Source organism: Nomascus leucogenys, chromosome 2 (genome assembly GCF_006542625.1).
Source record: "Nomascus leucogenys isolate Asia chromosome 2, Asia_NLE_v1, whole genome shotgun sequence".
Lineage (NCBI taxonomy): Eukaryota > Metazoa > Chordata > Mammalia > Primates > Hylobatidae > Nomascus > Nomascus leucogenys.
The window spans coordinates 110,434,904-110,679,241 of record NC_044382.1 but is presented as its reverse complement, the minus strand read 5'-3'; the positions used below and the strand labels follow the sequence as shown (position 1 = coordinate 110,679,241).

The 244,338-nt window shown below is 36.6% G+C and overlaps 1 protein-coding gene across 4 annotated transcripts; it reads left to right on the top strand.

Annotated features, from left to right (window-relative positions):
• Positions 1 to 57,549: 57,549 nt before the first annotated feature.
• Positions 57,550 to 186,485, top strand: SLCO6A1 (solute carrier organic anion transporter family member 6A1). 4 transcript variants are annotated; one of them, XM_003259800.4, is made up of 14 exons: positions 57,550 to 58,079; positions 80,013 to 80,270; positions 82,559 to 82,744; positions 84,626 to 84,722; positions 100,271 to 100,392; positions 101,557 to 101,666; positions 119,273 to 119,417; positions 138,596 to 138,791; positions 145,405 to 145,558; positions 158,886 to 159,073; positions 168,247 to 168,311; positions 170,486 to 170,623; positions 184,767 to 184,924; positions 186,136 to 186,312. In XM_003259800.4, the coding sequence occupies exons 1-13, from the start codon at positions 57,722 to 57,724 to the stop codon at positions 184,907 to 184,909; spliced, it is 2,160 nt and encodes a 719-aa protein (XP_003259848.2). In that variant the 5' UTR covers positions 57,550 to 57,721; the 3' UTR covers positions 184,910 to 184,924; positions 186,136 to 186,312. The 4 variants fall into 4 exon arrangements, with proteins under 4 accessions (XP_003259848.2, XP_003259850.2, XP_003259849.2 ...); XM_003259801.4 differs by having other exon boundaries at positions 57,565 to 58,079; positions 186,188 to 186,314; XM_003259802.4 differs by lacking the exon at positions 82,559 to 82,744 and having other exon boundaries at positions 186,136 to 186,314.
• Positions 186,486 to 244,338: the final 57,853 nt, after the last annotated feature.

Here is a 244,338-nt window from a genome sequence, read left to right as displayed (position 1 = left end):
TACAGGTGCTCGCCACCACGCCCAGCTAATTTTTGTATTTTTAGTATGGTCGGGATTTCACCATGTTGACCAGGATGGTCTCGAACTTCTGGCCTCACGTGATCCACCTGCCTCAGACCCCCAAAGTGCTGGGATTACAGGTGTGAGCCACAACACCTGGCCAGTTTTCTTACAACTAGATACTAGTAGTCTATAATCATAGTGATTATAAGTGAGAACACGTGGGACTGGTTTTCTGTTCCTTTGTGAATTAGCTTAGGATGATGGCCTGCTAAGCTGGAGAGCTACATCCATGTTGCTGCAAAGGACATGATTTAGCATTTTGTATGGCTGCATAGTATTCCATGTTATATATGTATCACATGTTTTTTATCTAATCCACTGTTGATGGGCACCTAGGTTGATTTACTGGAGTTAATTCTTAAACGATGTATTTCTATATCTTCTGGTTTTAATATTCTGGAGACTTGATTCAGATAAAGATTTGCTAGATTGTATTTATTTCTTTATACTCCTTCTACTTACCCCAAAATTTCAAGTAATTAATATCAGGTATAAGGTTATGTTACGTATTACTTTTTGAAAGCACTAAGCTTGTCATTAGTTTTCTTACTTTTTCTTCGTAATGAAAGACTATGTGAAAAAGAATCATAAATTCAACAACTATTTATTGAGTGCCTACTGTGTGGTAGGAATTGCTTTATATGCTGGGAAGTTAGCAATGAGCAAGAGAGAGAAGAATTTTACTTTCATGGGGCTCACTTTCTACTGACAGGAGGTGGAAAAGGAACAACATAAAAGTGAGCAGGCATGTGCATAGACAAAAATGCCAGAACATAAAATAAAATAGGGTAAAGTGTCAAGGAAACTTGTTGAAGGTGAATGCTGGTTGAGGAAGAAATAATTAACCTGAGATGTGCATGATAAGAAGTCAGGTATGTGAAATTAGATGGCGGAAACAGCTAATGCAAAAGCTATAAGGGAGGCGTAGTACAGGAACAACAGCCATCCCTTTCCTCAAGTGAAAAGGGGTAGAAAGTAAAAAACAGAAATGTGGCTGAGTGGAGCACTGTAGGAGATGCATTGGAAGCAGGTGATATGTTTTATGTTAATACATGAGTACCCTTATATCAGATGATGTAAGGCATTGTAATCTATCTTCCAAAACACTCTTCTGGACGATTGCACAATTTAACCAACACTTCCTTTTTAGGATATGTTAGTGTGAATGCTTTCACTGTTCCTTATGCACTTTATAGATACCATTTTCTCCTTATGGCTGCATTTTCTTGGGTTGTTAATCTACATCCAGTTTTGAATGTCTCAAAGCTCTGTGACCCGATGAACACACTTACATATCATTCCCAGTCACTTCTTGGCTCATTTACACCTACCAAAAGATGGTGAGCATTAGACATCTGTGCACCTTATTGATACATATTATACATATTATGATAGTCACTTTTCACACTGAGTTGAAAGGTTTGTGATGTGACACTGGTCCTTTAGCCTATAAGCAAAGTTTGGCTCTTGTACTTTAATAAATGCATGACTGGCTAGATTCTATGCATATTACATATGTTCATTGGCTGTCTTAAGCTCCTAAAGTGTTGAGACAGTTTAGCTCTGACTACACTTAATATTACTGCCTTAATGGAAGGTATGAATATGCATATTATGCTGTAGCTGATGATGAAAAACAGAGATGGTTAACATCTGAAGTGTAACACCAGCTGTAAGTGCCTCTATATTAAGAAAGTGTTTCTTTTCTAGAACAACTATGAATGGGAAAACAGAACACATTTTTGTGCCCGTCTGTTTGTGACACAGCTTAGAAAAATATTGTTAAGTGATTTGAGGACCAGTTTCTGGGTCTCTTCCACACTGTTTCATGTATTTCATAATTTGGCAGCTATTTAGAATACTTTGAATGTTATTGGCTTAAATAGCTAATTTATACTTGCTCTAGAATATTGAACTATTCCAAAGAGCAACATTCTCTTCCTGCAGTCATACTTCATAACCCCTCTTGTTAATTCCAAGAAACAAACTCCCACACGCTGAACAGTTGGAGCTGTTTGCATCATTATACTCTGAAGCTTGCAATAATTTTTCTTCCTCTCAGCTAACAAAACAAATTCATTTTTATTGATGATGTGAACAATTAAAGAGATAAGTTAAATTAGAATATTTTAAAGGAATGCTACCTTCTAGATAAAACCATTAGTGAGTTTCTCATACAATCCTCACTCTATCAACATCATTCAAGATTGGACAGAAATTCTAGAAGCTGAATCTCTCATGCTTAGCTGCTAAAAGGTAAATATTGGCTTGAGAAAATGTGTTTAAAGTTTTACAGAGGCAATGATGCTTCTAGAAGGATTCTTTATTCTGTCCTAAGTATTATAGAACAAATGTAAAAGCTCACAGTCTGACTCTGCCAAGATTCCTCATTTGTGAAATTTACTTTACTTCACAGAATGAACAAAAATGCTTTCCAAAAGATTATCTGCAAATGATCCAAAAATGCCTTTGTGAGTACTTTAATTTTTGAGATCACCACTCATAGCTGTGATTTGGCAAGTGTTTCTCTTTTCCAAATACTTCATCATCTTTCACAGGTTGTGAAAAATGAGTTTGAGACTGATCTTATCTGCAAATTTTGTTACCTTTCTTTAATGTTAAGAGCAACTTTTTGTGAGAACAACTGGCTGGGACTCTACATGAGGGTTTTTTTTTTCTTTTTTTTTGAAAAAGCTAAGACTAGTGAAAGAATATTTATTGATATCCTATTATGTGGTAAACATGTTGAACAAGATAGTATTCTTGCCCTCAGGTAGTTTATACTGTATTGAAGGACTGGAGCATATAAAAAGGAAATTCAATATAATCTTATGTTTGTGTGTTAGGGGCTGGGAGAGGGGAAATGCAATCAGAGAGAAGATTTCCTGAAGGAAATAATATCTAAGCTGAGATATGAATAATATACACAGTTGCCCAGAAGAAGAATGGGGATACTGAAAGGAAAGATGTCTCAGGTAAAGGGCCCAGCATTTGCAGAGCCCTTGGGTTGAGAGAACATGGTCCATTCTGAGAACTGGAAATAAATAGTTCAATATGTTTAAATCATCAATTGCATTTTGTTAAGACACAGTGGTGTCTTAGTCAGCTTGGGCTTCTATAAAAAATCCCATAGACTGGTGTCTTAAACAATAGACATTTATTTGTCACAGTTCTGGAGCCTGGGAAGTCTAAGATCAACACACTGGCAAATTTGGGTCTTGATGAAACCCTCTTCCTGACTTGCAAAGTGGTAGCCTTTTTGTTGTATCACTACGTGGCTGAGAGGGGAAGTTCTGGTATCTCCTCCTTTTATTATAAGGGCACTAATCCCATCAGGGGGTTCCACCTTCATGACGTTATCTAAACCTAATTACTTCTCAAAGGTCTCACCTCCTAATACCATCACTTTTGGGGATAGGGCTTTACTGTATGAATTTTGGGGCAGAGCACAAACATTTAGTCCATACAAATGCAGTTTTTCTTGATATATAAAATATATTAAACTTCAAATTTTTGTTAAATTATTAATTTGTATTAACAATAGTGTATAAGACTTTATTCCTAAGTGTTTGCTAAAAATCTTCAGGTAGAATAAGAAACCTACAAAATGATTTGTATATCCAGTTCTCCCCAGAAACCTTGAAACTGGTATTTTCTAAAATGATTTTGTTAGTATTTCCTCTGGACAAAATATATTTCAGTTTTGACTGAAAAGAATGTGCAAACAGTGGAGAGGAGTGTTTTGTTGAGCTAGAATTATTCTTAGCAGACACAGGCCCAGACCAGAACCAAATCACCTTTTAACTGCTCTACTTTTATATTAGTCAAATAAAGGTAATTATCTTTAGCTGTCTCCTTTCCTGCTTCCTTCCAAACTCAATTTTCTTTTTTTTTTCCATTTGTTTTTATGTTTTATTTATATACTGTATTTTTTGACTCATCCATCGTTAGGTGTTTGACTTCAGCAAATGTGTTCAATACATTTATGTTGCTAGTGGCTTTCAGGGCACCTGAAACATTGTAGAAGTTCAATATATTGGGGTAGAATGCAGTAATTTAAGTTACTTTTTTCTTTTTTTTCTCTTTTTATTTTATTTTATTATTATACTTTAGGTTTTAGGATAAATGTGCACAATGTGCTTGTGATTTTTGTACATTGATTTTGTATCCTGAGACTTTGCTGAAGTTGCTTATCAGCTTGAGGAGATTTGGGGCTGGGACGATGGGGTTTTCTAGATATACAATCATGTCATCTGCAAACAGGGACAATTTGACTTCCTCTTTTCCTAATTGAATACCCTTTATTTCCTTCTCCTGCCTGATTGCCCTGGCCAGAACTTCCAGCACTATGTTGAATAGGAGCAGTGAGAGAGGGCATCCCTGTCTTGTGCCAGTTTTCAGAGGGAATGCTTCCAGTTTTTGCCCATTCAATATGATATTGGCTGTGGGTTTGTCATAGATAGCTCTTATTATTTTGAGATACGTCCCATCAATACCTAATTTACTGAGAGTTTTTAGCATGAAGGTTGTTGAATTTTGTCAAAGGCCTTTTCTGCATCTATTGAGATAATCATGTGGTTTTTGTCTTTAGTTCTGTTTTTCTTAGTAGTGAGGAAAGTCACATTAAAATTCTACTTTAAGAAGGCTAGATGGCATAGTCTAGATATGCTGTATTTGAAAAATAACAAGGAGATTAGATCAGAGTCCAAGAGGAGACCGACAAAAGCCACACAATAATTTGGAGAAGAAAAGTTTAATATAAGAATTAACTATAAATTTTAACTATAATTATTAATTATAACTCATAACTATTAACTATAACTTAATAGTTAGGGAACTAACTATTAAGATGTCAGGAGAGCCCTGAAGCCTATCCTAGCATTAAGAAAGAGTATAAGGAAGAAATAAACTTGGAAGGGTGGCCTCTCGTCGTATCTGGGATTCAGACCTCATTAGAGAAGGTGTGGTTGTAGCCCACTAGATGACAGAGAAGTTCATGGGAGTTGAATGGCCAAAGCTGGCCTACAGTCTCCAGGCAGTAGGGGGTACAGGTGAGCTGACGCTGCAGAGGGGGTGCACAGAGGAGCTGAGATGTTAGAGTCAGCAATGTGTGATGCCTGTGTATGGAGCGCTGCAGCAAAGTGGTCACCAGACTGGACTTGGGACTGAGACTGCACCAAGTGTTCGCATGCTCTGGGCCAGCAGTAGAATGTCCACTGCATATCTCCACCCATACTCCTCTGGCTGCCAGTGTAGAGACAAGAAGGAAAAAACAGGCCATATAAGCAATAGAACGAGAAGCTCTTTTTTCCTGTAATGTCCTTCCAGCCCTCTCTACTGAAAAAAACATAACATTGTAGTTATTGAAAAGGAGAATTGCTTAAATAGATTCACTTCATTGTCACAGAGCAGATCATAAAGCATATATTTGGATCTGAGAAGCAATAATTTGATAAATGACACAGAGAAAAAATGGAAGATAAATTGGCAAAGGCAAATTGTAATCTTAACTAAGGGAAATATGTAGATGCCTGTACATCTTCTTGCACTCCCTGGAACAACATACTTAGAATTCTATCCTGAGGAAATATTGCAGTAGTGAAAATTTCATTGATTTGGCCCTTGTTTTTCTTCATTCTGCCCCCCCCCACCTACATATATGCATGTGGATGCACACATACACACACACACACACACACACACACACACATACACACACACATACATAAACCTTACCTGAATTCTGATCCCTGATCTGCCAGATCATAAATCTCTAAAACAATCTGCCTATTTGTAAAGTAGCAATTAAAATATGTCTTCACAGTATTGTAAGGGTTAAAAAATGATGTTTGTGAAAACTCAGCCCATTGTGGATACTAAGAAAATGTTTGTTAAATTCAAATCCTTTGTAATTTTTGGCTCAAGGACTTGTTTAACAGAATACAAATGAGAAGGACTAGAGCTGGTTTTTGTTTTTTGCTTCATATATGTGGAGGAAACTTCACAGAACATCCTAATGGAGACAGTTCCAAGAAAACATTAGAATAATATCTTTGCTCTACAATTAAATTGATTCAGGCTTTGTAAACTGAAATTGCAAACTCATTTTCTAAAGGCCTCAGACTTCTATACTTCTGTGAGAAGATAACAATTATTAATTGATACTCTATTTACATAGATGTTTGAAAGTTACAATTGTAGGGTTGATCAATCAGTGTGGTTATTTTTAATAAAGTTTCTCCTTTCTGCTGCATAATTACCTTTCACCTTCAATATATATTCCTAACTAAACACACTTCCACGTGTGTGTGCAGACACCCACACATTTATTATTTATTCCAGCTAGCAGAAAATACTCTTAGTTGAAACATGAATAAAGCTACTCACTTCCAAACTCCAGCATTAGTCATATTCTGTGTTCTTTTATGCCTTACAGTTCTTGGTGTTTCCCAATCATATACCATATTATGTCATCAAATCATAACATTTCTTCTACCTGGAATGTTTTTGAAAGGTAATGCTTCCTAGGCTTTACTGAGAGTGCAAACAAGAATTGGTCGCTCCGTCCTTCCACCTCTCCCACTGCCATCCCCTCCCCCCACCCCAGCATGTGGTCTACATACAACTTTCATGATGTATTTTCTTGTGTTGCAGGCTTGTATGTGTCTGCTGTGTCTAAATAAATGCTCTTGAATGAGACGTCCAATATCTCCTTTGTGTAATATGTAGGGGAAGAAAGATGTCTTTTCCTCACCAATCCTAGGTTCATAGCTAAGGCCCTTTTACAAAAACAGATTAACAAGAGAAAGCATACAGATTTATTTAATATAAATTTAATGGAACACAAAGCCTTCATAGGAAATAAAGACCTGAAGAAACAGTTAAACCTGCTTTTTTTTTTTTTTCTTTTTTGAGACGGAGTCTCTGTCACCCAGGCTGGAGTGCAGTGGTGTGATGTTGGCTTGCTGCAAGCTACGCCTCCTAGGTTTAAGCCATTGTCCTGTCTCAGCCTCCCAAGTAGCTGAGACTACAGGGGCACACCACCACACCCGGCTAATTTTTATATTTTTAGTATAGACAGGGTTTCACCATGTTGGCCAGGCTGGTCTTGAACTCCTGACCTCACATGATCTACCCGCCTCGGCCTCCCAAAGTGCTGGTATTACAGGCATGAGCCACCGCACCCAGCCCTGAGTGTGTTTTTTATACCAATTTGATAAAGAGTGGATTGTCATGGAGAAAGGGCAAAGAGTACAACCCAGTGGTGGTAAACTGGTGGGAAACTTAGCGAAGTCTTTTTTTCAGATTCTTCTCTGTACTGTGTGTCTTCAGAGATAAGAATACTCCTTTCCTCCACATATGGGATGGGAGGGCACGTCTCACATGAAGGCCTTACAACCATTCAAAAAGCATGAAGAGTCCTACAATGAAAACTCTCTCTCCGCCTTCTACTCAATTCCCCTCCAGCTAGGTAATTAATGTTATTAGTTTCTTAGCAATTCTTGCAGGAAGATTTTATATATGTGTAAGTAAAAATATGTGAAATTCCCCTATTTGTTTCAGAGATGCAGCACTTTGCTTTTTCACCTTAACAACACATTTAGGATAGCTTTTCACATAACCTATAAATAATTATAGCTAACACGTTTATTGTTTTCTATGTACCAGATTTTGTTCCCATTGTTTTATATGTATTAATTTATTTAATGCTTACAACAGCCCTCAAAAGTAAGTACTATTATTATCCCCTTTTCACTAATGAAGAAACTCAAGCACCAAGAGTAAAATAAACTGCCCATGGTCACATGATAGTAAGCACACAACTCAATATTAGAATACCTGTAGTCTGGCTCTATCATTCATGTTTTTACCCCTATGCTACACTGACATTTGTAGAACTTCCTCATTCTTGTTTACAGCAGAGGCTGGAACATTGACTATTTAACAACTGCCATTTTTAATCTCACTGTATATCAAGCACAGGGCTAATCACATTATTAACTGAAGGAGGCACAATTTATATGGGGTTCTCCATGACTAGATCATCCTGGTATTGTTTGATATGAATATTCTGGAGGCCCTTTCAATAATGCGAAGAAGATGAGATGTAGACTGGCAATTTGGCCAAGATTACATAAAGCGCTGGTAAGTGGCCGAATTGGGATTTGCATGTGAATCTACCTGACATCAATGTTTAACCACCACACTACACTTCCTCAGATGCTTTCAGGCTTAAAATCCATAGCAAAGGGAAAATGTACCTTTTAGCTCCTAGGTGGTATTGAAACTGACTTTGCAAAAGTTGTAACAGAAATCGCAACTCACTTATTCCATCTTGCTTATAACTTCCAAGCTGCCCTAGTACATTCCTGGGTGTAGGCCAAGTTAACTATTTGAGGAATTTAGTTTATAATGTAACTTTAAAACAAAGATAATAAGAGCTCCTTCCCAAAGCCAGCCCCCTCCTTGCTCAGGGACAAAAACCACTTTGTAAAACTAACAAATTAGCCAGAAGGTTAAATTTATGCTTCAGGAGTCATGTAGCCAGAGGTCACAAGATGTGTTACCTCCTCACTTACTTCTGTAGATAACATCATTATTGTAAAACCTAAGATTGGTAGTTTCCAGGCCCTGTACTCTGATGGGCCAGCTGGCCCCACCTGAACCAGGAACCCATACCAAGAAACTGGCTTATCTGGTCATGTGGTCCCCACTCAGGAACCAACTTAGTGCAAGAAGACAGCTTTGAGAACCTATGATTTCATCCCCAATACAACCAATCAGAGTTCCTCATTCACTAGTCCCCTGCCTACCAACTGTCCTTGAAAAACCCTAGTCTGAAAGTATTCAGGGAGGCTGATTTGTGTGATTAGTCCCATCCTTTCATTTGGCTAACCCTGGGATTATTAAAATCTCTTTACTGCAATCTTGCTGTCTCAGGAACTGGTTTTATCTGTGCAGTGGGCAAGAAGAACTGACTAGGCAATTACAGTTTTGAAGAAAAAACAGTGGTGCCATCCCTGCTGAGTTTTCTTTTGGATACACCTATGGATTCTCTGCAAATACTTCTTTTTTATCCACCACCTTTTCCCCAAACTTGCCTTATCTATTTCATTCAAACATAAGAGGATGCATAACAGGAATTCCTATGGGTAACATAAATGTCCAGCTTATGATATGGATTCTGGTTGACTCAGTCTGCAGAAAGTACAAAAGAAATAATGACAAGCTGTATTTATTTGCTTTGTAATCTTTTTCTTTTTTCTGTCCAGTTCAAATCTGATGGCCCTTGCCCTTATGATGTTAATTTTTCTTTGCATTTCATTTAAGTGACTCACAATTCTGGAAATTGGTGAAAATTTGTGAAGTGTCTGAACAGGCTTTTTAACTTTCCCTTTAACCTTTGAAAATGGGTTACTCTTCTGGGGGAAAATGAGCAGATGGTACCTAAAACAGTTGGCCAAATATCTGTAACAACTCTATTACTTGACTGTATGTAATCGGCTGGAGCATCTGTCAGGAAGAAGAGTTATGCTTCTGTGCTTCTCTCTCTTGACAATTAATCACACCACTCCTCCATTTCTCACTGTTCAACATGTTGTCTTTTTCAGAACCTGGTGCCAAGAGATTTCAGTGACTCTGACATGATTCAAAAAAGATACTACAACAATAGCATTATTGCAAGTCCTATGAGACAAAGAGAGACTTCACTAGAAGAGAGGCTGACATTTGTTCAGTTATTTCTGACAAGACTATATAGAGTCAGTCACTTAATCTCAAGCGAATTATGATCTATGATGATATCTCAATAAGGAAAAAAAATCTAATATGCTGTGGAAACTCTACAACTTCATTCTCCTCCATCATTCTGACTCATTTCCAGTCAGCCTATATTCAAACGTGTACATGGTGAAGAAAATCCATCATTAATTCTCATGGTGATAATATGTCATTATTACCACTCGAGATGCCTGAGTCAAAGATCAAGTGTCTGAATGCAATCGTATTTATAATATTGTCTGTGTCAGTGTATTAGTCAGGGTTCTTCAGAGCAACAGAGCCGATAGGATATATGGATACATATTTTGAAATGAAATATATATATTTTCGTGTATGAAAAAATATGTATCCATATATCCTATTGGCTCTGTTGCTCTGGAGAACCCTGACTAATACATTGACATATATATACACCCACATATATATACATGTATATTATATACAAGGAGATTTATTATAGGAATTGGCTTACATAATTATGGAGGCTGAGGTATCCTCTAACATGCCATATTTAAGCTGGAGAACCAGGAAAGCTAGCAATGTAATTTAGTCTGAGTCAGAAGTCCTGTGTAGCAGAGAAGGGGTTGATGGTGTCAGTCCTGGCTTGAGTCCAGAGACCTGAGAACAAGGAGCACAGATGTCTGAGGACAGGAGAAGATGGATATCCCAGCACACGCAGAGAGCAAATTCGCCCTTCTGCCTTTTTGTTCTATTCAGGTCCTCAATAGATTAGATCATGCCCACTCACCCTGCTAAGGGCAATCTTATTTGTTCAGTATCCGTATTCAAATGCTAACCTCATTCAGAAACACCCTCACAGACACACCCAGAAATAATGTTTTACCAGCTATCTGGACATCCCTTAGCCCAGCGAAGTTAACACATAAAATTAACTATCACTGTCAGATAGAGGTTGTTAATGTCCATGACTATTCTTTGGCCAAAGTAACAAAAGAAAGAACAGGATAGCTGTACTAAGCTGGAGGAGTCATAGTCATAATAATAAAACCACTGGTCATAGGTGTATACACAGTTTGTTCAAGTAGAATATTGCAGGTATGTAAGACCCTTCAAAGGTAGAATGAATAAGCTCCATTTCATAGGTAAAAAAACAGGTTATATGCTGCATCCCAGGCATGCACCAGTTCTTATGACTTTCCAGACACCATCTCAATTGCTCTCAAGCTCTTTAGCCAAAGTCATGATATTTTGAATGTTTTTGCTCAACACTGGTCCAGCCCAATGGAGGCTGTTTATGAATTAAGCTAAGCCAATGGGCCCTTCCACCTACATCAGAATAAGAAACTCACATACCGGTCCAGGGGATGAGGCAAGACGGAGGACTCAGTTTATTTTTCTTCTTTCTTTTGCCAAACCTTGTGGGGTTTTTTCTTTCTTTCTTTTTGAGATGCATTTTATGTTTTGTAGCTGATTCTGGAATGGGGGTATATTTATGGGAACAGAGAAAAAAGAACAGAGACTGTCCATGGAAAAACTAATTTAACAGTGCTATGTTAGAAAGTAAGTGAATCTGCCACCTATTCCTTTGTTCTTAGAGGCTACCGTAATAATATGGAACGGTACCCTCTCTTCCACAAATTGTAGAGGCTTTAGATTTCTATATAAAAGGGGCTCAAGGGCACAACTGGAATTAGCAGAAGTAGGAAAGCTGGAGACCCTGAATTGAAATTGTATTTGCTTAATGTGATATCCTTAGATTACGTATTATAGATAAAAAGTCTCAGATGCTTTTATTTCATAAAGATTAAAAAATTCAATTGTTTATAACAATATTATTATCTGATATTACAATTACAATAACTGTTTTTATTTAAAATGGTTTTAAAGGCAGTGGGTCTAGCAGAGCTGAAGCTTACCCAGGTTATCCTTTGATTCTAGTACTTTTCATGGGATCTTCCATGTTGTTTCCAGCTCCATCCTCAAAGCTGTCAAATACTCCTTTGGGCTTCCATTGTACTTCATGTACTTTTCAATTCCAGCTTTTATCATTTAGAGTTGTAATTATTTATTTATACCTTTCACTAAATCATTTGCTCTTCAAGAACAGGGATATTATACCTATGGCACTGGGTACTGGCACATAGTCTATGCTCAACATCAGTGTTAATTGAACCACAGACATAGAAAAAGAACAAACAGTTTGAGTCAATCAATCTGTCCCATGACATTGTCAGTAGATCCCCTGACTCATTCCTCAGTGGAACTGGTGAAAAGTATTTTAAAACAACCATTCAAAGCTTCTGGAAGTGGCCCTAAGTACAAACTGCAAATTCAAAAACATCTATTTAAGAAAATCTATGAAAGTTTGGTATGAAAGGTGAGAGTCTGTGATATTTGAACCAAGACTGCTTTTTTGTCCTGCCTTCCCAGTTCAACAAGGTAGAGACTCTACTCCAAACTGCTGTAGTCAAGAACATGAGGCTGCTGCAGCTCCAGTCCCTGGAGGTCTTCCGCATTTCTCATTCTGCCCTAGCTATCCATTGCTGAGGCTAAATTTCAGGTGATTGCTAATGAGAGATGGAGTACTGAAAATACCAGGGTCCTGAATGCACTTCCCATAGGTTCATGAGGCAATGGTTCCATGACAGGACAGGCAAGCTGAGATGATCTCTGGCTGTTTCCTCCCATCCCATCACTGAATGCACAGCTCCTAGAGTAGGGTGGTCATGCAGAGAAAAGCTTTCCATTGTTCCCACACCCAGTTCCTGAGTCCAGCTCAGAAAGTTCACCTGGGAGAAGAATCAGGACATGAAACAGTTTCTAATCTCATCTCAAAGGAATTGACTTCACTGCAACACAGCGTGGAGAAGTTCAAGCTTAAGAATACTCTCAAGAATAGTGGAGATTGTGGTGAAAGGCAGTTGGGAGGAGATTCTTGGATTTAATGACAATGCAGCTTAGACTGTAGGCTAGCAGGTTTGCAGGAGAGAATCAGAGAATGAGACCATTGAGAGGAGTCCTCATAGGTCAGGACAAATATCAAACACTGACCTCAAAATCTATTTTTTTTCCTAAAAGCCACAGTTTGGTTGAATTAATTTGCAGGGAAATTTCTGCCTTAGGACATTGTTGAAAATAATAGAACAACCAGCCGGCAATTAATGGAGCTTAACATTAATGAGTATGGTTAGGGAAAGAAAGGAAGAAAAACCCTACAAATACCACTGTCATTATGTCACATCATAGGGTAACTGTAGGCATATCTGTGCTTCACTGAGAAGCATTAACAGAGACTTAACACTTTGTGTGTGTGTTCAAGGGCTGGGGAGTGGGCATAGGGAACAGACTTCACTAAAATAATCTAGCCAGTCTCTAACAAATAAACAAATAAATGAAAAATGACAAGCCTGGGAAGTGGGAAACCAGTACTTGGAGTTTCTACAATATATTATCTGAAATTTCCAGTTTTCAGCCAAGAATTGCAAGGCATTAAAATAAACAAACCGAAAAAACAAACAGAAACAGGAAAGTAAGACCCAGATAGCAGAAACAACAAGGGAAACAAACAAACAAACAAAAACTGGTAACAGAAAGTCCTGTGAGGATGACCGGAGATCAAGTTTCATAGAAAAGTCTTTCAAAGTAGCCACTACGAAAAAGCTCACATTACTAAAGGCAATCATGATTAAAGAAGTAAAAGAAGGTCTGATGCCAATGTTGCACCAGATAAAAGCAATAGAGATAGGAGGGTGATAAATGGTACTGGGTTTCTTTTTGAGGTGATAAAAATATTCTATAATTGACTGTGGTGATTGCACATATTTGTGAACATACTAAAAATCACTAAATTAGCTGAATTTCATGTCAAGAAAACTATTAAAAATTAAAAACAAAAGTGACAAGAGAAATAAAGTTTGATGTAGGCAGGGCCTGTAACTCATATATCTCTGTTTCTCCTATAGTATATAGCTTGGATTTGTGTATGGTAGATTCTCAATAAATATGTGTTGTTAAATATTTGAACAGAAATAATCTGAATTGTCCATATGCTATGATGTCAGGAGTTATTGGAGAGTCCCACATATCAAAGTTCTGTATAAAGAATCTCAGAAATTCTCAGGATCGCCATATATAAAAATATCTACTTTTATCTGATAGAAAATTACCACTATTTTGCTACTCTATGCAACCTTTCAAAATATAGAGCCAAGAAGAAGATAGAGTACTGTAATTAGAAGCTGATCAGAAGAATTCATAGACATGCTAGTACTCTGTTACTTTATAGCTATTAGCCTACTTTATAACCCAGTATCCCCTTCTATGAAGCTGAAGACTGTAATTTTACTACAATTCCCAAAGCCAAATTCAGTCAAAAATATTTTTGTGTTTCTTCACATTATTTTTCACATTGTTGAGGATTTTCTGCCAGCCATCTTTCTTGGTCACCTCATAGGCTACAAAATTTTGAGTTTTCTCACTACATGAATTAAATATGACATTTTACTGTGTATACTTTAAGAAGTGCTAATAAAGCATGTTTTTTTTCAGATATACTAGATGTTATTCCTTTAGAAAACCCAATAATTGTAAATAAAATAAATCTCATCTTTAAATATGTTCTGTAGAAAACAGGGTTTTCAGGGTTTCTATTTCTATAGTAAGAGTAAAGTTAGAACTAAATTTATTTATTATCTAATCTCTAATTAGAGATATTTTTGTCTGGCTTAAGAATAATACATAATTTATATATGCATATGTATATTACATATATACACATACAAGTGTATACATATTTATAAGTCAGAATGCTCTTCTAATAGTTATTTGATTTTTCATATTTGGTAGTAAAATAATTTTCACATATATGTAAAAGAGAGAAAGTATCTAATGATGAAAGAACAGTATGTAATGATACTTGATTTGTGTAAACCTCCAGGACGTCCTATTATGTTATTTCCAAGCTTATAGTTAGACTATTTATTATAAAATAAACATTACCCTCTCATATTCGAGTTATTGAGATTCTCAAATAAATACATTTTAAAAAAATCAATGCACATTTAAAATATGTTAAGAAAGAGAGATAAATGTTAAGATTTGCCTGTTAATAGAGACTTTTACAAAATCTACCAGAATTATTCAGAATGTTTATCATCTTAATTGCTTTCTCCCAGGCAATTTTTGGCAAGTCAGTTTAATTGAGCATTAAAATATTCAATATTGAGAAAACAAAAATCAAAACTAATTATACAAAGGGTTTGAACAATAAAAATCAGCCTTTTTAGGTGTACCGTCAATGACTTTTAACAAATGTACATAATGTGTAATAGTGACAACAAACAGGCTATGGAATACTTTAATCTGAAAAGGTCTATGTATGCCCCTTTGCATGCAGTCTGTTATCCTCAATCCCAGTCCATGGCAACCACTGATGCAGTTTCAGTCTGAAGTTTTCCTTTCAAGAATGCCACATGAGTGCAGTCATATAGAATGTAGCCTTTTGTGTCTGGCTTCTTACAGTCTTCATTATACGTTTAAGATTCATCTATGTTGTTGCACGTAGTTCATTCCTTTTTACTGCTAAGTACTAATGTCATTGTATGGTTATACCACAGCTTATTCATCCATCCCCCAGTTGATAGGCTGTTTTTAGTTTGGGGAATATAAGGTTGTTATGAACATTTACATATTGAAATTTGTATGGATATAGATTTTCATTTATCTTGAAAGATGTAAAGGAGTGGAATTTCTGGGTAGTGTAGCAATATAAAGAGCACTCACAACTCAGCATTAAGAAAAGAAACAAACCAATAAACATTGGGTGAAAGATTTGAATAAACATTTCAGCAAAGAAGATATAAAGCAAGCAAATAAGCATGTGAAAAGATACTTGACATTATTAGTCATTAAGGAAATGTAAATTAAATTTATAATGAGATACTACTATACAGCTATTAGAGTGACTAAAATAAATGGGTGGCCAAGTGACAATAAGGATACGAAGCAATTGAACTTTTATATGCTGCCGATGGGAATGCAAAATAGGACACCTCCTTTGGAAAACAAGCTTGGAAGGTTCTTAGAAAATTAAACATACACTGTCAATTTTCCTACAACTAGCTTAAGCAAATGGCTCCACCTAGTGTATGTATGAAGATAAATGTTTATAAAATTTACATTTACATTTGAATTGGAGGAATTACATGTCAATTTTTACCCTACTTTTTGTTTGAACATTCTTATTTTATTTTGAATCATATTTCTGAATAGTAGTTTATGCTCTCAAGGCAAGAAAATCCCAAAGAATAATCAAATGCTTAAACAAAATCTAGTTAAATGTATAAAACAAAAACAGAGAATAACATGAAGCCAGCGTAGGAGAAAAATAGTAGGAGAAAATTGCCTTTCTCTCAGGCGATTTTTGGCATGTCAGGTTAATTGAACATTAAAATATTCAATATTAAGAAAACAAAAACCCAAAACCAACTAGACAAAGGTTTGAACAGTAAAAGTCAGACTTTTTAGGGGTACAATCAATGACTTTTGACAAATGTGCATAATGTGTAATCATGACAACAAACAAGATATGGAATACTTTAATCTCAAAAGGTTTACGTATGCCTCTGCATTTCGTTCCTTCTCTTCACTCCCAGTCCATGGCAAACACTGATCTAGTTCCTGTCTGAAGTTGGATCAGGTGCTATATAACCTTGTGTGAATCTAAGACACTAACTAGTGAAAAACGTGTTTTCTTAAAGGTAAAATGTTACGTTGAAATAGAGTACTGAGAAAGCAAGAAACCCCTATAATTTCAAATTATCTTTTTTTTCATTTTGTATGTTAGTAGTAGAATTAGTATGTAAAATGAATATATAAAGAGTTGGTTATGCAGCTCTTTGACTTTAGATCATTCATTACACCTATTTATTTATCCTTCGACTTTAATTCAGTATTGAATATATGGCAGACACAATACTAGGTCCAGCAGATGCAAAGATAAATAAAGCATGGTTTCTATCTTCTAGGAGTTCACATATATTCTGGGACTGACAGTAACATTATATAAAAGTAAAAGCAGCAAATTTTTAAAAGCACAAAAGGTAAAACCTCATTCTATACACAGCGATGTAGATACATTAATTTTCAAAGTTAATTTCCTGATAAAATTTCATTATTTTACATGAAATTTGTGTCTCTTTTCAGATACGTGCAATTATAGGAAAGCCTACTTTAATTTAGAAGAGGGATACATTTTTCCTTTGCAAAATTATAAGGAGGATTTTTTTAAACAAAAATAATAGACTTTATATTTGGGGCAATTTTAGGTTTACATAAAAATTGAGCAGAAAGTACTGAGTTCTCAGATACCCACTAACCACCCCCTACTTCCTCTGTTAACAGCTCCCACTGGTGTTATACATTTGCTACAGTTGATGAGCCAATATTGTTACATAATCATTACTTAAAGCCCATAGTTTACCGATTTCTTGCTCTTCTTTTAATCATGGTAAAATATACGTAGCATAAATTTTTGCCATTTTAACCATTTTTAATTGTACCATTCAGTGACATTAAGTACATTGGCACTGTTGTGCAACCATCACCAGGATCCATTTCCCGGATTGAAACTCTGTATCCATTAAACAAAAGTTCCCACAGCCTTCACTCTAGGTGTACATTCTGTGGGTTTGGACACATGCATAATGACTTGTAGCCACCATTAAAGTATCATACAGAGTAGTTTCACTGCCTTAAAAATCCTCCTCTTCATTCCTCCTTCCTCCTGCCCAAACCTCTGGCAACCTGATCTTTTCTTTTTTTATTTATTTTTATTTATTTTTCTTTATGGAACTCTTTTTTTTCTTATAATACTTTAAGCTTTAGGGTACATAAGCACAACGTGCAGGTTTGTTACATATGTATCCATGTGCCATGTTGGTGTGCTGCACCCATTAACTTGTCATTTACATTAGATATATCTCCTAATGCTATCCCTCCCCCTCCCCTCACCCCACAATAGGCCCCCAGTATGTGATGTTCCACACACTGTATCCGTGTGTTCTCACTGTTCAATTCCCACCTATGAGTGAGAACATGCGGTGTTTGGTTTTCTGTCCTTGTGATAGTTTGCTGAGAATGATGGTTTCCAGCTTCATCCATGTCCCTACAAAGGACATGAACTCATCCTTTTTATGGCTGCATAGTATTCCATGGTGTATATGTGCCACATTTTCTTAATCCAGTCTATCATTGTTGGACATTTGGGTTGGTTCTAAGTCTTAACTATTGTGAATGGTGCCACAGAAAACATATGTGTGCATGTGTCTTTATAGCAGCATGATTTATAGTCCTTTGGGTATATACCCAGTAATGGGATGGCTGGGTCAAATGGTATTTCTAGTTCTAGATCCCTGAGGAATCGCCACACTGACTTCCACAATGGTTGAACTAGTTTACAGTCCCACCAACAGTGTAAAAGTGTTCCTGTTTCTCCACATCCTCTCCAGGACCTATTGTTTCCTGACTTTTTAATGATGGCCATTCTAACTGGTGTGAGATGGTATCTCATTGTGGTTTTGATCTGCATTTCTCTGATGGCCAGTGATGATGAGCATTTTTTCATGTGTCTTTTGGCTGCATAAATGTCTTCTTTTGAGAAGTGTCTGTTCATATCCTTTGCCCACTTGTTGATGGGGTTGTTCTTTTCTTGTAAATTTGTTTGAGTTCTTTGTAGATTCTGGATATTAGCCCTTTGTCAGATGAGTAGATTGAAAAAATTTTCTCCCATTCTGTAGGCTGCCTGTTCACTCTGATGGTAGTTTCTTTTGCTGTGCAGAAACTCTTTAGTTCAATTAGATCTCATTTGTCCATTTTGGCTTTTGTTGCCATTGCTTTTGCTGTTTTAGACATGAAGTCCTTGCCCATGCCTATGTCCTCAATGGTATTGCCTCGGTTTTCTTCTAGGATTTTTATGGTTTTACGTCTTACATTTAAGTCTTTAATTCATCTTGAATTAATTTTTGTATAAGGTGTAAGGAAGGGATCCACTTTCAGCTTTCTACATATGGCTAGCCAGTTTTCCCAGCACCATTTATTAAATAGGGAATCCTTTCCCCATTTCTTGTTTTTGTCAGGTTTGTCAAAGATCAGATAGTTGTAGATATGTGGCATTATTTCTGAGGGCTCTGTTCTGTCCCATTGGTCTGTATCTCTGTTTTGGTACCAGTACCATGCTGTTTTGGTTACTGTGGCCTTTTAGTATAGTTTGAAGTCAGGTAGCATGATGCCTCCAGCTTTACTCTTTTGGCTTAGGATTGACTTGGCAGTGCGGGCTCTTTTTCGGCTCCATATGTATGAACTTTAAAGTAGTTTTTTCCAATTCTGTGATTCAATGCCATCCCCATTAAGCTACCAATTACTTTCTTCCTAAGGATTTTTAAATTGCCTGAAGAATCCATTGTTTTCTTTTTTTTTTTATTATACTTTAGGTTTTAGGGTACATGTGCACAATGTGCGGGTTTGTTACATATGTATCCATGTGCCATGTTGATTTCCTGCACCCATTAACTCGTCATTTAGCATTAGGTATATCTCCTAATGCAGTCCCTCCCCCCTCCCCCAACCCCACAACAGTCCCCGGAGTGTGATGTTCCCCTTCCTGTGTCCATGAGTTCTCCTTGTTCAATTCCCACCTATGAGTGAGAACATGCGGTGTTTGGTTTTTTGTCCTTGCCATAGTTTACTGAGAATGATGGTTTCCAGTTTCATCCATGTCCCTACAAAGGAGATGAACTCATCATTTTTTATGGCTGCATAGTATTCCATGGTGTATATGTGCCACATTTTCTTAATCCAGTCTATCGTTGTTGGACATTTGGGTTGGTTCCAACTCTTTGCTATTGTGAATAGTGCCGCAATAAACATACGTGTGCATGTGTCTTTATAGCAGCATGATTTATAGTCCTTTGGGTATATACCCAGTAATGGGATGGCTGGGTCAAATGGTATTTCTAGTTCTAGATCCCTGAGGAATCGCCACACTGACTTCCACAATGGTTGAACTAGTTTACAGTCCCACCAACAGTGTAAAAGTGTTCCTATTTCTCCACATCCTCTCCAGCACCTGTTGTTTCCTGATTTTTTAATGGTGGCCATTCTAACTGGTGTGAGATGGTATCTCACTGTGGTTTTGATTTGCATTTCTCTGATGGCCAGTGATGATGAGCATTTCTTCATGTGTTTTTTGGCTGCATAAATGTCTTCTTTTGAGAAGTGTCTGTTCATGTCCTTCACCCACTTTTTGATGGGGTTGTTTTTTTCTTGTAAATTTGTTTGAGTTCATTGTAGATTCTGGATATTAGCCCTTTGTCAGATGAGTAGGTTGCAAAAATTTTCTCCCACTCTGTAGGTTGCCTGTTCACTCTGATGGTAGTTTCTTTTGCTGTGCAGAAGCTCTTTAGTTTAATTAGATCCCATTTCTCCATTTTGGCTTTTGTTGCCATTGCTTTTGGTGTTTTAGACATGAAGTCCTTGCCCACGCCTATGTCCTGAATGGTATTGCCTAGGTTTTCTTGTAGGATTTTAATGGTTTTAGGTCTAACATGTAAGTCTTTAAGCCATCTTGAATTAATTTTTGTATAAGGTGTAAGGAAGGGATCCAGTTTCAGCTTTCTACATATGGCTAGCCAGTTTTCCCAGCACCATTTATTAAATAGGGAATCCTTTCCCCATTTCTTGTTTTTGTCAGGTTTGTCAAAGGTCAGATAGTTGTAGATATGTGGCATCATTTCTGAGGGCTCTGTTCTGTTCCATTGATCAATGTCTCTGTTGTGGTACCAGTACCATGCTGTTTTGGTTACTGTAGCCTTGTAGTATAGTTTGAAATCAGGTAGTGTGATGCCTCCAGCTTTGTTCTTTTGGCTTAGGATTGACTTGGCGATGCTGGCTCTTTTTTGGTTCCATATGAACTTTAAAGTAGTTTTTTCCAATTCTGTGAAGAAAGTCACTGGTAGCTTGATGGGGATGGCATTGAATGTATAAATTACCTTGGGCAGTATGGCCATTTTCACGATATTGATTCTTCCAACCCATGAGCATGGAATGTTCTTCCATTTGTTTGTATCCTCTTTTATTTCATTGAGCAGTGGTTAGTAGTTCTCCTTGAAGAGGTCCTTCACATCCCTTGTAAGTTGGATTCCTAGGTATTTTATTCTCTTTGAAGCAATTGTGAATGGGAGTTCACTCATGATTTGGCTCTCTGTTTGTCTGTGATTGGTGTACAAGAATGCTTGTGATTTTTGTACATTGATTTTGTATCCTGAGACTTTGCTGAAGTTGCTAATCAGCTTAAGGAGATTTTGGGCTGAGACAATGGGGTTTTCTAGATATACAATCATGTCATCTGCAAACAGGGACAATTTGACTTCCCCTTTTCCTAATTGAATACCCTTTATTTCCTTCTCCTGCCTGATTGCCCTGGCCAGAACGTCCAGCACTATGTTGAATAGGAGTGGTGAGAGAGGGCATCCCTGTCTTGTGCCAGTTTTCAAAGGGAATGCTTCCAGTTTTTGCCCATTCAGTAAGATATTGGCTGTGGGTTTGTCAAAGATAGCTCTTATTATTTTGAGATACGTCCCATCAATACCTAATTTATTGAGAGTTTTTAGCATGAAGGTTGTTGAATTTTGTCAAAGGCCTTTTCTGCATCTATTGAGATAATCATGTGGTTTTTGTCTTTGGTTCTGTTTATATGCTGGATTACATTTATTGATTTGCGTATGTTGAACCAGCCTTGCATCCCAGGGATGAAGCCCACTTGATTATGGTGGATAAGCTTTTTGATGTGCTGCTGGATTCGGTTTGCCAGTATTTTATTGAGGATTTTTGCATCAATGTTCATCAAGGATATTGGTCTGAAATTCTCTTTTTTGGGTATGTCTCTGCCAGGATTTGGTATCAGGACGATGCTGGCTTCATAAAATGTGTTAGGGAGGATTCCCTCTTTTTCTAGCGATTGGAATAGTTTCAGAAGGAATGGTACCAGTTCCTCCTTGTACCTCTGGTAGAATTTGGCTGTGAATCCATCAGGTCCTGGACTCTTTTTGGTTGGTAAGCTATTGATTATTGCCACAATTTCAGAACCTGTTATTGGTCTATTCAGAGATTCAACTTCTTCCTGATTTAGTCTTGGGAGGGTGTATTTGTCGAAGAATTTATCCATTTCTTCTAGATTTTCTAGTTTACTTGCATAGAGGTGTTTGTAGTATTCTCTGATGGTAGATTGTATTTCTGTGGGATCGGTGGTGATATCCCCTTTTTCATTTTTTATTGCATCTATTTGATTCTTCTCTCTTTTCTTCTTTATTAGTCTTGCTAGTGGTCTATCAATTTTGTTGATCTTTTCAAAAAACCAGCTCCTGGATTCATTAATTTTTTGAAGGGTTTTTTGTGTCTCTATTTCCTTCAGTTCTGCTCTGATTTTAGTTATTTCTAGCCTTCTGCTAGCTTTTGAATGTGTTTGCTCTTGCTTTTCTAGTTCTTTTAATTGTGATGTTAGGGTGTCAATTTTGGATCTTTCCTGCTTTCTCTTGTGGGCATTTAGTGCTATAAATTTCCCTCTACACACTGCTTTGAACGTGTCCCAGAGATTCTGGTATGTTGTGTCTTTGTTCTCGTTGGTTTCAAAGAACATCTTTATTTCTGCCTTCATTTCGTTATGTACCCAATAGTCATTCAGGAGCAGGTTGTTCAGTTTCCATGTAGTTGAGCAGTTTTGAGTGAGTTTCTTAGTCCTGAGTTCTAGTTTGATTGCACTTTGGTCTGAGAGACAGTTTGTTATAATTTCTGTTCTTTTACATTTGCTGAGGAGAGCTTTACTTCCAACTATGTGGTCAATTTTGGAATAGGTGTGGTGTGTTGCTGAAAAGAATGTATATTCTGTTGATTTGGGGTGGAGAGTTCTGTAGATGTCTATTAGGTCCCTTTGTGTAGAGCTGAGTTCAATTCCTTGATATCCTTGTTAACTTTCTGTCTCGTTAATCTGTCTAATGTTGACAGTGGGGTGTTAAAATCTCCCATTATTATTGTGTGGGAGTTTAAGTCCCTTTGTAGGTCACTCAGGACTTGCTTTATGAATCTGGGTGCTCCTGTGTTGGGTGCATATATATTTAGGATAGTTAGCTCTTCTTGTTGAATTGATCCCTTTACCATTATGTAATGGCCTTCTTTGTCTCTTTAGATCTTTGTTGGTTTAAAGTCTATTTTATCAGAGACTAGGATTGCAACCCCTGCCTTTTTTTGTTTTCCATTTGCTTGATAGATCTTCCTCCATCCCTTTATTTTGAGTCTATGTGTGTCTCTGCATGTGAGATGGGTTTCCTGAATACAGCACACTGATGGGTGCTGACTCCTTATCCAGTTTGCCAGTCTGTGTCTTTTAATTGGAGCATTTAGCCCATTTACATTTAAAGTTAATATTGTTATGTGTGAATCTGATCCTGTCATTATGATGTTAGTTGGTTATTTTGCTCATTAGTTGATGCAGTTTCTTCCTAGCCTTGATGGTCTTTACAATTTGGCATGTTTTTGCCGTGGCTGGTACCAATTGTTCCTTTCCATGTTTAGTGCTTCCTTCAGGAGCTCTTTTAGGGCAGGCCTGGTGGTGACAAAATCACTCAGCATTTGCTTGTCTGTAAAGTATTTTATTTCTCCTTCACTTATGAAGCTTAGTTTGGCTGGATATGAAATTCTGGGTTGAAAATTCTTTTCTTTAAGAATGTTGAATATCGGCCCCCACTCTCTTCTGGCTTGTAGAGTTTCTGCTGAGAGATCAGCTGTTCGTCTGATGGGCTTCCCTTTGTGGGTAACCTGACCTTTCTCTCTGGCTGCCCTTAACATTTTTTCCTTCATTTCAACTTTGGGAATCTGACAATTATGTGTCTTGGAGTTGCCCTTCTCGAGGAGTATCTTTGTGGCGTTCTCTGTATTTCCTGAATCTGAATGTTGGCCTGCCTTGCTAGATTGGGGAAGTTCTCCTGGATAATATCTTGCAGAGTGTTTTCCAACTTGGTTCCATTCTCCCTGTCATTTTCAGGTACACCAATCAGACGTAGGTTTGGTCTTTTCACATAGTCCCAAATTTCTTGGAGGCTTTGTTCGTTTCTTTTTATTCTTTTTTCTCTCAATTTCCCTTCTCGCTTCATTTCATCTTCCATCAGCGATACCCTTTCTTCCAGTTCATCGCATCTGCTACCGAGGCTTCTGCAATCTTCACGTAGTTCTCGAAACTTGGCTTTCAGCTCCATCAGCTCCTTTAAGCCCTTCTCTCCATTGGTTATTCTAGTTATCCATTCTTCTAATTTTTTTTCAAAGTTTTTAACTTCTTTGCTATTTTTTTGAATTTCCTCCCATAGCTCAGAGTAGTTTGATCGTCTGAAGCCTTCTTCTCTCAACTCGTCAAAGTCATCCTCCATCCAGCTTTGTTCCGTTGCTGGTGAGGAACTGCGTTCCTTTGGAGGAGGAGTGGTGCTCTGCTTTTTAGAGTTTCCAGTTTTTCTGCTCTGTTTTTTCCCCATCTTTGTGGTTTTATCTACTTTTGGTCTTTGATGATGGTGATGTACAGATGGGTTTTTGCTGTGGATGTCCTTTCTGTTTGTTAGGTTTCCTTCTACCAGACAGGACCCTCAGCTGCAGGTCTATTGGAGTTTACTAGAGGTCCACTCCAGACCCTGTTTGGCTGGGTGTCAGCAGTGGTGGCTGCAGAACAGCGGATTTTCGTGAGACCACAAATTCAGCTGTCTGATAGTTCCTCTGGAAGTTTTGTCTCAGGAGAGTACCCGGCCGAGTGAGGTGTCAGTCTGTCCCTACTGGGGGGGTGCCCCCCAGTTGAAGTGCTCGGGGGTGAGGGACCCACTTTAGGAGGCAGTCTGTCCGTTCTCAGATCTCCAGCTGCATGCTGGGAGAACCACTACTCTCTTCAAAGCTGTCAGTCAGACAGGGACATTTAAGTCTATGGAGGTTCCTGCTGACTTTCTGTTTGTCTGTGCCCTGCCCCCAGAGGTGGAGCCTACAGAGGCAGGCAGGCCTCCTTGAGCTGTGGTGGGCTCCACCCATTTTGAGCTTCCTGGCTGCTTTGTTTACCTAAGCAAGCCTGGGCAATGGCGGGCGCCCCTCCCCTAGCCTCGCTGCCACCTTGCAGCTTGATCTCAGACTGCTGTGCTAGCAATCAGCGAGACTCCGTGGGCATAGGACCCTCTGAGCTAGGTGTGGGACACAATCTCCTAGTGTGCCGTTTTCCAGGCCCGTTGGAAAAGCGCAGTATTAGGGTGGGACTGACCCAATATTCCAGGTGCCGTCTATTACCCCTTTCTTTGACTAGGAAAGGGAACTCCCTGACCCCTTGCGCTTCCCGAGTGAGGCAATGCCTCACCCTGCTTCGGCTCGCGCACAGTGCGCTTCACCGACTGTCCTGCACCCACTGTTTGGCACTCCCTAGTGAGATGAAACCGGTACCTCAAACAGAAATGCAGAAATCACCCATCTTCTGTGTCGCTCAGGCTGGGAGCTGTAGACTGGAGCTGTTCCTATTCGGCCATCTTGGCTCCACCTGAGTTTTCCAGTTTCGAATCCGTTGTTTTCAAGTAATTTAGTGGAACCAGTTTCAACATAAGCATTTACTACAGAATGCAAGGCCCTAGGTGCTATTATTACTTACCATACCATGCTACATGGAGTTTGACAGTAATAAAACTGTATTTTTTTAAAAAATCTCTTTAATAAGACTTCATGAATTTAAGTTATTCTAAACTAGCAGTGTTAAGAATTAGAAATGTAGTGTATCTCATTGTACTTCTTTGATTCATTTGATGAAAATCTCTTTCACTCACTAAGTAGAGAGTATTTTCTTAAACGGTTTAGATACATTGAATTACATCTATAAAACAGAAACATTTGAGTAGTAGAAAATACTGGGAAATTGGTTCATTCAGGACCATGTCATTATTTTCTCCCATATTTTCAATAGAAGAAATACATTTCAGAGGATATCCATCTTTGAAAAAATCAAGACGTTTTAAATTTTATATTCTACACCAGAACATTAAAATAAGTATTCGATGTATTTTGTAAATTGGACTAATCACTTTCCGAGAGGACCAGGACACAAAATTCTCTCATGTAAATAGTGGACGTCAAAAAGCCATTAATGTAAGATTTTGGAAAGCCATTCTTATTCTGGGCAGAGTCTTATCAGTGGTCAGATGTTCTATTGTTTTCTAAGACATGCTACAACTAGGAACTGTTTTTATTCTCAATTTAGAATGGTCATCCCAAATGGCTGGAAAGCTTCATGTTTCTCATGTTTCCTAGCAGCATCTGTCCCTGAAGAGTGGAACTGGTGAAGATCATGATGTCATTCCCACTGTGGCCATGAGTATTTCAGGGTTAAGTTGTTTCTCATCTTATATAAATATCTATTGTTTATACTATTGAATATATTGCCCATGTTTAATGTTACAGAGCTATACTAGTATGTACAGGAAATTAAGAAAATTCACCGGGTTTAGAAATTTATAGAATATTTCTTTTCTATAGTGTGGCAATTTATATGATAAACTATTCACTGCAGTTTGATTCAACTCTTAAGATAGCTAAGTTAAAAGATGCAATTCTAAATTCTTTAGAGAATAATTTCTATAACCTATTAATAGAAGAAACTTTCCATGCACATTGAACTTGGTTAGCTATAAATTATAAGAGAGTTTAACTATAAACCTTTAACCTATCATATGTAATAATTTGTCTGTTTTGTGGTAAAAATTCTATATAAAAACAATAAATGGCTTCTAATGGGCTATAGAGCCATGCTTCCTGTGTGCCTGCACCAGTGATCTCTGCTCTTTGAAACTGTGGCTTATTCAGGACTGTATCCTGTTTCACCTCTTCTAATGAAAGAGGTTTGTTTAGTGAGTTTATGTTTTACAAATTTCTTCCCTCAAAGGAAGTCAATGTCCATATTATTGCAACACCCTTACAACATTCTGGTGATGTAAGAGGCAAAAGTTGATTTCTACAACTTAGTATTGAGGAAACCAGTGTTTACTGAAGTTAAGTGGTTTAACAGAAGTCATTTGGAGGTGCAGAATAGACTCTCTTACCTCCACTTTTAAAAAACTAACTCAGACCGTATTTTTCACACAATACACAGTCATAGTCCTAGAGTATATTAAGTTCTTCAAGTCAATATGCAATACAGATGCTGCTGCTGAAGAGATTGAGTTTTCTGCACATGTTTGATAGTGCCACGTCTCGGAGGTGATCAGCATTTTCCTAAAGCTTTCTGTTTAAATTACTCTTGCTAAACATGACTTTTTAAAAAATTGTGTCTGCTTGATCATCAAAATGATCATTTGATATTTTTTTCTGCCAGTGACAGGGAAAGGACATCATATTAAATGGGTAGAATAGGGTAATTATTATTTAAAGAAAAGCTTATTTTTAATTTTGTTTAGAGATGAGGTCTCTTGTCACCCAGGCTGAGTACAGTGGCATGACCATAGCTCGTTATAGCTTGGAACTCCTGGGCCCAAGCAATCCTTCCACCTTGGCCTCCCAAAGCACTGGGATTACAGGCATTAGCCACTGTACCCAGCCTTGAAGAACAGTTCTTAATTGCACAGATTTGTGCAATAGCAATAGGAACAAATAAAGTAGTTCACGGACAGTTGATAACTGTTTGTGGTTGAAGCAAATCTGAACTCTGGTATCTGACAGAGACTGGAGCTGCTCTGTACTGATAGGAAGAAAATGGCTCAGTCGACATGATCCATTTCTGGTTCTCCAGAAAAGGGCACCATGTTTCAAAGATATAAATAAAAGAGAAAAAAGAAACTAAGTCTGTACCAAGACCAGGACCGAGTCAATTCTCTAGCCTTTCATGACTGAGGCTTTCTTCAGGAAAGGAAAGATTGGAAATTAATACCAAATTATAGATTATACAGTTATAATTTACTCCAGGTTTGTTAAAGCACATGTGTTGTGAAATTTAAGCTATGAAGAGGTCTTGTTATAAATATCAGCCTTTTGTTGTTGCCTCCAAAAGCCCTAATTAAAGTACTACAAAACATTTATTAATAAGTAGTCAAAACCAGGTACATCAGGCATTAAGTTTACACAGCACTTTCATAGACACTAGCTTGGCATAATAAACCCATCATGAAAGAAATCATTTCATTAGCAATTCTGATTAGCTTTAACACACGTGTACTCCTTTTATAGGGGGTTCTTGTAGAGTTACTGAAATTCTTTTAATAATATCTCTTTCATTTTAAAAGATTTGATAATAATGAATAACTGAGTGATTACTATTTTGAAACATTCTAAACATTATGAATGTGTCTGTGTGATTAAATTTGGCCTATTGTATTCCAGAACCTAAAATAGCTTTTGACGTTTTTCCCTCTGTCATTTAAAAGGGATCTCAATACTGACCAGGTACTGTTTGATGAAACATGACATCTTTGTAACAATATTCAACATGCATTTATGGAAAACCAACACATTTAAGCCATTGTCCTAAGAGCCTGGGTGAAGTGCTAAGATTATTAAGATATTTGAATAACTTTATCCAGATACATGCAGTTCTGGTTTGATTATTTTTGACCAAAATTGTCAAAGTTCAGTCAAACACAAGTTAGTTCAACCTTACAATCAGGCTCTCTCTCTCTCTCTCATTTTTAAATGAATTAACTAGTTGACTGAATTGATCTGGTATTTTTAGGAGAGTAGTTAAACTGGCTGTTGTGTGTAAGCACATCTTCAATTGTCAGAACCTTAATTCTGATTAACTCAGTTGAATCAGATTATGTAGGAACATAGACAATTTTTTTTCCTTTATGTTACCTTCTTCTATTAGTTGTTGCTTTACTTTCCTACTTGAATGGTGGATTTTAGCTTTGCAGCAGCCCAGTGACTATGCCTCAGTTTACAGATGGCTGTGCATCTTATGCAGAACTCAGGTTCCAGCTGGTAAATGCTGTAGCAAAAATATAGTGACAAATGTAAGACATGGGCATTATATCATGATTTTATAAAGATCCAAGTGAAATTCCCTGAGGTGCATTTGAATTTAAGGTCTATTAAAAATATATATTTGTTGTGGTTTCATTTTTGTTTCCTTGTGTGATTTTTGGGAAAGTCTTTTTCTTTTCCCCTCTCTCTCTTTTAGTTCATGTTCCATGATAGCTATTTCAGCTTTGTCTTTCCTTTTCACTCCAGCAAGTCAGGCCAAATTGAATATGTCCTTCAATTCATAAGTTTTAGTCTGTGTATGTTGCTGTAATTTACTAGAGGTCTTCTTAGCTTCGGTTGCTACAGACTTTTGCCTTGCAGAAAACAAAACCGAAAAACATAAACAAAACTTGTTCCCTGAGGCATAATTTACTGTATAGTAGGAATTATGAAATGCAAGAGAACTTGGTAAAATTTCAAATTATCTTCTCAGTCCTAGCAAGTAATAGTAACCATTCCATAAACTGAGTTTGCTCCCTTTTTCCAGGAAACAAGAGACCAACATCAGTATCACTGTGGAAATTTAAAGAGGAAATATGCTAATCTTTTTGCCAGATTGATTTTTATAAAGCAAAAAATTACTTGGTTTAGGGCATAATGCATAGACTATCTAAAATAACACACAGCAGCCATTTAGTAAACATTCTTAATTATCTTGTTTCGAAAATAAAAGTTGGGCAGTCTCTGTTGGTCTGTTGTTTTCCTTGCCCAGGAGATACACCCTGGACAACTCAGTGCAGTTAATCATGAGCTTGCTCAGCCCTTTGTCCTTTCTTCTGGGAGATAATTCACATTCCATCTCTCCACAGTGCTTACCAATGCAGTAAGGCACACCAAGTACAAGGGAGTTTAAAATACTCCACTGTCAATGACCAAGACCCACTGGCTTGCTCCTCCCCTTCTTTCCTCAGTATATTATAGTTCAGTCTAATCTGGTGTGTAGATTCCATGGAAAAGAGGAAACCCAGATAAAAGTCTGGAGATTATACCTGAAAGAAGTCAAACAGAAGAAGAAAGTTTTCAAGAATCCAGTATTTATCATCCCATATCATGAAGGTGTGGGTAGAGGAACCTGGATAAAATCTAGTGACGAAGAAATTGTAGCAGAGGATTTAGTACAACAAAAACAGTTGTAAGATAACAACTGGTTACTTTAAGCAAAACAAAACTGGCACACTAGGGACAAAATTAGTAAGCATAACACAGTAGTTAAACATTAAGGATAATGTACATAGACACACACACACACATACATACACACACATATATATATAATTCATAGTAAGAAGATAAAATGTTTTCCTAAAAATTTTCCAAAATAATTACACTGTAATATTAGTACATTAATTCTAAAAATACTCAAAAGAGTTAAAAAATGGAATTTGCTGGTGAAACTCAAATAGAATTAATGACTTCATGAATTTGGTATTTATATCACATTTAAGGATACAAAGTTGCATTGGTTAGGAATCGGTAAGTTGTAAGAAATAAAAGCACAAATTAAACCAGCTAAAGAAAACAAAAACAAAGGGATTCATTGGCACAGAACACTGGAATTGAAAAGATATGCTTCAGTTATAAGAGATTTAAATAATATCATCAGAATTCTGTCATTCTGTCTGTATTCCTTCTTTTTGTATGTTGGCTTCATTCTGAAGATAGGCTCTTTTCAGATGACAAGGAAGATGATTTCTGTTAGCTGAACTTATTTACATTCATCTTAGAATTTTAGTGGAAAAACTCTTAATAAATCTATATTAGTCTCAGTAAAAACGATTGCTTTTGCTTAAGTCATGAGACCAGCCTTATGTCAATTACTGTGCTAGGAGATGAGGCGCTATGATTGTTCCAGAGTGGGTCATGTGGCCACCCTATAGTTGAGAAGTAATCCTGAACACTATGTGGGAGCAGTCCAAATCAGAATGAGTTGGAGAAAACTTACTGTTGTTACCATAGATGGGAGAAGAAATACTAGCCAAGCAAACCAACAAAAGTTCCCTACTGTAGTAATATTTTTAATTGGGAATGGTGGAAAAGATTATTTATGAGCATTGATTAAAAAAAATCAAGCGAAACCATTTTACTGTCAAAACACCAGAAAAATATGTTTTATACTTACAGGTAAAGTATAAGAGGGTATAGTGTACTTATCAGAGTTAATGCTCTTCATGCTCAATTTTCTTTACAAATTTTATCCAGTTGAAAAATGAAACCTGATTGTAACTATTATATTTGCAAGCCTTATAGGCAAACTAGACTGAAAGAAGTGTATGATACTTGTAGTTAACTCTGATTTGAGTGACAGAACTATATAAATAAAGTTGTTGTAACAGAAGGTTAATGATTCTGATTGTGGTATAGTACATTTATGTTCAGTGTAGAAAACAATATGTGATATGAAACTTATAATAGCTGTGGCTGTTGGAGTGCACAAAATGAAGGTAATTGCTCAGAGCAAGCAATTCCCCTTTAAAATTCATGTGTGGCTAACTTAATAATTATTAAAAGTTTTAAAAAGAATTTAAAGTCTGCAGTTCTATCTGTATTACATAGATTTGACATATCTTCCATTTATAGGTTATATAACTTTTAATTATGTAGAATGTAAGTCAACAAATTTATTAAACCTTTGCAGAGAAGATTTGTCAGCAAGTTCATGTACAACATACAGTATTGCCAGTTCATGGTTTTGTCATTCTCAATAGCTACCACCAATCTTCAACTGTTGAATAAGTTATTTCTAACAATGATATCTAGAAGTTAATAATAAATTCAAACTTTGTGCAAAGTTTTCTGGTATTAACTTAAAATATAAATACCAAGATTCAACAGAGATTTTTGAAATGGTAATCCAAATGTTTTGTGTTAACTTATTCTGAAAGTCTGGAAGGAAACTTGCCCATCTGAATAATTCTAATTTGAAAATTAGTTTATGAGTTAAGAAAAAGTGACAGAGAGAAAAGAAAGGTCAAGCTTGCTTTCTGCTTACTCTCTTACTTCCATGAAAAAACAAACTCATGAAAAGTTGAAAACTGATGACTACAAAATATATATATGTACATAAAACTCATAGTAAGAAAATGTTTTTCTAAAAGTTTTCTCATTTGATGCAGATAAAACAAAAACTATCTAGAATCTCACATTAATCATTAAAATTAGTTGTATTAAAATGTATGTTTTGTAATAAAGAAAACTCAGAATAATAAGTGTGCTTTTGTAGTCACATCAACCTTTACAAATTACTTTATCTTAGTATTGCTTCTAGATCCACCTAATAATATGGTAAATAGATTGCTAAAATATCTATGATGAATGTATTGAACTAGAAATTATTTTTTCCCAGTGACTCCTGAGGTCTTATCAAATTATTTTTCTTGCTCCCTTGTAGCTGCAAAAAAGAGCAAAATTCTAATAAGTGCCTCTTTAAAATTTATATGCTTTGCAATAATGAAATTGACATTTAGTTGAGTTCTGAAGACTATTTAAGATTATCTAAAACATATGATTATGTTATCAGCTTACTTCAAAAAGTCTTTCTAATCAATAAGTTAAATCAAATTATAAGATGATATAAATGTTTTTACTAATTTATTCAACAAATTGTCATTGTGCACCTACTGCCTGATACATGCTATTCTAGGAGGCACACTGAGATTGCGGTCATGAATATCTGTTCTCTTGAATCCTATTTTTCTTTCCTTTTTTAACTTTCATTTTAGGTTCAGGGGTACATATGCAGGTTTATTAATAGAAGCAAACATGTATCATGGAGGTTTGTTGTACATATTATTTTGTCACCCAGATATTAAGCCTAGTACACATTAGTTATTTTTCCTGGCCCTCTCTCTTCTTGTTGAAAATCAGATGGTTGTAGGTGTGCAGCATTATTTTTGGGCTCTGGATTCTGTTCCGTTGGTCTATGTGCCTGTTTCTGTACCAGTATCATGCTGTTTTTGTTACTGTAGCCCAGTAGAAGAGTTTGAAGTTGGGTAACCTGAGGTCTCCAGCTTTGTTCTTTTTGCTTAGGATTGTCTTGGTTATTTGGGCTCTTTTTTGGATTTATATGAATTTTAAAATAGTTTCTTCCAGTTCTGTGAAGAAATATTATTGGTAGTTTGATAGGAATAGTATTGGATCTGTAAACTGCTTTGGGCAGTATGGCCATTTTAACAATATTGATTCTTTCTACCCATGAGCATAGAATGTTTTTCCATTTGTCTGTGTCATCTCTGATTTCTTTGAGCAGTGGTTTGTAGTTCTCCTTGAAGAGGCCCTTCACTTCCCTTGTTAGCTGTATTCCTAGGTATCGTATTATTTTTGTGAAATTGTTAATGGGAGTTCATTCATGATTTGGCTCTCACCTTGGCTGTTGTTGATGTATAGGAATGCTACTGATTTTTGTATGTTGATTTTTGTGTCCTGAAAGTTTCCTGAAATTATTTTATCAGTTCAAGGAGCTTTTGTGCTGAGACTGTGGGGTTTTCTAGATACGGAATCATGTCGTCTGCAAACAGGGATAGTTTGACTTTCTCTTTTCCTATTTAGATGCCCTTTATTTCTTTCTCTTGGCTTATTGCTCTGGCCAGGACTTCTAATACTATGTTGAATAGGAGTGGTAAAAGGCAAGACGAGGTTCCCTCTTTTACCATCATACTGAATGGGCAAAAGCCAGATGCTTTCCCCTTGAGAACGTCAGTTGGGCTTTTGCTCATTCAGTCAAATGGGCTTTTGCCCATTCAGTATGATGTTAGTTGTGGGTCTGTCATAGATGGCTCTTATTATTTTGAGGCATGTTCCTTCTATGCCTAGTTTATTAAGGGTTTTTAACATGAAGGGATGTTGAATTATATCAAAAGCCCTTTCTGCATCTATAGAGATAATCATGTGGTTTGTGTTTAGTTCTGTTTATATGATGAATCACATTAATTGATTTGTGTATGTTGAACCAACCTTGCATTACAGGGATAAAGCCTGTTTGATCATGGTGGATAAGCTTTTTGTTGTGCTGCTGAATTCAGTTTGCTATTATTTTGTTGAGGATTTTTGCATCTATGTTCATCAAGTATATCGGCATGAAGTTTTTTTGTTGTTGTTGTGTTTCTGCCAGGTTTTGGTATCAGGATGATGCTGGCCTCATAGAATGAGTTGGGGAGGAGTCCCTCCTGTTCAGTTTTTTGGAATAGTTTCAGTAAGAATGGTATCAGATTTTCTTTGCACATCTGGTAGAATTCATCTGTGAATCTGTCTGTTTCTGGGTTTGCTCTTGGTTTGTAGGCAATTTATTACTGATTCAATTCCAGAGCTCATTACCAGTCTTGTCAGGGATTCAATTTCTTTCTGGTTCAGTCTTGGGAGGATATATATATGCAATAATTTATCTATTTCTTCTAGATCTTCTGGTTTGTGTGCATAGAGGTGTTCATAGTAATCTCTGATGGTTGTTTGTATTTCTGTGACATCCTCTATTTCAAGATAATAGATAAATCAATAAATAAGATAATTTCAAATAGTGATCAATTCTATAGAGACAATATAATTGAGTGATGGGAAAGTGTGCACTCGTGTTTGAGTTTCATGCTGTAGGTTTAGGAAATGAGTTAGTCTAGCTAGGATAATTTGCCAAGGAATTATGCTGAAGAAGCACTTAATTTAAATCTTTCATTAATTTTTTTGCAATTTACAATGTCTAATATCCATAAAGGAGATTAGAAATGTAATTAAAGATCTACCATAGAACAACCAGCAGGCAAGATGTTTATACAACTAACATATTTATAGTGAAAAATGTCTTTGCTGACAACTAGTCTGTTAGAGTGGGAACTGAGAATTGAAACAGAAACCACAACTTTTCAAAAGCATATTGTGCCATGCCTTGCAAAACAGATAAATTGTACTGAATGATATCCATTGTAGACTTATAGCACTAGTTTGCTCAGACCTATATATTTCAAGGTAATACCATAGATAGATTGACGTAACAGTAACTTCTCAAGGGTTCTCTAAAGAGAACACTGACTGCTCCAGCGATTCCCTAGTTTACAAACTGACCATTCGACCTAGACTACTCTATTTCTCACTCCAGGCCCCCAACCCCCTGTGTTTCTTCCCTTACTCCCCAACTTTTATATACCCATTACTCCATGGTATGCTGTCTTCCTTGCTGCCTGTGATGAACCTAACTTTGTTGACTACAGATGTGTTCCAAGTAGTCTTTGGTTGATGGGAACTGATAAAGAACTATTTTTAGATGATTTGAACTATTTCAAATCACACCATCTTTTTTGAAAGTGGAAACCAAATAGAAAGAGAAAGAGATGAGAATATCTGAATAAACTTTCTTATGTTAATTAGCCACCTGAAGAAATTAGAAAGGATATACTTTTTCAATTTAGTTTTCTGAAACAGTAAGCAACTACATATGATTACAGAAATATTAAATTCCCATCATGTATTTGATATGTTCTAAGACTCTGAAGATATGCCTTAATCACAAATCATAATAAAATGAATGTCTTCTATCACAGGGCATTATTCTCTAAATTAAAAACTCTTAGAATCTGTTAATATGCATTACACAATTATAGAGATGCAGGATTTTCACTGTTTAGAATATATTCTATTGCTGTAAGACACCCAAGTATTTCAACCAAAGCACCTTATTTTTATCACGATATTTTGTATTTAGGAGACTTATCCCTTTGTATTCAATTTATTCTGAAGAATAGTATCTGGGTTGTTTATGTGGCCTTCTAAATTGGTAGACTATTTGCTTGGTGAGCAAAGAAAAGTTGCAAGCAGTTGTGTCTCATGTTGTGAAGCAGCATACATTTCTTTAAAGCCTCTTTGGGACCAAGCAGAGTTTCTAGCAGGTTGTCACACAAACCAGCAAATAGAGCAACAGCTCTGCATAGTGAGTAGCTTCTCAAGTCTACTTTGAGAGTAATTCTGGGTTATCTAGAATTTTATTTTCCATAGAGCATCAAGATAGAGGTATGGGAAATGTGTAGTCCCTGTAACAGGTCTTAGGACAGTTGTCCTCCATTCTGGTTGCATATTAGAAGCATCTTGGGAGCTTTAAAAAAATCCTGATACCCAGATCATAGCCCAAACCAATTAAATCAGAATCCCTGAGGATGGGACCCAGACATCAGGGTTTTTTAAAGCTCTCTGGATGATTACCGTGTGTGGCCATGATTGAGAACCACTACTTTAAGAATAAACTGAGTTACTGGCAGTAGTATGTCACTTGGAAAAACAATTTAATGATCTAAGAAGGGTAAAACAAACAAGCAAACAAAAAAGTAAGCCTTATCTCTTAGACTTCCTTGTTAAGGAGACATTTCCTTGTGGATGTGCTAAAGGTTACATTAACCCATTTAAAACCATTTTAGTTGTTCAGATGATAGTTAATGTCCCGCCAGCTCTCCATTTGTCCTTGTTTTTCTGCCAGAAATACTTGGTTAATTTTGAGCTTCAAGTTTTATGATATTTCTAATAGGTAAAACATCTACATTGATTGAGACTATTGAGTAGTTGATATTTATTAAAAAACAGAATTTCTAGTTAATTTGATAGAATGTTCTAGCTTGACTCTCTAATAGTGGTTAGTGATTATCTGTGGACTGGTTTTCATTAGACCTTTTGTTAAATCTTTAATCAACTAATAGTATAGTGATATTTATATACTTTTAAATATCCATGTGGTTCAGAGCTTAGGCTTTTGTGTTATACCTAGCTGTATAATCTTAGTAAATTAGGTGGATCTCTGGACTTTTTTCTTTATCTGTGAAATAGTGATAATGTGTGTACTTAATAAAGTATAGGACTAATGACAGAGCACATAAAAAATACTTTCTACAGTACTTGATGAATAATAAGTACTAAGTGATAGCTATTATTATATCATTTTAGTAATATGCACATTGGTATAATCTGGAGTAAGTAAAGGCTCTCATTTCTACATATGGAAGAAAGGAATGATTTTTGGTTTTTTTTGTTTGTTTGGTTTTGGCTTTTTTTTTTTTTTGCAACTAGAGTATACCAAACATTCGGCCAGGAGGCTTGTATAGATTTTTCATTTCATCCTCTTTGTGTCAATTAGATCGCATCATCCTAGCTTTGCAAATGAGAGTACTATGGCAAGACAGATTAAGAATGCTACAATTAGGCTAGGCGCGGTGGCTCACACCTGTAATCCTAGCACTTTGGGGGGCCAAATTTGGCTGATCACCTGAGATCAGGAGTTGGAAACCAGCCTGGCCAACATGCAAAACCCTGTCTCTACCAAAAACAGACAAATTAGCTAGGTGTGGTGGTGGGTGCCTGTAATCACAGCTACTAGGGAGGCTGAAGCATGAGAATCACTTGAACCCAGGAGGCAGAGGTTGCAGTGAGCCAAGATCACGCCACTGTACTCCAGCCTGGGCAACAGAGAGAGACTCTGTCTCAAAAAACAAACGAACAAACAAACAAAACAATGTTACTATTTCAGTGGACCCTTTTAGTGATATTTAATATAAATAATCTTAAGGAATACCCACAAACCTTGCTCTCATATTAATTTTAAACAGTAGAAAATGGTCAGTTTTGTAGTGTAGGGAATATTTCTTGTGGCTGTTTTTTTATTATTTAACCTTGGAGGCTGAGGTAAGAGAAGTCATTCAAGTGTTGGAATATCTTGATGTATAATACTAATATTTTTGCTTTGGAAAATAGAAGAGAAAATGATACAGAGATGTTCAGAATCCAGAAAAGTAAATGTTTGGGGCTTCAAATATATAATAGGCCCAAGGTAACCCTGTATTGGTTAGCATGAACTAGTCACATAAACAGTTTGATTTCTAATCTTAGTAAATATTTTTTTCCTAGTACGGCAATCCACATAGACCGATGATAATTAGACCTGCTTTCTCCTTTAACTGGGTTTTAAATGAACAAAGAGAAACAACACTCCCTTTGTACCTCATCTCCCTCTCTCTTTCTTGTTTTCTTTTTTCTTTCTTTTTTTTTTTTTAAAAAAAAGATGGAGTCTCTCTCTGTCACCAGACTGGAGGGAAATGGCACGATCTCAGCTCACTGCAACCTCCTTCTCCCTGATTCTCCTGCCTCAGTCTCCTGAATAGCTGGGACTACAGGCATGCGCCACCACACCCAGCTAATTTTTGAATTTTTAGTAGAGACGCCATGTTGGCCAGGATGGTCTCGATCTCTTGACCTCGTGATCCGCCCACCTCAGCCTGCCAAAGTGTTGGGACTACAGGCGTGAGCCACCACACCAAGCCTCCCTCTCTCTTTCTAATCTGTCCACCTTAGAAGTAAGCATCCATCAGCAGTAGGCTTATTTTAATAAACAGAGCCAGGACAGTGAGTATGTGGTAGTGGAAGCACCACATAAGCCCGGTACCTGGGGCTGGTATGGAGGATTTTTTACTTGGTCTAATTATGCTTTGAGGCCCCCTACTTGTTTGTCTGTAGATTATTCTCTGTAAAAACAAAATTAGCTATAAATATGGAAGCCCAGTGGAGACTAGTTTTTGTCTTAAGGGCCTATAAACATAGTATTCATTACTACCCCATGTGTGCTGAGGAGGAATATTCAGATGGTGAAATTCTTTCTCCTTGTGGCCACGACCGTGAATACTTTCTCCCATTTCTATCTTTTTGTTTTGTTCACAAGATGTGAAATAATGAAGGTCTTTCCTTTATTAGTGCTTGATACTGAGTTCTTAATTTAGTTGAAACTTGGTCACCTGTAATTCTTTGAGTTAGTTCACTTCATTGAGGTCCTCCAGAAAGCAAAGCCTGGAAAAAGAACTTGTGTGTCAGTAGTTATGTGGGAGGCAGTTACAGATAACTGCAGTGAGGGTAAAGTCAAACGGGAAGGCAGGAGAAGCCAAGACCAAGGTAAGTTATTGAGCTGGTCATTTCTGTCAGTAATAGAGGCTCCATCCATCTGAGGAGGGCCCTGAATACCTTCCAGAATTGTCCATCTGAGGATGCTCAGGAAGAGACATTTGCCCTTGGGCTCTCATTCCCCACTCATTGAGGGTTATCCAGGGTTACTACCTCCAGCTACCATTGTGTGTATACTGAATGGGACCCTTCAGGACTCTCAGGGCACAGAACTGAAAAAGCCTGACCAGTTGCTTGGGTTGAGATACTGTCAGCACCAAGAGAATTAAAGCAAATACTGAACTGATCACCACAGCCATGGCTGAAATCAGAAGTGAAGCCAAGGGAAAAGGAGATTGGGTAGCTGATAAAACATAGAAGCCATTTTGGGTTAGGCATAATGGAAATATATTTATAATTGATCTACCTGTGTTTGAATCTGGACTCACTCACTTGCTGTGTGGGTCACTTTTTACCAGTTTCTCAATGTTTTAATTTCCCTGTGTCTCTCTTTTTGTTTCTCCATGTATTCATTATACAATGGAAGTGATATGTGCTTCATAGCAAGGATTTAATAATTAGCGCTATTATAGGAAAAGTGTTTGGTCCATATTACCTGGAAGACAGTAAGTTATATAGAAGAAGAGGAGGCTTGCAATCTCATCACATAACTTTAAAAACACTTTGATAAAAATTATTTCTGTTGAACTGTATAGCAATCCTTGAGTTAATTAGGGCAAGAATTATATTTATTTCATAAGTAAGGCCTTGAGACACGGAAATATTATGTTTTAATAAAAATCTCTTACCTGGTAAGGAACAGTGCCAGTTTTCTGTCTCCTTTTCTCAATGCTTAATCTCTTTCCTTCATTTTTAGCAAATATTAAATTAAGTTGGTCTGCAATTTGCACATACTTATCTACAAATACAAGTAATGGATCCCAGGCCTAATTGCAGTGAACTAATAACTGTTTACTTACTGAACTTGGCGAGTAGCTCATTCCCTATCATTGATTTTAAATTGAATAACTTTTATTAATCACAAGAAACAACTTATGGCGCATCATAATAAAAAATGTATGTTTTCGTGTAAGTGATATGATAAATAATAGGCAACGTCTTTATGATTAATCTTCATTGTCTTGCTCTCTGAGGAAATAGAAAATGGCCCAGCAATGTCTATTACCATTGTTCTCATCATGATGCCTCATGCCTGTAATCCCAGCACTTTGGGAGGCTGAGGTGGGAGGATAGCTTGAACTCAGGAGTTAAAAACTAGCCTGGGCAACATGGTGAAATCCTGTCTCTACAGAAAATACAAAAATAATTAGCTCGGTGTGGTGGGGCACACCTGTAGTCCCAACTACCAGGGACAGTGAGGTGGGAGGGTTACCTGAGCCTGGAGAGTTTGAGGCTGCAGTGAACCATGATTGTGCCACTGCACTCCAGCCTGGAGAACAGAGTGACATCCTGTCTCCAAAAAATAAATACATAAATAAAATGAAATTGTTATACTCTAAGCTCTCTGTACTGAATGTAATGCTGTATAATAAAACATGCCTGACAACATGTGAGTTCATCCTTTCTTCTCCAGTCTTATCTTTCACTATTCCTTCAGACTCATTTTTATTCCAGCCATAGCAAAGTATTGGAAACTCCCATAATGTGCTGTCTTTTTACATGGTAGTATGCTTTTACATGCATTGTCATTTCCTGGAATGCCAGTACTGGTCTGCCACATACTCTTGGTTCCAAGGAAATCTACCCAGTCCATAGTCCTTATAGCTTTGCACTGACCTAACTCTCATTCCTATTCTTTCCTCCTATAGCATTTTAGGCTAGGAATGATGCATGCCTCAATTAATACAGCAAGCCCTCTGTAAGATAAATAGTATTGTTATCTTTTAATTACATTTGTGGAAACCAAGGCACTAAAACACTGCATAGAACTGGTAAATAATGGAGTCAAGATACACAGCCAGGCAGATGGATTTTCAAACCCATATTCTTAATCACTGTAATATATTGTAATATATTGGCTTTTATGTAAAGGATCTTATTGAATGAATGGATAAGTGATTATTAAGAATCATAACCAATGGGTAAAAACAAGAGTTAAAAAGAAACTAAAACCGATACCAGTTTACTTAAAAACAAGACAGAGAAGTCAACTCTTAGACATTTCATGGGTGTAATGTTCATTGGCCAGAGGCTTTAGAAAAATGTGAGGATATTTTTGCAGAACAAGATAACATGTTTCTGAGAGGAATTTTTTGTCTATTAGAACCACAGCATTTAATACACACAGACTTGCATGCGCACGTGCACACACACACACTCCAGTGTGACCTGTTAATTCAATATATACATTTAATATTTATTTTTTTCCTTTTGTCAAGGGTTAAACTTGTTAAAATTGCGGTAACCGACATGCACTTATTTTTCCTTTCACAAAATATCACTAATGTTTGTCCTTTGACACTTCAGGAGTGAAACCTTCTGATAGTGCTGTTGAAACACTGCCTACTTTGGTTTGAAATTCACCTGGGTTTAGTGAGGTATGACACGCAGGTATTGGAAAACTGTCAGTGTGAAGTTTCTTTTGCCTGGTTAGCATTGGTTTCCAAAGCAAACACTTCAATTAGGTTAGATTATAATAAGATGCCAGGGAATGCAAATAAATGAGAGACGATGGGTTCGTGCAAAAACAAACGAACAAAAAGAAACGTTAAAAGCAAAATGTAGCCTCTGTAGAAGCAGAATTCTGTCCAAAAGTTAATAAACTTTAGACCTTAAATAACAGAATAGACAGCATGTTCCACATCCAAGGGAACCTTCCCCTATTCTAATTTAACAACTATATTAAATCCAAATTTAATCTCATTTAAAAGATCATTATTCATCTTAATTTGTTGGCTTCTCTCTAGCTGAAGCTAAATGTTCCTATTTTTATCTGAACTCTGCCAATTACCTGATAAATCTTTCACTGTCATTTAGAATATATTATTCACTACCAGGAACTTCCTTGCCTTTCCTTTATTCTTTAGATTAAACTGCTATTTTGGATTCTTCATATTTTATATTTTGAGATAAATTGCAAATAAGTAGTCACAGAAAAAATTATTTTAACTTAAAATTAAATGCTTTTTTTCATTATCTTCATCAAATACTTAACATCAGGTGTTTAGAATCATGCTTCTATAATCTTCACTTGTTTAAACCCTTCAACATTTACAGTCTATTCAATGTGTTCATTTCATGTAAGATATGCAGAAATAAGAGAGACCCATGGAGATTTTTCTCTCAACATTCAGGGCCCTTTATATACTATGGTCTCCAATTAATCCCTGATCATTTAGGCTAATTCACTGCTGTTTAAAAGATGTACTAGTATTGGTTGCCTACAATATACTTACACACATATTCCTACTCTAGTACATTCACACCTCTTTCTCCATAACTTCAGGGGTTTGCGTAGAGGACCATAGCAGCAGGTGATGATCCAAAGGACTCCCACTGTCTTTTGGAAGGACTTGATTTCTAATGTGTATTGACACCTGATGGTTTTCCTAAAGCCCTTCTCCAACTTGAGCTCATATCAATACCCCCTGACTGAGGTCTTACCATTTGGTGGCTCACCCCAACCCAGCAAACCTTGCACCTAGAACCCAAGAGCAAGAAAGAATATCACTAATCTTTAATGGGATTTTTAATGCTGGGATTTAATTCTGAAACAATTCTTTAGATCTGAACTATTAATATTATTGCTTATGCCTCTACTGAACTCCAGACCAAGCTCTTGTAAGCTTCTGTCTGTCACAACTCTGCCCACTACATTTCTTTGCTGGCTTCAATCTACTGGACTGTTCCTAAACCTTGCCCTAGTCCATATCATTATACCCATCTTCACAGTGAGATCTGTGGCCCTGGTTCTATGATCTGTACCTGAATAAGACACCGGACTGCACGTACCAGAGAACTGACAAGGTGGGAGAGTTGCTTTTTTCCGTTCACAGCAGAAAAAAGATTTCCAGTACATGGGTTCACATTAGTGTATCCTTTGTGTCCAAATTAAAACTTGACCTGGAAGTGCCCTGCCTCTTGAATAACAACACGCGTACATATGCCTATACTGAGCTCCAACTCTGTGCCGTGTACTGCATGAGGGACTTGGCCTATAGATTTCTAGTTGATCCTAGTTATGACCATTATCATCATTATTTATGAGTCCTTTGCACTGTAGTAGATGTTTCATACACTTAATTTTAATTCATACCCAGTACAAAGTCATAGTAAGGCAATATTGTCCATATTGTAGAGATAAGAAAACAGGTTCTGAAATGTTAAAAATTAATAGCAGCAGAACAGGAATTTCAACTGACAATATTAATGCTCTGGCATTCTAGGAAAAATCACAAACATAAAGAAACAAAAAATAGAAATTTAAATAGCAATACATATCTCTACATTGTTTATAGGTAAAAAGATTTATTGCCCTATTGGACACACAAGTAAACAATAGCATCCCAAATCTGAAAGTAATGGAATAATGAGCCTGATTCTCACTACATGCAATGTACCAGCCTTTTAAACACACTGTCCCCTCACTTTAGGCCCAAAATGTCCTCTTCTCTTTCTTTCTCTCTTTCTCTTTCTCTTTCTTCATAGACAAGCATGGGTATGGGCAGAAATTGTGGTGACAAAATCAGGCACAGTATATAAGCAATACTTATCATGCTGTGGCTCATATCATTATTGACCAATTTTTTTTCATTATTTCAGACAAGTGAGTCTTTACCTGAGCTCTTAGTGAGAGCTGCTTTGCAACAAAAAATTGCAATAGTCTGTTGAATTGCTATTGAGATGCACTAGATTGTGGCTAATCTACTATCTTTGAGACTGTGGATAATGGAGTTTCCCTATGCTTGTAAGGTTAATATTATTTACAGTAAGATGATTTCCCTAGAGATGCTATTTTACTGTGGAATACCTTAGATTCATAGTACAGTTTCAGCTAAGGTTCTGGACTTGTTATACCAATGCCATCTAATAAATTCATGTATCAAAACACAGATTCAGAAATTAATGGATGCATGAACCTGAAGATTCCATTTCCAAAACCAACTTATCTTTTACTGTGGTGCAGAAAAAAAATATTACTCCAATTGAGAGCTCAGTTCAATTTACTACTCAAATATTAAATTTTAAAGATTATTGGCACTTTAAAATGAACCCTTTTTGAAGTAGTTTTTATTAAAGAAAGAACAGATTGCCAAGAAAAACTAGTAAATTAGGAAAATGTAAGTAAAATTGCCATTTCCTGTTTGAGGGAAAAAAATGGCAAGGAGCTAATCCACTTCTTTCCTTGTGAGTGAAGGAAAACATCTTCCATGATTTGCAATTGCACTGATTCAAGGTTTGCATCTTCCAAAGGACACTAATTGTACTTTTTCTTTAGTTCTGCTCTTGGGACAATAGGGCAGGTGAGATCTCAGAGCAAGAACTGGGAAAAAAAGATGCTGATTTGTAGCTGTGCCTTCTTTCCTGACAGTTGTAATTTCCTTTATTTTCACTTCACATCTTTTATTTTCTTCCTACTTTTTCTTTTATTCTGATATGTGGTTTTGTGGACTGAATGCTTGTGTATCCCCAACCCCCAATTAATATGTTGAAGCCCTCACCCACAGTGTGATGATATTTGGGGACAGAACTTTTAGGAGGTGATTAAGGTTAAATAAGGTCATAAGCAGGGGGAAGGGTATATCCTAATCCAGCAGGACTTTTGGATTTATAAGAAGAGGAAGAGAGAAAGATCTCTTTATTCTTCATGTGCGTCTACTGATCTCTTTATTCTTCATGTTCACAAAAGGCCATGTGAGGACACAGTGAGAAGATGGACATCTGCAAGCCGGGAAGAGAGGCCTCACCAGAAACAGAGTATGCTGGCACTGGAATCTTGGACTTGCCAGTCTCCAAAACAATGAGAAATAAATTTCTGTTGTTTAAGCCACCCAGTCTGTGGTACTTTGTTATACTGTCTCGAGCAGACTAAGACATGTGGTTTGTATATTTAGTGTTTGAGGGGCACACTGGATAATGCCGAAGAATGTGGGCTTGAGAAATGACTTGGATGTGTATCCTGGCTTTGCCAGTTGGTAAGTTTGTGACCGTGGGCAAGTAATGTAACATTATCTTTGTCTAAATGTTCTCATCTGTAAAGTAGATTAAAAGCAGCTACTTCATGTCATTGTTTTAAGAACAAAGTAAGTTAATACAGTGGCCTAAACCTGGGACATGAACATTTTTAAAGTTGTGGACTGTTTGAAGGAAATCCATTTTCTGAACCTGAACTCTGCGTGTACTGTGCCTGAGAACTTGAGGCTGGAGGAGGGGCCATGCCAGAGTGTCATGCCTGTTTTCCTCTCTCTTTTCACAGCCTGTCTTTTCCACACTCCAATATAAGGCACACCTCTTACTCATCCAGAATCTTACTGTGCTGTTTTCACTAAATGTTCCTGTGCCAAACAAAGGAAATATATGAAATTGTGTTGTTAGTGTTGAAATAATGAATGATGGTAATAATTTAAAATATTTTTGCAAGTTTGGTGATTTCCAATATTTTGCTTTCAACAAAATTGAAGGAGGACCTAATTGAATTTTCAGGTGAAAGTATTAGGAATAATTAGGGATGGTTAGACCAAGAAATCTTTTATTCCTATCTACTTCTGTATGTGAACACAATTCTTAGCTTGTCATGTCCGTGTCACAATTTTTAAAAATTATTTTTGAATTTATGTATATATATTTTTAACTTAGGGTGGTGGGTCTCAAATTCCTTTATGACCTAGCGTCAGAAGGCAGAATGCATCACTCTGGCTGTAGTCACAAGCCAGCCCACATTCAAGGGGAAGACATACAGATGCTACCTTTTGATGGGGAGCTATCAATGTCACATCATGAGAGGACATGACGGGCAAGTTATATTATTGCAGCCATCTTTGAAAAATACAAATTGCCACATATTAAGTGGGGGAAAATTCTGCAACTTCAAAACTGCAAGGAATTTTTTGTCTGTGTAAGTGGAGAAACTTGAATTTACCTTTGAGATCAGTTATATTCTTTGTTTTAGGGGAGAAATATAAACATTTTAATAGGGCTTTTCCTAAGGTAAGCTAATATCCCATTCTGGAACAGAAATATACCATAATAAAAAGTGGAATTATTCCACATTATAAATAAATGTTTTTCTTACTTAGCAATGAAGCCACCTCTCTGAAATTTGTTTTCTTTCAGAATAATAAAAAAGCTCCCCATTTTATCTCCTTCTAGAGTCCTTGGGGAGTCCTGGTTCTGCATCCTAGTCCAGACAATTACGATGAAGGATACTCCTGTGTGTGGAGAAGTTAAATCTAATGTGGCAAGGGTTTGGAGACTAGGGGCGGAGATACCCTCAAGGAGTTCCATTGGAATGCTTTGACCCAGAGGGTGCTGGGAGTATGTGATGTCTGGTTTTGAGTTTTTCTCTTCTTTTTGATACGTTAATTCTTTATTGTAATATCCCAAAGGTTTAAGTAAAATTTAGCTTTACGTTACATTACATTTTGGGGTTCCTTGTTCTTTGTGGAATTAAGGAAGAGGCTTGTATTAGGATGACCAACTTCTCCTGGTTTGCCTGGGATTTCCCACTTTTGAACTGAAAAATATAATATTTCAGGAAATCACTCAGATCTGGACAAATCAAAATGGTAGGCTACTATGGCTGGAGTCTACACTTAGGATTAACTTGTTGGGAGAGAAGGGTAACAACCTGGACACAGCTAGTTTCAGGTCAGTTAGTGGCAAGCTTCAGACGATGTGTGCTGTGTCTTTCTTACTGGAATTCGCAGCTCAGATATTAAGCAAATGTTAAGAAAAAGTATCAAAACCTTGGAAACAGGCAAATAAGATTATTGGGTGTTCTTTCAGTTTCGTGCTGGGTACTGTCCAGTAGAGGCTACATGGCATTATCTGATTCTCTAGGGGTTAGTACTTTTCTTTGACTTTCTGTTTAGAGATGAACAGAATTTTTTTGTCTCTGTAAAGGTAGACAGTAACTTATGAAAACTGACACAAATGATTCTTTTCTGATAGTAATAGAAATGAATTTTATTCGAGATGCAAGTGATTTCCTGTAAAAAAAGATGACTCCTGAAAGTTACAGTTTTATTGCCTGATAAGATATTAACCAATTAATATTAGCATTAGCCAATTTAAATTAGAATTCTTACTCAACTCTTCTGTCTTTAAGCCACTGTAAATACTTTGCTTTCCCCAATTACTTTTGAGCCAGCCTCATGATCTTGCTGATACCCTCATTAATGTGATAAATAAATATTTGACCCTACTGATTTTTTGTATGGGTGGTGGTTGTATCATTTTAAAAAATCATAGGTTCACACTAGGGATTTATAAAATGCATTAATATCCTTCAGAAACATCCAAGAAATTCACGGAGAAAGTGAAACTGGTGAAGCTCTGGGTTTCCTCCATCCAAGCAGGATGGAGACTTGGATTACTTATCCTGAAGACTAGTGATGTACATAGCCTTTATATAATGGAACACTACGCGGTAGGGAGTGGGGAGGGCATATTAGATTTAAACTTTGTAGTAAAAGAAGCATCTAAATCAATGATTTCTGCACAGTGGAGGATGTTTTCCAGATCGTATCCAATAAAAAGTTGTAGTCCTAAGAAACAAGGCTAGAAAACTCTTCCACTGCAATTAGAGAACACTTTACAGAATATACCTAGAAGAAGATGACTTTCATAATATCTAGTTTTTTAAAGGTTTGAGACAGGTATGTTTATAGAGCTAGAGGTATTGAAATACACTTGATAATGCCCTGGTTCTTAAAATGTGAGTTTATAAAAAATTATAGATAAAGAACATGGAAATTCTAAACTCCTGGTCAAACTGTGTATAAATGACTTTTTTAGATGACAAAAAGTGTATAACAGCAATTTTATACCATTCAGTTGTGTACACTTAAGACTTTTATTATTTAAATAAGAAAGAATTGGAATTCATTATCAGAACCATACTATTTATGTTTGAAGTTTGTTGAATATATAGAATTATCTATACTTGGATGACATTTTTGCAATAGCTAATAAATATTGGTATATTTTCCTCCTTTTCTTATTCCTTTCTTTTTCCCATAAAAGGAAAAAGCTTGCTCTTTGCTCATTACCACGGAGGAAAGTTATGAAGAGGTTAATTCGCTGACAGAATAAATTGAGTTTTCCTAGCTTTAGTTTCAAAAGGCCTAAAAGCCTCACAATTATCTAAGGTGACTGCATAAACATTAAGAGTTTCTCTGAGGAGAACATTTAGAGAACAATACATGTTCTCTCCCTCCTAGGGTTGGAGAAGGGAAAATAAATGTGATGAAGAGATTTGGATATTCCTAGAGGGAGATCTGACTATACAATATAGTTACCTTCATAGAGTATGTATGAAATCTTAGTAAGATAACTATATCACCCTATATGTTTTCTTGCCCATGTCAATCCTCTTACTGGTTGCTCACTATAGCTAGAACAATGCAAGAGAAATACATATGTTGTGTGATTGTGTCATCAGTCACTGATGAATTTCCATTGCTCTGCAGATTAAACCCTCTAATGTTTACATGACCACTGTAACAATGGTCATACGCATTTGGCCTCCTCAATTCCTTGAAGGTGCAATGTTCTTTTCTGCCATATAAGCTGTTCCCTCTGTTCTTCTTATACCTAATCCTTGGCTTAGAAAATTCTTAATCATTCTTTGGATCTTAGCTTAAATGATTTCTGAGGGAATCCTTTTTAATCCTCTAGCTTAAGGCAGATCTTTTTGTATATTCTCATTGCATTCTGTATTTCTCTTTAGCACATTTATAGTTGCAATTAAATAATCTTTGGATTTTGTAAATGTTATTTTATATATATGTATGTATTTCCACTCAGTTCCTGCATTTGTGTCAATACCTTTTCAGTATTTCTCTCTTCCTTGACCTTCCAAAGATCTTTCTCTATTCATGACTCATCCCTAAATTCTGCAAAAAGGAGATCTTTTCCCATGAACTCCATTTCATTTTGCTTTAGAACTTGTTTTACAAATATACTGTGCACAGTTAAGAAGTTACAGGCAGGGCACAGTGGCTCACGCCTGTAATCCCAGCACTTTGGGAGGCCGAAGTGTGTGGATCACAAGGTCAGAAGTTTGAGACCAGCCTCATCAACATGGTGAAACCCCATCTCTACTAAAAATACAAAAATTAGCTGGGCATGGTGGTGCCTGTAATCCCAGCTACTCAGGGGCTGAGGCAGGAGAATCGCTTGAACCCAGGAGGCAGAGGTTGCAATGAGCTGAGATCGGGCCACTGCACTCCAGCCTGGGTGACAGAGTGAGACTGTTTCAAAAAAAAAAAGTTACCACAATATAAACAAAGATACATTGTTGTATACTGTTCATAATCAATAACAATAGTTCACCTCTCATAGATAGAGTACTGGAAACAAGATTGGAAATGTTAAATAACCTTGTGATTAAAAACAATTGAAAATATTTTCCAGAAAGAAAACATAAATAACAAAAGTAACAGAAGAGGAAATCTATTTTAAATGTCGAAATCTATTTCTTTTAGACTTAGTCTAAGAATAAAAGTATATGCCTTCTAGATGGCAGCAAATTAAATCTTTTTTTTTTTTTTTTTTTTTTTTTTTTTGAGACAGAGTCTCGCTCTGTCACCCAGGCTGGAGTGCAGTAGTGCGATCTTGTCTCACTGCAAGCTCTGCCCCCCAGGTTCATGCTATTCTCCTGCCTCAGCCTCCTGAGTAGCTGGGACTACAGGTGCCCGCCACCACGCCCAGCTAATTTTTTTTGTATTTTTAGTAGATATGGGGTTTCACTGTGTTTGCCAGGATGGTCTCGATCTCCTGACCTCATGATCCGCCCACCTCGGCCTCCCAAAGTGCTGGGATTACAGGTGTGAGCCACCGTGCCTAGCTGCAAATTGAATCTTTTAAAACATTAGTACCTCTGATGAAGTAGAGGAAAAGGGGAATCCCTACTGGCAGCTAATTTGTAAGGGAAGGCTAAGGATATCGACAGAAACCACAGCTTGCAAAATGCACTAGCAAATCAGATAAACTTATGCAAACAAATCGTGACTACAGATCACATTGATCTCTTAAAGTCAATCTCTTTTAACATCTATTCCTTAGGACCCATATGTCTGTCGATATTGCACCCTGATACGTGCAAACTGATCCAACAATAACTCCCCACATTCTTAACGTATTTTGAAAATTCAATCACTGACTGTGCCAAAACCTGCATAGTTCACAAGTTCTGACCATTCCCTGACATGACCACCCTGTGACTAACTCTAGCACCCAAAACCCTTTAAGTATACTTCCCTGATTCCTTTGCTGTCCATTCTCCCTTAGTGCTATGAAGGTGTTAGCAGTGGTGTTGACTGATGAGCTTTATTTAATAAATTTATTATTTGGCTGATAAGCTTTTCAACACATCAATGAGATGTTATTTTCAAAACTTGTTAAGGTATTATCTTCAAAATTACCTATATATCAAAATAGATTTATTTCAGGTACCATAAACCAAATGTTAACAGTGCAAAAAGCAAACCAGTAAATATACATACCGACAAAGACTCTTTGATCAAACTTTAAATAGACTCTATTGAGCCCTCTTTTTGTATAGGCCTCATCCTTGGGCTCTGTCTTCAGCCTGTCTAAATCAGACTTAGCAAAGAATCCTGCTAAGTCATCAGACCCTCAATGTCTGATCAACCTTCATATCTGATCAAGTTCCTCATCCCACACCCTTGATATCTAAGTCCTTGGCCTGCCTTTAGCAAGAATCCTGTTTAGTTAGTTTAGCAAGAATCTCCCTGCCTTTGATATCTTCTGTTAATAATTTTCCATCCACTGACACCCTCAGCCTGCTCTTTGGTTTATAAATACTTGCTTGTTTTTGTTGTATTCATGAGCCGAGCACAGTTTCTCTCCTACATTACAATAGTCCTCAGTAAAGTCTTCCTTACTATTGTAACAAGTGTCAGAAGAATTTCTTTTCAAAAATACTTATTTTTTAATGCTTTATTTGTTTTAAAAACTTTAGCATGCCACTTAGCAATTATTATAAATGGCTTCAAATCACTTTTTTTGAAAAAAATGTAACTGTAACAGAAATACACTTTTAAAGGTCCTCTTCATCATCAGTCTTCTCATTCGCCTGTTTATTACTTCACTTATTGACCTCTTAAATGATCTAATATCTTCAACTTCAATCCACTTTACATTTTACACACTGAATTTCTGAATTTCTATCTAATGAGTAAAAATAGTTTTGTATTAGTCAATTTTCATGCTGCTCATAAAGACATACCCGAGACTGGGAAGAAAAATAGTTTTAATGGACTTACAGTTCCATGTATCTGGAGAGGCCTCACAATCACGGTGGAAGGCAAAAGGCACTTTTTACATAGTGGGAGCAAGACAGAATGAGAGAGAAGTGAAAGCGGAAACCCTTTATAAAACCATCAGATCTCATGAGACTTACTCACTACCACAGGAACAGTATGGGGAAAACTGCTCCCATGATTCAATTATCTCCCACCGGGTCCCTCCCACAACACGTGGGAATTCAAGATGAGATTTGGGTGGGGACAGAACCAAACCATATCATTCCACCCCTCGCCCCAACCAAATCTCATGTCCTTACATTTCAAAACCAATCATGCCTTCCCAACAATACCTCGAAGTCTTAATTCATTTCAGCATTAACTCAAAAGTCCACAGTCCAAAGTCTCATCTGAGACAAGGGAAGTCCCTTCCACCTATAAGTCTGTAAAATCAAAAACAATTAGTTACTTCCTAGATACAATGGGGATACAGGCATTAGGTAAATAAAGTCATTCCAAATGGAAGAAATTGGCCAAAACAAAGGGGCCCCATGAAAGTCTGAAATCCAGTGGGGCAGTCAAATCTTAAAGCTCCAAAATGATCTTCTTTGACTCCATGTCTCACATCCAGGTCATGCTGATGCAAGAGGGGGGCTCCCACAGCTTTGGGCAACTCTGCCCCTGTGGCTTTGCAGGGTATAGCCCCCCTCTCAGCTGCTTCCATGAGCTGGCATTGAGTGTCTGTGACTTTTCCAGGCACATAGTGCATGCTCTTGATAGAGCTACCATTCTGGGGGCTGGAGGACCATGGCCCTCTTCTTACAGGTCCATTCAGCAGTGCCCCAGTAGGGACTCTGTGTTGGAACTCCTACCCCACATTTTCCTTCCTCACTGCCCTAGCAGAGGTTCTCCATGAGGCACCGCCCGCTGCAGCAAACTTTGCCTGGGCATCCAGGCATTTCCATACATCCTCTGAAATCTAAGCAGAGGTTCCCAAACCTCAGTTCTTGACTTCTGTGCACCTGTAGGCTTAACACTACATGGAAGTTTCCAAGGCTTGGGGCTCCCACCCTCTGAAGCAACAGCTTGAGCTGTACCTTGGCCACTTTTAATCATGGCTGGAGCAGCTGGGACATAGAGCACCAAGTCTCTAGACTGCACACAGCATGGGGACCCTGGGCCTGGCCCACAAAGCCATTTCTTCCTCCTAAACCTCTGGGCTTGTGATGGGAGGGGCTGCCACAAAGGTCTCTGACATTCCCTAGAGATATTCTCCCCATTGTCTTGGTGATTAATATTTGGCTCCTCGTTATTTTTGCTAATTTCTGCAGCTGGCTTGAATTTCTCCTCAGAAAATGGGATTTTCTTTTCTATCACATTGTCAGGCTGCCAATTTTCCAAACTTTTATGCTCTGTTTCCCTTTTAAAACTGAATGCCTTTAACAGCACCCAAGTCACATCTTGAATGCTTTGCTGCTTAGAAATTTCTTCTGCCAGATACTCTAAATCATCTCTCTTAAGTTCAAAGTTCCACAAACCTCTAGGGCAGGGGCAAAATGTCACTAGTCTCTTTGCTAAAACATAATAAAAGTCACCTTTGCTCTAGTCCCCAACAAGTGGAGAGCACCTCAGCCTGGATGTCATTGTCCATATCATTATCAGAATTTTTGTCAAAGCCATTCAACAAGTCTCTAGGGAGTTCCAAACTTTCCCATGTTTTCCTGTCTTCTTCTGAGCCCTCCAAACTGTTCCAACCTCTTCCTGTTACCCAGTTCCAAAGTTGCTTCCACATTTTCAGGTACCTTTTCATCAGTGCCCCATTCTACTGGTACCAATTTACTGTATTAGTTTGTTTTCACACTGGTGATAAAGACATACTGAGAATGGGTAATTTAGAAAAGAAAGAGGTTTAACGGACTTACAGTTCCACGTGGCTGGGGAGGCCTCACAATCATGGTGGAACGTGAAAGGCACTTCTTACAGGGTGGTGGCAAGAGAGAATGAGAGAAGCAAAAGCAGAAACCCCTTATAAAACCATTCGATCTTGTGAGACTTATTCACTACTATGAGAACAGTAAGGGGGAAACTACCCCACTGGGTCCCTTCCATGACACATGGGAATTCAAGATGAGATTTGGGTGGGGACACAGCCAAACCATATCATGTTTATTTCAATGTTTACACATTTCTTAATTGTAAGATTCCAGGTCTCCCAGTTTCTTCTGAGTGCCCTCTGTTTCCATAAGGTCTCAGGTAGGGAACAATTTCTGGGGATCTAAATATTATTCCACTTTTGATTCTAGCTCTCTCCCCATCAGGGTAATTTGTTGTCCCTGAAGCTACTACATGAAGCTTTACAACTTACTGTCACAGCACTTGATTTTCTTTCTAAGTGTCTTAAACATTACGTCTAATGGGCCAGGTGTGGTGGCTCACACCTCTAATCCCAGCACTTTGGGAGGCCAAGGCAGGCAGATCACAAGTTCAGGAGATTGAGACCATCCTGGCTAACATTGTGAAACCCTGCCTCTACTAAAAATACAAAAGAAAAAAAAAAGCCAGGTGTGGTGGCACGCACCTGTAGTCCCAGCTACTCAGGAGGCTGAGGTAAGAGAATCACTTGAACCCAGGAGACAGAGGTTGCAGTGAGCTGAGATTGGGCCATTGCACTCCGGCCTGTGTGACAGAGTGAGACTCTATCTCAAAAAAAAAGAAAAGACAAGAAAAGAAAAATACCTCTAATGTACCTCACAACAAACATCAACTTAGGCTGCTATGCCTCCTGCAAACATTATTACTTATCTGAATTCTACCAGTTCATTACAGATAATCTGAAGTGTTGCCATCTCTCTATAGCCTTTTGTGAAAACATTTGCTGATAGGTTTTCCCCCTCAACTGGTAAATCTGTACCCACCAGTGAGGGTCTGACTTGTAGGGAGGTATATATAACAGTAGTTACATTTTAATATGGTGGCTCATTATTCTAATAATTTGAAACATAATTATCTTTGTTTAAGCATGTGCCAAAAATGAGCTAGATACTTTTAATATATTGCTTCTAATCTTCACAGTAATTTTTCAAGTGGGATAATTATTATCCTCATTTTACAAATGAAGAATTAAGGGTCAGAATGTTTAAAAGACTACCCCAAATCACATATCAAATAAACAAAGTCTATACTTTATACATTACATATAATGCTTCTTTCTTTTATGTCCCCACCCCTTTCCTCCAGTTGCCTTTGTTTTCTTCTGGACTTAAAAAATTATGTAGCATTTTACTTATCTAGCAGTTAGACTTGTAATCTCAGTAAACTGAAAAGATTCACAGAAAGCAAAAAGTAAAATAAAGTAAAATAAAAAGTCTGTAGTTATCAAGAAAAATAGTACTTATAGCACCCAGATATCTAACATTAGTTTCAACATAGAACCTGTAAATCTTATATTGTGTAGGAAAGATGTAACAAGCGTCACTACAATATTATAGGTGGTAGCATATTAGAAATTGTAGCAAAATGTCACTACTGTCTATCAGGGAGGAAGTAAAAATCATTTACCAGGAAAGCAAAGCAAATGAGGACCATTTAGTAAAAGAGAAAACAGTTCTATATCTCTTAATAGTTGAGGTCATCTTATATTAAGCCACATTATTATAATTTGCACCATCATGTTGTTTATCTACTTTATAGGCTCATTTGCTAAAAGGATTATATGAATTATCATCAATATGTTACTTTTTTTAGTTCTTCCTACATGTTTAGAGCTTTTAGCTGAAGTAGATATTACATAGAGAATATAAAGCAGCACCTCATAAACATTCATTGTTTAATTTAATTTAAGCTGGTTTTTTGAGTATCTTAAGCACTTGGATTGCTGAACTCATCAGGGAATGCTTTAGTTGGTAGCTGTATTTCATTGCCTGTATTGAAATATATGTGTACATTTTAAGATTCAAAGATAATTTTTTTCACATTTAATATTTCTGAAATTGGGATAGTTTTATAACTCTGATCCACATCTTCTATAAAAATATTTTTAAAATCAGTGATCTGTCTTTCAGGAAAATACATACAACCTTGTTAATTTCAGTATGATCAGAGGAAAAATTGAAAAACAACCCAATAGCCATCAATATAAAAGAAAGTGGTTAAATAAATTATAGTAAATCCATACCATGAAATTCTATCATGCATGGTACTATCATAAAGGTAGCCAACATGAATTAAGTGTGATGTTTACTAAGGTTAAATGAGCAAGGTAAATGAATATCCACAATTTCTACTTAAATACTTAGACTACAATTTTTGTAGCTGGATGACAGTGTCCTATATTATGTAATAAAAATATGCTGATCAAAGAATGTCAAAGGTATGTTTGTCAGTGTTTCCACTCCACCCTTAGCTTTCAGCAGATCCTGTATGCTTGCACCACAGGTAGGGTTTCCCTCTGCTCTCTTGACTCACTTATATTGGTGGAGTGCTGTTTTTTCACTCATGCAAAACTCCTCATCGAGGCAGAAGCTAGGTTGTCCCTGGTCCAGCCTCAATTTTGGACATGCCCTGAATGCCTGAACCTCAAGTCTGGGCTTTGCCTTGTTTCAGTGGGGTTCTTGGGAAGAAATGAAGTTCCTGCTCCTCTCTTTTTGGCAAACTGTTTTATTTCTAACCCTCTCTCTGGTGGCAGTCAATCTTAATGTAGGCCATAGGACAGGATGGTTTGCAGCTCCTCCTTCAGTGGCTTTTTTCTTCTGTAACAGATAACCTTTGTCACAGACTGGAGGGCATGAAAGTTTCCTGCCTTAATCCCAGAGGCAAAACTGCTTTTGCTTTGGATAGCAGAAGAGTCAGTGGAGGTGGGAGGGCAAGTATTCCTTCTTTCTCAGTGACAGTCTACCACCACCAAATGCTGTCTTCTCTTAAGCAAAGATCTGGTAAATGGGTGTAGACTCCCCTTGTTTCTTAGGCTTCTAGGGTTTCTAAACTGTTAAGCTTCCCTTGGCCTTTAAGAATTCATTAAAATTTCAAGTGTTTCTATCTTCCTTTATGACTGTTCTTTCTTCCTTTTGTGCTCTTTGAAAAGTAAAATGGTTTGTGTGTCCCATCCTTTTGCTGAGGGGCTTGTTGTCCTTTAGAATCAATTTGCCTTGTTGCTTTACAGCAACTATAGCTATAGAAATGTAGCTCTCTGATGAAAAAGAAGTATTTTTTCATATTGTCCAGCTTTGTTGTTGTTATTATTGGAGTGGGGGTTACATTTTATTTGGCTTTCTATATTCTAGGTAGAAGCAAAATTCCCAGTACCATTCCTTTTTAATGGAGTTGTCTTTTCCTCTCTGCACCAAGCAGTACCTGTTCTGGTTTTGAAGCACAAGAATAAGAGCCCACCACTCCCTACTGTCTTTCCTACCTCCTAGGAGTCCTGTGGTTTTTTTTTTTTTTTTTTTTTTTTTTACATTATTATCATGAAGCAATGTAGAGTCCAGCTCAGGCTTCAGGTCAGTGGTTCTTAATTCTTCTTTCCCTGGTCTACCAGGCCAGCACTATTGGAGCAGCACAAAATCTTGTTGAAGAGCTAAATTGTTTTTGGCAACACAATGTCTAATCCATAGGAGAGAAGATAGTGCCATATCTCCTGGAAGGGAACCCTCCACATATACATGGCCTAAAGAGCTTATATATCAGCCTAAGAAAAGAAAAACCCAGTAAGAAGTTGCATTTTTCATTAAAAAAAAAAAAAAAAAAAAAAAGCCGCCGCGTTTCATATCCTACTGCTCTTTGCTTACATTCTTGTTCTTCAGTAAAGTTTTTATACCTGAAAAAATAATCCTCTGGTTCTCGTGCCCTCATTTAAGGTGGAAAATAATAATCTTTTCTGTTCTTGAGTTGGGATAGAGTTTCTAGGACAATAATTTCTATGTGTAAAACACTTCACTTAAGGACATTCATTCGGACATTGATTTCTGATCTTTGTGCCTCCAAATATTTTACTGTGGTGAAACTTTTTTTTTTTTAATGTCTTCTGCTCTCTCCTGGTCCTTCAACAATTTTCAGGTTGTTTCTAGTGAGATTTTTCAGTTGGAAAGCCACCACAATAAAGTAAGTCTGGGGAAACTGGGGACAGACAGTTCCACTTTTTTTTTCCCATGCTTCCTAATGAGTATTATTTAATAAATAAGTACTGGTATTCTTTGACTGCCATTAAAATTACTCTAGTGCTCCTTGTCTGTCTTAGCAGTTATCAAAATGTAGTTTTAGCTTTTTTTTTTTTTCCTTCCGCACGTGGAAGAAAAGAAGGAAAACAGCCTTGGAAATTCTCAACTGTCAACCGCCTGCGAGGACGTTTGCCTCCTGCCCTAGGATAAACGTTAGCTCTGCAGGCTTGGGCTGCAGGAGCCCGCTGTGGCCGCTGAGTCCTGCGGCGCCCGCGCCAGGCTGGCCTTTGGGTTGGCCCAGGCAGGACGGGCTGCCGAGAGCACTCGGGCCGCGTCGCCAGGAGCCGCCCAGGGTGAGCCATGTTTGAAGGCGTCGCCCGGCACCCTGGGGGACAGGATGAAGCCCCAAAGGGAGTAGAGCCGCGGGAGGCCGCGCGGGCACGGCCTGCTAAGGAGAGGAGGGCCAGGGGAACCCCAAAGTCCTCGAAGCCCAGGAAAAAATACCGGTATCTGAGACTACTTCCAGAGGCCTTGATAAGGTTCGGCGGTTTCCGAAAAAGGAAAAAAGCCAAGTCCTCCGTTTCCAAGAAGCCGGGGGAGGTGGATGACAATTTGGAGCAGCCCTGTGGTTTGGGCTGCTTAGTCAGCCCCTGCTGTGAGTGTTGCAATAACATTCGCTGCTTCATGATTTTCTACTGCATCCTGGTCACATGTCAAGGTGAGCCTGACGGACGCGGTTTGTTGTGGCGAGGGCAGCCGGGGCCGCACTGGGGGAGGCGGGACAGGGAGTATGGCAGAGGACGCCCTGGGGTGGCCCAGCCTGAGGCTGCTTTCTGACTTCTCAAGGCGTCGTCGGATCAAAGTTTAGCCACCCGATGGGTTTACCTTGCCCGCTGCCTAGACAGAGCAGATTTGCTAAGAAAGGGGAATTGCCATGGAGAAAGAGTAAGGCACGCAGAGCCGGCTGTGTGGGAGACCAGAGTTTTATTATTGCTCAAATTAGTCTCTCTAGCATTCTGGGATGGGATCGGATTTTTTAAAGATAATTTGGCGGGCAGGGGGCTCGGGAACTGGGAAGTGCCGATTGGTTAGATTGGTCAGGGAATCATAGTGTGGTCGAAGTCAGGTTTTCTTGCTATCTTCTGTTCCTGGGTGGTATGGCAGAACTAGTTGACCCAGATTACTTGTCTGGGTGGTGTCAGCTCATCCATCCAGTGCAGGGTCTGCAAAATATCTCAAGCACCGATCTTAGGTTTTACAATAGTGATGTTTTCCCCAGGAGCAATTTGCGGAGGTTCAGACTCTTGGCGCCAGAGGCTGCATGACCCCCAACCTTAATTTCTAATCTTGTAGATAATTTGTTAGTCCTGCAAAGGCAGATTAGTCCCCAGGCAACAAGGGGATCTTTTCGGAAAAGGGCTGTTATCAATTTTGTTGCAGAGTCAAACTGTGAAGTGAATTCCTTCCCAAAGTTAGTTCGGCCTAAGCCCAGGAATGAACAAGGAGTTTAAAGGTTAGAAGCAAGAAGGAGTGGATTAGGTCCGATCTCTTTCACTGTCATAATTTCCTCATAATTTTTGCAAAGGTGGTTTCAAAAACAGGTTAACCGGCTGGCACGAGCTTGGGTGCCTCACCTCCTCCAGTACCTGATTGGCACAGTCCATCCTACACATTCTGGGTGATGAGGGCCTGGCTTCCAGAGAGCCAGCTGCAGAGAGGGTGTTGTTGAGTTGTTTATCGTTGTTTGGTCACTAACTGAGAAGTTCTGGGTTTAATCACCTGGAGTTTAAAATAAAGTTGAAAACGGTGTCTATGGTCATTAAATGGTTTCTCATCCTGCTCACAAATTTGAGACATTCTGGCTCAGCCACTCTCTATTGGATCTTGTTTCCTCATCTACGAATTTATACAAGAGAACCTAAACTTGAGGGTGTTATTTTTGCCCACATAGTTTGAAGAAGGTGAATTTGAACACCTTTAGACCTGGCATGCTTCTCTACTTGACCACAGCTCTCACCTCCCCTGTTACATCAAGATTCTTTACTAGCCTCTTTCCAATGATGGCATTGGAATTTGACAAACCTGTTCTCTTTTTTGCTCTAAGATGCTAGGTCTAAAAAAGTGCAATCAAAAGGCTGTATGTGGTAAGACCTATATTAGAAAAACAAATAAATAGTCATAGAGTTTGTCTTGAGATTATCAAAGAAGTTTCTTAGAAGAACAAGCATTTGAACTATGCCTTTATAGTTATGTACAGTTTTGAAAGCCAGAATGAAGTTAAAGAGTATTTGTTGAATAGGGAAGCGAGTTAATGAATCAGTGTTTTGTTTTAGAAAAGCTTGTTTCACAATGGTGAATGACAAGTTTGGCCAGATAATGGTTTCATCTAGGCACCATAAGGGGGTAATTATATTTATATTATCTGTCATGCCTCCTTAGTGACTGAGGTATAGAAGACAGTCAATAAATGTGTATTTGATGCATAAATGAATTTTAAAAGGAAGGAAAAGACAGATTATGCCTAGATTATGAAGGCCTTTAAATACCAGACATAATTCTGAAAGGATATAAAAGGTATTTACTTCCCACTATGTTGGGTCATGAGTAAGGTGCTTTGCAAGTATTATCTTTAGTGTAATCCCCTTATTAGGTAAGGGTGTAATTTAGTGTAATCCCCTTATTAGGTGGGTAATGAGGAGCCATTGAAGGTTTCTGAACAAGTGATTGACAGTATATGGTTTTTAGCTCTGTAACTTAACTGACTTCATACAGGTAGTTAGCTCAGTTTGGGTATAATATTGAGTTTTCCATTCATAAAAATGGTATATCTCTTCATTTTTCTATTTGTCAGTTGATCTATTTATTATTTTTAGTTACATTGTAAACAATTTTAAAATCATTTCAAACATAAAGAAGGGATGCAAAGGCAGTACAAACAGTTCCTGCTTCCCTGTGAGTCAACCAGATTCTTCATCTGTTATCATTTTACCACATTTGTTCCTTCATCTTCTCTTTCCCTATACATGCCCAATTTTTCAGACATGGTGCAAAGTGAGACACTCTCTTACATAACCATCATACACTCCTCACAGGCAGGAATATCAGTACGATACTACCATCCAATTATGAACTGGTGGTCCCATCCAGATGTTGCCAGCTGTCTCAATATTGTCTCCTTTTCATTTTGGGGCCAAAATTCTATACAGGAACATACATTGCATTAAGTTGTTATATTTTACAAGTCTTCTTTAATCTAGAACACTTCCTCATGTTTTTTTCTTGTTATGTCCTTGAAAGTCTTACAGAGTATGGTTTTTTTTGTAGTGCAGGGTGAGTTTCAATCTGGGTCTGTTTGATGTTTCCTTATGATCAGACTCAGGCCTTTTTTCCCTCCCTTCCTGTCTTCTCCCTCTCCCTCCATTCTTCCTTCTAATTTATTTAGATATAATTTATGTACAATAAAATTCACTTTTAAAGTATGTTATTCAATGAGTTTTAGTAAATATGTACAGACATGAAACCACCAGTGCAATCAATTTTATTTTTTATTATTTATTTATTTAATTAATTTTCAGACTGCCTCTGCTGAGTCTTGCTCTTGTCGCCCAGGCTGTAGTGCAATGATGTGATCTTGGCTCACTGCAATCTTTGCCTCCCTGGTACAAGTGATTCTCCTGCCTCCGCCTCCCAAGTAGTTGGGATTACAGGCGCCTGCCACAATGCCTGGCTAATTTTTTTGTATTTTTAGTAGAGACGGAGTTTCACCATGTTGGCCAGGCTAGTCTCAAATTCCTGATTTCAGGTGATCTGCCCACCTTGGCCTCCCAAAGTGCTGGGATTACAGGCATAAGCCACTGTTCCCAGCCAATGCAATCAATTTTAGAAACTTTCCGTCACACTAAAAGTTTCTTCATGCCCCTTTGCAGTCACTTCCTGCTCCTACCTCCTACCTTAGGTGACTTTGACCTGCTTTCTGTCATTAGAGTCTTGCATTTCCTAGAATTTAATATACATGGAAACATACAGTTTCTAGTTTTTTTGTTTCTGGCTTCTTTTAACAGCTTGATGGTTTTGAGATTCATGTTATTGTGTGTATTAACAGTTTGGTTTTTTTTATTGTGAATAGTATCATTGAAAGGAATTTTATCCACTATATCAACTCAGTAGTTGATGGACATTTGGGTTGTTTCTATATTTTTTTGACTACTATAAATAATGCTTTTAAGAGGAATTGCATATACATATTTCTATGGACATATGTTTTTGTTTCTGTTGGATAGATAACTAGGAATATAATTGCTAGGCTGTGTAAGTATTTAAGTGTACCTGCTAGAAATTGCCAAATTACAAAGTGGCTGTACCATTTGCGATCCTGCCAGTCAGCAATATATGAGTTCCAGTTCCACATTCTTATTAATAGTTGCTGTTGTCGTTCTTAAAATTTTAGCTATTCCAGTGATTGTATAATGGGATCTCATTGTGATTTTAATTTGCATTTCCCCAATGACCAATTGTCTCAAACATCTGTTTGTATGCTTTTTATCCATTTGTATGTCTTTGTTTGTGAAGTGCCCTATAATAAATTGGGTTGTTTCTCTTATTACTGAGTGTTCTTTATATAATCTGGATGCAAGCCTTTTGTTGAACAAATATTTACGAATATTTTCTCCCAATCCATGGCTTGCTTTTTAATATTTTTCTGTGTCTTTTTGATGAAAAAAGGATTCAACTTCAACTTTGATGAAGTATAATTTATTAATGTTTTAAATGATTCATTCTTTTTGGCTTCTATCATAGAGACTATTGCCTAACTCAATGTCATGAAGGTTTTCTACTTTGCTTTTTTTCTAGAAGTGTTATGGTTTAGCGCTCATGTTTAGGTCTCTGATCCATTTTGAATGAATTGTTTTAGTGTACGGAAAGGATCAAGTTTTAAATTTTTTTCATACAGAAAAAATGCTTTATTCCAGTATAGTTTATTGAAAGCAGTGCCCTTTAATCCATTAAATTATCTTGATACTTTTGTGGAAGTTCTGATCTCTTTCTGAGTCTCTTTTGAGCCTTTCTATTCAGTTCTATTTTCCTAATACATCTGTACTTATGCAAATATTATATTGCATTGGTTACTGTAGCTTTATTATATGCATTAAAATCAGATATCCTTTTGATTTCATTCTTTTTAAAAGTTGTTTTGGCTATTCTAGATCTTTGTTTTTCCATATAAATTTTAGAATAAACTAGTCAATTTCTATAAAAAAGTTACTAAGATTTTGTTGAGTCTATAAATTTGGAGAAAATTGACCTCTTAACGATATTAAGTGTCCTCATGATGGAACATGCTGGATATATCATCTTCATTTACATCTTCTATCCTGCATCTTTGTTCAAGTAACCTATTAAGTTACAGAAGTCAATTTTTTGCAGACTCCTTAGGAATTTTTAGTATACATGATTATATCATCTGTGAATAAGCACAGTTTTACTTCTTCCCAATCTAGATGCTTTTTGTTACGGTTTGTTACTTTATTCCACTGGCTAGGCTGCCTGGTACAATGGTCAATAGAAATTAGGAAAAGCAATGTTCATTGATATTTTTCTGATTTTTAGATAGAAAAAATTCAGCCTTTCACAGTTAAATATGTTAACTGTAGGTTTTATTTTTTAAGATGCCTTTTATCAGTTTAAGGATATTTCTTCTTTTATTAGTTTGCTGAGAATTTTTTGTCATTAATTGGTGTTGAATTTTATCACGTGCTTTTTCCTGCCTCTATTGAGATGTTCACAAGGAAAAATTTGTTCTATTTCTATGATATATTGCATTTTTTAACATTTGGATATTTGACAAACTTTGCATTCCTAGGATAAGCCCTTTTTATTGGATTATTGTCTTTTTCTGCATATTGCTGGACTTAATTTGCCAAAATTTTGTTAAAATTTATTTTTTCTGTGAGAGTATTGTTCTATAGTTTTCTTAGAGGGTTTTTGTCTGTCTTTAGTAACAGGTAATAGTAGCTTCACTAAATTAATTGGGATGGTTTTCCCCTTCTTATCTTTCCTCCTCATTTTTTCTGAAAGGGTTTGTGCAGCATTATGTACCCTTTGTGTAGTATTTTTTTAATACATTTTAAGTTCTAGGGTACATGCGCACCATGTGCAGGTTTGTTACATAGGTATACATAGGCCACGTTGGTTTGCTGCACCCATCAACTCGTCATTTACATTAAATATTTCTCTTAATGATATCCCTCCCCCAGCCCCCTACCCCCCGACAGGCCCAAGTGTGTGATGTTCCCTGCCCTGTGTCCAAGTGTTCTCATTGTTCAGTTCCCACCTATGAGTGAGAACATGTGGTGTTTGGTTTTCTGTCTTTGTGATAGTTTGCTCAGAATGATGGTTTCCAGCTTCATCCATGTCCCTGCAAAGTACATGAACTTATCCTTTTTTATGGCTGCATAGTATTCCATGGTGTATATGTGCCACATTTTCTTTATCCATTCTATCACTGGTGGACATTTGGGTTGGTTCCAAGTCTTTGCTATTGTGAATAGTGCTGCAATAAACATATGTGTGCATGTGTCTTTATAGAAGCATGATTTATAATCCTTTGGGTATATACCCAGTAATGGGATCGCTGGGTCAAATGGTGTTTCTAGTTCTAGATCCTTGAGGAATTGCCATGCTGTCTTCCACAATGGTTGAACTAATTTACACTCCCATGAAAAATGTAAATGCATTCCTATTTCTGTACATCCTCTCCAGCATCTGTTGTTTCCTGACTTTTTAATGATTGCCATTCTAACTAGTGTGAGATGGTATTTCATTGTGGTTTTGATTTGCATTTCTCTGATGGCCAGTGATGATGAGCATTTTTTCATGTGTCTGTTGGCTGCATAAATGTCTTCTTTTGAAAAGTGTCTGTTCATATCCTTTGCCCACTTTTTGATGGGGTTGTTTGTTTTTTTTCTGGTAAATTTGTTTAAGTTCTTTGTAGATTCTAGATATTAGCCCTTTGTCAGATGGGTAGATTGCAAAAATTTTCTCCCATTCTGTAGGTTGCCTGTTCATTCTGATGGTAGTTTCTTTTGCTGTGCAGAGGCTGTTCAGTTTAATTAGATCCCATTTGTCCATTTTGACTTTTGTTGCCATTGCTTTTGGTGTTTTAGTCATGAAGTCCTCGCCCATGTCTATGTAATGAATGGTATTGCCTAGGTTTTCTTCTAGGGTTTTTATGGTTTTAGGTCTAAAACTTAAGTGTTTAATCCATCTTGAATTAATTTTTGTATAAGGTGCAAGAAAGGGATCCAGTTTCAGCTTTCTACATATGGCTAGCCTGTTTTCCCAGCACCATTTATTAAATAGGGAATCCTTTCCTCATTGCTTGTTTTTGTCAAGTTTGTCAAAGATCAGATGGTTGTAGATGTATAGTGTTATTTCTGAGGGCTCTGTTCTGTTCCATTGGTCTGTATCTCTGTTTTGGTACCAGTAGCATGCTGTTTTGGTTACTGTACCTTTGTAGTATAGTTTGAAGTCAGGTCGCATGAGGCCTCCAGCTTTGATCATTTTGCTTAGTATTGTCTGGGCAATGCAGGCTCTTTTTTGGTTCCATATGGAATTTAAAGTAGTTTTTTTCCAATTCTGTGATGAAAGTCTTTGATAGTTTGATGGGGTTGGCATTGAATCTATAAATTACCTTGGGCAGTATGGCCGTTTTCATGATATTGATTCTTCCTATCCATGAGCATGGAATGTTGTTCCATTTGTTTGTGTCCTCTATTATTTCGTTGAGCAGTGGTTTGTAGTTCTCCTTGAAGAGATTGTACGCATCCCTTGTAAGTTGGATTCCTAGGTATTTTATTCTTTTTGTAGTAATTGTGAATGGGAGTTCACTCATTATTTGGCTCTCTGTTTGTCTGTTATTGCTGTATAGGAATGCTTGTAATTTTTGCACATTGATTTTGTATCTTGAGACTTTGCTGAAGTTGCCTATTGGCTTAAGGAGATTTGGGGCTGAGACGATGGGGTTTTCTAAATATACAGTCATGTAATCTGCAAACAGGGACAATTTGACTTCCTCTTTTCCTAATCGAATATCCTTTGTTTCTTTCTCTTGCCTGATTGCCCTGGCCAGAACGTCCAACACTATGTTCAATAGGAGTGGTGAGAGAGGGCATCCTTGTGTTGTGCCAGTTTTCAAAGGGAATGCTTCCAGTTTTTGCCCATTCAGTATGATATTGGCTGTGGGTTTGTCATACATAGCTTTTACTATTTTGAGGTACGTTCCATCAATCCCTAGTTTATTGAGAGTTTTTAGCATGAAAGGCTGTTGAATTTTGTCGAAGGCCTTTTCTGCATCTATTGAGATAATCATGTGGTTTTGTCTTTGGTTCTGTTTATGTAATGGATTATGTTTATTGACTTGCATGTGTTGAACTCGCCTTGCATCCCAGGGATGGAGCCGACTTGATTGTGGTGGATAAGGTTTTTGATGTGCTGCTGGATTTGGTCTGCCAGTATTTTATTGAGGATTTTCACATCAATGTTCATCAGGGATAATGGTCTAAAATTATCTTTTTTGTTGTGTCTCTGCCAGGCTTTGGTATCAGGATGATGCTGGCCTCATAAAATGAGTTGGGGAGGATTCCCTCTTTTTCTATTGATTGAAATAGTTTCAGAAGGAATGGTACCAGCTCTTCTTTGTACCTCTGGTAGAATTTGGCTGTCACTCTGTCTAGTCCTGAACTTTTTTTGGTTGGTAAGCTATTAATTATTGCCTCAATTTCAGAACCTGTTATTGGTCTATTCAGAGATTCAACTTCTTCCTGGTTTAGTCTTGGGAGGGTGTATGTGTCCAGGAATTTATCCATTTCTTCTAGATTATCTGGTTTATTTGCATAGAGGTATTTGTAGTATTCTCTGATGGTAGTTTGTATTTCTGTGGGATTGTTGGTGATAACCCCTTTATCATTTTTTATTGCATCTATTTGATTCTTCCCTCTTTTCTTCTTTATTAGTCTTGCTAGAGGTCTATATATTTTGATCTTTTCAAAAAACCTGCTCCTGGATTCATTTATTTTTTGAAGGGTTTTTTGTGTCTCTATCTCCTTCAATTCTGCTCTGATCTTAATTATTTCTTGTTTTTTGCTAGCTTTTGAATTTATTTCCTCTTGCTTCTCTAGTTCTTTTAATTGTAATGTTAGGGTGTCAATTTTAGATCTTTCCTGCTTTCTCTTGTGGGCATTTAGTGCTATAAATTTCCCTCTACACACTGCTTTAAATGTGTCCCAGAGATTCTGGTACATTGTGTCTTTGTTCTCATTGGTTTCAAAAACATCTTTATTTCTGCCTTCATTTCGTTATGTACCCAGTAGTCATTCAGGAGCAGGTTGTTCAGTTTCATGTAGTTGTGCAGTTTTGAGTGAGTTTCTTAGTCCTGAGTTTTAATTTGATTGCACTGTGCTCTGAGAGTCAGTTTGTTGTGATTTCTGTTCTTTTACATTTGCAGGGGAGTGCTTTACTTCCAATTATGTGGTCAATTTTAGAGTAAGTGCGATGTGGTGCTGAGAAGAATGAAAATTCTGTTGATTTTGAGGGGGAGAGTTCTCTAGATGTCTATTGGGTCTGCTTAGTGCAGAGCTGAATTCAAGTCCTGGGTATCTTTCTTAACCTTCTGTCTCATTGATCTGTCTAATATTGACAGTGGGGAGTTAAAGTCTGTTATTATTATTGTGCGGGAGTCTAAGTTTCTTTGTAGGTATCTAAGGACTTGCTTTATGAATCTGGGTGTTCCTGTATTGGACGCATATATATTTAGTATAGTTAGCTCTTCTTATTGAATTGATCCCTTTACCATTATATAATGGCCTTCTTTGTCTCTTTTGATCTTTGTTGGTTTAAAGCCTGTTTTTATCAGAGACCAGGATTGCAACCCCTGCTTTTTTTTTCTTTTTTTTTCTTTCCATTTGCTTGGTAGATCTTCCTCCATCCCTTTATTTTTGAGCCTATGTGTGTCTCTGCATGTGAGATGGGTCTCCTGAATACAGCACACTGATGGGTCTTGACTCTTTATGCAATTTGCCAGTCTGTGTTTTTTAATTGAGACATTTAGCCCATTTACATTTATGGTTAATATTGTTATGTGTGAATTTGATCCTGTCATGATGTTAGCTGGTTATTTTGTCCATTAATTGCTGCAGTTTCTTCACAGCATCGATGGTCTTTACAACTTGGCATGTTTTTGCCATGGCTGGTACCGGTTGTTCCTTTCCATGTTTAGTGCTTCCTTCAGGGGCTCTTGTAGGGCAGGCCTGGTGGTGACAAAATCTTTCAGCATTTGCTTGACTGTAAAGGATTTTATTTCTCCTTCACTTGTGAAACTTAGTTTGGCTGGATTTGAAATTCTGGGTTGAAAATTCTTTTCTTAAAGAACGTTGAATATTGGCCTCCACTCTCTTTTGACTTGTAGGGTTTCTGCCGAGAGATCCGCTGTCAGTCTGATGGGCTTCCCTTTGTGGGTAACCCGACCTTTCTCTCTGGCTTCCCTTAACATTTTTTCCTTCATTTCAATCTTGGTGAATCTGACAATTATGTGTCTTGGAGTTGCTCTTCTCAAGGAGTATCTTTGTGGTGTTCTCTGTATTTCCCGAATCTGAATGTTGGCCTGCCTTGCTAGATTGGGGAAGTTCTCCTAGATAATATCCTGAAGAGTGTTTTCCAGTTTGGTTTCATTCTCCTGGTCACTTTCAGGTACACCAATCAGATGTAGATTTGGTCTTTTCCCATAGTCCCATATTTCTTGGAGGCTGTGTTCGTTTCTTTTTACCCTTTTTTCTCTAAACTTCTCGCTTCATTTCATTCATTTGATCTTCAATCACTGATACCCTTTCTTCTAGTTGATTGAATCGGCTACTGAAGCTTGTGCATGCATCACATGGTTCTCGTGCCATAGTTTTCATCTCCATCAGGTCATTTAAGGACTTCTCTACACTGTTTATTCTAGTTAGCCATTCATCTACTCTTTTTTCAAGGTTTTTAGCTTCTTTGCATTGGGTTTGAACATCCTCCATTAGCTCGGAGAAATTTGATTGTCTGAAGCCTTCTTCTCTCAGCTCATCAAAGTCATTCTCTGTCCAGCTTTGTTCCGTTGCTGGCGAGGAGCTGCGTTCCTTTGGAGGGGGAGAGGTGCTCTGATTTTTAGAATTTTCAGCTTTTCTGCTCTGTTTTTTCCCCATCTTTGTGGTTTTATCTACCTTTGGTCTTTGAAGATGGTGACGTACAGATGGGGTTTTGGTGTGGATGTCCTTTCTGTTTGTTAGTTTTCCTTCTAACAGTCAGGACCCTCAGCTGCAGGTCTGTTGGAGTTTGCTGGAGGTCCACTCCAGACCCTGTTTGCCTGGGTATCAGCAGCGGAGGCTGCAGAATAGCGAATATTGCTGAACAGAAAATGTTCCTGCCTGATCGTTCCTCTGGAAGCTTCATCTCAGTGGGGTACCCGGCCATGTGAGGTGTCAGTCTGCCCCTACTGGGGGTTGCCTCCCAGTTAGACTACTCGGGGGTCAGGGACCCACTTGAGGAGGCAGTCTGCCTGTTCTCAAATCTCAAACTCCATGCTTGGAGAACCACTACTCTCTTCAAAGCTGCCAGACAGGGACATTTAAGTCTGCAGAGGTTTCTGCTGCCTTTTGTTTGGCTATGCCCTACCCCCAGAGGTGGAGTCTACAGAGGCAGGCAGGCCTCCTTGAGCAGTGGTGGGCTCCACCCAGTTTGAGCTTCCTGACTGCTTTGTTTACCTACTCAAGCCTCAGCAATGGCAGGCACCCCTCCCCCAGCCTCGCTGCCACCTTGCAGTTTGATCTCAGACTGCCATGCTAGCAATGAGTGAGGCTCCGTGGGCCTGGGACCCTCTGAGCCAGGCGTGGGATATAATCTCCTGGTGTGCCGTTTGCTAAGACCATTGCAAAAGCGCAGTATTAGGGTGGGAGTGACCCAATTTTCCACGTGCCGTCTGTCACCCCTTCCCTTTGCTGGGAAAGGGAATTCCCTGACCCCTTGTGCTTCCCGGGTGAAGCAATGTCTCCCACTGCTTTGGCTCACACTCGGTGGACTGCACCCACTGTCCTGCCCCCACTGTCCGACGAGCCCCAGTAAGATGAACCCGGTACCTCAGTTGGTAATGGAGAAATCACTTGTCTTCTGTGTCACTCATGTTGGGAGCTGTAGACCGGAACTGTTCCTATTCAGCCATCTTGGAACTACCCCCATTGATTATTTTCTTTACCCTATCCAGCCTATTGAGGAGATCGTCAGACATTTTTTTTTTTTCATTTCTGCTGCAGGGTTTCTGATTTCTCACATTTTATTTTGATTCTTTCTTAGAGTTTCCATCTCTCTCACATTACTTATCTGTTGTTGCATATTGTCCATTCTTTCCAATAGAGTCCTGATATGGTTTGGATTTGTGTCCCTGCCCAAATCTTATGTTGAATTGTTGTCCCCAATGTTGAAGGAGGGTGCTGGTGGGAAGCGATTGGATCATGGGGGCAGACTTCCCTCTTGCTGTTCTTGTGATAGTGAGTTCTCATGAGATCTGGTTGTTTAAAAGTGTATAGCACTTCCCCCCTTCACTCTCTTACTCCTTCTCTGGCCATGTAAGATGTGACTGCTTTTGCTTCACTTTACACAATGATTGTAAGCTTCCTGAGGCCTCCCCAGCCGTGCTTTCTGTATAGCCTGCAGAACTGTGAGCCAATTAAACCTCCTTTCCTTATAAATTACCCAGTCTCAGGTAGTTCTTTATAGCAATGTGAAAATGGACTAATACATGTCCTTAGCATATTGATCATAGTTATTTTATTTTTTAATTGTCACATAATAATTGTACATACATATGGAATAAAATGTGGTATTTCGATATATGTTTATATTGTGTAATGATCAAATCAGTATAATTAGCAAATCCTTTGCCTCATATATTTATCATTTCTTTGTGGTGAGAACATTCAAAATGCTCTCATAGCTATTTTGAAGTATACAGTACGTTATTGTTAATGGGGACTCTAGTCACTCTACTGTGCAACAGAGCACCAGAATTGATATCTCCTATCTAACTGTAAATTAGTACTCATTGACCAACCTCTGTGCATCCCTCCTTCCACCCTTTCCAGCCTCTGGTAACCATTATTCTACTCTTTACTTCTATAAGATCAACTTTTTTAGATTCTACTTATGAGTGAGATCATGCAGTACTTGTCTTTCCATGTCTGGCTTATTTCACTTAACATGATGTTCTTTATCCATGCTGTAGTAAATAACAGGATTTTATTCTTTTTTATGGATGAACAATATTCCATTATGTATATATACCACGTTTTCTTCATCCATTCATCTGTCAATGGACACTTAGGTTGGTCCATATTTTAGCTATTATGAATATTGCTTCAATAAACATGTGGATGCAAATATTTCCTTGACATACTGATTTTATTTCATTTGAATATATATCCAGTAGCGGAATTGCCAGATCATTTGGTAGTTCTATTTTTAATTTTTTGAGGAACCTCCATACTGTTTTTATAATGGCTATTCTTACATAAATTCCCACCAACAGTGTATAAAGGCTTCCTTTTCTATACAACCTTGCTAATACATATTTTCTGTCTTTTTCATAACAGCCATTTTAACTGGATATCTTATGATTTTGATTTGCATTTCCCTGATGATTAGTGATGTTGAGCATTAAAAAAATAGATCTGATGATCATTTGTATGTCTTCTTTTGAGAAATGCCTATTCAGGGCTTTTGCTCATTTTTAAATTGGATTATTTGTTTGTTTTGCTATTGAATTGTTTGATTTCCTTATATATTCTGGATAATAATTTAAATTTCTGGAAATCCCCCTTTTCCATATGATTCTGTTTTAGAGTTTTCCACTGAGGGTAATGTATGCAATATTTGGAAGGTTGAAGAGAAGGAAAGGAGAGTCTTCCTTCTCCAGAGATGTTTGCAAGCAAATCCTTGCAGATCTGAGGTTGTGTGTATCCTGCTGAGCACTTAAAAACCACCCACTTTGCTCCTGCAGGCTGATGCAGCTCTTGGGAACTATTGCAGAGACTCTTGAGCATTGCATCAATTTCTTGGTAACTTTTTGAAGAAAATAAAAGGGAGAGATAGCAGTGGGGCATACCCCTAACAAAAGGGACTGTAACTTTTATGCTTCTATGCTTCCTATGCTTCTGTCTCCCCTGGCATACTGGCTGCAACTTCCTGACTTTTTATGTGACTTCCTCAATCTTCTGTCTCTCAGTTCTCCCAGTATTTGAATGTAAGCCCTAATTCTTAAATCCTCATTTTCTAGCATTTTTAGAGTGGGTCTTCTTTTGTATTTGAATGAAAAATGATCAATATTTTGATAGATGAAATTATTCCTTAAAAATGGGAAATCTGGAATTTTTTCTCTGATATGACTAAATTTGAAGACAGTACTGACCTTGTTGCTAGTGAAAATATGGAACGCTGATATCTCTAGGATGCAGTAACAACATTATTGCTCAAATTAAATTGACTGAAGTGTCAAGTGTCTGTGTTAGGCAAGGATTACCTGTTTGGGTTTTCTTCTTCTCCTGAATCTTGTCCCCATAATTTCTCATTGCTTAGTTAGCTCTTGTATGCCTTCAAACAGATCTAAAAGTATTTTTTAACTTTCATATTCTCAGCAGAATGAAAGAATTGAATTATTTAGTCTACTATTAATGGAAGTGTAATCAATAGGTCAGGGAACTATATCAAAGAGAGTTGTTCAAGTGTATCTTAACATGTTACTTTTTAAAATAGAATATTTGGAAACTCATGTGAAAAATATAACAAAACATTAACATTTGATAAATCTAGGAGAATTGTATATTGCTATTTGCTGTGATTTTTACTGATTTTTGTTCACCTGATATATAACAGTTTGAAAACATTAAGATTTGTTTTGGTTTGTTTCTCTTTATGTTTTCTTTATTTTCTCATTTTATTTATTTAACCCTATGTTAGCTAATACTTAATATAATGATAGTTATTGTATTGGAATTATACTCTTTATCATTATAAAATTTTCCCTTGCTTTGTTTAATTAATTGTTTTATTGTAGGGGAATATATTTACTACTTAACTGGTTGACTATATGCTTTAATTTACCTGAAACAGTTCCCGTTTATGCTTGCTGTCCCATTTTTCACTGCAGTTTTCTCCCTTTTGCTAAGTATTATTATTAATAGTTTATTTAAACAAGCTGGGATGGATTTAGTTGGCCCTAACTTTGTGCTTTTAGATTCTGCCTTGGTCTTGTTTTACAGTGGTTAAAAAATCTGTGTGCTCAGCACAATTCTTACTTTGACATAGAGTTAGATCTAAAAGACAACCAGCAATAACCTGTCTTTCTAGACCTTGTCCAGTGTTAATGAAAATTCCTTTCAGGGACAGTGTGATGTGCATTTCTTGAAAAATGAAGTAATCTTGGATCTAGTCTCTAAAATTAACTCCACGCAATATTGAGTGGTTGGGCAAGTATTTGATGCAGCTGATTCTGCCACCCACTTGGTATATTAGCCAGATTTGTGATGGTCCATGCTGCGACTTGCAAGACACATGAAGTTGCCAGGCTACCTGTTGGTAGGGTCAGTGGGAAGCATTAGACATAATAGATTAGCTTTACTTAAAGTATGTGCAGGAAACAGTGGCCGAAGAGTAAAGTCATAGAGTGCATAATAGTCTAAGCACACTTTGTACTATGGTATTTTCATTTGTCATATAGTGCATATCACCATCATTTTATGATTTTATTATTTGGTAACGCTTTTTTACTTTCTAGTATACCTTTTTTGGCACCATGACATCAAAAATGGCATGTGCTATTCTTAAGCAAATTGATGAAGACTTGTACATTGTTTACATTTACTATTTATCAAAGGCCATAGTGATATTACTGACCACATAAAAACCCAAAGACATAAATCTGCTGAAGTTAATGGTGATTTTAGAAGACTATGGCTGAAAAAGATAACACATGCAGCTGCAAAAGGCTTATTTACAAAACATTTCGTGAAGTATGATTTTTTCATCTAGATTTAACTGTTCTAGTTTAATTTTATTCATTTTCAATTCCAAATTTTTATATCCACATATGAAAATTAAAATAATAGCTGTAAATGAATTCACCCCATTAGCAGAAGGACAGTTTTTCAAATTGTTAAATAATGCCAGCTTTATATCAGTGCCATCAGGAACTTCAAATAGAAAATAAATTAACTCAAATGATAAATTGTTTTTTGTGAAATTGAAGGAAAATTTTGGAAGTTCATCCTGTTGAAGATAAACACCTGTTATTAATGTGAATACTATACTTTTAAATTTTCATTTTTGAAGACGCAATTATTTATTTCTGTAACAATGATATTTACACAAATTTTTGTGTAGAGTATCATAGTAAAGACAATGTACTTATGGTACTAGGAAAGCAGTGAAGCAGAAATGTGCTTGGAATTGGTACACAAACAATTCATAATTGTATCCTAACAAAATATAATATTTAACATCAACGTTTACAAACATTTATTCATGTTCAAGTTTTTATGTATTAATACTTCATCTTATTGGTATACATTGCCTTTCTTTGCCTCCTGGAAATAATAGACTTTACAAATGTTGGACTTTTTTCATTATTTTATGAATTAACCTTAGTTGATTTATGATTTTGAACTGTTTTATAAATAAATTCTCTAATTTGCAGTTGTACTTTTATTTAAAAGCGGCTGAAAATCTTCCATTAAAGTATTCAATGAATGAATCACCATACTTCTAAAATATTAGAAGCTTTTGTTGAATTTTAATTATTGAAAACAAAGCTTAAATATGGGAAGATACTAAAATGCATCCCCCCAAAACTAAGAGAGGAGCTAAACAAACTATGAGAGGTTGAGTAGCATACAAGATTTATTTTAGAAATCCTTTAATTGTGCTTTGTACAAATTTTTATTTTGGGAAAGAATCTTTGGATAGTTCCTTTATTCTAACTAGGCAAATTTATACTTTGTAAATTGAATTGAATGAACTTAAGTAGACCTATATCTTTACATTGCTAAATTTGGTGAAACAAAGTAATCATAAATAGAGACAACTTATTTGAAGAGTTTTGTCTTGTAAAATATTTTTCAAAGAAGTATTCTCTGAATGAAATATTTTGGTTGAAATAGTTTAATATGAAAATATAATTGAGAACATCCTTCATTTAACAGTGCTTGTTTTGAGCTTACTAGACACTTACACACTTGTAGAGAGTTTTTATCAATTAAAATATCATTTTCTACAGTGACATGTCAATAGAGGTTGTAATAACTTCAAATTTATTAACTATGTATTGGAAGCCCCTAAGGCCACAGTCAGGCTAAATGATTCCCTAGGACTTCACAGGACTTAAAGTAAGCTCATGATTATGGTTTATTACAGTGAAAGGATGCAGATTAAAATCAGCTGAGGGAAAAGGCACATGGGATGAATTCTGGAAAAAAAACAGGTGCAAGTTTTCATGTGTCCTCTCCCATTGGAATCACATGGACATGCTTATTTCTCCCAACACGTGTGATAACACATCCAAAGTGTTACTAACCAGGGAAGCTTACGTGAGCCTTCATGTTCAGGGTTTTTCTGTCAGTCATGTAGGCATGCAACACTTCTGTGACTAACCTCAGGTACTCAGACTCCACACCCACACCCCATGACAAGAAAGATCTTCACCATAAATCACATTGTTAGCATAAACTGTGTGATCAAACTGGTACAATATGGCCCAAGGCCTCTGCCATATAAAAACATTGTTATCAGACCAAGAATATTCCAAGGGCTTAGAGCTTTTCTCCTGGGAGCTACCGAAGAGCCAATCCTGAAGTCAGGCCTTTTATTTTATTTATTTATTTATTTATTTATTTATTTAATTTATTTTTGAGATGGGGTTTCGCTCTTGTTGCCCAGACTGGAATGCAATGGCGCAATCTCAGCTCACCACAACCTCCGCCTCCCGGGTTCAAGTGATTCTCCTGCCTCAGTCTCCCGAATAGCTGGGATTACAGGCAGACGCCACCAACCCTGGCTAATTTTGTATTTTTAGTAGAGATGGGGTTTCTCCATGCTGGTCAGGCTGGTCTCGAACTCCCGACCTCAGGTGATTCGCCCGCCTCAGCCTCCCAAAGTGCTGGGATTACAGGCATGAGCCACTGCTCCTGGCCAGGCCTTTTTAAAACAACCCAGTCCTGTTCAGTTAACCCTTCATTGTAAAACTGTAAAAAGCAACTTTAATATATTGCACCTAACTTTGTAAAAACTATTAAAATATATTTTTCAGAAAAGATATGAGTCACATTTTATTAAGGATAGTATGGCTAAGAAACTGGTTAAAGTATGTGTTTATTAATATTCTTATTTTTTAAAAAAATTCTGATATATAACATAAAAATGCTTGGAAATGTTTTAAGTAAACTTTTTCAGCTTCACCAATGTAATAAAAGTAATTTGTCTATAATTACAAAAATAATATGTCCTTTTTTTTTGACAGAGTCTCCCTCTGTCGCCCAGTCTGTAGTGCAGTGGCGCAATCTTGGCTCACTGTAAACCTCTGCCTCCTGGGTTCAAGCAATTCTCATGCCTCAGCCTCCCTGAGTAGCTGAGATTACGGGCGCCCGCCACCACACCTGGCTAATTTTTGTATTTTTAGTAGATATAGGGTTTCACCATGTTGGTCAGGCTGGTTTAGAACTCCTGACCTCAGGTATCCACCCACCTCAGCCTCCCAAAGTGCTGGGATTACAGGTGTGAGCCACTGCACCCAGCCAATAATAGACTTTTGATATAATATTCTGTACCAGTCATTGAACCAGGAGAAACAAAACAAAACAAGCTAACAAACCCTCAAAAATGGAAATCTGGAGTTAGTTGTCTGACATGATTGGGCTTGAAGCCAATGAAAACAGTGATATTTGTGCCTGTGAATTATGGTTCACTAGAAATCCGTGGCATGTAGTGACAAAAAGAGTCATTTAAATTATTGCCTAGGATGAAGTTCTTATTGAAGGCAAGACATTGAAAGACAAAATAGCTGCTGCAATTGACTCCTGTGGTGGAAACTTTAACTGCACTGAAAAGTTTACAGAAGAAAAATGAAAAGTTTAGGGTATGGTTAGAAAACGTGTGAGCTTCTCTCATAGTTTCATGAGAAACTCTCATTATTTTTAGCCACATATTTTTGGTCAATACTCTTATTCACAGGCGGCAGAATTGCAACATAAGTTGAACTCAAACTCACCAGATCACTTCTGTGGGTGTTGGGGCATTGATCTGAGAAAAAAGAAACCCTGAGAATTAGGATAAAGGCATCTGGGTGAAATTTGGTGAACCTGAGAACCATGAAACTCCAAATCCTGTACCTTCTTTGCCAGTAGGAACAATTATTTCTCTTATATCTGAAGAGAAACAATTCCTTGCTTGAAGACATTGAACTGACCTCATCTGAGTTAAAGGAACGCTAATTCCCCTTATAATCCATCCCATACCCCATTGCTGCCAGACTCATCACTCAAATCAGATCCAGCCTTCCCAGAATGATTAACATAAAATCTATCCTATGAGAAAATATTCTATATACCAAAAATTGCTTGCCACTTTTGTACCACTCACTATTAAGAAAGAGGCACAATTTTTGGTGAGCCTCTGTGATTTTTCAGTGGTAGAAGTATGCTATGGTAGCATTATAGGCTTAGTCAGGGGAGGCCTTGAAAAGTAGGGGAAAAAGGAAACCTTCCCCGTGGAAAGAACATTGAGCAGTACATCTGATTGTCCGTATTGCCAAACATTGCCCAGTGGTTTGACCATTTGGTAATTAGGAAGACTGTGTAAGTGGTAAGTCTCTCCATCTGAATGAATGTTCACCAAAAGAAAGCCATTGCACAAGAGGCTCTCAATAATGAAGTAGATAGATAGATATGAATATTAGCCAGCCTCTTTCCCTAGCCATTCTATCTCTTGTTCAGTGGGGTCTTATTTATAGTGACAATTACATCAAGGATGGAGGTTATATAAGAGGTGAATACATGGCCTTACCTTCATCAGAGCTCGTCTGGTTGTTGCACTGCTGAATGCCTGCCTTGCTACCAGGAAGAGTCAATATAGTCTAGGTACTGGCTCCATTCCTTAGTGAAACCAACCAGTTACCTGGAGGCAGGTATTATATAGTTCTGGTTCTGTTATGAAGTGGGCAATAATTTCTCCTCACTAAATTAGACATTTATTTTGGATATGGGTTCTTCTTTTATCTTCATGGTCCTGCTAACACTACCATAACTGGACTTAATGAATGCCATATAAAGCATTATAATCATATTTACCAACACGTTGCTTCTAATCAAGGAAGTCATTTTACATTAAAGAAGTATAGCAGAAGGTTCATGTTCATGTCATTCACTGATTTTACTACATATCTCAATAACCAGAAACTTTTGGTCTTATAGATAATTATGATGTTTTATTGAAGACTCAGATAAGACTCCTAGTAGTAGACAACATTCAACCACTCCCAGTAGTAGACAACAAGTTTGTAGTGCTGTCCTATAGGATGGGGTATGGGCTTTGAGAGAACAATCTATGAATGTTATCTGGGATCAAGGGGTAGAAGAGGGAGTGAATACTAGAAGAAGGACGTTATGAATATCAACTGTAGTCTCATAACCACTTAGAGAAATAAAACTTGTAGCAGCTGTGCCTTTCCTCTTACTTGCTTGTCTTATGGATTCACACACAAATATGTCATATGTACATTTGTGTACATATATACTTTATATGTATACTTTTTGGAAGGTAGAGAACCATATAAATTAATCTCTAGGTTATAGAATATGCCTCAATCAGAAGGGGAATTAATAACCCCATCTTAGAGATAAACTCAGTTGCTAACAGGACTTATTTCCTACATTGGCCATTATCCTCCTTGGCCACATCTAATGTAAAAGTTAAAGAAAATTCTTATCCTGGGTGTAGCAAAGTTTTTATATGTTGTTTCCTGCTGGTATTGGTCTGCTAAAACTAGTTGTGGCTCCAAATCTGGCTCGTGGTTTCTTTGGCAATATATTTCCCCTCAAAAATTTAGTTAGGGCTGTGATATATTTGCTTAACTATTGATGGTTACCTTGGCAATTTGGTTTTTAAGTTAAAGAAAATCCATTCAGGTTTGTGATTACACTGAAGGATTAACATTGCACTGAGATAGATGTGGTGATTGATTAGACTATGTGTCTCTCTTTTTTTGTGGGGAAAGAGTAACAGCATCTCGTAAAATGATAATTGTGATACATTAGGCAGAAGCATGATGATATTGCTACTTATTTGATATGAAAGTTTAAATATGGGAAGAAGGGTGAAAATGTATACCAAGTAGTCTAAAAGATAAACTCTGCAAGTTATTTGTCTGTTGGCCATGAACTCCATTACTCACTCCTATTTTCAAGGGAATGGGAAGTCTGAAACTACACTTCCCAGAGTTGCTGGGGCCCAGCTGACTTTGACTTACGTGTTGCCAGTGAATCTGGGGCAGTAGATTTGAAAAAGGGCAAAGGAAAGACTCTCTTTTCCTTTCTGTTTCTGGTGGTGGTTTTGGCATCAGGAGCAATGCTGGGTGATTAAAGGCTCCTGGATTTATGCTCAGGAATAAATGTGATGCTATCAGCACTATAGAGCCCATGGGCTCTGGCACCTGCAAGGGCATCAGAATCAGCAGGTGAGCTCCCTGTCATAGAAAGACTGTGGGCTCCTGGCTTTCTGCAAAAAGAAAAAAAAAAGGTAGTGATTGCAGTTCTAACAACAGCAGCAGCAGCAATAGTAGCAGCAGCCTATGCACCAGTAACTTTGGTTGCATAGAGATCATGAATTTTGATTAGTAACCATTTGGACTCCAACTAATGTACTACTTTTGTAATCAATCCCTACATCAATTAATTTTGTTTCAAATTCTTAGTGTGATTATGATTACTTTTCTGCTAGTTGGATGTTGAGTGATAGAAATACACATAATATGGTACCATTTATTTCACATTCAAGAACATGAAAAACAATACTTGATATTGTCTAAGAACATATGCATTGTCAAAAATGTTAAAAAGGCTAAAAACTGGTAAACTTTAAATACAGGATACTGATTATGGAGGGGAGGGGGACAAATGAGTTTGGGAAATATGCATTGGGCTTTAACTATTTTGATAATGTTTTATTTTCTATTCTAGATGGTAGATAAATATTATATTAGTAATAGTTTTAAATTTTTTATAATGTGAAATGCAATACATTAAAATAAAGATCAGTACTAAGTGAGATGACACAGCAATCACTATTCTTTAGGAAATTATTCATAGAGGTAGTTAAAAAATAACTTCAAAAATTCAATTAGCGAATATTTTGTAGAGGTTAAGACCTATTTATGTTTTAGAAAAGGAATTGCTACATGCTTATAGCTTTTAAACATTCAAAATAATTTAAAATAAACTTACATCGTGTAATTTAAATTTTGCTTTGTAATAATCATAATAATGACCTCTTAAAATGCATATCATTGTTTTCTCTTTTTCTTTTTACATTTTAGGTGTGGTGTTTGGTCTTACAGATGTCAGCATTGGCGATTTTCAGAAGGAATATCATCTGAAAACCATTGATAAGTTGGCATTGGAAATGAGTTATGATATTTCATCTGGCCTGGTAGCAATATTTATAGCATTCTATGGAGACAGAAAAAAAGTAATATGGTTTGTAGCTTCCTCCTTTTTAATAGGACTTGGATCACTTTTATGTGCTTTTCCATCCATTAATGAAGAAAATAAACAAAGTAAGGTAGGAATTGAAGGTAAGGTTTTAAAATATACTGACATACATCAAATCAATATTCATTCAAACCTTGGCTCAAGGAACTTAGACTGTGATAATTATTTGTCTGTATATCTATCCATCCATCCATTTGATTTATATGACCAAGTTTGCTAATTAACTAATTGTAGCATGCCAGTGGACATACATGTCATCACAGAGGAAGTTAATGATTAATTTTAATCTATTGATAGAAAACATTTATTTTCAGATGTTGTTCAGTAGGAAGCTCAGTACTGTGATCCGTAGGAGAAGGAAAACAAACAACTTGAATTTTCTTTGAGAAGGGAAGAGTGAATCGATTAGGGGCGTTTTTTATTATTATCAGGAGCATGAAGGACCTCCTCGAGTTTATTAATCATGAATTCAAAGTGGGATTTGCATGTTGTGTAGCCACATCAAGCTTTAGCAGTACAGGTAGGGAGTGGGAAGAAGAGTTATTTTGAGTAGGGTTGCAGTTTTACCATGGGGTTGCATGATTTGAAAGAGAGCAAGGGAATTAAAAGTATTTAAATGATAGTGAAAGAAGTAAGGACATGAAGGGGACATTGGGATAGTGAAAAGGAGCAGAATCAATGGATTATATGCCCTGATGAATTTTAAGGATTGTTGGAATTGGGTTGCTGGAAAGAGTGAGTGGAAAGATAGGGGTGGTTAGAATGTAGATGCTTGAAATTATCCTTAGGAAAGGTTTGTAGTTATTATTTTTGACATTTAAAATCACTAGCTGTATTTGTCTATTCTCAGACTGCTATAAAGAACTACCTGATACTGGGTAATTTATAAAGAAAGAAGATTTAATTGACTCAGAGTTCTGCAGCCTGTACAGGAGGGCTGGGGGAGCCTCAGGAAACTTACAATCATAGTGGAAGTTGAAGGGGAACCAAGCCTATCTTCACGTTGTAGCAGGAGACAGTGAGCAAAGTGGGACAAACCACCTGATCATATGAGAACTCACTCACTGTCACGAGAACAGCAAGGGGGAAATATGCTCCCGTGATCCAGTCGCCTCCCACCAGGTCCCTCCCGCAACATTGGGAATTACAATTCCACATGAGATTAGGGTGGGGACACAGAGCCAAAACATATCACTAGCCAAGGTAGGTGGAGTACAGTGCATAACAGGAAAAAAGTTCAAGGAACTAAGAGTTCAGGGTGTTGGAAATATCACATTGACACTGATATCACAAGTTAATATGTCTGTATAAAATTGAACCTTCAGCATTTGAATGACAGTTCTAGAGACTACCTCCCACTTGATATGGAGTCAAAATCATTTCACATGGATACCAAACCAGATGAAAATTTTCATTTGTATACTGTATTGCAATCTTCACTTTAATAGTGTTTCCACAATATCATTTTAAGAGCATTTTGTTAAATGTCAACCCAAATAACCATGGCCAATGTAATCTAATGGTATTGCCTGGATCTACCAATCTACAAACAAATTTAATTACACAAGCATTTACTTCATATTGTTATATAACCATGTGAATAAAAAAAGTATAAGAAATATACTATGACCTGAAAGAAATTAAAATCTAGTGGATGACCACATAATGACTAACTCTAATGGAAAGAAATGTTTACTGTATAATGCCTTGTCCTTATGAACATATATTCTAAAAGTCAGTGGGTCTAAAATGGGAAATTATTTAATCAGAGTGAGACAAAGTGAATATAAAGATTGTTAAAGAGGTGAACATAAAACTAAACTCAGAAAGTACTCTTTGATAATGCAGATAATCTAGAACATTAGAAATACTTTTAGCCTAGGGTCAAAAGTCAGGGGAACTAGATGCCAAATTTAAGAGGAATGTGTGCTATGTGTATGTGCAAATGCATATATATACAAACATATCTATGCACACATATATACAATCATGCATGCACATTTATGTTTTGGTTTATAATATATGCATCTTTTGCAGGATTCCCACACAATTTCTTCCTTTTTTTATTTTTTATTTTGGAGACAGGGGTCACAATATGTTGCCCAGGCTTGTCACAATCCTCTCATTTCACTTTTCCTAGTAGCTGGTACTACAGGTGTGTGCTGTATCTGGCCCAAATTGTATGATGGCATTTTTCTGAGAACATGATGACTGATTGCAGTACTACTACATTCAATGTAAATGAAATGTTAACTAAAAGAAAAAAGCATAATTTTGGAAATAGCTTGTAAAATATTTGATAAAGAATACTGCACGTTTGTTGTATGTTTGAGTTCAATTAACAAAAATATAATCATTGTCTTTTCAAAAGATATTTGCGAAGAAATAAAGGTTGTCAGTGGTTGCCAGAGGAGTGGTGTATCATTCCAATCAAAATACCTGTCTTTCTTCACCCTTGGGCAGACTGTGCAGGGAATAGCAGGAATGCCTCTTTATATCCTTGGAATAACCTTTATTGATGAGAATGTTGCTACACACTCAGCTGGTATCTATTTAGGCAAGTTTTACCCCCTTTCTTACAACTGACCCATTTTGAGTTTTCCTTGAATTTTGGTATGCATATCTAAGCTGATATAGAAGTACTATTGGCCCTTATGATAACATTGTAATAAATGATAACTGGTATGCTAAACCTCCAGATCACATTGATTCACCTAATTCTAAGTAGCTGTTTGAGATTTGAGATTCTAGACAAGTCACCTGAATGTCACTGAAAATATATAGAGCAATTGAAAAAATACATACTTTCGGCCAGGCATGGTGGCTCATGCCTGTAATCCTAGAACTTTGAGAGGCTGAGGTGGGCAGATCACTTGAGGTCAGGAGTTCAAAACCAGCCTGGCCAACATAGTGAAACCGTGTCTCTACTAAAAATACAAAAAATTTAGCCAGGCATGGTGGCGAGCACGTGTAATCTCAGCTACTCTGGAGGCTGAGGCAGGAGACTTGCTTAAACCCAGGAGGCAGAGATTGCAGCGAGCCAAGATCGCACCACTGCCACCTGGGTGACAGAGCAAGACTCCATCTCAAACAAACAAACAAAAAATACTTTCTTAAGTAATAAAAATTATACTCTTTATGTAGATGTATGTACATTTATAAATATGTATATTCATATATGTGTATATATACTTAATTAATAATAGCATACTATCCCGATTTATAATGTCTATGCCACTCTATCCTACAATAAGTAATCCTGGCTATATCTCAGAATAATCTGTACTCTCTTATATTGCAATAGATTCTGGTACTGGTAGATCATCTATTTGTACAGGGTTATCTAACTATAACGTTTGAAAATAAATTTAAAGTTGTTTTTATATACTTATTACGAAGGTGTATTGACACATCCTAGTAGCTAAAGTGAAGGGTGCAGAAGTAATGATAACTTTGAAATATCATCTTGCTAGAGGGCCCCGAATTAAATAAAATATTTTGAATTTCTAGTTATATTAAATATATTTTATGTATATTACATTAAATATATAGATTAAATAAAGTATAATGAATTATATACTGAGTTTCTCTAATACATGCTTTGGATAGTATGTATGATGGTTAGTTTTATGTGTTTGCTTGGCTGGGTTATGACATCTAGTTGTAAGGACAAACACTACCCCAGATGTTTTGGTGACTGTCATTTTTAGATGCGATGAACATTTACAATCAGCAGATTTTGAGCAAAACTGATTTCATAATGTGAATGGGCCTTATTCAATCAGTTGAAGGTTCTATGAGCAAAAACTGAGGTTTTCTGAGGAAGCAATTCTACCTAATGATTGTAACATCAACTCTTACTTGAATTTCCCGCTTGCTGGCCTGCCCTACAAATTTGGGACTTGCTAGTCCTCATAATTGTATTTTGTATGAACAAATTCCTTAAAATGAATCTCTCTGTTCTCTCTCTCTCTCTTTGTTTTTTGAAGGTCATTTTTATTTTTGTGCTTAAAAATTTTTTTAATTTCAGTAGTGTTGGGGGGAACAGGTGGTATTTGGTTACATAGATAAGTTCTGTAGTGGTGATTTATGAGATTTTGGTGCACCTATCACCCAAGCAGTGTACACTATACCCAATGTGCAGTCTTTTGTCCCTCACCCACCTCTCACCATTACCCCCGGGTCACCAAAGTCTATTATATCATTCTTATGCTTTTGCATCCTCATAGCTTGGTTTCCACTTGTGAGAACATGATGATGTTTGGTTTTCCATTACTGTTTTTCTCTGTCTTTTATTGGTTTTGTTTCTCTGGAGAACTCTGACTAATACAGAATGCTATGAAAAGCTTTCAGAAGTAATCCATTTCAGTCCATTTTTATCATAACAAAGCTGGCTTATGAAATTGTTTGATGTTCAATTTCAGTGTTTATTTTACAGGTATTGCAGAATGTACATCAATGTTTGGATATGCTATGGGTTATGTGCTAGCAGCACCACTAGTTAAAGTCCCTGAGAATAGTACTTCTGCAACAAAGTAAGGCATTATTTTTTCTTTTTTTGTTTACATTGTATAAAATATTTACCAAATAGCTACCATAGTTTACAAGTAAATATATGTATTTAATTTGTAATAACCATAGTTTTAGAAAAAATATATGCAAATGTTACTTATATGCACATATTTGTACATATAAATACATCTGAAGTATACATCTTATACATTTTTAAGTGCATAGTACAGCACTGTTAACTACGTGCACATTGTTTTTCAATATATATCTAGAATTTTTGCATCTTGCAAAAATGCAGTCATTGTTTTACTTTCTGTTTCTGAGAGTTTGACTATTTTAGACACCTTATAAAACTGGAATCATGCAGTATTTGTCTTTTTGTGATTGGCTTATTTCACTTTAAATAATATTTTGAAGTTTCATGCATGTTGTAGCATGTAACAGGATATCCTTCTTCATTTAAGGCTTAATAATACTCCACTGTATTATTGTACATACCACATTGGCTTAATTCATTCATTTTTCAATGGACATTTAAGTTGTTTCCAGCTCTTTACTATTGTGAATGATGCTGCAATTAATACAGGTGTACAAATATCCCACAGAGATCCTGTTTTCAATTCTTTTGTATATACACTCAGAAATTGGATTGCTAGATCATATGGTAAGTCTATTTTTCCAGTTTTATTTTTTTGAAAAACTTTTATACTGTTTTTTATAACGACCGCACCATTTTACATTCCTGCAGGGCACAGGGTTCCAATTTCTCCACATCCTCACCAATACTGTTTTGTTTGTTTTTTCTGTTTTTTTGTTTTTCTGATAGTGGCCATACTAATGGATCCAAGGTGATACCTTATGATGGTTTTGATTTGCATTTCCCTGATTATTAGTGGTGTTGAGTATCTTTTCAATGCTTCTTGACCATTTGTATACCTTCTTTTATCAATCCAAGTCCTTTGGCCATTTTTAAATCGGATTGTTTTTTGTTGCTATTGGGTTGAAGTTCTTTATATATTCTGCATGTTAGCCTCTTTTCAGTACATGGTTTGTAAATGTTTTCTCCCATTCTGCAGGTTGCCCTGTCACTTCGCCAATTGTTTCCTTTACTGCAAAAAGGTTTTTAAGTTCTATGTAGTGCATTCGTCTGTTTTTGGTTTGCTGCCTGGGCTTTTGGTTTAATATCCAAAAAAACAATTGTCAAATCCAGTGTCATGAAGCATTCTCCCCATGCTTTCCTCTAGGAACTTTATGGTTTCAAGCCTTGTGTTTAGATGTCTAATCCATTTTCTGTGTTGATATTGCATCCTGCAACTTTACTAAATTTATTTAGTAGTTCTAATAGTTATGCATATGTTATGTGTATGCAAGTATGTATGATCCTTAGGGTTTTCTATATATAAGATCATGTCATCTGAGAACAGAGATAATTTTACTTCTTCCTCTCCTATTTGGATGCCTTTTATTTCTTTTTCTTCCCCAACTTTTCTGGCTAGGACCTTCCAGTACTATGTCGAACGTGGTGAGAACAAACTATGGACTTGTTCCTGATCTTAGAAAACTTGCTGGTTTTCATCATTGAGTATGATGTTAACTGTAGGCTTTTAATACAAGGCCTTTACTATGTTGAGGTGTAATTTCCTTGTATTCCTAGTTTTCTCAGTGTTTTTGTCCTAAAAGGGCATTGAATTTTGTCAAATGCTTTTTCTGAATCAATTGACATAATCATGTGGTTTTTCTCTATTATGTTAATGTAGTGTATTACACTGATTTATTTTCATATGCTGAACCATCTTTATATTCCAGGAATACATCCCACTTGATTATGATGTATATTCCCTTTAATATGTTGTTACATTCAATTTGCTTGTGTTTTGATTAGGATTTTTTTCATCAGTATTCATCAGAGATATTAGTCTGTAGTTTTCTTGTAGTATCTTTGTCTAGGTTTAGTATTAGAGTATGTTGGCCACACAGAAAGAATTTGAAGTATTCCCTCCTCTTCAATTACTTGGAGGATTTTGAGGAGGATTATTGTTAATTCTTATTGAAATATTTGGTACGGTTCTTCAGTGAAGCTATCTGGCCCTAGGCTTTCCTTTGTTGGGAGATTTTTGATGGCTGATTCAATCACCTTACTAGTTACAGGTCTGTTCAGATATTTTGTTTCTTCATCATTTAGTGTTGGTAGGTTGAATGTTTCTAGAAATGTATCCATGTCTTCTAAGTTATCTAATTTGTTGGAATATAATTATTCATAGTAGTTTCTTGTGATTCTGCTTATTTCTGTGGCATTTAGTTGTAAAGTCTTCCGCTCATTTCTGATTTTTGTTATTTGAGTCTTATCTCTTTTTTCTTAATTTCTCTGGCCAAGGTTTGTCAATTTTGTTAATCTCTTTTAAAAAACCATCTCTTTGTTTTGTTTACAAATTTTCTCTATGGTTTTTCCAGGCTCTATTTCATTTACAGTATTTCTGCTGTAATATCTATTATTTCCTTTTTACAGTTATATAAATATATATTTTAAAGCTGTATTTTAATTATATATTGGGAACTAGTACCACCAGTTACCTCCTCCTCAACTTTTCTTGTTCTTTTGTTGACATGATGGAGTTAATTAAGGAGCTATACCTACCACTTTAAGAAATAGAGAAGTGTACCTTCCATTTCTGAAATTCTGAGTTCATATGAAGCAAGGACTAGTAGAAACTGAGATAATGAAGAATAGTTCATGGTTGTTTATTGCTACAGGTACTACCTGGAAACTATCCTGCTAGTTCCCCTGGCAAATCACTTGGGTTCTTACCTAGCTAGTATAAGGTTTTGGTAACTACCAGACAAATATCATAAAAGGGAACAGATAAGTTTTCAGGGAATAAGCTGTGTGCTGAATATATTTTGTTTGCCTCTCTAAATTTACTCTTCATCTTTCCAACATCTTCTCCACCCTCCTTTGCTCAGGGAGGCTGACCTGTATTGACAGCCTCGATGTATTCCTCTGTACTCTAGATTTCACTTGGATTTTGCCACTGAGAGTCATTGGCAGATAAGAAGGCAGGGGAAGCTTAAGATTACGGCATTTATTCTTTCGGTTCTTCCTGAAGGCTTGTACCCAGATTGGTTGTATTTCTCTTCTGACGGCCATGGCTATCAGCAGGATACCCTCAACATTTATTAAGCACTATTCCAATGACATTCAGGGCTGTGATAAGAGCTTGCTACTATAGCTAGCCCCAGAATGTTATACTGTGCTTTGTTATTTTCCCTGAAGTCTGCCCACATTACTAAAAATAGTTCCCTTATCACTCTTCAAATGATCTAGTGTGAGTTAACTATACATTTTCTACTAGGATTCTGAGTGATATTAGAAGTAGTATCAGAAGTAGCAATAGGGTTCCAGAACTATGTTGAATGTTTGTGTGCACAGATATTCTTTCTAGGGATAAATTGGACATAGTTATTAAAGTTATCACAGGTTGTGGATTGGGATTATGCCTTTAGGAAATTAAGTGGGTGTAGCATTTAATTCAAATGACAAAAGTAATTTTAAAGAATTCTGGGTTGTATGGGTTCTTTTAACAATGCTAGAGAATATTTCCAGAGAAAAGGAAACATTTAAGGGTGTGAATGTTCAGAAAGGAATGGTCACTACATTATGGCTTCACTAAACAGTGGCCCTAAGATACAGGAAACCCATCTAGCAGTTAGAATTTCAGGCTGTCCTGTATTAAGGTTGTTCACTTAATATAGGAAAGACGGCCTGAGGTATAAATCTCTAATGATTTATGTTCAGCTTGTTTGGGTAGTTAGAGACTTAGAGCAAGACTCGAAAGTAGGTGGTAAGGAGAACATGTGATCAAACCTCTCCGAAGGGTTGCATGAAGAAGGTATTTACTTTGGAAGGTTCTCAAGTCAGTTGAACAGTATGACCAGTCCTGTTAATGTCAGTGAGCCTCCTTCTCTGTTTTTAAAATCCAACCTAGGTCTTCATTAATGGGCCCATGTGAAAAATGACGATGGAGAAATCATTACAACAACTCGTGAAAGAAAAACCATGCCCCAAGAAAGGAAAAAACAAAGCTAACTCCAACGCCTTTAACATGTTGGCTAATCAGAGGTCCTGAGTCTGTCCACATGACACCTTTATTGCAAGCACAAACAACAATCGAGAAAACCAGTGCACTAAACAAAACTACAACCAAGGACCTTCACAGAATCCACTGCATTCCCCTGCTACCTCCACCAGAACAGGTGCTGGATTCCATGGCTGAGAGGCCTTAAGACAAATCATATTATAGGACTCTTTAGAGACACTCCCCAGTACCAGCCTGAAGCCTGGTAGTTCCACTGGGTAGCTAGGCCCAGAAGAGAAATAATAATCTCTACAATCCGGCTTTCAGGAAGCCCCATCACTAGGGGAAGCAAGAGAGCACCACATCAAGGGAATACCCCATGAGACAAAAAACCCTTCAAAAAATCAATGAATCCAGGAGCGGATTTTTTGAAAAGATCAACAAAATAGACCACTAGCAAGACTAATAAAGAAGAAAAGAGAGAAGAATCAAATAGACACAATAAAAAATGATAAAGGGGATATCACCACCGATCCCACAGAAATGTAAACTACCATCAGAGAATACTATAAACATCTCTATGCAAATAAACTAGAAAATCTAGAAGAAATGGATAAATTCCTGGACACATACACCCTCCCAAGACTAAACCAGGAAGAAGTTGAATCTCTGAATAGACCAATAACAGGCTCTGAAATTGAGGCAATAATTAATAGCTTACCAATAAAAAAAAGTCCAGCACCAGACAGATTCACAACTGAATTCTACCAGAGGTACAAAGAAGAGCTGCTACCCTTCCTTTTGAAACTATTACAATCAATAGAAAAAGAGAGAATCCTCCCTAACTCATTTTATGTGGCCAATATCATCCCGATACCAAAGCCTGGTAGAGACACACACAAAAAAGAGAATTTTAGGCCAATATCCCTGATGAACATGGATGCGAAAATCCTCAATAAAATACTGGCAAACCAAATCCAGCAGCACATCAAAAAGTTCCACCATGATCAAGTGGGCTTCATCCCTGGGATGCAAGGCTGGTTCAACATATGCAAATCAATAAACATAATTCATCACATAAACAGAACCAATGACAAAAGCCACATGATTTTCTCAGTAGATGTGGAAAAGGCCTTCGACAAAATTCAACAGCCTTTCATGCTAAAAACTCTCAATAAACTAGGTATTGATGGAATGTATCTCAAAATAATAAGAACTATTTATGACAAACCCACAGCCAATATCATACTGAATGGGCAAAAACTGGAAGCATTCCCTTTGAAAACTGGCACAAGACAAGGATGCCCTCTCTCACCACTCCTATTCAACATAGTATTGGAAGTTCTGGCCAGGGCAATCAGGCAAGAGAAAGAAATAAATAGTATTTAATTATGAAAAGAGGAAGTCAAATTGTCCCTGTTTGTAGATGACATGATTGTATGTTCAGAAAACCCCGTTGTCTCAGCCCAAAATCTCCTTAAGCTGATTAGCAACTTCAGCAAAGTCTCAGGATACAAAATCAATGTGCAAAAATCACAAGCATTCTTGTACACCAATCACAGACAAACAGAGAGCAAAATCATGAGTGAACTCCCATTCACAATTACTGCAAAGAGAATAAAATAACTAGGAATCCAACTTACAAGGGATGTGAAGGACCTCTTCAAGGAGAACTACAAACCACTGCTCAATGAAATAAAAAAGGACACAAACAAATTGAAGAATATTCCATGCTCATGGATAGGAAGAATCAATATTGTGAAAATGGCTGTACTGTCCAAGGTAATTTATAGGGTCAACGCCATCCCCATCAAGCTACCAATGACTTTCTTCACAGAATTGGAAAAAAACTACTTTAAACTTCATGTGAAACCAAAAAAAAGCCTGCATAGCCAAGACAATCCTAAGCAAAAAGAACAAAGCTGGAGGCATCGTGCTACCTGACTTCAAACTATACTACAAGGCTACAGTAACCAAAACAGCATGGTACTGGTACCAAAACAGACATATAGACCAATGGAACAGAACAGAGGCCTTAGAAATAACACCACACATCTACAACCATCTGATCTTTGACAAACCTGACAAAAACAAGAAATGGGGAAAGGATTCCCTATTTAATAAATGGTGCTGGGAAAACTGGTTAGCTATATGTAGAAAGCTGAAACTGGATCCTTTCCTTTCACCTTATACAAAAATTAACTCAAGATGGATTAAAGACTTAAACGTAAGACCTAAAACCATAAAAACCCTGGAAGAAAACGAAGTATCTGCTGTCTGCAAGAGACTCACATAATACATAAGGACTCACATAAACTTAAAGTAAAAGGGTAGAAGAAGATATTCCATGCAAATGGTAACTAAAAGTGAGCAGGAGTAGCTATTCTCATATCAGACAAAACAGACTTTAAAGCAACAACAGTTAAAAAAGACAAAGAGGGATATTATAAAATGATAAAAAGTCTAGTTCAACAGGAAAATGTCACAATCCTAAATATTTATGTACTTAATGCTGGAGCTCCTAAATTTTTAAAATAATTACTATCTATTAAGAAATGAGATAAATGACAACACAATAATAGTGGGGACTTCAGTACTCCACTGACAGCACTAGATAGGTCATCAAGACAGAAAGTCAACAAAGAAACAATGGACTTAAAATATACCCTAGAACAAATAGACTTAACAGATATTTACATAAAATTCTACCCCAAAACTGCAGGATATATTCTTTTCCTCAGCACACGGAACATTCTCCAAGATGGACTGCATGATAGGCCACAAAATATGTCTCGATAAATTTAAGACAATTGAAAGCATATCAAGTATCCTCTCAGAGCACAGTGGAATAAAATTGGAAATCTACTCCAAAAGGAAGCCTCAAAACCATGCAAATACATGGAAATTAAACAACCTGCTCCTGAATTATTATTGGATCAATAATGAAATCAATATGGAAATTAAACATTTCTTTGAACTGAACGATAATAGTGACACAAACCTATCAAAACCCTTGGGATACAGCAAAAGCAATGCTAAAAGGAAAGTTTATAGCATTAAATGCCTATATCAAGAAGTCTGAAAGAGCATGATTAGACCATCTAAGGTCACACCTCAAGGAACTAGAGAAAGAAGAACGAACCAAACAGAAAACCAGCAGAAGAAAAGAAATAACAAAGATCAGAGCAGAACTAAATGAAATTGAAACCAAAAATACAAAGGACAAATGAAACACAAAGCTGGTTCTTTGAAAAGATAAACAAAATATATAGACCATTAGTGAGATTAACCAGGAAAGAAAGAAAAGTGATTCAAATAAGCTCGATTAGAAATGAAATGGGAGATATTACAACTGATACCACACAAATACAAAAGAACATTCAAGGCCACTGATACGGTTTGGCTGTGTCCCTACCCAAATCTCACCTTCAATTGTAATAATCCCCAAATGATAAGGGTGGGGCCAAGTGGAAATAAATGAATTGTGGGGGCAGTTTCCCTCATACTGTACTCATATGTAGTGAATAAGTCTCATGAGATTTGATGGTTTTATAAATGGGAGGTCCCCTGCACAAGATCTCTTGCCTGCCACCAGTTTTGTTATTTTTTTTTAAAGAAATTCTCACTCTGTCACCCAGGCTGGAGTATAGTGGTGTAATCACAGCTCACTAAAGCCTCAATTCCTGGACTCAGGTGATCCTCCCACCTCTGGAGTAGCTAGGACTACAGGCATGCATCCTCATACCAGGATAATGTTTTTGTATTTTTGGTAAAGACGAGGTTTACAAAGAAATCAGAACTTCATATACACCATATGCAAAAATCACAATATACAAAAATCAACTCAAGATGGATTAAAGACTTAAATGTAAAACCCAAAGCTATAAAAACCCTAGAAGAAAACCTAGGCCATACCATTCAGGAATAGGCATGGGCAAAGATTTCATGATGAAGACACCAAAACAATTGCAACAAAAACAAAAATTGACGATTGAGATCTAATTAAACTAAAGGGCTTCTGTGCAGCCAAAGAAACTATCAACAGAGTAAACAGACAACCTACAGAATGGGAGAAAATTTTGACAAACATGCATCTGACCAAGGTCTAATACCCAGCATCTATAAGGAATATAAATTTACAAGAATAAATACAAACAACTCCATTAAAAAGTGGACAAAGGACATGAACAGACACTTCTCAAAAGAAGACATACATGTGGCCCGCAATCATATGAAAAAAGTCTCAACATCACTAATCATTAGAGAAATGCAAATCAAAACTGCAATGAGGTACTGTCTCACATAAGTCACAATGGCTATTAATAAGTCAAAAAATTACAGATGCTGGTGAGGCTGTGGAGAAAAAGGAACTCTTTTACACTCTTGGTCGGAGCATAAATTAGTTCAACCATTGTGGAAGACAGTGCGGTAATTCCTCAAAGACCTAGATACTGAAATACCATTCAACCTAGCAATCCTATTACTGGGTATATATCCAAAGATAAACATCATCCAATTATAAAGACACATGCATGCATATGATCACTGCAGCATTATTCACAATAGCAAAGACATGGAATTGATCTAAATGCCCATCAATGATAGACTGGACAAAGAAAATGTGGTAAATATACACCAGGGAATACTATGCAGGCATAAAAAGGAACGAGATCATGTCCTTTGGAGGGATATGAATGGAGCTGGAGGCCATCATCCTTAGTAAACTAAAGCAGGAATAGAAAACCAAATACCATATATTTTCTCATATAAGTGGGAGCTAAGTGGGAGCTAAATGATGTGAACACATAGATACATAGACAGGAAAAACAGCTGGGGCCTACTGGAGGGCAGAGGGTGGGGGGAGGAAGAGTATCAGAAAAAGTAATTGATACTAGGCTTAATACCTGGTTGATGAAATAATCTGTAAAACAAACCCCTGACACACATTTACTTATTTAACAAACCTCCACATCCTGCACTTGTTCTCATGAACTTAAAAGTTAAAAAGAAAAAAGAGAATCACAATACTAACTAATGTGAATATTCTGAGTTTCTGGTTGGGGAGGAATGGGTTTCTGCTATATAGCAGAGACAGGCATAACTTTGAAATCCAGGGGATTTACTTGATTCTTAGTATTCACATTGTCCGGTAGTTCTGTTTAATGAATAACTGCCTCAACTCATTAAAGAAAATACCACTAAGGCTCAGATCTTATAGGAATGATAGTTTGGGTCACCTCACCAGGTGAAGTATTCTTTCCAACCAAGGTGCTAGCTGAGGGTAAGGTATTCATACGATAGATGGTGAATGACGGAAGATGTGATGGTAAACTCAGACCTTGTCACTACTAATGATGCAGGGACAGCAGCAACTAGGTTTGGTGTTAATTTTCTTCTAATTTTTATTCTTCTAGGTTATATGATGAGCCCTGGTAATGGTAACTGTTTTAGACATAATGCGTTTCTCTCAAGGTACTTGAGACAAAGAATTTGAGATAAACACATGAGTACACACTATTAATTTGAGAAATGATACTAGGAAGCATGATAGGGTAGTGGGGAAATAAGCACGGGAAGTTAAAGAAGACAATAAAGTGTTCATTATATTGAGCAATTTACTGCTTAGGGCAACTAGGACTCAATCCCACTGGAGAACTCTGGCAGACAGTGTAAGATATGAGTTATCCCATATATATATATGTCCACTAACTCCTGGAAATTGTTGGTCAAGCGATGCTCCTGAGGTTATTATTAAGCCCTAGGTATTTCTGACCTGCTGTTTGAGAACTGGGCCAAGCATAAAGTTCCTGCTATTCGCCGGGCGCGGTGGCTCACGCTTGTAATCCCAGCACTTTGGGAGGCCGAGGCAGGCGGATCACGAGGTCAGGAGATCGAGACCACGGTGAAACCCCGTTTCTACTAAAAATACAAAAAAATTAGCCGGGCGTGGTGGCGGGCGCCTGTAGTCCCAGCTACTCGGAGAGGCTGAGGCAGGAGAATGGTGTGAACCCGGGAGGCGGAGCTTGCAGTGAGCCGAGATCGCGCCACTGCACTCCAGCCTGGGCGACAGAGCGAGACTCCATCTCAAAAAAAAAAAAAAAAAAAAAAAAAAAGTTCCTGCTATTCAAAGTTAATCATTTGTTATATATGGGAGTGATGAATGCCTAGCTGACATAATACAAATGGGACACTAACAACATCTTCTACAACAATGTTTTAGTTTTCAGTTGCAAATATATTTGAATTGTTATAACCCAATAATTGTATAATAGGTAACAGGATTTGGTGTAGTTATCTCAAGAATTTTCTCACCCAAGATTTTTTTTTTCCAGCAAAGAGCACTAATAGATTCTGAGGTACAAAAGTGATGGATTGTGTTGGATATCATCAGTTTGCTGCTATAATTCCACTCCTTACTTTTCTCCACTCTGCTCTGTACCTAAAGAGGTTGACCTATTATAGACAACATCAATGGTCTCCTTTACCATCTAGCTTAGTTTTAGGCTTGGCTTGTGAAGAGCACTGGCAAGAGATCTGAGAGCATGAGGAAACTTAAATCTGGATATTTATCTCCTTTCCTGATGAATCTCAGTGGCTTGGTGGTGTCTCTTTAATAAAGGCTACATTTGTCTTATGACCCTCTGATAAAACCACCTGTGGAGTTCACTTAACTTCTGTCTCCTCTTGCCTCTTCAGGCACCTTTTCAGGTGGTAGTGGCTCTCTTCTATTGCAAGACTCAGGATACAATCTCTTCCTATACAGATTTCTTTAAACTTTCCTTATGTCACTTAAATCATACCTTTTATTAAATTACTCAAAGAGAATGTATTATTAAGATTCAGTATGTATATTAACCTTCTGTATTTTTTTGAATTTGCTGCTTATTTCCTGTCTTATTTTTATATTGGTTCATTATTTCTTATAGATTTATAAAAATTCTTCACTTATTGTTGATATTAATTGTTTGCTAGACCTATGACCAATAATTTCTCCCAATCTATCCTTAAACTTTGTATATGGTATATTATACAAACTTTAAAAGTTTTTATATCATCAAATATGTCAATATTTTTCTTTCCATAAACTTTGAATGTTCTTTCTTGCTTAAGAAGTTCTGTTTTTTTATTTCGATAGTTTTTGGGGAACAGATTTTTTTTTTTGTTACCTGAGTAAGTTCTTTAGTGGTTATTTCTGAAATTTTGGTGCACCCACCACGTGAGAAGTGTACACCGTACACAATGTGTAGTCTTTTATCCCTCACCACCCATCCTACCCTTCCCTGCAAGTCCCCAAAGTCCATTACATTTCTTCTTATGCCTTTACATCCTCATAGCTTAGCTCCCACTAATGAGTGAGAACATGCACAGCTCCATCCAGGTTGTTGCAAATGCCATTATTTTGTTCCTGGTTTGTTTTTTTGTTTGTTTGTGTTTTTTTTTTTTTGAGACAGAGTTTCGCTCTTGTCGCCCAGGCTGGAGTGCAATGGCGCGATCTTGACTCACTGCAACCTCTGCCTCCCAGGTTTAAGCAATTCTCCTGCCTCAGCCTCCCCAGTAGCTGGGATTACAGGCATGCGCCATCATGCCCAGCTAAATTTGTATTTTTGGTAGAGATGGAGTTTCTCCATGTTGGTCAGGCTGGTCTTGAACTCCTGAGCTCAGTTGATCCCCCCGCCTCAGCCCCCCAAAATGCTGGGATTACACGCATGAGTCACCGTGCCCGGCCTATTTTGTTCCTTTTTATGGCAGAGTAGTATTCCATGGTGTATATAAACCACATTTTCTTTATCCACTAATTTGTTGATGGGCATTTAGGCTGGTTCCATATTTTTGCTTTTGCAAGTTGTGCTGCTATAAACATGTATATGCAAGTGTCTTTTTCATATGACTTATTTTGTTCTGGGTAGATACTGAGTAGTGAGATTGTTTGATCAAATGGTAGTTCTACTTTTAGTTCTTTAAGAAATCTCGATACTGTTTTCCATAGTGATCGTACTAGTTTACATTTCCACCAGCAGTGTAAAAGTATTCTCTTCTCACCACATCCACACCAACATCTACTAATTTTTATTTTTTAATTATGGCCATTCTTGCAGGAGTAAAGTAGTATCTCATTGTGGTTTTAACTTGCATTTTCTTGATAAATAGTGATATTGAGCATTTTTTCATATGTTTGTTGGGCATTTGTATATCTTCTTTTGAGAATTGTCTATTGATGTCCTTTGCCCACTTTTTGATGGATTGTTTTTTTCTTACTGATTTTTTGAATTTCTAGTTGATTCTGGATATTAGTCCTGTGTCATATGCATAGTTTGCAAATATTTTCTCCCACACTGTGGGTTGTCTGTTTTCTCTGCTGATTATTTCTTTTGCTTTGCAGAAGCTTTTCTGTTTAATTAGATCTCATCTTTATTTTTGCTTTTGGGATTTGCTTTGGGATTCTTGTTCATTAACTCTTTGCCTAAGCCAACATCTAGAAGAGTTTCTATGATGTTATTTTCTAGAAGTTTTATGATGTCAGGTCTTAAATTTAAGTCTTTGATCCATCTTGAGTTGATTTTTGTATAAGACAATAAGGTAAGACTTGAGTTGATTTTTGTATAAGTGGACAATGAGGATCCAGTTTCATTCTTCTACATATTGCTTGACAATTATCCAAGCACCATTTGTTGAATAGGATATCCTTTCCCCAATTAAAGTTTTTGTTTGCTTTGTCAAAGGTCAGTTGGTTGCAAGTATTTGGCTTTATTTATGGGTTCTCTATTCTGTCCCATTGGTCTCTGTGCCTGTTTTTATACCAGTAGCATGCTGTTTTGCTGATTATAGCGTTGTAGTATATTTTGAAGTCAGATAGTGTGATGCCTCTAGATTTGTTATTTTTACTTAGTCTTGCTTTGGCTATGCAGGCTCTTTTTTGGTTCCATGTGAATTTTAGGATTGTTTTTTCTAGTTCTGTGAAGAATGATGTTGGTATTTTGATGGAAATTGCATTGAATCAATAGATTGCTTTTGGCAGTATGGTCATTTTCACAATATTGATTCTATCCATCCATGAGCATGGAATGTGCTTCCATTCATTTGTGTCAGCTATGATTTCTTTCAGCAGTGCTTTGTAGTTTTCCTGGTAGAGGTCTTTCACTTCCTTGGTTAGGTATGTTCCTAAGTATTTTTATTTTATTTTATTTTATTGCAGCTGTTGTAAAAGAGATTGAGTTCTTGATTTGTTTATCAGGTTGGACATTGTTGGTGTATAGCAGTGCTACTGATTTGTGTACATTGATACATTATCCTGAAACTTTACTGAATTCATTCATCAGTTCTTGGAGCTTTTTGGATGGATCTTTATGGTTTTCTAGGTATATGATCATATCATTGGTGAACAGTAACAGTTTGACTTCCTCTTTACTGATTTGGATGCCCTTTATTTCTTTCTATTGTTTAACTGCTCTGGCTAGGACAAGAAGTTCTTATGCTCTATAAACTTATTAAAATATTTGACTATATTTTCTCCAGCACTTTCGTAAACGTGTTTGTATGTTTATATTTAACATTCAATTTCAGTTTATTTTTGCATATAAGAGGCATGGGCCAAGCTTGTCTTTTTCCTTTAACAGGATATCTAATTGCACTGATGACATTTATGTGTCATTATGTGTTTTTTATTGATATTAAATACCATCTTCATCCTAAACTAAAGTTACCTGTATCCATAGATTTCCTTCTTGTCTCATTTAATCTATTCCCTGATGTACGTTTCTATTCCCATGCCAATATTACAATATTTTAGTTACTAAAGCTTTATTGTATAGTTTGCTATTTGGTAGGAGAAGTACCCATTTATTATTGTTTTTCATCAAACATTGGGGCTATGTTTGCAAAATGACTCTTCAATCTAAATTTTATAATCTCAGGTTTTAATCAAAGCATTTTGATTTGAATTACTTGAATTTATGGACTACATTAGGACTGTTATCTTTTCATACATATGGTATATTACTTTATTTTCTGTTTTTCTTTTATACCCTTCAATAAAGATTTATAATTTCCTTTATTTAACATATTCCATTAAGCCTATTCCTAGGCATTTCATACATTTTTTAGTATTTATTGTGAATGAAATCTCTGTATTTTATATGTAACCATTATATTGTTTTTCCCAATTGATAGTTTTTTTTTAGCTGATTTCCTACCTCTTCTGGGTACACAATTATATACACATATGTAATAATCACATGTAATATAACATATATAGTTAGAATACATAGCTGGGTTCAAAAGTGAAAAAACTCCTGACTATTATAATCAGTGAGAAAACATGCAGCCCTAGTGACAATCTGGAATTGAAACTCCCTGAGTGCAGCATATGCCGATATATATATATATGACAAGTGGGTAATGACAGTCAAGACTGCAACCCCAGGAAAATTGGAATTTCTATTCCTTAATAATGCTAGCAGTGGACAATGAGTTGTCCCATCAGTGAATAAGACAGTGCACATTCTCTACATTCCTATGAAAAACAAGGTCTGTAAGAAGTTGTTCACCAGATCTTGGTTGGCAATAGAAACACCCATGAAAAACCAGCACTTCCAAAACTGTGGTTCCTGTGGATGTGAGCATTTTCCTGCAATGGCTGTTTGGAGGGGGTCTTAAATGTGTGTGAATTAGAAGACAATGGCGTCTATGTATTAATCAGTTCCCCCTAATTTCCTCCTTAAATGACAGAGTAGCTTCACAACTATGAAAATTCTCCACAAATCCATGGCTTCAGCATTATTTGAAGACAAAGTATGCTTAAACTGAAAAATAATTATGAGTAAAATGAGAATAGTAACAAATCCCAGCATAGAATCCTCAACTTTCCCATATCACCTTCCCCACTGCAAGGCTTTATGGTGAGCAAAGGCAGATGAAGAAAAATTGCAGAGAAGACAGAAGACAGCAAAGTGTCCTAAGGTTGATTTGGAATAATAACTAGAAGGATACATTCACACTAAATCTGAAAGTTCAGAGAAGGGACTGGAAGAAAGGGATTTCAAAATATTTGTAATTGAAAGGATTAAATGCCATAAAAAGCTTCAGCTGTGCAAAATAAAGGGCCAAGCTTGTCATAGAGGTCTAAGTGCTTGATTTTTAAGAATGATTTTAAAGGAAAGGTAAGATTTAAAAAGGTAGTGTTCCAAATATATAGCTTCTGGTGGAGAAGAAAAAGTTAAATAGGAAGAAACAAGTACCTTTTGCTACCTGAGTGGTGCCGAGAAAAAGAAGCGAAAGGGAAAATATTAGAATCCTGTAAGACAAAACAAGCACGTAATTGGTGACTCACAATTACTACCTTTCAACAAAACAAAAAATAGTGACAAATAAAAAAGTTCCATTTCTGTTTCACTCTCCAACCCTCCCTCTCTCACTCTCACTTTCTTCACTCTGTTTGATTATGGTTTTGTTGTAATCAAATACCTAAAGTTGCTTTTTTTTTTCATTTTTCTCTATTAAAGCACTACAGACAATAATGGTAGTCCAGAATGGCTATGGACTTGGTGGATCAATTATCTTTTTGCCGCTGTCTTTGCATGGTGTACATTAATACCATTGTCATGCTTTCCAAACAATATGCCAGGTGACTATAAAATGTAATTTATTAAATTGGAGGATAGTAGTTTCTTCCACCATGGTTCTTATTCTCGTAGAATGACTATATTACATTTTTACATACATGAGTATGCCTCTCGCTGTAGTGGTTTGTCATAGAGATACAGTGTCAAGTGCTAGTATTATTTAAGCAAATAAAGCAGCATTACAGCCAAATATTATTTGATTTATGTACCAGAATTTCTTATTCTTTTTATTTAGTTTTGAGACAGGGCCTTGCTTTCACTCAGGCTGAGTGCAGTGGTATGATCACATATCACTGTGGCCTCAAACTTCTGGGCTCAAGTCATCCTCCTGCCTCACCTTCAGAGTAGAATTGGACTACAGATGCATGCCACCATGCTCAGCAAGTTTTTAAAATTTTTCCTTTTTTTTCTAGAGATGGAGTCTTGCTGTGTTGCGCAGGCTAGTCTTAAACTCCTGGCCTCAAGCTATCCTTCCACCTTAGCTTCACAATGCATTGAGATTACAGGTGTAAGCCACCACAGCTGGCCCAGAATTTCATTAGAATTAGTGCATATTTTGTTTCTCATTATTTCCTTTTAAAAATGCTTTATATCTAGAGTTCATACAGTGTCTTGAAAACTGAAGCATATTTAAATCTACTTACCTAGCATTAATGTATTGACTACCTTAGAATTGTTGTAAGATAAAATAATAACTGTTAAAATTTTCCTGGAAACACTGAAAAATACATGTAAAGTCAAAGAAATCAAATACTCTCCTGATTATAGTACATTTCATTGGCACAAAATAGTTTTAGTTATATCAAAGATTATTCCCTCATATTTTAGAGCAAATCAAGTGTGGCTAAATTTTAAAATAAATTAAAATGTTATTTACTCAGTCATGGGAGCTACATTTCAAGTATTTAACAGCCATGTGTAGCTAGAGGCTACAGTATTGGACTGTGCAGATATGGAAAGTTTTCATTAGCACAGAATGTTCTTCAGGACAACACCGTTTTAGAAGATTGTGTCTTTTAGTTAATGAGGTTGACTTTAGCTTGTTCAAAAACAACTCATTTGCCATTTCAGGATTAATTGAATTTATTAGGGTGTGTATGTATGTTTTATGTATGGGTTTTAGTTATTTGAATATGTCATAAGATTTTTTACTTGTTTATATATAGGTTCAACACGGATAAAAGCTAGGAAACGTAAACAGCTTCATTTGTTTGACAGCAAACTTAAAAATCTGGAACTTGGAACTAGTATCAAGGATTTATGTACTGGTCTTTGGGTAAAGTAAAATATTTTACTTGAACAAGCCAACTAAGTTGACCTGTGTAATTTTCTAGTAGTGAACTTATGAAAATACCCATAAAGGGTTCAACCTAAATCTGGGTGAGACTTTTGAAGTCTTTTAACTAACTTATTCACTTTACAGATAATAAAAAATAGGGCTGGCTTTGCTAATAACTTGACTAGTGTCAGAGATTGGCACCAGGTATTTTCCTTCTATTTCTTTTAGTTTTTTATTATTTTGTGTTTATTTTTTCTCTGCAGAAATAAATAAGGCATTTAATGGGATGACATGTATGTATCAACATTATCTTTTTTATTATGTTTAAATGACTCAGAAGAGCTCTAGAAGTCGAAAAATAGTCCCACAAACGTCATGTTTTGTGGAAAATATCTCAATATTAAATGAAGAAAATCTTTCTTTTTCTAAGTGAAACAAGGTCTACAATATAGACATTGTGGAGTTAAAAAACACCAACTTTTAAATAATGATTTGACTTTCCATTTGTTTTCTCTTCTGCTATTCATAGCTTCATCCTCTCTGTTGTTTGCAGATTGTATTTCTCACATACAGATTTTATCACGTCATTTCTCAGATTACTTGATAGATGAATTTCATACCTTTTAATAGGACTTTGAAGATCTTTCACAGTAGCATCAACTGAATTTTCCTATCCCATTTTCTTAGAATTTTATTCCTCTCTCCTCCATATTCCAGCCACTTGGTCTTTCCTGGACACATTAGGTAATTTTATAGTCCTGTATTTTTGGTAGATGCTAATCTCTCTATTTAAAATGTCGTTCTCTCTCTTCTCTATTATAAAAAAACTCTTTGTCAAATCTCACCTTATATTCCCAGGCAAAATGAGTTTCTCCCTCCTTAATGTTTTCACAGATCTTTGTTGTAACATAATGTTATATATATATATTCTTTTGTTATACTGGTTTAATCCTAAAACAAATGTATATGTTGTATAAAATCAGCAATATGTTTATTTGTTTCTATTCTGTGTTTATCTTTTAATCAAATCATAAACCATTCCTCCTAATTGGTTACATTTAATTCAGATTTGTATTTAGTTTTAATTTTTATCAAAATATTACATGTACATATATTTTAACAACACAGAAGCCAATTAGTTATAATCTCTTTCATATTGTTAAAAATTAAGACACAATTATTAAAAACACTTCAGAAAATTTAAACATGAGTGTTTTAAGGTTTTTTTTTGTTTTGTTTTAAGTTTACTGCCAGAAAAGAAAAAAAAAAAAACAAGCCAATTCCAATTCTTCTTACTTGGAAACGGAGTATTTTGTTATTATTTTTAGACAGGATATAGAATAATATAATGCCTGGTAACAATCTTAGACTTCTAACTAACATCTATTTGAGTAAATAACTAGATGATATCTGATTTCTTTTTAAAGTTTATCAGAAGGTGGAACTTTTAGAATTGCAGAGTGAGAAACGTGGAAAATCTTGACCTCCAAAATGTGGTGGTAAAACTGGCAGAATTGTCGACAACTATTTTGAAACTCTGGAAATTAAGCAAAGGAATACAATAAATTGAAAGCATTTATTCAAAAGTTATTGAACATTGGTTAGAAGAGTAGGGTCTGTGGCATTCAAATTTGGGACTGCATCCATTGTCTTTTCTTCCCTCCCTACCCTCCATGTCTTGATAACAGTGAAGGCTAACAGTCTTCCTGCCACTTGAGGCGGTTGATCTAGTTTGGAGCTCCATGGAAAAGTCCTGGGACATTGTAGTCAGCAATGACAATATTGGTGGCAAATCTTTGGAAAAGGCCAGCATCACAGCTGTCAGAGGCAGCAATACTTGTTAGGGGAAACAGTAAACCAGCCAAAAATGTAAAAGATCTATCTGGCCAATGATATTGGGCTTTGAAAGCTTTAATATATTCATGGGGATCTGAAAGGGTTCACACACTCAGGAGAGGTCAGAGATGGCCCCAGTTATCTACTGGTTCCTGGCTGAGCACAAGTCCTTACATAAACAGAAAGTGAAAGTCAAAGCAGCTTGTAAACTGCCTGAAACTTGACTATGTGATCCAATCCATGTACAGATTCCCTCAGCAAAAAGTGGAAGCCCTACTGACTCAAGATATTTCAGTAAAACCCCTGCCCAATTATTGGGTGGCCATCAAGGTATGCTGACCCAAGGTGACTCCTGGGAAGCCAGGCTTAAAAATGAGGAAAATAATTAAAAATAGAACATAGGCTTCTGTGGCTGCACACTCCTAGGAAGAAAGAATTTATTTAATTTGTCCTGAAAAGTACTTCACAGTGCAGCTTCCTTATACAAAAGCGACCAGATTGTTTTCCACATGGAATCCTGCCCCTGTGACTCCTCACTGGGCAGGGCCTCTCCACCTGGGCACCTAGCACAGTCACTCTGCCCCAACCCGAACCCTTCAGTTGATGATGGCTCTGCATTTCTCTGGGGAGGAAATTCCAGAGACAACTCACAGCCCCTCTGCCCTTGCTGCTGCAGTGGTACCACGGTTACTATCCTTAGGCTGGGAAAGAAATAAAGGGTCTGAGTGCTTTACTCACACCTCCAGCATGCCATGGCTGCCCTGTGGAGAAAAGGCCAGTCTTTCTTGCCTGTGAGCTCCCTGCTCACTACTAGGCCGGGCACCTCGGCTTGGGCCGGCAACACAGGTGCTTCACCCTGGTCTGATCATACCAGTTGGTGTGCTTCTCTGGAGTGGAGCCCCAAGAGATTAATGAAAGGCCCTCTGCCATTGCCACTGCCAAGATCCTTTCCCCTGGTGCCTCCAAGCCAGGGAGGGAAGAAAAAGCATCAGCTTGCCCCAGGGCTGTGATGCGCAGCGTGGAAATGCCAAGCTGAGATCTGCAGCCAGTGCTAGTGGGAAAGGAGCCTACACTCTCAGAGCACTGACAGAGCATGGAGCATGGCTGCAAATACAAGGAAATACAGAGATGCTGCATGGCTGAGCAAGAGCCCACCTACTGGCCATGATGCTTAAGTGCCATCTACTGGATTGCAGCCCAAACTTCAACACCAAAAATACTTGGCTAATATATCCCACTATGAAACCAAGCACAGGAATTCTGTCACAAATAAAGATGCTGCACAAAGCCTTGGCCCTCTGAAAACATTCAGAAATGAAGTCAACTGACTTTAGTCAAATTACACCATAGTTAAAGGAACACAGCCCACACACATGAGTAAGAACCAGCACAAAAAGCCTGGCAACTCTAAAAGCCAGAATGTCTTTTTACTTCCAAACAACCTCACTAGCTCCCCAGCAATGCTTATTCACCAGGATGAAATGGCTGAAATGACAGAATTCAGAATCTGCATGGAAATGAAGATTTTAGATATTCGGAAGAATGCTGAAACCCGTCCCAAGGAATATAAGGAATCCAGTAAAATGATGAAAGTGATGAAAGATTAAGTAGCCATTTTAAGAAAGAACCAGATCTAGATGATATAGCTGAAAAACTCACTAGAAGAATTTCATAACATAATTGGGAGTATTATCAGTTGAGGAAAGAATCTCAGAGCTTGAAGACCAGTGGTTGGAATTAACTCAGACAAAAATAAAAAAGAATTTTACAAAATGGACAAAACCTCAAAGAAATATGAGATTATGTTAATAGACCAAATCTATGACTCACTGGCATCCCTGAAAGACAGGGAGAAAGAGCAAGCAACTTGGAAAACATATTTGAGGATATCGTCCACAAAACTTTCCTCAATCTCACTAGAGAGGTCAGTATAAAAATCAGGAAATTCAGGCCAGGCGCGGTGGCTCATGACTGTAATCCCAGCACTTTGTGGGGCCGAGGCGGGCGGATCACGAGGTCAGGAGATCGAGACCATCCTGGCTAACATGGTGAAACCCCGTCTCTAATAAAAGTACAAAAAATTAGCCAGGCGTGGTGGCAGGCGCTTGTAGTCTCAGCTACTCGGGAGGCTTAGGCAGGAGAATGGCATGAACCCAGGAGGCAGAGCTTGCAGTGAGCCGAGATCGCACCTCTGCACTCCAGCCTGGGCAACAGAGCAAGACTCCATCTCAAAAAAAAAAAAAAAAATCAGGAAATTCAAAGTAACCTGGTGAGACATTATACAAGATGACTATCCCCAAGAGACATAGTTATCAGATCCTCCCAGGTCAATGCAAAGTGAAAAACACTAAAGGCAGCTAGAGTGACGGGAAAGGTCATCTACAAAGTCAACCCCATCAAGCTAACAGTAAAGCTGTCAGCAGAAACTCTACAGCCAGAAGAGACTGGGGGTCTATATTCAGAAATTTTAAAGAAAAGAAATTAGAACCAAGAATTTCATATCCAACCAAACTAAGCTTCATAATCCAAAGAGAAATAAAATACTTTTTAGACAAGCAAATGCTAAGGGAATTTGTTACCACCAGACCTGCCTTATAAGAAGTTCCTAAGGGGATGCTAAACATGGAAATGAAACACCATTACTGACCACCACAAAAACACACTCAAGTACTATTGACACTATAAAGCAAATACACAATCAGGTCTACATAACAACCAGCTAACCACACAATGATACGATCAAATCCACACATATGAATATTAACCTTGAACAGAAATGGATTATAGCTCCCACTTAAAAGGCACAGACTGTCAAGTCGGATAATAAAGCAAGACCTAACTGTATGCTATCTTCAAGAGACCCATCTCACATGCAAGGACACCCATAGGCTCAAAGTAAAAGGATGGAGAAATATCTATCAAGCAAGTGGAAAGCAATAAAGGCAGGGATTGCTATTCTTATGTCAGACAAAACCAACTTTAAACCAACAATAATCAGAAAGGACAAAGGGGGGCATTATATTAATGACAAAGGTTCAACTCAACAAGAAGATCTAACTCTCCTAAATATATATGCAACCAACACTGGAATGCCCAGACTCATAAAACAAGTTCTTAGAGACTTATGAAGAGACTTAGATAACTACACAATAACAGTGGGAGACTTCAACACCCCACTGATAGTATTGGACAGATCACTGAGGCAGAATACTAACAAAGATATTTGGGACCTAAACTTGGCACTTGACCAAATGTACCTAACAGTTCTATGGAGAACACTCCATGTAACCAAAACAAAATATATATTCTTCTCATCTGCACATGGTACATCCTCTAAAATTGACCACACAATCAGCCATAAAGCAATTCTTAACAGATTCCAATAAAATGAAATCATACCAACTGCACTCTCAAACAACAGTGCAATAAAAATAGAAATTGATATCAAGAAGATCTCTCAAAACCATACAATTACATGGAAATTAAACAGTCTGCTCCTGAATGACTTTTGGGTAAACAATACAATTAAGACAGAAATCAAGAAATTCTTTGAAGTAATGAAAACAAAGATACAACATACCAGAATCTCTGGAACACAGCTAAAGCATTGTTAAGAAGGAAGTTTATAGTGCTAAACACTCACATAAAAAAGTTACAAATATCTCAAATTAACAATCTAACATCACACCTAGGGAAACTAAAAACAAGAGCAAACCAACTCCAAAGGTAGCAGAAGAAAAGAAGGAAACAAAATTGGAGCTGAACTGAACAAAAGAAAGAAGAGAAAAACCATAAAAAGATGAATGAAATGAAATGTTTGTTCTTAGAAAGAATAAATGAGATTGATAGACCACTAGCTAGACAAATAAGAAAAGGGACAAGATATAAATAAACACAATCAGAAATGACAAAAGGGAAATTACCACCAACCTCACAGTTATACAAAAAACCCTCAGAGACTATTACAAGCACCACTATGCACATAAACTAGAAAATCTGGAAGAAACGGATAAATTTCTGGAAGCATGCAACCTCCTAAGATTGAACCAGGAAGAAATTGAAACCCTGAACGGACAAGTATTGAGTTGCAAAATTGAATCAATTATAAAAAAAAACGACCAATGAACCAGAAAAGACTCTGTATGAGACAGATTCACAGCCAAATTCTACTAGACACATAAAGAACAGCTGATAACCAATCCTACTGAAACTATTCTAAAAAAATCAAGGCGGAGGGAATCCCTAACACGTTCTATGAGGCCAACGTCATTCTGATACCAAAGCCTGGCACAGACACAAATGAAATAAGAAAGCTTCAGGCCAATATCCTTGATGAACATAAATGCAAACATTCTCAAAAAAATACTAGCAAACTGAATCCCGGTGCACATCAGAAAACTAAACCACCACAATTGAGTAGGCTTTATTTCTGGGATGCAAGGTTGGTTAAACATACACAAATCACTAAATGTGATTCACCATATAAACAGAACTAAAAACAAAAGCACATGATCATCTCGATAGATGCAGAAAATCCTTTTGATAAAATTCAATATCCTTTTGGGTTAAAAACTTTCAACAGGGCCAGGCGTGGTGGTTCACACCTGTAATCCCAGCACGTTGGAAGGCCGAGGTGGCAAATCACGAGGTCAGGAGTTTGAGACCAGTCTGGCCAACTTGGTGAAACTCTGTCTCTACCAAGAATACAAAAAAATTAGCAGGGCGTAGTGGCGGGTGCCTGTAATCCCAGCCACTTGGGAGGCTGAGGCAGAAGAATTGCTTGAACCCAGGAGGCAGAGGTTGCAGTGAGCCAAGATCACTCCACTGCACTCCAGCCTGGGAGACAGAGTAAGACTCCATCTCAAAAAAAAAAAAAAAAAACCTTTTAACAAACTAGGCATCGAAGGTACATACCTCAAAATAAGAGTCATCTGTGACAAACCCATAACCAACATCATACTGAATGGGGAAAAGCTGGAAATATTCCCCTTTGAAAACTGGAACAAGACAAGGATGCCCTCTCTCATCACTCCTATTCAACATAGTATTGGAAGTCCTGGCCAGAGCAATCAGACAAGAGAAAGAAAGAAAGCGCATCCAAATAGGAATAGAGGAAGTCAAACTTATTTTCTTTACAGACAATATAATGCTGTACCTAGAAAGCCCCATAGTATCTTCCCAGTGGCTCCTAGATTTCATAAACAAATTCAGCAAAGTTTCAGGGTACAAAATCAATGTACAGAAATCAGTAGCATTTCTCTACACCAATAATGTCCAAGCTGAGAGCCAAATCAAGAATGCAATCCCAGGTTGGGCGTGGTGGCTCAAGCCTATAATCCCAGCACTTTGGGAGGCCGAGGTGGGCGGATCACGAGGTCAGGAGATCGAGACCATCCTGGCTAACATGGTGAAACCCTGTCTCTACTAAAAATACAAAAAATTAGCCGGGCGTGTTGGCGGGCGCCTGTGGTCCCAGCTACTCGGGAGGCTGAGGCAGGAGAATGGCGTGAACCCGGGAGGCGGAGCTTGCAGTGAGCCGAGATCGCGCCACTGCACTCCAGCCTGGGGGACAGAGCAAGACTCCGTCTCAAAAAGAAAAAAATTTCCTCCCGTAGCTCAGAATAGTTTGATCGTCTGAAGCCTTCTTCTCTCAACTCGTCAAAGAATGGGCAAAAACTGGAAGCATTCCCTCTGAAAACTGGCACAAGACAGGGATGCCCTCTCTCACCACTCCTATTCAACATAGTGCTGGAAGTTCTGGCCAGGGCAATCAGGCAGGAGAAGGAAATAAAGGGTATTCAATTAGGAAAAGAGGAAGTCAAACTGTCCCTGTTTGCAGATGACATGATTGTATATCTAGAAAATCCCATTGTCTCAGCCCAAAATCTCCTTAAGCTGATTAGCAACTTCAGCAAAGTCTCAGGATACAAAATCAATGTACAAAAATCACAAGCATTCTTGTACACCAATCACAGACAAACAGAGAGCCAAATCATGAGTGAACTCCCATTCACAATTGCTTCAAAGAGGATAAAATACCTAGGAATCCAACTTACAAGGGATGTGAAGGACCTCTTCAAGGAGAACTACAAACCACTGCTCAATGAAATCAAAGAGGATACAAACAAATGGAAGAACATTCCATGCTCATGGGTTGGAAGAATCAATATCGTGAAAATGGCCATACTGCCCAAGGTAATTTATAGATTCAATGCCATCCCCATCAAGCTACCAATGACTTTCTTCACAGAATTGTAAAAAACTACTTTAAAGTTCATATGGAACCAAAAAAGAGCCAGCATCGCCAAGTCAATCCTAAGCCAAAAGAACAAAGCTGGAGGCATCACACTACCTGACTTCAAACTATACTACAAGGCTACAGTAACCAAAACAGCATGGTACTGGTACCACAACAGAGACATAGATCGATGGAACAGAACAGAACCCTCAGAAATGATGCCGCATATCTACAACTATCTGATCTTTGACAAACCTGACAAAAACAAGAAATGGGGAAAGGATTCCCTATTTAATAAATGGTGCTGGGAAAACTGGCTAGCCATATGTAGAAAGCTGAAACTGGATCCCTTCCTTACACCTTATACAAAAATTAATTCAAGATGGATTAAAGACTTATATGTTAGACCTAAAACCATTAAAATCCTACAAGAAAACCTAGGCAATACCATTCAGGACATAGGCGTGGGCAAGGACTTCATGTCTAAAACACCAAAAGCAATGGCAACAAAAGCCAAAATCGACAAATGGGATCTAATTAAACTAAAGAGCTTCTGCACAGCAAAAGAAACTACCATCAGAGTGAACAGGCAACCTACAGAATGGGAGAAAATTTTTGCAACCTACTCATCTGACAAAGGGCTAATATCCAGAATCTACAATGAACTCAAACAAATTTACAAGAAAAAAACAACCCCATCAAAAAGTGGGCAAAGGACATGAACAGACACTTCTCAAAAGAAGACATTTATGCAGCCAAAAAACACATGAAGAAATGCTCATCATCACTGGCCATCAGAGAAATGCAAATCAAAACCACAGTGAGATACCATCTCACACCAGTTAGAATGGCCATCATTAAAAAATCAGGAAACAACAGGTGCTGGAGAGGATGTGGAGAAATAGGAACACTTTTACACTGTTGGTGGGACTGTAAACTAGTTCAACCATTGTGGAAGTCAGTGTGGCGATTCCTCAGGGATCTAGAGCTAGAAATACCATTTGACCCAGCCATCCCATTACTGGGTATATACCCAAAGGACTATAAATCATGCTGCTATAAAGACACATGCACACATATGTTTATTGCGGCACTATTCACAATAGCAAAGAGTTGGAACCAACCCAAATGTCCAACAACGATAGACTGGATTAAGAAAATGTGGCACATATACACCATGGAATACTATGCAGCCATAAAAAATGATGAGTTCATGTCCTTTGTAGGGACATGGATGAAACTGGAAAACATCATTCTCAGTAAACTATCACAAGGACAGAAAACCAAACACCACATGTTCTCACTCATAGGTGGGAATTGAACAAGGAGAACTCATGGACACAGGAAGGGGAACATCACATTCCAGGGACTGTTGTGGGGTGGGGGGAGGGGGGAGGGACAGCATTAGGAGATATACCTAATGCTAAATGACGAGTTAATGGGTGCAGGAAGTCAACATGGCACATGGATACATATGTAACAAACCTGCACATTGTGCACATGTACCCTAAAACCTAAAGTATAATAAAAAAAAAATCAAGATTTATATATAAAAAAAAAAGAATGCAATCCCATTCACAATAGCTACAAAAAGACTAAAATACCTAGGAATACAACTAACCAGGATGTTGAAAGATCCGTACAAGGAGAACTATAAAACACTGCTAAAAGAAATCAAAAGACAACACAAGCAAATGGAAAAATATTCCAGACTCATGAATAGGAAGACTCAATATAGTTAAAATGGCCATTCTGCCCAAAGCTATTTACAGATTTAATACTATCCTAATGAACTACCAATGACATTTTTCACAGAATTAGTAAAAACAACCATTCTAGAATTCATTTGGAACATCATCAACAACAAAAACCCTGAAGAGCCAAAGCAATCCTAAGCAAAAAGAGCAAAGCTGGAGGATGACACGACCCAACTTCAAAATATACTACGATGCTCCTAAAACAGCATGGTACTGGTACATACTGACTGTACATACATACAGTATGTATCAGCATGGTACTGGTACATACTGACTGGTACATACTGGTACAACAGACACATAGACCAGTGGAACATAATAGAGAACACAGAAATAAAGGTGCACACCTACAACTATCTGATCTTCAACAAAGCTACCAAAAACAAGCAATAAGCAAATTACTCCCTATTCAATAAATGATGCTGAGATAACTGGCTAGCCATATGTGGAATTGAAACTGGACCCCTGCCTTTCACCATATACAAAAATCAGCTCAAGATGGATTAAAGATTTAAATGTAAAATCCAAAGTATAAAAACCATAGAAGAAAATCTAGGAAATACCATTCTGGATGTTGGCCCAGGCAAAGACACGACGGAGACTCTGAAAGCAATCATGACAAAAACAAAAATTGACAAGTGGGACTTAGTTAAACTAAAGCATTCTGCACAGCAAAAGAAACTATCAACAGAGTACAGAGACCACCTACAGAATAGGAGAAAATATTTGCAAACTATACATCTGACAAAGGTCTATAAATAACTCAAACAAATCAGCAAGCAAGACAACCCCAAACAACCCCACTATAAAATGGGCAAAGGACATAAACAGACACTTTTTCAAAAGTGTCTTTTCAAAAGAAAACATACATGTGGCCAAAAAACATGAAAAATGCTCAATGTCACTCATTATTAGGGAAATTCAAATCAAAACCACAATAAAATACCATTGCACACCAGCAAAAATGGCTATTTTAAAAAGTGGAAAAATAATAGATGCTAGTGTGGTTGCAGAGAAAAGGAACTCTTAAACACCGCTGGAGGGAATATAAATTACTTCAGCCATTGTGGAAAGCAGTGTGGCAATTCCTCAAAGAAGTTAAAACAGAACTACCATTTGACCCAGCAATCCCATTACTGAATATAAACCCAAAGGAATATAAATTGTTCTATCATAAAGACACATGCATGCATATGTTCATAACAGTACTGTTCACAATAGCAAATACATGGAATCCACCTAGATGCTCATTAGTGGTGAAATGGATAAAGAAAATGTAGTATATGTACACCATGGAATACTATGCTGCTATACAAAAATGAGATTTTAGTTTTCACTGGAACATGGAAGGAGCTGGAGGCCATTATCCTAAGCAAATTGATGTAAAAACAGAAAATCAAATACCTCATGTCCTCACTTATAAGTGGGAGCTAAACATTGAGTACACATGGACACAAAGAAGGGAGCAATAGCCACTGGGGTCTGTTTGAAGGTAGAGGGTGGGAGATGGGTGAGCATTGAAAAACTACCTATTGAGTATTATTCTGATTATCTGGGTGACAAAATTTTCTGAAACCACACCCCCTTATGACATGCAATTTACCCATGTAACAAACCTAAAATGAAAGTTGAAAACAAAATGAAAGAAAACAAAATTATAGTTATCACTTGTATTTAGGTTAGAACATTTTGTAGTAGTTTTAGTCTCTGAATTATCTCCTAGGTGTGACTCTAAATAAATTGTTTTTTCTGAAAATAAAAGAGGTGAAATGCCAGCAGAGCTAGCAAAAAAAATTTTTAATTTGCAATTAGCAGCATTTTCTAGAGGAGATATTTTATTCTGATGGACAGATTGATGAGCCATTACTTATTTTCTACGGCTAATTATGGCTATAAAGAATCAAGAACAGGTCAAATAAGAAGTTAAATCACAAAGTAAAACAAAGAGTGCAAAGTGATTTATTGGTCTCCTCTTTAACTTATGTTTTCCTCCTTTTTGTCTCTAGGGAAAGGTCTTTTACTGGCAGAATCAGTGTCTTCTGCCATGCAAACTTGATTAGGGTAGGGAGTAAATCAATGCTTGAAAGATAAAACACTATATGTCCCACCTTCAATGAGCCCTGGTTGAGACTCTGCAAACCCTTTCCTCCCTGCAACATTCCTCTGCCTTTATTTCCTCTTCATCATTTGTTTCTGACTTCTATTAGAGGACTATCCTGAGCTTAAAACTACTTTTCTGCAGCCTTTATACTTTATATTTTATATATTTGCAGATCCTACTCTTATTTCAAACTCTTACTAAGTAAGCACATGTAGGAGTACCTAGCCTAACTGGAAAGCAATCCTAGACCAGAATGAACCCCTTCTCGTGTGGAAAAAACCTTGGTTGTAGACAAATTCTGTGATTAACAAGGGCTACCTAATAGCCACAGTACTGCGAGATAGGGATGGTTGAATAGAACTGTATGCTACTGGACAGCACTATTCTGATTTCTCCCTTCTTATTTCAACATCTGTCAGAATTGAGCCTGAGTTCATTGCATAAAACTCTTTGTATATTTATTTGTATATCTATCTATAAACTCTTTGTATATTTATATGTATATTGCATAAAACTCTTTGTATATTTATTTGTATATCTATCTTTCCCTCTCATATTTATATCTAAGAAAAGAAATAGACTTTTTAAAATGCAGGGAATCCTGGGTATTTTATTGGAAGGGAATCTATGGCATTCTTAATATTTGCTATTCTCACAGTCCCTTTCAGAATACAGTGCCCAGAAATATTTCCTTGTGCATTGGTTACCATGCTCTGTATAATGTAGTCCAAATGTTTTAGCCAAAACTGTTACAGTTTTTGGCATCAGCACTTGAGCTTAATAAAGCAATTTTTAGATTACCCCTAAACCTGGGAAATGTCCTAATTTGAGAAAAATGTCCAGTAAGGACACCTTGTTGAAGAGTGACTAACTAATCTAGTCAATTCCTCTTTTGGGGGAAATTATAAATAAGAGGAAGAGTGGGAAACTCAAACAACACAACTTTGATATATTGACATAGCAAAAATAAAAGTACAAAGTCCATTGAGAAAGAGAAGCAAATATGAAAAAAATAGTCACTAGCTAAAATAGACCTAGAGGAATACACAATGAGGAGACAGAAGTAAGTTGAATATCTGGGTCTTTGAAGCAATTAAGACTTACTCTGAATGATGTCTCATTTCTTTTTTTCTGTCTTTTTTTGAGACAGAGTCTCACTCTGTCTCCAGGCTGGAGTGCAGTGGCGCAATCTCGGCTCATTGCAAGCTCCGCCTTCTGGGTTCACGCCATCCTCCTGCCTCAGCCTCCCGAGTAGCTGGGACAACAGGTGCCCGCCACCACGCCCGGCTAATTTTTTTGTATTTTTAGTAGAGACAGGATTTCACCGTGTTAGCCAGAATGGTCTCGATCTCCTGACCTTGTGATCCACACACCTTGACCTCTCAAAGTGTTGGGATTACAGGCTTGAGCCACCGCGCCCGGCCTAATTTTTGTGTTTTTAGTAGAGACGGGGTTTCACCATGTTGGCCAGGCTGATCTCGAACTCCTGACCTTGTGATCTGCCTACCTCGGCCTCCCAAAGTGCTGGGATTACAGGCATGAGCCACTGTGCCCAGCGTGTTGTCTCATTTCTTTATGAATGCTGAATTGTTTAGCTACTGAGAAAGTGTATTAGTTTTCTTACTTTTATGTTTAACCTTATGATAAATTGCACCAGTGGAATTAACAGTGTCTGTTCCTTTTAATCTGAAAGAGCTTAAACACAAAAATTATCTAGTGCAATGATTCGTGTGATTTCTGGACCAGCAACATCAGCATCACGTGGGAATTTATTAGAAATGCAAATTCTCAGGCCCTACTCCAGACTCCGGATTCAGACATCTGGAATGGGAGCTGCGATTTGTGTTTTATACCATGCAGATAATTCAAGGCACGCTAACGTTTGCAAACAACAAATCTCATAATCCAGTGCAATCCTTTAATTTTATAAATTAAGAAATTAATGTTTATTTTTACTGAACTCTTGCTATGTGCCAGAAGTTGTATTAAACCATTACATATATTCAATTATCATAACCACTCAGAAAAATAGACATTATTATTTCTGGTTTACAGATAGTGAACCAGTAATTTAAAAAGAATGAGTAATTTTTCCAAAAAAACATACGTTATGCACACACATACACACACAAACACACATATCCATTACTTGTGGCTTAATTGAGGCTAAGAGCATAAGAATAAGTGTTGTATTTGACTCTAAATCCAGAAATCTGCCTAGTGTAATATAATACTTCCTAAAAACGAGATATGGAGAAACTGTGATTTGCTTATTGATGCTCCAAAAATCAGTTCCAGGGCCAAGATTTGTTTCTTATTCTGCCTGTTGCAGCTACTACAGACCAATAATTTTATATAAAATCATAAGATATAGCTATAACTCTCATTAGGGTAAATGTGCTTAATATTCGGTTCTCAATAATTATTTTAAAATAAATGAATAACTAACATTTGTGAACTAGAAGAACGTATGAAAAAAGCTGTAATTTTCTAGTTAATCAATATTTGAATCTACTACATAAAATAAGTAAATAAAAAATAAGGGTAAAATAAAAAACTATAGAATAAATAAAAATAATCTACATTTAAAATTAGATAATAAAGTAAAAGTAAAGTAAAAAGTAATCACAAAACTAATTCAGAAATTTATTTAACAGAGATGCCAAAAAACTTCATGAAAAAATTAAAACTTTATGCAACATTATTAAAGATGACTGGGATAAATTGATAGATAAACCATGTTAATGTTTGAAATCTTCATGTAGCTTAGTTTTTTCTTAAATAATCTATGAATCCAATGCAAGTATAATCAACACTATGGCAAAAATTTTATTTTTTTAGAAAATGAGAAACTGATTATAAAATTTTCATGGCAGAATAAGGGAATGGATACCTAAAACAAGGAGCACTGGGCCTATTTCACACTAAGAATCACTAGAAAAACCACAGTAGTAAAAACAGTGTAGCATTTCCTTGATATAGATTAGTAGATCAATGTAACAGAACTGAGAATTCAGCAACAGACTAAATATTATACATAAGAACTTGCTATGTAATAAAAAAGTCACTGCAAAGATAATTGTTCAGTAGATGTGATAGCCAATTTGGCTATTTGTGAAAAATGACCATGGATTTCTACCTCCTATTATGTATAAAGGTGATTTCCAGATTAATAAAATGTTATTAGATAAAACACAGTTAATGTTAAAAATGAAAGAAATACCTTTGTGGCATAGAGGTGGGAAAACGTTAAACAAGATTGCAATAGTATTAAATATGAATTCGAACTTTATGGATTAGATATATCAAGTCAAGGATTTCTGTTCTATGAAAGAAACTGTAGACCACATTAATAGATGGGTGACAGATATCTAAATCCAAGTGATTAATGTTTAGAATAAACAAACAATTTTTAGAAAATCTACCCCCAAATTTCAGGAAGCCTAACAGAGATAGAAAGAGCCAGTTCATGCACACAAAAAGAATCCCAATAGCTAAGAACTGTGTAAAGAAAGTTTCAGCTGGATTTGAAATTAGAGAAATAGGAAATAAAGCATTGTGGTACAACTTTTTACTTGTTACCGTTGCAACATTTTGAAGGCCAGCTAATAACACCAAGTGTTTGTGATTATGTTATCTACTGCTGCATAATAAACTACCCCATAACTTAGTGGCTTGAAACAATATGAAATATATTTTGCTCATGAGAATGCAATTTGCACAGGGCTTGTCCCTCTCAACTATACTTGGGGTCAACTAGAGCAGCAGTCCCCAACATTTTGGCACCAGAGACCAGTTTTGTGGAAGAAATTTTTTCTGGGATGGAGGCGCTGGTTTTAGGATGATTGAAGCTCATGGCATTTATTGTGCACTTTATTTCTATTATTATTACATACTCACCATAATGTAGAATCAGTGGGAGCCCAGAGCTTATTTTCCTGCCACTAGACCATCCCATCTGGGGGTGATGGGAGACAGTGACAGATAAACAGGTATTAGATTCTCATGGGGATCACACAACCTAAATCCCTTGCATGTGCAGTTCACAATAGGGTTTGTGCTCCTATGATAATTTAATGCCCCTGCTGGTCTAACAAGATGCAGAGCGCACCTGCCACTCACCTCCTGCTGCACGGCTTGTTTCCTAACAGGCCATGGACTGGCCTCTTACTCTTTCTGCAGAGGCTGGGGTTCCCTGAGCTAGAGTGATCAAAGTCTGGAGAATGGAACCATCTGAAGGCTTGTTTGCGCTATAGTTTTTTGATACTGTCTGTTTGCTAGAATACCCACACATATCCTCTGCATCTCTCTCGGGCTTTTTTACAACATGGTGACTGAGTCCCAAGGCAAGAGTTCTGAGAGTGTGAAAGATCCCAGCAAAAGTCATGTTTTGATTTTATGACCCAACCTCAGAAGTCATGTAGCATTATTTGTTTCGTTGTGACAATTAGAAAGCCTTTCCAAGTTTATTGACCTTTTTATGCGGAAATGACATAGTTCTGGATGGGCATGCTAAACCACAAATATTTCTTTGATAACTTTTAGAAAGTACAAGCTAAATGAAGGAAATGAAACACTACCATCATTGTGGTGGTATAGTCATTTTAGTGTAACCTGATACAATCTGGAGAACAATCTGGAGAAATAGTGGAATAAAGTATGCTAAATCCTTATGCTCTAGGAATTCCTTTCTAGGATATATGCTTCTAGAGACACTCTATCACTGGACCTTAAAGTACATGCACAGGGATGTTTAATGTAGCCTAGTTTGTGATAGTAGGGAGTTGAGGGCAAGACAAGTATTTAATCCTATGGGAATGAATAAATATGGGAGAATCACACTATGTAAAATTAGATAGCACTCAGAATTTGCACTAGTTGAGTTTGCAGACTGTGATCACACCTAACAGGGATGTTTAGGGCCAGAAAAAGAAAATTTAAATAAATTAAAAATATATAAACATAAAATAGCATTAAATATATTTTCAGTGAGATATGCATAACCAAGGAAATACAGAAACTAATTTGAAAGTTAATATTTTACTATCTTTTTAATTACTCTGTGTAGTATAATAGATAATAATAAACCATCACATCTTAATAAGCCTTCTAAATAAGTCCACAAGTTTACCAAAATGCAAAATTTAAAAAACTTAATTCTTTGTATAGGTAGATTTCCAAAAGTAAAATATAAAACATTTCCTGCAGTCCTACTGGTTTTTCTTGAGTATTGCTTAAATTTTCTTTGTTTTGTGTTTTAGTTGAGTAAAAAAGACTTGCTTAAAAAAATAAGTAGACAAGCAAAAGTAAGGAGAAATTCTAGATATATGGTTAATAATTTACCTATTTTTCTCTAATCTTTACAAAAGCAATTCCAAGCCCATAAATAAAAATTAAAGTGGTATGAAGAGCAAATCAAAATTTAAATGATCAAAAACAACCTTTCTTTTATAGAATTTGTATATTGGTGAATCATAGATTGCGGTTTGGATCTATCTGATCTGTCTATCCATCTATCTATCTATCTATCATCTATCTATCAATTATCTTTTCAGTTTAGATTGGGAATGGTAAATTTTTGTAGACAGATCATTAGCATTTAGTTCTGTCTGTCTATTCCTCTTTATCTAACAAAATAAAATAATTGATATATAACTTATTTTTATTTCAGATTCTGATGAAGAATCCAGTGTTCATATGCCTAGCTCTGTCAAAAGCTACAGAATATTTAGTTATTATTGGAGCTTCTGAATTTTTGCCTATATATTTAGAAAATCAGTTTATATTAACACCTACTGTGGCAACTACACTTGCAGGTAGATTTACCTTCTTATTGTGTCATTTCAAAAATTTTGCATTGTCTTATTGTATGTACTTATGAAATACTTGAAATAAATAAAAATATAAAGAATTATATACCTAGATATGATTTGTGCAGATTTTACAAATATGAGCACTTTGCCATCATAGTGCCAATATTTTTAACGTATAAATCCTTGTAAAAACTTCTATATTCCTCCTTTATCCCATTTATCTTCATTCCTTTTCACAGGTAATCACTCTTCTGAAGTCAGAGTGAATCATTCCCATGCATGTTTGTACATCTTTACTGCTTATGTGCTTGTCTATATACATCTATTTCTAAAATTTATGTATCACTTTATACATACTCTTCTGCAGCTTATTTTTTCATCAGAAATTATGTTCTTAGATTTGTGTTGATCTATATCTATTTAATGCATTTCAGTTTGCTATTTTATTTTACGATTCTCTTTTATGAGTATACTATTGTTTATTTATTATTCAATTAATGGATATGTTGTTGCCTCCCACTTTTTCTCTCTTCCAACCAATGCAGTAATGAATAGGTTTGTTGATATCTCCTTCTGTACATTTGTAAAAGTTGATCTAAGTTTAGACATTGAAGGGATATTGCTATTGCGTACATTTACAATTTTATGAGATATTGAGAACTGGCTCTCCAAAAGAGGTTGCAAATGGAATTAAATGTTTTAAAGTTTTAGCATTAATGGGAAAGTTGTAAATGTAATGATTTATTTTAGGGTGTAAAAGGTCAAGGATGCATCCAGTAATTTTTAGGATAACCAATAAAGTAGTAGTAAGAGACTATATTAATAGGAAACAATTAATTAAAAAAAGAAAGGAAAGACAGAAAACAAAAAGTATGTGGGCAAAATAGAAAGCAAATAAGATGTGCAGAAATCCTGAGTATAAATCTAAACCTTTTATGGAGTACATTTTTTTTATAAAAGGCTTGTTTGACTGCAAATTGTCCAAAAAGCCAAAATAGATCAGCTTTCAAGGGCCATAATGACAGATTTTTTTGTGAGCACACCAGGTTTGGGGCACTCTGATTAATCAAATCAACAGAACTTGAGGAGTAAATTAATTCCATTTATTTCTTATTGTATTTAATTAAGGCTATTATCAATGGATTCCCAGCACCAGGGTAAGGCTACACGCAGTATTGACTTTAACCATCCCCTCAAGGTCCTGGATCTAGCCAGCTGAACAAATCCTTAAGCCATCAAGGTCTATCTTAAAAAATCAGGTGGCTTTCTCCTTAAGTTTCTCAACTGACCTTTCCACTTAGCCTGAGATATCAAAGGATAACAGAATACATTAGCAATTGCAAATTCTACCTTGGCAAGAATGAAATCTGGGGTAATTTTATCATCTATAATAGTGTTGATCAGTGAGTGAGGCTGACCAGAGTGCTTTCCAGGAATGAGGTGGTCTCATTGATTATTTCAAGTAAAGTCACAGATAAATTTTGCCCTATAGTTTCTAATTGCATTACTCTTATCGTAAAGATGGCTTCAGTAAGGCTGTGTATGAATAGCATAACACTAATCTTGCAGGAAGCTCCCTTGAGTAACTGAGCATAACTTCATTTTAGAGAAATTACTAATCTCCGAAGAACTATGTGATCTGCTGGTGGTGATATAAACACTTGATGATCGTTTATGACCACCCCTATGTTCTTGAATCTATCATTTCCATTTGACAGGTAAGGCTTGTCAAATAGTTATGAGGCTGATTTAGTTCATCCCAAAATGAGAAGATAAGTTCACAAAGTCAAAAGATTGCTGTAAGTTAGGACTTTGGTTTTGACAAGATGGCAGTAGTAGGCTAGTAGTTGCTTTTCAAATGGTAGCTGTTTTAGGGAGTCGATGAGTGTTACACAACAGGTGTTTCTGAATGGAGCCTATATCTTTTATCTAGAGTCTCCAGTCCACGAAATTATCAGTCATGGAGGTTTGTAGCTCATGGAGATCATTAAATTTCTAGCACCTCAAAGAAGAGAGTATGCTACAGCTTGCTTATCAGCTTCAATGTAGGTTTGTGAATTACACTTCCTGTAAGTTAGCTGTTATAAAAGACAAGCAGAATGCTCAAGACAGACATCTACCATCTCTGATACCTAGAGTCCAAAGTGACATTAGGCTCCCTTTTGGTTGGAGGGAAATGAGACATTTTTTTGCTTGACTTCCAGAGTAATTGAGCATTATGAATCTGTTTGCATAGTCCCCCAGAAACTTGATGTGCAGTCTTTGGGTTTTGTTGGAATTTATCAGTTACCTTTGCATGTGAAGGTGTGATAATACCAAAGTTAGAGCCATTGAGTCTGAGGCTTGAGATACTAGCCAACTGCATATCATCTATCAGTGAAAGGTTTAGGCATCAGAAGGTAATGGGAATAATACTAAATTCTTACGCACCTTCTTGTAGCAAATGGCAGAGCTTAAGTCCTCCTGAGGAATAACTAAATAATATTACAGTATTCTTACTATAAAGGTATATTTGTGGTTTTTAAGCATGAATGAGAATTAGTCTTTGTCCTTGGGTGCCAATGGAATACAAAAGAATGTCTTGGGAAAGTCCAATACAGTATATTAAATGTAATCAGTCTGTGTAGTAGATTTGGTTACATCACAATGTCTGGAACAGCCAGGGTTATAAGAGGAATAACTGAATTCCGCAGTAATTAATCCACTGTAAACCTCCAGCTCCAGCTCCTGATAACTTTTTTTTTTTTTTTTTTGAGATGGAGTTTCACTCTTGTTGCCCAGGCTGGGGTGCAATGATGTAATCTAGGCTCACCACAACCTCCACCTCCCAGGTTCAAGTGATTCTCCTGCCCCAGCCTTCCAAGTAGTTGGGATTACAGGCATGCACCACCACGCCCAGCTAATTTTATATTTTTTTACTAGAGACGGGGTTTCTCCATGTTGCTCAGGCTGGTCGCAAACTCCTGACCTCAGGTGATCTGCCCGCCTTGGCCTCCCAAAGTGCTGGGATTACAGGCGTTAGCCACCACACCTGGTCCTGATAACCTTTTACACTGGCCATGATGTGTATTGAATGGAAATACTGCATCTCTTACTACCTCCGCTACCTTATATACTCAAAGCTAGGACTTTCCTTTCTCCTTCTTGGATTCTACATTGTTTCTGTTAGACCCTGTGAGAGGAAACAGGGAGGCATGTTGGGTAGCAATTCATGTGTTCTATTATCACTTCTGGAGTTTAACAGCATTCATAGTATAGTATTATAAAATATAAATACTAATTATACATTTAGAAATTGAAGCTACAGCATCAGTATATTGAGGTTACAACAAACGTTCACTGAAATTGTCCAGAGTACCACCCACAAGCTTACTTCACATTCTTTTCAGGAACGATGAGAGTTCAAAATCTATTCAATGCCTCATCTATGATTTCACACAGGAATTTTATTCATCTTAGGAAAATCTTCCTAAGAAGGTCACAGCAAAGCTACTTTATAGCAGTCAGGACACACTACAAAAAACTCTGATGTCTTTTATTGTTTTAAAATGGATCCAAGATTGGCATGATAAACTGGAAGTGGAGCTGGACCTCCAGTCAACCCAGCTATTGGCTATTTTGTTTAAACAAGAAATTATGTACTGCACTTTATTATGTCCCAAGAAAATCAGCTAAAATTCTGATAATTCACCTGGTCTCTGCTCATAGTGGCTGTAATTTTTTTTCTTTTTACACTCAGGGTAATTGCACATTGCTGGAACTGTTATCTGTAACTTGAAAGCAGAAGGAATCTTCTGTCTAATAAGAAAAAAATTAGTAATAGTTTTTACAGTGGGGCAGTCCTGAAGCTGATGGCCAGATTGACAAGGAAGTTTACTTGCCTAGTGAAGAGTTGATAAGACCTATGGTACTTTCTATGGAGCTGTCTTTAAACCTACTTCAGCCTGCAGCTACAGAAAGCCACGTCTCTGTTAGCATCCCATCGTTGTTGCCAAGAGTGCTCAGATCTGTAATGGGTTTGAATTTCATCCTATCTGTAAGCTAACAAGTTAACCTAACTTAATTTCATGTGTGCTGGAAGAAGACACCAAACTTCTTGGTCAGAGATGAAATAAAGTTTATGACTCACGGCAATAGCAATAATGAGAGTTCCTGCTAGGTTTCTGAGCTCCCGTTTCCAAAGGGTGATGTGAAAGGAGGCCAGGTGATATCTGTACACACAACGAGTTGCATTACATGAAAGAAATCTTGAGGTTAGGGAACCCAAGTCTTTTATAGTGGGCAGTAATTATGCTTGTCTTTGGCTCCAGAGGGAGACATTATACTTGATAGAGAGTGTCCAGAGGGGACATTGTCTCTGTCTTCCAAACTTCTAAGCAAAGTTGTCCTCTGCTCTAAGTGGAAATACTATCCTTATTATCCAAGGCTACTCTTCATATAAATATCCTTGAAAAGATAGTTGAGAACAAAGAGCAGTCAGTGCTTCTGCTTACAGGATATACAGAAAGTTTTCACCCAATAAATATATTAGTAGTTATGTTAAATATAAATAGCCTAAAGAATGTCAGATTGGGAAAAAAATTTTAATGTATGTTACTAACAAGAGGCACTCCTTAAATATGGGGACATGAAAAGGTTGAAAGTGAAAGGATAGACAAAAGATGCAAATGCTAACCAAAAGAGAAGCTTGTGTAACTATAATAATTTTAAATATTGTATCCTTCAAAGAACACAAGAACTATGACAACTCAAAAAACTGGAATGTCTTCTTTCCTTCAAAAAACCTCACTAGCTCCCCCATGGAGGCTAGCACCCCAGTACCTGTTAGCACCCTGCCACAGCCAAAAAGCATGCACTCTGCCATGCTGTCACTGCTGCTGTTGCTGGTATGTGCAAACAGGATGGATCCCATTGCCACTGCCCTACAAAGTGCTTTGTCTGCCACCATCCATTGGCGTGTTGTGACCAGGAGTCCAGGAGCACCTTGGCCCCTCCAGCACAGCATGTTTCTACCTTGAGGAGCCAGAGAACAAAGCCAGTGCCCAATAATGGTCCCCAGGAGTTAGGTGACACAGTCCAGGAGTCCTGAGCTGAGCCTTTGCCTTCTAAAATCTTCCAGAAACAAAGCCAGTTGAATGAACTCACCTTATACCACAAGCAAACCCTCAAGATCATCAAATAGGATAAAAGAAAAAAAAATCCAAAGGATAGGGACTTCAAGGATTAAAGGAGCATCAGCCCACAAAGATAAAAAAGAAGCAGCACAAGAACTCTGACAACTCAAAAGGCCATAAGGTCTTCTTTCCTTCACACAACCTCACTAGGTCTCCAGCAAGGGTCCTTAGCCAGCCTTAGATGGCTGAAATGACTGAAATAGAATTCAGAATATGGATAGGAACAAAAATCAAGATTCAGGGGAATGTTGAAACTCATTCTAAGAAAGCTAGGAATCACAAAGTATACAGGATCTGGAAGACAAAGTAGCCAGTATAGAAAAGAATAGTATAGAAAAGACTTCATAGAGATAAAAACACACCATGAGAATTTCATAATGCAGTCACAATTATTAACAGCAGGATAGATCAAGCTGAAGAAATAATCTCAGAGCTTGAAGATTGGGTTTCTGAAACAAGACAAAAAGAAAACATTAAAAAGAAAAGAATAAAAAGGAACAAACAAAATGAACAAAAATATGCAATTATGTAAAGAGACCAAATCTACAATTCATTCTTATCCCTGAAAGAGATAGGGAGGATGGAGGCAACTTAGAAAACATATTTCAGGATATCATCTATGAGAACTTTCACAACCTATGTAGAGAGGCCAACATTCAAATTTAGAAAATGCAGAGAACCCTCACAAAGTGCTTCACAAAAACATCATCCTTAAGACATAATCATCGGATTCTCCAACTTCAAAATGAAAAAACAATGTCAAAGCAGCTAGAGAGAAAGGACAGGCCACCTGCAAAGGGAAGCTTATTAGCAGACCTATCAGCAGAAACCCTACAAGCTAGACCTCTTAGCAGAAACAGCAGACTTCTCAGCAGAAACCCTACAAGCCAGAAGAGACTGGGAGCCTATATTCAACATTCTAAAAGAAAAGAAATTCCAATCAAGAAATTCATACCCAGCCAAACTAAGCTTCATAAGTGAAGTAGAAATAAAATCATTTTCAAACAAGAAAATTATGAGGGAATTTTTTACCACCAGACCTGCCTTACAAGAGCTCCTGAAAGAAGCACTAAATATGGAAAGTAAAAACCATTACCAGCCACTACAAAAATGCACTTAAGTATGTAAACCATTGACACTATAAAGCAATCACACAAACAAGTCAGCATAATAAACAGCTAACAACATGATGACAGGATCAAATCCACATACAGCAATAGTAACTTTGAATGTAAATGGGCTAAATGCCCCAATGAAAAGACAGAGTGGCATTGATATGCTGTCTTCAAGAAATGTGTCTCACATACAATGACACCAATAGACTCAAAAATAGATGAAGAAAAATCTACCAAGTGAATGGAAACTGAAGGGGAAAATGAATAAAAAAAGAAGGGGTTGCAATTCTAATTTCAGACAAAACAGACTTTAAATAAACACATATTGTAAAAAACAAAGAGGGGCTTTACATAATGGTGAAAGGTTCAATTCAACAAGAAAACCTAACTATCCTAAATATATATGCATTTAACACAGAAACAACCAGATTTATAAATTAAATTCTTAGAGACCTTCAAAGAGCCTTAGACTCCCACCAAATAATAGTGGAAGACTTCAACACCTCACTGACAGTGTTAGAAAGGTTATCAAGGCAGAAAATTAACAAAGATGTTCAGGACCTGAACTCAACGCTAGACCAAATAGACCTGAGAGGCATCAACAGACCTCTTCACCAAAAAAACAACAGAATATACATTCTTCTCATTGCCACATGGCACATACTCAAAAATCAACCACAAAGTCAGATATAAAACAATCCTCAGAAAATGTAAAAGAACTGAAATCATACCAACCACTGTCTTGGACCATGGCACAATAAATAGAAATCAAGACTAAGTAAATTGCTCAGAACCATACAATTAAGTGGAAATTAAATAACCCACCCTGAATGACTTTTGGGTAAGTAATGAAATTAAGGCAGAATGAGAACAGAGATACAAAACACCAGAATCTCAGGGATATAGCTAAGGCAGTATGAAGAGGGAAATGTATAGCACCACATGCTCACATCAAAAAGTTAGAAAAACCTCAACTTAAAAACTAACATCACAACAAAAAGAACTAGAGAAGTAACAGCAAACCAATTCTAAAGCTAGAAGAAGACAACAAATAACCAAAATCAGAGCTGAACTGAAAGAGATGGAGACACAAAAAAACATTCAAAAGAACAATGAATCCAAAAGTTGGTTTTTTTGAAAAATTAATAAGATAGATAGACTGTTACCTAGACTAATAAAGAAGAAAAGAGAGAAGATCCAAATAAACACAATTAGAAATGACAAAGAGTATATTACCATTGACCCCACAGAAACACAAATAACAATCAGAGACTACTATGAGCACCTTTACAAACATGAACTAGAAAATCTAGAAAAAATGAATAAATTCCTGGACACATAAAGCCTCTCAACACTGAACTAGGAAGAAATTAAATTCCTGAACAGACCAATAATGAGCTCCAAAACTGAAACAGCAATAAATAGCCTACAAACCAAAAAAAGTCCAGGATTAGATGGATTCACAGTCAAATTCTACCAAATGTGCAAAGAAGAGCTGGTATCATTACTAGTAAAACTATTCCAACAAATTGAGGAGGGGAGACTCCTCCACATCTCATTCTATGAGGCCAGAATCATCCTGATACCAAAACCTGGAAGAGACCAATAAAAAACCAAAAATTCAGGCCAATATCCTTGATGAACATATATGCAAAAATCTTCAATACATACTAGCAAGTGAATCCAGCAGTACATCAAAAGCTAATCCACCATGATCAAGTAGGTTTTATCCCTGTAATGCAAGGTTGGTTAAACATACACATGTCAATAAACATGATTTATCACATAAATAGAATTAAAGTCAAAACCACATGATCATCTGAATAGATGAAGAAATGACTTTCAATAAAATTCAACATCCCTTCATTTTAAAAACTCTCAACGAACTAGATATTGAAGGAACATACCTAAAAATAATAAGAGCCATCTATGACAAACCCATAGCCAACATTATACTGAATGGGGAAAAGCTGGAAGCATTTCCCTTGAAAACTAGAACAAGGATGCCCCCTCTCACCATTCCTATTCAACATAATATTAGAAGTCCAGGCCAGAACAATCAGGCAAGAGAAAGAAATGAAGGGCATCCACATAAAAAGAGAGGAAGCCAAACTATCCCTGTTTGCAAACAACATGATTCTATATCTAGAAAACCCCATAGTCTTGGCCCAAAAGCTTCTTAAGCTGATAAACAGCCATCAGCAAAGTTTCTGGATACAAAATCAACATACAAAAATCAATAATATTTCTATACACCAACAACAGCCAGCTGAGAGCCAAATTAGAAATGCAATTCTATTCACAGTTTCCACAAAAAGACTTAAATACCTAGGAATACAGCTAACCAGGGAATTTACAGATCTTTACAATAAATTACAAAACTCTGCTCTAAGAAATAAGAGATGACACAAACAAATGGGAAAACATTCCATGCTTGTGAATAGGAAGAATCAATATCGTTAAAATGGCCACACTGCCCAGAGCAGTTTAAGATTCAATGCTATTCCTATTAAACTACCAATGCAATTCTTCACAGAACTAGATAAAAACTAATTTAAAATTCATATGAATCCAAAAAAGAGCTCGAATAGCCAAGACAGTCCTAAGCAAAAAGAACAAAGCTGGAGGCATCACACTACCCAACTTCAGACTATACTACAGGGCTATGGTAACCAAAACAGCATCATACTGGTATAAAAACAGACACATAGACCAATGGAACAGAATAGAGAGCCCAGAAGTAAGGCCACACACCTACAGCCATCTGATCTTCAACAAACCTGAGTAAAACAAGCAATGAGGAAAGGACTCCCTATTCAGTAAATGGTGCTGGTATAACTGGCAAGCCATATGCAGAAGGTTGAAACTGGACTCCCTTTTTATACTATATACAAAAATCAACTTGAGATGGATTAAAGACTTAAATATAAAACCCAAAACTATAAAAACCCTAGAAGAAAACCTAGGGAGTACCATTCTGCACATAGGAACTGGCAAAGATTTTAGGACAAAGACTCCAAAAGCCATTGCAACAAAAGTAAAAATTTACAAATGGGATCTAATTAAACTTACGAGCTTCTGCATAGAAAAAAAAAAAAAAACTATCAACAGAATAAACAAGACAATCTACAGAATGGGAGAAAATATTTCCAAGGTAAGCATCTGACAAAGGTCTAAAATCCAGCATTTATAAGGAGATTAAACTTAGAAGAAAAAGAAAGGCCCATAATAAAGTGGATATAGAACACAGACACCTCTCAAAAGAAGACATGTGGCCAACATATGAAAAAACATATGAAAAAACCTCAGTATCACTTATCATTAGAGAAATGCAAATCAAAAGCACAACGAGATACCATTTCACACCATTCAGAATGGCTATTACTAAAAAGTCAAAAAATAACAGTGCTGGCGAGGTTGCAGAGAAAAGGGAATGCTTATACACTGTTGGTGGGAGTGTAAATTAGTTCAGCCATTGTGGAAAGCAGTGTGTTGATTCCTCAAAGTGCTAAAGACAAAACTACCATTTGATGCAGCAGTCTCATTACTGGATATACACCCAAAGGAATATAAATTTTTCTATCATAAAGACACATGCATGCATATGTTAATCGCAGCACTATTCACAATAGCAAAGACATGGAAGCTAAATAAGAACCTGTAGATGCAAAGAGGAGAACAACAGACACTGGAGCCTACCTGAGGGTGGAGGGTGGTAGGATGGAGAGGATCAGAAAAAATAATTATTGGGTACTAAGCTTTTTACATGGGTAATGAGATAATCTGTATAACAAACCCTTGTGACACAAGTTTACCTATATAACTAACCTGCATATGTATCCCTGAACCTAAAATAAAAGTAATGTGTCCTCTAGCAGCTTATACAATTTCTTTCTTTATTCTTGATGTTATGAAGATTTCCTACCTTGTTATCTGTAAGGGTGACTTTTTTATTACTTCTTAGTAGTTGGAGTGTACATTTATTTCCAGGGCTAATATTTCATTAATTATGTCAATCCTCAGCTGTCTAATTTTTCAAACATTGTTTTTCTGGTATTACTTGTATTGTTTTTTCACAACTGCTAGAAACCTTTTTGTAGGGCTTCTTATTTATTTTTATTATCTTTTTTCAAGAACTATTTTTTGAACAGTTTTAGATTTACAGAAATATCTTGAAGATACAAGATAATATAGAGAGTTTCTAGCCAGGTGTGGTGGTTCATGCCTGTAATCTCAGCACTTTGGGAGGCTGAGGTGGGTGGATCACTTGTCAGGAGTTCAAGACCAGCTTGGCCAACAAGGTGAAACCCATTCTCTACTAAAAATACAAAAATTAGTATGGTGGTATGGTGGTGCACACCTGTAATCCCAGCTACTTGGGAGGCTAAGGCAGGAGAATAGCTAGAACCCGGGAGGCAGAGGTTACAGTGAGTCAATACGGTGCCACTGCACTCCAACCTAGTGACAGAGTGAGACTCTCTCTCTCTCTCTCTCTCTCTATATATATATATGCACACACACAGAGAGAGAGAGAGAGGGTTTCTATATACTGTACACCCAGTTTCCCCTTTTATAAACATCTTAAATTAGCATGGTAGATTTGTCATAATTAATGAACCAAAATTAATAAAATATTACTAACTAAAGTCAATAGTTTGTGCAGATTTTTTTCAATTTTTAGCTAATGTCCTTTTTCTGTCCCAGGATCCCATTCAGGATACTACACTATATTTAGTTGTCATGTCTCTTTGAAATTCTCCTGGCTATGACAATTTCTCAGTCTTTCCTTGTTTTTGATGACCTTAGAGTTTTTAGGAGTGCTGGCCAGTTGTTCTGTAAGATGTCCCACTATAGAAAATTGCCTAACATTTTTATCATGATTAGACTGGGATTATCGTTTCTGGAAGGAAGACCAGAGGTAAAGTATCATTTTCAAAACATCGTATCAAGCAAATATACTATCCATGTGAGCGACTGCTTTTGAATTTGACTTTGATCATCTGGCTGAGGTAGCATTTGCCAGGTTTCTCCCCTGTACTCATTGTCTTTTGTTTGTTTTGGTTATTCTTCTCTCACTCTTTTATCTTTTTTTAATACACATTGTAATAACACAGTGTTCTTTTCCAATTTATCAATTTGCTTATAATCTCTAGTCTGAAGGTCATCCTGAGATTTGAGTTTTTAAGAATTATATTTTTTAATATCCAGGTTTCTTATTTATTTTTATTCACTTTTTTATCATCTCCTCTTTTTATTTTTCTTCTTTATTTATATGAACACTTTCATTTTTATGTCACTGTTCAACTCCCACTTACGAGTAGGAATATGTGATGTTTGGTTTCCTGTTCCTGTGTTAGTTTGTGGAGAATGATGTTTTCCAGTTTCATCCATGTCTCTGCAAAGGACGTGAACTCAGTCTTCTTTATGGCTGCATACTATTCCATGGTGTATATGTGCCACATTTTTTTCATCCAGTCTATCATGAATGGGCATTTGGGTTGCTTTTAAGTCTTTGCTATTGTAAAGAGTGCTGCAATAAACATAGGTATGCATGTGTCTTTATTGTAGAATGATTTATAAACCTTTGGATATATAAGCAGTAATGGGATTGCTGGATCAAATAGTATTTCTGGTTCTAGACCCTTGAGGAAGCACCACACTGTTTTCCACAATAGTTGAACTTATTTACATTCCCACCAACAGTGTAAAAGTGTTTCTATTTCTCCACAGCCTTGCCAGCATCTGTTGTTTCCTGACTTTTTAATGATTGCCTTTCTAACTGGCATGAGATGGTATCTCATTGTGGTTTTGATTTACATTTCTCTAATAACCAGTGATGATGAGCTTTTTTTCATGTGTTTGTTGACCACATAAATTTCTTCTTTTGAGAAGTGTCTGTTCATATCCTTTGCCCAGTTTTTGATGGGGTTGTTTGTTTTTTTCTTGTAAATTTGTTTGGGTTCCTTGTAGATTCTGGATATTAGCCCTTTGTCACATGGATAGATTGCAAAAATTTTCTCCCATTCTGTAGGCTGCCTGTTCACTCTGATGATAGTTTCTTTTGCTTTGCAGAAGCTCTTTAGTTTAATTAGATTCCATTTGTCAATTTTGGCTTTTATTCCTTTGCTTTTGGTGTTTTAGTCATAAAGTCTTTGCCCATGCCTATGTCCTGAATGGTATTGCCTAGGTTTTCTTCTAGGGTTTTTATGGTTTTAGGTTTTACATTTAAGTCTTATGTCAGTCTTGAGTTAATTTTTGTATAAGCTGTAAGGAAGGGGTCCAGTTTCAGTTTTCTGCATATGGCTAGCCAATTTTCCCAGCACCATTTATAAAATAAGGAATAATTTCCTCACTGCTTGTTTTGTCCCCATCAGGTTTGTCGAAGATCAGATGGTTGTAGATGTGTGGTGTTATTTCTGAGTCCTCTGTTCTATTCCATTGGCCTATATATCTGTTTTGGTACCAGTACCATGCTGTTTTGGTTACTGTAGCCTTGTAGTATAGTTTGAAGTCAGGTACCGTGATGCTTCCAGCTTTGTTCATTTGGCTTAGGATTGTCTTGGCTATATGGGCTCTTTTTGGTTCCATATGAAGTTTAAAGTAGTTTTCTCTAGTTCTGTGAATAAAGTCAATGGTAGTTTGATGGGAATAGCATAAATCTATAAATTACTTTGGGTAGTATGGCCATTTTCATGATATTAATTCTTCCTATCCATGAGCATGGAATGTTTTTCCATTTGTTTCTGTCCAATTTTATTTCCTTGAGCAGTGGTTTGCAGTTCTCCTTGAGGAAGTTCTTCACATCCCTTGTAAATACCTTGTATTCCTAGGTATTTTATTCTCTTTGTAGCAACTGTGAATGGGAGTTCACTCATGATTTGGTACTCTGTTCATCTATTAATGGTGTATAGGAATGCCTGTGATTTTTGCACATTGATTTTGTATCCCGAGACTTTGCCGAAGTTCCTTAACCTCTTAAGGAGATTTTGGGCTGAGATTATGGGCTTTTCTAAATGTACAATCATGTCATCTGCAAACAGAGATAATTTGACATCCTCTCTTCCTATTTAAATACCTTTATTTCTTTCTCTTGCCTAAGCACCCTGGCCAGAATTTCCAATACTATCTTGCATAGGAGTGGTGCGAGAGGGCATCCTTGTCTTGTGCTGGTTTTCAAAGGGAATGCTTCCTGCTTTTGCCCATTCAGTGTGATATTAGCTGTGGGTTTATCATAAATAGCTCCTATTATTTTGAGATATGCTCCATCAATACCTAGTTTATTGAGTGTTTTTAGCATGAAGGGGTGTTAAATTTTATCGAAGGGATTTTCTGCATCTATTGAGATAATCATGTGGTTTTTGTCATTGGTTCTGTTTATGTGATGGATTACATTTATTGATTTGTGTATGTTGAACCAGTCTTGCATCCCAGGGATGAAGGCGACTTGATTATGGTGGATAAGCTTTCTAGTGTGCCGCTTGATTTGGTTTGCCAGTATTTTGTTGAGGATTTTCCCAACACTGTTCATCAGGAATATTAGTCTGAAATTTCTTTGTTGTTTTGTCTATGCCAGGTTTTGGTATCAGGATGATGCTGGCCTCGTAAAATGAGTTAAGGAGGAGTCCCTCTTTTTCTATTGTTTGTAATAGTTTCAGAAGGAATGGTACCAACTCTTCTTTGTACCTCTTGGAGAATTTGGCTTTGTTACTGGCCTACTCAGGGATTCGACTTCTTCCTGGTTTAGTCTTGGGAGAGTGTATGTGTCGAGGAATTTATCCATTTATTCTCAATTTTCTACTTTATTTGCATAGAAGTGTTTATAGTATTCTCTGATGGTAGTTTGTATTATTGTGAGATCAGTGGTGACACCCTTTTATCATTTTTTATTGTGTCTATTTGATTCTTCCCTCTTTTCTTTTTTATTAGTCTGGTTAGCAGTCTATCTAGTTTGTTAATCTTTTCAAAAAACTAGCTCCTTGATTCATGGATTTTTTGAAGGGCTTTTCGTGTCTCTGTCTCCTTCAGTTCTGCTCTGATCTTAGTTATGCCTTGTCTTCTGCTAGCTTTGAAACTTGTTTGCCTTGCTTCTCTAGTTCTTTTAATTGCGATGTTGTGGTGTCAATTTTAGATCTTTCCTGCTTTCTCCTGTGGGCATTTAGTGCTATAAATTTTTCCTCTAAACACTGCTTTAGCTGTGTCCCAGAGATTCTGGTACCTTGTCTTTGTTCTCATTGGTTTTAAAGAACTTATTGGCCAGGCGCGGTGGCTCAAGCCTGTAATCCCAGCACTTTGGGAGGCCGATCACGTGGTCAGGAGATCGAGACCGTACTGGCTCACACGGTGAAACCCCGTCTCTACTAACAATACAAAAAATGAGCCGGGTGTGTTGGCGGACACCTGTAGTCCCAGCTACTAGGGAGGCTGAGGCAGGAGAATGGCGTGAGCCCGGGAGGCAGAGCTTGCAGTGAGCCGGGATCGCGCCACTGCACTCCAGCCTGGGGGACAAAGCGAGACTCCGTCTCAAAAAAAAAAAAAGAACTTATTTATTTCTGCCTTAATTTTGTTATTTACCCTGAGTTCTAATTTGATTGCACTTTGGTCTGAGAGACTGTTTGTTATGATTTCTGTTCTTTTGCATTTGCTGAGGAGTGTTTTACTTCTAGTTATGTGGTCAATTTTAGAATAAGTGCTGTGTGGTGCTGAGAAGAATGTATATTCTGTTGATTTGGGGTGAAGGGTTCTGTAGTTGTCTATTAGATCAGCTTGGTCCAGAGCTGAGTTCAAGTCCTGAATATCCTTGTTAATTTTCTATCTCATTGATCTGTCTAATATTGACAGTGGGATGTTAAAGTGTCCCACTATTACTGTGTGGGAGTCTAAGTCTCTTTGTAGGTCTCTAAGAACTTGCTTTATGAATCTCAGTGCTCTTGTATTGGGTGCATATATATTTAGGATAGCTAGCTTTTGATTGCACTGTGGTCTGAGAGACAGTTTGTTATAATTTCTGTTCTTTTACATTTGCTGAGGAGTGCTTTACTTCCAACTATGTTGTCAGTTTTGGAATAGGTGTGGTGTGGTGCTGAAAACAATGTATATTCTGTTGATTTGGGGTGGAGAGTTCTGTAGATGTCTATTACATCCACTTGGTATGGAGCTGAGTTCAATTCCTGGATATCTTTGTTAACTTTGTCTCATTGATATGTCTAATGTTGACACTGGGGTGTTAAAGTCTCCCATTATTATTGTGTGGGAGTCTAATTCTCTTTTTAGGTCACTAAGAACTTGCTTTATGAATGTGGGTGCTCCTGTATTGGGTGCATACATATTTAGGAAAGTTAGCTCTTCTTGTTGAATTGATCCCTTTACCAATATGTAATGCCCTTCTTTGGCTTTTTTGATCTTTGTTGGTTTAAAGTCTGTTTTATCAGAGACTAGGATTGCAACCACTGCTTTTTTTTCTTCTTTCCATTTGTTTGGTAAATATTCCTCTATCCCTTTATTTTGAGCCTATGTGTATCTTTGCACATGAGATGGGTCTCCTGAATACAGCACACTGATGGGTCTTGACTCTTTTTCCAATTTGCCATTCTATGTCTGTTAATTGGGGTATTTAGCCCATTTACATTTAAGGTTAGTACTGTTATGTGTGAATTTGATCCTGTCATCATGATGCTAGCTGGTTCTTTTGCACATTAGTGCAAATATGGAGTTTCTTCATAGTGTTGTTGGTCATTATATTTTGGTGTTTTTGCAGTGGCTGGTACTAGTTTTTCCTTCCCATATTTAGTGCTTCCTGCAGGTTCTCCTGTAAGGCAGTCCTGGTGGTGACAAAATCCTTCAGCATTTGCTTCTCTGTAAAGAATTTTATTTCTCCTTCACTTATGAAGCTTAGTTTGGCTGGATATGAAATTCTGGGTTTAAAATTCTTTTCTTTAAGAATGTTGAATATTGGCCCCCACTATCTTCTGGCTTGTAGGGTTTCTGCAGAGAGATCTGCTCCTAGTCTGATGGGCTTCCCTTAGTAGGTAACCTGACCTTTCTCTCTAGCTGCCCTTAACATTTTTTGCTTTGTTTCAACCTTGATGAATCTGACGATTATGTGTCTTGAGGTTGCTCTTCTCATGGAGTATCTTAGTGGTATTCTCTGTATTTCCTGAATTTGAATGTTGACCTGTCTTGCTAGGTTGGGGAAGTTCTCCTGGATAATATCCTACAGTGTGTTTTCCAACTTGGGTCCATTCTCCCCATCACTTTCAGGTACACCAATCAATCATAGGTTTGGTCTTTTCATATAGTCCCATATTTCTTTTAGGCTTTGTTCATTTTATTTCATTCTTTTTTCTCTAATCTTGTCTTCATGCTTTATATCATTAAGTTGATCTTTAATCTCTGATATCCTTTCTTCCACTTGATTGATTCAGCTATTGTTACTTGTGTATGCTTCACAAAGTTCTCATGCTGTGTTTTCCAGCTCCATCAGATCATTTATGTTCTTTTCTAAACTGCTTATTCTAGTTAGCAGCTCCTGTAACCATTTATCAAGGTTTTTAGCTTCCTTGCAGTGGGTTAGAACATGCTCCTTTAGTTCAGAGGAGTTTGTTATTATCTACCTTCTGAAGCTTACTTCTGTCAATTCGTGAAACTCATTTTTTGTCCATTTGTGGACACCTTGCTGGTGAGGAGTTGTGATCCTTTGGAGGAGAAGAGGCATTCTCATTTTGGGAATTTTCAGCCTTTTTGCACTGGTTTTTTCTCATCTTTGTGGATTTATCTACCTTTGATCTTTGATGCTGATGACCTTTGCATGGGGTTTTTGCATGGGCATCTTTTTTGTGGATGTTGATGTTATTGCTTTCTGTTTGTTAGTTTTTCTTCTAACAGTAAGGCTTCTCTTCTACAGGTCTGCTGGAGTTTGCTGGGGTCCACTCCAGACCCTGTTTGCCTGGGTATCACCAGTGGAGACTGCAGAGCAGCAGAGATTGCTGCCTGCTCCTTTTCTGGATGCTTTGTCCCAGAGGGACACCTGCCAAATGCCAGCCGGAGCTCTCCTATGTGAAGTGTCTGCTGACCCCTGCTGGGAGGTGTCTTCCAGTCAGGAGGCATGGGAGTCAGGGACCCAGTTGAGGAAGCAGTCATTCTCTTAGCAGAGCTCGAGCACTGTGCTGGGAGATCCGCTGCTCTCTTCAGAGGCAGCAGGCAGGAATGTTTAAGTCTGCTGAAGCTGCACCCGCAGCTGCCCTTTCCCCCAGGTGCTCTGTCCTAGGGAGATGGGAGTTTTATCTATAAGCCCCAGACTGGGGCTGCTGCTTTTCTTTCAAGGATGCCCTGCCCAGTGAGGAGGAATCAAGAGAGGCAGTCTGGCTACATTGGCTTTGCCGTGCTGCGGTGGGTTCCACCAGTCCAAACTTCCCATCGGCTTTGTTTACACTGTGAGGGAGAAACTGCCTACTCAAGCCTCATTAATGGCAGATGCCCCTCCCCCACCAAGCTCTAGCATTTTAGGTTGACTTCAGACTGCTGTGCTGGCAGCAAGAATTTCAAGCCAGTGGATCTTAGCTTTCTTGGCTCCATGGGAGTGGGACCTGCTGGGCAAGACCACTTGGCTCCCTGGGTTCAGCTCCCTTTCCAGGGGAGTGAACAGTTCTGTCTCACTGGGGTTCGAGGTGCCACTGGGGTATGAAAAAAAAAACTCCTGCAGCTAGCTCATTGTCTGCCCAAATGGCAGCCCAGTTTTGTGCTTGAAACCCAGGGCCCTGGTGGTGTAGGCACCCAAGGGAATCTCCTTATCTGCGGGTTGCCAAAACCATGGGAAAAGCATAGTATCTGGGCTGGATAGCACTGTCCCTCACGGCACAGTCCCTCACAGCTTCCCTTGCCTAGGGGAGGGAGTTCCCCAGCCCCTTCTGCTTCTTGGGTGAGGTGATTCCTCATCCTGCTTCTGCTCAGCCTCCGTGGGCTACACCCACTATCTAATGAGTCCCGGTGAGATGAACCGGGTACCTCAGTTGGAAATGCCAAAATCACTCGCCTTCTGCATTGGTCTCTCTGGAAGTGGAAGCTGCAGACTGGAGCTCTTTACGTCATTTATCTTTCTAAGCATTCTAAAATTGTTTATTTTCAAGTCTGTCAGGCACTTATATAAATTTAATCTCGTGTTAATGGGATTTTTTTGTTGTTTTTAATCCTATGTTTTTCTTGTTAAATTCATATTTAGATCTAACATTATTATATATTTGGAGTACAGGGAATTGCATCAATGTATGAATTTACTGTGCTATCTCATCTGATTGTCTTCTGACTATATTTCTCCTCCTTCTCCTCCTTCTCCTCCCCCTCCTTTTTCTCTTTCTTTTGCTTACTTGTTTCTAATTCCTTACTCTTGGATAGAAAACAGTGTCTTTTAATGGTTCTTCTAGAGTCCTACTTTGTTGTGAGATTATTAATATTGAACGTTCATTTGTAGAACTAATGGGTGGCTTGGTTCAATTCTTGTTAACAAATCTCTGTGGACTTTTGTCAGTATAATCCTGTCTCTTGTGATAAGCTATAAATCCAGGAAGCTTGTTAATAATAGCTCTCAATAAGACAGCTCTCATCTTCCATTTTGCATGGACTAAGTTCCTGATTTTTCCTTGATGACATTACTATAAAGGACCAAAACTTCACCATCACTGCCCTAAAGTCAGTAGGCCTGTGGCTTCAGCCTACAGGTTTTTGTTTCTATTAAGGCTCGGGTTTGTCAAGATATTTAGCATAACTGTACGTTTTCTGTCTTTTAATTTAAATACATGTTTGCTATATGTTTAGAGCAAATGAAATTATATCAATGTATGTATTATCTGTACTATCAGCAGATTATTTTTAACTGTGTTTTTCTCCTCCTTTTTTTTAGGACTTGTTTTAATTCCAGGAGGTGCACTTGGCCAGCTTCTGGGAGGTGTCATTGTTTCCACGTTAGAAATGTCTTGTAAAGCCCTTATGAGATTTATAATGGTTACATCTGTGATATCACTTATACTGCTTGTGTTTATTATTTTTGTACGCTGTAATCCAGTGCAATTTGCTGGGATCAATGAAGATTATGATGGGTAAATGTAGCCTTGTATGTTAGACTTTTACATCAAAATCCTATAGCATATTCCTCAGGCAATTAATAATTATCCAGTAACCATTATATGTTCATATAATTATTGGAATTATTGAACACATAAAAGAAATATAAAGTACAGTTTAAACTTTCATAAGGCACAAATATTATAATGGTATCTTTTTATATGACTGTTTATGCATTCATAAGGTAATGAAGAAAAAACACATTGAAGAGGTTTGGAACCTAGAAATAAAGTTTTGTATTAGAGTGGGTAGCAACTAGGAGACAGTACTAACTGTCTGTGCAAAGCCAGTCTTACCTTGTTTTTCTGAATTGGTTTGTCTGCCTTCTTATAGACATCAAAGAATGGAACTAAAGTTCATCTGAAGGTATACATGGGTAATATCTTATTTAAGCTAAACATGCCAAAATTCAAAGAACTGGGCAAAGCTTGATATTAAATACTAAAGAGCAAAACTGGAATTGGAAACCAAAGGACTGAACAAGTAAAATAAGAGTTTAAGACTTCTACTTTCAGCAACAATGGATTAGCTTATGGCAGATCAATCTTCCCAATGAGAATAACTAGAAAAGCTGAATACAGTTTTAAAAGATTTGGTTAAAGGAATCAAAGAGTTATTTAGGCAACTAGGAATGTAAAGGCCAAAATCCTGGGAAAAGGCAAACCATGGAGAGGAGGGGCAACTTTTTGCAGCCACTTTTTCCATGAGGGTATTTGCTGATTCTGGACATTGGCAAGAAGCTGAGAATTTGGGTAAAGAGTTGGGCAAAAGCATCTAGTAAGATTACGAGAATTTTAATAGACATATGAGTCTAAATAGAAAAAAATTAGTACATAGAAAGTCCATGGTATTAGAGAGAAGAGAGAGGTAAACAAATGATGCAACACTCTGCCGGCTTATAACTCAAGAAATTTGCTGTGTTATGAAGCTAGGAGGCTAAAATCAAGCAGAAATCCCATGAAAATCAGGGAAGAATTCCAGCCATATTGTGATGCTCTGTAGATAGGAGATAGAGTTTAGAGTGTGCTGGGTAAAGGAATCCTGGTAAATCCTGGTTCTCAATTAACATCTGTGTAAGGCTAGGACCTAGGAGCAGGGGCCTTTCTAAAGTACTATGGCCTGGCCAGGAGTTAATTTGTTCTCTTAATTGAGTTAGTGTGGTCAGCCAACAAGCTGTGTCATAGAGAGATAATATGATCCAAAGCTATAAAATATAAATGATAAGTGAACTTCATATCAGTAGCAATAATTATCCAACAGAAAACAGAGAGAAAATAGAATTAATAAAAATTAACAAAATGTCAATGAATTGAACAGCTTCAGATGGCCATTGCATGTGTAACTGAAGTCCCCAAAGGAGAGCATCTGGAGAAAGAAAAATATTTCAAGATATTATGGCCAAAATTTTTCAAATTTCATATAAAAATAAACTATAAACATGTTAAAACTCAGCAAAACTTTGGTATAAGAAACATGAAAAAAATTACACCATAACACATCGTAATCAAATTATTCAAAATAAGTGATATAAAGCAAATCTTAAAATTAGCAAAAATTATATGTATATACATATAGTTTATACATATACATATACTTTATGTATAAAGGTCCAGAGATAAGGGTAATGGTATATTTTTATCAGAAACAAATGGAGGTAAGAAGACAGTGGAATAATATTTTTAAAGTCCTAAAAAAAAGCCACCTGTAATTTTATATCAAGCCAGAATATCTGTCAAAAAAATGAAGGAGAAATAATTTTAGACAAAAAAAAGTAAGTCTTTTTTTTTTTTTTTTGACAGAGTTTTGCTCTTGTCACCCAAGCTGGAGTACAGTGGCCCAATCTTGGCCCACTGCAACCTCCACCTTCCGGGTTCAAGTGATTCTCCCACCTTGGCCTCCTACAGCTGGGATTACAGGCATGTAACCTCCACCATACCCAGCTAATTTTTGTATTTTTATTAGAGACAGGGTTCACCATGTTGGCCAGGCTGGTCTTGAATTCCTGACCCACACTACATAAAATGTTAAAGGAAGTCTTTCAGTCAGAAATAAATGATACCAGATATAAATATGAATCTACATAAAGGAAAGAAGAGCAATAAAAATGTTAACTATGTGGATAAATATATATTTTTAAAATTATTATTTAAGTCTCTTTGAAAATAATTATTTAAAACAAAAATATGTAATATGGGTTTACATGAAATGATATAATAGCACATATTGGTAGACTGTGTTAAGTTAAAAATATATACTATAAATCTTGAAGCAATCACTAAAATAACAGAGTCACAACACATAAATCAACATAGTTAAAATGAAATTATTAAAAATAGATATTTAATCCCAAATTAGGCAGAAAAAAAGGAAAAAGTGAACAAAGAGAGATAGGACAAATGGGAAACAAAAAGAGGGTAGATTTAAACCTAACCATATTAGTAATCACATTAAATGTACACAGCTGAACATCTCAGTTAAAAGGGAGATAATCTTTACTTTGAAAAAAAAAAGAAGACCCAACTATATATGCTGTATTTTATAAATGCATTTCAAATGTAGATAGTAGTATATTAAGCAGAAAAGAATGGGAAAAGATGTATCTTATTAACAACAATCAAAAGAAAGCTGGAGTATAATACCGGATCAAGTAGTTTTGAGAGCAAAGAATATTAGCAGGAATAAAGATCATTACATAATGATAAAATTAGCAATTCATCAGGAATATATAACAATCCTAAGTATATATTAACTGCATGTAGAGCAAAAATGTGTACACTGCAAGGAGAAATGAAGACATTTACAGCTATAGTCATATAATGGATAGAAGAAGACTCAACAATAAATAGAAAAAGTAGACCAAAATATCAGTGGTCAGAAGGAGATCAAAAAATTCTGGTTTGAACCATACTGCCAACTGTCCTAACTGACATTTGTAGAAATGGCCCACATAACAATACACATTCTATTCATGCGCGCATGTAATGGTTACCAAGTTGAAGCATATTTCGGGTTGCAAAACCAGTCTCAGTACATTTTTTATATATTTTTTATTTGCATAAATTTGTGGGGTATGATTGCAATTTTGTTACATGCACAGGTGATACAAGTGGTCAAGTCAGGGCTTTTAGGGTATCTATCACCCAAATAATATACATTATACCCATTAAGTAATTTCTCATTATCTATCACCCTCTCACCTCCTTACCTTTCTGAGTCTCCATGGTCTATCATTCCACCCTCCACAATTATGGGTACACAAGTTTTAGCTCCCACTTATGAGTGAGAACATGTGATATTTGTCTGGCTTGTTTCACTTAAGATAATGACTTCCCGTTTCATCCATGTTTCCATAAAAGACATTATTTCATTTTTTCTTATGACTAAATAGTATTCAATGTGTGTATATATGTATATATAAATATTTATATATCACATTTTTTAATTCAATCATCTGTTGATGGAGATTTAGGATGATTCCATATCTTTGCTATTGTGAATATTGCTGCTATAAATAAATACAGATATCTTTTTGATATATTATTTTATTTTCCTTGGTTAGATACCCAATAGTGAGAGTACTATATTGAATGGTAGTTGTATTTTTTAGTTTTTGAGAAAACGTCATACTGTTTTTCATAGAAGTTGTACTAATTTACATTCCCACCAACAGTGTAGAAGCATTCCCTTTTCTCCATATATTTCTAACATCTGTTATTTTTTAACTTCTTAAAAATAGTCATTCTGACTAGGGTAAGATCATACTTCATTATGGTTTGAATTTGCATTTGTTTGATGATTAATGATATTGAGCATTTATCATACACCTGTTGGCTATTTGTATGTTTTCTTTTGAAAAATTTCTATTCGTGTCATTTGCCCCCTTTCAGTGAAATTATTTGTGGGGGTTTTTGTTTAGCTGTTTGAGTTCCTTATATATTCTGGATATTAGTCTCTGTTGGATGGATAGCTTGAAAATATTTTCTCCAAAACTGCAGGTTGTTTGTTCACTCTGTTGATTACATCTTTTGCTGTGCAAAAGCTTTTTAGTTTAATTAAGTCCCATTTGTCTATTTTTGTTTGGTTGCTGGTGCTTTTGAGGTATCAATCGTGAATTATTTGCCTAGACCAATGTATGGAAGAATTTTTCCTATGTTTTCTTCTGGTATTTTTAGAGTTTGGAGAGTTATATTTAAGTCTTTAATCCATGTCGAGTGCTTTTTGTATATGGTGACAGACAGGGGTCCATTTTCATTCTCTTATATATAACAATCCAATTTTCCCAGCACTGTATATTGAAAAGGGTGTCCTTTCTCTAAATGTATATCCCAGTTAACTTTGTCAAAGATCAGTTGGCTGTAAATATGTGGCTTTTCTTCTGGGTTTTCTGTTCTATTTCATTGATATATGGGTCTATTTTTATACCACCACAGTGCTGTTTTGGTTACTGTAGCCTTAAAATGTAATTGAAGTTAGATAATGTGATACCTCCAATTTTGTTCCTTTTGCTTAGAATTACATTCGCTATTTGGGCTTCTAGTTTGGCTTGTATATGCATTTTAGGATTTTAAAAATTCTATAAAAAATGATGCTGATATTTTGATAGGGATTTTATTGAATATGTGGATTGCTTTGGGCAGTAAAATCATTTTAACAAGATTAATTCTTCTGATCCATGAGCATGGGAAGTTTTTCCATTTGTGTCATCAACAATTACTTTCTCGTAGTTTTATTTTCTTATAGAGATCTTTCACCTTCTTAGTTTAATATATTCCTAGGTATTTTACTTTTTTGGACCTATTGTAAACAAGCTTGCCTTATTTATTTATTTATTTATTTACTTTGAGATGGAATTTCACTCTTTTTGCCCAGGCTGCAGTGCCGTGGTACAATCTCAGCTGACTGCAACCTCCACTTCCCTGGTTCAAGCAATTCTCCTGCCTCTCAGCCTGCTAAGTAGCTGGGCGTACAGGTGCATGCCACCACGCCTGGCTATTTTTTTGTGTTTTAAGTAGAGATGGGGTTTCACTGTGTTGCCCAGGCTGGTCGGAAACTCCTGAGCTCAGACAATCCACCTGCCCTGACCTCCCAAAGTGCTAGCTTTACAGGCATGAGCCATCGTGCCTGGCCTGGCTTGTTCTCAGCTAGATTTTTATTGGTGTATAAAAATGTTACTAATTTTGTATGTTAACTTTCTACACTGAAACTTTACTGGATTCATTTATCAAATCTAAGATTTTTGATGGCGTCTTTAGGTTTTTCTATATCTAAGATTGTATCATCAATGATCAGGGATAATTTGACTTTCTCTTTTCCAATTTGGAAGCCTTTTATTCTCTTTCTCTTTCCTGGTTGCTCTGGCTAGGACTTCCAGTACTATTTTGAATAGGACTGCTCAAAGTGGGCAATTTTGTCTCGTTCCAATAATTTGAACAAATTATGCTGGATAGATATCTATATGCAAATGAATGAACTTTAATTCACATCTTGCACCATATAAAATAATTAGTTCAAAATGGATTATAGATGTAAATATAAAATATAAAACTCCAAAAATATAAGAGAAAATATTTTTGATCTTGCATTAGGCAAGTACCTTTTAGATGTGACACCAAACACATAATCCAGAAAAAAATGAACTGATAAATTGAAACTTGTCAGAAATTTAAAAACTACTGTTTGAAAGAATTTGTTTATGGTATAAAAAAGCAAGCCATAGAATGTGAAAAACTATTGGAAAATAATATATCTAACAAAAAAATTACTTCCAGAATATTAAAAAATAAGCAATCCAACAAAATGGGCAAATGATTTGAACAGATATTTAATAAAAAATACAGTTTGAAAATAAATATATGGAAAGATGATCAACATCATTTGTCACTAGCAAAATGCCTATTAAAACCCAAAATATGAAACTACTACACCCCTGTTAAAATGTCTAACATTTTTTTAAAAAGAGACCATACCAAGTGTTGGTGAGGAGAACAAATGAAACTCTTATACACTGCTGATGGAAATGTAAAATATCACAACAGTTCTGAAAAACCGACAATTTCTTAAAAAGTTAAGTGAACACCTACTGCATGATGCAAACATTCTATTTCTTAATATTTACCCAAAAGACATGGAAGCATGTGACCATACAAAGACCAAATTAAGACCAGCTGCATGAAAGAAGCTAAAGAAACCTGACGTATTGTATGATTCTATTTCATAAACTCTTAGGAAATTCAAACAAGTGAATAGTAACAGAAAGTATATCAGTGTATGCCAGGGAGTGGGGAAATTACAAAGGGGCACAAGGAAACTTTTGGGGTTTTTATTATTATGTTTGTTATAAATAAACTTTGCTTATTATGTTTGTTGGCATGATTTTGGTGATGATTTCACAAGTGTATACATATATCAAAAATTTTCAAATTTTAGTCTAAGTATGTGCAGTCTATTGTAGCTCAGACCTCAGTAAAGCTGTTAAAAAAAGAAATTATTTCAATAAGCATATTTTATGGATCTCACTGATATCTTGACATTTGCATCAATAATTATAAAACAATGGTAATATGATTACATTCAATCTTGTTTTTATAGAACAGGGCAGTTGGGAAACCTCACGGCTCCTTGCAATGAAAAATGTAGATGCTCAACTTCAATTTATTCTTCTATATGTGGAAGAGATGATATTGAATATTTTTCTCCCTGCTTTGCAGGGTGTACGTATTCTAAAGCACAAAACCAAAACAAGGTAATTATTTTTTATAATTATTTTTTGTTATACATTTATATTTTCATTATATTATAATTATTATTTTTTATGCTTCTTCCTCTTTAGTTAAATGTTCAACTTGTAGATGCTATTAACATTTTTCTTCCAACTCTCTATAAAACCTATTTTTTCTTATTTTCCCCTTTTAAGTGTTAAAGACAAGAAAATAATTTTTTTTTTGATGTGTGTTTATTTTTTGAGACAAGGTCTGATTCTGTCACCCAGGCTGGAGTGCAGTGGTGAGATCCCAGCTCACTGCAACCTCCACCTCTTGGGCTCAAGCCATCCTCCCACCTCAGCCTACAGGATAGTTGAAACTACAGGCACACACCACCACACACAGCTAATTTTTGTAATTTTTTTAGACATGGGGTTCTGCCACGCTGCCCAAGCTGGTCTGGAATGCCTAAGTTCAAGTGATCCACCTGCCTTGGCCTCACCTCCAAAACTGCTGGGATTATAGATGTGAGTCACCGTGCCTGGCGAAAATTTGTTTTATATTGCCACAATACAAAGAGCTTATGGAAATTGATTGGGAGCGAAAGAGATATCCCTACATTAAAATGTCAATGAAAAGAGTCAAACTCTGTAAAATATTTGAAGAGATTTATTCTGAGCCAGATATGAGTGACTATGGCCTGTGACACCTTGGGAGGTCCTGAGAATGTGTGCCCAAGGTGGTCACTGTGAAGCTTAGTATTATACATTTTAGGGAGGCATGAGGCATCAATCAAATACATTTGAGAAATACATTGGTTTGATCCAGAAAGGCGGGACAATTTGAAGACGGGAGGGGAGGGTGGTAGTTGGGGTAGGGTTTTGGGGTGGGGCTTCCAGGCTATAGGTAAATTTAAACATTTTCTGGTTGACAATTGGTTGAGTTTGTCTAAAGACTTGGGATCAATAGAAAGGAAATGTCCAGGTTAAGAAAAAAGATTGTGGAGACCAAGGTTCTTTTGAAGTGTCATAGTGGCTGCCCTTAGAGACAACAGATGACAAAAGTTTCCTATTCCTACCTTTTAAAAGGTGCTAGACTCTCAGTTAACCTCTTCAGGATTGGCAAGGCCCGGAAGAAGTGTTACGTTTTTTGCTATGTTGATAGAGATTCTTTACAGATGCACATTTCCCCCCACAAAGGACTGCTTTTGCAGGGCCATTTCAAAATATGGCAAAGAAACATGTTTTGAGGTAAAATATTTTGATTTTCTTCTTTGTCGCCTAATGTTATGCCAGAGTCAGATTGGAAAGTTAGTCACGATATATAGGGTTAAATAAAACCCATCTGATGAGAATTTATGGTTTGAAGGGCATGACTCCCCAGATCCCTTAGATAGGAGTTTGGGCAAGATTAAAAAAAAAAAAATCAGAGCTTAGTCCTCAATAACACATCTATGGGGCTAGGTGTAGTGGCTCATGCCTATAATCCCAGCACTTTGGGAGGCCTAAGAGGGTGGATCACTTGAGCTCAGGAGTTTGGAACCAGCCTGGGCAACATGGCAAAACCTTGTCTCTACAAAACATACAAAAATTAACTGTGCATGGTGATTCATGACTGTAGTCCCAGGTACTTGGGAGGCTGAGGTGGGAGGATTGCCTGAGCCTGGGAGGTCAAGGCTACGGTGAGTCATGATTGTGCCACTGCACTCCAGCCTGGGTGACAGAGTGAGAACATATCTCATAAAAACAAACAACAACAAAACACACACACACACACACACACACACGTATATATATATATTACATCATCCCAACTTTATTGTTTTAAAGCAATGGGGAACTCTTATCTACCTCTTGCCATAGCAAAGTTGAACAAAACAGCCTGAGAGAACCTTCCCCTGTATAGTTTGTCTTAGCTCTGTGCTACTTAACAGCAGCACCCAATCCCCTGAAACTTTGACCCACAATCTTTTCCACACCTAGAGACTGATGAATACTATCCTTTTGGTCACCTTTCGCTTAGTTTTTCCTTCTACTGAAGAATCCAAAGTGTTTACTCTCTGCCTTTTTGCTATTTCTGTCTTTCTGCTCCACATTAATTTAGATGTGGAAATTAGTCCTTCTATGGTTTATCAGAAGTCACCCTAACTTGTATGCTTTTGTTAGTACAGCCAGGAAAGTGAGAGAGTTAGTTAGAGTTTCACAGGGCAATAACATATGTGACTTGAACATATGTTATTTTTGTTTGTCCTTTGGCATTTATGTAAATTGAGGCTATTTAAAAATTCCCTTATGTGCTCATCTGTGGGGCCATTACCATCAGAATCCCTTATTTCTCTGGGCTTTCTGCCACCCTGCTAACACATTTTCTTCTTCTGTCATGAAGAACAGTTGACCACTCTACCACTTGTTGAGGTTAAATTTTAATATCCCAAGTTGCATAAATAAGCTTTTAGCTAAATGATGGACTATCTATTCCAACTTTCACCTTTTAAATAGCATAGAAGTATGGATCCATTCTTTGAAAATTCTGTTTCTCCTTCCTTGCTCTGGCTAGTCTTCGTGAATGGGAGAGAACAGCAAAGAGGTGTGGTGCCCTTTCTGGGCTGCCCATGGCCACCCATGGACAAATCAGCATGCATACCTCCCCTCTGAGGTCCATAAAAGCCCTGGGATCAACCAGAGCAGAGCAGAGGATGGAGCAATGAACGATGACCAGCTACAGAGAGGAGCTACCCTCTCTGCTTAGAGCTGCAGACATGGGCATGACCAGTTGCAGAGAGGAGCAACCCTCTCAAGGGACTCCTCTCTGCTGAGAGCTGAACACTGGACAGGATGACCTGCCTACAGAGAGGAGCTACCCACAGCAGTTCTCCTCTGAGCTGTTGTAACACTCAGTAAAGCTCCTCTCCTTCTTGTTAACCTTCCACTTGTCTGCCTACCTCATTCTTCCTGGACACAGGATAAGAACTTGGGCAAAGGCGCATTAGCCACAGAGATTTCCAGCCTCCAAAGTGACATCCCAAAGATCCTGTAACACCACTTCGTCTCCTTCGTTTTATTTTGCTATAAGTAAATTATTTTTAAATGCTCACTATGTCATCACAGTATACAGTAAAACTGTTTGACCTTGATGTTTTGATTCCGTGGAATATTCAAGAGCTAAACAGGCCATGAAGGATATAGCTCTAACCCCTGCTTCCTTTTCTTCTAGGGAATCTCTTTTAGAGACTTTATTTCATGAAACTGTTCATATTTTTTTTTATTTCTCTAAGGAGTAATTAATTCATGAGGAACAACAGTGATAGAAATAATCCACAAAATAGTCACTCAAACTGTGTGATAACATTTGATACTTAATGAAAACTGAAAGAAGAATAAAATCGATATGAAAGAAATTGCCTAATAGGACAATTAGCCTTGCTAGAAAAAATGGCTTTGATAGAAAACTTACAAAGTAGAAACTATTAGTAAAATGTGATACGGATGGAACTGATTAATGGATAGAATAAGCATCAATTTCAAATGGGAAAAGATTGATACCAATAAAAATAATTTTAACAAAATAAAAATTAAAATAAGATACACTACACAAAAAATGATCAAGTACCTATATGCTGTTAATGGAATCCCCTTTGAAAAATATTTTCTCAATAAAAATATGTCAAGTATGAAAATATTCTGATTAAACGTTCCTATTCAAGATATGATCAGGGCCAATATAAGTTAGAATTAGATGTTCTTCAATGAAACTTATGCAAAAGTTTGTGAGAGGAGTAGTAGGAAATACTATACCTTTAATGATTTTTAGGTTTCTCTAGAAAAGTACGGCTCTACTAAAACTGAAAATAGATATCTGCTATTGATATTGATAATATTCCTGACCAGCTTTTCCTCATTGAGAACCACATGTATTCTTATTCATGCTTCCAAAGATCTTCACATTTCTTTATATAGATATTAAATAAATCTTGGTTTTTTTTATGATCTCCCCAAGACTGATTCCTTTCAGCAGCTGATATAGTTTTCATTATAAAATAGCAATATGGAATATTCTTCCAGAGGTTCAACAGAAACTTCATTCTGTTTATCTCTGAAGAGGAAAGTAAATCACATCCAAAGGATTAAGGATTACAAGAAGCAAGGCTTCAGGTTTTCATTCAGCTTAAATATCATTGAAATATTTTAATTTTATTTACTGACCTCCTATCTTTGTGTTATTTTTAATATGTGTTTTTATATGTTTTAAATGAAATATGCTATTATAATTTGGCTTTTGTACAGTCGATATTGACTTATATTTACCCTTTTCCTTGCATTTTTATTCTTTCATATGGGATTGTTTTTCTTCTGCCTGAAGAACCTTATTTCACCTTCATTTTGAAAACTGTTTTCACTGGGTATGGAATTTTAGATTGGCGGTGATTCCCCCCCACTCCTCATTCCCCCCACCACCAACATTTAAAAGATACCATATGTTGCCTTCTGTTTCTGGATGCTTTAGGATTTTCTTTTTGTTTTTGGTTATCAGAAGTTTTACTTTGATGTATATAGATGTGGCTTTGATTATGTTTATTTTGCTTGGGTTTCAGAGTATCTTGAGTCTGTGGATTCATGTCTATCAGTTGAAAAATTCTTAGCTATTAACCTCTCTCTCTCTTTCCTGTATTTTTGGGAACTATATATTAGTTTATTATTGCTACATAACAAATTACAGTAGCACCTGCATCCATAATTTAAATGACCTGCAATCAACTGTGGTCTGAAATTATTAAGATATTTTGGGAGACACAGAAAGAGAGAGAGAGAGAATCTTCACATAACTTTTATTACAGTATTGCTATAATTGTTCTATTTTATTAATAGTTATTGTTAATCTCTTACTGTGACTAATTTATAAATGAAACTTTATTATAGGTATGTATGTATAGGAAAAAAAGAGTAGATATAGGGTTCAGTTTTATTCATGGTTTCAGACATTCAGGGATCTTGGAATGTATTTCCCATGGATAAGGGGGGATTATTGTACCACAGTTTTAGTGGTTTTGAAAAACACTAATTTATTAGCTCTCAATTCTAAGGTCAGCAATCCAGACATGCCATGCATGACTGGGTCCTCTGCTCCAAGTCTCACAGGCTGAAATCAGAGTAATGGCTGAGTTCTGCTCCTTTCTGGAGGGCCTTGGAAAGAATTCACTTCTAAGTTTGTTCAGGTTATTGAACAAATTTTGTTCGTTTGGGTTAAAAAAACAAGGCTCTAAATTTTTTGCTAGCTGTATGTTGGAGGCCAGTATTAGCTTTCACAGGCCACCCACATTCTTTCAAATATGACTCCCTCCGTCTTCAGTGTTAGCAACAGAGAATCTCCCTTACGTTGCATATTTTATATCTCTGATTTCAAGAGGAGCCCAGTACATTTTAAGCCTCACCTAATTAGGTCAGGTTTATCCAGGATAGTCTTTCTTTCTTAAAGTAAACTATGCCATAGAATATAATTGAGTAACACCGATTGATGCAGGCAGATGAGCTCCCAAATTGGGGCTTAGCCCGGGAAGGTTCTTGGCCTTGCCCAGGAAAGAATTCAAGGGCATCATTCAGGGTTGGTATTACACAGCAACTTTTATTGAAGCACTGGTATACAGTAGCAGCAGAGAGGTACTGCTCCTTGTGCAGCAGTACCCAATAGGCAATGTGCCCACAGTAACAGCTCAGAGGCCAGTCTGCAGGTATATTTATATCCACTTTCATTACATGCAAATTAAGGGGCAGATTATACAGAAATTTCTAGAAAAAGGTGGGGGGTAATGGGTTATTGGGTCATTGCCATGGAAAGTGGTGGTAACTCCTGTTGTTGCCATGGCAATGGCAAGCTGACATGGCACACTGGTGGACATGTCTTATGGAAAGCTTCTTCACCCTGTCCCTGTTTTAGCTAGTCTTCCATTTGGTCCAATGTTTGAGCCCCCACCTACAGAGCTGAGTCACGCCTTTTACTTCCTTATCAACTTACAGTCCTAGGGATTATGAAGGATATACACAACAGAGGGAGAGAATCTTGGGTGCTGTTTTGGAATTCTGCTTAACCCAGACTACAAATAGTCATTTCTACTTCTGTTCCATAATCTTTTGCTACTTTTTCTCTTTTGTATCCCCTTTCATCTGTTTATTTAAATATAGATAGTTTCTGTTCATCTATCTTCCAGTTACTAAGCCTCTATTCTGCAGTGTCTGCTCTGCTGTTAAACCCATTTTCTGAGGTTCTAATTTCACTTGTATTTTTTAGTTCTAGTATTAATGGCTTTTTTTAGAATACAAATCTCTGGTGAAATTGTACATAATTTAAGCTATGTGATCCATTTGTCTGCTGTACTTTCTGGAACACATTAATCAAAACTATTTTAACATTCTTACTATTAACTCTGCTATCCAGTTCACCTATGAATCTACTTATATTGTTTATTTTTCTCTAATTTTAAGCCACATTTTCTTGTCACTTTGTATGGCTTATAATGTTGTATTAAATTCTGAACACTGTTTATGAAAAATATCTAATATAATTGTATAATTGTCTATTTCTCCTTTTATTTTTGTGTTGTGTATTAATGTGTAGGGTCTGTCATATGCCTACATATTAATAGTTGTCACATCTTTTTGATGAACTATTCATTTATCTTTCTAAAATGTCTCTTTTCATCTCTGATAATAATATTCTTTGTCTTGAAGTGTATTTTGCGTGATATTAAATCATTATTATAGCATTATTTTGCTATTTTTATAGTGTCTTTTATTTCTATCCTTTTGTTTTCCACCTGTCTTTATGTTTAGACTGTCGCCTGTAGCCAGCATGAAGTAAGTATGGGTTTACCTTTTCTCCAATCTGTTATTCTGTCTTTTAATTGGAGTTCCAAAATTATTTACATTTAATAGAGTTATCAATATGGCTGAGTTTAGATCTACCTGCCCATTTTATTATTGGAATTGAATACACTTTGCTATTTCATTTTAGTATACCTTGACTTTTTGTTTTATCTCTTTGAATTGATTTTTAATTGAATGGCTCTTAGATTATATAACATTACACAGTCTATTTAGAATTAATATCATAGCACATAGTGTAATATAAAACTCACCATATAGTTATAAAACTCACCATATATGTACCTTTACTTTTCCCCAGTAACATTTATGTTGCAGTTGTAACATGTCTTATAGCTATACATATATTCAAATTTGTGATAGATAATATTATGACTTGTTTAAAAAATAATCATACTTAAAATATCATATGAAAATACTATAGTCTTATATTTACTCAGAAATTTAATATTCATCATTCATGAAGACGTGAGTTTCACTCAGCATCATTTACCTTAAGTTTGAAGAACTTATTTTGGCATTTCTTGTAAAGCAGGTAGGCTGGTGACATCCTTTTAGTATTCTTTCAACTTAAAATATCTTTGTCTTGCCTTCATTCCTGAAGGATATTTTCACTAGACATTGAATTCTGGGGTGATCATTATTTTCTTTCAACACTGTAAATATGGTGCTTCTCTGTCTTCCAGCATCCATGGTTTCTGATGATATATCTGTGGTGATTCAAATAATTGATTTACTTGTATATAATATGTATTGTTTAATCTAGCTATTTTCAGTATTTCTTTTTTTTTAATTTTGCTTTTCATTAGTGTGATGGTTTGGTTTTCTTTGAGTTTATCCTGTTTGAAATTCACTGAACTTCTTGAATCCATAAATTTATATTTTCACCAAATCTGAGTAGTTTTCAGCAATTTTCAATTTAAATGCCTTTTTCTGCCCCAATATCTTTCTCTTCTCCTTCACAATTCAGCTGCTTTTCTTTCATTTAGAACTTCTACAGGTAGATACTTTTTGTATATTTTAACCAGAGTTTTTATTTGTAATCAGTTGGAGGATGAGACTTAGAGGACTTACATCATGTGAGAAAAGGTACTCTCACTAATTATTTTAAATGCTGTAAAATTCTATAACAAATAATAATACAATAAATATTGTGGCTTTTAAATTCATGTTGCCATGTTGGAGAATTCTGTGAGATACCTCCAGTGTATGGAGGTATGTGTATTTTCTTTTTATTTAGGCACAATTTTCATATGTTTTGAATTAAAATTGTGGCTGTTTTATTGTTTCATCAAATGTAGAACTTACTTCTCTCTTTTCATCCCTGCTCCTTGGTTTAATTTCTGCGATGCCAGTTGAGTAGTTGCCTCTTTACTGTATAGGTAATAGAGCACAGGTATACATTCTCTAGTGTTCTCCCACAAAACTTGAATTTTTTATGCCTCTATTAGTCTAACATTTTATACTAACATTTTGTACATAAATCCATTATAGTAATACAAAGTTTATGAAAATAACATTTAACTCTAAAATTAAAACATAAATAAAAACAACACAGAGATACTCTCTTCTCTTTTTAATTTGATAAATTAAAATATGTTGATAGTTCAAATTAACACATAATCTTATATGTTTCTGGTGTTATAAACTTTTAAAATATATTCTTTTTTTTTTTCTTTTTGATATGGAGTCTCGCTCCATCACCCAGGCTGGAGTATAGTGGTGCAGCAGTGGCATGATCTTGGCTCACTGCAAGCTCTGCCTCCACGGTTCACGGCATTCTCCTGCCTCAGCCTCCCAAGTAGCTGGGACGACAGGTGCCTGCCACCACACCTGGCTAATTTTTTGTATTTTTAGTAGAGATGGGGTTTCACCATGTTAGCCAGGATGGTCTCGATCTCCTGACCTTGTGATCTGCCTGCCTCAGTGTCCTAAAGTGCTGGGATTACAGGCATGAGCCACCGCACCCAGCCTAAAATGTATTCTTAAGCAATTTGGGAATACATACCAAACAGCCTTTAAAATGCTGATGTTCTTAGATGCAGTATTTTCAGTAGTGAGTCTCAATTCCAAGAAAATAAAATAGATATTGTACATCTAAGTAATATTTTAAAACTCAGAAGGGAATAAATTGGCAAGTTATAGGAATGAGTTTATGTAAATGGTGTTGTATGTACTTGAAAGAATAATATGAACTTTTCAGAGATGACTAGTCAAAAAATAAGAAAAATAAAAAGTAGAAAAATAATTAGAAAAAATAAGTAGAAAAATAGGAAAAAAGTATATGTATAACATAAAATTCAATTAAAAAGCTTGATTATATGCTGTGCTTGTTAGGAAATTTGTCTCTTTGGTTCACCGTTATTTGCAGTATCTAGATTACTGCCTGTTTCTTTGCAGATGCTTAATAAATATTTGTCAGATGAATAATCATTAAAAGGTTACTTTAAATTTACACCTTTTTTGGATAAAGTAGTAGTTTTTCATGTTAAATAATTCAAATAGTTTAAGCTGTACTGTTAAATATGCCTCCTTTCTATCACAGGCCATTGATACCTTGTGCTTATATTCAGAAGCAACAAATTTTACCGTCTATTTTTATGCATCATTATAGAAATACACATGTTAAAGCATATAGAGTCTTTTCTATACAAATGGGAGCATATTATACATATTTTATGCACTTTGTTCTTTTAACATGATATCTTAGAAAATGAAAACATATACTTTAAGATAATAGCCATCTTTGGGGACTTGACTATTTTTACTTTTTTCATTTTTCTATATCTTAAAAATATTTTCAGTGGTCATGAATTATTTTTATAATGAAAAGTAATTAAGTTTAAGTTAGCACTGTACTTTCATTACCATTACGATGCTCTCATAACTGTGTAGAGACTAATCATGTCCTCTCAGCTGAGACAGTACATTTGGGTAAGAAAAATACTCCTGTTCAAGGCTCACAAGCTTTTATCCAAAATTCTTGCATTCAAATATCTCAATTGTTGGATTTTAAAAAGAAATATAGTACATATTCATTGTATATCATATTCCACACTCAGCAGAGCAGCAACTGTAATCAAACATTGATATGCCAACACTTGTGATATTCTCATTTAGAGAGATAAATGAAAACATTAAATGGCTTTACATTGTTCTAGGTCATATTTTTTCATCAATTAAGCTACAAAGAAAACTCTTTGGTTTTCAGAGTTCTCTGGACTTGAAAATTGTGTGTAGAGGACTGTGGGTCTATATTAGTAACTTAGAAACTAACATTATATAGTAATTAACAGTGGCTTGCAAGCCATTTGCAAAAGTTGATATTTTATAAATTTTATCATGGTGTTCCAATTTAAATGAGGAAAAAGTCATTGAAATATAATGTCATTGTGGTGGTATTAACAGGTGGGATTATTAAGAGTTGATTAGGCCATGAAGACTTTGCCCTCATCAAGAGATTAATGTTATTATTGCAGGAGCGGGTTTGTTATTGTGATTGTGGGTTGCTATAAAAACAGTTTGGCCCTCTCTTGTGCTCCTGTTCTCTTACCATTTTGCCTTCTGCCATGAGATGATGCAGCACAAAGGCCCTCACTAGATGCCACCACTTTCATATTAGACTTGCCAGCCTTCAGAATTATGAGAAATAAATTACTCAGTCTGTGGCATTCTGTTATAGCAACACAAAGTGAGTTAAGACACTCATTAGTACTTTTAGACCATTTTCCCTTTACTTTTTCCCAATTCTCCATCACTGAAACTTACTTCAGCAGGCATTACTTCAACTATCGTTTTTATTACAGTCATTTTCAGACTCGAGAATTCTTCCTCCCATTCCTTGAGGATTTTAGGCCCTGGTTCACTGGCATTCTTTCTAATACAGTGGTTAGTAATCTTGAAATTCATCTTGAGGCTCTTTCTAATACTCTAACCCTATAATTCCTTAACATATTCTTTCCTGGTAATCTTGTTTCCACCCCACCTCATGCAATGTCCTTCTATGGTCATACCCTAGGCCTTTACAAAAACTTTACTCATTTCATGATCTCAATTTCAATTATTCTACTATTGACCTACAACTTCCTTTCTTTCAGCTCACTTTCTCTAGTACATGGACTCCTTAGTTCTTCAACCCTTTTAGAGCCCAATATCTTCTGATTCCATAATCTGTTCATGAACCCTTCGTTTTATTTTTTATTTCTCCTTTTAGCCATCTTGTATGGCTAAAAGGTTGTATGGCCTACAACTATTTGTTGTGCTAAATATCTTTTGTCTGTCCTCCAGATTCATTTCTTACCTTTCTCTACCCTCCTCAATATCCCAGAAGATTGAATTATAGGATGAAAGCTCCTTTGCCCTCTGGCTTTGGACTGGGTTAAGATGATAAGGAGTCCTAATAGGAAATCAGGAAGACAGGGGAAACAAGTGAAATCATGGTGTTTATTTTCTTGATTCTTTCCCTGAGCTGTGGATGACTGACTGCCTCTCTTGACTAAAAGTCATAGTTTCTCTTAGGAAGTCCTTCCCCATATGACCTTTTCTTTCTGGTGACCATTTTCACTCTAGAGTCTTTCAGCAAATCCTTTCAAACCTATTTTCAAAGTAAACACTGAATTTGGCCATTTTCATTTTCTCTGATTACCACCCTGGCCTCTCAAGCACCATTGTTTTGTACTTTATTTTATACACTTTTAACTGTTTTAACTGCTTTTACCCTTGCCTACATATTTCAAAAGTCTCAATATAGCAATCACAATGATCTTTTAAAATATGTCATTTATATATCCATCCAATGACTTCACATCACTAGAAATAATAACCAAAGTTCTTTACATTGCTCTTGCAATTGCCACCCAATAGCTGTATAATCCTCCCTTTTCCTACCACCCTGATTTTGTTTTCTCTTAGTAGCCTTCATGTTCATTCTGATCCAGCCTATTCTTTTCTTGTTTTTCTTTCAACTTTTCAAACGAGCTCTACCACAAGGCTTTTCAATTACTGTTCCTTTTTTTTACTTGAAACATATTTCTTTTAGATAACCATGTGGTCCACTCACTTGCCTTTTTCAGATCTCAGCTCATCATGGAAACATTGTCTGATCATGTTAAGTATTGTCCTATAGCCCCCCCAATATTCCCTGTATTTTTCCTTGTTTTATTATTTTCTCAATAGCACTTGTCATTAAATACTCAAGTTCCTTTTTTCTTAAACGTCCTGTCTCCCCAAATAGAAAGTTTTCTACATGGAACAGTGGTTTCTATAGTATTGTTTACCGTGTTTTCCCAAAACCTAGATTGATGATTGGCATATAGGCACTCAAAAAAATATTTGGTGGAATGAAGGAATTGATATGTGGATATTTGGGTATTTATATTATTTAACATATTTATTAACCTCTCAGCAACTTCACCCACTAAACTGACATAAACTTGTCTGAATTATAATTTTCTGAATCACCCAGATTCAAGTTATGTTTAATTTCTCTTATTTTTTCACTAGTAAAATCTAATTCAATATTTCTTTCAAAATTTCACAATTTCAAAATTTATTGTATTGTTCTTTTCTTATTATTATTTTGTAGTTTAGAATATTTCCAATAAAGTAATAAATTGCGAACTGGTCTCTGCATCTTTAAACTCTGTTTAATTCTCCTTAGAAAATGTCACCAATTCATCTGCCTTAAATTATCCACCCTACAACCACAACTCCAAATTCTCATTGGCTTTCCATTCAGGGCTAAAGTATGAATTCCATTGGCTCTAGACACTTTTGCCTTTGTGCTCTCTTTTCTTCACTAAAAAATTAATAATGATAAAGAAATTATTTTATCTACACCACATTGGTGTGAAAAAAATACAATCCAAGCTGGATTCATCATTATATATTCATTTATATAATTTATTATTATACTAATTTTTTCTTTGATTTTAAAATGCTTTAAAATTAAAATATTTTATGTGGTCCTGAATATGTTACAGATTCTAGGTATTGTGTCTGTTGTCCCAAATGGATAGCAGCCCTGTCATTATTACATACAAAATAAAGTCTTTTTAGTATGGTTTCAAAGCCTGTCACAATTGGGTAACTGTCCATATTTTAAATCTCAGCTAAAGTTCCATTTTTTCATTACATTATTTTTAATTTCCCTCAATTTATATATCTAACAATTTGTTATGAATTTGAACACAAATATTTTGAAGAAAATTTCTTAAATTAACAGAACTCTTCCTAAGTAATTATAATTACACACACACCCACACACACACACACACACACAAACACACCCAGATTTTTTTGCCATGTAAAATACCTTGGATTTATCATTAATGTTTAATTTCTAAATAATACATAGCAGGCTTCATATAAAGATATTTTGAAATAAAGCTAATGTGTCTCCTTGCGGTTATTGATTTAATTTTTATTTTATGATAAGAACTTTTGTTTATGACTATTTTTCTGAAAGACTGTTTCCTGTCTTCAATATTCACAGATGTACTACAGTTGTTCTTGCATTAAAGAAGGATTAATAACTGCAGATGCGGAAGGTGATTTTATTGATGCCAGACCTGGGAAATGTGATGCAAAGTGCTATAAATTACCTTTGTTCATTGCTTTTATCTTCTCTACACTTATATTTTCTGGTTTTTCTGGTGTACCGATCATCTTGGCCATCACACGGTATGTATATATTATTCATTATTATTGTTTATTTAATATATAAGAAAAGTAATTTTGGAAAGATTTTAGAATGCTGTAGCAAATAATTTACTCTGTGTTTCACGGTAGCAAATGCAGAGGGAAAGTTGTTAAATTGTCACAATTCATGTGTATAATTAGTTCTCTTTTAGCTAGTTTATTTGCATAGAGTATGTAAAAATCACATTGTTTAACTTAAAACAATATATTTACCCAATTTAACACACATAGAAATGTTATAAATATAGGAAAAAATATTAACTTTGACACAGATTTGATTATAATGTTGACTCATTATAATTGGTTATAGGAATTTATTAACTATTTACATCCATATTGCTTAATTTGACTATGAGAAAGCATGAGTGTCATCAACAAAGGAGCATAATAACTTTTAGAATTTCATAATATAATTATTATTATTCTAAACAAAATCAACATTTATTATTTATGTGTTCTTCCTAAATATATGAAATCCATTTAATATTCATTTGTATCATAGTGCAGAATAATTTTTTTGTTATTTTCAATTTTTTTTTTTTCAAGATGCTAACAAAAAACTTTAAGGCATGGAAAGCCTGCATAGGCTGACCAGGAAACAAAGAGAGGAGAATGGTAATTTCTATCTGAGTTGATTTGGAAGTATTGTAAGATCTATTCCATAAAATGAGTTATAAGGATAAATGATTTCTCATAATACAAGCAGGCAGGGGACAAGACATTAGGAGGAAAAGTGAGCAGTGAAAGTGAAGCCAAAAAATGTGTGAAATATCCTGGCAAAAAGTTTGCTATCACAGGATAGCATGATGATGAATGAGACAAAGAGATCTGAGCTAGGTAAGGCCCCAATTCACATTAACACGATCTTCTTTGCCATGTTAACGTGAATGTTGTTATTCTGTGTACAGACCTGGGAACCACTGAAAACTGCAGACCTCAGGAGTGAAAGTGATCAGATGGCATTTTAGATAGAATGCTTGGAAAAGACTGTGAAAGATGGAGCTGAGGGGAAAACCTGGAGAAAAAGGAAAACACTTAGAATTTAGTAGTGGTGGCCAGGCACAGTGGCTCATGCCTATAATCCCAGCACTTTGGGAGGCTGTTGTGGATGGATCACTTGAGGTCAGGAATTCGAGATCAGCCTGGCCAACATGGTGAAACCTGTCTCTACTAAAAATACAAAAATTAGCCAGGTAGGGTGATGAGGGCCTGTAATCCCAGCTACTCGGAAGGCTGAGGCAGGAGAATCACTTGAACTCAGGACGGAGGCTGCGATGAGCCAAGATTCATGCCACTGCATTCCAGCCTGTGTGCCAGAGTGAGACTCTGAAAAAAAATAGGGGGGTGGAGCCAAGATGGCCAAATAGGAACAGCTCCAGTCTACAGCTCCCAGCATGAGCGATGCAGAAGATGGGTGATTTCTGCCTTTACAACTGAGGTACCAGGTTCATCTCACTGGGGAGTGTCAGACAGTGGGTGCAAGACAGTGGGTGCAGTGCACTGAGCATGAGCCGAAGCAGGAAGAGGCATCAACTCACCCGGGATGCACAAGGGGTCAGGGAATTCACTCTCCTAGTCAAAGAAACGGGTGACAGATGGCATGTGGAAAATCGGGTCACTCCCACCCTAATACTGTGCTTTTCCAATGGTCTTAGCAAACGGCACACCAGGAGATTATATCCTGCACCTGGCTCAGAGGGTCCTATGCCCATGGAGCCTCACTTATTGCTAGCACAGCAGTCTGAGATCAAACTGCAAGGTGGCAGCGAGGCTGGGGGAGGGGTGCCTACCATTGCCGAGGCTTGAGTAGGTAAACAAAGCGGCAGGGAAGCTCGAACTGGGTGGAGCCCACCGCAGCTCAAGGAGGGCTGCCTGCCTCTGTAGACTCCACTTCTGGGGACAGGGCATAGCCAAACAAAAGGCAGCAGAAAACTCTGCAGACTTAAATGTCCCTGTCTGACAGCTTTGAAGAGAGTGGTGGTTCTCCCAGCACACAGCTGGAGATCTGAGAACAGACAGACTGCCTCCTCAAGTCGGTCCCTGACCCCCGAGTAGCCTAACTGGGAGGCATCCCCCAGTAGGGGCAGACTGACACCTCACACGGCCGGGTACTCCTCTGAGACAAAACTTCCAGAGGAATGATCAGGCAGCAACATTTGCTGTTCACCAATATTCGCTATTCTGAAGCCTCCACTGCTGATACCCAGGCAAACAGGGTCTCGAGTGGAACTCTGGCAAACTCCAACAGACCTGCAGCTGAGGGTCCTGACTGTTAGAAGGAAAACTACAAACAAAAAGGACATCTACACCAAAACCCCATCTGTACGTCATCATCATCAAAGACCAAAGGTAGATAAAACCACAAAGATGGGGAAAAAACAGAGCAGAAAAACTGGAAACTCTAAAAATCAGAGCGCCTCTCCTGCTCCAAAGGAACGCAGCTCCGCACCAGCAACGGAACAAAGCTGGACGGAGAATGACTTTGACGACATGAGAGAAGAAGGCTTCAGATGATCAAACTACTCCGAGTTAAAGGAGGAAGTTCAAACCCATGGCAAAGAAGTTAAAAACCTTGAAAAAAAATTAGACTAATGGCTAACGAGAATAACCAAGGCAGAGAAGTCCTTAAAGGACCTGATGGAGCTGAAAACCAAGGCACGAGAACTACATGACAAAAGCACGAGCCTCAGTAGCCGATTCGATCAACTGGAAGAAAGGGTATCAGTGATGGAAGTTGAATGAATGAAATGAAGCAAGAAGATAAGTTCAGAGAAAACAGAATAAAAAGAAAGGAACAAATCCTCCAAGAAATATGGGACTATGTGAAAAGACCAAATCTACATCTAATTGGTGTACCTGAAAGTGACAGGGAGAATGTAACCAAGTTGGAAAACACTCTGCAGGATATTATCCAGGAAAACTTCCCCAATCTAGCAAGGCAGGCCAACATTCAGATTCAGGAAATGCAGAGAACACCACAAAGATACTCCTCGAGAAGAGCAACCCCAAGACACATAATTATCAGATTCACCAAAGTTGAAATGAAGGAAAAAATGTTAAGGGCAGCCAGAGAGAAAGGTCGGGTTACTCACAAAGGGAAGCCCATCAGACTAACAGCTGATCTCTCGGCAGAAACTCTACAAGCCAGAAGAGAGTGGGGGCCAATATTCAACATTCTTAAAGAAAAGAATTTTCAATCCAGAATTTCATATCCAGCCAAACTAAGCTTCATAAGTGAAGGAGAAATAAAATCCTTTACAGACAAGCAAATGCTGAGAGACTTTGTCACCACCAGGCCTGCCCTAAAAGAGCTCCTGAAAGAAGCACTAAACATGGAAAGGAACAACCAGTACCAGCCACTGCAAAAACATGCCAAATTGTAAAGACCATCGAGGCTAGGAAGAAACTGCATCAACTAATGAGCAAAATAATCAGCTAACATCATAATGTCGGGATCAAATTCACACATAACAATATTAACCTTAAATGTAAATGGGCTAAATGCTCCAATTAAAAGACACAGACTGGCACATTGGATAAAGAGTCAAGACCCATCAGTGTGCTGTATTCAGGAAACCCATCTCACGTGCAGACACACATAGGCTCAAAATAAAGGGGTGGAGGAAGATCTGCCAAGCAAATGGAAAACAAAAAAAAGCAGGGGTTGCAATCCTAGTCTCTGATAAAACAGACTTTAAACCAACAAAGATCAAAAGAGACAAAGAAGGCCATTACATAATGTTAAAGGGATCAATTCAATAAGAAGAGCTAACTATCCTAAATATATATGCACCCAATACAGGAGCACCCAGATTCATAAAACAAGTCCTTAGAGACCTACAAACAGACTTAGACTCCCACACAATAAAAATGAGAGACTTTAACACCTCACTGTCAACATTAGACAGATCAATGAGACAGAAAGTTAACAAGGATATCCAGGAATTGAACTCAGCTCTGCACAAAGTGGACCTAATAGACATCTACAGAGCTCTCCACCACAAATCAACAGAATATACATTCTTTTCAGCACCACACCACACCTATTCCAAAATTGACCACATAGTTGGAACTAAAGCACTCCTCAGCAAATGTAAAAGAACAGAAATTATAACAAACTGTCTCTCAGACCACAGTGCAATCAAACTAGAACTCAGGATTAAGAAACTCACTCAAAACCGCTCAACTACATGGAAACTGAACAACCTGCTCCTGAATGACTATTGGGTACATAATGAAATGAAGGCAGAAATAAAGATGTTCTTTGAAACCAATGAGAACAAAGACACAACATACCAGAATCTCTGGGACACATTCAAAGCAGTGTGTAGAGGGAAATTTATAGCACTAAATGCCCACAAGAGAAAGCAGGAAAGACCTAAAATTGACATCCTAACATCACAATTAAAATAACTAGAAAAGCAAGAGCAAACACATTCAAAAGCTAGCAGAAGGCAAGAAATAATTAAGATCAGAGCAGAACTGAAGGAAATAGAGACACAAAACACCCTTCAAAAAATCAATGAATCCAGGAGCTGGTTTTTTGAAAAGATCATCAAAACTGATAGACCACTAGCAAGAGTAATAAAGAAGAAAAGAGAGAAGAACAAAATAGACACAATAAAAAATGGTAAAGGGGATATCACCACCGATCCCGCAGAAATACAAACTACCATCAGAGAATACTATAAACACCTCTAAGCAAATAAACTAGAAAATCTAGAAGAAATGGATAAATTCCTCAACACATACACCCTCCCAAGACTAAACAAAGAAGAAGTTGAATCTCCGAATAAACCAATAACAGGTTCTGAAATTGAGGCAATAATTAATACCTTACCAACCAAAAAAAGTCCAGGACCAGATGGATTCACAGCCAAATTCTACCAGAGGTACAAAGAGGAGCTGGAACCATTCCTTCTGAAACTATTCCAGTCAATAGAAAAAGGGGGAATCCTCCCTAACTCATTTTATGAGGCCAGCATCATCCTGCTACCAAAGCTTGGCAGAGACACAACAAAAAAATAGAATTTTAGACCAATATCCCTGATGAACTTCGATGCAAAAATCCTCAGTAAAATACTGGCAAACCGAATCCAGCAGCACATCAAAACGCTTATCCACCATGATCAAGTGGGCTTCATCACTGGGATGCAAGGCTGGTTCAACATACAAAATTCAATAAACGTAATCCAGCATATAAACAGAAACAAAGACAAGAACCACATGATTATCTCAATAGATGCAGAAAAGGCCTTTGACAAAATTCAACAACCCTTCATGCTAAAAACTCTCAATAAATTAGGTATTGATGGGATGTATCTCAAAATAATAAGAGCTATCTATGACAAACCCACAGCCAATAGCCTACTGAATGGGCAAAAACTGGAAGCATTCCCTTTGAAAACTGGCACAAGACAGGGATGCTGTCTCTCACCACTCCTATTCAACATAGTGTTGGACGTTCTGGCCAGGGAAATCAGGCAGGAGAAAGAAATAAAGGGTATTCAATTAGGAAAAGAGGACGTCAAATTGTCCCTGTTTGCAGGTAACATGATTGTATATCTAGAAAACCCCATCATCTCAGCCCAAAATCTCCTTAAGCTGATAAGCAACTTCAGCAAAGTCTCAGGATACAAAATCAATGTGCAAAAATCACAAGGATTCTTATACGTCAATAACAGACAAACAGAGAGCCAAATCATGAGTGAACTCCCATTCACAATTGCTTCAAAGACAATAAAATACCTAGGAATCCAACTTACAAGGGATGTGAAGGACCTCTTCAAGGAGAACTACAAACCACTGCTCAAAGAAATAAAAGAGGATACAAAGAAGTGGAAGAACATTCCATGCTCATGGGTAGGAAGAATCAATATCGTGAAAATGGCCATACTGCCCAAGGTAATTTATAGATTCAAGGCCATCCCCATCAAGCTACCAATAACTGTCTTCACAGAACTGGAAAAAACTACTTTTGAGTTCATATGGAACCAAAAAAGAGCCTGCATTGCCAAGTCAATCCTAAGCCAAAAGAACAAAGCTGGAGGCCTCTCACTACCTGACTTCAAACTATACTACAAGCCTGCAGTAACCAAAACAGCATGGTACTGGTACCAAAACAGAGATACAGACCAATGGAACAGAACAGAGCCCTCAGAAATAATGCCACATATCTACAACCATCTGATCTTTGACAAACCTGACAAAAAAAAGCAGTGGGGAAATGATTCCCTATTTAATAAATGGTGCTGGGAAAACTGGCTAGTCATATGTAGAAAGCTGAAACTGGATCCCTTCCTTACACCTTATACAAGAATTAATTCAAGATGGACTAAAGATTTAAATGTTAGACCTAAAACCATAAAAACCCTAGAAGAAAACCTAGGCAATACCATTCAGGACATAGGCATGGGCAAGGACTTCATGTCTAAAACACCAAAAGCAATGGCAACAAACGCCAAAATGGACAAATGGGGTCTAATTAAACTAAAGAGCTCCTGCACAGCAAAAGAAACTATCATCAGAGTGAACAGGCAACATACAGAATGGGAGAAAATTTTTGCAATCTAGTCATCTGACAATGGGCTAATATCCAGAATCTACAATGAACTCAAACAGATTTACAAGAAAAAAACAACCCCATCAAAAAGTGGGCAAAGGACATGAACAGACACTTTTCAAAAGAAGACATTTATGCAGCCAAAAGACACATGAAAAAATGCTCATCATCACTGGCCGTCAGAGAAATGCAAGTCAAAACCACAACGAGATACCGTCTCACACCAGTTACAATGGCGATCATTAAAAAGTCAGGAAACAACAGGTGCTGGAGAGGATGTGGAGAAATAGGAACACTTTTACACTGTTGGTGGGACCGTAAACTAGTTCAACCATTGTGGAAGTCAGTGTGGCGATTCCTCAGGGATCTAGAACTAGAAATACCATTTGACTCAGCCATCCCATTACTGGGTATATACCCAAAGGATTATAAATCATGCTGCTATAAAGACACATGCACACATATGTTTATTGTGGTACCATTCATAATAGCAAAGACTTGGAGCCAAGCCACATGTCCAACAATGATAGACTGGATTAAGAAAATGTGGCACATATACATCATGGAATACTATGCAGCCATAAAAAATGATGAGTTCATGTCCTTTGCAGGGACATGGATGAAGCTGGAAACCATCATTCTCAGCAAACTATCGCAAGGACAAAAAGCCAAACACCACATTTTCTCACTCATAGGTGGGAATTGAACAATGAGAACACATGGACACAGGAAGGGGATCATCACACACTGTTGTGAGGTGGGGGAAGCGGGGAGGGATAGCATTAGGAAATATACCTAATGTTAAATGACGAGTTAATGGGTGCAGCACACCAACATGGCACATGTATACATATGTAACTAACCTGCACGTTGTGCATATGTACCCGAAAACTTAAAGTATAATAAAAAAAAATTCTTAACTATTCCATTATAGATTAGATTTAAAAATTTTTAATGCTTTTTTGTTAAAGCACAGTAGTTTTTCATTAAAATCTTAGTTTTGTATACATGTCTCTTAGCTATTTTTGTGCTATTCACTGAAATAATTTTGGAAAATCCTGGAAATTATTAATCTTTTCATCTTGTTTTGTATGTTAGAAAGAGGGTTGCAATCAAACTGAAGATACATAAATACTGCTTAATGATTATACTTATGAATAATGGTCAGCTATATATGTGCCTCTCATAGCTCCAATATCACATGACATAAAAGAAAATTACTTATGCTAAATAAAGGAGAACACTGAATTATAGTTAGACAACATTTCCACTTTATATAAAAAACTACACTAAAGTGTGATTCTAAAACATGACTTTTTTTAACTCTCTTTAGTGAATCTGCTCATAATGAAAGTGTAAATTATTTTTTACTTAAAAATTTAGTTATCATTTGAGAATTGGTTAATTTGTTTTTATTTTTCTAATAGTAAATATATGAGGAAGAAATATATATTTTTACCAGGTTAATATGGGTAGAATTACCTCACTTTTTGCAAAATATTACAAAATACTGTGTATATGCTATATTTTTATAAATAGAATCATGTTGGATGAAATGTTGGTCGTAATATAGTTTATTGTTCAAGTTTGAAGGCAAATAAACAAAAAGTAAGTATTGAGTTTATTTAAAATGCCCATTAATAATATAGTTCTTATTTTTTAACTTTTTAAAATGTTCAGATTATTTTTAATTGTATTTTTATTTATTTTCCAAACTCCTAATACATACAGTTATACATTTTTTTCTTTTTTAAACAAATGCTTGGTTTGATCAGTAGGAAATACTGAGATCTTCATTCTTTATATTTGGAAAAGTTATTTTTCATTTATTTTAGCTTTTAAATAGTGAGTGTAGTAGTCACAGGTCAAACATGAAAGAGGTGGCAACCTCAAATTAGAACAATTTGAGTAAGGTTGAATTAAGTGACTATTTAAAATGTAGGTAAGGTGTAAGGAATCCCAAGTAATAGTGCATTATCTCTGGTATCCTGCCACTCCAGGCCCGAAGAGAAACAAGGGCTGGGAAGGAAAAAGGAATCCTGTAGAGAGGACTCCTTCACCCATGGAACACCGTCAGCCTGGGTAACTGCTGGAAGGGAGTCTTTGAATACAGATCTTGACCTCACTTTCCTCACTCATTCAGAAGTGTCCCAATCAGTAGCCAGAAGACAAGAGAGCCCATTGATATAGTCCATTTACCTCAGCCTCCCGGGGCAGAGAGCAAGGTAGAAAAATGTGGAGAGTAAATCTCACAGGGGCAAAAAGAACTCTAAAATAATGGGTGTACATGACAGAATGAAAACCGGTAAGTATAAAATCTAGTGCTAAGTCTTTCCAGCAAAGGAATGGGAGCTGAGGAAGAGGGTTTGGGCCATAAAAACCTTCTTTGGGAAGACCAAGGACCTTTGTAATTGGCTGGCAAAGGGCAGGATATGGAGAAATAGGGAGTTGTAGTCCTTTTGCCAGTTGGCTAAAGATTCTTAGTACAACTGATGCACCAGAAGAAAAAAAAAAGATTAGCCTTGAATCTAGCATACTTTCTTAGTGCTAATAACAATGATGTGCTGATTATATCCTTGCTATTTACTTTCAGGGTTGTACCTGACAAATTGCGTTCTCTGGCCTTGGGTGTAAGCTATGTGATTTTGAGAATATTTGGTATGGATTTTTGGCAATCTCTTATTACATCAAATTTTTTTTTTGATATGTATGTGTCTGCATGTGTATTTAGTATTACAAATAAATAATAGTAAATGACACAAAGCAAGTGAAAGGGCGAGCTGCTTTGCAGAATTTAGGAGACAATGTAAAGAGGGAATACTTAATGCAAAGCTCATTCTAATTATCAAATTATCAAGTAAAATATGCATATTATATTTGATCAGAAGAGACAACAAATTTGATTTGAAATATACTAATCATCTCATACGAGTGGTTTGGTAGGCTCATACAAAACACTTGTAATACTTTACATTGCTTGCATGTTTGGGAAGTCACTAACCTAGACTAACATTTTTAAATGTTTCATCACCAAAGACACTGAATCTAATGTTTTCAAAGATTTATTTGTTTCTAAGAACAAATAAATGTTGACAGGTAATGTACTATTTTCTATGATTTTCTTAAAGAGTGAAAACTAGATTTCAAATGCACATTATGACCATTTTAGAACCTCTGATTTACTAAATTCATGGATTAAAGACTGAAAGGTATATAATTTAAAAATGTAGAAAAATCTAAGTTTGGCTCTGATAGGGATCAGAGACATCATTCTGTAGCTAGATCTACATGTGTGATTAAAATTAGCTTTTTAACTGGGAAAAATTAGATAATATTTTTGTTTTGGACAATGATTCACTAGGTAAGAGATTTGTAATGGAAGAAGTAGCATAGGAAACAGTCAGTACACAGGAAGTTTCCTGCATCAGAAAGGAAGCCAGTGAGGCTGATGTATTTTTGAATGGAAGAGGGTAGAATAAGATGATATTAAATATTATAGACATAAACTGTCTATAGATATTTTAGGGTTTTTCTGCCAGGTAATTTTAAGCAGATGATAGATATTATTTGATTTACATTTAAAAGATAACCCTGGCTAGGCACAGTGCTCATATTTGTAATTCCAGCACTTTGGGAGGCTGAGGAGGAAGGATGACTTGAGGCCAGGAGTTGGAGACCAGCCTTGGCAATATAACAAGACTGTGTCTCTAAAAATAATAATAATAACAATTTTAAAAAATAAAAAGGTAACTCTGCTGATAGAAGAAAAAATACAGGAGATAAATGTGGAGGAAAAGAAAAGGGAGGCTTTTGCTGATGTCTAACAGTTACATTAAAGTAGATTCTAGGGTTTGTAGTACAAATAGAGAGAAAACAACATATCCAAAATATATTTGGAGTTAATGTTACAAAGATGTGTGATGGATTGAAAAAAGATGGTAAGAAATGGAAAAAATGAATAGTAAATTTTTTTTTAAACTTGAGCAGTTAAAAAAGAGTACTATCACTCACCAAGAGGAGTGAATCTAGATAATGCGCATTGGCAAGAATCAAGAGTCATTTAGGCAAGAAGGTCCTGATATTTGCTTAAGAAAGATGATCCACCATCAGAGTTTTTAGTTCTGAGAATCTGAGTCTGGTGTGTTTGGGGGCAACTCTGTGTGTGTGTGTGTGTGTGTGTGTGTGTGTGTGTGTGTATGTGTGTGTGTGTGTGTGGTGTGTGTGTGACGGTTCACTCACTTTTGGCTGAAAGTATCATTGTTGCTGTGGAGATTTTGTCTGAGACTATGTAGAGGTTTCCCTCAGGCAGCACAGCTGGTCCTCTGGATCTGAGGTCATCTGAATCTGGGGCTACTATAAACACGCCAGTGTATTTGCATTTTCAGTTATTTTTCTCAATGTCTTGATAAATAACAGATATACACTTGCAAACTCATTTTTCAGTCATTGAAAATTTCACAATTAGAGATATTTGAAGACACACTAACTTCACAAAATCAGCTTTTGGTATCTGTTTAAAGTACTTTCTCCTAAGTTTTTCACATAAAAGTCAATAAAAATATTGAGATGTCATTTAAATAGCAACATGTACAACATTCTAAACAGATGCAAAACTACTAATAGTTTCATACCTACAGGGATATGGATTGTTTTTGAAAACTCACATTGTTTCCAGTGATTAACAATCCTATCTATAAATAAATTATTAGATAATTTTAAGTGATATGTTTTGAATGATGATTCATCATTCATATATATTATGTGTGTGTGCATTACATCTTTAAGAGAATAGTGTTTTCACAAAGAATTTACAATCATTGCATTTTTCATAGGGACTATTCCTGGACTATCAATCTTTAAAATGTCAGGAGAAACTTCTTGTATTTTACGGGATGTTAATAAATGTGGACACCCAGGACGTTGCTGGATATATAACAAGACAAAAATGGCTTTCCTATTGGTAGGAATATGTAAGTGATACTTATTAAAAAACATAGATAACTAAAATTATTTTTAAAACTTATGGTTGTTAATAGTAATGTAGAATTATAATTATAAAACATGAATTAAATAAGTACTTTGATGAGTAAAGGAGTCTTAGTCTGCAAAATAGAGACCACATCTCTATAAGTAAAATTAAAAAAAATAAAAAAATAGCCAAGTATGATGTCACATATTTGTAGTCCCAGCTATTCAGAAGGCTGAGGTGGGAGGATCTCTTGAGCCTGAGAGGTGGAGGCTACAGTGAGTCATCCTTGTCCCAGCCTGGGTGACAGAGTGAGACTCTTTCAAAAACAAAAGAAAAAACAAAAATTAATAAAATAATAAAAGGATTATCTAGTTATACAGTAAAAATTTTAGGAACTAAAGTACCATAGAATTTATGTATTTGAGTCAGTGAGTTAAATACATAATAGTTCCCAAATAAAGAATGATAATTGGCAGAATTTTAGTTTGGGAAATAATTTTGCCCATGTACATATCCAAAAAAATTTCTTGACCTTGTAACCCTTTCTACCTCCACAGTAAAAGCTGGATAAATTTGAAGAAAATTTTTGCACCATTAGAGAACATAAAGCTACTCTTATTTCAGTTAAATCTACACTTCATATTTTCTCTTTGGTTCAATAACAGTGCCTAGAACACAGTAACCTTTCAATATTTGTTGAATAAATAAGAGATATAGGGACTCAAGATGCTGTGGTGGTGTGAGATGTGGTCAAAGTGTTGGGAAAGTCTAGACATGTTTTTATTACTTTGGGAAACTTATCAAATCTTCCTGAATAATAATTTATTCATCTGTTAAATGAGGATATTGTACTGCCTAATTTCTGAAGTCTTAATCAGCGTAAACATTAAATGATTATATTGTATATTATGTTTTGTGTGATACATACTTTAAAGTGTTTATATGTTTTGTTGTTTCACTGAGTAGATTCAATAATTCAAAAAAACACACAATGATAGACTCTAATATTTAAGAGTAACAAATATCTGTTTGATAAAAGTATAGAGCAATGCCTTCTAATTCCAAAGTCAAGTATTCAGCAAGCTTGACATACACTGGAAACTGAGTAAAATAAAACAAAATCAAAAAGTCAAAATGACACTTGAGAAGTCAAAATTAACTTGTTAGAGACAATTCAACAAAAATAAGAAATGTTCCTAAGGAAGTCTTAAAACTTTGCTGAGACTTTAAATTTTTATTTTAGATATAATTGTAACATGATTACCTGTTTTCAAACACAGTATGTGCTTGACAAAGTTGGTGAACTAGAAGAGATTCCAGTAGGGAGCTATTGAAAGGAGATATGAATAATGAAAAACATAAATAATTATAGTCCAATAGAAAAGGCAAAGATAGAAAACTGCAATATTATGCATGTGTGGCAATTTAGTGTAAGCCAGTATATTTTTAAATATATTTCATTGGTTATATGACTCGGAATCACTTGGTGTTCTTATTAAAAATATACATTCTGAGGCCATGAATTAGAACTCCAGGGATTAGAAGACATCAGCAAGATAGAGGAATAGGAGTTTTCAGCACTTCTTCCCTCACAGAAACATTTATTTGACCATCCATGTGTGAAAATACCTTCAGGAGAGCTAGAGAAATTACACTGAGAGAATATAGCACCTGGATGTAGCAGAGAAATAAGAAAAGACACATTGAAGAGGGTAGGAAGTATAATTTCACATGACCTGCATCACCCTTCCCCCAAGTCTGGCAGGACAGTGCAGACAGATACCCTCCATGTGAAGGAATGAACTCTAAGCAAGAACCTGATTTTGCCATTGACTCAAAACCAAGTCTGTCTCAGTAAAATACAGCTCTAGGCTGACCCTCTTAGCACCAGGCTCTAGGCAGACACCTGTAGAGGAGTCTCCAGGCCTGCTGCAACTACAGGTTGTGTTCCAAAGCCCTGCACTTCAGACTAGCACCCACAGACTATGCCCCCAGTCCTGTGTTGCACAAGACTGGAACCAAAAAACCTTAGTTTCAGGCCAGCATCTGCAGCCCTAGGCACTGGGCTGGGAACTTGCAGCCTGAGGCACCAGGCTGATACTCACAGACCCAACTTCCAGGCCAGCCCTTGCAGATAAAGGTTCCAGACCTGTGCCCTGTGTTCCCAGGCTCCAGAGTAGTCCCCATAGCCCTAGGTTCCAGTGGATGTAAGGTCCAGGCTCACTCCAGTAGACCCCGATGCCGTTCTGGCCCCTGCAGACCCATGCTTTAGAACCACCTCTGCAGATGCAGAAACAAGGCCCACCCCAAGGGTGCTCAAGGCCTGCCCCAGCACCATCTCAACCCCCATGAACCTAGGCTTGAGGTTGGCCCCCACAAACTCAGGGTCCAGGCCTGCTCTCATGGGCTCAGTCAAAAAGTCCATCTCAGTGGACCTTGGCACCAGGCTAGCCAAGGTGAGCACAGGATCCAGGCCTGTCACAGTGGATCCAGGCTTTAGCCCAGCTGCTGTAGACCCATGAATCAGGCCAGCCCATCTGCTGACCCAGGCACTGGGTCAGTCAAGTATGTAAGGTCTGGAATAAGTGTCTACTTCTTCAAAAGTGCAGATCCAATGCATGGGCACAAGGATTACAAATAATCAGGAAAACATGACACCACCAAAGGAATGAAATAAAACACCAGTAACTGATTCTAAAGAAATGGAGACTCACTAGGTGTGGTGTTGTGTATTTGTAATTCCAGCTACTTGAGAGGCTTGGCAGCCTGAGGCAGGAGGATCATTTGAGCCCAGGAATTCAAGGCCAGCCTAGGCAACATAGTCAGATGCTATATCAAAAAAAAAGAAGAAAGAAAGAAAGAGAGAGAGAGAGAGAGAAAGAAAGAAAGGAAAAACAGGAGAAAAATGGAGACTTATGAATTGCCTGATACATAATTCAAATTAGTCATCTTGAAGCTCAGTAAGCTACATGAGTACACAGACAGCTAAACAAAATCAGAAAAATCAGAAAAATAATACACAAAATGAGAATACAATAGAGATAAAAGCCATAAAAAAGAAATAAATTTTAGAGCTAAATAACACAATAATTGAACTGAAAAATTTCATAGAGAACTTCAACTGCAGAGTAGATCAAACAGAAGAAAGAATCAATGAACTTGAAGGCAGGGTATTCAAAATTACCCAGTCAGAAGAGTGAAAATAAAAAAGAATACAAAACAATGAAGAAAGCCTATTGGAATTATGGAACACCATGAAGCAAACCAATCTATGCATTATGAGAGTCCCAGAAGGAACAGAGAAAGATAAAGGGGTGGAAAGCCTATTTAAAGAAATAATGACAGAAAGTTTCCCAAATCTGGAGAGAGTAATGAATATCCAGATCCATGAAGCATAAGGAACACCAAATAGATAAGATGTAAGGAAGTCTTCACTGAAAACATTACAATCAAATGCACGAAAGTCAAAGGCAAGAGAGAATTTTGAAAGCAGTAAGAGAAAAGCAATTCATCACATATAGGGGAACCCGTATAAGACTATGAGCAGAAATTTTGCAGGCCAAGAGACAGTAGAATGATATATTTAATATGCTGAAAGAAAGAAACTGCCAGACAAGAATACTACACCTGAGAAGTCCATCCATCAGAAAAAAGAAAAAAGACTTCCAGAACAATAAAAGCTGAGGGAATTCACCGCCACTAGACCTGACTTACAAGAAATGCTAAAGGGAGGATCTTAAGCCATGATGCTTGGGCCCGCTCCCACACTGTGGAGTGTACCTTCATTTTCAATAAATCTCTGCTTTTTTTGCTTAAAAAGAGAGAGAAATGCTAAAGGGAGGTCTTAATGTTGAATTGAAAGGTTGCTAACTAACCACATGAAAACATATGAAAGTATAAAACTCAGTGGTAAAAGTAAATACATGGTCAAATACATAATCAAATTTAGAATACTCTATTACTGAAATAGTGATGATTAAATCATTTTTAACTGTACTATACAATTCAACAAAAGTATGAAAAAATAACTATAGCTACAGTAATATGTTAAGTAAATGTGGGATGAAGAGAAGTTAAAATCTAGAGTTTCCATATGCAATGGAAGTTAAGTGGTTATCAGCATAAAACAAATAGTTATACCTATAAAATATTTTATGTGCAGCCTATGGTAACCAGAAACTGTAACAAATAAGGAGTATCTGATCAAAATATAAAAAAGTTAAAAGGATTTTAAAAAGCATACCGCCACTACAAAAAAATATTCAAACCACAAAGGAAGACAGCAAAGAAAAAAGAATGGAATGTAGGAAAACAATAGAGTCAGAAAACAGTCAGAGAGCAATTTAAAAATGGCAGTTGTGAGTCCTTAACTATCAATAATTACTTTAAATGTAAATAGGTTAAAATCTCTAATCAAACATTACTGACTGACTGAATCTAATGTTACACCTCAAGGAGCAAGGGAAACAAAAGAACAAACTAAGACCAAAGTCAGCAGAATAAAAGAAATAATAAAAATCAGAGCAAATGTCAATGAAATAGAGATTAGAAAAATAATAGAAAAAAACAACAAAATAAAGAGTTGGATTTTTGCTAAAATAAATTAAACTGGCAAGCCCTTAGCTAGACTAAGAAAAAGAGAGAGAAGACTCAAATAAATAAAATTATAAATGAAAGATAACACATTGCAAGTTATGCAGCAGAAATAAAAAGGATCATGAGACTATTATGAAAAATTATACATCAAATTGGATGACCTAGGTAATATGAACAAATTCCTATAAACATAAAACTTCATAAAGACATAATCATGAATAAGTAGAAAATCTGACCAGACCAATAATGAATTAGGAGTTGAATTAGCAATCAAAATCAAGAAAAGCCCAGGAGTCGATGACTTCACTGGTGAATTCTGTTAAACATTTAAAGAAGAAATAATACTAACCTTTCTCAAACTTCTAAAAAAATTGAAGAGAAAGGAACACTTCTAAATTCATTTTATGAGACCAGAATTACCCTGATGCCAAAGTTAGATGGAAACACTCCAAAGAAAATAAAATTAAGGGCCAATATCCCTGATGAACACAGATGCTGAAATCCTCAAGAAAATACTAGCAAACTGAATTCAACAGTACATTTAAAAGGATCATATATTATGATCAAGAGGGATTTATCCCTAAGGTGCAAGGATGGCTCAACATACACAAATCAGTTAATATGATATGCCATAATAAAATGAAGGATAAAAATAATATGATAATTTCAATAGGTGAAGGAAAAGTATTTGACAAAACTTAGCATCATTTCGTGATAAAAATCCTTTAAAAATTAGATATAGAGGAATGTATCTTAACACAATAAAGCAAATATATTACTTACTCAGACCTAATATCATCATTGTGAAAAATTGAAAGCTTTCTCTTTATGATCAGGAAAAAGAGATATCTATCTGCTCTATCCACTTCTATTCACTATGTGTGGGTAGTCCTAAACAGAACGATTAGGCAAGAAAAAGGAAACATGGCATCCTAAAATTAGAAATCAGGAAGCAAAATAGTTTCTCTTTGCAAATGACATTATTTATGTATATAAAACACTATATATATATATATACACACACACATACACATACACTATATATAGTTTTTGGTAGAGCGTCGTATATATATATGTATGTGTACACCATATATATATACAATAGACTTTTCATATATATACACATATATATCTCTCCTCATATATATACACACACACGTATATATTTCATGTATATATATGTATATACAAACACACGTATATGTATGAAACTCCACCAAAAAACTGTTAAAACTAGTAAGTGATTTCAGTAAGATTTCAGGATAAAATCAGCATTTAAAAACCAGTAGTAGTTCTACAACTAACAAGAACTATCTAAAAGAGAATTTAAAAAAATTCCCATTTACAGTAGTGTCAAAAAAAGATAGACAGAAATAAATTTAACTGAGGAGGTAAAAGATCTGTATGTTGAAAATCATAAGAGATTGATGAAAGAAATAAAAGAGGAGACACTAATAGATGGAAATATCCTACGTTCACAGATTGGGAGAATCAAAATTGTTAACATGCTCATAGTACCCAGAGTGACCTACAGATTCCAACCTAGGTGCTCATTGACAGATAAATAGATAATGGAAATATGAGAGATATACATACAATGGAATACTATTCATCCTTAAAAAGGAAGAAAATTCTGTCTTTTGCAACAATATGGGTGAAACTACAGGACATCATGTTAAGCAAAGTAAGCTAGGCCTAGAAAAACAAATACAGCATGCTCTCACTTATACATGGAATCTAAAAAAATCAAACAGAAGCAGAGAATCGAATAGTTGTTGACAGGGGCTGGTGATGGAAATGGGAAATGAGAGATATTGGTCAAAGAGTATAAAATTTCAGTTAGACAGAAGTAATAAATTCTTGACATCTATTGTTCAATGTGATGACTTTAGTTAATGTATTGTATACTTGAAAATTGCCAAGGGAATAAAACTTAAGTGTTCTCACCACAAAAAAAAAAATAAGCAAATAATGTGATAAATATATTAACTACATTGATTTAATCATTTTACAGTATATAGTCATCAAAAACTAATGTTTTATACTATAAATATATACCCTTTTTATTTAGTTGTCAATTAAACCATTATAAAGCTTAGGGAAAAAAGAATTCCATGGATTGGTGGTTGGCATGCTTACTCTAAATAAAGTACTCAGGTGATTTTAACCATAGTAAACTGCTGAAGATGGCTCTTAATATGTTAGAGGAGCTAGAGTTGTACTGTCTAATATGAAGGACATTTGCCACATGTGGCTATTTAAATTTACATTTACATTAACCGAAATTCAATTCAATTTAAAATTTAGTTCCTTAGTCACAGTAGGCAAATTTTACATCTTTAATGATCACATTTGGCTAGTGGCTACTCTATTGAATAGTGCAGTTGTAGAAGACTGCCTTTATTGCTGAAGGTTCTATGCCTAGCACTGCTTTCGAGCATGGGTTACTCAACAGTGCTCTGTGAAATCTTAAGTACTAAGAATGAACTCCAGTATATTTGAAATGGAAAATTTGGGACACATATTTGTATGTTCAATTTTTTCCTTCTGGGGAAAAGGCTGTGACATTCATCAGCTTCTCAAAATGTTAATAAAAATTAGTTGCATTAGTTTATGTGTTCTTTTTTTTGGCAAGGAAGTCTATCTGATCTTCTTTTTCAAATCTGAAGTTTTAATTAGGATGACTCATCCAATGCCTTTACCTCAAATGAAGGATTCCATCAGCTCTAGTTCATTTGCAGTAGAGTAGATAAGCCTTTTGCAAACATTTTGTTTCTTAGTTTACCATTTTTACCACTTCACATGGTTTGTCCCTTTGGTAGAATTTTTATTGAAATATAATATATATAAGAAAGAGCACATATAAATGTATGGCTCAACACTTTTTTAATAAATTGAACACACCTGTAATTAGCACCCATATCGGGGAACACAGTGTATTAGAATTAATAAATAAATTCAGCAAAGTTGCTAAATATATAATCATTGTACCAAATCAATTTTGTTTCCAAATACCAGATGCAACCAAATTAAAATACAATAGGATAAATACAATAATACCAAAAAATCAAATACCAATAAAAAATTTAAGTTGTCCAAAACATTTACACTGACAACTACAAAATCAATTTGAGAAAAATTAAATAAAACCTAAATAAATGGAAAAAAGTTCACAGATAAGAACATTAATAAATGCCATTTGTCCTAAATTAATCTACAGCATGTGATCACAAATTAATCCCAAGAGATATTTTTGAAATTGACAAAATAACTAAAATTCATATGGAAAGCTAAAGGGTAAGAATTATTATGAGAATATTGAAGTTGAAACAAAATTGAGGAATATATGCTAACAGATATAAAAACCTATTATAGAGCTATAATAATTAATACAATGTGGTATCGGTGCAAGCATCAGCACATTGATTAATGGAACAGCATAGAAAATTCAGAAACAAACCCACATATGCACACTCAACTAATTTACGATGAAGGGGACACTGCAATGGTTAAACAAACAAAAAGGTTATTGACCAATTTATTTATGCATATTAGATATTATGCATATCTAATAAAATGTGTTTTGATCCCTATCAAACATCTTATACAAACATCAGTTCCAGACACATTACATATCTAAATATGAAAGATAAAACAATAAAGCCTTTTGAGAAAAATGGAAGAATATTTTCATGACCTTGGAGTAGGAAGAATATAAACAGGACACATGAAGCACTACCTAGAAAATAAATCAGAATGTGGTAAAATTAATAAATTATTACCAAAAAAATTAAGATAAAAGATAACAATGTGGAATACAGTGAACCAAAGTGAAAAAGAACTAATTATCAGAATAAGTAAAGCACTCCCACAAATCAATAGAGGATAACCTTACAAAAAAGTGGATAAAAGACTTGAAAACATTTTTCACAAAAGTAGGTATCAAATACTCAAAAACAATAGAATGGGCTAGGTGCGGTTGCTCATGCTTGTAATCTCAGCAGTTTGGGAGACCGAGGTGGGCAGATTGCCTCAGGTCATGTGTTTGAGACCATCCTGGCTAACATGGTGAAATCCCATCTCTACTAAAAACACAAAAATTAGCTAGGTCTGGTGGCAGGCACCCGTAACCCCAGCTACTTGGGAGGTTGAGGCAGGAGAATCGCTTGAATCCAGGAGGCAGAGGTTGCAGTGAGCCAAGGTCATGCCGCTGCACTCCGGCCTGGGTGACAAGCATGAAACTCCGTCTCAAAAAAACCACAAACAAACAAACAAACAAAAACAACAATAGAATGGATAATATATTGTGGTAAATTCAACAATGGCATTCTGTACAACAATGAAAATGAAAGAACACAACAACATAAAATATGGATGAATCACACAAACATTATGTTGAATGAAAGAAACCAGACACAAATGAGTGTGTAGGCGCTATATAATTCCACTTACATAATTTTGGTTTGCTATATAAATATATTCAAGAGCAAACAAAACTTTTATCAGTTAGTGACCTTGAGGAATCATAAGTAGGGTTGCAAGGTTGCTAAAAATATTTCATTCATGATTCAAGTGATGGTCACACTGTTTGGTTTGTAAAAAATATATCAAATGGCCAGTCATGGTGGCTGTTGCCTGTAATCCCAGAACTTTGGGAAGCCCGAGTTGGGCAGATAGCTTGAGCTCAAGAGTTTAAGACCTATGAGTGAGAACATGTGGTGTTTCGTTTTTTTGTCCTTGCGATAGTTTGCTGAGAATGATGGTTTCCAGCTTCATCCGTGTCCCTACAAAGGACATGAACTCATCATTTTTTATGGCTGCATAGTATTCCATGGTGTATATGTGTCACATTTTCTTATGTACCCTAAAACTTAAAATATAATAAAAAAAAAGAAAATTACTTTGCAAATCACTATGAGTCAGGGCAAGATAATTATCCTAATTTCTACAAAATTTCCATTTGGTACACTTATATATTGTATAATAAAAATTAATACCTTGTTTATTATAAGGAAATATTAAAATTTGAAATTATACAAATATTCAATAAGCAGAAAATTACTTATACATTAAATGTATATGCTAGAGTTTGTCAGTTAATAAATTGCCAAACTATTTTGTTCTTTATTAAAAAAGAAAAAAAGGAGTTTAAGACCAGCCTGGGCAATATGGCAAAACCCTGTCTTTATGAAAAATACGCAAAAATTAGCTAGATGTGGTGGCTCACGCCTATAGTCTCAGATACTCAGGAAGCTGAGGTAAGAGACTTACTTGAGCCTGGGAGGTGGAGATTGCAGACAGCTGAGATTGTGCCCCTGCACACCAGCCTGGGTGACAGAGTGAGATTGTTTCTATGTCTATCTATATCTATATATATGTCTACGTCTATATCTATATCTATATATATATATCAAACAATACTATTTTTATAAAAAAACAACTGAGGTGTAATTAATACAATTAACATAGATTTTAGAAGTTCAACTTGATGGCTTTTGATAATTGCGTACCCTTGTGGAAACAACACCCAAAACAAAATATAGAAATTTTTCCCATGACCTTTTCCAGTCATTTTCCCTCCTTTTCAGATAGACTTCTTTCAGATTTTTTAAAAATATTTAGGTTTATTTGGTCTAGAAATTTACATAAGTGGAAGGCTGTACTCTTCTACATGTGTATCTTGCTTAATTTTATGCTCTTGGAAGATACATTAATGTTCTTTCTACAGCATTAGCTTGTGCTTTATAGAAACTGCTGAGTACTAAGTACTATTTCAATTTGTGAATATGCTACTGTTTATCCTTTCCCTTATTAACAATACTTGGATTGTTTACAGTGTTTTGTTGTTATAAGTCTTGTGTATATATTTTTTGAGACAATGTCTTGCTCTGTCATCCAGGCTGGAGTGCAGTGGAGAGATCATGGGTCATTGTAACCTCGAACTCATGTGCTCAAGGTATCCTCCCGCCTCGGTCTCCAGAGCAGCTAGAATTACAGGTCCATGCCACCATGCCCGGCTAATTTATTTACTTTTGATACGGAGGAAGTCTCACTGTGTTGCCCAGGCTGATCTTGAACTCCTGGCCTCAAGTGATCCTCCTGCCTCGCCTCCCAGTGTTTTGGAATTACAGGTGCTAGCCACTGTGCCCAGCTCATATTTTTATACAAATGTTTTCATAGTCATATGTTTTTGTTTTTATTGGGTAAATCACCAAAAGTGGAATTGGTGGGTCACAGAAGTTGAAATTCATTGAAACGTCTCTTATGACCTATCAGATGCTCTATCTCATGAATTATTCATGTACACCTAGAAATGGATATTTTGCGGTTATTTAGTATTGTCTTTTGATACTATCAATTAGCTCACTTTGTATTATTCAGATCATGTTCAGATTGTATCTTTGTGTTCTATTATTGACTTGAGGGATGCTAAAATTTGCAAGTTGGTTAATGCATCCATTTCTATTTTTAATTTTTCCATTTTTTTCTTTAGATATTTTGAAGCCCTATTGTTTGGCACACACACATAGGATTTTTATGTCTTTTTGATGAATTGTTATTTTTATTATTAATGCCCATTTCTCCCCCTCCATTAGTGATCTTTTTCTTACAATCTACCTTGTCTTTAATACTAATATGGTGTATGTGTGTGTGTATGTGTACATATATTCTTTTAGGTTCATCTAAATATGTGCCCTTTCTGCAGACCTGCAATATTCTATCTAGTATAGGTACCTGAAGAACATCGTTTTTAGCATTTCTTTTATACAGGAGATAAATTATTTTACCTTTTTGTTTATTGAGACTGTATTTTGGCTATGTTTACTTTTTGAAAGATATTTTTGCTTAATATAGAAACCTGTAACTCTCGGAACTTTAAAGGCATTACATCACTTTCTGGTCTCCGTTGTTTCTGGTGAGAAGTTAGCTGTCATTTGTGACGTTGCTTTCCAACATGTAATATTTCTTTTTATTTGGATTTTATTCAAGATTTTCTCTTTGATTATGTTTGACTCTTGTTAAATGGACTACAATGTGCCTAAGTATGGTTTTCTGTGTATCGTTGTTTTTTTTTCCCTCTTTTGTGTATGCTGAGCTCCTTGGATCCATGGGTTGATGTCTTCTACATTTTTGGAAAGTATTTGGACATCACCATTCAAAATATTTATTTTATCTCATTTTACCTACTCTCTCCTTCTGGGGCTCTATTTAATATATGTGTGATCACTTGATACTATTTCATGTATCTTGGATGCTCTGTTATCTTTCCTTTTTTATTTCTAGTTATTTTACGAAGTTCATTTTGTAGTTTCTGTTTCTATACTGAAAATTTCTTATTTCTTCATGCGCCCTGTTGGCCTTTTCCAGTAGATAAATGAACATAAATATGTTTCACCATAACTATTATTATTTTAAAGTTTCCACCTGTTGATTCCAACTGCTAGAACCTCTCTGAATATGCTTTTATTGACTGCTTTCACTTTTAATGGGAAATAGTATTTCCTGGCTTTTTCATATGTCTTGCAACATATGATTGCATTCCAGGCCTTTTGTGTAATAGAATAATACAGACTGAAATAAATATGTACCTTCAGAAAGGGACATTTTCCTTCTTCTGTTATTCTACCTAAGTGGAGGGTAAGTTAATTAAATTTCTGACTCAACTGGTGGCTAGTTTGCAGCTTTAGTTTGATTTGGTTCCCTACTGGCTTCAAAATTTTGAGGGGTAAGTGATTAGACCTTTGTCTTATAGTAGTGCTTTAGATGTGAACAATGGCAAAATTGTGTAGACCTGCCTGTGCTTCACAGCTAGGCTACATATCTTTGAGTGTCCTGACCCTCTTGGCTTTTGGTATCCAGCATATATCTTGCTGTTCGTTTGAAAGCTTTGCTGTCTTCAACTTTGTCACTTCAGCCCTGTTAGACCAAATGAATCTTTGTTCTTCAGCAGCATCTTTTACCAGAGTAAAGGTTTGTATCTTAGCCCCTTGCCCCCATCCAATACAGAAAATAACCGCAGAGAAAAAGCTGTTGCAAAAGTTGGATCACCTCCACTTAAGTTCTGCTCTGCCTTGGATATTAATCTATCTCTTTCTCATTTCTTCATCAGCTCTATCAAGTCTTTAAACAGAAGATTTTAATCTAGCTTTTCCTATCATTTTCAGATAATTTGTCTGCTGCAATAATTCCCTTTTTCTTGGAAGCATTACTGGCTTGTTGTTCAAAATTGCTCAATTTTTCTTCACAAGCTATACCCTCAAGAGAATAATTTACTATAATTTGTTATTTACTATGTTACAATTGTTTAGTGTTACAACTATGTCAGATATAACTACCATTTAAAAATGGTATTTTTCCCTGTAAAATGTTTAAAATGTTATTGTATCATTATAAATGGCATAGAATCATTAATGTTTCTTTTTTATCTTGAAACCATTATGTCAGATAATTGATATTGTGACTGTAAAATATTTTACACTTAGAGAGGCCAAGGCGAGTTGACCGCTTGAGGCCAGGAGTTCAAGACCAGCCTGGGCAACCTAGCAAGATCCCATTTCTAAAAAATTAGCCAGGTGTGGTGTCACCACCTGTAGTCCCAGCTACTCAGGAGGCTGAGGCCAGAGAATGACTTGAGCCCAGCAGTTCAGGTTGCAGTAAGCTATGATAGCGGCACCCCTGCCTGAGCAATAAAGGGAGGTCCTGTTTCAAGAAAAAGAAAAAAAGGCCGAGCATGGTGGTGGCTCATGTCTGTAATCCCAGCACTTTGGGATTTGAAGGCAGAGAGATCGCCTGAGTGCACGAGTTTAAGAGAGCACCCTGGGCAACATGGCAAAACCCCATCTCTACAAAAACTATAAAAATTAGACAGGTGTGGTGGCACATGCTGAAGTGGGAGGATCGCTTGAGCCAGGAAGGTCAAGGCTGCAGTAAGCCAGGATCATGCCACTTGGTGACACGTGGGTGTCAGAGGGGATGACAGGGTGAGACCCTGTCTCAAAAGAAAAAAAAAAGAATTAATTAAAAAAATTGGAAAAGAATTAATTAAATATTGCATCCAATATTCAAGTACATTTGTATAATGCTTGTAATGTTGTAATGTATTAACTTTCTGCAACTTGAAACAAGAAAATGAAAAAACCTACATGATTAATTAACTTTTCTGTAATATTTGTTTTATTTGAAAAATGATGAATATTTCAAAAAGAGCAAAGCTGCATGAAATGACTTAGCTCTAGTTCCTATTGATAGCTAAGTTTTGAAAGTCAGAATTTATACTTTATGTTTCAGAATTAACACATTCTATGAGGTAATACCACACCTTGCACTTGGGAAGGGGGTAATATGTCTAAGAAATCTAAAACATAAACATTTAAAAATCTCCTTTAAGTAACTTAATATAATTTTATGGCATTAATTGCATTCTAAAATTGGGGAATTTATACCTTTATAGGTGAAATATGCTTACCTTTCTTTGGTAAATAGCATTTTTGCCTACATTTTGTTCTAAATACATGGACATATCTGATCATTGCATTTTTTGAATTTAGGTTTTCTTTGCAAACTGTGCACTATCATCTTCACTACTATTGCATTTTTCATATACAAACACCGTCTAAATGAGAACACTGACGTCCCAGATGTAACTGTGAAGAATCCAAAAGTTAAGAAAAAAGAAGAAACTAACTTTTAACTGGATCATCATTGTGTAAGAATTACACATTGTCAATCTATCAATGAAATATTAATATTAATAAAATTTAAAATAATAGTAATGTAATTACATGTTTAACAAATAAATATGCTTCATATAATTCTATATATTTTATTATATTTTGAGTGCAAATATAATAATATAGTCTGTGTTTAAAATTTTTAAAAATATAAAATACACATTTAATACTTTCAATAAAAGATAATACTTTGATTGAAAGAGATTGAGTGAAAATAGGAAAATATACCTAGGTTAATTTTGACTGAAGTGATATCCCATTAGTTGTTGGCCTTTGCTATTTGGAATCAATTAGTTTCCCTTTTTAGTTTATTCTTAGTACTTTTGATTTGGGCAGTAGATATTTATTACTCCATTTTTCTAAATAAAAGTATATTTGCCACTTAAGTTCATATAATTAAAGTTATATTTATTTTCCAAAAAGGACTATTTTAAACCTTTTAAAAATTAACATTTTATTTATCTATGATTTGACATACAGAAGTTTCCTCAGAAAATTTCTTTGGTTAATTGACCAGTTTACAATAAATATTTTCATGTTTCTTTAATCTTAGTAAACATGAAATTCAATATAATCATATACTTCTACCTGGTTTTTTTTTTTACCTTTTTACGTTTTTTTTTTTTTACCTTCACTTGGATTTTATTGATAAAGACTAACCGATAATCTGAGTTGAAACCCACTTTTGTGCTTGCTTTCACACTTCATTTTATAATTAATCATAATTATTTAATGTGAAGAAATATTTAAATGTAGAAAATGTGTCAACTATTTATAGACTTTTTAAGCTAAAATGCATTTGTATAGAGATTTTGTTACAATTTTTTATACATTATTGTACATCAATTGAAATTATATTTTCCAAATATTGTACAAAAATCAGATTGTTGTGAAACAAAGTTCTCTACAATATTTCTTTGTTCTCTTGGGAGAAGTGATAATAGCTGACAAAATTTCTCCTCTGTTATTAACATTAGTCAATGACTATATGTGGATGGGTAGACATTGCCCTATTCATGGTCGTGGCTAGCAGAAGAAAATATGAAGCAGGGAATATTCATATCTTACTACACAGTTTTATTTTCTGCTGTACATTTTATTTCAACATGCATTTCAAAAACCTATAAACTAGTCTTCATGTAAAACTCTGCTTGATTGCTTGACTCTTCTCTGTTTGAACCAGCAGGATTGCAGATCATTTGAGGATCAGAGTGTGAAAATGAGTTTCTCTTTTAAAGATTCTCCAAGATTTGTTTCTGTGCCCAACTTTCAGAAGAGGAAAATCACACATGATGTTTACATAAGTAGCAAAAATATATTTATGGTGATCTGCATTTTCATAATAAAGTGCCCTGTTGTGAAACATTTCTGATAAAGTTTTTAATGTATGCAGAATTTTTAGGATTTACTGGGAGAATTAAAGTTTAATAATTTTAGATTATTTACATTTCTTCTTAATATTTTGCTGTCTAGAAATATTAAAAATTATACAACTAGGAAATAAAGTAAAATAATAACATTCAAAGCCACTTTGAACATGCTTGCATGGTGTGTTTGTGGGGTGTTTGTGTGTGTGTGTGTGTGTGTGTGTGCGTGTATAGATCCATATTACCTGTTTATGTTTCTCTTGCTTTCTTTTTTTTTTTTTCAGAAAATAAATCAGTGATGGTATAATAAAAATTATAGGTTGGGAAGTACTGTTGAAACTTTAAATTTAAATATAGATTTTTGCTATAACAGAGTATGTGTTTCTGTATCACAAACTAATTATGGAGGATTGATAAACAGGGAAGTAATGTAAATATAACTCAGAAGTTCTATAAGTTAATTCCAATTTAATACCTCTTTAAATAATCAGGGGAAGTTTTTCACTATTATAGAGAAGATCTTAGCAATAAAGTAAATCTTAAAAAATGCTAAAAATCCCACAGAAGTGCCTTCCTTTGGAGTCAGTTTTGAATGAGTTAATGCCATCAAGGATCATTATAATTTTGAGAGTATTAATGTACCTAAGGATACTGTAAGTGCAGGTGAAGAAGCTGCAAAGATACTTCTAAATGTTGGAATTCTAACCTTGATGAAACTGGCCTCTTTTTGGAGTTCATATCCTCAAGGACCTACATTTTAAAGGAGGAAGGTGAGCCCCAGCATTTAATCCTACAAAGGACTGACTATGGTGGTGGGTAAAAATGCTAGTGGAGGTTTAACTGTGCTAAGATGTGTTAAGATTCTGATTGTTTTTGTTAGAGCTCTGGTTACAAATTTGAATATTTTTGAATGGTTTAACCTTACAATAATTTCTCCATAAGCCTACTCAGTCCTGGTGCTTAATTTTGCCTAAAGGGACACTGTAAGTGAATGCATATGGAAATGCTCATATTTTAAAATTGATGATAATTTATTTGTGCTCCTCAAGTTGCACTTGTTTTGAGTTCTTAAAATGATTGCTATAAAAATCTCAGGTTCTTACTCTTTTTCTTTTCTGGATTCTTTTTTTATACACATTGAAATTTTACTGCTTATGACATCTAGCAGTTAATCTAATGTTAAATGTAGTCTAGAAATGCAATATGTAGCTAGGAAAGTGTCAATTTGGGGCTTATTAATTAATTAATCCGTTTTCAGCACTAAAAAGAGTTTACTCCCATTTTTATATTTATTTTGTTATTTCAGTCCGGCAGACACAGAGAAGTAAAGGTGTGTTCAATTTAATATTTTTTAAAAGCACTCTTCATATTTTTAACATTGTCTAATATAATATTTTATTTGGGTATCATATATAGCACAATATGGGTTTTCAAACTCTAATGTGAGACTACTTTCTGAGGGTCTGAATATCTGCTGTTGAAAGTGCTGGTGATGAATTTATTAATCTATTGTTTACTTGATATAGGAGGTTTCTATGAGCTATAAACATTAATTGTAGTCCTTCCCTGTTGATTACATATATATATATACACACATACATATATATACATATATATACACACACATATATATACACATACATATATATACGTATATATACATATATACGTATATATATACAGACATACGTGTATATATATATATACACACACATATATATACACCTTTTATTTTAAGTTCGGGGTACATGTGCAGGTTTGTAATATAGGTAAATTGCATGTCATGAGAGTTTGCTCTACAGATTATTTTGTCACCCAGGTAATAAGCATAGTAACCAATAGGTAGTTTTTCCATCTTCACCCTCCTCTCCCCCTCCCCCTTCAAGTAGGCCCTGATGTCTGTTGCTCCCCTCTTTGTGTTCATGTGTTCTCATAATTTAGCTTCCACTTGTGAAAACACGTATTTGGTTTTCCGTTCCTGTGTTAGTTAGCTTAAGATAATGGCCTCCAGCTCCATCCATGTTGCTGCAAAGGAAATGATCTCATTCTTTTTATGGCTGTGTAGTATTTTATGGTGTATATGTACCACATTTTCTTCATCCAGTCTACTATTGATGGGCATTCAGGTTGATTTCATATCTTTGTTATTGTGAATAGGGCTGCAGTGCACATCTCTATCCATGTGTTGTTATGGCAGGATGAATTATATTCCTTTGGATATATACCCAATAATGACATCACTGGGTCAAATGGTAATTCTGTTTGAAGTTCTTTGGGAAATTGCCACATTGCTTTCCACAATGGCAGAACTAATTTACATTCCTACCAGCAGTGTATAAGCATTTCTTTTTCTTCACAACCTTGTCAGCATCTATTATTTTTGGCCTTTTTATAATTGCCATTCTTACTGGTATGAGATGGTATCTCACTCTGGTTTTGATTTGCATTTCTCTAATGACAATAGTGTTGAAATTTTAATATTTGCAAGCTATGCATCTGACAAGAGTCTAATATCCAGAATATATAACAAACTTAAACAAATTTACAAGCAAGAAACAAATAACCCCACTAAAAACTGGGCAAAGGACATAACATATTTTAATCAACCCCAACCTCTAATTCAGTCAGCTATTTTCCAACTTGAAAATCCTAGATTAAAAAAAAAAGAAAACTTAAACTTGTTTCTATCTAAATGCAAGACGTAACACAAATGAGTTGAATTTTAGAAGAATTATTTGAAAAGAAATCTCTAGTATTTTGTATTTACAGTCATTGGCTGCATAATGATGTTTCAGTTAATGACAGATTGCATATAGAAAGGTGGTTTATCCTTATACAATCCATAAGACTATAATGGGCCAATGATAGAATGTCATAGTGCAACACATTACTCATGTGTTTGTGGTGATGCTGTTGTTAATAAATCCACTGTGCTGCCAGTCATATAAAAGTATAGCACATACAATTATTGTATATACAATATATAATATTTGATAATAAAAATGATAAATGACTATGTTACTGGTTTATGTATTTACAATACCATACTATAATTTTTATTGTTATTTTATAGAGTACTCCTTCTACCCATAAAAAAGTTTACTTTAAAACAATATGCCCCTTCACATCATGATGCATGAGCAGCACCTTCCTGATTGCCTTATTTTCTCTTGTGCTTGATTGAATCTTGTGTTGTTTTGTTCAAGATGGCCTCTAAGCACACAAAATCCACAGCTTATATGGTCTGTAAGGGGCTACAAGTGATTGGAGAGCATGCACAATGACAATATACTCTAGTTTGTGTAAGTACTCTATGATATTTGCACACCAACAAAATCGCTAACAATGCATTTCTCAAAATGAACATATCCCCATTGTTAAGTGGAACATATCCCCATTGTTAAGTGACACATGACTATTTGTTCAAATAAAAATTCACTTATGTTTTCAGTTATGTGTTAGCACAGCATACATTTTTCTAATAGGTACTGTTCTGTTATTCTTCCAGAGCAGAATATTGGATTTATAAAAAGGTAAAATTTGGTATACCTCCTTATATAGTCATATGTCAACTCAAACTGGGGATACATTTTGAGAAATGTTGTGCAAGCATCATAGAGTGTACTTATACAAACCTAGATGGCATAGCTTAGGCTATGCCAACCTAGGCTATATGGTATTTAAAGGAACAGTAAGAATATGGCATATAAAATTTTAAAAATCATACCCTTGTATAGAATAATTACCACGAATACAGTTTGCAGGACTGGAAATTGCTCTGGATAAATCAGAGAGTGACTGCTGAGTGAATGTGAAGGCCTAGGACATTACATTACTGTAGACTTTATAAGCACTGTACATTTAGGCTACACTGAATTTATAAAAGATATTTTTCTTCAATAGTAAATTAATCTTAGCTCAATGTAACTTTTTTACTTTATAAAATTTAAAATTTTTAAAAATGTATTGACTTTTGTAATAGTTTAAAACAAAATGAATATTCTCAGGGAATTAAGAAAAACAACAAAAATTCCTTCTTTATAACTTTATTGTATAAGCTTTTTCCTGTTTTTAAAATTTTTTATTTTTTTTTACTTTTGAAACTTTTATGTTAAAAAGTAAGACACAAAAATTCACATTAGTCTAGTCCTTTACAGGGTCAGGATCATTGATATCACTCTCTTCCACCATCACAACTTGTCCCACTGGAAGGTCTTCAGGGGCGATGACAGGCATAGAGTTGTCATCTTTTATGATAATGATGCCTTTTTCTGGAATAACTTCTGAGGGACCTGCCTGAGGCTTTTCTTGAGAAAATAGCACTTTTTTCAGAAATATGTCCATGATGGTTTGCTTGGTTTATTTTTTTCTTTTCTTTTCTCTCTTTCTTTCTCTTTCCCCTTCCCTTCCCTTCTCTCTCTTTCTGTCTTTTTTTCTCTCTTTTTCTTTCTCTTTCTTTCCTTTCTCTTTTTTTTTTTTTTTTTTTGACAAAGTTTCACTCTCTCATCCAGGATGGGGTGCAATGGAGGGATCTCAGCTCACTGCAACCTCCACCTACCAGGTTCAAGCGGTTCTCCTGTTTCAGCTTACAGAGTAGCCGGGATTACAGGCATGCATCACCAAGCCTGAAGCGGTTTTGCCATGTTGGCCAGTCTGGTCTTGAACTCCTGATCTCACAGGATCCACCCATCTCGGCCTCCCAAAGTGCTGGTATTAAAAGCATGAGCCACTGCGCCCAGCCTGTTTATTTTTTTCATGATAAATTTGCTTTTAAGCAAATAATGAACCATGAATTTTGTTCTCTGTTAATGAAAAACTTTCGGTGTTGGGGTCCATGTTTTCAAGCTTTTTAAGGAGCCTATTGAGGTCTGCAAAAGCTTCTGCTAAACCTTTCACTATTAATTTTCCGGGGGAAATTTTTCAGCTACATTATAATCTTGTAGGACCACCATCTTAGGTTTTCATTATTAGCTAAAATGTCATTGTGCAGTGCATAACTGTATTACATATATTATAATCTAAATAGCTTAAGAATAAAACTATTTACCCAAATGTAAGGAAATATAAATATCTTAAAGCTATCAATTCAATCTTTCTTAAAAGTATTTTTGTCTTTTTCTATAGAAGTATTATATTTTGAGAAGGAAAGATTTGTCTGCAATCTTTTTTCCTTGTGTTCAAATAATATTTAAAAACTGACAAATGGAGAAATTACTCATATGATAATAAACATGCAGGGAAAGATCATATACTTACTGTTATGTAAACCTATAGTCACAATACTCATCTGTGAATTGGGGCATTCAGTCCATTGCACCTTGAGGAAAACATTAGGATTGTTTGTATTTCTCTATTTCTTGATTTAGCTATACACAATGCCCATACACACAAATATAAGATTTATTTTTTGAAAATGTTCAATTATTGGAATATTCACCATTTGTTTTCTTTGTTTTTGCTAACTCCTATTATGCAAATTCTACATCATTTGCCTGTGTATTCTATCATTTTATATCTAATTCTTTTTCACTTTATTTCTGATTCAGTTGCTCACTTTTTGATTTCTTCCATTTGATTATCAGCTTGATTTCTAGACATCTCTTCTTACCTTTGCTTCCTCCATGTTCATCTTTTTTCCTTTTCTGTGATGGTTTTGTTTTCCCCCTAAATTTTCTCAGCTCCATAATTCCATCTTCTCTTGATATTTTATAATTGCTCCTCTTAATTATTATATTTATTATTTTTAGTCCTCTTAAAGAGGCAATTGTTTTAACATCCTATTTCTTAAACTAACATGTTTTTCATTTGTTCTATTAGTACATTTTACTGCTGTTTCCTGTATTTCTTATTATATTACTGATTCTCTGAGTTGAGTTTCAATTGATTACTTGCAGGAAGTTCCTTTAAGGGAGAGATCAGAATAGCATTCTAAGTTTTATAAGCTCTCTTTCAAAACTTACACAGGCTGCTTCCTGCTAACATGGTCACTCTGTTTGATTCAAAGTATAGACAGTTCCTGACTATCAATAGTTTGACTTAAAATTTTTTGACTTTACCATGGTGTGAAAGTGATATGCATTCAGTACAAACCATACCATAAGTACCACAATTCTGTTTTTCATGTTCGGTGTGGTATTCAATAAATTACATAAAATATTCAATACTTTATTATAAAATAGGCCTGTGTTAGATGACTATTCCCAACTGGAGGTTAATGTAAGTGCTTTGAGCACATTTAAGGCAGCCTAGACTTGGCTATAATGTTTGATAGGTCAAGTGCAGTAAATGCATTTTTGATTTACAATATTTTTGAATTATGATGGGTTTTTCGAGACATAATCCCATGGTAAGTTGAGGACTATCTGTATATTCCTATTTTCTCTACTTTAGTGAATCAAACTGGGTATAAATGTATTTTCATATATATTCATTTTACTTCAACTTGAGTCTATAACTTTCAAGGTATGCATATTTTGCTTGTAGTTCATGAGGCCTCATTCTGCAGGCCATGCCACCATGTCTCTTTGCTTTTCTTTCCATGAAGTTTTTGCCTGATCTGTGCCCTATCTTGAATAGGTCCTCAACAATGTCATCTATATAATTGTAATTACACACACACACACACACACTCAGTCACACACATATATGTATGTATGTATGCTTTCAACCATTGTTCCTGGCTGATAACTTCCATATATTTTGTTACAGCAAAAAGATTGTCTCTCTGTGACCTTCTCCTAACCTCCTTTCACTTGCCCAGTAGGCAAGACTATACTCTGACAGTGGGTCATAAGACCTTCATCCCAGAGAGGGTCCTGTCCCACACCCTAGAGGAGGGAATGCTGCACAGAAAGGCCCAGAAGAATCTGAACAGACAGGCCTTGCTGGGATTAGATTATATCCTTTTTGTCCAATCACATTTAGACATGGTTATCAATCATGCCTATCCAATGAAGTTTTCCTCAAAGTTACAAAAGGACAGGGTTCAGGGGGCTTTCAGATAGTGAAACGTGTGGAGGTTCTTGGAGAGTGGTGTGCTCAGGAAGAACATGGAAGCTCTATGCCCCTTCGCACATGCCTCACCCTATATGTCTCTTCATCTATACATATCTTTTGTAATGTGCCTTATAATACACTGGTAAATGTGTTTTCCTGAGTTTTGTGAGCTGCTCTAGCAAACTAATCAACTCAAAGAGGGGGTTGTGGAAACTCCAATTTGGAGCCTGTTGGTTAGAAGTTCCAGAGGCCCAGTCATGTGACTGGTGTCTGAAACGGGGACAGTTTTGGGGACAGAGCTCTCAACTTGTGGGATTTGACACTGATATGGTTTGGCTCTGCGTCCCCACCCAAATCTCATCTTGAATTTTACTCCATAATTCCCACGTGTTGTAGGAGGTACCCAGTTGGAGATAATTTGAATCATGGGGGCACTTTCTCCCATAATATTCTTGTGGTAGTGAATAAGTCTCACAAGATCTGATGGTTTTATCGGGGGTTTCCACATTTGCATTCCTCTAATTTTCTCTTGCCATCGCAATGTAAGAAGTGCCTTTTACCTCCTGCCATGATTCTGATGCCTCCCCAGCCATATGGAACTGTAAGTTCAATTAAACCTTTTTTTCTTCCCAGTCTCAGGTGTGTCTTTTTTATTATTATTATACTTTAGGTTTTAGGGTACATGTGCACAATGTGCAGGTTTGTTACATATGTATCCATGTGCCATGTTGTTTTGCTGCACCCATTAACTCGTCATTTAGCATTAGGTATATCTCCTAATGCTGTCCCTCCCCCCTCCCCCCACCCCACAACAGTCCCCGGAGTGTGATGTTCCCCTTCCTGTGTCCATGAGTTCTCATTGTTCAATTCCCACCTATGAGTGAGAACATGCGGTGTTTGGTTTTTGGTCATTGCGATAGTTTACTGAGAATGATGTTTTCCAGTTTCATCCATGTCCCTACAAAGGACATGAACTCATCATTTTTATGGCTGCATAGTATTCCATGGTGTATATGTGCCACATTTTCTTAATCCAGTCTATCGTTGTTGGACATTTGGGTTGGTTCCAACTCTTTGCTATTGTGAATAGTGCTGCAATAAACATACATGTGCATGTGTCTTTATAGCAGCATGATTTATAGTCCTTTGGGTATATACCCAGTAATGGGATGGCTGGGTCAAATGGTATTTCTAGTTCTAGATCCCCGAGGAATCGCCACACTGACTTCCACAATGGTTGAACTAGTTTACAGTCCCACCAACAGTGTAAAAGTGTTCCTATTTGGCAGTGTGAAAACAGACTAATACAGTAAATTGGTACCAGGAGTGGATGCTGCTGAGAAGATGCCCAAAAATGTGGAAGGGCCTTTGAACTGGGTAACAGACAGAGGTTGGAACAGTCTGGGGGGCTCAGGAGAAGACAGAAAAATATGGGAAAGTTTGGAACTTCCTGGCTTGTTGAATGGCTTTGCCCAAAAGGCTGATAGTGATATGGACAATAAGGTCCAGGCTGAGGTGGTCTCAGATGGAGATGAGGAACTTTTGGGGAACTGGAGCAAAGGTGACTCTTGTTACATTTTAGCACAGACTGGCGACGTTTTGCCCCTGCCCTAGAGATTGATTTTTGGAACTTTGAACTTGAGAGAGATGATGTAGGGTATCTGGTGGGATAAATTTCTAAGCACAAAGCATTCAAGAGGTGACTTAGGTGAGGTTAAAGGCATTCAGTTTTATAAGAGAAGCAGAACACAAAAGTTCAAAAAAATGGCAGCCTTATAATGTGATAGAAAAGAAAAACCCATTTTCTGAGAAGATATTCAAGCTGGTTGTAAAAAGTTGCATAAAAGACGAGGAGCTGAATGTTAATCCCCAAGACACTGGGGAAAATATCTCCAGGGCATGTCAGAGGTGTTCACAGAAACCACTCCCATCGCAGGCCTGGAAGCCTAGGAGAAAATGGTTTCGTGGGCCTGGCTCAGGGTCCCTGTGCTGTGTGCGGTCTAGTGACTTGGTGCCCTGCGTCCCACCCACTCCAGCCATGACTAAAAAGGGCCAAGGTACAGCTTGGGCTGTTGCTTCAGAGGGTAGAAGCCCCACACCTTGGCAGCTTCCATGTGGTGTTCAGCCTGTGAATGCTCAGAAGTCAAGAACTGAGGTTTGGGAAACTCCCTAGATTTCAGAAGATGTATGGAAATGCCTGGATGCCCAGGGAAAAGTGTGCTGCAGGGGTGGGCCCTCATGGAGAACCTCTGCTAGGGCAGTGCAGAAGGGAAATGTGCGGTCAGAACCCCCACACAGAGTCCTTACTGGGGTACCACCTAGTGGAGCTCTGAGAAGAGGGCCACTGTCCTCCAGACCCCAGAATGGTAGATCCACTAACAGCTTGCACTGTGTGCCTTGAAAAGCTGCAGACATCAATGCCAGCTCATGAAAGCAGCCAGGAGAGGGGCTATATCCTGCAAAGCCACAGGGGTAGAGCTGCCCAAGACCATAAGAACCCACCTTTTGTATCAGCAAGACCTGGATGCAAGACCTGGAGTCAAAGGAGATCATTTTAGATCTTTAAAATTTGACTGCTCCACTGGATTTTGGACTTGCGTGGACCCTGTAACCTGTTTGTTGTGGCCAATTTTTCCCCTTTGGAACAACTGTATTTACCCAATACCTGTATTGTATTTACTGTATTGTATTTAAACTGTATTTACCCAATACCTGTAATACCCCATTGTATCTAGGAAGTAACTAGGTTGCTTTTGATTTTTCAGGCTCATAGGTAGAAGGGCCTTGTCTCGGATGAGACTTTGGACTGTGGACTTTTGGGTCCATGCTGAAATGAGGTAAGACTTTGGGGGACTGCTGGGGAGACATGATTGTTTTTGAAATGTGAGAACATGAAATTTGGAAGGGCCAGGGGTGGAATGATATGGTTGGGCTCTGCGTCCCCACCTGAATCTCATTTTGAGTTGTACTTCCATAATTCCCACATGTTGTGGGTGGCACTCAGTGGGAAATAATTTGAATCATGGGCGTGGTTTCCTCCATACTGTTCTCATGGCAGTGAACAAATCTCACAAGATCTGATGGTTTTATCAGGGGTTTCCACTTGTGTATTCCTCTTATTTTCTCTTGCCACTGCCAGGTAAGAAGTGCCTTTTACCTCCTGCCATGATTCTGAGGCCTCCCCAGCTACCATGTGGAACTGTAAGTCCAATTAAACCTCTTTTTCATCCAGCTCTTGGGTATGTCTATCAGCAGTGTGAAATGGACTAATACACACACTATCTTCAGGAAAATATTGTCAAAATTGAATTGAATAGGGCACCCAGATGGTTTCCACTGCAGAATTTATTGCTTACTTGGTGGTGGAGAGAAACTCCTCACATTTGGTCACAGAAGTCTTTTGCCTGCGTTGATTGTTGTGATGTGAGAGCCGAAGAAAAACATAGTTTGAGGTTTTTTTCACTTTTACAGTGCTATATAGGCTTAATGCTCTAAAGTGAACCCTTAAACTCAAGGTGTATATTTTAGAAGTGCATTTCTGTTATCATCTTCCGTTGGAATTTGTCATTATTCAGCCTAATCTCAGCTTCTTTTGTCAAGCATTTCATATATTTTTTAAGCCTATAAGAATTTTTTTCTATTCGTCTTGGCTTTCTAAAAAACTTTGTTTCCAGAAAAGGAAATTGTCAGTACTACTGTAAAGAAGTTTATTACATCTTCTGTTTGTATAGTGACTACTGTGTGCTTTTTCTATTCTATATTTTTTCTAACTGGAAATTTTTATTAAGGTTTTGTGACTATGTAGGAATTATTTTATTCTATCTAGCAATACGCCAACACAATAAGCCACATATAGACCAAATGGTAGTGATAGAAGACCTGTACTTGGAGCTGGATGATGTAATTTGATGAAACTTTGAAATTGTCTCATTATGTAGAGGAGATGTTTTATTTTTAATGCAGTTTTCAGCAATTTTCTAATTTTTTATTTTGCTAAAATACACACAACATAAAATTTGTCATCATAACCATTTTAAAGTTTTCATTTCAGTAGTATTAAATACATTCATAATATTGTGCAACCTTCCACAACATATATGTCCATAACTCTTTTTATCTCATAAAACTGAAACTCTATACTTGTTAAACAATAGCTTTTTATCCCTTTCCCCCAGCCCCTAACAACCAGCTTTCCACTTTTTGTCTCTATGATTTTGACTTTTCTAACTGCCTCATGTAAGTGGAATCATGCAGTATTTGTCTTTTTTTTTTTTTTTATCACTGGCTTATTTAACTTAGCAAGTTCTGTCCCTGTTGTAGCATGCATCAGGCTGAATAATATTCCACTGCAGGAATATGCAAACACAGGTATACAAATCTCTCTTCAAAATCCTGCGTTAAATAATTCAATAATTTAGATATATACCCAGATTTTAAATTGCTGGATTACATAGTAATTAATTTTTAACTTTTTGAGGAATTGCTGTACTGCCTTATATATTGGCTGCACCATTTTACATTCCTACCAATAGATTACAAGCTTTCAAATTTCTTCATATCCAAACCAACACTTGTTATTTTCTGGGTTTTTTTGTTTGTTGGTTGGTTTATACTAGCCATACTAATGGATATGAGGAAGATATCTCATTATAGATTTGATATGCATTTCCGTAATGAGTGGTGATACTAGACATCCTTTCATTGGCTATTTGTATATTTTATTTTATTAAATGTCTATTTAAGTCTTTTGCTCATTTTGGAACCAGGTTATTTATTTTTTGTTGATGATTTTAGGAGCTCTCTAAATTCTAGATATTAATCTCTTATTATATGTATGATTTGTAAATATTTTCTCCGATTCTGTGTGTTGTTGTTTTACCCTGTTGATAGGGTCTTTTGATGCATAAAATTATTTGATTTTCAAGAAGTCCAGTTTGGTATTTTGTTGGTGTTGCTGCCTGTTCTGTTGGTGTTGTATTATTGCCAAATCCATTATCATTAAGGTATCGCCTTTATTTTCTTCTTAGAATTTTATATTTTAAGTCTTATATTTAGGTAGTTGATCCATTTTGAGTTATTTTTTGTATGTGGTGATAGATAAGGATTCAACTTCATTATCTTCCATGTGGATATCCAGTTTTCCCAGCAGGTTTTGTTGAAAAGGCTGCCTTTTCTCCATTAAATGGTCTTTGTCAAGAATCATTTGACTATATATTTGAGGGTTTATTTCTGGGCTATCTATTCTATTACATTGATTACATATATAATTTATATTTTATATTAAATATAATATATATAATATTTATATATATTGTATATAATATTTATATATTATATATAATATAATATATTATATATATTATATTATATATATTAATTAATAATATATTAATATATTAATTATTCAATATATTATGTAATAATTAATATATTAATATATTCATATATTATATATTATATAATAATTATTAATATATTCATATATTATATATTATATAATAATTATTAATATATTCATATATTATATATTATATTATAATTATATATTATATATTATATTATAATTATATATATTATAATATAATTATAATATATAATTATAAATATATAATATATAAATATATTATATTATATAAAATATATGTTATATTATATATAACATATAAAATATATGTTATATATATGTTTTTATGCCGGTATTTTGATTGTATTTTGATTTTGTGCCAGTATTTTGATTATGCCAGTATTACGATTGCTGCAGCTTTGTAAATCAGGAAGTGTCATTCTTCCCGCTTTGTTCACAGTGATTTTGACTATTCATTGTCTCTTAAAATTTCATATGAATTTTGGTATGGGATTCTCTGTTTTTGCACAAAATGCCTTTGGATTTTTGAAAGGGAATAGAATCTGTAGGCTACTTTGGGTAGTATTGACATTTTAACAATATTAAATTTTCCAATCCATGAGCAGAGATGTATTTGTATTTATTTATGTCTTCTCAAATTTATTTCTGCAAAGTTTTATAGTTTTCATGCAAAAGACTCACCTCTTTGGTTAAGTTAATTCATATATATTTGATTATTTTTGATGCTATTGTACGTGAAATTGTTTTTGTAATTTTTCTTTCCAGTTTGTTCATTGTTAGTGATAAAAATGCAACTGATATTTAAAGTGTCTTCTTTTTGCCTTCAGTAGTTTTGGCAGAACAGGTGGTTTTTGGTTATGTGGATAAGTTCTTTAGTGGTGATTTCTGAGATTTTGGAGCAACCATCACCTGATCAGTGTAGACAGTATTAAATGGTAGTATTTTATCCTTCACCCTCCCTCCCATGCTTCCCCCCCAAGTCCCCAAACCCCACTGCATCATTCTTTTATTATTATTATTACTATACTTTAAGTTCTAGGGTACATGTGCACAACGTGCAGGTTTGTTACATAGGTATACATGTGCCATGTTGGTTCATGGCACTCATTAACTCACCATTTACATCAAGCATTTCTCTTAATGCTATCCCTCCCCCAGCTCCAATAACCTACGACAGGCCCCAGTATGTGATGTTCCCTGCCCTGTGTCCAAGTGTTTTCATTGTTCATTTCCCACCTATGAGTGAGAACATGCAGTGTTTCGTTTTCTGTCCTTGTGATAGTTTGCTCAGAATGATGGTTTCAGCCTTCATCCATGTCCCTGCAAAGGACATGAACTCATCCTTTTTTATGGCTACATATTATTCCATGGTGTATATGTGCCACATTTTCTTAATCCAGTCTATCACTGATGGACATTTGGGTTGGTTCCAAGTCTTTGCTATTGTGAATAGTGCCGCAATAAACATATGTGTGCATTTGTCTTCATGGTAGCATGATTTAAGCCTTTGGGTATATATCCAGTAATGGGATGGCTCAGTCAAATGGTATTTCTAGTTCTAGATCCTTGTGGAATCGCCGCACTGTCTTCCACAATGGGTAAACTAGTTTATACTCCCACCAAGAGTGTAAAAGTGTTCCTGTTTCTCCACATCCTCTCCAGCATCTGCAGTTTCCTGACTTTTTAATGATAGCCATTCTAACTGGTGTGAGATGGTATCTCACTGTGGTTTTGATTTGCATTTCTCTGATGGCCAGTGATGATGAGCATTTTTTCATGTGTCTGTTGGCTGCATAAATGTCTTCTTTTCAGAAATGTCTGTTTATCGTTTGCCCATTTTTTGATGGGTTTGTTTTTTTTGTAAATTTGTTTAAGTTCTTTGTAGATTCTGGATATTAGCCCTTTGTCATTTGGGTAGATTGCAAAAATTTTCTCCCATTCTGTAGATTGCCTGTTCACTCTGATGGTGTTTTCCTTTGCTGTGCAGAAGCTCTTTAGTTTAGTCAGATCCCATTTGTCTATTTTGGCTTCTGTTGCCATTGCTTTTGGTGTTTTAGTCATGAAGTCCTTGCCCATGCCTATGTCCTGAATGGTATTGCCTAGGTTTTCTTCTAGGGTTTTTATGGTCTTAGGTCTAACATTGAAGTCTTCAGTCGATCTTGAATTGATCCAGTTTCAGCTTTCTACATATGGCTAGCCAGTTTTCCCAGCACCATTTATTAAATGGGGAATCCTTTCCTCATTTCTTGTTTTTGTCAGGATTGTCAAAGATCAGATTGTTGTAGATGTGTGGTGTTATTTCTGATGCCTCTGTTCTGTTCCATTGGTCTATATCTCTGTTTTGGTTCCAGTACCATGCTGTTTTGGTTACTGTAGCCTGTAGTACAGTTTGAAGTCAGGTAGTGTGATGCCTCCACCTTTGTTCTTTTGGCTTAGGATTTTCTTGTCAATGTGGTCTCTTTTTAGGTTCCATATGAACTTTAAAGTAGTTTTATCCAATTCTGTGAAGAAAGTCATTGGTAGCTTGATGGGGATGGTATTGAAGCTATAAATTACCTTTGGCTGCATGGCCATTTTCACAATATTGATTCTTCCTATCCATGAGCATTGGATGTTCTTCCATTTGTTTGTGTCCTCTGTTATTTCATTGAGCAGTGGTTTGTAGTTCTCCTTGAAGAGGTCCTTCACATCCCTTGTAAGTTGGATTCATAGGTATTTTATTCTCCTTGTAGTAATTGTGAATGAGAGTCCACTCATGATTTGGCTCTCTTTTTGTCTGTTATTGGTGTATAGGAATGCTTGTGATTTTTGCACATTGATTTTGTATCCTGAGACTTTGCTGAAGTTGCTTATCAGCTTAAGGAGATTTTGGGCTCAGATGATGGGATTTTCTAAATATACAATCATGTCATCTGCAAGCAGGGACATTTTGAATTCCTCTTTTCCTAATTGAATACCCTTTATTTCTTTATCTTGCCTGATTGCCCTGGCCAGAACTTCCAACACTATGTTGAATAGGAGTGGTAAGAGAGGGCATCCCCGTCTTGTGCCAGTTTTCAAAGGGAATGCTTCCAGTTTTTGCCCATTCAGTATGATATTGGCTGTGAGTTTGTCATAAATAGCTCTTATTATTTTGATATACATTCCATCAATACCTAGTTTTTTTTTATTATACTTTAGGTTTTAGGGTACATGTGCACAATGTGCAGGTTTGTTACATATGTATCTATGTGCCATATTGGTTTGCTGCACCTATTAACTCGTCATTTAGCATTAGGTATATCTCCTAATACTGTCCCTCCCTGCTCCCCCAACCCCACAACAGTCCCCGGAGTGTGATGTTCCCCTTCCTGTGTCCATGAGTTCTCATTGTTCAATTCCCACCTATGAGTGAGAACATGCGGTGTTTGGTTTTTTGTCCTTGCGATAGTTTCCTGAGAATGATGTTTTCCAGTTTCATCCTTGTCCCTACAAATGACATGAACTCATCATTTATTATGGCTGCATAGTATTCCATGATGTATATGTGCCACATTTTCTTAATCCAGTCTATCATTGTTGACATTTGGGTTGGTTCCAACTCTTTGCTATTGTGAATAGTGCTGCAATAAACATACATGTGCATGTGTCTTTATAGCAGCATGATTTATAGTCCTTTGGGTATATACCCAGTAATGGGATGGCTGGGTCAAATGGTATTTCTAGTTCTAGATCTCTGAGGAATCACCACACTGACCTCCACAATGGTTGAACTAGTTTACAGTCCCACCAACAGTGTAAAAGTGTTCCTATTTCTCCACATCCTCTCCAGCACCTGTTGTTTCCTGACTTTTTAATGATGGCCATTCTAACTGGTGTGGGATGGTATCTCATTTATTGAGATGGTACCTAGTTTATTGAGCGTTTCTAGCATGAAGGGCTGTTGAATTTTGTCAAAGGTCTTTTCTGCATCTATTGAGATAATCATGTGGTTTTTGTCATTGGTTCTGTTTATGCGATGGATTACATTTATTGATTTGTGTATGTCGAACCAGCCTTGCATTGCAGGGATGAAGCCAGCTTGATCATGGTGGATAAGGTTTTTAATGTGCTGCTGGATTTGGTGTGCCAGTACTTTATTGAGGATTTCCACATCGATGTTCATCAGGGATATTGGTCCAAAATTATCTCTTTTGTTGTTGCATCTCTGCCAGGCTTTGGTATCAGGATGATGCTGGCCTCCTAAAATGAGTTAGGGAGGATTCTCTCTTTTTCTATTGATTGGAATAGTTTCAGAAAGAAGTGTACCAGCTCCTCTTTGTACCTCTGGTAGCTTTCAGCAGTGAATCCGTCTGGTCCTGGATTTTTTTGGTTGGTAGGCTATTGCTTATGGCTTCCATTTCAGAGCCTGTTATTGGTCTATTCAGAGATTCAACTTCTTCCTGGTTTAGTGTTGGGAGGGTGTGTGTGTCCAGGAATTTATCCATTTCTTCTAGATTTTCTGGTTTATTTGCATAGAGGTGTTTATAGTATTCTCTGATGGTAGTTTGTATTTCTGTCGGATCAGTGGTGATATCCCCTTTATCATTTTTTATTATGTCTATTTGATTCTTTTCTGTTTTCTTCTTTATTAGTCTTGCTAGCGTTCTATCAGTTTTGTTAATCTTTTCAAAAAACCACCTCCTGGATTCATTGATTTTTTTGAAGGTTTTTTTTTTGTCTCTATCTCCTTCAGTTCTGCTTTGATCTTAGTTATTTCTTGCCTTTAGCTAGCTTTTGAATGTGTTTGCTCATGCTTCTCTAGTTCTTTTAATTGTGATGTTAGGGTGTCAATTTTAGATCTTTCCTGCTTTCTCTTGTGGGCATTTAGTGCTATAAATTTCCCTCTACACACTGCTTTAAATATGTCCCAGAGATTCTGGTACATTGTGTCTTTTTTCTCTTTAGTTTCAAAGAACATCTTTATTTCTGCCTTCATTTCATTATTTACCCAGTGGTCATTCAGGAGCAAGTTGTTCAGTTGCCATGTAGTTGAGCGGTTTTAAGTGAGTTTCTTAATCCTGCATTCTAATTTCATTGCACTGTGGTCTGAGAGACAGGTTGTTGTGATTTCTGTTCTTTTACATTTGCTGAGGAGTGTTTTACTTCTAACTATTCATCAATTTTGGAATAAGTGCAATGTGGTGCTGAGAAGAATGTATACTCTGTTGATTTGTGGTGGAGAGTTCTGTAGATGTCTATTAGGTGCAGAGCTGAGTTCTAGTCCTGGATATCCTTGTTAACCTTCTGTCTCATTGATCTCTCTAATATTGACAGTGGGGTGTTAAAGTCTCCCCTTCTTACTGTGTGGGAGTCTAATTCTCTTTTTAGGTCTCTAAGGACTTGCATTATGAATCTAGATGCTCCTGTATTGGGTGCATACATATTTAGGATAGTTAGCTCTTCTTATTGAATTGATCCCTTTACCATTATGTAATGGCCTTGTCTCTTTTGATCTTTGTTGGTTTAAAGTCTGTTTTATCAGAGACTAGGATTGCAACTCCTGCTTTTCTTTTTTTGGGCTTTCCATTTGCTTGGTAGATCTTCCTCCATCCCTTTATTTCGAGCCTGTGTGTGTCTCTGCAGTGAGATGGGTCTCCTAAATATAGCACACGGATGGCTCTTGACTCTTTATCCAATTTGCCAGTCTGTGTCTTTTAGTTGGGGCATTTAGGCCATTTACATATAAGGTTAATATTGTTATGTGTGAATTTGATCCTGACATTATGATGTTAGCTGATTATTTTGCCCATTCGTTGATGGAGTTTCTTCCAAGCATCGATGGTCTTTACAATTTGACATGTTTTTGCAGCGGCTGGTACTGGTTGTTCCTTTCCATGTTTAGTGTTTTCTTCAGGAGCTCTTGTAAGGGAGGCATGGTGATGACAAAATCTCTCAGCATTTGCTTGTCTGTAAAGGATTTTATTTCTCCTTCACTTATGAAGTTTAGTTTGGCTGGATATAAAATTCTGGGTTGAAAATTCTTTTCTTTAAGAATGTTGAATATTGGCTCCCACTCTCTTCTGGCTCATAGAGTTTTTGCAGAGAGATCTGCTGTTAGTCTGATGGGCTTCCCTTTGTGGGTAACCTGACCTTTCTCTCTGGCTGCCCTTAACATTTTTTCCTTCATTTTAACCTTGGTGAATCTGACAATTTTGTGTCTTGGGGTTGCTCTTCTCGAGGAGTATCTTTATGGTGTTTTCCATCTTTCCTGAATTTGAATGTTGGCCTGCCTTGCTAGGTTGGGGAAATTCTCCTGGATAATATCTGAAGAGTGTTTTCCAATTTGGTTCAATTCTCCCTGTCACTTTCAGGTACACCAATCAGATGTAGATTTGGTCTTTTCCCATAGTGCCATACTTCTTGGAGGCTTTGTTTGTTTCTTTGTACTCTTTTTTCTCTAAACTTCTCCTCTTGCTTTATTTCACTAATTTGATCTTCAATCATTGATATCCTTTCTTCCAGTTGATCAAATTGGCTACTGGAGCTTGTGCATGCATGACATAATTCTTGTGCCATGCTTTTCAGCTCCATCAGGTCATTTAAGGTCTTCTCTACACTGTTTATTCTAGTTAGCCATTCATCTAATCTTTTTTCAAGGTTTTTACCTACCTTGCAGTGGGTTCGAACATCTTCCTTTAGCTCAGAGAAGTTTGTTATTACTAACCTTCTGAAGCCTACTTCTGTCAAATTGTCAAAGTCATTTTTCATCCAGCTTTGTTCTGTTGCTGGCGATGAGCTGTGATCCTTCGGAGGAGAAGAAACACTCTGGTTTTTAGAATTTTCAGCTTTTTTTCTCTGGTTTCTCCCCATCTTTGTGGTTTTATCTACTTTTGGTCTTTGATGTCGGTGACCTACAGATGGGGTTTTGGTGTGGATGTCCTTTTTGTTGATGTTGATGCTATTCCTCTCTGTTTGTTAGTTTTCCTTCTAACAGTCAGGTCCCTCGGCTGCGTGTCTGTTTGAGTTTGCTGGAGGTCTACTCCAGACCCTGTTTGCCTGGGTATCACCAGCGGAGGCTGCAGAACAGCAAATATTCCTGCCTGATCCTTCCTCTGGAAGCTTCGTCCCAGAGGGGCACCCACCTGTATGAGGTGTCAGTCGGCCCCTACTGAGAGATGTCTCTCAGTTAGGCAACACGGGGGTCAGGGACCCACTTGAGGAGGCAGTCTGTCTGTTCTCAGAGCTCAAACAGAGTGCTGGGAGAAACACTGCTTCTTCAGAGCTGTCAAACAGGGAAGTTTAAGTTTGCAGAAGTTTCTGTTGCCGTTTGTTCACCTATGCCCTGCCCTCAGAGGTGGAGTCAACAGAGGCAGTAGGCCTTGCTGAGCTGTGGTGGGCTTTGCCCAGTTCAACCTTCTAGGCTGCTTTGTTTGCCTACTCGAGCCTCAGCAATGGCAGACTCCCCTTCCCCTGCCAGGCTGCTGCCTGGCAGGTCGATCTCAGACCGCTGCACCTAGCAGTAAGCAAGGCTCCGTCAGCGTGGGACCTGCCTAGCCAGGTGCAGGAGAGAATCTCCTGGTCTGCCGTTTGCTAAGACCATTGGAAAAGTGCAGTATTTAGGTGGGAATGTCCCATTTTTTCCAGGTACAGTCTGTCATGGCTTCCTTTGGCTAGGAAGGGGAAATCCCCTGACCCCTTGTGTTTCCCGGGTGAGGTGATGCTCTGCCCTGCTTCGGCTCACCTTCCATGGGCTGCACCCACTGTCCAACCAGTCCCAATGAGATGAACCAGGTACCTCAGTTGGAAATGCAGAAATCACCTGTTTTCTGTATTGATCATGCTGGGAGCTGCAGACTGGAGCTGTTCCTATTCAGCTATCTTGGAACAGACCTACCCCATTGTATCATTCTTATGCCTTTGCATCCTCATAGCTTAGCTCCCACTTATAAGTGAGAATATGCAATATTTTGTTTCCAATCCTGAGTTACTTCACTTAGAATAATGGTCTCCAACTCCATCCAGGTTGCTGCAAATGCCATTATTTCATTTCTTTTTATGGCTGAGTAGTATTCCATGGTGTATTTGTAGCACATTTTCTTTATCCATATGTTGGTTAATGGGAATTTAGGCTGGTTCTGTATTTTCACAATTGCAAATTGTGGTGCTATAAACATGCATGTGCAAATATCATTTAATATAATAATTTCTTTTCCTTTGGGTGGATACCCAATAGTGAGACTACTGGATCAAATGGTGGTTCTGTTTTTAGTTCTTTAAGGAATATCCTGTCTGGTTTCTACAGGGGTTGTGCTAGGTTACATTCTCACCAGCAGTGTAAAAGTGTTCCCTTTTAACCAAATCCATGACAACATCTGTTATTTTTTTACTTTTTAATTATGGTCATTCTTGCAGGAATGAGGTGGTATCTCACTGTAGTTTTAGTTTGCATTTCCCTGATAATTAATAATGCTGAATTTTTTTTTCATGTTTGTTGGCTATTTTATATCTTCTTTTGAGAATTGTCTATTCATGTCCTCAGACCGCTTTATGATGGTATTATTTTTTTTTCTTGCTGATTCGAGTTCCTTGTAGATCTGGAAATTAGTCGCTTATCAGATGCATAATTTGTGAATGTTTTCTCTCACTCTGTGAGTTGTCTGTTTACTCTGCTAGTTATTTCTTTTGCTGTGCAGAAGCTGTTTAGTTTAATTAGGTCCCATCTATTTATTTTTCTTTTTATTGCATTTGCTTTTGTGTTCTTGGTCATGAAGTCTTTGCCTAAGCCAACATCGGTTTTTCCAATGTTATCTCTGGAATTTTTATGGTTTCAGATCTTAGATCTAAGTCTTTTATCCATCTTGAGTTGATTTTTGTATCAGGTGAAAGATGAGCATCCAGTTTAATTCGTCTGTGTGTGGCTTGCCAATTATCCCAGCAGTATTTGTTAAATAGGGTGTTTTTTCCCCAATTTATGTTTTTGTTTGCTTTGTCGAAGATCAGTTGGTTGTAGTAATTGACCTTATTTCTGGGTTCTCTATTCTGTTCCGTTGGTCTATGTGCCTATTTTTATATTAGTACCATGCTATTTGGTAACTATAGCCTTGTAGTATAGTTTGAAGTTGGGTAATGTAATACCTCCTGAATTGTTCTTTTTGCTTAGTCTTGCTTTGGCTATTCAGGCTCTTTTTTTTTGTTTCATATGAATTTTAGGATTTTTTTTCTAGTTCTGTGAAGAATAATGATGGTATTTTGATGGGAATTGCATTGAATCTGTAGATTTCATTTGGCAGTATAGTCATTTTCACAATGTTGATTCTACCCATCATGTGTTTCTACCCACATGAGCATGTGTTTCCATTTGTTTGTGTCATCTGTGATTTCTTTCAGCAGTGTTTTGTAGTTTTCTTTATAGAGATCTTTCCCCTCTTTTGTTTTTCGTTTTGCAGCTGTTGTAAAAGGGATTAAGTTCTTGCTTTTTTTCTCAGCTTTATCATTGCTGGTGTATAGCAGTACTACTGATTTGTGTATATTGATTTTGCATCCTGAAAGTATACTGAATTTATCTGTCAGATCTAGGAGCTTTTTGGATAAGTCTTCAGGGTTTTCTAGATATATATCATTGGCAAACAGCAACAGTTTGACTTCCGTTTTACTGATTTGGATGCCCTTTATTTCTTTATCTTGTCTGATTGCTCTGGCTATTACTTCTAGTACTGGATTGAATAGAAGTGGTGAAAGTGGGCATCTTTGTCTTATTCCCTTTCTCAGGGGCAATGCTTTCAACTTTTCCCTGTTCAGGATGACGTTGGCTGTGGATTTGTCATAGATAACTTTTATTACCTTGTGGTTTGCCCCTTATATGGCAATTTTCTTGAGAGTTTTTATTACAAATTGATGCTGGATTTTGTCAAATGCATTTTCTGCATCTATTGAGGTAATCATATAATTTTTGTTTTTAATTCTATTTATGTGATGCATCACATTTATTGACTTGAGTATGTTAAACCGTCTCTGCATTCTTGGTATGAAACCCACTTGATCATGATGTGTTATCCTTTTGATATGCTGTTGGATTTGGTTAGCTAGCATTTTTTTGAGGATTTCTGCATCTATGTTCATCAGGGATATTAGTCTGTAGTTTTCTTTTTTATGTCTTTTCCTGGTTTTAGTATTACTGGCTTCACAGAATGATTTAGGGAGAATTCCCTCTTTCTCTCTCTTTTGGAATAATTTCAGTAGGATTGGTATCAATTCTTCTTTGAATGTCTGACAGAATTTACCTGTGAATTAATCTGGTCCTAGACTTTTTTTGTGGGCAATTTTTCTATCACTGTTTCAATCTCACTACTTGTTGTTGGTCTGTTCAGAGTTTTTATTTCTTCCTTATTTAATCTAGGAGGGCTGTATGTTTCCAGGAATTTATTCATCTCCTCTATATTTTCTAGTTTGGGTACATAAAAGTGTTCATAGTAGCCTAAATTCTCTTTTGTATTTCTGCAGTATTGGTGGTAATATCTCCCTCTTTCATTTCTAATTGAGCTTATTTGTATCTTCTCTCTTTTTTTCTTGGTTAATCTCACTAATGATCTATTGATTTTATGTTCTTCAAAATACCAGCTTTTTGTGTTATTTACCTTTTATATTGTTTTTTGTTTGTTTCAATTTCATTTAGTTCTGCTCTGATCTTTGTTATTTCTTTTCTTCTACTGGTTTTGGGTTTGGTTTGTTCTTGTTTCTCTAGTTCCTTGAAGTGTGACCTTAGATTGTCTATTTGTATTCTTTCAGACTTTTTGATATAGGCATTTAATCCTATAAACTTTCTTTTAGCACCACTTCTGCTATATCCCAGAGGTTTTGGTAAGTTGTGTCACTATTACCATTCAGTTTAAAGACTGTATTAATTGTCACCTTCATTTTATTTTTGACCCAAAAATCATTCAAGAGCAGATTAATTTCCATGTGTTCATATTGTTTTGAGGGTTCCTTTTGGAATTAATTTCCAGTTTTATTCCACTGTGGTATGAGACGATACTTGATATGATTTCAATTGTCTTACACTTATTGAGACTTGTTTTGTGGACTATCATATGATCTATCTTGGAGAATGTTCCATGTGCCGATGAAAAGAATGTATATCCTGCAGTTGTTGGGTAGAATGTTCTGTAAATATCTGTTAAGTACATTTGTTCTAGGATATAGTTTAACTCCATTTTTTCTTTGTTGACTTTCTGTCTTGATGACCAATCTAGTGCTGTCAGTGGAGTATTGAAATCCCCCACTATTACTGTGTTGTTGTCTATCTCATTTCCTAGGTTTAGCTGTAATTGTTTTATGAACTTGGGAGCTCCAGTGTTAGGTGCATATATTTAACATTGTGATATTTTCTTTTTTGATGAATCCTTTTATCGTTGTATAATCTCCTTCTCTGTCGTTTTTTTTAATGTTGTTGCTTTAAAGTGTGTCTTATCTGATATAAGAATAGCTACTCCTGCTGGCTTTTGGTTTCCATTTGCACAGAATATCTTTCTTCACTTTTTTACCTTAAGTTTATGTGAGTCCTCATGTGTCAGGTCAGTCTCTTGAAGATAGAAGACACTTGGTTGGTGGATTTTTATCCGTTCTGCCAGTCTGTATCTTTATACTTGTGCATTTTGGCCACTCACTTTCAATGTTAGTATTGAGATGTGAGGTACTGTTCTATTCATCATGTTAACTGTTGCCTAAATAGTTTGGTTTTTTAAAATTGTGTTATTGTTTTATTGACCTTGTGAGATTTATGTCCTAAGAAAATTCTATTTTGCTATATTTTAAGATTTTGTTTCAAGATTTCAAACTTCTTTTAGCATTTCTTGTAGTGCTAGCCTGGTAGTGATTAATTCTCTCAGCATTTGTTTGAAAAAAGACTCTCTCTCCTTCATTTATGAAGCTTAGTTTCACTGGATACAAAATTCTTGTCTGACAATTATTTTGTTTCAGGAGACTAAAGACAGGACCACAGTCCCTCCTGGCTTGAGAGGTTTCTGCTGAGATATCAACTGTAAATCTCATAGGTTTTCCTTCATAGGTTATCTGATGTTTTTGTCTCACAGCTTTTAAGATTTTTTTCTTCACCTTAATTTTAGATAACATCATGACTATCTGCCTGGGTGATAATCTTTTCATGAAAAATTTTCAGGAATTTTTTGAGCTTCTTGTATTTGGATGTCTAGATCTCTAGCAAGGCTGGGGAAGTTTTCTTCAATTTTTCCCTCAACTAAGTTTTCCAAATATTTAGATTTCTCTTCTTCCCCAGCCCAGAGCCTGGTAGCCCCACCGGGTGGCTAGACACAGAAGAGTAATAACAATCACTTCAGTCTGGCTCTTAGGAAGCTTAATCCCTAGGAAAGGTGGAGAATACCACATCAAGGGATCACACCATGGGATAAAAGAATCTGAACAGCAGGCCATGAGTTTCAGATCTTTCCAATTTTGAGTAGTTTTTCACAGCATAGACACAATTGCAGTGCTGGGTGCAGTAGGGAAAGTCCACACTTATACCCCAACAGGCAGGTAGCATCTCTGATCATGAAGGATCTTGGAGAGGGGGTTCTTGTTTCCCCTGGCACTCCAGAGTAGACACAGCTGGGGCTTCCCCCATAGGAATTTAGTGTGGAGGCATCCGTAGACAGCCTTTCTGGAACAATCCAGGGTAAGTGCACCCCCATAGAAGGTGCATACTCCAGATTCTAACCCCTTTCTGGCTACATCTTTCTGGTGAAACTTGGAAGGGATGATACTGAAGAAACCCCTCTAACTCAAAGGAAATAGACTGCAACACTGATTTGCCGACTTTGGATAAGTATTAGGGTACCTGGGCAAAGGATGGGATTGGGTTAGAGACCCAACTTAGAGGAGTTAGAGTCTCTCCTAAGACAGAGAGGGTTAAAGACTCTTCTTATCTAAGGCAAGGACACTGGACTGACCTTGGGTTTGAGGCCCAACTTAGGAAGGTTAGAGTCCTTACTAAGATTTAGGGGGATAGAGGCCCCTCTCAGTAAAGTCCCTTTCACCTAAGAATGGGTTTGGCACCATGGGATGTTAACTGTTATGCTCTTTGTATTAATCTGCCTTGTCCTCTTTGTTGCATGAGTCGATTCCTTGATTGCTGTCTCAGTTTCACTGTCATTTTCAGAAGACTTCATTTAGCTGGTCTTAGGAATTTTAAATTGCTATTTCCCTATGTGCCTCTTAATTTCTGTCCATTTGCTTATGAAACATTGGGAACAAAACGCATTGAAGTCTCTGTCTCTAAAATTGCTGACTGAGATTTGGTATTTAACAGCTATGAGCAATAAGATTAGATAGAGATGGTTATGTTTTGTTGCAGCTATGCCCACTATGTGTGATCGAGAGGCATTAGGATGGAAATCAGAGAACTTTTCTCTTTGCTGTTTCATTTCATTTACACACTAAAAATAAATAAATAAATAAATACATTTTTAAAGTGCTTCTTTCCTGTCTTTGATTCACGCAAATCAGCTTTGCTTATCCAATCCATGCTGCCACTATTGTCCAGAACCTGCTTGCTCTGGTCATTCCCATCAAAATCCTCTTCATTTCCTTTGCTTCATTCAACATTTCTTTTGTTGGATTCCATGTTGTGGTTTATGTAAGATTCATGGCTCAGCTCATTTATATTATTCAGATAGTGTGAATAAGAGAATTCAATTTTCAGCAGGGATCCCCTCATTAATGTAGCTTGCCTTTAAAACCTCTTTTATCATTTTTAGTGGAACTTGGCCCGTGGCAACACAATCTCACAGGTTTGGAACTATTTTTTTAACATCACCTGCCTCCTTCATGGGAAACACAGCACTGTTCCCAAAGGACTCACAGCTAGGATGTATTCTTGAATATTTGGAACAGTTTAAACTAAATAGGCTTAAGAAGAGAAAACTGGTGTTTCTATGTAATACTGTTTAGTCTCAGTATTATTTGGAAAAACAAGAGAAATGACCTCCTACTGGAACTGCAGCCTTTAATACTATTCTTAAACTTGATTTGTTTTGTAAGTGGGAGAGAAAATGGGATAAAATACCATATGTTCAAGCATTTTTGTTGCCCAGTCAGGATAAAACCTGGCAGCAGACATGTGCATGTTTGATGAAAGGAAAGGAAGAAAAAAAAAACTAGAGATACTAGATGATCCCTTGGTACAATCACCCCCAGTTCAATATGCATTTTTCGGTGGAGCAGAACCTCCTTCTGTCAGCTTTGAAGGTTCAGATGTGTTGGTCCTTTCTCCCTCTAGTCCACCTGAAAGTTCTATTGAGAACCTTTTATCTCCTCCTCACCTGTCTAATTCTACTCTATACCCACCACTCCCTGAGAAACCTAGCCTTGTGAGTACTACTTATGGTGGAGCCTCTTATCAACCTCCAGGGGGAAATCTTTGTCTACTTAGAGAGGTGGCAAATGAGGAAAAAGGCACCGTAAGAATACGTGTCCCCTTTTCTATGTCTGATGTTGTTATATGTAAAGAGAAGTTTGGTCATTTCTCTGAAAATCCAGGAAAATTTGTAGATGAATTTGATAAATTAACTCTGACTTATAGTTTAACTTGGCAGGATCCGCATGTTTTGTAGCCACTGTGTTGCACAGTGGAAGAGAAACAACACATTTTGGGGACAGCTAAGACCCATGCAGATGAAGTATGGGCTCACAACCCTAATCATAATACATATTAGGCAGGAGGTATAGCAGCTCCGGATCAAGATCTAGAATGAAACTATCAAAGGTACAGGGGACTTGGGGAGGAGAGATCATATCATTGCTTGTTTGTTGGAAGGGATGAAGAAATGTATGAAAAAACCTGTTAACTATGAAGAGGTTAAGGAAGTTTCTCAGGGTAAAGATGAGAATCCAGCTTTGTTTCAACAGTGTTTAGTTGAGGCAATTAGGAAATATACTAACACGATCCTGCCTCAAGGGAAGGAAAGACCCTTTTGTGAGTATCTCTTATAAACCAGTCTGCCTCTTATATCAGTAGGAAACTACAAAAAGCAATGATCAGTCCCCAGACCCCTATGGAACAGCTTTTGGATAAGGCGTTTTTAGTTTTTAATAACAGGGACAGAGCAGAAAGAGCAAGAAGGACCTCCAACAAGGTGTAGTTCTTGGCTTCAGCCTTAAGCTCACCTCCCACATGGAGTTGCCCTCCTGAGTCTTGGCCTAAATAAGGGATTCAGAAAGGTGGAAAGCCCAAAGCTGGGCATCCAAGTCATTGTGCCTTGGGTATAAATCAATGTGCACACTGCAAATAAACAGGCCATTGGAAAAGGGACTGTCTAGCACTCCTAAGGGAGCCATCAGCACCTGAACCAATAATGGCTGAAATACCCAGTCAAGCCCAAGAGTGACAGGGCCTAGGACCTTCTGCCACAGCTCCCATTGGACAACTAGTCATATCTCAGGAGGAGCCTTGGGTAACCCTTGACATGGCAAGTAAGAATATTAACTTCCTTCTGGATATAGGAGCTGTTTACTCTGTTTTGATCCATTGTAATGGGCCTCTGTCACCCAAAAACTGAATGGTCACAGAGATAGATGGACAAGCTCATGGAAGCCATTTTGCCTATTCTTTAAGCTGGTCTTCAGGGACCTCGGTTTACTCATATGCCTTACTTATTATGGCTGAATGCACAACCCCCTTGTTCCAAAGGGATTTGTTGACTCGGCTCCAAACAGTGCTATATTTTGGAAATCATAAAGCAGATGAGGGATTGCTCCTTTTCCTTTTCTGTGATAAGGGAGGTAAGTCAATATGGGATTTATCTAGTTTGCCTATTGAAGTAACATCCCAAGTAAATCCTATAGTATGAGACATTGAGATTCCAGGCAAAGTGTTAAACATTCCCCTAGTTTGCATCTAACTTAAGCCTGGTGTCCCACACCCCTGGTAAGAGACAATACCCCTTAAAGCCAGAGGCACAAAGAGGGATCAGACAATTAATAGCTAAGTTTTTGCAATTTGGGTTGTGAAGGCCCCATGAATCTCCTGGTAATATGCCAATCTTGCTAGTTAAAAAGCCAAATGGAGACTTTAGATTTGTTCAAGATCTTCAAGCTGTCAAAGAGGCTGTTGTTTCCATACATTTATAGTCCCCAATCCCTACATGCTGTTAGCCCAGGTCCCTGGGGATGCCGATTGATTTATGGTCTTAGACCTTAAGGATGCCATTTTTTTGTTTTGTTTTTTTTTGTTTTTTTGGTTTTGTTTGTTTGTTTGTTTGTTTTGAGATGGAGTCTCGCTCTGTCGCCCAGGCTGGAGTGCAGTGGCGCGATCTCGGCTCACTGCAAGCTGCACCTCCCAGGTTCATGCCTTTCTACTGCCTCAGCCTCCCAAGTAGCTGGGACTACAGGCTCCCGCCACCACGCCCGGCTAATGTTTTGTATTTTTAGTAGAGACGGGGTTTCACCGTGTTAGCCAGGATGGTCTCGATCTCCTGACCTCGTGATCTGCCTGCCTTGGCCTCCCAAAGTGCTGGGATTACAGGCGCGAGCCACCGCGCCTGGCCAAGGATGCCGTTTTTTTGCATTCCAGTACACCCTGATTCACAATTCATCTTTGCTTTTGAATAGACTGATTCTGATAGTCATTAACTTGGATGGTTCTTCCCCAGGGGTTTAGGGATAGCCCTCATTTGTTTGGAAATGCATTGGCTAGAGAATTAAGAATGTTACAATTAAATAAGGCACTATTATCCAACACGTGGATGACTTATTGGTAACTAGCTCCACCGAAAGAGATTCAGATGAAAATACAATTAAGATGCTAAATTTTCTGGGAACTAATGAGTATAGGGTCTTGCTGCATAAGGCCCAGATTTCAACTCAAAGGGTTAAATACTTAGGATATGTCCTAACCCTTGGCACCCAGGCAATAGCACCAGAAAGGAAAGCTATCTTGGGCATTCCAGAATACCAAACTAGAAAGCAGCTGTGGGTTTTCCTAGAGATGGCAAGAGTGCCTGGATCTGGGCTTATAGCCAAGCTTTTACAGGAGGCCCTGAAAGGAGCAGATGTAGATCCTTTTGAATCGGATAGTAATTGTAAACAAGCTTTTAATGCTCTCAAAAGATAATTATGATTAGCTCGTGCCCTAGGAATTCCTAATCTTGGTAAGTCACTTTTACTTTATGCAGTTGAAAAACAAGGAACAGCCCTAGGTGTCTTTGTCCAGAAGCTGGGAGATATCCCCCAAGCGGTGGCATATTTTTCTAAACAATTAGACCACGTCATTTCAGGATGGCCTGGATGCATCAGGGTAGTTGCAGCAACTGCTCTTTTAGTAAATGAAGCTAATAAACTGGCTTTAGGACAACATCTGGAGGTTCTAACCCCACACCAAGTACAAGGGTCCAAGTTTAAGTCATACACACATTGGATAAGAGTGCGTTATTTAATTGTAACATTCTTAATTCTCTAGCCAAAGCATTTCCAAACAGAAGCTAAAGGACACCAGTAGATGACAGGCAGATGCTTACTGAAATACCAGGCTTTGCTGCTAGACACTCCTGATGTAACTCTTCAAGTATGCCAGACTTTGAATCCAGCTACCTTTTAGCCTGAACACACAGGTACCCTAGATCATTCTTGTATACAAGTCATGGAGCAAGTTTACTGCAGCCAGCCAGATTTAAAGGATGAGGCTCTAGATAATCCTGAGGTAGAATGGTTTACGATAGAAGTAGCTTTGTTCATCAGGGAAACAGGAAAGCTGGGCATGCTGTTGTCAGTTAACACAAGGTATTTGAATCTCAGGCCTTACCGCTTCAACCTTGGTTTAAAAGGCTGAATTAATAGCTCTTAGTAGAGCCCTGGAATAGGGAAAGGACTTGAGAATCAACATTTACACTGATTCTAAGTATGCCTTTCCGATACTTCATGTTCATGCTGCTATCTGGAAAGAACGGGAACTCCTAACTGCTAAGGGTTCCCCAGTAAAACATTATTTGGAAATTCTGAATCTATTGGATGCTGTTTTGCTGTCCAACGAAGTAGCTGTAATTCATTGCAGAGGGCATCAAAAAGGAGACTGTAGTGTGGCAAAGGGAATCTTCTTTGCATACGTGGCAGCTAAGGCAGCTGCATTAAAGGAGCCAGTTGGACTTGTAGGCATATTAGTGTCCTCTGCGCCAGTAATGACAGAACCAAGATATACTGAAGAGGAACAAGAATGGGCTAAAAGTCAGGGTTTAATTCAAGGTTCTTCTAGATGGCTTATGAATGACAACAAACTGTTGATACCAGGTGCTAATCAGTGGGAAATAGTTAAGCATTTGCATGACTCCACTCACTTGGGAAGAGATTTCCTGTTTCAGTTGATGTCTTGGCTTTTTATAGGAAAAGGCTTACAACAGTAAAGCAGGTAAGTCAGGCCTGTGAACTCTGTGCCCAGAATAACCCAAATAACCAGTCTTTACCTCTTCCTTTAGTAGGTCCTGTTCAGCATAGGGGGGTGTTTCCTGGTGAAGATTGGCAAGTAGATTATACTCAGATGCCCCAATGTAAAGAGCTTAATTATTTATTAGTATTCTCAACACCTTTACCTGTTGGATCTAGGCTTTTCCTACCAGGTGTGAAAAGGAAATTGAATTTCTAACCTCCTATTAAAGGAAATAATTCCTAGATTTGGGCTGCCTAAGAGCTTGAAGAGTAATAATGGCTCATCTTGCACAGCAACAATTACCCAAAAGATATCTTCACCCCTAGGAATTCAGTGCTGCCTTCACTTGGCATGGAGGCCACAGTCTTCAGGGAAAGTAGAAAGAGCCCATGAAACTCTAAAAAGGACTCGTGCTAAACTATGCCAGGAGTCATCAGAAACCTGGCTGTCTTTATTGCTTGTAGCCTTGTTGCATGTTTGAGTGGCTTCCAGAGCAATCTCCAGCCCAGCCCTTTCGAAATAATGTATGGAAGGCCTTTCTTAACCACAAACTTCCTAATAGACACAGATACTTTCGAGCTACAAAATTCTAATCAACGTACGACAAGTATAAAAGGCACTCCTTGAATATGGAAATCAAAGACTCCCTTCCTCTAATAAGGAAGATGATCTTTTTATAACCCAGCAGGGAAATTGGCTCCTATTAAAAACTTGGAAAGATCCCCAGCAGGTCAACTTTCCCCCAAATTGAAGGTACCCTATCAAGTTGTCCATGGTACCCCAACTGCCGTTAAACTTCCGGGAATAAACAACTGGGTCCACTTATCTCGAGTTAAACCTGTCTCTGAGGAGGTCCCACAAGCCGATGGAACAAAAGAGACTGATCCCACGTATTGCTGTGAGCCAAGTAGGGACCTCCAGCTCCGGTTCAGAAGAAATGAAAGGGATGGGTAACATAGAGATATAGATTGGCATTCTACTTTTGGGTATAAGTTGAAACCACACAGAAAGTAACTTATTTGCTGAGTGGGCACGGACTTTAGCCTCTCTGCATAGTCAAACTGTTGCGTATGTGGAGAACTGCCACTTTCCTCCACTTCCGGGTTGCTCTGGCATATTCAACTGGCCAACCTAAGTTTGTGGAGATTTTATTATGATTGAGAAACTGAACATTGTAAAAATAGCCCCTCTTTTCCCCTGTATCATAGCCACACAGGCCTTAGCCTATTCCTCTCCTACTGTGAGACAAGAAGGCACCTTTTCATCCAATTAGGAAACAGCTAAACTTCACCCCAACTTTAGGTTCTACTGTTCACGATGGACTTGGGCAGATGACAGCTGTTCAAGTACAGGTACCAGGCAAAGAGTCTCTGTTTACAAAGTCACAATAATAATCACCACCAGACTAGAACTCATGATATGGGATGGTTATCACCTTGACAATGTAATTAGATCCTTCTTTCAACAGGGCAGATGTGGATGGGATGGCAACATAATTTGCCAAAAATGGGTGTCTACCCTTCTTGTTGGGAGTGGTTATGGGCTTGTGGAACTCATGGCTGGCCATACTCACCTTATAACCGGACTGGAAGATGTATGTGGGGGTTTTCCTTATCTCCTGGGATGTAACTTCAACCTCACTAAATAGGACTCTCCCATCTAACTGGGAAATTGTAAAGGCTCTCCATAGATGACAAAAATGAGCATTTTGGTGGTTCTACACAATGGCATATTTTCCCCACAGGCAGCTACAATCAGTATAGAGTTACAAGTTGAAGCCTTAGCCAAGCACATGGCTGCAGCTTTCAATAATAATGCCTTGCCCTTACCCTCCTAACTGAGGAAACTTCTCAGTAGCCTTACAGAATCATATGGCTTTGGACATTTTAACAGCAGCCCAAGGAGGAACATGTGCTTTGATTAAAACCAAATGTTGTGTGTATGTTCCAGATTATTCACATAATATTACCCAGGCTATGAAAGCTTTAGACACTCATATTTCTGCCATTGATGTACTGTCAATAGACCCTATATCTGCTTGGTTCCAACAACTGGCCAGTTCTTGGAAAGCCTTCCTGTTTAGTTTACTTGAAATGATTTTACTTATTTTGCTTTGCTATTGTGGAGTATATTGTGGTTGTACTCTGTGGAGGAATGCAAGACAAGCTTACTCAATGTTTTCTTAAATTGGACACTTAGTAATTTTCCAGATATCACCTTTTGTTGAAACTCAGAGTTCTAAACAACCCTCACCATACTGACACTTTCTGACTGTGCTCCTCTCTACCCACTTACTGGGCTGCATTCCTAGAAAGTTAGGCATTCCTAGCCTCTAGATGTTTATGGCTAAGGGAACAGACAGATAACATTCACTAAACAGACCCAGACTTAGGAGTGTCCTGATATCTTGATATCCTGAGAACAGAAGCATTCCTAATTTTGCTTTAAAGATAGCAATATCAATTCTTACAAAATATAGTAATTAAGAAAATTAATTTTTAAATTGTTCTTTTCTCTTTTATTAATTCCTATGAAATAGTAGGATGACTCATAGTGTCTCATATCATTTGAACACAAACTACCTGTGCAACAAACTGACTTAATTTTTAAAATTCTGTATTTTCCTTTACATATAAAAAATAAGGAAGATCAATTTTTTTTATCACAAACCCTTGTAGTACAGCACATCTCTCCATGATCTTTTTTTAATCCTAAATATAAACAAGTATCATACCTAGGGTGGGCATGTTCCTCCTCTTATTTTTGGGAACACCCCATTCTGTCTATGGAGTAGCTGTTCTTCCACCACTTTACTTTCTTAATAAACTTGCTTTTGCTTTTCACTATGGACTCACCCTGAATTCTTTCTTGCGTGAGATCCAAGAACACTCTCTCAGAGTCTGGATCAGGACCCCTTTCCAGTGCCAATGGTATTTTTAATATGCTGTTGAGTTTTATTTGCTAGTATTTTCTTGAGGATTTTTGCCTCAATATTTATGAGGGATATTGGTCTGTAGTTTCATCTTCTTGTAGTTTCTTTGACTTAGTATCAGAGTCCTGCTGGTATAGAATGAGTGAGAAAGTGTTCTTTCCTCTTCAATTTTTTTGGAAAATTTCAGAAGCATTGGTGTTAATCATTCTTTAAATGTTTGATATAAATTACCATTGAAGGCACCAGGTCCAGAGCTTTTCTGAGTTGAGAGAGTATTGATTACTAATTCAATCTCCTTACTAATTACAAATCTACTAAGATTTTGTAGTTATTTGTGATTAAACTTAGCAGGTTTTGTGTTTCTAACAGTTTATTTCATTCACATTATCCAATTTGTTAGCATATAATTGTTCATAGTACTTTCTTATAACCCTTTTTCCCTGTAGAACTGGTAGAAAGGTCTCTATTTTCATTTCTGATTTTAGTTTTTATTAGGTTATCTAGCTAAAATTTTGTCAGTCTTGTTGATCTTTTCAAAGAAACAACTTTTGGTTTAATTGATCTTCTGTATTACTTTTCTATTCTCCATTTTGTTTATCTCTGTTCCAGTTTTTATAATTTCCTTTCTTTGGCTAGCTTTGAATTTAGTTTGTTCTTTTTTTACTTGCTTATGTTGTAAAGTTAGGTTGCTGATTTGAGTTCCTCTTTTTTAGTAAAAAAATTATAGTTATAAGTTTCCCCTCTAAGCACTGCTTTTGCTTTGCCCCATAAGTTTTGGTATGTTATGTTTTTAATTTCATTCATCTCTAAGTATTTTCTAATTTCTCTTGTAATTAAAAAAAAAATTCATTGGTTGTTTAAGGCTGTGCTGTTTTATTTCTATAATTTTGTGCATTTTCCAGTTTTGCTTCTGTTTTTAATTTCTAACTTTATTCTGTTGTCATTAGAAAGAAAAAGATTGTATGATATCTGTATTTTTAAATTTATTAAGACTTAATTTGTGGTCTAATAGATGGTCTATCCTGGAAAATTTCCATATGAATTTGAAAAAAATGTGTATGCTGTCATTGTGTTCTGTATATGTCTGTTAGATCTAGCTGGTTTGTTGTGTTAAGTTCTCTATTTCTCATTTGTCTCTGTCTGACTGTTCTATTTGTTATTGAGAATGGCATATTAAATTCTCCATCTATTATTGTAAAACTTTATGTTTCTCCCTCAATTCTGTAGTTTTTGCTTTATGTATTTTGATAGCCTGTTATTAGGTACATAAATGTTTATAATTGTGATACCTTTTTGCAGTATTGAAACTTTTATTAATATATAATGTCCCTTTTGTCTCTTGTAAACTTTTTAAAGTCTATTTTGTCTAATATTAGTATAGCCACTCCTATGCATTTGGTTATTATTTGCATGGAATATATTTTTCTATCATTTTGCTTTTAATCTGTATCTGGATCTAAAGTAAATCTCTTGTAGACAGCATATATGAATGCATGACTTACACTGAAGCTACATTCCAATAAACCCATAGTAAGATGAAAATAATGCAAATGAAAAAATACATTTAATACACCTAATTTATCTAACATCATAGTTTAGCTTAGCCTACCTTAAAGGTGCTGAGAACACTTACATTAGCCTCCAGTTGGGCAAAATATTCTAATACAAAGCCTATTTTATAATAGTGTTAAATATCTTATATAATTTTTTGAACACAGTGCATTATTGTTGTTTACTCTCATGATTTTGTGGATTACTGGAAACATCACAGGAGAATATGAGAGAGTATTGGACCACATATTGCTAGCCTAGGAAAAAAAAATCAAAATTCAAAGTACAATTGCCACTTAATGCATGTTACTTTCACACTGTCATAAAGTTCAAAAATCATAAATTGAACCATTTTAAACCAGGGGCTGTCTGTAACTGGATCATGATTTTTATCCACTTTCCCAATCTCTATCTTTTGATTAAAGAGTTTGTTACATTTACAATTAAAGTAATTAAGGAAGGATTAACTTCTGTCATTTTGTGATTTCTTTTCCATATGTCTTATAGCTTTTTTGTCTCGTTTCCTGCATTATTATTCTCTTTTGTGTTTAGCTTTTTTTTGTAGTGAAACATTTAAATTCCTTTATTTCTTTATCTATCTATCTATCTATCTATCTATCATCTATCTATCTATCACTGTTTCCTTTGTGTTTACCATGGAAATAGCACTTAAAATCCTAAAGTTACAACACTCTAATTTGAAGTTATACCAGCTTAACATCAATAATATACAAAAACTTTGCTCCCTTAATGAATTCATCTCCTGCCTTTGTGGTTGTTGGTGTCACAAAATTACATCTTTATACACTGTGTACTCCAAAACATAAACTAATAATTCTTTCTAAATTTATTAGTCTCTAAAATTATGTAGAAAACAAAATGTGAAGTTACAAATCAAAGTTATAATAATAGTAATTTTTAGATTAATAGTTGTTTTTAAAAATTTATGTCTGTTAAATCTAGTAGAAAACAAAAGGAGGAGGTTTAAACTGTTATTACAATAACACTAGATTTAAAATTTTTTCATTTATTTTGCTTTATTGACGTATTTATCTCTTAATACAGTTTTTAGTTACCATTTAGTGTGTTTTCATTTCATTCTGCAGGACTTTCTTGCAGGGCACACCTACTGGTAACGAATGAGTTCTTTCTGCTTTTGTTTATTTGGGAATGCCTTAATTTCTCCCTCACTTGTGAAGGTCAATTTTGCTGGATATAGAATTCATAGTTGACTTTTTTCTTTTAGTATTTTGAATATATCAGCCCATTGCCTTCTGGCTTTTAAAGTTTCTGATTAAAAAAATCGATTTATAAGCATATTGAGAAGCCCTCATATGTAATGAGTTGTTTCTGTCTTGCTGATGTCAAGATTCTCTCTTCATCTTTGTCTTTTTAAAGTTTGATAAAAATGTGTCTCAATGTGCATCTGTTTCAGAGTTCATCTTTCTTGGAGTTCACTTTTTTCTTTTAGTATTTTGAATATATCAGCCCATTGCCTTCTGGCTTTTAAAGTTTCTGTTTAAAAAAAAAGTTGATTTATAAGCATATTGAGAAGCCCTCGTATGTAACGAGTTGTTTCTGTCTTACTGATGTCAGGATTCTTTCTTCATCTTTGTCTTTTTAAAGTTTGATAAAAATGTGTCTCAATGTGCATCTGTTTCAGAGTTCATCTTTCTTGGAGTTCATTAGGCTTCTTGAATGCTTATATTTATGCCTTTCATCAAATTTGAAAACTTTTCAGCCAACGTTTTTTCAAATATTCTCTCTGCTCCTTTCTCCCTGTCTTCTCCTTCTGAGAGTCTCACCATCTGTACATTGGTCCACTTGATGGTTTCCCATAGGTCCCTTTGGCTCTGTTCACTTTTCTTCAATCTTTTTATCTTTCTATTCTTTAGAATCCATATTTTTAGTGCCCTATTTTCAAGTTTACTGATACTTTATTCTGCCTGCTCAAATCTGCTTTGGAATTCTTCTAGTAAATTTTTATTTTAGTTATAATTTTCAGCTCTAGAATTTCTTTTTAGTTTCTTATAGGTTTTCTATCTTTTTATCGATATTTTCATTTTTTTCACATGTTGGCTTTTTTTTTGTTTTACTTTCTTTACATCTTTTTTTTCTCTTTAAGCATCTCTAAGAGATTTGTTTTAAAGTTTTTTTTTTTTAGTACATCTGCCATCACATGTTTTTTTTTTCAGAGAAAATGTCTGCCAATCTATTTTTTTCCTTGGAATGGGTCTTCACGTCCTATTCTTTTGTATGATTTGTAATTTTTTAGTTGAAAACTGGACAATTTAATAATGTGGTAACACTGGAGATCAGGTTTTGCACCTTACCCTAAGCTTTATTTTTATTGATTGTCATTTTTATTTATTGTTGTAAAAATTGTTTTAGGCTCTCTGTGCAAAGAACTTGCCTGAGGTATAAACTTAAGGCCTCCTCAGGTCTTTTCTGAGCCTGCATCATTCCCTGGACATATGCAGCCACTTTCTAATTTTCTCTGTTTATGCAGTTGCTTTTGAATGTTTTACTCTCTAATGCCTTGCTACCAAAAGGGAATAAGAAGAGAAAACTGAAGAGGAAAAAGAGTTCCAAACATTTAAATTTTATAAAAGACACTTCAGCTAGAAAAAGAGCAGCTTGAAACAATATGGCAGGAGGTGTAACAACCATGGTTACCTGCCTCTTTGTCTGCACCTCTGTGATTAGAGGCAGCAATGAAGGATAAAAGCACAGGTCCCACATATTTATAGGAATTGGTGGTTTTTTTCTCACCATGGTTCCTGGTAACTGTGTGCACGTTTTTCCAGGATCACATGCACAGGTGCCTGACCTGGGGTTGGGAGTGAGGGATGGGTTGCTGCTACTATGCTAAGAGATGAAATTGAACAAATAAGTAATGATGCACATATCAAGGTCACCAAGCTAGAAACCATGCAATTTAAAGAAACACTTCAGCAACAACAGTCTTATAATAAATAGGAGTTTCATTCCCCAATGTGCACTGATAATGTACCTCTAGAGAGTAGTTCAATAAAACCAATTCTATATCATGTGAAAGCAATGTCTTCAGATCCACAGTTTCTGATGGTCTGGCCTAATTCATTGTAAAGTCTTTAAAGGAATAAATGAATCCATATCTGGCAAACATGCCAGATACACAATTCTTTCAAACAAGTTTCAAGTAAATATTGATGCACAGTGATTTTGAAGACATACCTTCAGAAATATTCTTATTCTGCCTATGTTGCCAATTAAGTATAGATTCACATCCTTTGTTAGCTATCTAGGCTAATGAAGCATGATGTAAATGAGTGGTTGACAACCTGGCAGCCGGGAGACCCCTGATGAACTGAGATGTGAGGCACAGATGTCCCCTGACGTTTGAGAAATCCATGTATTTACTAAGCATTTTCATTTGACCTTTAAATTTAGATCCCCTAATATTGAAGCATAAAAAACTCATGTGGATACTATTTTAATTAATAAAATAAAAATATTTTAAAGTGCTGAATTAACAGCAGGTTCTTAATAATGATAAATTTTCCCAATGTAAGTTGTCAACAAAATTGATGACATTAGTTTTTATATTTAAAAAGATAAGGAACTACTGATATTAACATCTAGATTTCAATCAAGTTGACATCTTAGAGTATCCCTGTATAGTCAGGACAATAAACAAATTGTTTTATTTCTCAGAATTTGAGACATATAAAATATTTAAAAAATATTAATCTCTATATATAAAATAAGTAACCATTTGTTCACCACTTAAAGAAATTACATTTTACTCATACCCATTCCTCTTAGCTCAGAGATACTCACTGTTCTGAATTTGTGGAGTGTATTGTCTATAACGTTAAACTTTTACCATATATGTTTGTGTCTTTAAGTAACGATGGAATGTTGCACGTTCTTAAATATTACATAAGTGATATCAAATGAATCATGTTTTGGAATTTGTCAGTCAACACTTCTTTGACATACATCCGTTTTGATGTGTGTAGCTCTAGTTTATTAATTTTGATAGTTGTATTGTATTTCCACTTTATAAATTTAAAATGACTTAAGTATTTTCTGTTGATGCACATTTAAATTCTATTTTTTTTTTGAAATGGAGTCTCGCTCTGTCCCCCAGGCTGGAGTGCAGTGGCGCCATCTCTGCTCACTGCAAGCTCCGCCTCTTGAGTTCACGCCGTTCTCCTGCCTCAGCCTCCCGAGTAGCTAGGACTACAGGTGCCAGCCACCATGCCCGGCTAATTTTTTGTATTTTTAGTAGAGAAGGGGTTTCACTGTGTTAGCCAGGATGGTCTTGATCTCCTAACCTTGTGATCCACCTGCCTCGGCCTCCAAAAGTTCTGGGATTACTAGTGTGAGCCACCGCGCCTGGCCATTCTTAAAAATATCTTGCTGTAACAAACAATTCTGTTATGAATTTTCTCCTATAACGCTTTTGAAATTGATGAGTGAATGCTTTGAGAGAAAACACATCCAGTCATACATCCATGCACGAATACATACATACCACATGCATACATATATTCATATAAAAGTTGCTGTGTGATAAGATATACATCTCTTTAATGTTATAAACTATTTCCAAAATGCTCTTGAAAATTGAAATATCAGGGGAGGATTATCAAGATGAGGAAATACAAAAACTCCACCAATTTTTCCTCCTGCAAGTACACCAAGTTGACTATCTATACAGAAGAAAACGTGCTGATAAGAACCAAAAATCAGGTCAGCACTCATAGTACCTTGTTTTAACTTCACATTCACCAAAAGAGTCACTGAAGAGATAGAAAAAACAATCCTGAATCCTGGAAACCACCCCTCCCCAACCTGGGGCAGTGGCCACATTATGCAGAGAGCATCTCGGTGCTGTGGGAGGGAGAACACAAGAAACCAGACCAAACTCATCTGACACCCACCCAGGGAAGGGTCATTTAAACCAGCATTAGCCAGAGGGGAATCATCCATCCCACCTGTCCAAACTTGATTGCCTGCAAGGCATACAGCATTGTGTGTCTCAAAGTAAACTTTAAAGGCAGTCTAGGCCATAAGAACTTCAACTATTAGGCCAGTCCTAGGGCTGAACTAAGCCCAAAGACAGTGGACTGAGTGGGCACAGGACACATTGAGACACCAGCTGGGGCAGACAAGGGAGTGCTGGCATCACCCCTCCACCAATCCCAGGATGTACAGCTCCAGGTTCCAAAGAGACTCATTCCTGCCACTTAAGGAGAGGAGAGGGAAGAGTGGGGAGGATTTTGTCTTGCATCTAGGATACCAACTAAGCTACAGGAGGATAGAGCACCAGTCAGACTTGTGAGGCCTTCCCATTCCAGGCCCTAGGTCCTAGGAAACATTTCTAGACATACTGGGCCAGAAAGGAGCCCACTACCTTGAAGGAAAGAATCCAGTCCTGACAGCATTCATCACCTGTTAACTGAAAACCTCTTGGGCCTGAATAACCAGCACCAATACCCGGGTACTACACTGAGGGCCTTGGTTGAGACTCTGAGATTTGCTGGCTTCAGATAAGACTCAGCACATTACCAGCTGTGGTGGCTATGGGGCAAAACTCACTCTGCTTCAGAAAAGCAGAGGGAAAAGTAAAGGGGACTTTGTCTTGCACCTTAGGTACCAGCACTGCCACAGGGGGAAAATCACCAAGCAGGCTCTTGGGGTCCCCAGTTCCAAAACTTGACTCTTGGACAGCATTTCTGGGACTCCCCGGGGTCAGATGGGAGTCCACTACCCTGCAGCTTGAGTCCCAGGCCAGGCAGCATTCATGACAAGCTGACTTAAGAGACCTTGGGCCTTAAGGGAACATTAGTGGTAGTCTGTCGATATTCCTCATGGCCTGGGATGGTGGTGTCTACAGAATGAGGCTCCTCTGCCTTTGGAAAAAGGAGGGAAGAATGGTAAAGACTGTTTCCTGCAGTTTCAGGGCCAGCTCAGCTGAAACACAATTTGACTCTAGTCCCTGAATCCTGGATGGCACTCCTGAACTCACCCAGAGCCTGAGGGACCTCACTGCCTTGAAGGGTAGAATGCAGGCCTGGCTGACTTTGCCATGTGGTGATTGCAGTACCCCAGACCCTTAAACAAAAATAGGCAGTAGCCAGGCAGTGGTTACAACAGGCCTTGAATGAGACTCAGTGCTATGCTGGCTGCAGGTCTGACCCTGTTCAGTCTTATTAGTGGTAGCCACAAGGGTCCTTGTGTCACTCTGCCAGTAGCTTTAGGTTGCTCAGAACAGAGAGAGAGAGACTCTGTTATATTTGGGAGAAAAGTAAGAGAAGAGAACAAGAGTCTCTTCCTGGTAATCCACAAAATTCTCCCAGATCTAGTAAAGACCATCAAGCCAGTATCCTTATGAGTTAACAAGAACCACAGTGTTACTGGGGTTGGAGTGCCCTCTAAAGTAGATACAGTTTAGATTACAACACCCAAGACTTTCCAAATACCTTGAAAGCCTTCCCAAGAAAGATGGATGCAAAAAAGACCAGACAGTGAAGACTAGAATCTCTAACACTTCAATGCCCAGACATTGAAGAACATCTACTAGCATCAACACCATCCAGGAAAACATGAACTCAAAAAACAAACGAATTCTAGAGAAACAGAGATGTGCAAACTTTCAGACAGAGAATTCAAAATAGCTGTGTTGAGGAAACTCAAAGAAATTCAAGAAACCAGAGAAGGAATTCAGAATTCTATCAGATGTATTTAACAAAAAGATTGAAATAATTAAAAAGAATGAAGCAGAAATTCTCTAGCTGAAAAATGCAATTGGCATACCAATTAATGTATCAGAGTCCTTTAATAGCAGAATCAATCGACGAGAAGAAAGAAATATTGAGCTTGAAAACAGGCTACTGGAAAATATACAGTTAGAAAAGACAAAAGAATAAAAAAATAAAAAACAATGAAGCCCACCTACAGGATCTATAAAATAGCCTCAAAGGGGCAAATCTAAGAGTTCTTGGCCTTAAAAAGGAGGTAGAAAGAGAGATAGGGGTAGAAGTTTCACTCAAAGGGATAATTACAGAAAACTTCCCAAACCTAGAGAAAGAAACTCCCAAAGATCAAGGATAAAAAAAGGATCCTAGGCCAGGCATGGTGGCTCATACCTGTAATCCTAGCACTTTGGGAGGCTGAGGTGGGAGATCACCTGAGGTCAGGAGTTTGAGACCAGCCTGGCCAACATGGTGAAACCCTATCTCTACTAAAAACACAAAAATTAGCTGGTTGTGGTGGCAGGCACCTGTAACCCCAGCTACTCAGGAGACTGAGGCAAGAGGATTGCTTAAACCTGGGATGCTGAGGCTGCAGTGAGCTAAGATCGCATCACTGCACTCCAGCCTGCGTGACAGAGCAAGACTTTGTCTCAAAAAAAAAAGAAGAAGGAAAAAAACCCCTTGCACAAAGTCATTTCACAAGTCATTTCACAATGCCAAGAATACAAACTCAACATCTTCCCTGGCTAGAGTAAAGAAAAAAGTTTCCTTGGGGGCTCAGCAAACTCAAAATAACACACCTACAAACTGAAAAAAAAAAAAAAAAAAAGTCCTAAAAGTAGAAACAAATAACATACAATGGAGCTCCAAAGTCTGGCTGCAGACTTTTTAAGTGGAAACATTACAGAATGGCATGACATATTTAAAGTACTGAAGGAACAGCATATCTGATTAAAATATCCTTTATACATGAGAAAGAAATAAAGACTTTTCCAGACAAACCAAAGCTAAGGGATTTCATCAATGCCAGACCTGTCCTACAAGCAATGCTAAAGGGAGTAAGTACTTCAGTGGAAAAGCAAAGGACATTAATGTGCAGTAAGTAATCACCTGAAGGTACAAAACTCACTGGTAATAGAAAGTACACATAAAAACAAAGACTATTATAACACTGTAATTGTGATGCGTCAACTACTCTTATTCTAAGTAGAAAGACTAAATGATGAAAAAATCAAAAATAATAACTACAACAGCTTTTTAAAAACAGTCAGTACAGTAAGAAATAAATGGAAACAACAGAAAGTTAAAAAATGGAGAGATGAAGGTAAGCATAGATTTTTTATTAGTTTTCCTTTTGCTTGTTTTTTGATACAAATTGTGTAAGTTGTTATCAGGTTAAAATAATGGGTTATAAGATAATATTTGCAAGCCTCGTGGTAACTTCAAACCAAAAAACACAGTGGATATATAAAAAATGAAAATACAATGGATATACAACAAACAAAAAGCAAGAAACTAAATCACACCACCAGAGAAAAATCACCTTATCTAGAAGAAGACAGGAAGAAAAGAAAGAAGAAGGGCAAAACCATAAAACAACTGGAAAACAAATAACAAAATGGCAGGAGTAAGTCCTTACTTATCAATAATAACATTGAATCTAAATGGGCTAAACTCTCCAGTCAAAAAACATAACCTGGCTGACTGTATAAAAAAACAAGACTCATTGATCTGTTACCTACAAGAAACACACTTCATCTATAAAGAAACACAGACTGAAAATAAAAGGATGGTAAGACATATCCCATGCCAATGGAAACTGAAAAAGAGTAGGAGTCATTATACCTAGACAAAAGAGATTTCAAGACAAAAGCCCTAAGAAGAGGCAAAGAAGGTCACTATATAACAATAAAGTGATCAATTCAGCAAGAAGATACAACAATTTTAAATATATATGTACCAAACACTGGAGCACCCAGATATATAAAGCAAGTATTATTAGAGCTATGGAGAGAGATAGGTCCTGATACCATAATAGCTGGAGACTTCAACACCCTACATTCAGCATTGGACAGATCCTCCAAACAGAATATCAAGAAAGAAATATCAGACTTAATCTGCACTATAGACCATATGGATCTAACAGATATTTACAGAACATTTCATCTAAGAGCTGCAGAATACACATTCTTTTATTCAGTATATGGATCATTCTCAAGTATAGATCATATGTTAGGTTACAAAACAAGTTTTAAAACATTCAGAAAAATTGAAATAATGTCAAGCATCTTCCCTGATCACAATAAAATAAAACTGAAAATTAATACTAAGAGGAATTTTGGAAACTATACAAATAAGTGGAAATTAATCGATATGCTTCTGAATGACCAGTGGGGTCACTGAAGAAATTAAGAAGAAAATTGAAAATTTTCTTGAAACAAATTATAATAGAAACACTACATACTCAAACCTATGGGATACAGCATAAGTGGGAAGTTTATAGCTATAAGTGCCTACATCAAAAAGGTAAAAAACCTTCAAATGAACAATCTAATGATGCATCTTAAAGAACTGGAAAAACAAGAGCAAACCTAATCCAAATTTAATAGAAGAAAAGAAATAGTAAAGATCAGAGCAGAAATAAGTGAAATTGAAATTTAAAAATGAACAGATGAATGAAACAAAAAGTTTTTTTTTTCAACAGTTAAACAAAATTGACAAACCCGAAAAAGAGCAAAACTGGAGGAATCACATTACCTGACATCAAATTACACTACAGAGCTGTAGTAACCAAAACAGCATGGTACTGGAATAAAAACAGACACATAGACCGATGGAACAGACTAGAGAACCCAGAAACAAATCCATACATCTGCAGCAAACTCATTTTTAACAAAGGTGACAAGAACATAAGCTGGGGAAAAGACAGTCTCTTCAATAAATGGTACTGGGAATACTGGATATCCATAGGCAGAAGAATAACACTAGATCCCTACCTTTCACCATATACAAAAATCAAATCAAAATGGATTAAAGACTTAAATCTAAGGCCTCAAACTATGAAACTACTATAGGAAAGCATTGGGAAAAATCTCCAGGACACTGGTATGGGCAAAGATTTCTCGAGCAATACCCCACCAGCACAGGCAACCAAAGCAAACATGTACAAATGGGATCACATCAAGTGAAAAAGCTTTTGCACAGCAAAAGATACAATCAACAAAGTGAAGAGACAACCCACAAATGGGAGAAAATATTTGCAAACTACTCAACTCTTATAGCATTTATTTATAAGACACTTTTCTGCTTATTTCCTGCCAGATGTAGCTAGTTATGCCTTTATTATATGTTTTTGTCACTTGAAATAAATATTATGCTCCTTGAGGAAGGGAACACTATTTTATTCCTCTGAATATTCTCTCCTTCAACTACATATGTGCCTTTCTCTCCGTTGTAAATAAAATATAAGATCAAGTTTATTCTGCAGAATAATGTTCAATATTTATTTTTCCTTTCACTTTGCATCCAGTATTCTATAATTTTGTCTGATTCCGTAGTGCCAATATTAATATTCTATTTTTTATGAATGTATTTTACAATACCTTTTGTTTCTAACAGCACTGGAAATAGCAGGGAACTTTTTTTTTTTTAATGGAGAAAGAAATTAGATGACCTAGGGAAACAGGATTTACTTGTTCCAGAAGCTGATACTGAATTGCCTATTGCATTATTGAATTTGTTTTTCTTCTTCCTTGTCTCTAAGACAAAAGGAAAACAGATTGTGTTACTTCTTTCCCATGAACTGATGAAAGGAAGCTTATCAGTTCTTACAGTTTTTTAAATGTGAATTTTATAGGAAAGTAATTGCAAAACATAATAAGCATTATCCTTAATAGCAGGTATGCAGAAGCTGTACAAATGTTTTTCATACAATATTGTAGTTGGCAAAAAAAAAAAATGGCCCCCAAATGTGTCTGTGCCTTAATTCTCAGAACCAATGAATATGTTATGTTAAATGGCAAAAAACATTTCTGCCTTTGAAGATAGAAGAGGACTAGTAGCCAAGTAATAGTAACCCCTTGATTTTAGTCCAGTGAAACACATTTGGATTTCTGACCTTCAGAACCGTAAGATAATAAATTTATTTATTTTTTTTTAAAGTCACTAGTTTGTGGTCATTTGCTAAAGCAGCAATAAGAAACCAATACAATTGTCATATTTGTTTTACAAAATTTAGGGAAATGGCACTGTCATCCTGGCTTGGAGACAGGGCTTAAAAAATTTAGAATACTTCAACACGATCATTCCCTTTAAACCGCTATATTTCATCTGCATTTATAGCACACAGGTTTGTAATTCTAAACTGTGTTTTCTGGTTAGTACCTGAAGTTAAATGTGTATCTGATTTATAATAAAAGAGTTTTTTTTTTAAATAGAAGATGCAACTATGTGTATTTTTTTATTATACTCTAAGTTCTCAAGTACATGTGCACAATGTGCAGGTTTGTTACATATGTATACATGATGCAACTATATGTATTAAAAGGGTTGTTTATTTTTGTCTAGAGGTAATCCCACCTCCTCTTGGAAGTGCCCAGGGCAGTCTACAACAATGCCTGGCAAGGGGCCAATAATTTTCCGTTTTGAGCCTCTCATGCCTAAACAAATACTTATTTGACAATTCAGAGTTACCTGCCAGAGAACTAAAAGTTATTCTTTTATATTAGGCTAGCTTTTAAAGGCAAGTTGTTGTCATTGACCAAGTCAATTGTAGATGAACTTCAGTGTGAACCTGTTACATGAATGAGTAAAAGATGATCCTTAGCTTGTTTATTTCTTCACAGCAGTCTATATAATCTGTGAGCTCAAAAGCCTACCAGTGGCAAACTCGAATTTTTACATATCCAGTTGTCTTCAACATAGCCCAAATAAATGTTTAGCCATTTAGAGCCTGCCTGCTTTGCATATCACAGGAAACTGTGCCCAACATCTGCTAGCCATAGATAAGATCAACCCTGTAGCTATAAAATATCCTAAGCTGCTTCTGCCTTTTGCAGCTCTCTGACCCAGACTCACTGCTGGAGTGCTGTGTAACATTACCTACACACAATACCTCTCTATGATCCCCTCTCCCCTCTGAGTTCCCTTGCCCTCATCCCTTACCCTCGCAAGTGCTATATAGCCTTTGGATGGTATTATGCTGTGGGGGACTTTGCCCACATGCAATCCTGTCAAAATGTTGCCTAAATAAAGCTCATGTCATATAATTTGCCTTGATCAACCCTGAAATTCCTCTAAATCACTACCGACTCTTATAGAATGATTTTATCTATCATTATTAGGCCCACTAAATGCTATTTCCAAAAGCACCTCAAAGTAGCTGAAAGAATTTACTAGTTAAATAAGATTACTTAATATTATTATTTGGATTATAGTGAATAACCACTCCCCAAAACATAGTATTACTTTGACACACATGTTAAGAAGTATTTTTTCTTTATTATTTTATTTTTATTCTTTTTTTAAAGATGGGGTCCCTGTCACCTAGGCTGAAGTGCAATGGCGTGATCGTAGCTCACTGCAGCCTCAAACTCCTGGATGCAAACAATCCTCCTGCCTCAGCCTCTTGAGTAGCTGGGACCACAGGCATGAGCCATTGCACCTGGCTAATTTATTTTTATTTTTACTTACGTATAGTGGGGTCTTGATTAGTTGCCCAGGCTGGTCTCAAACTCTTGACTTCAAGCGATTCTTCCTTCTTGGTCTTCCAAAGGGTTGGGATTACTGGTGTGAGCCATCGTGCCTAGCTGCATTTTTTTCTTAAATTTATTTGGCAATAGGTTCAGATGCTTTGTAAAAGTTTATCCTGGCTTAGAACAATTTCATTAGTAAAAATATAACTACTATTGTACAGGGCCTTGTGAGTGCATTATAATGCAGTGACTCGGACCATGGACTGTCTCTGAGAGCCCAGGGTTTAAATTCCAGTTTGTCACTTAACTATGTAACTTTGGGCTAGTTATCTAACTTCTTTAAACCACTTGCCTCACTGTAAAAATAGAGAGAATAATTGTACAGAACCATGTGTGTTAGTTATCTATTACTGTACAACAAATTAATCTAAAACTTAGTAGCTTAAAACAACAAGCATTAATGTGTAACAAGTTAACCCAAAATTTAGTGACTTAAAACAACATTTATTATCCCAGATTCTGTTGATTAGGAATCTCGATGCAGTCTATCTGAATTCTGTGGCTCAGGGTGTCCCAGGAATGGAATCAATGTGTCAGCTATAAATGTAGTCATCTTAATGTTTAAGTAGGGAAGAATCTTCTTCCTCGCCCACTAATAAGGTTGTTGGAAGGATTCAGTTCCTCAGGGTTGTTGGACAAAGGGCATCAGCTCCTCACTGGCTGTTGACTGGAGGCCTCCTTCAGTTCTTTGCCATGTGGGCCTCTCCACAGGACAGCTCATACGGAAGTTGCTTCATCAGAGCAGTAAGCAAGAAGGGCCAGAGGCCAGGAGTAGTGGCTCATGCCTGTAATCCTAGCACTTTGGAAGATCAAGGTAGGAAGATCGCTTGAGCCCAGGAGACCCAAGATCACACAACTGTACTCTCCAGCCTAGATGACAGAGCGAGACCTTGTCTCAAAAAAAAAAAAAAAAAAAAAAAAAAAGGAAATTAACTTCCCGTAACTTTTTTTTATAAAACTAAATTACAACTTTACTCAGGTTTCACTATTTTCTCTACCAGTGGAAACATTTTTTCTGTTCAAAGGGTCTAATCCCCAACATCACATTGCATTTAGTTGTCATGTCTTCCTAGTCTTTTTGATCTATGACCATTCCTAAGGTTTTTTTTGCGTTTCAAAATCTTGATAATTTTGAGAAGGACTGGTAGTTACTTTGTAAAATGCCTCTCAATTTAGGTTTGCTTTATATTTTTTCAGAGTTAGGCTGAAATTTTGCATTACAGGAAGGATAACACAGAAGTGGTTTGCCCTTTGTATCATATCATGGAGTATGTGATGTCAATATGTATTACTAGTGCTGTTGACTTTGATGATGGTCAAGGTCATATCTACCCATTTTCACTTCAATACAGTTACTATTTTTTTTTATCATCTCATCACTTTTGACATATTCTGTTTGTTACAAATAAGTTACTAGATCTAGTCATCACACACAAGGGGAGAGGATGACACAGGGCATGACTGCCAGGAGGCATGTTTCATTGACAGCCATTTTAGAAGCTGTTTGCCACATCATGGAAGGTGTGGGGGGAAGGTTAGGACACAATAATACAGATAAAGGACTTAGTATGTTACTGTTGAAATAAACAGTAGCTATCATAATGATTCGTACAATGATACCTATTTTGTGGATCATTTTCGCACGGATTCATTTTATTTAACACATGTTTATCGCACCCTAACTGTGCTAGAACTGGAAGTTTAAAGCTATTCTGGTTTAGGAAGGAGATAATAATAAATAAGTAAAAACAAATCTAAATTATTTTAAAAGATACAAGAAAAGCAAGCGGGACAAGATGCCAGAGAATGTGCGTGTGCGTGCGCACGCGTGTGTGTGCGTGTGTGTGTGTGCGTATGGGTATGACCATTTCAATCAAGTCAGAGAAAGCCTCTGTGAGATAACATTTATCCTGAGGTTGGATTTGAGAAAACATCAGTTTTACAAGATCCTGAGAGAATAGCAAATTCAAAGGCTACAAGACAGGAAAGAGTTTGTCATGTTGAAGGAAGGAACAGAATATCCTTATAAAAAAGTATATTGAGAAAAGGGTAAAGTAGTATGAAACAAGGTTGGAGAGGTAGGCAAGGGCTAAATATATAGGGCTTTGTAGGCCATGGGAATGGCATTTTATTTTATTCTGTGTATGATGGAAAGAATTGGATGGTTTTACGAAAGGTCTTATTTTTTTCAAATTTTATATTTTCAAATTTTGGTCTAATTGAAAAATTACCAAAAGGTTGCAAGAATAGTACAAGGAAATTTCACATATCATTTACTTGGTCTTTCCAATTATTTATATTTTGTCACATTTACAGTTTCCTATTCTTTATCAATATATTAAAAGTGAATTTGAGATATCACATCTCTTTACTTAAAAAACTTCAGTATGTGTTTCCTAATAATATGAACATTCTCTTACATTATCACAGTATAATTATCAAAATCAGAAAATTTAATATTATAATTCTATTACTTAATCCACTGTCTATATTCAAATTTTGTCAATTTTCCCACTAATATATTTTACATCTGTTTTTCCTGGTTCAGCATTCATAATAGAATTCTGGTTTTGGATTTAGCTGTGATGTTTCTTTAGCTGCCTTCAATCTGAACAGTTTTTCAGTCTTTCTTTGCCTTTCCTTGACCTAAACAATTTTGAAGAATACAGGACAGTTATTTTGCAGAATGCCTCTTAATTTCTTATTATTTGATTCAGGCTATGCATTTTTGTCAAGAATGCCACACAGAGGCATGGTATCCTTCTCAGTGCATATCAAGACTCATCAATATTAGTTTGTTCCAATAATGTGATATTAATTTTGATAACTTGATTAAGATAATCACTATAGTATTTTTCCACTTTTTTTTATAATTAGTATATAATTTGTGGAGGGATATTTTGAGATTATATAATATCCTGTTCATCAATCTTTCACCCACTAGTTTTAGCATTTTCTAAGCCCATTTTTTTCTGTATTATTAATTGGCATTTTATTGTGCAGAAGGGCTTTCCCTTTTCCTTCATTTATCGTTTATTTACTTATTTATAATTGGTATATATTCACAGATTTTATTTTTTATTGAATTATAACCCATTGTTAGAATTATTATATTGATATTTAAATGTTTCTCATGTTTTAAAAGACTCACTATGAGTTTTGTGTGCAAAAACCAAAAACAGAAAAAAAAAACAAAACTGTAGAATTTAAAGAGCCATAAAAGGCTATTAGAGTAGTTTAAACAGAAGATGGGTAACTTAAAGAGTTTAATGGCAGTAAAGAGGGAACAAAGTATATGGATACAGGACATAATTTGGAGCTAGTATAAAAAGTGCTTGTTGATGGATTAATGTATTAGTTAGGATTCTCTAGACAAAACCAATAGGATCTCTCTCTCTCTGTCTCTCTCTGTGTGTGTGTGTGTGTGTGTGTGTGTCTGTGTTGTGTATGTAAAGAGGTTTATTATCAGGAACTGGCTCACACATTATGGAGACTGGCAAGTCCCACATCTGCCGGGTGGGTTCAGCAGGCTGGGGACCCAGGAGAGCTGATGCCCAGTTCAAGTCCAAAGGCAGTCTACTGGAGAATTCTCTGTTGCTTGAGATAGGACAGTCTTTTTGTTCTATTCAGGCCTTCATCTGATTGGATGAGGCCCGCCCACATTGGGAATGACAATCTGCTTTACTCAGTCTACTGATTCAAATGTTAATCTCATCCGGAAACACTTTCACAGACACACTAGAATATTGTTTTTCCAAATATTTTGGCACCCCTTGGCCCAGTCAAATTAGGACATGGAGCCTCATAAAATTCACCATCACATGTGAGATATGAGGAAACATGAATAGTCAAGGGTTTTTTGTTTTTTTGTTTTTTTTAATCAGCTTTCTGGCTTTGGTGAGGCCATTTACTGAGATGACGCTACTGAGGGAAGACTTCACCAAAGTGACTGTTCAGCTGAAGCTCTTTTCTTATTGAAATGGGAAATGTAAAGAAGATGCAATTTTAAAATAAAGTGCCTAATAAATATTAGTTAAATTTTCTTGATTTTTAAGAGACTGAATTTATGGCTCTTTAGGCCTGACCTTTATCATGTATTTAAAAAGTAAATACTGAGTGTCCTTTTCTAGGAGTTTTAGTTCATGGGCCCAAATCATTTGCACATCTGTACCCCTGGTTTCACACTATTTTGGTTGGGGCATACTGTAAAACCTTCAGAACCTGACAGAAAAAGGCAATATCCAAAGGAGTTCTTTCACCTGGAGGAAACTTTTCCCTTCTTTGTTCTTTCTTTCCTTCTTCGAAATGATGTTTTGCATGAGAATATTTAGCAAAAAGCCTTTGGAGTTTTGAAGTATCTTCCTCTTGAGAAATCTCAGAAATCCAGAATGAGATACAGAAAAGTTTGATTATTTCTCAAAACTGGTTCTAAACCAGTAAATATTAACTTTTGGGGGTAGAGATATAATCAAACTTTTCTGTATCTCATTCTGGATTTCAACACTTAAAAGTTTTGATGATAGGTACAAACCTGTTTTGAAAAAATTCACATAAATACAAAGTTTTTTATGTGACTTCAGGTATTTCCCAGACTTCTTGAATGCCTCTATGTACCTTGGTTACATAAGTCCATCAAAGGAAGGTGGAAGGCCTTGGAGCTAGGGTCAGCAGGAGGGTCTCTCCATTAGGAAGCCTGAAGGGTAATAGAGGCAGTAGTGGTAGAAACCTGCTACAGCATTTAGCTGTTAGAAGGGCTACCAATAGGAACTGCATCCTTGGGTAAAGAAATGAATCCCAGTCCTCATTGTGGCAGGGAGGAAACTGACCTTGCTATCCTCTCTAAAAATATATTTTTGATGAAAGAGATCATTGTCAAAACCACTATTTAAAGAAAAGGCTAGCCCAGCAAGGTGGCTTATGGCTGTCCCAACACTTTGAAAGACTGAGACAGGCAGATCACTTGAGCCCAGGAATTCAAGATTTGCCTGGGCAACATGGTGAAACCCCATTTTTACAAAAAAAAAAAAAAAAAAAATTAAAAATTAGCTGGGCGTGGTGGTGCAGACTTGTAGTCTCAGCTACTCAGGAGGCTGAGGTGGATCACCTGAGCCTGGGGTGGATGAGGCCGCAGTGGACAGAGATTATGCCACTACACTCCAGCCTGGGCACAGAGTGAGACCCTGTCTCAAAAAAAAAAAAAAAAAAAAAAAGTGGAGGGGTGGGAGCAATCTGCTGTATAACACTATACAATCCCAAAGGAGAAATCTGCACACTACAGCATAGTTCCATTAGAAAGACGAGGCCCACCCAGCAATCTTTCTTTCACCACCACTGTGAATCCTCCTCTTTTAGTCTAAGTTATTGTTATTTACCACGATCTTCTAAATATAATTTATCCTTTCTTCCTTTGTAATTGAAATATAGGTTTTTAATGAGCCACATGGCTGCTTATAATAAACACTACCTTACAGGCTTTCCTTTAGCCAGGTGTGACTGATTTCTGGCTTAAACGATGTAAACAAATGTGGCGTATGCAACTTCCAGGCAGTGTCCTTTTTCATTTTTTTCCTTCTTCCTATTAGATGAAATTCAGATGTAATTTAATAGCAGGAGCTTCAGGAGTCACTTTGGGCCAAAAATTAATTTGGCAAGTGGAAACCACATATGGTAGAACAATAGAGTAGAAGGAGCATGAATCTCTGACTCCTTGGACTACCATACCACCATGAACTGGTTACATCTGGACCTCTTGAAAACAAAATAAACTTATATTGTGTTTCAAAGTAATATGATTTTGTTTCTTTTCTGTAACTCACAGCTGAACCTAATACAATTTCCTGATAGATTCTTGGGCTTCCCAAATCCAGTGCCACGCATGAGCCATGTTAGTATTTTAAAGCATGAATTAAATAGTCATTTATCTGCTTAAAAGCTTCCAAATGTTCCTGTGACCCTAATGGACAAAAACACAGTTTGCCTTAGCTAACAAATCCCTTCAGGTTTGTGCAGGCTAGCTTTAAATTTTCCCCATTCGGATCTCAGTTTCAGTGTTAGTTCCTAGACAGGCCTTTCCTTACCACTCCAACTAAAGAAACCATCTGGTCTCTCTCTACCATATGCACCTATTTTGATTGCCTGCCTAGCAAATACAGTTATCTTCAGGTACTTTCATTTTTACTATGAATAGTTTTCCCCCAAGCTAGGATATAGAGCTCCATAAGTGCAAGGACATATCTATCTTATCCTCCGCTGTATACCAAGGCCTTGGTAAAACAATTTCCATGTAGTAGATCATGAATTTAAGAGTGTATGAATAACTGAATGGAGTCCTTCTTATGTGCCAGATATTCTGCCAGGCATATTAATGAATTAACTCATTTAATTGTCACATCACGGTCCTATACCACAGCTGCTATTTTCTCCATTTTACAGAAAAGGAAATTAAGAGAAGTGGAATAACTTGCCCAATGTCACACAGCCAACAAATGGCAAGGCATCAGTATTGTAGATATTGAGATAATGCATTAAGACCTTTTGAAATATATGTGCCTAGTTTGCCTTTTTTACTAAATTCAAACAGATTTTTAAAAATCTGTTTTATTTAGGTGTAATTTACACACAAAGCTCACCAATTTTATGGGTATAATTTGATGAAATTTGCAAGAATACAGCAGATCCTCGAATAAGGTCACTTTGTTCACCATCATTTTGTTATGACATTGATGAGAAACAAAGAAAAAAATAACTCCCTGCTGGAGCCCCTGTGTAGAGTTTGCTCATTCTCCCCTTGTCTGCGTGAGTTTTCTCTGGACACCTCTGTTTCCTTCCACATCCAAAAGCTGTGCTGGTTAGGTGAACTGGAGTGTCTCAGTGGTGCCTGTCTAAGCGAGTGTGAGTGAACCTGCAAGCCCATTCTGCGGGGGGATGGGGTCCTGTCCAGCACAGGGCTGCTTCCTGCTTTGCCCCTGTGCTGCCAGGACAGGCTCTGCCCACTCACTACCCTGAACTGGAATAAGCTGTAAATAATTATCTTTTGTTTTTATTAATCTTTCTTATACATATGTATAACTCACTTTTTTTTTCCAGTATTTAACATTAGAAATATTTTGGTCTTTATTTAGAATTTTGTTGTTTCTGTAATCAGAAACATGGGCAGGAACTTACACTTGTTTATATCAACTAGCCTAAGGCAAAACTGGTTTCCTTATACCTCGTTTGGCTTACAGTCACGGTTTCCAAGGGCCCATGGACAACCCTAAGTGAGGATTTACTGTACAGTCATGTAACCACAATTATGACACAGAACATTTCCAGCACCTAAGTGTATTGGTGAGTATTGATAAGTGTATAACTGCTAAATAAGTGTGTGTTATTGAATAGCTAGGCACAAAGACATGAAATTTCTTTCCTCCTTTTTTTATTGTTTAATTTTATTTTAAGTTGAAAATCAGTGAAATTGCTATTTCAGTGGTATATTTTACGTTCCTTGTGCGAATAGACCTGAGATTAAAAGAAAATTTTACTTATTAAGGTTTTTAAGTATTTGTGTTTTGCCTTCTATCAAAACAGCCACATTTTAAAAATCTTGACATTTTTATGTGAGGTTCAAATTATATGACGCCAAGTTGGTGTTACTCTCTTTGTTCAATCCGTTCTCTTAAAAATATCCAAACTGGTATTCTGGTCTTTATTCTTTTAGGACTCAAAAAATCCCACAACATTTCTGTATCTACTACATCAGAAGCAGGGATCATAATAAATGGGTCCTTTTCTTTCTAAATATCCAGATACTAATTGCAAAAATGTTTGGAGATTATTGAAATTTTCTCCAGGGCACCTACTGGCAGTAGGAAACCATCTTCCAGGTCAGCCTCTCCTGGCTGCTATCATCCCAAGCATCCAGTGGGCAGTTTTATTTTGCTGCCTTAATTTCACTTTAGAATTTCGGCTACAGCCTTGATTTTTTTTTCCCCAAGGAAATACAGGTATAAACTTCTGAAACATGAAAACCATGAAAATCTTAAAACAGCATGTAATTGATTCCAAAACATTGACACAACAATCATGCTTGAATATTATGACAAATACATCACAACAATTAATTAATGTCCATGCTTACATTTTTTGTGCTCATAAAATTCTGTACTCACTGATTTCCTTAGGAAGTCTTGCAGGACATCCATTTAGTATACCTTTTATATTCAGGCCTGTTATTTGGGAAAGTATTTGTTGGTGTCCAATTGTATGTGCCTTAGTGTTTTATGACATCTCATCCAATAGATCGGGGTCCCCAACTCCAGGCCAGGGACTAGTACTGGGCCATGGCCTATTAGGAACAGGACTGCACGGGAGGTGGTAGTGGCGGGAGACCTAGCATTACTGCCTGAGCTCCACCTCCTGTCAGATCAATGGGGCATTAGATTCCCCTAAGAGCGGGAACCCTGAACCCTGTTGTGAACTGCATGTGAGATTGTGCGCTCCTTATGAGAACCTGATGCCTGATGATCTGAGGTGGAACAGTTTCATCCTCAAACCATCATCTGCACCCCACCCCCACCCACATTCATGGAAAAATTGTCTTCCACAAAACTGGTCCCTGGTGCCAAAAAGGTTGGAGACTTGGGGACCGCTGCCATGGATCATCTCAAAATTAGGTATTGTTTTCATTTGCTTCATTCTTGTTTTCTTACTTCCTACCCACCTCCCAGGACTGAATCTTTGTCTTTCTTTGCTAATATATACTTTGAATGCCTTGGATATACATAGAGAGCAAGAGTCAAGGTAAACAAACAGCACATCAGAAGACTGAGAGGTCTATGTTCGATTCAGTCAAGGAGTGCTGAGAAAGGAAGGTGATGGAAACCAACAAACATCTTAGACGCTGAGCTCATGAATGGTTCCAGTTAGGACAGAACAGTCTATTTGTTTGCCTGGCCAAGGCCTAGAGGTAGATGTAATGTTGATAACTAAAGGAATAAGATTTGGGGAAGGAATAAAAGTGGTGTAGTGGAAAGACAAGAGAATTCTAATTATGGCTCTGACACAGTAGATTTTTGACAAAAATTTTAACTAACTTTATGTTCTTATCAGTATTTTATAAAATGAATCAATGATTACAGAGTTTAAGCATCATTAAATTTTAGTTTTGGAGTAGGCTTCAGTGGCTTTCCAACCCAATTCCTATCGTATGCATGCCTCACACAATATCCCTAATAACTGACCAGCTAGCTACTCTAGTGATAGACAACTCATTATGTATTAAGGCAGTCAATCCTATTTTGTATAGCTCTACTTCGCTGGATTTTAGACTTTTTGGTCTCCATACCCCTTTTTACGCTTAGAACTTACTGAGTCTTTCCTAGCTCATGTTTTGTAAAGAAAAACCAAAACAAAACAAAACCAAAACTTATTGAAGATCCCAAAAAACTTTTGTTTAATGGAGTATAGCCATTGATACTTATTATATTAGAAATTAAATGAGTTGTTTTAATACTAAATTAATTAACTACTACTAATAAACCCATTGTATATTTATACTTTTTAAATTAAAAAATTATATTTTCAAAAATTATAGCGAGAAGAATGGAATGGTTTACCTCTTGAAAAATCTTTTTAATTTCTGTCCTAATAAAGGGTTCTTATGTTTTCTTTTTTGTGACACAACATGTCAGGTAGCCTCTGGAAAACTCCACTGCACACTTGTAAGAAAATGATTGTTTTGTTGTTTCTTAAAATTTTTTTTACTGCAGATACTACAGCGACTTATGTAAGAAAATGAGAGTCTAAAAGGCAAATAACATCCTAGTATTATTTTTAATATAATTATGAACTTGCAGACCCCTTGAAGGTCTTAGTTTCCTCAGGGGTTCCTGGATCACATTTTGGAACAATTGCTGTATTTATAAAGTAATTTTATTTATATTGAGCCCATATTTTCCTTCTATATACAAGGCACTTGTACTAATCTTAAGATTCATAAAAATATAAGTCTGATAACTGTAATAAATGATGCCCCTACTCAAATATTTTACGACAACTATCATGTTAACCACTACATATTTTCTTTAGGATAAAATTTCAAGTTATTTCAACTAATTTTCATATGACAAATTTCAATTTTTTTTCATTTTAACTACGTTATTATTGGGCTTGCTCCCATTAGTCAATGGTTCTTTTAGTGCAACATTTATAATTCAATATAATATTTTGGGATAGTCTGAATGGCACAGATAGAGAGAAAAACATTAACCTGGATTCGATACTTTAATTAATGTCCTTCACATTTATTTTC

Excerpts from the sequence above, each read along its gene's own strand:
- SLCO6A1 (XM_003259801.4), top strand. The coding sequence starts at position 57,722 with ATGTTTGAAGGCGTCGCCCGGCACCCTGGGGGACAGGATGAAGCCCCA. Across the intron at positions 119,418-138,595 it reads TGTGGCAACTACACTTGCAG|GACTTGTTTTAATTCCAGGA; the intron begins GTAGATTTACCT and ends CCTTTTTTTTAG. Across the intron at positions 168,312-170,485 it reads TGTGATTTTGAGAATATTTG|GGACTATTCCTGGACTATCA; the intron begins GTATGGATTTTT and ends CATTTTTCATAG.